Genomic DNA, 280,420 nt, shown 5'->3' with positions numbered 1-280,420 from the left:
TACCTAGGGCTTAAAATCGATCAGTCCCGTTGTTGCTATGCGCCTCCCGATTGGTTCAAATAGCGAGTACGCGTATCGCGTTGATGCACACGCGCTGACCCGTGTGATATCGGGTCATATCACACGGGGAAGAACCAATGAGATTGCAGGAACGTTCTCATTTGTTTAAGAATCCTGTTTTATCTCCGTTTAAAATTTAATTTAATGCATTGTTATCTGATTCAGTGACATCTCAGAAGAGTTATTAGAACAGTGTTTATATACCAACCAGTCCAGAGACCCAGATCTACTCGTCAGAACATCAGGAGAAGTTAGACTTAGTGACTTTCTTTTATGGCAGGTATGTACAGCATGGGTGCATGAATGGGAGTTAATTTGGCTCTGTTCTGGGTCTTACATGATTATATCAACTACAACATATAATCCTGATTTTAATTATTGCCATCTACAGATTTCAACTTTTTTTGCACCCAGTTTAGTTATTTGAAAGTAACAAATGGGTGTGTTCCATACAAGTCCTTGAATCACTTGGAAGTTGGGTACAGAAAGGGAAAAAATATCCTGACTGTCCCAGTCTGGTTGAGATGGCAATACAAAAGCCCTATGAATTTAGTTAGATAGTATAGTTAAATGACAGCCATGTTGGGATACATGTGTTGAATCACCTGTTCAAAGCATGCTTGAGGTATAATTGTTCTCTGGCACTCATCTTTCGAGACTTAGTATTGCATGGGGTCTATTCACAAGAATTAATGAAATATTGTTACCCTCCCCTTGATGCGTTTTTCTAGAGAAGCCTAAGAAACACAATTGGAAGTCGTGGGCCTATGATAGATATAGGAAGTCTTTGCTGCTCTGAAGCCACTTTGTTAGTTTAAAAAGGTCTGGTCTAAAAACCTGTAGGTGCTGAGTACAAACATTTTTTTCATACCTTGAGAGAAAGAAGAAAATTCGTCATGTGAAAATTCTTTATAAATTGTCCAACTTTATTTCTTGTAATTTGTTGTTTACAGAGTAGCTACACAGTGTTGTCATTTGTTGAGGTATTATGGCCAGAGTTTTCCATTTGGCATCTCTTCTCTGCTGTTTTACATTATCAAATGAATCATCATGCTGTACAGGTAAACCATTTGATTGCTTTCATTTCTACCAAAAGGGCAACTTGTTGGGAAATTTGAATCAGGGATGTAAGTTTTCAGGATTTTTACAGAATTCAGGATTTTTGTAGTCCAGATTTACGCAATTTCTTTTATTTTCAGCCCGTTTTGGGGCTTTTAGCCAGAATTTATATGCTTTTTCCCCAATTTTCAGGTTTTTTCTTCAGGCTTACTTACATCCCTGTTTGAATGTATAATACAACTTTCATCCCCAAGATAATTACTAAAGTAGGCAACATTATAAATATGTTGTGTAATCACAACTTACAGTTTTGGGTGTCAAAATTAAATGACTATATTTTCCTTTAATGCTTAAAAATACCTATCTGAATGTTTGCTTGCATCTAACCACCATAGCCATTAACCAACAAGCAAAACTAAATCATTAATTTCTTCACCTGTGCCCTCAAAACATATAGAGGGTTTGAATCAGAAATAGTATGTTGTCATTACCAGTATTTGTAAAACCTGTTTGTTTTATCAATCAAGTTTGTATTGATTACACTCGTTTTCAGAGTAGAACAGCAGTCCCTTGCTCAGATTGACACGAGCGCCTTGTTAATGAGCGACATATCGTGGAACTTTGTTTGTGCCGACAAACGCTTTTGATGTATAATCAGCCAATCAGATCATCGCATCTGTTGTTATGATTGTCAGACAATTGAATCAGCCAATCAGAACCCACTTCCCTATTTACGCTGTGCACGCTCTCAAAATGTAAACAAGTGCCGTTCCTCTTTGACAGAAACTGTAGTTGTGCAATGTACAGTAGTTTATTTATATATTCATACCACTTATTACCAGTAACGTTAAAGAAATAAACATTAACAACTTATGTAACAAGTTATATCAAATCATGACTCAAATCGGTACTTCATTTCATATATCTCCATACAGGCTGAGAAAGAAAGAAGTTTAACTGAGAGACGAGAGCAGGTTCAACAAAGTGATTTCCAGTGCACCATGGCAGAATTAGGCAATATGTGCAATGGTATAGATGAAACCAATAGTGTACAGCAGAAGGTTACGCAATACAGACAAGACAGAGAGGCTAGGATTGATAGGTTTCTTACACATCTCAACAACAAAAGGTTGCAATTTTTTGCCAATTTATTACCAGCTGAAAGCTGAGGTACTGCTTGGTTTTACGTTTTATCTTCATCCACCAAATTCTATGTATAATTTGACCCATTCGCTGCCGAGTACATTAGTACCTGAAACAAATGTTACATTGGACCAAATAATTATGATGTGCACATTTATCATAGGAAATAACTTACCACTAAGTTTTTTTAAGGTTGTAAATTAATGTGAAAATGCAATCAAAAATATGTTTATTTAGGTGATGGCATATCAGTATTGCAGAAAACAAAAGAAACAGACTTGACTCTCTTTGATTTTATTTTTAAGTAAATACAATTTTTTGTTTCATATACTATTTCATATGCACTATTTTAAGCCTGCAATAGACCTCTTCAAACAGACTTTTAACGATTCATTCCAATTAAATCCGAAGCATGAAATAATTTACCCAAACAAGCTTGCAGAAAAAAGTACCTCTTCAGCATCATGTACAGTGTGAAGTTCCATTGTGTAATGGGCATCATAAAAAACAATGATGAACTTTTTTTTTTCATATCAACTTATCAAGAATGAAAGTGAATAATTAAATGTCAGGTTATGTTGTACAAGTCCAGAAATTTACTCACAGAGTAATAAATGATGATGTAAGAACCTTTAATGTTTTATCACGACTAAAACGTAAGTAAATCTCTGGACTTGCAAGACATACTCTGACATTTAATTATAATTATCAGTCCTGATGAACTTATCCAAAAAGTGAAAAGACAATATTTATTTACTTATGAACTGAGTGCAACATTCATATTCATGATATTCTGGTGGTGTTACTTTCTCTAGAACTAACATATCATGTGAATCATGATAAAATCACAAAAATCTGAATTATTTTTTAAATCCAAGTCATAAATTCAGTGTTCAAAATAAGAAAATAAGGTGGTTGTCTGCTGGAAACAGGTCTCATTTTTTGGTTGTCCACCACATTTTTTGGTTGTCCGTATTTCTTTGGCACCAAACTTCTGCAAAGTTGACTTTTAATCTTGTGTAGAACTCCCATTAGTAGTTGTCAAAATATCTTACATGCATAACTTTATCCATTATTTTTATTCAAGACTTGTATCATGACTGTATAGTGTATTTTATTTGAGCTTTTTGAAATTGTGTCCAACAGACAACCACCAGTAGCATTTTTGGTTGTCCAGTGCTAGATTTAGTTGTCCCGGGCAAACAGACAACCACTTATTTTGAACGCTGCTGCTATCCACTGTAGCATACTAAAATAGTGGACCTCATGAATTGTTCTGTACAAAACAGTATAAGCACCTTTTGTATCTGCCAATCACAAAACTGATCTATATGAAGTAGATTATATTATTCACCTTTGTTTCATATAAACTACTAAGATATAAACAATGGCCCTCTCAAGAAGTACATTATTATACACTGCATATTGTATCTTCACCATGCAAATTTAGAAAAGTAGAAATGGAAATGGATTGTTTAAAATGAGGTTATAGCTCCATCACTAATTATCATCTCATGTATGTCCATGTACAAGGTGTCCCATAAAAAGGTTACAGGTAGAAAATTAACCGCATTTTGTGATGGTACGACCCCGGGTACGACAAAACAATGTCATTTTTTCAGATATTATTTATTCATCCTTCTTGTAACTGTTTGCTAAATTTCAATTCCGTATCTTAAAAGCAACTTAACTTATGAGTGCAAGATGACATGGGTGTCAAGAGTGGCTAATCATCAAAATATCGCACAACGAAAGTTGAACACAAATCACACTTTTGTTTTCAGGATTTTGTTCTTTATTACTTTTTATGTTTCTCTTATTTTTCATTGTTGAACTTCTTGCACAAAAGAAACATTAAAAAATTCAATATTACCGTAACCACCCGGGTATAAGCCCACCTTCGGCTATAAGCCCACCCCCTAATTTTCAAAACATTCTGGGAACAAGGGTGCACTCAGGTATAAGCCCAGTACTAAATTTTGGCTAAGTTCTTAAATCAAATCAATGCTTTGCTCTCATATTTAAGAACAAATATAAAAAATATCAGTTGATGATTAACATTCCACACTAACAATTTTAAGAAATTGACATAGATGATAGATATTACTGGTACATTGGGCATATATACTATTGGGGGATGATTGTTCTTATTTTAAATTCAAGCACTAGCCCTTCCCCGGTTATAAGCCCACCTGCATTTTTGAAGTGAAATCTGCCATCTAGGGGGGTGGGCTTATACCCGAGTGGTTACGGTATACACTGAAAATGAATTGGTTTTAGAGCTTCTTGACTCTTGGTGGTAAAAAATAAAGGAAGATGGTCATTAGAGAAGAACACATTTTTGGTGAAAGCAGTTCTGCACGCTGTATCTCCTGTAATCAACATAGTGAAATGAATAACAATCTTTTGCATTTACAGTTGGAGGGCCATTCAACTTTGACGCGCTATTATTAAACTGTACGCTATGAATACGCACACAACGAAAATTTAAATTCGCTTGGTTTGGGTTGCAGTTTTAAAAGCTTCCAAAATTCTCACTACAACTCCTAATAGCTATATATTTTATATATAACTACAAGAAAGGCTTTCAACATTCCATATATGTTCACAAAAAATACCGTAACTTTGCAAGGAATATGATATGGGCACATAAACACAAATTTTTGTCATGAATTGAGATAAAAGAGTAACAAAAACTACTTTATTTTAAAAATGGTGCGAGTTCATAAATCAGGAATTTGCATATGATTAGAAACATGGCTTATTATCCTCATATTAAAAAATCAAGATTTTTGGTTGGTTAAGACAAAAACCTGCCGGGATGAAAAGGGTATTTTACAAGACGGAAAAATACCAGTATTCAGTAGGCCATGCGACAACAACATTGAGAAGGCTCATGCGAGCAGTGTTAAACTGCGCGCGTATTTCATTGAACGCAGATGAATGGCGCGCTTGGCGCAACAAAGTCGCTGCGTGTACTCGTTCATGCTGTCAAGTCACGCTTGGTATTGTTATGAAGTTGTTTACTTAATTTTCGCCGATTGGCCTAACCTGGGTAACCAATTTAAACCATTATAACAACTTAGAATTTTAAGTTCAAAATTTGTAACAAAGACTAATCGATAGATAAAGGTTGAAATTACTTGTCTGGCTAAAATTTAGAATGATTAAAGCGTTAAGACAGAAAATATCCGGGTTAGAAGTCCTTAGCAACGAAAATAAATTTGAAGGTAAAGCAAACGCAAATATCACGAATTCTAACGACAAAACTAGACAAAATGGAAATCAAGTAGAGAATTGTGAAGATATTTTTAATACAAGTTATTTGTAAATTGCCCAAGATGATTGGCTTCACATAATACGGTACATTTCGAATCGAAATTTTCCGCGGGAAAGGTAAAAAAGCATACCCAAGAGTGCGACGGTCATTTTTGCAAAGGTCGCGTACGTTAATAATTTGACCTTTAACGGAAAACGCGCATGATGGCCCTCCGACTGTTTAGGGCTTGCTTGGATTTTGTTGACTTGAAATCGCTGCTGTTTGTTTTTACATTTCTGACTGAACTCTTGAAATAAAACTGAACAAGTTTTATTCTTTGTTTATCAGAATAAAATACTGCATCTGCCATGCTATGGCTGGGCGTACTCAAGTGCTCCGCCAAATGCATGGTGGCTGTGACGATGGTAAAGAGCTTGGTCAGGAATGCCTGGAATGCGGGCTAAGTACGTAGGTTGTGAACTTGACATTCACAGGGGTACTAGTAGAGGGTACATAGATTATGTCATGAAAAGGATATTTATATTTGTTAACTTAGATTGTTTTCAAAAATCTACATGTAACCTTTTTTTGGGACACCCGGTATAATGAAAAGTCCCATTAAAAAAAGAATGGCATACATCTATTGAATTGAACCGTACTGGTATACATAATGCATATAGTGCCAGTTTGTCGGCTTCGTTCCATAGTGGCGAAAGGTGGAGCACCGCAAATAAACAACTTTTCAAGAAAATTAAGTTGTGTAAATCACATTCATTGTATTTTGACCTTGATGTGAAATTTCTGTAGGAAAAGAAATAATTTTCAAGACATCATTTTTGGCAAATTGAAAAGTATGAGCTTGTAAGTCAGTATGGAAAACACACAAATAATTTTATGTTAACTATGTATGCAGTTAACTATGTAATGCAGTTAACTATGTAATGCAGTTAAGCTGTTAAGAGGGGCTATACAAATGTATGGTACTATGGTGCTTTCAAAAGTCAAATGTCCCTCGGATACAAAGGTGACATTCCAGTGCAAAGAAACAAGTGTTTATTGATGTTGGTCACTTTCCATTCATACATTTGTGCACCCTAGTACAAAAATCTGACAAATTTATGGGAAATATTATGGAATATATATAATTATATTATATACTTTGACAGAAAGTAAATAAATTAAGGGCATTACCTTAATGTAAGTTAGCTTAGTATCAAGGCAAGGATTATACAGCTCACAGAATACAGCTGTCTAATCCCATCAATGGAAATCTTGACAATAGGCTAATTTTGTGTATACATGCATGAAGTATAGACCACTAAAGCAGTATGCAGACTCCGAGTATTAGACGTACAATATTGTATGTAACATATCTACGTTATTTAATCTATTGCCATTCTATTTCCAGTAATGTTTAAGTTCTAACGAATGTTTGATGACTTAAAATCGATATGTTACGTATAATATCTGGTAGAAATATATTATCGATTTTACGTCATCAAACATTCAAGAACTTAAACATTACTGGAAATAGAATGGCAATAGATTAAATAACGAGATATGTTGCATACAATATTGTACGCCTAATAAAAAGTCTGCATACTGCTTAAGACTGGTTGGAAATGTTTTATAATGGTGTAATAAATCATAATTGCATTTAGAAATTCAAGAAGTAACTGTGTTTTGATTTCTAGTAGTTGACAATAATAATGACAAGAACCAGTCAATATTTTAATCATTAATATATATTTATTGTGCAGCTATTACAGAAACAAGTGTTTTCATAAACAATCTGTACAATACTACACATAATTCAAGGTGATAGTTAAGTAGACACCAAAATGCACCCAACAAACTCTGACAAATCTGTATGAAGCAACTCTACCTGATTATATGCACCTGTTTTGACTCAGTGAGAGGGATGTTCAGGCAGCTCTTGGGCAGTGAGTTGAACCTATAAAATAGCCTACATTAGAGCATAAGAGTCAAAATTTGACCAAGTCCATAGAAAATATCTCTTTGATGCTTTGTTACCCTGTATCCCAATTTATGGGCGTAAAATGCATTCATTCTTTGCTCAAACATGACTGCATTACATCACAATTTGCTTCAAGCCTGTGGTTAAACAGAGCAGGGTTCATTTTGATGTCCACAGTCCAGTACAGATAGAAAATAATTCAATTTAACATAAATATTGCAACAAGAACAGCACACACTACACCCTTTTTTGTACAGATATAACATTTAAATGCAATAATAATTAAATTTTATCCCTGTTTGCAATACACTCTTCTCTTACAACTGGTCAGTACCAGAAATGGGTAAGTTCAATAGCTGCCACATGTAGATGAGTACAATATACTGTGTGTAATTTGCAAAATGTTCACAGGGCAGCTATTGCACTTACCCACTTCTGGCACCGAGCAGTCAAGTTATTAATTTGACTACATTATGTAGTTCATATCATTGCTGCCAATACTCAATTGGAAATTACCGGAGCTGTAACTCATCCCTAGATTCTAGTAATTTGATTGGGTCAATAGTATACAAATATTAACTGTCTATGAGTGTAAAATTTGATGATGAGGAGAAAGATGTTGTGAGAACAGTCATAAATTCATCAATATGAGAAAGATGTAGTTTGTTATATGAAAGTAAAGGTGGACATCTTATGGTCTTTTGACTGGCAATCCCTAACAAATGCTACACCCGAGAACTGTAAAAACTCAGCGATTTACCCAAACGGTCACTGGGTTTGAGCGGTTCTCGGGGTATGGGCTATGAACTCTATGATTTATGTACGAGTGATATAAAAGAAATATCAACTGCTCACATTCATGTGATAGTACAAATACAAACCACCCTCTCTTTATAAAAAAATGCATTATTCCAATTACGAGCCGGTAATAATCTTCAACACTCGTAAGCAATTGTATCAAGGTGTGAAAAGTATACAAAATAATGAAGTATACATATTATATAAACATAAGTGAAATGCACATTACTAATCACATGATAAAATTCAAATAAAATCACATCACAAGTGTAGAGCACTCCCTTGTTCAAACTTAGAAAAATTAATACCTTCTTTGGTTCATCATTTGATTTCAAAAATGATGTCTTTAATAAAGATATTTAATTTTTGAGGTTAAATAAAGTACTTGAAATACAATTTTGGATAATGGCATTAAGACCGTTAGTCCTACAAACTACCGGACAACAAAATGCCAAATTACATTTGAGACCATGGCCTGTCATTCCTTTCATTTAAAGAGGAAGCCACACCAGAGCAGTTCTTCTGGGGTAAACCAAACCTGCCTGCATGGTAATCAAATTAATCAGTGACAAGATTATCTCTGAATTTGACAGATGCTAGTTGATGTTTTACTGTTATTGCATCAATTAGCACAGAGATAACATTGTCACTGATTAATTTGATAACAAGGCATGTTTGGTTCAAACCAGAAGAACTGCTCGGGTGGAGCTTCCTGTTTAAAACCATGAATCAAAATCTAGCATAACTGATAATAATGTAAGTTTTAATCAAAATAAATTAAAAGCTGTAACTTGTGTACTTTTTGTTAAAACTGATAAGCAAAATATTCAGAAAGCAAATCATAATTTCCTTGTCAAGCAAGATATACAAAAGAAATCAATCATCTAAATAAAAAAATATTCTGACATTACAAAAGAGCAGAACACAGGCGTGAGCAAGTATGTACAAACCCTGCAGTATCATGTACGTACCCTGTATTTTTAATGTGATACCTTGACCACACATATACAGTATATGATATCTCCCGAATGTGTTACTTATACATGCTTTAACCCCCTGAGCACTACCTGCCGATCTAACATTGCCTCTGATTGGTCAATTATGATATCTTCACTTTAATCACCAATCAGAATGGAGCTTTGCAAATAATTTACCTCAATTTTTTTGTGTGGTGAAATTATTCTAACAATGTTGCTGATTGCACCAATTGATAATGAAAACTTCTTTTTGGCCAATCAGCAGGTAGTTCTCATGGGGTTAAAGACCCTCCCAATTCGATCACATCATTACAGCCTAAATTGATTACAGGCATGATACAAATATGCAACCAGACTACGTAATTTGCACAAGATCAATTTATTTCCTAATATTATGAATCTCATACACAAACCACATCAAATTACTGTTTTTAAGTTTGTGCCATGGAATCAACCATGCCAGTGGAAGGGTTATATAATGACTTCAATAGTATATAGTATATACATTGTACACAATGAACCAAATAAAATATCTATGATGATATACACAAAGTGTACTTTGCATACAGAAGGACAATTATTGAGATATTTCAATGGCAAAAAGCAGAAATTAAGAGCAGAAATTAATTGTTTCCAATTGGGTAAGATTGTGAAATACACTTTTCTCTTGTCATCCACTCATCGAGACAAGTAAAGCAGGTAATTTCAAGGGGAAGACAAGGGCAAGATGAAGGGCATAATTATCAAACAGTTTTAGAATTAGGATTTGGCAGACAGTTTGCACAGCAGACAGCTTTTTAATTACTGATTTCAATATTAAGTAGGGGAAAAGAATTATAATAATTTCCTAAAATGTAGGTCTACATTCTACATACTCTCCACTGCATTCAAACAGCTTATTTTCCTCCTCTGCCAACTAATGGAATATTCCCAAAATTATGACGGAAGTACCCAACATTTTATTTGATGTAATCAAGCAAGCAAAGTGACTTAGTTATCAACTGAAATCCAATGTAAAATTTTCAATTTGCTGAAAACAGTGATAAACAAATGAATTTACCTGCTTCTTTTGGCCAAAAACTGAAAATCAATTCAATTCAAGTGACATTATTAGGATTCATTTTGGTTGCATTCAATATCAATATCAATATCAATATCAACATGGAGACATAAGTAGGAATATATGAGAAATATATGAGAAAAACTGGAAGTAGACTACTCTCTGTTTCAATTCCAGTGACACCTCGTGCATACTGTCCCAGGTAGGATTAGGCCTATGTTCACCAGAGGGTCATAACTACAATTGCAGCCCTGTTATATTGACTTTTCAAAGTAAAATTTTAACACCTATTTCAGTACATTCTTAAGGTCTACAGAAATTAATGAGGTCACTGGAGTTGGAATAGATAATAATTTAGACTCAAACCATACAACTATGATACCAAAGAATTTTTCCTGTTGGAGTTCAACATTCCTTTGATAAACCAAGGTATGAACTTTATTTTTTGGTTTACAGGTTCCACAATATGCTTATCATGTTTTTTCATCATTAGCTCATAAGAGCATTTGACTAGCCACCTTGAGGATCCCAGCTCAAAATGATCAGCTTTTCTTAAGCCAACTCTAATGTACAAGTACTGAGTTACATCTATTGTACCAATATATTTATATTTTATATAAAGGATATCACATAAGTGAATAGAAACCTTGTTAGTTTCCCTAAACGTTTCTACGCAATGGACGGAAAAGGTATTTGAATAAATAAATGTATATGTAATGTGATCAAGCAAAATCAGTCGAGAATCGGAAATATTGATTTTCAGATATAGGCAAAGAAAGAAAATAATTTCTTTTCTTGCCATTTGTTTTGGAAACACCTCAACTGTTCATATCTTTGGAACTAAAATTCAACTTCAATGGGGTTTTCTGCCAAATGTAGCTTTACTAATGGTTGATGCAATCATATAGAAAACTGAAAATTGAATTACTTGACTTCAGACTAATTTTGCATGATCACACCACATACATAATGCTAATGATAAATGGAATCACAGATTAGGTAAATATGGCATCATATTAAATTATCAGTAAATTTGGCTATTGATGCTCTCTCATCAACCAAGTAAACTATCGTAAATAAAACCTACAGCACAATGAAGGGTCTCAATTTTGGGTCTCAGCTAGTTCAGAATGAACTGAATAGAATATTGCAGATTTACACTCAGCTGATAATAATGGTTGCACAGATTCATACAATAGAAATATTAATACACAACAGAACATTCAGAAGTGTGCAGTACGAACAGAAATATATAACAGAGACTGCCTATACCACGTATAGTCGTATACTGCACTGTATAATTTGCGCCATCAGTCATGGAGGAAAATGTTTGGGTATTCAGGTCTTTGTCAACAGCATACAGAAACTCATCTCAAGTATCTTAAATCATGGACAAATATTGACACACTTTGACTGTCATTTGGAGAATCTGTTTCCGCTCCACAAATTCAATGTTGGACAAATTTAAGCCATATTGTTGACAGGTCTGTGAGACCCTCCAACATTAAAAGAAGTGAAGTGGGAAAGGGCGAGATACAGAGGGGAATCTGTGCTTCATATACATTGCATGTTTCACTTCTCGAATTTAGATAGGGCACACATTTTAATTGTCTGGTACACCTGTGCCAACTTTTTTTTTTCCAGGACTGTAGGTATTGTGTAAGTCAAATCTTATATCTTATATGATAAATAACACCTAGTCTGAGAGTGTCATGCACAAGCAGAAACTAATTTGAAAATACATTAATACGCCTATATTTTCCTCCTTGCCTGAATAACGATGGCGACAAGTCCAGATTATCTGTTATCTGTAACACTTCAAACACTTCATGCAAGTGTACAGTTACATCAATACAGTTAAACCCAGATATAAAAAAGGCAACATTTGTATCAAATGAAAGCCACTTTACTTCTTCCCTCTTTAAAACCATATCGCAAATTATTAGTAAAATTGCATACATCTGTGTAGTTTTACTAAGCACAGCTTCTTGTTCACCTGTTGAACAAACCTTGATTACTTTATATAATTATCTGAAAACTGACAATAATCAATTTGACATGGTCATAGGTCAATTCAATGGTAATATTAGAGGCACAATATGCACTGAATACACTGGCTACATTAATTATGGTAACGTAATAGGCACAATATGCACTGAATACACTTATAGTTTTACAATATAACGGTAGCCTATACTCTTGATGCCTTGCACACTGCACACATTTATCGAAGAGTCAATCAAATTTCTCTCTGCCGGTGTTAGGTTGACTCATGGGTATCACTATGGACCACAATGGCCTCATCCCAATGGCATAGTTCAATAACCTCAATTCAACAATCATAGTCCAAAATTTGACCTAGAGTTGCTGAGTATGAGTTTTTGTACACAGATTTTTAAAGGTCGTTCAATGAATGTACAAATGTATTGGGGTTAAAGAACTGTACCCTGATAGATGAGCATGTTGTGGATCCTAGTGTATCATGGGAGATGGTGAGAAACCAGTAAATAGTTGCCAGGCCAAGAACATCTTTATACTAAGATAAATTTGTTCAGTGCTCTTGTTAAAAACTAACAAAGGTGAAAAGTTTGCACTATGCTCAACATCAAACCAGGCACACAACTTGTCACTAGAGTTCTATTAACAATACACCAAACAAGTACTTTTGCCCAATAAATGTCACATACGGGATTTGGAAAGAAGGAACATTGTACAGTTGGGCAATTTATTTCAATGGATCTAGATCTAGTGCAGTCACTCAAGTGAAATTTACTATCTGTATGATTACCAGCTGGGAACAAGGGTAGAAATGGGTAGGAGTGGGCACATTTTATTCTTCCTGCTACACAATGCTTATGTTTCCTACAAATCTTACATATCACATGTAACTTTGATGCTAACAATTGCCCCCCTGGTTAATCAGTTGCATATCAAGTTCATCATACTGTATAGCAAGACAGTTTTGAACGTTTTTATTTCTGTGGAAACAAAAATCGTAATCTGTCATTTTAACTGTACAAACAGTTGAAATCATGAAATACAGTGCCAAGTATTAACCATATCTTGTCTTTATCTACCCAAGGGTCATTCAAAAGTACAGCGTTCGATTTACCTGGATTCGCATCGCAAAATGCGAGTCATTTTTTACAAGCTGCTACTCAACTACACAGACCTGTAGCAAAAAAATGCGATCCAAAAATATCGGGGGAAAATGCCTACTTGCAACCGTGATGTCGATTGTTTAAAAAAAAATAAAAGTGCATTTTCGCCGTGATATTCCATCTCCATTCGCTATGATAATTTTTCTCATTTCTGTGTCAGTTTTGGTCCGAAACGTGGTCAAAAACAGGTGCAAAAACATGAGCAAAGTCTGTCAATCTTGAGCAATTTTCGTTCGTAATTTCACTTCCGCGTTTCTATTTTTAAATTAACGTGCTGTTGATGCTACAAAAACTAAAACACGCGCTGCCACAAATAATACTAAAAAGGGTTATCATTTGGATTTTGTCTTTAAAATTGCTTTTATTCATCGTAACAATAATACTAATAAAGGAAACCTAGATTATTTATGAGAAAATAAACTTAAAATATTAAAAATTGAATATTGTCAGGTTGTGATAAATAATTAAATAAACACCGCACATTAGCGCACGTCGTCGTTGTAAACAAATCAATCGGGACTTCCCCAGGCCATGTGATCAAACAGCTGTACAGCGATCGCTCGGAAAGCATGCAAAAAGTGCACGATTTCCTGACGTTGCATTTACAAATATTGCAGAATTTACTTCAATTCTCAGCAGGTGGGTCAAAATTGTGGGGCTTTTATTATCTTAAAAATATAAAAGAATAAAAATTCCTTATTTTTATCATCAATTAAGGATAAAATTTCGAAGTTTTGTCTGCGTCCAAATGCATGTGACATGGACGCAAAATACTTGATTAGCCATGTGAATTTAAGCGTCCAAATTATATATATGGAAAGAAATAAAGATTAAAGAATGAAGGTCCCAGTAAATGTGTCATCTGTTAATTCTGTTTGCCACCCATTGTGACTAACTGCCAATTGTATTGTTATTCTTAAGTGGATTTTCCAAGAAGGTGAGACCTTTCTCTTTTCCAATATAGATAAGAGCGGAGAGCCTAAGATGGTATCCAGTGTTTGATTTTTGTCTATTTTTTAAAGCATAAAGTAATCTGTGAGAAGACAAGAAAATACAAAAAATGATAAAAATGGTGAAAAAAAATGCTACTCAAAATTTTGGAATGCTACTCAAATCTGAGAGTGAGTAGCAATTTTTGCTACACAAAAAAATAGATGAAAATCGAACACTGCAAAAGTATCCCCATTTGTACATCAAGGCATACACAAGTGGTTCCTTTTGACTACTACCTAGTTCCTGGCAGGGATTTATTTGTAAGAGATACGAAAATTCCTAATGTATACTACATCCTTCAACATTATTTCAAAATGGGCAAAATGATCAAGTCACAAGCTCCATTTCATCACCTTTCAAACATGAGGGTTAAGTGTTTCTGATGTCTTGGTTATCATTAATATTGCACTCTCTAAGATGCATCTGACAATTCTGGAAATAAATCCTTTTCCAGTCACAAATGGACTACACACCTGTCTCTGCCCCTTTGTGAAACCGTGTAAATGAACTCTTATATGTGACCCCTCGGCACAACTGAGCCCTGAAGTCGCCAATCATCATTTTTGAGATATTCAACCAAAATATTCTGCTTGAAATTAGCTTTAAAATGATGTATATCATGTCTATAGTACTTGACATTTAAGTAGTGAAAAATCAATAAAACAGTCAATAAATCCTTTGTTTTATTTGTTAAGTTCGATGGAGCATATCTGAATAGTAGCACTGGCGATATCCGGGCTCAGTTGTGCTGAGGGGTCACATATGGCTATTCATTCTATCACTGAAGCTTGTTATTGGTATTTTGTTGATCTAACAAGGTTACTGAATTCATTTCTTTGATGGGAACAAGTACTGCTGTGAATTGATTTGGCTTAGTTTGTCTATAACATCGATGAATACAAAAGGTCAGTAATGATAACTTTAACATGGTTTTTGCAAGGAATTGAAAGATAAGCAAGATTAAGGAAATGAAATGTTCATTAGTGCACAAATGATTATCACAAGGAAAGAGAGTGGGGCATGCAATGACACTTCACTGAATCAGCCAGTAAAATGATTCATCAACTGATTCCTATCACGGGGCAAATCTCTTCATCCATTCTATAAGGTCTGTTCAAGAATCGATTCTCACTTTCATGTTGCAGATGTACCATTGCCAGGCAATTCATGATGGAAGCCCCAAGTTGCAACACAACCCTCCTGAATTAGGCAAATTACCTGGATCACTCAGCCAGTCTGGGAATATTTAAAAACCCGAGCACTAGGCATGCATATCAGATAACTTGACCTGTTGAGCGAGGGTCGTAAGTTACACCGTACATGGTTGAAGCACCCTCTAGCTCTCATCCCCAATAGGTACCAACGCCGACTGACATCGCTCCACTCTTTGCAGCAACTGAGAAGCAACAGGACAAAATTCAGAGTGCCAATATGACCTCATGAAGTCCTGAGTTTCTTCATCCCAGTCGGCATTCTCTGGAGTATCCAAGGCTGTTTCTTCATCTAAAACAGTAAGATGGAGAGAAAAAATCTTTGTTTTATCAAATAAACTAAATTCTTATGGTGCGTGACTGAATTTTGTTATAGTCAAAGAACTTCATCAGTGCAAGATAAAATATTATGCAAAAAAAAAAGTATAAAGTATTTTTTACAAAGTGCAAAAAGTTCACCGCCACTGAAATACTGTGTGGATTCCATAGTTCATTGCCCATGCATAATACCCACAATGCACACTGTTTCGAAATTATTGTGATTGATTGCCAAAGGGTTTATTGTAAATATGCTGTAGTGAAACAATTGTATTCAATGCTAGCCAGATCAAATCTTGAAAGGTCTACAATCCTTGCAGAATGACTGCATTAGCCAACTACCTACAGCAGGAACTATATCTAAAATGAATTTCAATCTCTTATGTAAATGCCTTCCAAAGGGTAAGAAATACGAGCCATACTCTTACCAAGAAGATCTACCAGTAGATCTATCAGATCAGCAGTCTCCTGTTCACCAAAGGTTTCCACAGAACTCTCTATCTTCTCACTGTAATTCCATAATGTCATACACACCATACCTGCAAGCTGCCAGTCACTACGCCCAAAATCACGCATTACTTCTATTAACCTAAAGACAAGAAATTAGTCAAATTAAAACACAAGTAATACAAGTCATGAATATCCAGGGTTTCAATCTTTAGTTTTGTTATTTTGTAACATGTGTGGCACGATCAAGGGAAATGATTCTATTCAATTCCAAGTTGTTGCTTTTACCTAATATTGGAACTGCCTGCCAATATTGGAACATTCCTATTGTTTGCGCGTACTGCTATGGGGTGCACGTATTTCCGCACTTCGTCTACGCATACACTGCGATACATGCCCACACCTCTACAAGCGTGTTATGCGTTATCAACACTAATGATGATGTGGGGTCATCTACAGCCTGATAGATGACACCCAAAATCTTGCGATTGTCCAATCAGATGTGTCTAAGAACTAGACTAATCCCATTGACTACCAAGTTATCGGCAATTTATCAATTGCTGAAATCGGTATGAAACAAAAGAATTTTTTTCCAATAACTAAAAAAAATATCAATATTGGCAACATTGACTCACTCCCCTTGTTTGCATCACATAGTAAGTCACAAAATCATTTGCCTTTTGATAAAACCAATGAAGTTTTATTTATATTACAGGTACAAGAAATACAAGTTTGATTTAGACGGAGTTTAAATTATTACAAGTAGGAACTTATAGTGAATATTTGAGATATCGTCTGCACATAGTGGTTCTGAGCATAACTTGTTTGCTAACCTCCAAGTAGTGTATTCCAGGCATTTATTCTGTAAATATCATGTTGTTCAAAGGAATCTAAATTTGCAGCTTTAATAGGTTCACAAAGTCAAAGTTTCAGTCCTATGCTCACAATCCATCTTCACATTACCCACTTACTTTTGTATACCCCCTTCCTGCTTAAGCAGTGGTCTCCTATGTTCATCTGCTGTAAGATTAATGAGTACACCGCATGATGTGTAGACTATCTCACGACTACCAGCATCCAGTAATGTCATCATCATCTCATCAACTATAGAATAATAATAAAAAGAATAACAAGTTTAGAATCTTGGCACTGATCCTGTTAGCTGGATTTCAAAGTTGCTTGTCCATCTGTCTCATAACCAGTATTTTTCACAAATAGGCATTACCATATTGCACACACTCTTATCAGTGTGCATCAATTTACCCAATGATCCGCATTCGACCAGTTGCAGTGGTTAAAACTTGAATTTAAAGTTTTCCTGTTATTTTGACAATATTTTTTTATCTGTTGCAAGTACCTTCAGGTGTGATTCTAATTGTCAACGAGCAAGTTATAATTGAGGTCGGTTCAATACCATCGCACTTTTACAGTATAGTATCGGACAACTTTCAGATCTTGAGGTTTGATACAGGTTCATTAATGCTGTCAAAGAGAGACATTTTCTGCTTTTACAATCTTAAAGAAACATAATTTCACTCTACATTTCACATGGTTAAATATGATGGGTCAACAAGCACAAAGAACACAAAAACATGTATTTTATGAGAATATTTTGTTCAATTTCAGTATAGATGTCCAATCACACCACCCTCAATTATCAGACCCTGTAGGCAAATTTCATAGTGATATTATCTGCTTCCCTTCCTCTATTATACTAATATTCTTCATATCATACTGTATACAGGGTGTATCAAAATGATTAGTAATGGCATCCAGTGATTATGGACAAGACTGCCACATCAAAATGCAACATAGGAGCTACCTTATTTTATAGATGAATGTTATAAAAGGTCATAAGTCCTGTGCATTTCAAGAGGGTGCAATGCTGCATATTGAAAAAGCAGGCTTGTCAATAAACACCAAAACCTGATGGGTACCAATAATTTTAAAACAACCTGTAGAGTGATTTGCTTACCTTTCTTATTAGTGATATAATCTCTAACTTCAATAGCACGTGATAAATTACCAAACACCCTGGATGCTTCAATCATTCCAGCCATATTGTCTGTCATCAGTAATTTTAATAGTACTGCAACAAAACAAATTAACATAGAAATATTGTATGATGCACGAAAATTCTAATAGAGAGGCGTGGTCAGATTTTTTATGTTCTGTTTTCTATCTTAAAGCCTACCATTGAGCCAATGTTTCCAAATTTTGTGTTGTATTGCTCCAGTAGTAACAATTCCCAATAGGATAATACATACACTTCCGTTGTGGTTACCACAATTCACCACGTTTTTGTTCACAATATTTAAACAAAAAATATCTCAGGCGTTAGATTTCTTCTGATACCAAAATCATAGTTTTGATGAAGATCTGTTTTGATGAAGGCTGTCGATCGGGTCAAGGACCTTTAATAACATTGTCTTACAAGTTCACAAATACATTAACTTCCTGGATATCGTAGAAAGCAAATGAAAGAGATTTTTAATCTGTTGAGAGTGCTAAATTCCAAGATAAAACTAAAGACTCTAATATCATTCAATCTCCCTGCCAACACCTTGTTGTCTGTATCCACAGACCAAATAGGACAAAGCAACATGACAAACCCTACTCTGAAAAATATATATAATGATCCTTCTAAATCCATTCACGACATATAATCAACATTACAACAGTCCAATCATTTTAAGTACTTTTTTGACACATTGTTTTATGTCCACATACGCAATGTCAATTTTACAATCATTTTAATATATGGTTAGGTTAGGCTCTTCTGGTAGCTAATGAGTATTTTGAAATGTTTTTCTTTCACAATTAACATTCAAAATCTAACACCACAAAATATGAAGAGGTATCTTTGACAATTTTCTCAGAAACCGCATTTCTTTACCAGATGGTACACACCGACATCGCCTGACTAATAATTACTTGGTACAGCAGAGATACTAAAATAAATACCCGGGATCAATACATGTGAATGTGCCATGCACGATTTTGATATTCAGGCGAAAATCTTTGGATACCGGGGTAGAAAATGATGAATATCTCCGTAAATGATTTCGTCTGAAGAATCCAGATCTGGTTCCTTGCACTTGAATATACGTGTTGAACATATATGATAGTCGTTAGCTAGCTCACGCACAGAGAAATCAATTACCCGGCTATTGTGAATAGCCTTAGTCATGTCCCTCGGCTAATTATGCGTCTCAAAGGTCGGAACAAAATGGCCATGGGTGGCTGTGGATTCAACCTACCATGGCGATTTCTGCCATGAAGATATCGGGGCGATGACACTGTGTGGTATGTGATGTGGAGTATGAATTCTTTTTACTTACATCTAGATATATCCATCTGCCTTTCTGTAATAGCACTGCCTGGTATGTTGTAATAAGACAGGTTATTGATGGTGATCACAGCATTCAATACTAACTCCTCACTTATATTGATATCTTTATAATCTGTAACAAGAATACATCAATGTATAACATGCTATTACCAAAGAAAAACTCATTCGCAATGATAGCAGCAGCAAAAGAAAACTTTACAGCACCATAGGTCAAGCATGCTATCCTCATGATATGATATGATTTTATTAACATGTACAACATCGCGGGCCAAACGCTGAATCGAATGATACAAGAAACACAACAAATATTATGAAAGAAACAAAATACACATTAAAGGCAAAATATCATATCAAGTTTGATGTCAGTTTGTCATCAGAAACAAAGTAGAGTAGATAAAATGACATTATTAAAGGACATTTTGAAGCATATCAAATGAGCTCTTAGAATTCATTTACAAACATAGAATATACGCAGCACAAAATATCATCAAGATATATATCACTGTGCCAAGTTTCAGGTCAATCCATTATTACACTCTAATCATCACAGAGCATTTAAATCGTCTGTATTCCATAGTGGCGTATAGTGGGGCGCCGAATAAACAACTTTTCGAGAAAATCGGGTTTGAAGAAATGCCAATTTAAAATCGAGTTGTGTAAATCAGACATTCATTTTATTTTGTAAATGATGTGAAATTTCTGTAGTAAACTAAATAGATTTTATTGTTATATATTTTTCAAAAGAAATAAATACATACTATTGCTGGCAAACTGAAAATAAAACTATACGTCACTATGGAAAACAAACAAAACGCAATACCCTAACCTAACGTTAACCGTACGCACCTCGGTCGCCGTGTAATCCCTATGGCGTTACTTTTCGTCGTTTGTATTCCATAGTGGCGTATAGGTCCGATACTTGTACGCCACTATGACATACGATGTTTTTCATTTTTGCCGATATTTCATAATTATAAAATGTGTATAAAAAAGTGGCGTATGAATCGATCGCCACTATGGAATACAAAAATGTCACTTTGTAACTATACATACATTTAATTAATTAATTACTAATTAATTAGCTAATTATGACTGATGAGACTTAGAAAAATGAAAGAGAACATCATTAAAAACATATGTGCCAATTTTCAAAAAAATGACCAAAAATCACTATAAACCACTATGGAATACAGCCGACGATTTTATGATCTGTGAATATCTGCATAGTCCTGTGCAACATTTTATTGCAGGAATAATAATAATCATTGATCATCCTGGGTTAAACAAGAATACTTTTTAAGTAATGACCATTATGGAAAAAGTATCTAACATAAATATATGTACACATAAATTTGCTTTGCTACTGCATAGTAACAGTTACTCACTGCTCATTATAAAAGTGACAATAAATCAACCACAAATGATTACACTACTTGGCTCTAGGTCAAGGACTCTCCAAATCCATGAAAATAAAAAAAAGTCAAATCTCATTAAAAAAACATTCAAAATGTCAAAAAATACATTTGGAACCAAAATATGTAAAGTATTCTTCGCTGCCCTATAATAAAACAAAACTAATATAAGATAATCTTTATAATAACTGTCTGCCGTTTTTAGCATCTATTTCACTTACCTAAAATTTGGCATCACCGAGATCTACACATGTTTCATTAGCTGCTATCAGTGGTCCTATATCTTGGTTGATAGATAGGTTAGCTATAATCCGTATCAATTTAATCAGAACATCTTCTGTCTTGTTGATACTAGGACTATTCTCTCCTGAGGAACTCCTTGAATTTGATTCCTGCGGTGTCTCCCGTAACCCCTATATACAAAAGAAGTGCCAAGATATCAAGTTATTATAGGTACCATATTTCACAAGGCTATTCACTGTCGTAGTGCACGTTAGTAACCATTGGTTACTGGTTCAAGCCTGGGCTCATACACCTATTCCGAATTATGATACACCATATGCTTTGTGTTGTGATCATTTCGAACAGTGGTTCGTAAAAAAGAATGTGTGAGCCTGTTGACCTGGCAACAGTCATATTCTAACGTGCACTACGCCAGAAATTGAAGGCAATTTCAACTTCTCTTAACAAATGCAACAAAAAGGTCATAATTGATCAATTTTAGTACTGTATTTTACCTAATTAGTGCCCCCAGGTGCTTCAGTAAGTCGTCTGAAAGTGACAATTAATAACAACCATATTTTGAAAGTCTAACTGGACATTTTTGATACAAAATTTTGCAGTTCAAGGAAACAGAAATAATACATAGAACAAAATGTCACAGCAATTACAACTCTCAATATGATTCTTATCAGTGATTCATCTAGCTTTTTTAAAACATTTTTATACTTAAAGTATATGTGACATGATCAAGGGGAATGAGTCACATGTCGGCAATTTTCAATTTGAAGCTTTTTACGTCATTTTCTTGCAGTTTACGAATACTTCATTTTGATGCAAACCCCATCAGAATTGGACTGAAAACAATATAAAACAAAAAAAATTGAACACTGTTTTTGCCAATATCTTAAAAAACAATATATGTGACATCCGACTCATTCCCCTTGATCATGTCACATATTAAAAGGGGATGATTAAACAGATGTAAGTTAGAAAAGTTCACATGGGGCGCTACTTAGGGGAGCGTTTAGTAATTCACTTTGTTATCTTCCTGACAAGAAATATAGACCCTATCAAATACTACGTCACTCATACTTATTTAAATAAAATTCTGTCCACCAAGAAGCCTTCACAGGGCATTTCTCATGATAATACAATAATAAAAGGTGATAGGTATAATGAATGGTTGTGGAATTGAACTCGAGACCTGTCCCTCTACAGAGGTGTAAAACACAGACCAACAAGAATCAAGTATACAATACAAAATTACACTTGAACAAGTAAAAACAATCTGTTATCTTACCTTTAAATCTTTGGCAAAGTAACCCCTAAACACAGACACCAAGATGTCCATAGCATTGGGCGCATTAAATAGACAGTATCGACAGTCATCATTCCTGACCGTTAGATTACCCAATATGAAGCACACTCTGACAGTGATGTCACTACGTTCAGGGTACTTGTCTAAGAGGTTCAGTAAACACTGGAAACAGGTGGCCTCATCCACTAGGGCACTACAACAGTCTTGACTTAATGTCAGCTTACTGAAATATAAACAAAGATACAACTCATGAATTTGTAATTTGACAAACAAATATGTGACATGATCAAGGGGAATTAGTCACATGTCGACCCTGGTCAAAAATGAATTTTACATTTATTCCTAAAGAGGACATTCAGAGCTTTCAGAAACTGAAACCCCTATGTTGTGGTGATACGACTTTCCTTTGCGAAGTTACATCAATTTATCAATCACTGAAAACAATGCAAAACAAAAGAATTCGAACACTTTCTTTGCCAATATCTCAAAATCAATATTAGCGACATGCGACTCATTTCCCTTGATCATGTCACATATGTGACACGATCTGGTCCATGGGGCCAAAGGCGGCAAATTTGAAGCCGAGATAAAGGTAAAAATATGGAGTAAAAAACAATAAATTACATAAGAAAATAGACTTCAAAAAAATTCATAACTTTAGAACCAAGTATGCTAGACCTTTGGTGTTTTCAGTAAATGATACCCTATTATATGTATAATGTAATAATTACAGCAACTCAATTTTCAAAAATGCTTCCTTTGGCCCCCATGGACCAGATCATGTCACATATGGCTGTAGGTGTTTCAATTATTGAAATCAATTAAAATGAATTGTTCAAGGGACTCACCATTTTCAAGCATTATTAGCCAATCACATGACTTATTATGATGTGAACTGAGTCCACCTTAGCTGTCTGTTCTGCAGACACTATTTGACTGACCATCCTACGTTTGATCTTTAAAATATTAATCAGTCTTCAGCAACCTCCTAGGGTTCAATCAGTTCTAATGTGTTCTGTGGCCTTCATTCATAAATTTGATCCATTCTGATTTTGATCAAACTTCTTCAACAGCTATAAATATAATTTAGCATTTTATGTCAAATCCATTTATTTTACCCATCTCAGGAGCAAACTGTATATTTCAAAAATAACACATAACTATTACACTCCTCTTGTGGCAAAAACTTACCTAAATAATCTTGATACATTAAGCATAAGTTCTCCTTCAGCTATGTACACATCCATGATATGACATAATTCTGGTATGATACCTCTAGTGAGGAAGTCACCCCTTGTTTCTGGCAAGTCTGCTAGGTTGCGTAGGATCCCTGTTACTTGCACCAGCAGATTCACACCTGTTTTACTTAAACGACCACTCTTCTTTTGTTGCTGTAGTGGAAATAGAGGAAGAAGATGACAAGAGTTAATGATATACTCATAAGTGAGAACAATCCACTCCCTATAAAAAACATGCGAGCCAAAGGCGAGCACCTCGCCAAATTTCCGGCATTGCGGGGGTGCATGGGGGGGGTAGTGCACGGGGGCCTGTCCGGGGAATAGGCTGCAGGGTATCATCCCCTCCAAAAAAAGTTTTTTTTATGACAAATTATCATCATCCATTTCCGGAAATGTAAAAAAAATCAAAAGTCAAAAAATTCCGGAACTTTTTTTGGCTACATTTCCGTAATTCCGGGATTACGCCTCTGATAAGGACTTGTTTATGCTTTCATATCACCCTGACTATATTTGTTGCAACAACTTGCTCTTGTTGCAACAACTTGCTCTTTGGTTGAATTTGCATGGTACTGAAATTGAAATGCTTTGCTGGTGATGGTTTCCTGGGTGGACTATATGTCTCTATTCGCCAGTGAATTGGTTACGTAACCCCTTGGTAACTGGATCACGCACCTTTTGGAATTGCTAGTACATGCCATAGACTTTGTGTTGCGATCATTTCGATCGTGGTGCACAATTCAAAAGCGTGATCCAGTTGACATTGTGATAATCGGATTACACATAACACTTCACTGGCGAATTGATGACTAGTGACAAATTCTTGATGTCACTGTTAAGACCCATATGGCATATTACCATACTTGCAGGCCAGCAGTCAGGATTTTTGCAGGCTGCTGAATTTCCAAAATGTGGAAGCTTTTTACTACCAGTTTGCCCAAATATGATTATGCTTATTTAACTGAATTAAAAATGGACTTTGAAGAGCTATTTTGAACAGTTTAACATGAAAAAGTAGTCCCTCTGACACTGTTTCTTTCTAATTAGGAGCTTCTTGGGTACATTTATAAAACATTTCACCCTGAAAAGTAAACCTCTTTGTCAAAAGGAAGGGGTGTAGGCTTGCATCCCTGTGTTGAACATAGCAATCATTCTTTTGAATAACTCTTAATAACTAACCTTGCATGTGATTAACATGTAACATGCAGTATGGAATAAAACTCCCATATTAGCATTCATTTGAGCCTAAATTAAGTTTGTACGAAATCTACAACAACAGTTACACCAAATTAAAAATTGGCTGGTTTGTTTTCCCCTCCCTGTCCTCCACAGAGTAACAAATCACTTACCTCATTAATACTGGCTAGCAATTTGGCAAGAGCCTGTATAAGAGGTGCCTGGGATAGTCTCTGTGATACGGTTGTATTGCCTGATAAAAACTTGAGAGCACCTAGGCAGTACACAAGAGCTTCCCCTAAATCAGGATACTCCACTCGGCTTAGTAATGAGACTACCAGATCTGCAATGCAATAGAAATAAAAAGCTCAATGAGTATTAAAATAATTATTGCACTATTATGTGTGTGTTATGTCTTTATTGAGGATAGCACTGATCTACTTGATGATGGCCAGTTCAGCAACCTATGAACACCTCCCTTATTTGGACTTCGTTTATCCGGATCTCTCTGTAATATCCATCCAAAAAGATCTTCAATGGAAACATATTTTTTAATGTCACAACATCCTATTGTCATGCTCTGACGCATTGAAAGGACATCTAATTGTTGTCTGTAACCCTGTGTTACATGTAGCCTCAAATATATTCTTTTTTAATAGAATCATCACCCCGTATGAAGTAAATTCTTGTTGTCCCAATTTCAACAATTTTGGATATTCAATACAGAATAGCACATAATTCACTTATCAGGATTGTTCACTTATCGGGATTGTTCACTTATCCTGCCAATGATTAGTCCCATCATGGCCAGATAAACATAATGAAATACATTATGGGCATATCACACATATCAATTTTATTCACATTAATCAACTATTATGTTTGACACTTTTTGAGAGGCACCATGTTGAGCATCTTCATATTGAGGAGTTAGTACAATAGCTGCCCTATTGACATTTGATCATTTCTGCATTCTACATTGTACACATATGACACTTGGCAGCTATTGCAGATAGGCCTTTCATGTCCTAAATCCCTGATATGATGAATATGATAAGGCCTATTTGCAATAGCTGCCCTATAGACAATTTGACCATTTCTGCATTCTACGTTGTACGCATGATATGACACCTGGCAGCTATTGCAGATGGTGTCTTCTTGCACACTTACCTAATATATTGTTTTCTAGGAACAGAGAATCATGCTTTTCTTCTTTGCTGATTTTGAATACTAATTTACACACACTTGTTAAGTTGCCACCACTCACATGCAACTGGAAAAAATAAACAATAATAAAAACTTTTTTTTTCTATCTGTGCATAAAGCATTTCAATATCCTACATGTAATCAAAGTGTTAGTTAATGAAAGAAACATATTAAATAATTAACTTACAGTTAGCACACTTCAAATTACAATCTTAAATTTGACAATGAATCTAACCTTTTGAAATAATACATACCAAGATGCACACAACTTGTTTCACTACACATAGGTGCCCATATCAATCACTTTTAGGGGGAGCTTCTTCACAACAGGAATTTACAAGCATAATAAGCATTAAAACTACAGTGTATCTGAAGTCAAAATCATCATAATCTTAAGCTGGAAGGTTTGGATGGTATATAAATGTTATTGAGACATTTGATTGAATTTAGCTGTATAGGTGGATTGAAAAGGGGGCACTAACATATTTGTCATTTGAAATGTTACAGGGAGATATTATTACTAGAGAGGCACAAATTAAGTCAAATACAAGTTATCCACCCCACACCAAACTTGATTATATTGATTAGGCAAAAAAAAAAAGGTTTGTCTCAAAGCTCACGAGAAATTTAAAAACAAATGCGAAATGAGATTTCCCCGACTTTTTCATGGTATTTTGAGAAAAAAGTCTGATTTTCGCCGATTTTTTCTGGAAAAAAAAAAAAAAAAATGTTGAAATAAAAAAAATTTCTGCATTTCTTTTTTGTCAAATCGTGCGATTTTACATACGCGCGCGCAAGCTTTGAGACAAACCTTTTTTTTTGGCCTTGGAGGGTTAGACATACTCAGTTAACCTGATTTTCTGTTACCAACTTACAGCTAATATTAATCTTGCCGCTCGCAGTAGCACCCTAGGCTCACTCAGATCGGACAGCTTGAATATTGTTTTCAATGCCACGTTTCTCCTCTTTGCTGCTCTTCCAAGCATATTGCCTTCTTCTAAAGCATCATATAATTCATCACATGCCTTACATATGGCTTCTACTACAGGGGAATCTACGCTACCTGCAACAGAGAAATCAAGAAAAGAGAAAATGGTGATTAGTTGCTTAGTACTTGGGACTAGTTTGCATCTAACGTTTAACTCCACACAGCCTGTGATTGGTTATAATGAAAGACAGAGATAAAAAGAATTTATCGCATCTGACGTCATCTGTCAATCAAACTCTAGCATGGTTTGTTTACAAGTGTCGTGATGATGACTTGCTGAACGCGGTGGGATAGTAGGAAACTTTCTTTCGCGAAGGCACCATGTCAACAATGCCTAGAAAAGTTGATTTTTGCATTGTAAAAGTACGTAATTTTTCGCCATTTTATGGTATTCCTTTTCTCCAATCGGCACCAGATAAATCGGCCTTCCTTTTACGCGCTATTTAAAAATTCATCTGGTACCTTTATCAGGAGAAAAGCAATCACAGAAAATGACGAAAAATTATGCTACTTTTACCTAAGACGAAAACTTGTTAGATGGTTTTTATGTTTGAAGGTGCAAAACTACCAAAAGGGCACACTGTTTTACCACTGTATCCAAAAACTTCAATAACCATGACAAATCATAAACAAATCTGTTTCTGAGTTTGATTGACAAGTAGTATTTTTAATTCAGTCTCCGACTATAATTGTGACTGGTCACATCAAAAATATGTTTATGTTGGTAAAGTTAGTTTGTTTCGATGTCTTCATGTTCTTGGTGCTCTACTCTGGCTACTTGCACCTTTATCTATACCAGTACATTGTACCTACAATCATATCCAATATGGAGATTGGTCCAAAACTTGCAAATCATGGAAGAAAGTCCAGTTTTAGAAGCACAAGGAAACCAGAGGACCTGGAGAAAACTTCAGGCAGCAAGTATGGAGTGGAAACCAAATGAACATAAAAGTTGTCGGGAACAGCCAGGGCTCAAACCCGCGACCTTAGTGGTGCAAAGCCAGAGACAGAACCGCTTTGCTAAAATTTATATCAAGTCAACAAAATTGAAAAAAATTGAGTTATCACTGTGACTGTACTACTTCTGCCTATGAAGTTCTAAAGTGATGCAATGTTTTAAACACATATTTCTAACATACTCAGTTGTGTAGTCATGACATGATATTTTAAAAATTAAAGCCACAACAGTAAACTGGGGGTCAAACTGATCATGAATAGGTTAAGGGGGTACTACACCCCTGGCCAATTTTGTGCCTATTTTTGCATTTTTCTCAAAAATTATAGCGCATTGGTGACAATTAAGATATGCATGTTGTAGGGTAAAGGACTACAACTATTGCTTTTAAAATTCAGCAATTCAAGGCAAGTGGTTATTGATTTATTGATCAAATATTGGTTTTCCCTCATTTTTGACTGCAACTCCACAACTGCTGCCTGTGCCGAAATAAAATTTCCAGTGCAGTAGTTGTAGTCCTTGCCCCTATAATATACATATCTGACTTGTCACCAATGCGCTATCATTTTTGAGAAAAATGCAAAAATAGGCACAAACTTGGACAGGGGTGTAGTACCCCCCTTAAAGGAGCATCCTCTTTTTATGACATTTTCCAGTAGATATCCACTAAAAAAGCTTATTCCCAAAATTTCAGTTGATTCCGATTTTGCGTTTGCGAGTTATGCATTATTATGTGCATTGCATTGCTCCATAGACAATGTGTTGTAATTTCGTTCTGGTATACCAGAATGTAATTCAAATTTCACGATATTTTTGCTAAACGAATTAATCTGCAAGAAATTTTTTGTACATTAACATGTAGCCAGAGGTATCTAGTGGTACTAAAATCTCAACTTTGGGGATGATGCTGTGGATCACGAAATGCCCTTTTAAGGCACTACTAACTTGTTATACTCCATGCGCAAGGTGAAACTTACAAACTACAACTAGATTTTTCCAATTGGTGTATACAGTACATTTTACACCCCGTAATACATCTCTTACCTAAATGTGGAGGCAAAACCCTCTCTAATATTGGTGCTACTTTGGTATTCCAATATAAAGCTTCCTCTGCTGTTTCCTCCTCCCTCTTGGAACCACTCCCTGAAATAAAATGGAAACAAATACATAAGAAATAAACAACAAATACATAATTATGAGTTATAATGTGTGACTTTAGCTCTGATAGTTAAATCAAGGCACTATTAAGTTTGAATTGAATTGGGCCGAGCCGAGCCGAGCCGAGCCAAGCCGAGCCGAGCCGAGCCAAGCCCAGCCAAGCTGGGCTAAACTGAACTGAACTGAATTGTATTGAAATCTGAGTTTCACAATGGGTACCGTAACATTTTATCTCACATTTGAGGCACTATTGCAGAGCATATCTTAATGCATAACTTAATGCAGCTACAAGTTAGAACACAAAGAGGAGAACATCTTACTATAAATAGGCTAATGTTGTGTGTGTGTATGTATGTGGTTTCTGTAAAAGGCTCCGTCAGTTTCGATCCAAATGTCGCCAAATTCATACGGGAGATCGAGGAATATACGGGAAATTGCCTCGACTTTATTTGGTTGAAATTGGTCAAGAATTGGCTGCAAAAACAGTGAAAATATGGGTAAAAACGGGGTTTTTGTTATGAAAATCAGTTGTCAGCATGCGCGTCAATGCAGCTGGCAGGCAGCGCGCCGGTAGCCATGAGCGTAATGCGCACTTACGCCAATGCGCTACAGTAACGGCGCAGAGCCACGCGACTTGCGAGCCAGAGACCAGTGGACATGATAATACAGAAAGAAGGAAAAATAAATAAAAATTAAAGGGTAAAAAGGTACATGGACGGTCACGGGATTATGATAACGATGAACACGTCCGCATACACGCTATGTGAGGACATAAAAAAAAAAAATATGTGTGTTGTATAAACAAAATGAAGCGGTAGACCTACTATAAGGAAAACTGAAATTAACATGACAAAAGAGGTACGAGTAATAGGCCAACGGGTTAAAGTAACTATATTGAAGCGGAAGCGAAACAAAGAAGGAAAGAAACTAATCGGAAAATAAAAAAAAAAAGAAGCAAATAAATCAGAATGTAACAATAACAGATTTAGAAAAAAAAGATGGGAACGGGCTTAAATAAATAAATAAATAACATGGAAACGGAAAATCACAAGCTAGGCAGCAAATTTTTTTTATAAATGGGAACAAAATAGCCCCATGTACGTCGTAGAAGAAACTGAAAAGAAAGGAAAAAAAGGAAATGTAAGAAGAGACAGATTTATAATATAAATAAAATGTATCTTTTCGACGGATTCTACCTGTTCAGTAATTCTTCCTGTTATAGTGAACGCTCCCATTTACTCATCTAGCGGGGACCCGCGCGAAGCGCGGGTATCCCGCTAGTGTTTATAATATGCAGACAGGAGAGATGAAATCTGCTTTTAGAAAGGAAAACAAGTTTATAGTCCCTATTACAAAGTCACTCTAAAGCAGTGACAGAGAATTCTCTGATCAAGCCTTACAGTAACCGTCCTTACTATACAGCCATTACTTACCTGTGCGACTCCCTCTAGAGGCAGCTCTGTCGCTGACATAACCACTCTCACTACGACATGACCCACCACTACTTGCACGTTCCCTGCATATTACAAGATCAAGATTAAGACTATTAGTCGATGCAAATAGAACCATCAATGAATGCTATGTCAAGGGGAGGGCGAGTTAGCGCAGCGCAGCGGTAGTTCCTCGCTTTGCACCACTGAGGTCCCGGGTTCAAGCCCGGTAGCGGCCCAAGGACTCATGTGCACTTGGTTTATCCCGATTCCATGCTCGCTCTCGCAGGTTTTCTCCGGGATCTCCGGTTTCCTCCTGTATCGCAAAAATCGGTGATTAGTTGTTTGGTTATCAAAAACTTCCTTCACCCAATGGAATTTGGGGAGCTGCACAGATAATTGGTGGATGTTACAATCTAAATGCGGATAGGTGTGCGCCGTTCGGCAGCAACCTAGTTGATGCGATCTGATTGTGATGATTCACCTTGCAGCGAAATTACAGCGCTTTGAGTCCTCTAAGATCTGGAGAAAGGCGCTTTATAAATCCAAAATTTATTTATTTATTATTTAAAAGCAGGAGGACCAAGTAATTTGGGGCACACACTTTTGAGAGACCTAGTAAATTTCAATATTATGCAATAACTAGATAACAATTCAAATACATGTTTAATGCTGACCTTATCTTTCTCAACTATTTGACATAAATTTGGCCTGTTGAGAAGCAATAAATAATTTTAGCATACAGACAAGGGGAAAGGGCATACCGCAAAGATTCGCCTAATGGCGCTATGGGCTGCCTTGACCTAACTGGAATTTTAGGCACAATCTAAAATAGCCCTCACGTAAAATCCCACCAGCAAATAAGGGCACATACCCTTAATTCATGTTGGGATTTTTAGAGGAGGCAGCTCTCTATCTGTACATGAAATTTATGCCTCGGCAAAGGAGCATATGTGCACCATTAGGCAAACTGTCACAGTATATTAAGAATAACTACTGCTACCCAAGGGAATAGGATGAGGGTTAGGGTTAGGATTATGGTCAGGGTGGAGACACCCATAATATTCCAAAACTGTTCTGCCATTTCTATTAATAAAAAATATGGAAAATTACCACCACTGGAGCAGATTATTATCACACAGCGAATTTAGGAGAGCGTAAGTTGGGACTTTCTTGACACACACAGTAACAAAAACCAATTTAATAATAATTTTCGCCAATATATAAGATGAACAAGAAACCTCAGTCTATCACACCTTTGACCTGGGGGATGTAATGTCCCAGCTGATGATGACCTTTGGTTACTCTCTTCCCCATTATGTTGCAGCTCCAGCCTGGTTCTTTCCTTAGGTCCACTATGTACTCTCCTTGACTGAGATTCCTCTGGTGAGGTTGGTGGCTTGGTTGGCATTGAGTTCTGCCTTACTAAAGGCGGCGGAAGTACTTGAGCTAGAAAAATAAAAGAAGAGAATTATCAAAGATGACAATTAATGGAATGCAATGATAATCACTTGAGCTGAAAAAGATACAAGCAATGCAAGACATTACTCAGCCTACATGATAACAGTCATGCAGCAGCAAAATAATAAAATCATTAGCAAGTGATACCAAGTGGGATAAAATCTAACAATTAAATTTGCTCTTCAAAAAATTGTAATACAAGATGTGTACTTCTTTTGTGAACCGAGCGTGTAGCATGAGGCATTCAACCGAGCGTGTAGCGTGAGATGAGTTGCCCTGTTCTCAACTTTTTCTGGTACTAAAACACAGACACACATTCTTATACACATACTCTCCCACCCCTACACCCCATGCACAAACATCTTTACACCCTCAAATTCTGATAAATATGCCTACCATTAACCAACAGAAAGAAAATATCTTACACGACATCAATATTACTTAGCATCAAAGATTACAATGTGCAAAGGAAGCAAGCTGGACTCCTTGTCAAATAATTATAATCATAAATCAAATTGAATTAAAGTTGATTGCCAATACTTCATAATATTGTAGCCATCATACTGGACCACACTCATATAAATAGAAATAGATGTGTAAATGAATCTTTGACAGTTAAGCAATATATGCTGCAATCATAGCATGTGTATCACAGATTCAAGATAGGAATTGAAGTACTCCCAGAATGCTTTATGATCTTATGCTCCCACATCCAATGGGGATTTTGAAGATGTGGTCTACTGACTATATAAAGTAGCTTTTAAAATATTATTATTCATTTTCAATCATTAAAAAATTTGCTTGGTAAATATAAGAGGCATTGCGATGCTGCTTTCCCAGCTTGATTTGGAATCAACTCAGAATCAATGATTTAGGCCAGTTGGTAATTATGCTGATTCTAAATCAAACATGTCTTCCATAGTCGCTCCCTTTAAACACTAATAGGAATATGAAATTGGTCCAGAAGATGAAATTGGTCCAGAAGATGAAATTGGTCCAGCAACAAATCCCCTATATGACTTTCATCCATTTTGGACTCAAGAATCTGCCTAAGCCACCACCTGCAAGTTTTGGTGGTCGCAGATCAATAGGTCAAAAGTCGTATGAAACTTTAATGTCTTTCCTACAACCCCCTCCCCCTCCCCAGAACATCACATCATCTGTTCTTCCCCATTCCACTTAAGTACTCTTAGCATTCTTGATACTACATACATGTAAATGTATGCCAACCTATTTTTGACCATCCTTCTCCTCCAAATGGAAAATCTAGCTTCCCTCTCACATCCACACCCCAGCAAAACTGGAATACATGTAGAGTCCAGTGCATTGTGGTATTCTGATCAATCTTATGCACATCTTAAACCTACTATTATGAAGCTAAGGTAGATGGTAAGTAATTTAAAGGCCAAGGGCAAGCCTGCATTTTTCACACAATGGTAAAAGTAACTCTACTGTTAAATCCAATCTTCAAATTCAAATAAAAAAATATTGAGGCAGTCGACATTATTCATGCAATATGTTTTAAGATCTCAGCATGTTTTGGGGAAAATATTGTTAAATAAATATTATATTATTACCTAGTTGATGGGCTGCAATTTGCGGAAAAGCTAACGAAATGTAGAAGAAATTGAAAATGTACAAAAAAATTGAATATGTCTCTCAACCATTTCTCAAAATCAACTGCACCTACAGACTCATTTGATTCATCACTTATAATTCCTCTAATTGAATTCAAGGTCAGTTAACGGCGGGTGGAATAAAGGAAATTATTGGATTTATATTGGTCTATTATACGCAAGCAATAACCATTCAATAAAATCAGGGCAAACCACATTTTCACTTAATTAGTGCCCAGGCACTTTATGTCAGTTTTTCGTGGAAGGGGGCTTGTAAAAATTGATGAAATGAAAGTAAAAATTTGGATGAATTATTGAATTAAACAATAAATATATACAGTGTATCCCATTCAAAATCATCATGACCCTATGTTAATTTTTATTTATACATTTCAAAGAATTTCTCATGCCAGTGCATTGAAAAAGGGGTGCTTAGACAATTGTCACTTGAAACATTGGGAAAGGAAAGTGGAGGAACAGTAAAATACACTTCATTATTAGTGCCTGGGTACTATACAAAATAATTTCAAGAGGACATATATTTTTTACTTTGCTCTGGAATTCAAAATTGAAATTTTCCAAAATCACAATAACAGAAATAAGAATGGTAAACAAACATGTGTCACTCCCATTGTCATTGAAAATCAATGTATGTTATAAATCCACATTAGTTAGGGTCCTCCAAAAATATTAATCTAATGAAAATCTGCCAAAATACAATAAAAAATAAGTAAAATACATTCAGCAGAAAAAAAGGATATAATTTACTTTTAAAAAATAAAGAGGACTTTAAATATGACTTTGAACTTGAAGTACAATGATGCAAATAAGAACAACAATATGTGACACGATCAAGGGGAATGAGTTGGATGTCGCTAACATTGATTTTGAGATATTGACAAAGAAAGTGTTAAAATTCTTTTGTTTTCAGCGATTGATAAAGTGACGTAACTTTGCAAAGAAAAGTCATATCAACTTGGGGTTTTCAGTTTCTGAAAGCTCTAAATGTCCTTTTTAGAAACATATGTAAAACTCATTTTCGACAGGGTCGACATGCGACTCATTCGCCTTGATCATGTCACATATGTAGACAGGGTTGCCAAAAAATTTCAGACCAAATCGCGGGTCAAATAATCATAAAGACGCCCAATTTTTCTCTTTACCATTGGTTTCTATGGGGCAGGAAACTATCGCAAGTCGTGGGAGCCAATGTTGAAAAGTCGCCCAATTTTTTTCTTAACCATTGGTTTCTATGGGACAGGAAATTGTCAAAAGTCGCAGGAGAATCTTCAAAAGTCGCCTAATTGGGCTACCAAATCGGGGGTTTGACAACCATGTATGTAGAGCTATCTGCATACACACACACTTGCACAAAACACCCAACAAATGGTAACATGTGGTAAATGCGGTTAATTATTTACCAACATTGATTGACAACAGTTATTGCACCAAATCAAATATTGATTGACAGTTGTTGCACAAAAGAAAAATTGTTGCCATCTATTGATTTGGCTTAAATCTAATTAAACTTGATTGTCTGGTCACAGTTAATAGGCTAGGTCAGTCATTAAGGAAGAAAGACTGAAAGCAGAACTAATGAGTGTCAACAGGCAAAGTGGGTGCGATGGGGTGGGGTGTCTTTGTATGACTGGGTGTGTCTGCTGAATGTTTGTGTGTGAGCTGAAAGACAAGTAAATGTATGACATTGAAACGTAATAAAACACTTTTCAACCACATACTGTTAATGTGCTGTATACTTCATGAAGGGCATTTATTGTCAACAATATTTTGTACCAAGTTAAGGGATCTGGAATGAGAGTTTTGAGCATTTCGACAGTATTTTTTGTGGGACATGAGAGCACATCAGACATATCGAATTGCATTCTGAATACGAAGAATGTCTTTCCGATATCAAATAATTTTGTTTTTTGAAATTCACGATATAATACAAATTTTACAACAAATTATTAAAATTTGATATTTTTCACATTTTTTATAACAGACCTCAAAGTAAATTTTATAAATCTAATGATATATTCTTAAAGTGTATGTAGCTGGGAGGAAAAGCCGACGATCAATTAACAAATTTGACCTTTCATATTAAAGATATGGATTTTTTCCCCAAATTTTTTGGGGTGTTTTTGGGAAAATACGAAAGGTCAAAATTTTCAATTGATCGTTAGCTTTTCATCCCACCTACATACACTTTAAGTATATATTATCAGATTTATAAAATTTACTTTTAGTACTGTTAAATATCAAAAATATCAATTTTTAATCATTTGCCATAAAATGTGTATTACATTGCAAATTTCAAAAAATGAAAATTATTTGATATCAGAAGGACATTCTTCGTATTCATAATGCAATTCGATATGTCTGATGTGCTCTAATTGCCCACAATAAATACAGTCCAAACGTTCATACCCCATCCCTTAAGGGAACTGTCTGATGCAAATGATTGGACTACAAAAGTGATCTATCTATCAGCGATGCCCACAAAGGAGAAAAATAAATTTTGTCGTTGGGCAGGAGAAACATCCTATGTGTCTTTGGCCCCTGAACATGTTTAAAGCAAATCCTCGTATGTAACCTGTTGGCGGTTTTGGTTTAAACATGTTCAGGGGCCAAAGACACATATGAGGTTTTTCCTGCCCAATGACGATTTAGAATAGCTTAAAAGTAAAGGATAAGTCATTAAAATTGTCATTAGGTGTTTTCATATATGAAAAATATTGGCAAAAGGAAGAAAAATGGCAGTGTTGATAAATGAAGCTCCATTCAGCTGCATGTAGGTGTCCATAGAGACAAACTGCTCCAACATTTGACTAAAATGTGACCTTTTATTTGGTTGTGTTTGGTCTTATCCATTGCAGGGTATGTTAGCAAAAATTAGAACATTTGACACTACACAATCAAATTGCTTGTTCACTTGCATTTTGATATAAATTGCTCTTCTGTCAATAGTTTTCAAACATTTGATATAGTATACATTATGATAGTCTTGGCCAGCCTTATCAGTGCTTGCTTTGTAATTTTTGGCAGGCAAGGATGACATTGAATATCTGTTCAATACTTTGCTTCACTAAGTCATGAAATTAATAGCAGATCTACATAGCTAGGAATGATGCAGGGCAATTTCAGGTCAAAAAAATTCAAACAAACTGTTTCTATTCAAACACTTACTGATTCCTTCCTGGCTGACAGCATTGATCAACTTAGCTCTCTGTCGTCTGGATCCTGATCCTGGACGTTTTGTTACAATAGAGGGCGGTTTGGGGAGCTTTGGTACTGCATCACCACCTGGAGGTGATACCGGTCCTGGTGGTGGCAGGTTTGGAGTCTAACAGAAGAAATGAAAGAATAATAAAGCAACATAACTTTTAATACTTAAAATACCAGTTGGTTTTGTGCTACAAGAAGAAACCAATTTGTAACACCCAAGTATTGTTTTAGGTTTTGGCACATTAAAACTTTGTGTGAAAAAATCTTAAGTTTAGCTATATTCCCAATACTTTACGCTGAATATGAACTCAATGTTCCCAATTCCAAATTCAGTTTTTATGCATTTTTTTCAGTGCTAAAGCCTCCATTCCAGGCCAATCGGAACCGCTACGGACAGTACGGCCATGGCCATACCACTTTTCAGCCTAAAAAACAGTCCATATTTCACCTCATGAATATAATATTCTTACCATTGTACTCATAAACATTCAATATTTGTATAATATTGTATAAATATGATAACTTTATAGTTTCGGTGATTTTTGAATGGTTGATTTTACATTTTATTTTATATTTTGAGGTGTGACTTACGAATTTAGTATCGCATGTACTGCAATCGAGTCTTAACATGAATTGGTAACATTTTATGGTTGATCATTTTGTTTCGAATGTCCTAGTTTTGAAGTTTAGTCCTATTAACTTACCGTTGAAATTTTACTTTTCATTTTCAAAAGTGCTTGGGCTTCCAGGTGGCTTTTCCCCCTTGAACCCCCAGACCCCCAATGTGGGCCGTACCACTTTTATTAATTTGCTTCTGACGGGCCTGCTCCATTCTTTAAGTTTCATTCCAAATCAGTTCCTAAAAAACTTCCTGCTTGTTCCAGATTAATTCTTAAGACCCCTGTTCTGACTCACTGAGTGTTGCACTCCATGTCATATATATCCAAACCCCAAATCTACGCCACACACCTCTACCAAAAGTTGAGGCCCTAACCGCCAACCCCAAAATGAGGATATTAATCATCAAACTCCTCATTACCTTACCATTATAAATAAAATAGATACAGTACCCTGAAAAGAGTTTTGTTCATGTATGTAACTTACCATTTCAAGTGGTGCCAGGCGTTTGCCTGACACTGGTCTGCCTGTATCTCTGGATGAAGGCCTGGAGTCATTCCCGTCCAAGTGACGAGCACCAAGACTGTAACACAACAAAATACATTTATTGCTGCAAGATTTTTTCATGACTTGTTAGTGCTACTCTGTTGCAGTTGCTTGTGAACATACTTACTCAAATTTCATTTTGTAATCATTATTTAATAGCCTTCATTTGGGTAACAACAGGCTTGAATTATAGACGTGGAGCCATTCTGACATTCCAGAATTGCACACACATGTACCGTAACTAGCGCCCTCTCCTAATAAGCACCCCTACCATGTGACAAGCTATAGAAAAATTATCAAATTCGTGGACATCATGGAACATACTCTCTGCGTGGCTGTGCGTAGTAAGCAGTTGTACGCAGATAGCCTCGCTAATATGGACGCGTGAGAGTAGCGTTATGCTGCGTGTAGTTAGCATGATTAGTCGGCGGAGTAACAAGCGTAGTTGAATGTTCCACGATGTCCACGAATTTAACATTTTTTCTATAGTGTATTAAGCTTTTCTTTTGCCTCAATGCCTCCACCTTGAGGCGTATCATGTTGAATGTACCCAACCAAGTTTCATGCCCATACGACGGTTTTTAGTAATTTGACCTCAGATGACCCCTATGTGAACCCAGATGACACCAAAATGTCCATCCAAAAATTTAACTTTAAATGTTGACTGTATCCACCAAGTTTCATGCCCATTGAAAAGTTATTTGACCTCAGATGAACCCGGATGACCCCAAAATGACCTTCCAAAATTTAACTCTAAATGTTAACTGTAACCACCAAGTTTCATGCCCATACAAGTTTTTAGTAATTTGACCTCAGATGACCCGTGTGAACCTGGATGACCCCAAAATGACCATCCAAAAATGTAACTTTAAATGTTTATTGTACCCACCAAGTTTCATGCCCATACGACAGTTTTAAGTTATTTGACCTCAGATGACCCCAAAATGTCCTTCCAAGAATTTAACTCTAAATGTTGATTGTACCCACCAAGTTTCATGCCCATACGACAGTTTTAAGTTATTTCACCTCAGATGACCCCTGATGACCCCAAAATGACCGTCCAAGAATTTGACTCTAAATGTTGACTGTACCCACCAAGTTTCATGCCCATACGACAGTTTTAAATTATTTGACCTCACATGACCTCTGTGACCCCAGATGACCCCAAAATGACCTTCAAAAAAATTTGGTTCTAAATGTTTACAGTACCCACCAAGGTTCATGCCCATACGACGGTTTTTGCTAATTTGACCTCAGATGACCCCTAGATGACCTTGGGTGACCTTGACCCACTAACCAAACCTACTGGAATTTGAAGACCGCCAACGACCATCCCCCCACCAAATTGCATCACTGTACATCTTACCAGTTACGAGAAATTGCACCCGCAAGCTCGGACGGACAGATGGACGGACGGATGGACGGACGGACGGACAACCAGGAAACATAATACCTCCGGTGGAGGCATAAAAATTCAATGTCAACTCAAAATATTGGAGAAATATGCTCACTAAACATTGAGAAAGTACGCAATTTAATTCCCATTCACACGCGTGGGAAACTGAAAGTGCATAATCAGCCCCTTAGTAAGAGTAATATCAACAGGTTATACTTCCCCTCTTGATCAAATGACATTTTCAAAAGAACAAAAAATGCTACAATAAACCAACCTGAATGACGATGGTGGTCTTTCATGACCTGCTCTTTCACCAAAGAATGTCCTCCTGTCATCCTTGGGTGTGTGTGGTCTATTGGTGCGTAGGGTTCTCAGCGATGAGCGAGCCTCGTTTATGATGTCCGAACTAGTGGCTTTATCTGCTGGTTTCTCATAAAACGCTCTTTCTGCTGGTTTACGCTTTGTAGGTTTCGTGGGCACTCTGTTCATGGAACTTGCCATGCTAAGCTTTATTCAAGCTTCAATGTGGTGGCATGATATAAAACACCTGTAGTTCACAATTCACTCTGAAATAGGGAAAAACAAAAAAACATTTTGTCCAATGAATCTTGTGTGGTATCAGTACATTCATGTAGTGTGCACCATTTTCAGCAAGATTGCTGCAGGATAGTTATCTGCGAGAGGTTCTTCTGTTCTCCAGCGAGTCCCATTCATGGGTTTTCAAAATATTTGTAACTGTTCCAGGGGTGCGAGATGAATAGTCATTGAAGACAAAGCGACCAGATTTAGGACATGAATAAAAATTTCTCTTGATGAAACCCAGTGTCCGGTTTGCCTTTGCTGATATCTGTTGAATATGGTTCTTTCCAATTGAGTTTGTTGGTAATGAAGACACCTAAATAGGAGTGGCCATCCGTTTCATTTAAAACAGAGTCACCGAGTTTGTATTCAAAGTGTGTTGGGTTTCTGGAGTGTGCGAGTCTCATTATGAAACACTTTGAGGGGTTGAAACTAGGGATGGGTTATTCCGTTTATTTTCCTAAACGTTTAACGCATCAGTGATGCGTGCGTTTAACGTACTAACACGCATTGATCCAGCCCTGTCTGGCGGCAAGATTTCATGAATATACAATAGGTACGGTGCACCTCACAAAACCAGAATTTCCAACAGAATATGTTAGTATCGATGGTGCCGTACATAAGGTAAAATTCGCGATGTCAAGGGGGCGCAGCACTAATTCAGCGCCCCATAGGATAACGTGTGAATTCGGCCTACTTCAAGCGCCATTTCTGGCGTCCCTGCAATACTTGGCAAAATAAATTTGGTATCAAATTAAAGCTCTGTTTCTCTAGTTTCCAAAACTTTTGTCGGCATATATCGATGACCATTGACTTTTTTCGCTATTTTACGGTGCAAAAAAAAGAGCTAAAAATATACTAACCTCACCACTCACATTTCAAAATCGGGTTTTCTCTTAATCCGCCACAGAGAATTGCTTTTGAGATCAATTGTCCACTTTTTTTCTGCATGTTATCATTAAAGACACTTGTCGAATTCATATGAGCCAATATTGAGTGATTTAAAGTGAACATGTCGGTAGATATGGTCGCTACAATCTCATATTCACTATGGACTATATTAGCCGAATTTCGTTGTTACATAAAATGCGGAGTGATTTAGTGTTGGGCCCTCTCAACAGCCCAAACATGTCAGAAACTATGGCTATGTATTATTTAAATGTATTAGTGTTAAATATAAATGAATGTTTTGAGCAAGTTTCATGTAAGTTCTTAAGGTCGTCTTCAGATTTTGTTACTTTCAACCGTTGATTTAATAGCATTGAAATGACTTGTGTGTTACACGTTTACCACAATCCACCAAAAAACATTGACAACGTAAAGAAAGCAGCAAGTTTAAAAAGCCCCCACCTCGGCTCACTTTTTGAAAGTTGGTCCCATTTGTCATGTTTTGTAAAAGATACTGATTTAAATAATTATCAACTTAAAACATTTCCAGAAGTGTTATGTATCTTTAATGTGCCGATGCGATATTAAGTTTTTAGCATTATTCTATATATGTTTTGTTTTATAATAATTATTAAGTTCATGATCAATGATTGAACGAATAACAAGTATGCATGTTAATGACAATGGTGCTATTGTTTAAACGTTAAAAACACCGATTCGCTGTTGATATTCAAAATAGGACCAAGTTTCAAAAAGTGAGCCGAGGTGGGGGCTTTTTAAACTTGCTGCTTTCTTTTACGTTGTCAACGTTTTTTTGGTGGATTTTCTTTCTTTTTATGAATGTAGCCAAGCAGCTCTAAGCTTGGAAAGTCATCGGGTTACGAAATACTCCATAAAACGAAAAATAGATGTTTGAAATGATGTTATCCTTGATTTATGACAGTAAATACTTTAATAAAACTTTATCAGCCGTTTATTTTTAAAACTTGCTGGTCACAGCTACCGCGTGACTGTAATGTTAATAGGGATACATATACATTTTAATATACTTTAATTATTCAAGGCAACTAAGAAAATATCAACAACACATACCCAATGTTGACGATGCCAGCGAGACACAGAGTCAGTCCGATTTACTTCAAATTGAAACTGAGAAATGCGCATATATGTAGCAAGGCTTATACTACGGAAGCGTCTAAGTCCCCGGAGTAGGTGTCCAATGCCTTAACCATTAGACCACAGGACTCGGCTGTTAAATAGAGTGTCGATGTACAATATTTATTATATGAATTGATGTGTCGTCCGAAAAGAACAAAAGAATTGTGAAAAACTTGATTTTTTGGCGAATGGGGTTGAATTTGTATGTACGGTATTTCAGAAATTGCTAGGGTATAATTGGAAGTGAATCTGAAAAAGTAGTGTGAAGGTGATAACCAGGTAGACCTGTAGCAGTGTCTAAAAATTCTGGATCAGTATGATTTGCCACTAATTTTCGCTATGAAATACCGCGTGAAATGGAAGCAAAAATTTGTTTATTACGAACAATGATTGACTGTAGGATTGGTGGCCCTTTTTGAATTAATGAGTTGTCAATATATTACACCTGGGACTATAAATAACATTTAGCATGGATTTAGATACATTTTTTACCCAGCGAAAAATAACATCGAACAATAGAAGTCAAGTGATTTAATGTTAGGTGTAAATATAGTCTCGCGGGAGCATCTGTTATTAGTCTTCTTTATCAGTCTTTTTTTTTTAAACTTGCTGGTCACGGCTACCGCGTGACTCTAATTGCTAAACGTTTAACGGATCATGCATGCGTTTAACAGTACATGCGTTTAACGTTCCCATGCCTAGTTGAAACTCCAATGTAGTAACAGCATTCCTTGCCCCTATACATAACTTTTGTTACCAGTGTGTTATTATTTTTTGAGAAAAATGCAAAAATAGTCACAAATCAAGGTGTAGTACGTACCACCTTAATTTCATAAAGTTTCTCTATTTTGTATTATTGTTATCGGTGGTACACATTTTTGTAATCACTAGAAACATGATGAGGTTATCCGTAAATTTCCATTATTTACCACATCCTCTACCCCTACAACTAAGAAAACTGCTGATTAGGATCAGCAGGGGATGTCAGACATTTTGAGATAATTGACTTTTTTATAAAAATAATGAAAGTTTTGGTCAAATCGAAAATTATGTGATGCGGGCAGTCAATAGGAAACTAACAATCGAGTTCCATTAGCCTAAACTTGTATGGCTCAAAATTCGGACCGCTCGCCATTAAGTTTACTGATTCTGTGTTTTGAAATTTGTTGGCGTTTTTATGATCCCTGATTTCCGATCGATTATTTTAGCTTGTCACGTCACGTGCATGACGCTGGTGGGTACCAGCCAAACTTCAGAATAAAAACACGATCGCCGATAACGATGTGATATGGGACTTACATAGAATTACACAGAGATATTTCTTGCCAAAATTTGACCATTTCTAGGCAAGTTGGCCCTACTTAGTCTGCGTTATGTGAAAGGACAGTCTTTTTAAGTAATTGTATATGTGCAATGCTTTTGATGTTTTGGGAGCCTGGGAGGTATCCGAATAAAACAATGACGGAGCCTATTCTTGACTGTGTACTATTCCTTCACCACACTGCCGTACAGTAATAGTCTTATTATACGAATTACGATGGACAGATAGTATCATCAGTTTGTGAATGAGGGCATCGTGTAAGTTACTAAGCAAACTCAGGGCTGGGCGATTTTTTGGACATCGGTACATCTACACTCAGTAACACATCAAGATCAAGAAGTATCTAGTTCCAGTAACTGTAACTCAGTAATCTTTATTTAACATTATGACATTAATTACTGGGCCCCGGGGGGCCCCTCAAATATAATGATGTAAGCATGCGTGACCAAAAAAATGTGTGAAAAGGGGTGTTTTTTCCTTGTTGGGAGCGTTACAAGCGTGACGCGTTAAGGGGGCAAAAAACGGTGATTTTCATGAAAAGGGATTGTTTTAAAATCGTTTGCAACGCATTTAGGGTACCGGTACCATTTTAATCCGCTTTTCAAATCTGCTGAAAATCCGATTCCGAAAAAATTTATTCCAGTGTCGTATAAATGTTTAAAGCATTCTCCAAACACTAGAGTGTCACTATGTTACCGGTATGCAAATATATTTCACGACGTGTTACATGTGATTTAACTATGGCCTCGTACTTCTATGTAAAATACCGTTTTGATTAAAAAACATGCATATTAATTAATGACGTCATGAATATAAATGTTGCTTGAATTGTGATCATGATGGGTATATAGTTCAGTGGACAAACGGGGAGACGAAAATATATGTATTTCAAAAAGATTTTCAGGACCTTTATAGATTCCTCACATTATTTACTACTTCTGCTGGTTGATTTGCGAGTTTCCTCTTCTCTGGATTACTTTAGAAATTATATTTGCAGTAGAAAGCATGAAAAGGAAAACGATATCGGGACACAATAATCAACTTTAGGTGCCGAATTCGGAACCAAATACGATGCGAATACTGCTTAACGTTGCCTCTGGATAAATTACACTGAATATTGGTTCGGGATATTGGTATTTTATATTCTCACAAAACTACTTTACGAGAATCCAATCAGATTCATGTAACAAGCTACGAATCTGAAGGCCTCATGAATTCATTGTGTCATTATTTATATTTTAAAGTGGTACGGTATGGATACCGGAGTGGGGTATATCCGGAAGGGGTAGACTTGTAAAGTGGGTCAAATTTAGACAAAAACTTGTCAAAATTAGATGAAAACTTGTTTAGATTAGGGGGTCAAAATTAGACAAAAACTTGTTTAGGGGGTCAAATTTTTTGGGAAAGCGTGTTTAAAACTTGCTTAGTTAGGGGGTCATTTTGCTCACAGAGGAAAACTTGTTTAGGGGGTGTTCGAAAAAAATTTGGTCACGCATACGTACACTCTCATATTTGAGTGCCCCCCCCCCCCCGGGTCCTGGGCCCCGTCCCGGGCCCAGTCACACTCATGGCTATGCCAGTAAAATGTCAGTATCATGGTATAGGTATCCCAGGCAAACCTTAGTTAACACATTTGCTAGTCAGCGAAATTCGCAGAGACCGGGGCCCAAACACAATGCATATATTTACATAGAAATTTGAATTTTTTTCGAGAACAGGTCAGTGAAGGAAACCTACATAAATATGTTTTCTATACTTCACTTGACCCAAATATATGATTTTTATGGTGATAATCAAGTCGCACATGGAATTTTAGAGGATTTTGATAGCAGTTCCATTAAAAAAAGCTGCTATCGCCATGAGACTAAGATCTAGAAACACCCCTAAATGCCGTTTTGGGGAATTTTGCTAGCAGAATCTTTTTGATGAAAGTCAATCTTTGACAAGATGTAACTTTGTTAAACGGAAAGTGCTATGACAAAAATGTTTTCAGTTTTGGCTTTCTTTACTCAAGGGCTTTAATTTGATATGTAAAATGATGCAGTTTGATGGCAAATTTGAATTCACCTAGCATACCTACATGGTATGCAGGTACATGTACCGTACCGTATATCATATTCATATGTACCGAAGTTCAAAATACATTTCGAGTCATTGACATTGTACCGGTACAAATTATCGGTACATAGTCATGAAGAAATGGACAACGCAAGCGTACGGTAAAGCCTAAAGTTACTATGTACACTAAAGAAAGATTGTAGCGTTAAGGAGTATTCAAGCAGAAGCAGAAGCAGAAAGGGCCAAATGTTAAATCATGATAATGTAAATCATATTCATGAAATTGGCCATAAATCTCAAGATCTTTGCAGCCGTTAGCACAATTAGTCAAGTGATAAAAGCTTACCATTTCGCAGACTTTGAAGGGACAATATCTTCCTACATGTGTATCCGAGTGAATTTCTGATGATAAGCACTTGAATCAGTGTCTTTATGCCATTATTTCATGAACAAAATCAGCATTCAAGCTTCCTAAATCCTTGACTACGGGAAGCTGTTGTGCTGCCCTCACCGGTGACACAGAGAAAGTAAATATTAGTCTTCGGTGCCAATCGTTTTCGATTTGCGCACCTAATTTTTTCACTTTTATGACCGGACCCAGGCGGAACCCGGGGACGGCTGGGGTTAACTAGCCTGAATCCTTCTGGCCTCTAATGGCGGCGCCTTTTTTACCCACAATCCTTCACGTTGCCTTATCCTTCTGGCCTCTAATGGCGGCGCCTTTTTTACCCACAATCCTTCACGTTGCCTTATTCGAGGCCTGAATTCTTTTGGTGTAAAAAAGAAGAGCACTTTGACAATGGAATTACGATGTCATTAATAATTAATTAGGCTGTTCTAATCATGCGCAGTAGGTCAACACAGGCTTTAGTCTCCTCCTCCGCCAGTAATAATTGAGTGAGTAGGATCAAACCGGCAGCAGAGGAGACTATCATGACGATTTTGCTGTCTACCGTAGATAGCCGATAATTACAAGTAATTTTCATAGGCCTATGCATAAAATAAAAAAAGAACCCAAAATGCCCGTATCGTGGGGATATAGTGTTTATGATTATATAAATTATTATATAATAAATATGCTCTTGAAATAAATATGGCATGATTTTCTAAATATTAGGCAATCATCATGAGAAATTAAAATATGCCCCTGGGCTGAATAGCTCTCATTTTCTTCGGAAGTGGGAGGGTCCCACATTTTCCAAAAGTCGGCGTCAATAAAATTGCGACCCCTTCCCTATTTCGGCAACAAAGATTTTATGACCCCCATAAACAGGCCCAAAATTGTATTAAAATCAGTCTTTTAAAATAAACACACTATCTGTGGTCAACTTGTGACTCCCTACATTTTGGGCATCAACAATTTTTATGACCCCCCCCCCCTATTTTTCTCCCAAAAAAATTATGACCCCCCCCCCCCCACTCATTTGGGACCCCCACGTCCGAAGAAATTGATAGCCCTGAATGACTGCACTAACCATTTTGATATGTCCAGTGGGGGCCAGGATTTTTTGGGGGAGGGGCATAAAAATGAGGGGGGGGGGATCAAAGATGAAAAACATTTGCCCAAAATTTTCTCAGTATAGTCAGTAGCCAAAATGTTTGAAATTCAGTCTCCAAATTTTTGTTCAAGAAAACAAATTAAGACAATTCAGTTGCGTTAAATTTGGCCAAAATATTTGGTAGGCCTATATCCAAATTTCTTTTAAAAAAAATGGTTTTGATTGGTCAAATTCTCTGCAGCACCCCCACAAATGGCCATTTTGCCCTCATCAGAACAAAACATTTTTCCCCTAGCAATTTTACAAATTTGTAGGTTTTTTCATGTTCCATAAAAAAAACCTCAACCATTAATTTATTGATCAGTCCTTACACCAGAAAACAAACACATAGATACATGTAAATTTGTATTATTATTCATTGTCATTTTATTTGTCTAAGACATAACTAACATAGTGCAAAAACACATCGAGTAGTCCAACATGCAGTCAGTGTATAATTCAAACAAAAATACATGATTAAACAAGTCTTACATTTTTATAATAAAAACATTATTTAAAATTAGAACATTTTACTGGCAGTGTTGAAACTGTATTATTTTGAATAGGCATACTTAACATTAAACATAATTTTTAAAGGAATATCAACACTGAATAATAGGCCATGCCATTTAATAGTTTGTCTCAAAGAATAGTTTGTCCTTACAAGAATCATAATAAAGCAGCCAGCTTATAAATTACATTGTGGTACAATGTAGGTAGTCAAACAGGAAATAGCAACATTCAAAGCATTGTACAATGTAGGCTACACTTCACATTCGGCGGAGGTAGAATAGCCTATTCATAAAATTTTTAAGAAATATAAATTCCAAGCAAAAAATATATGATCTTTCAGCCCCAATATTTCACAGGGACAATGAGAAAATATGAACTTAGGGGCTGTGCAGTAATTATGAGCCCTGGGGAGGGTAAAATTGGGGAGGGGGGCAAGAATTTTTGGTGAGCCGAAGCGGGGGCAAGCACTTTTGGCAAGCCAAGAGGGGGGGGGCAAGCGATTTTTGGCACACATTCATGGCGCGCCTTTTTAATAAAATGCTCTAATATAAAAAGGCTTAGGAAAACAGTCTGGCAACGCTTAAATATGCAAATTTTAAAACCATTTAAAGTTTTCAAATTGGGATCCCAAAAAGCAGGCCGAGAGGGGGCAAGCGATTTTTGGCGAGCCGTTTGGAAATTTTACCCGGGGGCTCATAATTATTGCACAGCCCCTTACATGTACACTGATACCAAAATCTCCATTTTGATGAAGAAAAGTGGAGATGAGGCTGTTGAGTTTACCATTCTCCTTTATTTCTCAGGACTAGATGAGCAGATGAGAATTTTAAAACAATTTAAACCATTTTAATTTTACAAAGATGAAAAGCATTGGTTTGAACACCCTATAAGGCCTACTTTGATATAAAATTGGATCAATTGAGCCCATATTTATTGAATTAGAGCTACGAGTTTTCAAATATTGGACGAGGCGTAGTCGAGTCCAATATTTGAAAACTCATAGCGAACCAATAAATATTGGGCGTAAAGCATCAATTTTATCATTATTATGTTTTTAGATCAAATATTTTCACACACTTGGATTCATCAAAACATAATATTGACTGGCATTGATCCCCAATTTTATTTAGTTAAAACCCTATATTATTGAAAAGTGCATTCTTAATTTCCAAATTTTGATTTTAATTTCACTATCTACAATTACGCCAAAAAAATTGTTAGCTTGTCCATAGATCACTTTCAGAAGTTGGGTCAGTGGGACTCGGAAGTTTTAAAAAAAAAGTACATGTACCGTATTCGTCCGAGTATCAGTACCATGTTTGAGTAAACCCCCAATTGGGATTTTACTTTGGATTTGTAGTGTCCCTGGACCTAGAGCTGAATGCTAGGATCATTCATGGTTGACTTTGTAAAAAACAATAATAATAATAATAACATGATTTCAAAATGCATTGGATTTGTATCCATTTTGAAACCATTAAAGCAATATTATAACATTTTCAAACAAAATAGATTAGCATTTCTTTGCCATAAAATGTTAGCTTTTACTGTCAGATATATCCCTTTTATTTTTGAGCGAACAACTACGGCAAAGCAAAGAAAATTGAATTTACTACCAGCGCACATGTCGCCAATACGTACCACTCCTTGGTTATGTTGAGGTACGACCCTTTGTTGTGTATATCACCGTCCTGCCGCCGTGGCGTACTGTGTGTTATGAACATCGTGTATGCGTTCGACTAATAATTCCATCGTAATAATAAAGCGCTGAATCAGCCTTTAATTCAAAATCACGGATTTTGACAAAACTACAACACTTAGAGTCTTGATTTTTGCAGGGTATATTGGTTTAATAAAGTACAATTTAATCGTGTAAAAAAGGAATTTTAAAAATTCAGTGAGGCGTCTTCCTCAGCAAATGTTATAATATGGCTTTAATAGACCATGACATCATTGACATGAATACAAAATTAATTATAACTTTACTTCTTTACATATTTAAGACACAAAACGTTATTTTTTAAAGTCAACCATGAATGATTCTAGCATTTGGCTCTAATTTTATTTTTATTTTGTAAAAATTAAAATTAAATTTTCAAAAAAGAAAGAAAAAGTTCTACAGTCGGTCTGATGAGACAGTTGATCGGACGAGGACAAGCAAACAACTTTTTTTGCCTAATATGAACACTATTAATGAACACTGCTGATTTACCAATAAGATTGTCCAGTCCACAGGTACATACACATAGTACATGCATGACCAACAACACTTCCATCTCTGCTAGAGCTGTAACAGAGTTATAGTCTGAATAGGCACATACATATAGTTTATCAAGGTATGGGTGTGGAGTATTTGTAAACTTGATCAGGGTAAGGGTGTGGGCGTGTGGCCCAGGGTGCGATTGTGGTCAGTACATGTATTTCAAAATTATATGAGTTCCACTGTGGTAAAGTCCGGTGGTGGGGGTTCTTCTTTGTTGAAGGTGTATGTGGATTTGCAATGGCCGACGGGTACCTTTTCAGCGAATTTGGTACATATCTCATTCTCTTCTCTTGCTTTAGCTTCTTGCTGCAGGTGGTTCCTTTCAGTTCCAGCAGTACAAGTTCAAATTTCATCTGTAAAAAAAATCAATTAAAAATATTTTTAATTTAATACATTTTTCTTACCAAGATTAAATTGAAAAATTAATCTACCGAGCCCACAAAGTGGCATGGAAAGAAAACATATCTTGGGCCCGATTTAGTAGCTTGGGCCCCAGACTTAGTAGTTCAGGCCCCAACTTATTAACTTGGGCACAAGATAGTAACTTGGGCCCTGGCTTTAGTAGCTCGGACACAGACTTACTAAGTTGGGGCCTTGAGATTTACTACGTCGGGGCACAAATTACTAAGTTGGGCCCTAAATTACTATTTCAGGGCCCTAAGTTTCTATCTTCAGGCCCCAAATTACTAAGTCAGGGCCCTGTGTTACTAAGCTGGGCCTAAAGCTACTAAGTTAGGGCCCTGAATCTCCTGAGATTATTTTTTCTTTCCTTGCCACTTCTGGAGCTCCATAACAACCTGGAATATTGCAATGCTAAAATGATTCCATGAAATTTAAATGCTCTCATTTGATTTTGATTTTGAATTATGCATACGGTACATATTAAGCCAGGGATTTTTGGGCGGGCTCGCGGGTACCCACCCGAAATTACGTTACCCAGGCAGGAAATACCCTGCCCGGGTGCCCGAAATTAAAAAAAAAAAAAAAATTAAAAAAATTCCCCGGTTTTGTAGTGTCCCAGGACCTAGACCTAAATGCTAGGATCATTCATGGTTGACATAAAAAAAAATTGCATGATTGTTTGTTTTAATATAAAAATTGATAATTTGTATTCATGTCATACTCGATTAATGATATCAAAATGCATTCAAATTCAATAAACATCATGCAATTTTATTTTAGGTCAACCATGAATGATCCTAGGCCTAGGTCCAGGGACACTACAAAACCGAAAAATTAAATAACATAAAAAAAAAAAAAAATTTGATTTTTTCTTTGTTGCAATTTCGGGTACCCGGTTACCCACCCGAAAAATGCACTGGGAACCCGCCGCTATCCGGGCACAAAATTACCTGAAATGTTGAAATTCAGTAACCAATTTTCATTCTATGTGACCCAATTATGCTTAATGCACTTACTTGTAAACGTTTCAGCAAACACTGTTGCCTTTGTCAACACTTGACGAGGAATGACATTTGATTGAATTATAATAAGAATAATTTGGTATATAATTTTACAGAGAGTAAGTGCAATTCAGCTGCAAGTAGGGGCGACTTGGCCTAAATGATGACTAAGTATTCTGGTCCTTCGATACCAGGGGTCAAAATTGAAAATTCATGGGGAAAAGGCAATTCTCCCCAATTCTCCCAAAATAGCTAGCCCCATGGAAAAAAAAATTGTCAATGGCAAAATACACATGAGGGCTATTTTGATTGGAATCGGAATCTGTCAAAAATAGCTATTCAAAAAAGTATTTTGAGGGCTGCCCGGAACATACATTCATTTGCCTTAGACCTTACGGCATAATCCTTCATATAAAAACAATAAAAATTTATTAAACTCATTGTACGTACCAGATTTTTGATGATTCACAGTTGAGTTCTCCATACACCATGATTTGAAGTCACAATGAACATCTCCAGAATGCAGTTGCTGTAACTGTCCAGTTCACTTCAAGTTGACATCACTGATTACAACCTAGTTGTGAAAATTCAAAAATTTAGATTTTAAAATTGAGCAACTTTTTAATAAGAGAATTTTTCACAAAGATTTGCGTGAATCAAAGTTGATTCTTGCAAACGTTTGTAGTTACACAGAAGATGATTTGCTGGAATCAAATGATTCCCGCAAATTTATTCTGCAAGAATCAATATTGATTCGCGCACTGTTCGGTTTTTATTTGGCGGAAATTATTCGGCTTTTGTTACTGCGCCGCATCAAAGTCCTTCTCACGATTGCGTAAATTCAAGCGTGCACCAGGGCTGTCAACTCTCACGCACTGGCTGGGAGTCTCACGCATTTGGTCATTTTCTCACGGTCTCACGCCAAGGTTGTATAATCTCACACCTAGTAAATCTCACGCAAAGAGCTGTAAAATGAGTAAAATCTCATGCATCGTAAAAATAATTTGATGTCCTTACCCCCCCAAATCACACACACATTTTTCAAGCGGCAGTGTATTTGCAAAAATAATTCCGCCCCAGTATGGAAGTGTCTCACGCTACAGACAGTCTGTCCACATAAAAGTACAAACCAAATTTGTGGGATCGGGGCGATGCTTTGCGTCCACGCTTGAACGCTGACAGCGTAAAAGAGCATGGTGCAGCAGTTGGCGCGCCAAAGAAGCATTGCACTGAAATAATTATTCTCATAGGCCTACCTCCAGTTTCCGAGGTCTATTTACTTAATACTTTGTACTTCTAGTGGACAGACTGTAGCAATTCCAAAGTTGACAGCCCTGGCGTGCACTGATCATTACGTATTAAATGCACAACTAGCGTAAACATCATTTGCGCCCAGCCGCGTACAAGCCATTCTATATCATTACACGGCGTTTTTTTTTTTGCCTTATATAAACAGAACAAACTTTAATTAATATATTTATTTTATTGCACCGTGGTAGGCGTAGTTAGGAGTCTAGCCTAGCATGCCTAGCCTCCGAATACTATCAATCATGCTATCGTTTTGCTTTGAAATTCAGTCAATCATGAGTCTTGACACTGTTCTTACCCCGTAAAAGATATGGCCTGTACAAAATGAAGTAATCATGCACATCCTATGTATGTTTCAATGACACTTGAATACCATGCTTACCGTATTAAAATCCGAGGCAGTCGGTCATGTCGGTACTGTAGTTTGTACGGTGTGAATGCATGTCATCACTGTGGTGAGTGGCGACGATTTTTCCTCCTCAAAATCAAGGCAACTATTATGACTTGACGGGTGCAAATGGTCTCAATGTGTTGCAAATATAAAAGTGTTTCCCATGAATACTTTCAAAGACATATACATCATCGCAAAGTTCATTAAAAAGTGAAAATTTGAGAAATATGTAATGGCGATAACAACGGTAACTCCAAATTGATGGCAAAGAAGGTTTAAAACGGGGGATTTGATCCGCTTATGAAAAAATGAAGACGCGTACGCGACGAGTGGATTTTAGCTGATTTTGTAGCTGGTTGTTACGCTACATACAGGGAACTTAAAATAAACTGCCGAGTACTGGTTAAGCGTCAGATCAGGGCTCTGACTCTTGCTCTGAAGTGTTTATCAGATTTATGATTCCGCGTCTCCGCGCGCAATGACGTAATCAAAATCTACTAAATACTCAAATTTCACTGCTCCTGTTTTAGAACGTTGTTTGCTCCAGTCCTCAATACAGCACAGTGGAGCGGCCGTGCGTGAGTATTCGAGGACTGGAGGAGCACAGTGGAGCGGCCGTGCGTGAGTATTCGAGGACTGGAGGATCGAGTCTAGGGGTTAACTGCATATGAATTTGTATTTTGTAAAATTGTAAGCGCTCTTTAAGGGGTGGGGTATGAACGTTTGGACAGTATTTATTGTGGGACATTAGAGCACATCAGACATATCGAATTGCATTCCGAATACGAAAAATGTCCTTCTGGTATCAAATAATTTTGATTTTCGCAATAATACACATTTTATGGCAAATCATTAAAAATTTATATTTTTGATATTTAACAGTACTTGAAGTAAACTTTATAAATCTGATGATTTATACTTAAAGTGTATGTATATAGGTGGGATGAAAAGCCGACAATCAATTGAAAATTTTGACCTTTTGTATTGAAGATATGGATTTTTTTTTCCAAAACAAAAAAAAATTAGGTCTTTTTGGGAAAAAAATCCATATCTTTAATATGAAAGGTCAAAATGTTTCAATTGATCGTCGGCTTTTCCTCCCAGCTACATACACTTTAAGAATATATCATTAGATTAATAAAATTTACTTCGAGGACTGTTATATAAACTATCAAAATGTGAAAAATATCAAATTTTAATAATTTGTCATAAAATTTGTATTAGGCCTATATCGTGAATTAAAAAAAAAAAAAAAAATTAGGGGGCCTATTTGATAGGCCTATCAGAAAGACATTTTCTCAGAATGCAATTCGATAGGGCCTATGTCTGATGTGCTCTCATGTCCCAAAAAATACTGTCGAAACGCTTAAAACGCTCATTCCAGATCCCTTAAGCAAAGTCATTGTTCGTTGAATTTACAACCTGATTTGCAATTTAATGAGAATTGGTCATTGAAATGAAGCAGACGAATCCAATTTCACGCATTCCTACACCTCAATGGCAGCCATATATGGGGACCCAGCTATCTCACAAACATAGGCTACTTAGAAATGTACGTTCGGTTCTAGTCTTGCATGACATTTTAATTATGTTAGTGCCGTTGAAGTTAAAAATTTTGATCATGACCAGTCATTTACATGTAATAAAAAGATCTATCATGGATCATTGTCATGATTTAACTTTGTTGTAGTCGCACCATTTAAAAAGTCAAACACATATAAATGCAAATAAAATTTAATAATAATTATGGATTTCATTCTTATTTCAACTGGTTTCATAGATACTATGTAAATTGAGGTTTGTTTAATACCATCATTCCTTCCCATGAATATCAGCATTCGCTTGACATTTTTAGATATGACTTTACACGACTATTGTTTTCTGTAACCTAAGTCATTGTTTTAAAAATATTTTCTTTAAAATTCTTTTGTTTCCAAATGTGACAACATTTGATTGAATGGACTGCACTCCGCCATAACTACGGTGAAGGACACCGGCTCAAATCCTTTGTTTGGAGCAAATCGATAATTTCATGCAGGGCCTCTATTAGGAAAATGATTAATATCCTGCATATTTAATGCCTCATCATCAGTTACTTGCCGTCGTTCTATCTTTTCTGTTTCGGTTTCGGTTTCCGGTTTCGGTTTCGGATCTCATTGTTATTTTGAAGTGTTAGCATGGTACGTGTGAACAATCCTTTTATTCTAGTCTTTTGTTGACTACAGAAAAGTTGAACGAAGATAACTTCTGTTTCGGTTTCGGGAGTTATGTTAATTTCTGACATGAAAAACGTGAGATGAGAGGGTTGATGCTAATCTAGACAAAAGAAGTGTGTACATTTTACGGTCGTAAATTCGCGATAAATTGTACGGCTTCAATTGACTTGCGTTGGGTGTATAGGTACTTCAGCCTAGGCGGGAGTACCTCGTGAAAATAGCCCAGCGTAGAAATATACATTAACATACATTAATCAATAGTAATCAGTGTTGCCAAGAATTACGTATACTTGTTCGTGCAATCGCGCAGAAATCGGTCAGATTAAACGGGGAATTATTTTCGTCCTAAATACACCTTAAAACTTGGTAATATGCAACACCAGAGAAGTGCGTTGAAGTGAAACTATATAAATAGGATTTCTTTCATTGGAATTGGTAATCTGATAATTGCTTCTGGCAAAATTGCCAGACTCAAATCTATTTTAAATGAATATTATTTGAGAGAGTGGGGATGATGAGACGAGGAGATGATCGGGTGGAGGAGAGGAGAGGAGAGATAGGTCAAAGTATATAATTAATATGATAGTCATACACAAGTTTACACTTCGTCTTTCTTATTTTGCTCACCACCAGGTTGATGATCCTGTCAGGCAGATTCGGGGTGCATGGTTATATAAACTAACATTTTCTGATCGACGGAAGTAGAATCAGAGGCAGGGGCACCCGGTGCCCCCTGGTTGCTTGTATTGCAACCAGGCTGGTTGCTTGTTGTGCAACCGTGCCTCACCTTGTTGCTTGTTGTGCAACCAGGTTTGGTTACTTGTGTTGCAACCATGGTTACCTGGTTGCTTGTTTGACTGCAACCACGTTGGTTGCTTGTTGTGCAGCCGATGCTTCACCTGATTGCTTGTTTTGCAACCAGGTTTGGTTGCTTGTTTTGCAATCATGGTTACCTGGTTGCCTGTTGGACTGCAACCAGGTTGGTTGCTTGTTGTGCAGCCAATGCTTCACCTGATTGCTTGTTTGTGTAACCGTCGACACCCAGTGCTAAATGTTAAGCAGCCTTGCTTCGTCAGACAACCCGACAGGGTAATTTCACAGATTGGTAAGTAATTTGGCGTTTTGTGGTCAAAATCTAATACAGAAAAGACTTAAAACAAGCAATTGGAACCGGATTCATATTTAATCCTCATTTAGGCCTGGATATTAGATTGTCAATGAAAAACGAGCAAGATCCAACTTTGAATGATTACAGAGCAAAATGGTCAGCACCCATTTTTAGGCAGTTGATTGTGACCAAATGTTGACTGATAAGTCGTAGATAGGTCAAAGTATATAATATGATAGTCATACACAAGTTTACACTTAGGGCAATATTTTGAGGTTATCAACTAGACTATCCTTTTTGCCCATGCAAATCGTTTGTCTTTCTTATTTTGCTCACCACCAGGTTGATGATCCTGTCATGCAGATTCGGGGTGCATGGTTATATAAACTAACATTTTCTGATCGACGGAAGTAGGATCAGAGGCAGGGGCAGTGCCTCCTGGTTGCTTGTATTGCAACCAGGCTGGTTGCTTTTTGTGCAACCGTGCCTCACCTTGTTGCTTGTTGTGCAACCAGGTTTGGTTGCTTGTGTTGCAACCATAGTTACCTGATTGCTTGTTGGACTGCAACCAGGTTAGTTGCTTGTTGTGCAGCCAATGCTTCACCTGATTGCTTGTTTTGCAACCAGGTTTGGTTGCTTGTTTTGCAATCATGGTTACCTGGTTGCCTGTTGGACTGCAACCAGGTTGGTTGCTTGTTGTGCAGCCGATGCTTCACCTGATTGCTTGTTTTGCAACCAGGTTTGGTTGCTTGTTTTGCAATCATGGTTACCTGGTTGCCTGTTGGACTGCAACCAGGTTGGTTGCTTGTTGTGCAGCCAATGCTTCACCTGATTGCTTGTTTTGCAACCAGGTTTGGTTGCTTGTTTTGCAATCATGGTTACCTGGTTGCCTGTTGGACTGCAACCAGGCTGGTTGCTTGTTGTGCAACCGTGCCTCACTTGGTAGCTTGTTGTGCCACCAGGTTTAGTTGCTTGTTCTGCAACCATGGTTACCTGGTTGCCTGTTGGACTGCAACCAGGTTGGTTGCTTGTTATGCTTCACGCGATTGCTTGTTTGTGTAACCATCGACACCCAGTGCTAAATGTTAAGCAGCCTTGCTTCGTCAGACAACCAGATTTCACAGATTGGTAAGTAATTTGGCGTTTTGTGGCCAAAATCGAAACATGTTTGCCATAATCATGATTATTGAGAACAATAAAAACAGAAACATTCCTGGTTTAGGCAGTTGATGGAAGATTTATTCCAAAGTAATGCACCTTGGATTCTAATGGTGTTATATGCAAGGCACGTGTTGGTTTGATCAATATGGATATCGCCTGCATGACGAGTGTTGTAATTATGCACATCACTGTTAACAATAAAGTAATTATGATCAAGTAGGTCGTTGGGAAGGAGACCATGATAAAACTGATACATAAAAATCACAAGTTGGAGAATGTACAAATCATGTATTTTTAATGTTTTCAGAGATGAAAAAAGTGGGTCAGAAGGTGCTAACCAGAGCGAGTTAGTGCAGGTTCTGACAAGCTTCTTTTGCAACAGGAGAACAGAGTCACGGTGTGAATTGTTCTTATCAGCCCAGATAATTGCACAATAGTTTAGGTAAGGATAAACCAAAGAGTTATACAGGGTTGGTAATGACTCAATTGGGAGAAATTGCCTAACTTTTCTGATGATGCCATTATATTTAGAGATGATGTTACAAACGTGAGTGGTGTGGGACTTCCAACTTAAATTATCATCAATTAGGATCCCCAAGAATTTAGTAGTGTTTACTTGACCTAATTGTTTGTTATCAATATTAACTTTGATCTCAATGTTAGGATTTGGATTATATTTATTTTTAAATATCATGTAATTAGTTTTACTTACATTTAGTGACAGCTTGTTTAATTTAAACCAATTGGAAATTATTTCAAGATCTTTATTTAGTAAAGTTTCAAGGCTAATAGGATCTTTATTGGTACAAATTATATTAGTATCGTCTGCAAAAAGTATAAATTTAAGTGTAGAAGAGCAGTTGGGCAGATCATTTGTGTAAAGGAGGAAAAGTAAAGGACCCAGGATCGAACCCTGAGGAACTCCGCAATGGATGGTATTAGTGGGGGATTTTTTCCCATTGAAGACAACAAATTGTTGTCTGTCCTTTAAATAGTTTTTAATCCACAAATTGGAAGTTCCTCTAATGCCACAGTGGTAAAGTTTTTGAAGGAGAATGGAATGGTCAAGGGTGTCGAAAGCCTTGCTTAAATCAAGGAAAATACCAACTGTGCATAGTTTCTTGTCAATTGCAGTGGTTATAGTGTCATACAGGTTATTAATGGCCATGTAGGTGGAATGGTTTTTGCGAAAGCCAAATTGGTTTGGACTGAGAATTTTGTGCTTAGTAATAAAGTCAAGGATCCGGTTATAAATGATCTTTTCAAGCAATTTTGAAATAGATGGCAAGATAGAAATAGGACGATAATTGGTAAACGTATGTTTGTCACCAGATTTAAAAACCGGATTCACTTTGGCCGTTTTCAATTTTGATGGAACAATACCTGTTGACAAGGAGCTATTAAAATATGTGTGATGACATCAAGAATTTCGGGGATGATCTGCTTAAGAAGGTTTGAGCTGACGCCATCAATACCGCAACTGGTGCTGGTCTTAAGGGAATGCGTAATTTCTAGAACTTCCTGGGTAGAACAAGGTGATAGAAAAAGGGAGTTTATTTAACGGAGACTTGGAAGTTTTAATTTGGTCCAAAATGGAGATATTAGGAGGAGGGATTTTACTTGCAAGAGATGGACCTATATTAGTAAAGAAATCGTTAAATTTCATAGCAATTTTGTTGGGATCTTTAATTACATTGCCATCATCATCAGTAAAATGGCTAGGAGGTTTAGTGGTTTTATTCCTGCCTAGAATATTATTGAGAGTTTGCCACGTCTTCTTCATGTTATTCTTATGAAGATTAAGCTGAAAACTAAAGTGGTTTTTCTTAGATGTGCGTAGTAGGGAGTTTAGTATATTGCGAAATTTTGTGTATTTAAGTTTATTTTCAGGATTAGGTTTAGCCAAGTATTGTTTATATAATTTATCTTTAGTGAGGATTGACTTTATTAGGCCAGGTGTTACCCAAGGTTTTTTGGGGGTTTTGCGCTTACTAACTTTGGATGTTTTTATCGGGCAATGGGTATTTAGTAATTTTTTAGTTTAGTATCAAAAATATTATAAGCTATGTTAGGGTTAGATTCCTATAAACTTCATTCCAATTAGTTAACGATATACCATTCTTAAGACCTTTGATATTATCAGTCTTCAATTGGCGCTTCTCAAATATTTGGGTGACTGGATTCACATGGCTGCTAGAGTTTATATTTGATGTGAAGGTAAAAATTGGGAAATGGTCAGAAATATCAACAACTAGGACACCAGAATTGATCTTAGCAGTCATATCGTTGGTCAAAATATTATCAAGAAGAGTTGCGCTATTTTCAGTAATCCGTGTAGGTCTATCAATGCAGGGAAAGAAATTATTAGAATAGATTAGATTAACAAATTCAGACACTTTATTATTAGAACCATGTTTAAGTAGATCAAGGTTGTAGTCTCCAGCTACGTAACAAATCTTGCGTTCCTTATTGATGATATCAAAAACTCTGGCAACATCAGAAAAGAAGCTATCCAAATTAACTGTGTCTGGGCGATAAATGACCCTATGATAGAATTAGGAGTTTGCTGGTTATTGAATTCAATGAAAACGGAATCGCAGTTATCACACTTGATGGTAAGATCATCTCTAATCATGAACTCAATGTTGTTATCAATAAAAGGAAGCCCCTCCCCTCTTTGATCGGTTCTATGAGAATTAACAGAAGTGTAACCTTCCAAATCAATGAGATTTGCGTCACAGTTAGATCTAAACCAAGTTTCCGTGAAGGCATAGATATTGAAATGATGATCAAATGTCGATAGATAATCAATTATATCATTGGCATGTTTGTTGAGACTACGGATGTTCATGTGAAACAGTGATAGCTTACAGAGATTTGGGTTATGAACCTGATTAATAGATAAGCTGTTATAATAGTTACAGTCACATTGCATAATTTGATCAATATTACAATCATCATCAGTTTCAGTAGAGTGGGTATTGAGGGTACTATTAAAACGAAATGGGTCAAATCTTAAGGAGGATACAAAATCAGACATAGTGCAAACAAATAGGGACAAATAACAATATCAAAATAAAATAATTATAGGAAAGAAATTTTAACTTAGATTACAATTTAAATCCAAATCAAGAGATTTGAATGGTACAAAATCAGGAGAGTTTGAATAGAGCTCTCCAAAAACCACACACAATAAATAAATAGTTTAAAAAAATGTGAATTGGGTGAAACAAATTTCGCGATGCCAAATGCAAAGCCAAAATAACATTGAGAGCCAATATGTTATGACCAATAAAGTTGGAGCCGGTTAATGGAATGGGACAACTGCAACAGTGTACATCAAAAAAAGTCGGATGGCCATTGGAAAAAGAGTGGCTGGTGGTGAAGCGAGCAGGAGATGGAACCGAACCAATTTGGTATACACTGAGGCAATTTATTCCACAGGCACTGATCGAAAACATAGGGAAAACATAGAGAGCAAATTAGCAAATCTAGAATTACCAGCATGTCAACAAAGGAAATATAACAATGTGAAAAATAGAGCACTCCAGGATCCACAAAAATAAATAATACTTGATGAGTAAACAATAATCAATACAGTCCCAATCAGCATAAATACAGTTAAACAATAACAAAAAATGATATAGTGAGGGCACTGGTAAAATAAAACATACTATAAAGTACTGCGTAAGCCCAGATATAGTTTGGCAGTTTCATGAAATACATGAATAGTGAACACACAAATTATGGTAAACTTAAAGAAAATATCAAAAATATTTAAAAACACTTGGCCCGATGACGTGAGCCCAATGCATGGGTTTATGCTGAAACATCATGGACCCAAAGAAGATATCTAGGATCTATACTTAGGATCATGATATATATTTTTTTTAATAATTTTGGTTTTCAAATAAGGAAGTCTTTTGGTTAATTGAACACACATGTATTTGGGTTCATTGTGTGTTCGCCAAGTCTGTGTTATTCTTGTATTGTACAAATGATTCATTGATATGAGACAAACCGGATCCGCATTAAAGGGACACGTAACTCATCAATAATAGGTGCACCTAGACACAATTGGAACTCGAATGTTTTTGCTTGCTAGTGACTCTAAACACCCGCCTAACATATCCAAAAAGGATAAAAACGGGAATGGGGAAAATGCTTTGCAAAAACAAAAATGGCCGCTTATATTTCAGGACTCAAATTTCACAATCTGACCAATTTGAGCCCCTACATAAGCGCCCAATTTTGTTTTATGCAAATCGGTATTTTCCCTATTCCTTTTTTGTCCTTTTTGGGGTTTTAGGGTTGTCTTCCAGAGATTCCTACAAAAAACATTGATGTTCCAATTTTGACTGGCTCCAAAGGTAAATTGAACAGGTAAAGTCATGCTGGATCAAGACTCACATGTTGAGGTGTCTGTTTCTTGCTGTTTGGGTCAGACTCTACTGAATTCACTTGTTGTGGGCCGCTCAGCGAGTCATATTTTATCCTCCCCAAGCTACAATTATGCCAGTACCCATTTATAGGCCTACACCAGGAGTGGAGAGGTAGTTCTAGCAGGCCCGTACGCAGGATTTCATTTGGGGTCCAGATTTTAAAAAGTGGACTTTTTTTCCAAGTGGGTCGATTTTGTGAAAAGTGGACTTTCTTCCCAAACCTTTTTTTGTCCAAAAAGGCGCTAAAACGCAGGAGTGGGGATGGTGGTTCTTGCAGGCCCGAACGCAGGATTTCAATTGGGGGTGCTGATTTTGAAAGTGGGTTTTTTTCCCAGGGGCGATTTTATGAAAAGTGGACTTTCAAAAATTTGGACCTTTGTCCAAAAAGCGTAAAACCCGATTTGTTTGGACTTTTGTATACTTTTTCCAAATTTGGGGTGCGTCGCACACCCTGCGTACAGGTCTGGGTTCTTGAGAGAGATAATAGGGGGTAGGGCCTAGGGGCATACTACTTGCGCGATTATATTCCCTGTACATAGAGTGCATAACATGCAATTTCGAAGCCAGGAAAAATGCGCGTCTTAGAAGTCTTAGAATTCGATGGGGTTTTTTACTTTAATTATACGAAAAAGTGCTTTACCATTTTTGTTTAGGAATTCAGGAGCTTCATATTCACATAATTATATTCAAAGGGAGCAACTGTAACTAACCCGATATTCATTTGAATTTTTCCCTTGGTTCTGAGCCAAATAGGATACATGCTTCAGGGAACACAAACTGCATGTGTACATTTCAAGACTGGTGAAATCAAAATTGCAACACTGAAAACAGCAACAACTAACAAAAATCATATTTCACCCATTTATTTCATTTCCATATATTTAATCAAAATATAGGCCTATATTTAATCGCGCACAAAACCTCATCTTCAATGCAATTAAAGTTATTAATTAGAACGTAAAATATATACAAATAATACATGTTTGATGTCAATCACAGTAATGAAATAAATGACTACATGTACAATAACAACGATATAAAAAAAAATAGCACAACTATATGAATTATACGCAATATGTTCCAAAAAAGGTAATTTCTCAAGAAGCTTCAAGACAAGCCCAAGTTTCAAAAGCTATAATTATTTTATAGGTCTGTTCTTTTTCTACTAATTCTTGACACGTCCCAAAATGGTAAGTGTTTCAACTGGACTTGTCTTTAAGAACTAATTGATTAAGCTTCAGTATTATTTGAACCGATGACTTTTCGTTGCTTTGATGTAGTGCCTTTCAGGGTAGTACAACATAGGTTGAGAAATAATTAGGGACCATTCCATATTTACATAGGTTGAGAAATAATTAGGGACCATTCCATATTTGCATAGGTTGAGAAATAATTAGGGACCATTCCATATTTACATAGGTTGAGAAATAATTAGGGACCGTTCCATATTTACGCCCACGGGGAGTGGGAGTTTTGAGGGAGAATCCTATTTTTTTGGAATCTTGCGCGGTAATCTGAATTACTCAAACCATGAGAGGGGAATATTAAGTTTGTTAAATGGAGAAAAGGGGGAAACAAGGGAGAATCCGAAACTTTTGAGCGGACGGCGCAAGGGGGAACACGAAATCTTTTTTGTTAAAACTCCCACCCCTGGCGTAAATATTGTACGATCCTTTACACAGCCTACAGGCGACGCGACACGATCAAGTGAAGTGAGTTTGTCGCATAAAGTGATAAAGAAACACTCAAATAAGATGTTGCATTTTAATTGTATTCTATTGTCGATCCAACTTAATTGGGCGGATCTAATTGGGTGGTGCTTATTCCAATTATATACCTGAAAATAACTATCTGTGTTATTTTCTTACCAGATTACCAGTCTTTATTATTATACATAAAAGTTATCATCCGTTCTACCTATGGTAAGTAATTGATTTATCACTCACAAATGTTCTAAATATCTGTGACGTGTCATGTCAAAAGGAGACACTTTTGGGCAGGTTATAAATTTTGAGGTTTTTTCATATCGAGTTCCATTAGCCTAAAAGTAAAAATATCCTATAATCTGTATCGTTTTATGGATAAAAATGACTCAAAATGTCATTTATGAAATAATTTATATCTTAAACATCAGTTTTGTCTTTTCAACAGGAAAAATTCGATGCAATTTCAGGGCCTATTTTTGATATGGGTATAATTTATATACATGTAGGCCTATTATAATTGAACAATATCAGTCTTTATACATTTTATAATGTGCTATATTAAGTATAAATTGCAAATTAATATAAAATTAATGTGCATGTATAAGGCAAGTAGGATGGCAGTTTTTAGCCAATTAACTAAAAACTGCATTTCTTTATATTAATAATGAGCTAAGGGTAGCCTAAAAGGCAGAAAAGACAAAAAGACAGAACAATTTGGAGTAATTAATTGACAGGAAGTTATAGGAGTTGTTTGGTTTGCTGTTTCTGTGTGCATGTTCTCATCATTGATGGTTTGGTGGACTGTCATGAAACATGATGGATCATAAAAAGAGTGATCCTAAAAATGCCACCACCCAAACTAATTACAAGGCATCTTCTGCATTGAAGCTGGCTTTCCCTTTAAAGGGAATTTTTATTCATATCTTAAATATATAACAACGCCGTTTTCCCCAATGAAATTGGACATTCCTAAGCGAAGATATTGAGTTCCGAAGTTATGGTATTATAAAATTGGAAATTGAGATATCGACCTTTAAAAATATTATTAACAATGTTGAGAGTAGGAATTAACTTGACAAATGTCTCAAAAAATACAAGATGCTAGTTATATTCCGCTCTGAAACTATAAGACAATATTTTTAACATTAATAACATCACAAATTCGCAACAAACCCAAATTGTGAAAAAATCGCCCACCGGTGCTGCGCGATGATCCCGTTGCCATGAAAAACCAGTGGTTCATCACGTTTTGACCGTGACAGAGTCGTAGTATACTATGATATCATGGTGATAGTACTTATATACACTCGGTGTGCATTGAGGTTAATTTGCATGTTGGTATTTTCGTATTTGCATAATGTTAGGAGAAAATAACCCGTTCATTTGATGAAGGTATCCAAGGCTGTATTTAACAGATTGGTACTGGCGTCTGCTCCGGATTGATACTTGCATGGGATCTGTGTTTAGGGCTTAGGGGGCTCTCATTTTCTTCGGAAAGGGGGTGGGTCCCAATTATACGGAGGGGGGGGGGGGGGGGTTTTAAAGAAAAACAAATTGATGACCAAAATATAGAGAGTCACAAATGACCACAGATAGTGTGTTTAATAAATTAAAAAAGACTGATTTCAATAAAATTTTAGCGTAGGGGTAAGTAGGTGTATCGGTGAGGGGGTCACAATTTCATTGACGCTCACTTTTTGTAAATTTGGATCCCCCACATCCAAAGAAAATTCTAGCCATAGGTGGTATAATATTTAGGCCTACTTTCGTTTGTTTGTTTAAATGGTCGTTCCGTGCGAGACACGCTTGGGTCTTGATATGACCAAGCTCAAACAAAATGTTGAAGCCAGGCTAAAGAGCATTGGCCTACAGAAAAATAGGAGGCACGTGTGTTTTGGGCATCTTGCAATATTATACTTCATAAAAGGCACAGAAAAACAATAGGAAAACGGTGGCAAATAGTATGCACAATTTCCTGCTCGCTGTTGTCACGTTTTTAGACAATATTTCAGTGTTTTTTAAACTGCCACAGAATTAAGCCTATGCGGTTTCCAAATTCCAAAATGATCTGGCCTGTCATTGTGTGTCAGCCTGTCAGGTAATGGATGGGGGCATTTTAAAGGTACGCGGCCCTACATGGGTTTCAGGGGGTTGGTTTGGAGTTTAAAGGGTACATGTTGGAGTTTCGTAGATGTCATGGGGTTTAAGGGCATGTGTTGTGGTTTACAGCTACAGGTACAGGTTGGGGATTTAGGGCAGGGCCTTCATATTGGGGTTTAAGGGTAGGCCTACAGGTTGGGTTTGGGTTTTAAAGGCAAGCCTGACTTTAGGTTAGAGTTTTAAAGGTACATATGTTGGGGTTAGGCCTACGTATAGGTCTACAGTTTGGGGACAAGGGCCTACATGTTGGGGTTTAGGGAAGGGTAGGCCTACAGGTTGGGTTTGGGTTTAAAGGGCAGGTCTGACTTGTGGGAGTTTTAAGGTACACGTACATGTTGGGGTTTAAGGGTAAATGTTGGGCTCTAAGGGTATGCCTACGTTTGGGGGTTAAGGGTACGTGTCAGGGGTTTAAGGGTACATGCGGTTGGGCTTTAAGGGTACATGTTTGTATGTTGGGTTTCAGGGACTGGTTGGGGTTCAAGGCAGTTCAGGTTGGGTTTAAGGATAGGCCTTGGCCTACGTGTTGGGGTTTAAAGGTGCAGTTTGGGGAATAATGGTACCTACGTGTTGGGGTTTAAGGTTAGGCCTACAGGTTGGGTTTGGGTTTAAAGGGTAGGTCTGACTTGTTGGACATATAGGTACATATAGTTTGGGGACCAGGGCCTACATGTTGGGGGTTAAGGAAGGGTACAGGTAGGTTGGGTTTGGGTTTAAAGGTTAGGGCTAACTTGTTGGGAATTTTAAAGGTACATATTTGGGTTTAAGGGTAAGTGTTGGGGTTTAAGGTTAGTCCTGCGTTTTGGAGGTTAAGGGTACGTGTTAGGGTTTAAGGGTACAAGTAGTTAGGCTTTAAGGGTACGTGTTTGTTGGGTTTAAGGGTACTGTTTGGGGTTTAAGGTAATTCAGGTTGGGTTTTTGGGTACGGATTCTAGGTTTAATGGCATGTTGGGGATGGGCTGGGTTTTCATTTGTATCCATCAATTTTGTTTGTGGTAGTCATAGTACTTCCATTGGCCTCCAAACACCCATTATTGATCTGATATATTGCTTCCTTCTTGAATGCCTGTCTTTAACAAGTTTGGATGGTCACTTTCTCTTTGAATTTCAATTAACAATACATTCCACATTTATTTATGAAATGTTTGTAATTTAAACCAAAATTCATGACTTTTCAAGGCAGTACAGGACACGCATTATGAAAGCACAAGCCTTACGAAACTACAATGCTGAAAGTGGTTTTGGAATAACATAATTATTTTTGATTTAGCAAACACATAACACATTTTATGATTTAGAATTAATTATTTGTGAAGATTTCATGATAGTGACCCAATAGTGATGTCAAAAATATCACATCCAGTCTCCTCCCTGAACTTTTCCATGATTTTTGTGCCTTTTTCAACAAAAAAAATATGTCATGAATTTTGCCGACATATTGCAACACTGGTGAATATATTTATAACCCTGATGATAGTCATGATACCTGGTAAGAGACAGTAAAACATGCAATAATTACACTGGCTAATGTTTAATTTCTCTCTTGAACTGTTTATTATTATAGCATCATAATAGAACACTTAAAATTGAAATACTAAAAGTTACATAATTTCTCGTTTACATACAATAATAGCAATCATGTACTTGTGCAATTATTAGAACCACTCAACCATCTGTTTTTATGCATGTCACAATATACATACACATGCAATTTACTAACAATATTTTTCTTTGTTCCCATCAATCAAATTTGGTTTGGTACACAAACTCAGTCAAGTAATAGATAACTTTATTTTTCTATAAATGATATTTAATGTAACTGGTATGTTTTCAATTGACTATGATTTATATTTTCATTTAATTTATTATATTTAAAGGGGTACTACACCCTGCCCAATTTTAATGCCTATTTTTGCATTTTTCTCAAAATTATAGAGCATTGGTGACAAGTAAGATATGTATATTATAGGGGCAAGGACTACAACTGCTACACTGGAAATTTTATTTCAGCACAGACAACAGTTGTGGAGTTACAGTCACAAATGAGGGAAAACCAATATTTTATCAATAAATCAATAACTACTTGCCTTGAGTTGCTGAATTTTCAGTGCAGTAGTTGTAGTCCTTGCCCCTATAATATACATATCTTACTTGTCACCAATGCGCTATAATTTTCGAGAAAAAAAACAAAAAAAAAAAAAAAATTGGCTAGGGGTGTAGTACCCCCTTAAAGGGACTGTGCATTCTCAGAAATGCATAATGGGCTAGTATTCCAGTTGAAATCTACAGGGGAGTATATTTTTCAAATGTAACTGCCTAACTGGTCAGGGTTTATCATTTTGAAACCCATACTCCCCTCTGTATTATGGCTTTACCTATATCTTCCACAGCTGGAGTGAGTATTTCAAATGAAGTTACCCAATGGTTTATTCTATTCAAAACTCATACTCCCTCTTTGAAAGACTTTAGCTAAATCTTCCACAGGGGTGGTGTGGATTTTAAATGGAATGGCCCAAAAGTTACTAATCCAAGATAAAAGTATACATTTTTGGAAAGGAAATTATCTAAATATAAATACAAATTTGGGGTGAAAAGAACAATTTTGAAGAAAATAAGAAAAAACCTCATGATTTTGCCTAAAATTGTTTGGAACACACTATAGGAAGGAAAAATCCAAAATTTGGATTTTGTGTTTTTTGTAACCTAGACTGGCGCTTAGGCCTTATTTTGAATTATTGACCAAATAAGACGAAAATTCAAAAATTCAAAAATAAGACTAATATCCAAATCATGAAAAACCGTTCCATGAATGGAGTGTCTAATTACAAAAAAAAAAACCATGAAATCCAAATTTGGGTATAGTGTGTTCCAAATAATTTAAGGCAAAACAATGTGCTTTTTTGAAGTTTCTTCAAAAAAAATACTTTTTTGCATAACAAAAATATATACTTGCATTAAATTTTGTTTAATTTAAAGTTACAGCACTTTTAATTAATGCATTTCTGAGAATACACAGTCCCCTTAATATGACACTTTGAATAAAACTTACTTTTAATCATATATGGCAGATTTATCCAAGATTCTCACTCTGACTTGATGCTCATTCATTTGAAACAAAAAATGTTGGGGGGAGGGGGGCTCAAATTAAATTTTAACAGGGGTGTGCTGATGGCAATCTGAAACCCCTACCTAAAAACTGCTGATTTGACAATTTTTTTTAAATCAGGTCATATTGTAACATTTGCTGAGGAGAACAACCTCATGTTTTTCAAAACTTAACACAAAATGTTCACAATACTCTCCATACAAGGTGTGCGGGACCGACACCAGTCACATTTGAAGGAGTGGCTCACATTGGCGGCTTATGTGCTGGTATTATACAGTGATTTTCTTTTTATTGCATCATTTGCTCAGGCCAAATTTAAAAGAGGACATATCTGACAGTGAAAACTAACATTTTGTGGAAAAGAAGTTAAATTCTATCTCTAATGGAAATGTTATAATGTTGCAATGTGGGTAGCTGTAAAGGCTATCTAGAAACACATTACATTTAACTTTTTGCTAATTTCAATCTGCATAATTTTCAATTATGACTAATTTTTGGACAAGTCAAAATTAGCTCTAATTAATTATGCAGATTGAAATTTGCAAAACTTTTAAAGAAGTTCCTTACTGTTACCTAGCAAATTAAATTAATATACAGGGTGTTCCAGAAAAAGATTACAAGGTGAATGAATTTTGACATAAGCTGACAAATAAGCATCCAAATCCAAAACATAAAAAACAGCATGTAGCCCTCTTATTCTGCATCTTACACACTTGAATCGGTTGACTGATTGCAAAGATATGAGCGATTACATAACATACATCTCAATTCATTTCATTAAGTTTGAAAGAAAGATCATTCAACACAATGCACACTAATGCTTATCAATTGACTTTGTGTTTTGTTTGGTGAAATTCTTTTTATTCTTCTTACACAATCTGTGTTTTGCTAAACATGTAATAAACTTTTGTTAAAATGTGAAAATACTATGTGATATTAAAGCTTGAATCTAAAATGGTGCTTGGTACTTGTAAATATATTTTTTCGTTAATATTAATATAATTATTGCATAAAGAATTATTGTATAAAGAATTCCAGCTGACAAAAAAAGTTTTCTCACACAATAATTAATGTTTTGGAATTTTCCAAGAAATGGCTATGTAAAATGTAAATCTTTTAAAATTTGAACATAATGTTGCATGGTATCAAAATTACACGTAAAGATGTACAAGCACTTGATCATTGTCATTCTTGGCTCACATGTTCTTTGGAAAGTTGCAATATAACATATTGCACAACACAAAAATTAAAGCTGGAAAGCTTACAAAATCAAAGTTTTCTTGGACAAAATGTTGCTTCAAATATTGCCATGAATGCAAAGTTTTAACTTAAAAATTAAAACATTAAACATAATATAGCACAGTATAAAATTAGAAGCTCTAAGCTTAATCATGTATTTCTTGGGTTTTTGAAAGTTTAACATATTGCGTAAAGAATTAAATCTGTTAATTGTATAGCTATCCAATTTCTGCAATCCATGTTAAGTTTCTTACAATTCAGGCACTGTGTAATGTATCAAAGTAAAGGCAGATCAAATGTTATATTCACTCACGTTTTTCACCTTCAGTGCAAGCATGAGTAACATAATGCCATCGTATAAAATAGATCAGAGGACTGAATTGAATGAGATACACAAACTTTACGAAGGGGTGAGCAAGTGTGACAAAAGTGCCTGTTAATCAAACTTGGAATGAGTTGTTGATGTGTGCATTGTGTGATCAATCACTCATTTCTTTGCATCCAGCCAACCGAATTAAAATAAAATTTGTGTATAATGTGCACAATGAGCTACCCACTGCTTTTAAAATATTTTGATGATATTGTCTATTTCTGGAGATGTTTTCTGGGACACCCTGTACTGTGAGAATATAATTATAATAATTTGCATCCCTTTCAGTGTTTGACTTTGCTAATTCCAGCCTAATTGGAGTTAGCTGAAAGTTATGAAAGTTCCATGTCTGAATTTCATTGCTGTGTTAATGAAAATTGATCAAGAAACCTTTACATTCAAACCAATTTTTTTACCCAAATTATTTTTGGCAACAACAAAAACATTCTTCAGTAAAAATTTTTATTTCTAAAAAACTAGATATACGCTGGCGAAGTTACGTAATTAATCGGATTAACTTTGCAATAGGTGCAAACAATTTTGAATATACCGCTGCACTACAAGCAGGTTGCACTCATCACCTGTCGCCAATCATAATAGATGGAATACAATACCGCTCTTTTCACAGAGACTAATCTTACAGGTGCAAGTGATTAGCATTTCTTTGACATCTATGGTTCAATGCAGAGGTACCGCATGAGCGTAGTAGTGCAGCGATATAATCAAAAATTGTTTGTACCTATTGCTATGGTAGTTAATCCGATTATTACGTAATCTTCGCTTCAGCGATAGATATCTAGGACCATTTACTTTTTAAAATTTTGATCAACTTCACCAAAAAAAAAATGAAAATTGAGCGAAAAATCAGGCTTTTTTCATGTTTTTTTTTTCGCAAAATTGAGCATTTTTCAACCAGTTTTGGTAAAAATTTCTCAAAGTTGGTCAAAATTTAAAAAAATGAATAAAAAATAGGTTTTTAAAATTAATTTTGTAAAGAATTTTTTGGTACAATGCCCATGAAAATTTGGGTAAAATTGTTTTTAATTTTCTCCATAACTGAGCATTTTTGCCCAAATTTGACCTCGCATATGAATTCATCAAGTCTTTGTCATTTTAAAAGACCAAAAATTTAGCAGTTATGAGGCCCATAATTCCCTGAGGGTTAAGACCAACCTTAAGAATTATTTTTTTACTGTTATGTGACTATATGGTAATACCAGTTATATTCACCAGATAGCCAGCTCACATAAAATCATCACTTCAAATCACAGATGTTCCAATATCTGTGTTCAAATACAATGTTAACAGCTCTCCTAGCAATCATGCTAGAGAATGATTTGACCACTCGCCTAGCATCATACTAGAGAATGAGTAACCACTCCCCTTTAAAATCTAGACGACAAAGCCTGTCACAAGGATCCATGATTGGCCCTGTTACATGTATGTCATTCACCACCATAATATTATACACTTGTCAATCAAGGAGGCTCTCTATATGTTACGGTGATGACATTCAGTTATACAGATATTTTAATGTATCTTATCCAAACTCCATGAAAACAGCCTCATCTAGCATCACTGAATAAAACACTGGATGACCATAAAATCTCTGGAAGCTAAATGATGAGGAGATAGAGTTTTCTATTGGCGCATCAAATTATCATACACATAGCTTATCTCCTGCTATGCTAACAGTTGGCGATGATTCCATCAATCCAGCTCTGCAATCCAGTATGCAACCTCTGTGTTATATTTGATACACAGATGACAGTGGCTGCACATATCATATACATTGTATCCCTGTAATCTATTATAAATTAGCAACTACATAAAATATCAATTGGTTTCAAGGACCATGGCATCTACTATCTGGTGGTTTGTGCCTTGATCTTGTCCCAAATGGACTATGGCAATGGATTGTTATTAAGTTCCAATAATGACATCCAAAGACTTCAGGGCAGTTCTTATTTGCTGCATTCTTGATTCTCTATACTCTCTTGTTCTTTGTGTTGTTGCCTGTTAAAAGGCTGCTTCAATCTGCAAACAATTGAAGGAATCCTTACTCCTTAGACAGTGCTAGTGCCTGCAGAAAAGTTATTAATGAGAATAACATGAATATTAATAATAATTAACACAACATTTTCAGACCTTCCTTTTATTTAAGAAATAAAGGGTAATGCATTATCCTTTACACCCAAATAATGTGTCCTCACCCATTATTTAGACGTTTTTACTGCCAAGGACACATTATTTGCGTGTAAAGGATAATGCTGCACCCTTTATTTCTATTCTATTACCAGAAAATAGTGCGATTTAAAGAAAAAATATCATTTTTTGGCACAAATATTTTCAGTTGTTTACTTCAAGGTGGAGCGTGTATCGCGAAATATTGCACAGCGTAATGCTGTGCGTGAGAGTGTGTTACGGCGCTTGACCCATTATTGCAGAATAATGGGCTCTCATGTGACGTGTTTTAACAAATCACAGTGCGCGATTTTGAATAATGGGTCGTAAGAGTAATAGAATTATAAATAAGTCACAGAATTTTTAAAAATTATATACGGTAGATATTTAAGGTGGCAAACTTAACTATGGTGTTGTGCACAGAATTGCTTTAAAATTATCGTACAGGATGTGATTTTTCAAAACAGCTTCTTGACTTATGCAAATTCACAAAATCCCATTTAAACACTTTTCTTTGCTGATTTAAGTTAAATGAACATAATGGATTTGACATAGCTAGCTATTGTATCTGTAAGGTGTAGTATTTGAGTTAGCTATCTGAAAATACATATAGACAAAATGCCACCTAAAATGGTCAATATGTTCTATGTACGTCTTTCATAAGGCGAGTTAGATGGTAGCATGAACTAGCAGCATTTGCATTCGAATATTGAGACAAGTAAAGCTGACACACATGAGGAATGGTATTGGTTTTATTAAGGAAATCCCAATGATTGATATAAGTAGTGTCATTTCCACCCCATTTGCATGATGTTTTTTGGGAGGGTTAAAATGGCAAAACTATTGCTTAGATATATTAAAAAATAAATCAAGAAATATCAAGAAATAATTGCAAATTTTCATTTATGAAACTTGCAAATCTAAGCTAAACTTATTTAACATTCGGCCGAAAATTCTGCCCAAAACATATAGTGTAAACCTTAACTCACCTCTAGGAAGATCAATTACAAAACATCAGATGCCCTGACACCCGAACTCGCAGCCAATGGCTTCACATGTTCATTTACTTCATGAAGTTTGCACCATTCTTTAAAATATAAAAAACAAAAAACATAAATGTTACATGTGGGTAAAATATAGAAGATTAAAATTGTGCTTTACAAGATACCCATGAACACATAACTTTGTCACAGGTGGGATAGGATAGTAAAGATGATTTGATTTAAACAATACAACATTCCTTGTATACCACAACTTTGTCACGGGTGGGAAGGGACACCTAAATCATAATTTTAATTGTGCTATACAACATTCCTTGTATACCACAACTTTGTCACAGGAGGGACAGGACACTAGAAATAATTTACATTATAGCACAATAGATAGTGTCCTGTTCCACCCATGATAAAGTTGTAGTATACATGGGAGTGTTGTATAGCTCAATGGAAATCATCTATAGTACTCTGTTCCACCCATGATAAAGTTGTAGTATACATGGGAGTGTTGTATAGCTCAATGGAAATCATCTTTGTGCTCTGTTCCACCCATGATAAAGTTGTAGTATACATGGGAGTGTTGTATAGCTCAATGGAAATCATCTATAGTACTCTGTTCCACCCATGATAAAGTTGTAGTATACATGGGAGTGTTGTATAGCTCAATGGAAATCATCTACAGTACTCTGTTCCACCCATGATAAAGTTGTAGTATACATGGGAGTGTTGTATAGCTCAATGGAAATCATCTATAGTACTCTGTTCCACCCATGATAAAGTTGTAGTATACATGGGAGTGTTGAATAGCTCAATGGAAATCATCTTTGTGCTCTGTTCCACCCATGATAAAGTTGTAGTATACATGGGAGTGTTGTATAGCTCAATGGAAATCATCTGCAGTACTCTGTTCCACCCATGATAAAGTTGTAGTATACATGGGAGTGTTGTATAGCTCAATGGAAATCATCTTTGTGCTCTGTTCCACCCATGATAAAGTTGTAGTATACATGGGAGTGTTGTATAGCTCAATGGAAATCATCTACAGTACTCTGTTCCACCCATGATAAAGTTGTAGTATACATGGGAGTGTTGTATAGCTCAATGGAAATCATCTACAGTACTCTGTTCCACCCATGATAAAGTTGTAGTATACATGGGAGTGTTGTATAGCTCAATGGAAATCATCTTTGTACTCTGTTCCACCCATGATAAAGTTGTAGTATACATGGGAGTGTTGTATAGCTCAATGGAAATCATCTTTGTGCTCTGTTCCACCCATGATAAAGTTGTAGTATACATGGGAGTGTTGTATAGCTCAATGGAAATCATCTATAGTACTCTGTTCCACCCATGATAAAGTTGTAGTATACATGGGAGTGTTGAATAGCTCAATGGAAATCATCTTTGTGCTCTGTTCCACCCATGATAAAGTTGTAGTAGGCCTATACATGGGAGTGTTGTATAGCTCAATGGAAATCATCTACAGTACTCTGTTCCACCCATGATAAAGTTGTAGTATACATGGGAGTGTTGTATAGCTCAATGGAAATCATCTACAGTACTCTGTTCCACCCATGATAAAGTTGTAGTATACATGGGAGTGTTGTATAGCTCAATGGAAATCATCTTTGTACTCTGTTCCACCCATGATAAAGTTGTAGTATACATGGGAGTGTTGTATAGCTCAATGGAAATCATCTTTGTGCTCTGTTCCACCCATGATAAAGTTGTAGTATACATGGGAGGGTTGTAATGATAAAGTTGTAGTATACATGGGAGGGTTGTATGATAAAGTTGTAGTATACATGGGAGTGTTGTATAGCTCAATGGAAATCATCTTTGTGCTCTGTTCCATCCATGATAAAGTTGTAGTATACATGGGAGTGTTGTATAGCTGAATGGAAATCATCTATAGTACACTGTTCCACCCATGATAAAGTTGTAGTATACATGGGAGTGTTGTATAGCTCAATGGAAATCATCTTTGTGCTCTGTTCCACCTGTGATAAAGATGCAGCCTAGTATACATGGGAATGTTGTATAGCACAGTGGAAATCATCAATAGTACTCTGTTCCACCTGTAATAAAGTTGTAGTATACATGGGAGTGTTGTCTAACACAATGGAAATCATCTATAGTGTTCAGTTCCACCTGTGATAAAGTTGTAGTATACATGGGAGTGTTGTATATCACAATGGAAATCATCTATAATGCTCCGTTCCACCTGTGACAAAGTTGTAGTATACATGGGAGTGTTGTATAGCACAATGGAAATCATCTATAGTGCTCTGTTCCACCTGTGATAAAGTTGTAGTATACATGGGAGTGTTGTATGTCACAATGGAAATCATCTATAGTACTCTGTTCCACCTGTGATAAAGTTGTAGTATACATGGGAGTGTTGTATTGCACAATGGAAATCATCTATAGTACTCTGTTCCACCTGTGATAAAAGTTGTAGTATACATGGGAATGTTGTATAGCACAATGGAAATCATCTATAGTGATAATATTGTTGTACACATGAGAGTGTGGTATACACATGTAGCACAATGGGAATCATGAACTTCAATGTCCTGTTTCACTTGTGAGCATGATAAAGTTGTGGCATACACTAGAGTGTTTATTCTAGTCTTTTGTTGCCTACTGAAAAGTTGAACGAAGATAATTTTTGTTTTCGGTTTCGGGAGTTATGTTAATTTCTGACATGAAAACGTGACATGAGAGAGTTGATGCTAATACAGACAAGAGAAGTGTCTAAATTTTATGGTCGTAAATTAGCGATAAATTGTACGGCTTCAATTGACTTGCGTGAGGGTGTATAGGTACTTCCGCCTAGGCGGAGTGGCTCATGAAAAAGCCCAGCATAGAAATATACACTAATCAGTGTTGCCACGAATTACGTATACTTGTTCGTGCAATCGCGAAAAAATAGGTCATATGATTATGTAGAGATGAAACGGGAATTCTTTTTCAGTCAAAATACACCTTAAAACTTGTGTGTCCGAGATAGTAACTCAGGGCCCGACTGTAACTCGGGCCCGACTTAGTAACTCGGGTCCGAGATAGTAACTCAGGGCCCGACTTAGTAACCCGGGGCCTCAACTCGGGACCCGAGATAGTAACTCAGGGTCCAAGATAGTAACTCGGGCCCCGACTTATAGTAACTCGATATCTGAGTTAGTAACTCGGGCCCGGATTTAGTATCTTGGGTCCAAGATAGGCCCGAGATAGTATCTCAGACTTAGTAACTCTGGGTCCAAGATAGTACTCGGGGTCCGAGATAGTAACTTGGGGCCTCGACTTAGTAACTCAGGGTCTAAGACAGTAACTCGGGGCCTCGACTTAGTAACTCGGTGCCTCGACTTAGTAACTCGGGGTCCGAGATAGTAACTCGGGGGCCCGACTTATTAACTCGGGGTCAGAGATAGTAACTTGGGGCCTCGACTTAATAACTTGGGGTCTGAAACAGTAACACGGACCGCGAGATAGTAACGCGGGGTCTGAGATAGTAATTCAGGGCCCCGACCTAGTAACTCGGGGTCCGAGATAGTAATTCGGGCCTTGACTTAGTAACTCGGGGTCCGAGATAGTAACTTGGGCCCTCAACTTAGTAACTTGGTATCCGAGATAGTAACACGGACCCTATATAGTAACTTCGGGGTCCGAGATAGTAATTCGGGCCCCGGACTTTATAACTCAGGGTCCGGGATAGTAACTCGGGGCCTCGACTTATTAACTCGGGTCTGAGATAGTAACTCGGGGCCCCCTGGCCCCGAGATAGTAACTCGGGGTCCGAGATAGTAACTTGGGGTCTGAGATAGTAATTCAGGGCCCCGACTTAGTAACTCGGGGGATGAGGTAGTAACTCGGGGTCCAAAATAGCGACGTGTAGCGACGGCTTGGTAACCTGGGGTCTGGGAGCGTAACTCGAAGCCGACGTAGTAACTCGGGGTCTGAGATAGTAACTCGGGCCTCGACTTAGTAACTCGGGGTCCGTGATAGTAACTCGGGGCCTCGACTTATTAACTCGGGTCTGAGATAGTAACACGCACCCAGAGATTGTAACTCGGGGTCTGAGATAGTAACTCGGGGCCCCGACTTAGTAATTAGGGGTTAGAGATAGTAACTCGGGGCCTCAACTTAGTAACTTGAGGTCTGAGATAGTAACACAGACCCCAAGATAGTAACCCGGGGTCCGAGATAGTAACTCAGGCCTCGACTTAGTAACTCGGGTCTGAAATAATAACACGGACCCTGATATTGTAACTTGGGGTCCAAGATAGTAACTTCGGGGCCCGACGTAGTAACTGGGGGTCAGAGATAGTAACTCAGGGCCTCGACTTAGTACCTTGGGGTCCAAGATAGTAACTTGGGGCCTCAACTTAGTAACTTGGTATCTGAGATAGTAACACAGACCCAAGATAGGAACTCGGGGTCCGAGATAGTAATCCAGGCCCCCGACTTTATAACTCGGGGTCCGGGATAGTAACTCAGGGTCCGAGATAGTAAGTCGGGGGCCCGACTTAGTAACTCGAGTCCGAGATAGTAATTCGGGGCCCCGAGATACTACTTTGGGATCCGAGATAGTAGCTCAAGGTCCCGAGATACTAATTCAGGGTCTGATATGGTCATTTTCACGGTAAAGGGTGTAACTTTTGATTTTAGGGTCAAAATTTCAAACCACTTAAATATGTTTCTGTTTACTGAAATCATGCATAGAAGCAACTTAAATTCAAGTAAAATAATGTTTCAAGGCTTAAACCTTTTGATTTCTAATAAAAAATTTGACATTTGTATAACATTTTGGTTAAAATCTAAGAAAAAATGTATTTTACATAACCTCAGAAAATTTTGACATGAAAGCTGGAATACATGTGAAATTCCATTCCAAAGTAAGTCAACAGATATAAGTTAAATTTTATACCATGTTTTGCTATGTTTGTAATTGCAGTTTTGAAAATTTTTAACATCAAGTGTCATTTACAATGGAAATTTCCAAACCTTAAACATATTTTTTAAGTTTTAATTGGGTTCCTAAAATAATTTGAATGTCTAACTTCATGTACAATTATACTACTTGATGAAAGGAACCTCCCATCCAAGTTTCACAGAAATTGGAGGTATTTTTTAGAATTGGCAATTCAAGCGATTTGTGTTTCGGAGGCTTCAGTTAACAACACAGGTGATCATAAAAGTAAAATATTTAGCTAACTACTACAAGTTGACATAAAAAAATAGGTAAAAAATATCACAATTACCAATTTTCATGCTTTGCTTCCAAGTATTGAATTTCAGTTGTGACAAAAATTAAATTATCACAGCAAGTCATTTTTTTTTGTTTCGGAGGCTTCATGTTAACAATTGTTAAACATTGCAGAAGTAGTTTTTTGAAAACAACAGTGTTGGGATCATCTAAGCTGTTATTTTCTTGTGTGTATTGAATCAATGATTCTATGCGGCAGATATTGTAGATTTATCACACATTAGTTTTTTCACCCATTTGTTAAGTATGGTGTTTTTTGCATGTGAAGCCTCCGAAACAGGCTTTTTAAGATATCAGTATATTTTTCAAACATTAACCATAATGTCAATTTTTTTTTTATTTTATGACATTCTGCACATATCAAGTAATAATTACAATGCAGATATCAGTATGAAACACACCAATTTAGATATGCATAGATGATAATTAAGTTTACTGTTGTTTCGGAGGCTTCATTTGTTTCGGAGGCTTCAATTGTTAACGGAAAGTTTGTATTGGGTCCCATTTTCAAACGGTGATATATATCTCCACGATTTAAAAACATGTGACTTGAGGATCTACTTTGCTACATTTTGATAAATAGATTGGATGAGCTCTTTTATTTATATTTGCACAAGCTTGCTGAACAGCTTGTTTCGGAGGCTTCAAAAAAGTTAACGGAAAAACGGCTATTTGAAGTCAAGATTTTATAAAAATTTTAAAAGCTTGCAAATCGGCTAATTTTTGTTACCCATTTCAAGTTAAGATAACAACTGTTATAAATCAAGAAGAAGTGAAGAAATAACCAAGAATTATGAACCAAAGCTACACCCACAAAGTTTGTTAACAATTGTTAACGGAAAATGAAGCCTCGAAACGACAAATATCAAGTCCGGTTCTCAAAAATACAGGGCCGTTCACAATTAAATCTAATGTGGCAGTGTTTACTGAACATATGACTGTACTTTCAGGATAAGAAAAATTATCCATGAACTAACTGAAGAAAACACAGGGTTTTACAAAAATGTTACTGTTTTTTATAGTTTTTCAAAATGGCAATATTAAGTACATTTAAGCCTGCTAAAACTGAACGCAGTAACTCCCAAAGCTGATTATGCTACCCATGGTAGCTGCTAACTAGATGACTTATGTGCCCAAAAATTATGGAATTCTGTGGCTTTATTAGAACACTACGGATTAAAATGTTAAAAATCCAACGTTACACCCTTTACCGTGAAAATGACCATATAGTAACTCGGGCCCCGACTTAATAACACGGGGCCCTTAGATAGTAACTCAGGGTCCAAGATAGTAACTCGGGCCCCGACTTATAGTAACTCGATATCTGAGTTAGTAACTCGGGCCCGGATTTAGTATCTTGGGTCCAAGATAGGCCCGAGATAGTATCTCAGACTTAGTAACTCTGGGTCCAAGATAGTACTCGGGGTCCGAGATAGTAACTTGGGGCCTCGACTTAGTAACTCAGGGTCTAAGACAGTACCTCGGGGCCTCGACTTAGTAACTCGGTGCCTCGACTTAGTAACTCGGGGTCCGAGATAGTAACTCGGGGCCCCGACTTAGTAACTCGGGGTCAGAGATAGTAACTTGGGGCCTCGACTTAATAACTTGGGGTCTGAAACAGTAACACGGACCGCGAGATAGTAACGCTGGGTCTGAGATAGTAATTCAGGGCCCGACCTAGTAACTCGGGGTCCGAGATAGTAATTGGGGCCTTGACTTAGTAACTCGGGGTCCGAGATAGTAACTTGGGCCCTCAACTTAGTAACTTGGTATCCGAGATAGTAACACGGACCCTATATAGTAACTCGGGGTCCGAGATAGTAATTCGGGCCCCGGACTTTATAACTCAGGGTCCGGGATAGTAACTCGGGGTCAGAGATAGTAAATCGGGGCCTCGACTTAGTAACTCGGGGTCTGAGATAGTAACACTGACCCCGAGATAGTAACTCGGGGTCCGAGATAGTAACTTGGGGTCTGAGATAGTAATTCAGGGCCCCGACTTAGTAACTCGGGTGAGGTAGTAACTCGGGTCCGAGATAGTAATTCGGGCCTCGACTTAGTAACTTGGGGTCTGAGATAGTAACTTTCGACCCGACTTAGTAACTCGGGTCTGAGATAGTAACTCGGGCCCCCGGCTAGTTACCCCGGGTCTGAGATAGTAACTCGGGCCCAGCGACTTAGTAACTCGGGGTCTGAGATAGTAACTCGGGGCCCCGACTTAGTAATTAGGGGTTAGAGATAGTAACTCGGGGCCTCAACTTAGTAACTTGAGGTCTGAGATAGTAACACAGACCCCAAGATAGTAACCCGGGGTCCGAGATAGTAACTCAGGCCTCGACTTAGTAACTCGGGTCTGAAATAATAACACGGACCCTGATATTGTAACTTGGGGTCCAAGATAGTAACTCGGGGCCCCGACGTAGTAACTGGGGGTCAGAGATAGTAACTCAGGGCCTCGACTTAGTACCTTGGGGTCCAAGATAGTAACTTGGGGCCTCAACTTAGTAACTTGGTATCTGAGATAGTAACACAGACCCAAGATAGGAACTCGGGTCCGAGATAGTAATTCGGGCCCCGACTTAGTAACTTCGAGTCCGAGATAGTAACTTGGGGCCCGAGATACTAATTGGGGGTCCTGAATTACAATCTCAGACCCGAGTTACTATCTCGGTCTGTGTTACTGTTTCAGACCCCGAGTTATTAAGTCGAGGCCCCAAGTTACTATCTCGGACCCCGAATTAATAAGTCGGGCCCGAGTTACTATCTCGGACCCCGAAGTTAATAAGTCAGGGCCCGAAGTTACTATCTCAGACCCCGAGTTACTATCTCGGCGCCAGTGTTACTATCTCAGCCCCGAATTACTAAGTCGAAGCCCCAAGTTACTATCTCGGACCCCGAGTTACTATCTCGGGGTCAGTGTTACTATCTCAGACTCCGAAGTTACTAAGTCGAGGCCCCGAGTTACTGTCTCGGTACCCAAGTTACTAAGTTGGGGCCCCAAGTTACTAACTCGGACCCTGAGTTACTATCTCGTGGTCCGTGTTACTATCTCAGACCCCGAGTTACTAAGTTGAGGCCCGAGTTAGTATCTCGGACCCCGTGTTATTATATCTCTGACCCCAAGTTATTAAGTCGGAACCCCGAGTTACTATCTAAGGGCCCTGTGTTACTAAGTTGGGGCCCGAAAGTTACTATATCAGACCCTGAATTAGTATCTCGGGACCCTGAGCTACTATCTCGGACCCCCAATTAGTATCTCGGGGTCCCAAGTTATTATCTCGGACTCCTAGTTACTAAGTCGGGGCCCCGACTTACTATCTCTGACCCTGAGTTACCGTACTATCCCGGACCCAGAGTTATAAAGTCGGGGCCCGAATTATTATCTCGGACCCCGAGTTACTATCTCGGTCTGTGTTACTATCTCAGATACCAAGTTACTAAGTTGAGGCCCTGTTACTATCTCGGACCCCGAGTTACTAAGTCGAGGCCTGAGTTACTTACTAAGTTGAGGCCCCAAGTTACTATCTTGGACCCCGAAGTTACAATGTCGACGCCCGAAGTTACTATCTCGGACCCTGAGTTACTATCTCGGGTCCGTGTTACTATCTCAGACCCTGTTACTAAGTTGAGGCCCCGAGTTACTATCTCTAACCCCCAATTACTAAGTCGGGGCCCCGAGTTACTATCTCGGCCCCCGAGTTACAATCTCTGGTCCGTGTTACTATCTCAGACCCGAGTTAATAAGTCGAGGCCCCGAGTTACTATCTCGGACCCAGAGTTACTAAGTCGAGGCCCCGGTTTACTATCTCAGACCCCGAGTTACTAAGTCGGGGCCCGAAGTTACTATTTCGACCCCGAAGTTACTAAGTTGGGGCCCTAAGTTACTAAGTTAGGGCCCCCAAGTTAGTAACTCAGACCCGAGTTACTATCTCGTTGTCCGTGTTACTATCTCAGACCCCGAGTTACTAAGTTGAAGCCCGAGTTACTATCTCGGTACCGAAGTTACTAAGTTGGGGCCCCAAGTTACTAACTCGTTACTAACTCAGACCCCGAGTTACTATCTCGTTGTCCGTGTTACTATCTCAGACCCCGAGTTGCTAAATTGAGGCCCGAAGTTACTATCTCGGACCCCGAGTTATTATATCTCTGACCCCAAGATATTAAGTCGGAACCCTGAGTTACTATCTAAGGGCCCCGTGTTATTAAGTCGGGGCCCGAGTTACTATATCAGACCCTGAATTAGTATCTCGGGACCTTGAGCTACTATCTCGGATCCCAAAGTAGTATCTCGGGGCCCCGAATTACTATCTCGGACTCCGAGTTACTAAGTCGGGCCCCCGACTTACTATCTCGGACCCTGAGTTACTATCCCGGACCCCGAGTTATAAAGTCGGGGCCTGATTACTATCTCGGACCCCGAAGTTACTATCTTGGGGTCCGTGTTACTATTTCAGATACCAAGTTACTAAGTTGAGGCCCCAAGTTACTATCTCAGACCCGAGTTACTAAGTCGAGGTCCGTGTTACTATCTCAGACCCGAGTTACTAAGTCGAGGCCCGAGTTACAATCTTGGACCCCGAGTTAATAAGACGAGGCCCCGAGTTACTATCTCGGACCCGAGTTACTAAGTCGAGGCCCCAAGTTACTATCTCAGACCCAGAGTTACTAAGTCGGGGCCCGAGTTACTTAAAGTCGAGTTACTATCTCGGGGTCCAAGTTACTGTTTCAGACCCCAAGTTACTAAGTAATTAAGGGCCCAGGGTGTAGACATCACCCTGGGTGTAGACATAATTATTGCACAGTCCCTATAGTATTGTGTTGTCGTGGATACATGTTGGTAGTTGATAAATTACTCGATCAAATCATTTGATAATCGGGTACTACACTTCTGCCCAATTTTTGTGCCTATTTTTACATTTTTCTCAAAATTATAGAGCATTGGTGACAGTAAGATATGTATATTATAGGGGCAAGGACTACAACTGCTACACTGGAAATTTTATTTCAGCACAGACAGCAGTTGTGGAGTTACAGTCAAAAATTAGGGAAAACCAATATTTGATCAATAAATCAATAACTACTTGCCTTGAGTTGCTGAATTTTCAGTGCAGTAGTTATAGTCCTTGTCTCTATAATATACATATCTAGGCCCTATATCTTACTTGTCACCAATGCACTATGATTTTTGAGAAAAACACAAAAATAAGCAAAAAATTGGCTAGGGGTGTAGTACCCCCTTAAACATAATAGATCCCACACAATTTAAAACCAACATAACCCAACATCTACAAGAAATCTATAGACTAAAATTTGCATGCATGCGATATCAACCTAACCGCTTTTACTCCTCTAGGACTGTTGGGCAGTATCAAGATCAAGATGATGTGCAAATTCCAAGTTAGACTTCATCATGTTCTTGCTGTCATTGACATATTTGTAGAGACGACTAGAGTCCCCGCTATATGTCGAATGTATGGACTAGGGTAGCCCGAAACATCATGGCCCTGTTCCTTCCTCACTAGGGCCATGAATGCCCTACGAGAGCCTCACGTAAAAACGGGCACCGTGAACTCACGTCATGCGTGATGACGCCACACTGACGGCATCTATTTATAGAAAGAATTCAAAACATTTTCCCTCCTCAAATGTGCTCAAAATTTACGAACATGCACCAAATATGTTTTGTTTAAGTCTCATCTTCACGTGAGGAATGGTAGGAAGTGGTATTTATGAGAAAACGTGGTATTTTATGTGTACCCTGGACCAGATATGCTCAGGAGTCTCAGACCTTCGTGACGGAGAAGGACAGTGGAAATCAGGGGTAGGCCTACAGCATTAAGGCCCAAAAGTCGGGGTTGTTTTCCTGTGTTTTTCACTCCAGAGCTTGCAGAAAATCCAAATACATGGGGTGAAAATTAAATCTTGGGGGTGAAAAATATTTTGCAGTGTAGTCAGGGGTAGGAGTACGGTCCAAAAGTAGCTAGAGGGTCAGTTTTCACCCCGAGCTTGCACATATTCCCAATAGAGGGTGAAAAATTAATATTTTTTAAATTTAGGGGTCATTCACCCCGCTACCCCTGGTGGAAATCGAGTGACGGACGTGTGAGTACCTCGGCTAGGACTAGGGAGCCATTGTCAAAAGCCGTAACTCACACATATTATACGATACACCTATCGAATGTGTGTCATCGGTCCAGTCATCGGCCTTGTAGGAACCCATTAGGTCCATGTACACATACGATGGGTGTACCCTAGTTCACCACGTAAACTTATGGCTCAAAATTCGGACCGCTCGCCAATAAGTTTACTGCTTTCTATGTTTTGAAATTTGTTGACGTTTTAACGATCCCCGATTCCCGGTCGCTTATTTTAGCCGTGTCACGTCACATGCATGACGCTGGTGGGTACCAACCAAACTTCAGAGAAAAAAAAACCTCGATCGCCGATAACGATGTGATATGGGACTTACATAGGATTACACAGAGATATTTCTTGCCAAAATTTGACCATTTCTAGGCAAGTTGGCCCTACTTTGTCTGCGTTATATGAAAAAGGACAGTCTTAAGTAAGTATAAGTGCAACGCTTTTGATGTTTTGATGTTTTGGGAGACTGGGAGGGTTCAGAACAAAAAAATGATGGAGCCTATTCTTGACTGTGTAATATTCCTTCACCACATTGCCGTACGGAGACAGTCTTATACGATGGACAGATAGTATCAGTTTGTGAATGAGGACATCGTATAAGTTCCTTGTACTAGGTGTACCCCGCTAGAGTCCCGGACTAGAGTTTTAAATTATACTACATGTAGTATGTACAGTACTCGGAGAACGTGGTTGTGTATATTTTTTCTGTATACGTCGCTATTTATAGAAAGGATAAATCAACTTGAGAAAATATTGTGACTTGCTCAAGTTGTTATACTCGCGTACATACTCACACTGTACAGAGTTGTACAGTATGTACAGTGCAGAAACTATCACAGCTTTTGGTATTAATAGCTATTAATATTGGTAAGCTTACACTACCATATATTCATTGCAACTGGTAAGAAACTGGACGAAATGTACACTTACTGTTGTTTAAAATGCTTGAATTCCGAAATTACTGGTTAGAAACTGGAACAAAAGTACACTTTTCTATAATACTGTGGTTTAAAATTCAACCGCCGTGTGTGTGTTAATTAATTTCACTGTGGTGACGAGCTAGATCTATAAAATAACATCATTCACGATCTGTACGAGTCGATTATTAAAAAAATGTATGACGCGGATGACGTAGAGTTCATTAATATTCATATATACTACTACGATTTCATCATGAGAGGGGTCTGGCACACGACACCGGCAGTTTTTTGGCTATTTCTCCATTTACTATCCTGCCCAAAAGTGTCTCCTTTTGACATGACACGTCACATAATTGCCTTTAATGTATTATGTCTAATCAGGCGCGTCGCAAGCGGGGCGCCTGGGGCGCCCCACTTTTTTGCAAAGAAAAGAAGAGAAGAGAAAAAGAAAGGGAAAAAAGGAGAAGAAGAGAAGAGAAAAGGAGGAGAGAAAAAAAGTTAAATTGCGCGTATAGTCATGATAGTAGGCACCACACATAAAACCGCGCAGTCGGGTTGATCGGTAGTAGGTCTTATGATATACCGGTATAGCCCTGCAATTATTTTAGGCATTGCTTGCGGGTCCCGGTTCCAGCACTCCGTGTATACCGCGGGTCACTCATGCTCGTTGGCGAACTTTGAAAACACCCCTTTTTGAATCTCATTTCAGGATAAAAACACCCCTATTTTTAGCAATTTCGCGAATTTTTTGCCCTTCTACAATGCCACTTTTTTCGCTAAAACGCGAATAATATTTCTAATAATTATACCCCTTTTTGATAGAAACGCATTAATTAATGTACGGCACCCGCGGTTGTATAGGCCTATGCATCGTATAATAATATTTACCTATGTAATGTGCACCAAACGGAATAATGAAACTGAAATTCGTAAATGAATTGAATAATGAAACTACGATGATTTATACATGTGATTGGTGAATAAAGAGCACCCTTTTTCAATTTCGCGAACAAGTGTACGTGAAAAATGACCCATTTTTTATTGTATTTCGCGAACATCCCCCCTCAAACACCTCCCTGCATAGTGGGTAAACAAGTGCCCATTTTCGCTTCTTCTTTCAAAATTTGCCAGTTTAGGCCCTATGTTTAACAGAATTTATAGGCCTACAATAATAGGAAAAACTACTTGTCCACGAAAGGCTTATGTACCGTCATTTCACAAATTTTCGGCTTTTTCAAACTAAACTTTTCTCACTAATAGTGCTAAAATGGTTCACCAAATCGCTTCAATTAGGTCTTCATTTTGCAAAAGTTTCTTACTACCCCCTGCATAGTCGACAAACAAGTGGTAATTCTCCTTTCGACATTTGTCAATTTATGTTTCAACACAATTTGTAGGCCTACAAGAATAGGGAAACTTGTCCACGAAATTCGCGAAAGGCTTCATGGAACGCTCATTTCACAAATTTTCGGCTTTTTCAAACTAAAGTTTTACACACTAATAGTGCTAAAATGGTCCAACAAATCGCTTCAATTGGGTCTTCATTTTGCAAAGGTTTCTTACTTCTTTCGACATTTGCCAATTTATATTTCAACACAATTTGTAGGCCTACAATAATAGGGAAACTTGTCCACGAAATTCGCGCGAAAGGCTTCATGGAACGCTCATTTCACAAATTTTCGGCTTTTTCAAATTAAAGTTTTACACACTAATAGTGCTAAAATGGTCCAACAAATCGCTTCAATTGGGTCTTCATTTTGCAAAAGTTTCTAACTTCTCAGGGGGGAACATCCCCCCTCAGACACCCCCTGCGTAGTCGACAAACAAGTGGTAATTTTCGCTTCTCCATTCGACATTTGTCAATTTATGTTTCAACACAATTTGTAGGCCTACAATAATAGGGAAACTTGTCCACGAAATTCGCGCGAAAGGCTTCATGGAACGCTCATTTCACACATTTTCGGCTTTTTCAAACTAAAGTTTTACACACTAATAGCGCTAAAATGGTCCAACAAATCGCTTCAATTGGGTCTTCATTTTGCAAAAGTTTCTAACTTCTGAGGGGGGCACATCCATGGGCACATCCCCCCTCAGACACCCCCTGCGTCGCGCAAGCGCGACGCGATGCCCGCTTCGCGCCCATTTTTTAAACATTTTTTGCAGTGTCATATTGGGTTCGTCTATTGGGCGCCCCACCTTTATACGCCTTGCTACGCGTCTGTGTCTAATAGTACCTTATACGATTTCACACCAATGGAGATTAGACCTATGGGGGGATCTCTTTACTATTTTCTTTTCCTCCTCCACAAATTAAACTGCAGCCATCTAATATTATAAAGCTACATGTATTTTCCATAAGCAGGATCTACAATAATAAACACATCAAAAGAAATAAGTCCCCCTCTGAAAATTTCGTCATAACATCGTAAAGTAAAAAAAAACTTTGTACCAATAAAACTTATTTAGAAATAATATTATATGATTGTTTACCAAGTGTTTTGTGAAAATGAAAGATGTCCATAACTTCGTGGCTGAATGAACCCAAATTGAAGACAAAAACTGCCCTTTCCAAAAGTCACAAGGACAAGGAATGGAACTGGCCATCTTACAACTCACTGTGCTGAACTCTGCACCAAGGGGATTTGCATGGCTGAATGATCAAGAGTCGATACACATTACAGTAAATGTTCACTTGGTGAGGATTTTAAACTGCACTCAAACACATGGGGTTTTCCATTAGTAACAAGCCATGAATCAACTTTTGTGACAAGCATAGGTCTACTTTGTGACTTTTGAAAAGGACAGTTTTTGCCTTCAATTTAGGCTCATTCAGCCCTGAAGTCATGGAAATCTCTCATTTTCACACAGCACTTAGTAAACAGTCATATAATTATTTCAAAGTTAGTTTTATTGGTACAAAACGAAACCTTACAATGTTATGATGACATGTTCAGAGGGGGACTTATTTCTTTTGATGTGTTTATATAATAGGGTACTAGTTAGACCAGGTCTGAAGTTAGATGAATGCTCGTAAGTCTTTGTGAAAAGGGACTCTGGACATACTTGTTTTGTCGGAGAGCACGAACAAAAACGAGAAGAAGAAAGACCCAAAGTAAAACATTAAGACAACGTTTGCAAATTATTGTTTCAGGGTAAGCTATTATAATTGGAACCTACGATTGACAGCTACGGGTCTAGTGAGCTTTGCCTTAAGTTTTTGCCAGAATAACTTATTACCTACGGGATCATTGGTATATTCAAGGACACCTTTAATACGAAGTAATTTACGCAACAGACGTGTCATTTTATCGTCAGGAATGGGTTGCAGAAGTACTGAAATGATAACATCACGACCCTCATCTAGCAGCCTTTGTTGTGCAATTTGCATCTCAAAATAACACCATTCGCTTTCCATAAAATTCGGTGACAATACTAGAATAGTTTTTCTACTGCGTTCAATTCCGTCTACTATAGCTTGAATACGGAACTGACCAAGTTCTTCGTCTCTTACACCTATGTATAGTCGTAAAGCATTCGCTCCTTCTTCTATATTAGGTATCATTTCATTAAGTACAAACTCTTCATCGCGTTCTTCGTAAGCCACAAATGCGTCAAATTGTGGCAACTGATGCACTTCCGCTTCGTCTTCATGGTCATCATCGAGATAGGGCACAAAGTTTTGATATCGTAATTTGATGCGGAAAAAGCAATATTTAACCCGCCAGCGATATATATAAGAAATCCCGATAAGACAAATAACTATGACGAAAGTAATTGGTACCAATGTTGTGATTAAGTAAAAACTTTTCGAAGAACATGTAAAATGTACCCGAGGATCCGTTAACACTAGCCCTCTTTTACTTTCAGGTGTGTCACATAAGTAGTATTTATCTACGTCAAAGTCAAGACGCGTTTGTGTATCTGTTAACAGCCAGTGCTGTAAATATTCATTGTCACTGCTGCATTCACAAGAAAATGGGTTTCCACTTGCGTCAAATACTGCAAGAGAATGGTTTGCTCTGAGAACAGATTTCGGTACTTCTGTGATTAAATTAACGGCAATCTTCAGCGTCTCCAGAAATGGAAAATCGGCAAGGCCGAGCGTGACTTCTTTCAAATTATTGTATGAGAGATCTAACACTTTTAGATTGGATAAAATACCAACTGAATCTGTTGTCTGAAGAAGATTGTTATCCAAATACAACATTTCAATGTTACGGGACTGATAGAAAATGTCTCTTTCAAGACGCGAAAGTTTATTGGAAGACATTTTCAACGTGATCAAAGAAGGCAGTTTCCCTTTGTAAAACCAGTGAAAGTCGTGGTCTTCAAGGCAGTTGTTTGATAGGTCAAGATAAGACAAATGAAGCAGGTCTGGTATCTTACCAACAAACCTGAATATTCTACATTGTTTGTGTTCACCTTTGTTCATGTTGTTAGATGACATATCTAATCTCGCCAAAGACTGCATATGGATTAGGCTAGTAAAATCAATACTAATTGCAATACCACTATAAGGGTTTAACATTTCTGATAAAGTAAGTTCTAATAAATTCGTGCATTTCTCGGGGATATCCTTCGGTGGAATAAATGAAAATTGGTTTCCACTTATATCCATTTTTCTAATATGCGAAGTATCAAAGCGGTCAATAAATATACCAATGTCGTCTTGGTCGTCAATTGTTGCCGATGACAGGTCCAATGTTGACAACTTTAGCTTTGATATTGAGGAACCCTTTGTTGCTCTTGGATTATATACTTGCAGGGGATTGTCGCCTAATCCAAGAACCGATATATTAAATGATCCAAAGGGATTGGCGAATTCTTTCGGAATTGACTGAATTTCGTTTAAATTTAGAATTAAAATACGTAGATTGGTAAACACCTGAAGTGCTTGAGATGGGACGCTGAAAAGTTTATTGCCTCCCAAATTCAGTTCCTCCAATAGAACTAAATGGTTGAATGCTCCTCCTGATATGAATTGAAGACCGTTCAAGTTGAGTTTAAGAATACGAATTGTCGGGATCCATTGAAAAGCATCATCCTCTATTGCGAGTATATAGTGCAGAATCTGGAAAAAGTTTAAAGACGTATTAAACTTTTTCAAGGGCATGAGAAAATTTGATGTAAGGTTTTTGGGGCCAGTACCATCCGAATTACAAATAATTCTGAGGGTGGTTAGATTCGCGTTGACTGACTGCATAACATTTATGTCTTCTACACACATCATGAGATATTTCAGATTGTGTAAAGGAGTGAAGATATTTTGTCCATTGACCAGAACTTTGTTGTAAAATCGTAGATCCATGTAGATGAGTGAGGATCCATTGAGATATTGAAATGATGAGTCTGTTAATTGTAACACTGGTGCCTTTTCATGAGGATATAAAATCAATTCTTCGAGTTGAACCGTAGAGATTAGCCGATCGCTTTCCGCTTCCAGTGAGTGTATTGGGTTAACTCCTAAATCCAAAAGTACCAATGATGTTAGCGGTACGAGTGTTTCATACGGTACAGATGAAAGCAAATTATAGAACAAATAGAGTTTCTTCAAAGATGTCAAATCCCGAAACACAGTTGGTGCCAGATATTCAAGCATATTGTTTCTCAAATCAAGCAATTCCAACTGGTGTAGCTTTTGAAAGGCATCAGTATGAATGACGCCGATCATGTTCTGCTTAAGATCAATGGAAACTAACTCGCAATGAATGGGTAAAAAGGCATTTGCTGGTAACGATGTCAAGTTATTATTCTGTAGCTCAACCACCGATATACCTTTATCTTTGTCGCCTTCAAACAAGCCGTCAATATGAGTCAGACCTCTACTTGAACAATCTTTGTATGTCAGTGTCTCTCTTCCTGATGGTGATCTCCAGATCTTACATGGTAGATCCTTGGCCACGCGTTCATCAATATCTATGCTTATTCTAGCCCGAAAAATATCAACATGTTTCAGAATTACGAACGGAAAAAATACCACAGCGAGAAATATGACAAACAAATGCATGGTGTAATACGTATAGTTTCCAACAACATAAAAACGTAAATTATTACGCAGGGATATAACTGCAACGTAACACTAAAGCATCCAAATCATACAATCTTGTTGTGACGCAGTTCTTCAATCCCGATATGCCTATACACCATGTTTGTACACTCACACAAGTTTCTTCGTGGATATTGAAAGTGATGAAGATTTTCAAGATATCAGGATGATGCTATGTAGCAGTTGACCATATGTTGACTATGACGAATGAAGTGACACACGACCACGTGACTTATTTTATTGTACCTTTTATTTTATTTCCAATACAAGTTCCGGGATCATTTTGAACCTGAATGCGAAATCATCAGACTGGAAAAATTGACCCCTTCAGCAGTAAACACAAATTTGCCTTGACTTTGATATCGCATTCATTTTCATGACTTCGTGTGGCTTTTCTCTGAACACGCTGTACGGATATCGTGATATGCAGTGCGGGTTTTGACTTCTGAGTGAAGGTCCGAGTATTTTACATGTTCAGTGTCAGTTCTCTGAGGGGCAAAGATAACTCAATTCTAGGTGGGCATCATTTTGGCCCTGTGTTACCGCGATAATCATCATAGCGCGCGTTTCATATTTTTCAATTTTACACTATTTTAGCCAAAAATAAAGGTGAAATTTTGTGTTTATACCGGGTTAATTTTCACTTTTATACTATTTGGGGAGAGGCAATAGTGTCAGTGCTTGAAGCAGCTATCAGTGTTGATGAAGTCCTGTCAACTTCAAGTAACTATCTACTGCTGATTTTACTATTGATGAAGTATCTATTACTGCTGATATTAGTACTGATGAGGTATCTATCTACTGCTGATATTATTATTCATGAATTAGCGACCTACGTATTGTTGATGTTAATGTTGACGAATTACTTAATATCTGCTATTGATATTGGTATTGTTGAGCTATACTACGTCTGATATATTGTATTGACAAAGTAACTATCTACTGCTGATACTGGTGCTGATGAAGAACAACATTGCCATTTAGGAGGGAGACGAGTATATTTTGTGCCGGTTTTACGGGCACATTATCGCGCAAAAATGTGTAATTTGACTCTATTTTAGCCAAAATTGCAGTGTTTTTATGCTGTAGTGAAAGATATGTTTTCTTTTATTGCAATATTTAGCGGGGACGTCTCCCATGGAAATATTTAGGTGGAACGTGGCCCCCACCACCCGCTTCCGCCCCTATGATGAAGTAGTTATGTGTGCTGCTGATATCATTGATGAAGTAACTATCTATTATTATATACCTCATAGGCCTATATAGATTCCTGTCATCTGATTGGTTAAAAGTGCAGTCATTGAATTAGCTATGCCCTCCTTTTTAACTATTCCCCGGGCAATAGTCTTTAAAAAAGATTATATACCTCATATATAGATTCCTGTCATCTGATTGGTTGAAAGTGCAGTCATTGAATTAACTATGCCCGCAAAATGAACTATGGACCGGTCCATGGAAATGAACTATGGACCGGTCACGTGCGTCACGATCAAACTGCGCGTTTTTCCCAGCATAAAATTCATATTACGCACGCGTTAATGTTTTCACGCGCTATAATTACGCAGAAATCGCAGATTGTAATCTGTGTGCCGTTCGCATTGAAACTATTAATTTCTCTTCCCAAAATCGATGCTTTTAACCAAACAGATGACAAGAATCTTAAGATTTGGTATATAAAACAAATATTGACTGCTTTTTATTCGGGGCATGGTTAAAATTATAGGCCCGCGGTGATCTCAAAACCATGACTATGCCCCTCGGCTACGCCTCGGGGCATAGTCATGGTTTTGAGATCACCTTGGGCCTATAATTTTAACCATGCCCCTCATAGCAGTCAATATTTGTATACTGATATTAACATTATAATAATATTATATAGCATTGATGAAGTCTAATAATCTAAAGCTATCTACTGCTGATAACGGTATTTATTAAATATATGATGCGGGTATTGATGAAGTAGAAATCTAGTGATAATATTAGCATTACTAAAGTAGTAAACTACTGCTGATAGTGATACTGTTGTAGTAGATAAAGCTGCTGATATTATTATTGTGGATATAACTATTATATTAATTATGCTGCTGGTATTAGTGTCGATGAAGTAGATGTATAGTTGATAGTATTGACTATCTACTGCTGATATCCATATTGATTACTACTGCTGATATTGATATTGACGAAGTAGCAATTTAATGCTGGTACAGTATAAGTATTGATGAAGTATAAATACTGCTGATATTAGTTGTTGATGCCATTTACCTAAATCAAAGTTTGTTTTAGTGTTGTGCGCCCTTGATCTCATTCACCCTCTCATTACCAGGGCTCTTTGCACATCACATTCAGAGCTCATTGCCGTCCTCATGTAAGCCACTGGAGGCTGCCATTTTGATTTTGATGTATTGTTGTTGTGGAAGCTCTCGGTAAAGACACAATTAATCTTTACCTGAACCATCATAATTATTTTGTGACAAAAACTAGAAGAAGAATATAGCAAGTGAAGATAATAAACATCATCAAGATACGTTTCAGCTTAAGTGTATCCTTGGATTTGTGATGATTTTCAATGTCATATTTGTTGCTGGTTCCGAGTCATCGAAGATTGATCATTGTATTATTTAGTACCCAGCTTCTGCATAAATAACCAGGGGAGCAATCCAAGTTTGCCCCTACATTAGTGTTGATGAAGTAGAAATATTCTTCTGATATTAGATTTGATGAAGTAGCTATACTGATGAAATTAGTATTCATGCTAACTATCCATTTATTTTTTTATTTTTTTATTTTCGTTGATCACAACATAGGAGGTTGTTTTCGTTCTACGGTATACTTTGCAGCCTATAGAGCCGGTGAACAGGACGAATGGATGTTTGCATTCGACCAATATCTATGACATAGATAGTCATGATTAGCAATGTTAAATCCTGCGAATATACTACAGATGTTAGATATTAAGTAATTTGTAATGATTTTAATCACCTTTTTTGTTTTCTGTCTAGAAACTCTAGCACGATTTTACGAGATAATAAAATTCCCGGATATCATAGACTTTGAGGGCCAGTCGTAAAAAATGATAAAAGGTCAACCGTTGTTCGTTCGTAGTCATAGAGATCAGGCAAAGGTCGATTTCAACCATCATAGATGTCGCTATTAAAACAAAAACCACATAAGAAATGAGTTGCTCCTGTGACGAAAAATAACGTTCTCTTAAGGGAGGTCTAATGAGCGTGAACCTGGTTTGGATGCAGAGGGAGTGTGCCTGTAACAGACACAGCCACCAGAAAAGGACCAGCTCAGATCGCGCGCCAAATAAGTTTGCAGTCCAGAAATTTCATTTTTTTCTCAGCCTTGCAAAAAATAGGCAGAGGTGGGAATCGAACCCGGGACCTCGGTGTTGTAAAACCTACTGCGTTACCACTGAGCCAACTGACAATCAGCTATGAGAAGTTTGATAGTAATCCTTGATATTGCTGAATAGAATAAATCAATACTGATAGGTCTATTTATCTAATGTACGATGTTATTCAAATTGGCCTATAAACTAGGAATATAATGTGAAATGACTATCAATCGATCAATCAATCAAGTTGTCAAGTTATCAACAATCAATAATAAACCGACGTAGGCCTATCATGGAATATTACTAACTAGGCCTACTAACTAATATACCAAATAAATAAAATAAATAAATAAGTCAGTAAATAAATAAATAGGCATAGGCCTAAATAAATACATAATGCAGAATGCAGTTAGTATTTTAGTTGCAAAATTCCAAACATTCTATTCACACATTCTATTATAATTTTCTGCTATACACGCAAAGGACCTGTGCCTTTAATATGTCCGCGCCTAATCAATAATGAGTCTTTCACCATGCTCACACACCATGTTAAACTATTGTATCCCTGCAAGTATTATACTGACCAAGTCCTAACACCTCAATGAAATGGATGCTATAACGTACCCAATCAAGCGAACATATCAAGGTCATATCAGGGCGTTATACAAAGAATGGTCAAAGGTCAACGTTTCCAAAGAAGTATAGTAATAGATGTAGACACAAGCTTTCGTGCGGGAAACATAAACACATAGTCGTCAGTCGTGTGGTTTTTATGAGATTTGACACGGCGCTGAAGTCTATTGGCTGTCCCAAAATCAGTACCAGACCCGGTTTCCAGACGGCAATGTGTGTGTTGTTACAAGGAATGCAAACTCATTTTATCAATGAGTGAACCACATAGAGGAATACGACATCTATAGTGAGCCAATCTGCATTCTGTTGCCTGCAAAAGCCGACGATCAGGTAAAAATTCTAAAAGCAGCGTGACTAGATATTTGCGTTAATTTCATGATACGTGTAAAACGCATTGAAAACGCCAAATTGCAGTCATAAAATATATAATATTAGTAAATCACCCAATCGAATGTTAACGTAGGTATGTGGAAAAGAACTGCAATAACAATAACAAACTATGTGCCCAAAGAGTTGTCTTTGGCATGTCGCTTTTTTGAAATATGACCAAAAATATCAAATTTTGGAAAAACGCCCCAAAATTTAAAACAAACACGAACCTTCCAAAATAAATATATATTAGCACTCGGCGGCCCAGTCACTACCTGCCGCTGTGATTTGGGGTAACTCATTGCTTCCCCTCTCCAGATACCGGAACTTGAAGGTCGCTCATACCCCAGCCCTTAAGGCGAATTTAGTATTCTTCTCTATGGGGCTGGTATTCTAAGCAGCAAAGTCCCTGAAATGTTGTTTAATAGTTTATGGAATGGTGTGGGGCCGTAGAGGTCAGCGACAATCTATAATTTATACCAGTTTGGGTCTCCTTTTCATAAAATTTGGTATATTTTCAAGGTATAATGTGTTCAAAATCCAGCAACATGTCCATACCCAATCCAAATAAAGGACCCCTGCATGGAGGACATAATGTATTTAACTTTGTAATGAGTAATTTGACTGAGTAAATCATCAATGTGACACTAAATAATATTGCATGATGTTTTACATCCTATATCCTTTTACTAGGATGATTTACCATTTCAATTTGTATACAATAATGTTACTTTTATATAATAATGATATATACTTCAAAAGTTCTAAAACCAGAACACGTTAACGTAACAAGAAAAGCGGACTTAATCAAAGGATTTCACTGCATAATGATATAGATTGCTTTTTTAAGTAGTTGCATGATATCCCGCATATGGCGAGAAGGGCTCAAAATACAATAAAATTACTATTTCATGTTAAAATCCCAGATGTTGGAGAGCACAACAGGCAGATGAAGCACGCAAAATAAAACATTTTCTTAGTGTAAAAATTGTGCGAATAGCAGACCAAGTTTACCATTGTTTCAGATTAAGCTATAATTGAAACCTACGATTGACAGCTACGGGTCTAGTGAGCTTTGCCTTAAGTTTTTGCCAGAATAACTTATTACCTACGGGATCATTGGTGTATTCAAGAACACCTTTAGTACGAAGTAATTTACGCAGCAAACGTGTCATTTTATCGTCAGGAATAGGTTGCAAAAGTACAGGAATAATAACATCACGACCCTCATCTAGCAGCCTTTGTTGTGCAATTTGCATCTCAAAATAACACCATTCGCTTTCCATAAAATTCGGTGACAATACCAAAATGGTTTTTCTGCTGCGTTCAATTCCGTCTACTATAGCCTGAACACGGAACTGACCAAGTTCTTCGTCTCTTACACCTATGTACAATCGTAAAGCATTTGCACCTTCTTCTATATTAGGTATCATTTCAGTTAGTACAAATGCTTCATCGCGTTCTTCGTAAGCCACAAATGCGTCAAATTGTGGCAACTGATACACTTCCGCTTCTTCATCACAGTCATCATCGAGATAGGGCACAAAGTTTTGATATCGTAATTTTATGCGAAAATAGCCATATTTAATCCGCCAGCGATATTTGTAAGAAATCCCGATAAGACAAATAACTAGTACGGAAGAAATTGGTAACAATGTTGTGATTAAGTAGAAACTTTTTGAAGAGCATGTAAAATGTACCCGAGGATCCGTTAACACTAGCCCTCTTTTACTTTCAGGTGTGTCACATACGTAGTATTTATCTACGTCAAAGTCAAGACGCGTTTGTGTATCTGTTAACAGCCAGTGCTGTAAATATCCATTGTCACTGCTGCATTCACAAGAAAATGGGTTTCCACTTGCGTCAAATACTGCAAGAGAATGGTTTGCGCTGAGAACAGATTTCGGTACTTCTGTGATTAAATTAACGGCAATCTTCAGCGTCTCCAGAAATGGAAAATCGGCAAGGCCGAGCGTGACTTCTTTCAAGTTATTGTATGAGAGATCTAACACTTTTAGATTGGATAAAATACCAACTGAATCTATTGTCTGAAGAAGATTGTTATCCAAATACAACATTTCAATGTTACGGGACTGATAGAAAATGTCGTTTTCAAGGCGCGAAAGTTTATTGGAGGACATTTTCAGCGTGATCAATGATGGCAATTTCCCTTTGTAAAACCCGTGAAAGTCATGGTCTTCAAAGCAGTTGTTTGATAGGTCAAGATAGGACAAATGAGGCAGGTCTGGTATCTTACCATATATCTGAAATGTTCTACATTGTTCGTGTTCACCTTTGTTAGATGACATGTCTAATATCGCCAAAGACTGCATATAGATCAGATAAGGAAAACTAATAGCCATTGTACTAGGATAATGAATATCTAAATTATCTGATAAATAGAGTTCTGATAAATTCGTGCATTTCATGGAGATGTAGCTCGGTGGAATATGTAGAAAATCGTTTCCACTGATATCTAATTTGCTAATATGCGAAGTATCAAAGCGGTCAATAATATTAATGCTCACAAAATCGTCAATTAATACGGATGACAGGTCCAATGTTGACAGCTTTGGCTTTGACACTGAGGCCTCTGTTGCTCCTGTGTCCAATTGAAATGGATTGTTGTCTAATCCAAGAACCGATATATTAAGGGATCCAAAGGGATTGGCGAATTCTTTTGGGATTGACTGAATTTCGTTTAAAGATAGAATTAAAGTACGTAGATTCGAGTTAGCAAACACCTGAAGTGCTTGGGATGGGACGCTGAGAAGATCATTGTCTTCTAAATGCAGTTCTTCCAATAGAACTAAATGGTTGAATGCTCCATCTGATATCAATAGAACACCATTCGAATTGAGTTTAAGTATACGAATTGACGGGATCCATTGAAAAGCATTATCCTCTATTGCGACGAAATGGTGTATAATCTCGAAAAAGTTTAAAGAAGTATTAAACTTTTTCAAGGGCATGAGAAAATTTGATGTAAGGTTTTTGGGGCCAGTACCATCCCAATTACAAATAATTCTGAGGGTGGTTAGATTCGCGTTGACTGACTGCATAACATTTATGTCGTCTACACACATCATGAGATATTTCAGATTGTGTAAAGGAGTGAAGATACTTTGTCCATTGACCGGAACTTTGGAGTAAAACCGTAGATCCATCTTGGTGAGTGAGGACCCGTTGAAATATTGAAATGATGAGTCTGTTAATGTTAACACTGGTGCCTTTTCATGAGGATATAAAATCAATTCTTCGAGTTGAACCGTAGAGATTAGCCGATCATTTTCCGCTTCCAGTGACTGTATTGGGTTGACGCCTAAATCCAAAAATGTCAGCGATGTTAACGACATGAGTGCTTCATATGGCACTGTTGAAAGCAAATTATAGTATAAAACGAGTTCCTTCAAAGATGTCAAATCCCGAAACACAGTTGGTGCCAGATGTTTAAGCATATTGTTTGTCAAATCAAGCAATTCGAGCTGGTGTAGCTTTTTAAATGCCTCTGGATCAATATCATCGATCATGTTCTGTCTAAGATAAATGGCAACTAACTCGTAATGAATGGGTAAAAAGGCACTTCCTGGTAACGATGTCAAGTTATTATTCTGTAGCTCAACCACCGATATACCTTTGTCTTTGTCGCCTTCAAACAAGCCGTCAATATGAGTCAGACCTCTGCTTGAACAATCTTTGTATGTCTCTCCTCCTGATGGTGATCTCCAGGTCTTACATGGTAGATCCTTGGCCACACGTTCATCAATATCTATGCTTATTCTTTTCTTAAAAATATTCACTTGTTTCAAATTTACGAATGGAAGAAATACCATAGCGAGAAATATAACAAACAAATGCATGGTGAAATACGTAAAGTTTCCAACAACATAAACGTAGCCTACTCAAGTTATATAACAGAATAAAAACAGAAATTATTACGCAGAGATAGAACTGCAACCGTTACGTAACACAAAAGCATCCAAATCATACAATCTTGTTGTGACACTGTTCTTCAATCCCAATATGCGTATACACTCACACAAGCGTCTTCGTTGATATTGAAACGGTGTGATCAGGGTGGTGCTATATTGCAGCAGTAGTAGACCATGTTGACTATGACGAATGAAGTGACACTAGGCCTACTCCCTATTCCAGAAAAATACAGAACTAATTTTTTTGGATTAAAAAAGTATTATCCTGTTTTGCCAAATGAAACATAGCTAAATCCTAATCCTTTAGTTAGTCCTAACTAGCAATAAAAGTCAAATTTTAATATTTGGCCAATTTTTTGAAATAAGGGCCAAAAACATGTGTTTTTATGGTGTTTTTCGTATGCTGCGACTATCAAGCCCAAAGATTTGTACTAAGACTAATTTCAGTTTATGCATTCTAAATTTTGGAAAAGACATGTTTCATTCTTATACTCAATTATTGAATTAAAGTAAGACAAAAAGTGAAAATTAGAGCAAAATTTCGGCATATACTCAAGATTTTGAATGCTTAGACTTGTGCCAAGTCTTTGATTTTTGTGACACGATTGTCAGAAAACATGCCAAAAATGCATGTTTTTGGCTCTTTTTTCAAGAAATTAGTAAAATAGTGAACTTTATCTTTTATCCCCAGTTAGGACTAATTAAAGGATTAGGATTGCGCTATATTTCATTTGGCAAAACAGGATAATATTTTTTTAATCCCAAAAAATTAGTTCTGTATTTTTCTGGAATAGGGAGTAGATCACGCGACTTATTTTATTGTACTTTCTTTTACAATACAAAAATGGATCTTTTGAACCTGAATACGAAATCATCAGCTCGGAAAAATTGACCCCTTCAGCAGTAAACACAAATTTCCCTTGACTTTGATATCGCATTTATCCTGATTTTAACAGCATTTCTTTCACGCTGTTTGAATACCCTGTTTATATGAAGTGCGTTGTTTGTCAAAATTCTTTTTAAGAGGTGAAGGTCCAAGTATTTACATGTTCAGTGTTGTATCGGGATCAGTTGTATCAGGGGACAGGGGATAACACAATTATCGATGGGCATCAGTTTGGCCATGTTTTATACCACGATAATCATAATAGCGCGCTTTACAAATGTCAAGTTTACACTATTATAGCCCAAAATAAAAGATTCTACACTGTTTGGGGAGAGGGTTTAGCAGGGCCGGATTTACCTTTTTAGAGTCTTTGGACCAGACCAAAATTTGGAGGCCCCAAACTCACCGTAAGGTGATATTGAACCCAGCGGCGTAGCTGGAATTTTTTCCAGGGGGGGGGGTGCCTGTATGGGCGGGGGCCCAAATCTACCAAATTTCCCTGCACTAGGGGGGGGGGCAGGGGGGCCAAATAGACAATTTTGCCAGGCTTATTGATAATAATCGTAAAATATTGCATATCGTATCTCTCTCTCTGCCCCTCCTCTCCCTCTCTCTCCTCTCTTTTTTTCCTCTTTCTCCCTCCTTTTTCCTCTTTTTTCCTTACACTAGGGGGCGGGAGCCCAAATAGGCAATTTTGCCAGGGGGCAATTGCTCCCCTGCCCCCCCGGCAGCTACGCCGCTGATTGAACCCCGTATAGGGCAAGATACGAAGCTCGCAACGGGAGCCTTGCGGCATATGTGTCCAGAGTCCGCTACAGGAGCCAGCATTTACAAAAGCTGAGATGCAGAAATGGTGCCAACATTAATACTGTGATAGGAATTACAATACAACACATTACAATTAAATGCAACACATTTTTGCCAAATGTGTTTGTTTTTTTATAACCAAGGATTTCAATATCAACAATAAAGAATGAACTAGTCTTCATTTTCCGCCATTGTATCCAATCTATGCTTGCAGATATACACAGGTGATGAGTGCAACCTGCTTGTAGTGAAGGGCGATCTATTCAAATATTGTATTCATCTATTGCTATGGTAGTTAATCCGATTATTACGTCACTTCGACAGCGAATACTATTATTCAGCAAATTACTTCAGCGGTGTCCGTCTACTGTCTGATTATCGCGTAAAAAGAACTAGGTCACGCGATGCTACGCAGTTTGACCAGCGAATGATGTGCCGATATGATGATGACGTGATTCAGTTAGCCAATCAGAACCACGCTTCTGCTATACGCCATAAACTGCCAAATTGGCAGACCGCTGAAGTACTGTGCTGAAAACTGTGCCACGTGGTCACTGGTATACGCATCTCGCATCCCATCCGGCGCGGCATCCTCCTTGTAACTTTATTTTGGGAAAGAGTATTAAAAGAGATTATGTAAGGGTGGTGAAGAGAAATCAAGAACAGATCTCTCAAAACTGCCAACTTTGACCAAATTTATTGGATAGCTTTTAGTTTAAAATGAATAGACTATGGATTGTAACCTACATAAAATAAGTAATTAAACCAATTTATTTGTTTTATTTCGTCTATATATTTTTAAGACAGTTCAATTCGTTTGCACAAACGGCCGGGAACCTTATGTATCACTATGTTATCATCATTTCCATTAATAAAACTATATCCTTGATTTCAGAAGAGGCAACCTGTATTTCATTGCATGCTTTTTCCATGAACAATCGTATTATTTCTTAGAAAAAAGGGTTCTTGGCTGATGTATGTAGAGCCCTCGAAAATGGCAAGAACCTCGAAATGGTTCTTTCCGGTCTTTACAGACTTTGATTGTCAAAATTCTTCACGGAACTATTTAAGGTTCCACACAGGATGGGTCAAGAGCTAGCTTCTATTTAGAATCATTTTTTTTTGAAGGGTGTACTAAAAGCGTGTGAATTTCTTTGCTTTCTTCTTTCAAAGTAAACGCATCCCAAAAAGAAACTTAAGAAAGTATCCAGTTTGATTTTGGTCCATAAATCAAAGAAGAGGTCTTAAATCAAGACCTACCAAAAGTATGGTACAGATGAATTTATTTCGCACAGTTTTATACCTCATTTGTCCAAATCGATGCAGAATTGATGACACAATGACCTTTTAAATGCAATCACCTCAATTTTAAAAGTGGCAGTAATCCCTATTGATGTGGTTTTCCTGCTTCTCAAGATTCTTCATACAGGTACACAATAACAGAGACGGTATAAGACTGTTTGACTTCACTTCATGTGTTTTATTCAATACAGATGCTCTTTTACTCCTCAATGTTTTACCATTCACTCTTCACAGTCAATATCTGGTATGTCCTCCTGCTGCATCAATGACTGCCAGCCAGACATCTGCGGCGCATGCTCTCAGCGAGACGTCTGATGCGCCCTGGCCTTGATTGAGCATGTTGAGTAGCAGGACCAAATCAATATAAATTTACTGCAACTTTTAAAATTGAGGCGATTGTATTCAAAAGATCATTGTGTCATCAATTCTGCATCGATTTGGACAAATGAGGTATCAAAATGTGCGGAATAAATTTATCTGTAATATACTTTTGGTAGGTCTTGATTTAAGACCCCATCTTTGACTTATGGACCAAAATCAAACTGGATACTTTCTTTTTGGGATGCGTTTATTTTACTGCATAACAACAACGTCATCAAGCCATTGGTGAACCTCTTCCAGATATGATTCCATCCATCTGATATTAGCTTGAGTTCGTTCTACAGCTTGCTTCAACGCAGTCTCTCCTGTACCTTGATCAGGATGGGCCTCCATGAAGTCAAGTAGCTGAAAAAATAAAACTGACGTGATTTAGACAATGTTTTTAATATACTTTTTTTATAGACGAATCCATTTTCACACATTCCTACACCTCAATGGCAGCCATAGATGGTCCCCCCCCTTAGGTATATCCCACCTAAAATGTGAAATGACGTGGCCTTGGCGGGGATATTAAACTGCATTCCATTACCCGTGTTACATGTAGACAAAAGAATGATGGGAGTTTACAACACACTACAATTAAACATCGATTTTTTAATCGGATTTAATCCACCCATTTGGGCAGTAACAACACCAGTTTGGTGCAGGCGGGACCCAGTAATGGCCGACTGAATTTTGTTGGATTCGTCTATATTGCAAAATTCTAAACGGCGTTGTGATCAGACAAATTAGTCCATATACCAGTGCCTAAACTTTCACATCGTACGGTACATCACCTAGAAAGATAAGTCAATAAATGGCTGGCTTCGAGATATCGTCACCCAATTACCGGCCACATTGTTAAATAGTTCCCCGATTGACCCCTTTTTTTCTCCAAACAGTGACTAAAGTTTATATTGTTTCCAAAAGTGTTTTGGAAACTCTCCTTTTCAAACAATTTGTGTATTTCGGCACTGTTATGGGTCAAAATTACCCAGTCTCACTGAATGACCCCAATTAAGGGGTTTCTCAACCAATGACCTAACTTCTCACCATGACCCCTTTTTTTTGGCGTCAAATCTCGCACCAAAAGACCTCTTGGATTGATTCGCTATCCGCACACCCCCGCCACTTCGAGTGCCCCCGGGCTTCCTCTCACCAAGTTGCCCATCTCAGCCATCTGTCATCCCATGTACATATATTTTTAAAATTAATGTTGCAGAAATAAATGTTATCTATCCCATCTCTATGCTTCATGTATAAGGCCTACTTCTCTGAGCTTCCTATTCCCCGCGTTTTTTCAAAACGGACAAAGCTGTAGGCATACTGGGGGCGTCACCCTTGGACCCCTTCAGGTGCGAGTCCCAAGTGCTTCGCCACCATTAATGCGACTTGCTCACCGACCCGGTTATTCGAGGCTGTGAATACATTGCTCCATCTCCCCAGGGGCGGATCCAGCTTTTTGAAAGAGGGAGCTCACTCATGAATTTGTCTTGAAAATAAAAACTCATGAAATATTTTTAAGATAAATGCAACTCTACTAGACATTCGGGGGGGGGGCCCGAGGGGTCCGACACTCAAAGTAAAACAATTTGAACAAATTTGATCAAAATCGGCTAAAAAATTCCCCTATTTTAAGGGCCTTTCTTTATAGATCCACCTTGAAGCTTGATCTCCCACCCAAATGTTAAAGATCCTTCAGCCTGAGACTATTATGGCCTCCGCCAATCATTTATAATGAAAAGACACATTCCGACATCATCATCGGTTACTTAATCAAAACAACGAAGGAATTTTGTTACCTGTTGAAGACTGAATTCTGTGTTAAAAGAAGCTGTGACGCCATCAATCAGCCCACGAAATTCAAATATACTATTTCCAAATCTGAAAATAACAATGAATGACCAAGTAAAATATGCAGTTTTTGACTTATCGCATATTAAAAACACTAGTTTTAGATAGGTCGATCGCCCAATATGCTATTCATGATAACTCTAAGAGCATGATGTTTTGCCATTAGTTTGTTTGATAATCGTGATAAAAAATATTTTGTCGCAAAAAGTTTGCTCTTGGAATCGTAAAGATGTTGCCCATTATGTTCTTCGAGTCAGGATGGTAGCTCTGCTGATTTGCCCAAAATCGACAAGCGCCTGAAACCGACAGAATACTGCTGTATGCAGCAAATTCGATTTTCATTGTCTAAATCAATATATTGTTGAAAAATAACACTTTGATGTTTTGCAACAGTTCATTCTACAAATCATATACTTTGAAAACTCGCTTGATTTATTGTTATTAATAAGTTATGTACGTTTTACAAAAGTTGTTGTTTCAGCCCTCTTTACAACATAACTCAAGAAGCACAGGACCTACAAAAGTATTTCTGTGATATTTGAATTCACACACGCTCGCAAGGAAATGAGCATTTTTTACCAAAGCTCACTATCATTCGCGAGATGTTGTGAACTAGCAAATCGCAACACTTTAAAATGGGTATAACCTTAAATAAAGCCTAATGAGTGTCTAAATTGCATTGTCAAAGTTATGCCTATGCTTCCTTTATCATAAAGTAATTGTGCTGTTGATGGCGAAAACTCTGCTCTTTCAAAAACAAACCAATGTTGCGCTTTATTCCATGTAGGCCTACTTACTCTTCTCTAAAGTGATCCCAGTTGGCTCTGAAAAAGTCCCAAGCTAGAGAACTACCGACTGGATTGGATGCCACAAACGTAACAACATCCACCGCATCTTGAGCACGGATCTTACTGCTGTCTAAGGTGTAGGCTAAATATCTGTAAACAATTGAATATTATTAGGGTGAATTCGTTAGCTCTTAATTTCTTTCTGCTAAATGGTTTTTAGTATTACAAGTATGTCGGAACAAAACATGGAGCAGTGGAAAATTGAAGCTATCTTCATCATCCTTAAATCCTGTCACAAATAGGATTCTTACACAAACCGGAAGTAGATACAATTTCATACATACAGTCAACCCAAAGCAGCTCATATCACAAACACTTTTGGCTTGTATAAGAAACACTTTCTTGGTTATAAATTAATTTGGGTTCAATTTCGATCAAAAAGTGTGAAAAAAATCTTTCGGCGTTCCTCTTCAGGGCATGAACCCCTCCTCCCTCCCACCCCCATGATTCTGTTACACATAATAATAAACAAAACATAAATCATCTAGGCCTAATGTATCTGGAAAGAAACAAGTTTGATTTCTACAATTTTGTTGACATTTTTAAGAAGCACTTTGTTTATGGAGGGCTGATTCTAAGAACATGCATTCAGAGTTGAGTTAAAGGAGTGTTTCGTGATCCTAGCATCCTCTTTTTATGACATTTTCCAGTACATATCCACGAAAAAAGCCTATTCCCAAAATTTCAGTTGATTCCGATTTTGCGTTTGCGAGTTATGCATGATTATGTTTATTACACTGCTCCATAGACAATGCGTTGTAATTTCCAGAACGAAATTCAAATTTCACGATATCTTTGCAAAACGAATTAATCTGCAAGAAATATTTTGTACATAAACATTATGTAGCCAGAGGTTTCCAGTGATATAAAAATCTCAACTTTTTTTGAGAAAAGTGGGGGATGAGGCTGTGGATCACGAAATGCCCAGAAAGATCTTCATGAAATTGCGTTCGTTTGCTCGATTATTTATTTATTTGCTGTTTTAACTCTCACGTGCTGAGTATCCAGGGCTGGTTAGCACAAGCCATGGCTCTCATCAAAGTTGATTTCTCTGCAGCTATTGTAGTAGTTTGATATTGGTCGAATGCAAACATCCATTCGTCCTGTCCGCCGGCTGCTATGGCTGCACAATATACAGTGGAACGAAAATCACCATCTATGCTGAAGAAGAAAATAAGAAAATAGTTAACATTATACCATTGTTGTAATATTTACAATTAACCGGGACAATTACTTTCAGTTCTCCGACAATGTTCTTCCATAGCGCCCATCAGACCAGGGACATATACAGCCTGTCTCAAAAAAAATTGTGCAAGTGAAAAGCGCCCTCTGTGACAATTAGAAAACACCGTTTTGACATAATGCTTGCATCAACGTCAGGGGCATAGTCTTAGCTCTCAAATACCGTTTGTTCTGTTCAATTTGCTTGTTTTAATCTTGAGATATGTTTAGTTAACAACGAAAGGGTAAAATCACAATTGTGCCACTTTTACTAGGGAAGAGGGCTGTACATGTAAGTCAATGATAGCATCAAGTTTATCAAGAGTTCCTTCGTGAAATCAAAAGAATGCATCAATTACACAACAATACATAATTGTTTTTAATGTTTTATCATGATAAAGGTATAATGGTTCTCTTTTTCCACTTACGACAAATTAAGCGATAAATAAATATTTCACATTCTGCTGTAAAATTAAATACATCTGCATGTCAATGATTTTACCATGGTATACTGTTCTCATTTGTCATTCAAGACATGTTAAAATATTGCACACTTATAGGTTAATGAACTTTGACAAGTTCATGAAATTGGACAAATTAATGAAATTAGACAAAATAATGCACGCGCACTGGTGTTGATGCGTCTAATGCGAAAGGGGAGTGCATTAGACGCATCAACATCAGCTATCATTGATTTACATGTACCAGCCCTATTCCCTAGTAAAAGTGGCACAATTGTGATTTTACCCTTTCGTTGTTAACTAAACATATCTCGAGATTAAAAAGAGCAGATTTAACAGAACAAACGGTATTTGAGAGCTAAGACTGTGCCCTTGACGTTGATGTAAGCATTATGTCACAACGGTATTTTCTAATTGCCAAAGAGGGCGCTTTTCACTTGCACAATTTTTTTGAGACAGGCTGTAATTATATTGACTTCATGCACAGATGGTATAGAACAGGGGTCCGCAAATAGCAGCGCGCGCGCCACATGTGGCGCGCCGTGGCTTCCCGAGTGGCGCGTGGCGCCGTTTAGATTAAAAAAATATATATAAAAAAATCAAAAATCAAACACTTTGATCAAACTTTGCAGGAATATCTCCAATATTCTATATTTCAACATTAAACAATACGATTCCCATGTTATATCCTTGTAAAGATAGGCTAAAATAGTACAAAATGTTGCACCAAATGGTGTCATTTGCACCTCAAATTGCAAAAAATCGATAGCTTCAAAGGGGGGACACCTCCCTCTGACTCCCCCGGCGACTTCGCAGCCAAGTTGAGTGGCGCTTTGCAGTTTTCTTTTTATTTTATGTGGCGCTTCAACAAATCTATTTGAGGAAGCCTGGTATAGAAGCTCGCCAGATTGTGGAACTCTCTATTAATACACTGGCTCCACAATTTTAAAAATACATGCATGAATTACAGATCAAAACATTATACCTATTTGAAAGTGTGAAAAAAAAAAAATGTGTGTATCGGAAATTAAGCTGAATAGCACCCATGGGCACCCTGGACTTTAAAGGGGTACTTCGTGATCCACAGCTTCATCTCCCAAATTCCTCCAAAAAAGTTCAGGTTTTTATACCATCGGCAACCTAGGGCATGACCTAATCTCGAATTCTTTGGGCATAATCTTTCTTGCAGATTCGGTCGTTTGATAAAAGGTATCGTCCAATTTGTATTTTCGGACTCCGAAATTACAACACAGTGACCTATGGAGCACCGTAATACCGTACGTAAAGATTCACCTAATGGCGCACTTGGGCTCCTTTGCCTTGAGGTTAATTTCATGTGCAAATAGAGAGTCCCTCATCTGAAATTCCAACAAGAATTAAGGGTCCGTGGCTGATTTGCTGGTGGGAATTTTACGGGAGGGCACTTTCCGGTTGTGCCTAAAATTCCAATTATATCAGGGGAGCCCATAGCGCCATTAGGTGAACCTTTACAGTATATGATGTCTGAATCAACTGAACTTTAGGAAATAAGCTTTAGCTTTTTCTCCCTCCATATCTACCGATTCTATTAAACCATATCCTAAAAAGGGGATGTTAAAAATCACGAAATGCCCTTTTAATAATAGTGTTACTTTGTTCTTTCGATCATTTTCAAGAATGTTATTACAAAATACCTAGAGAAAATGAGAAATTCTTACGGATTATTGGATGCATCATTCATCCAGACCCTGTACAGATTTGATGCTTCTTCAAGACAGTCCGGGTACCCATATTTACAGGCATTGTCCAGAGCTACTCTTCTTGTTAACCTGGTTATAAACAATCAATTAATTAATTAATCGATCAATTAATTAATCATTTAATTAGCAATCAATTAAATAATCGTTCAAGTAATCAAGTGATGAATCGAACAATCAATCATCAATCAATCACAAATTAATAATGTTCCATACAGCCACATATCAATCAAATTATAAATACTAATAGGTTTTCAATTCTTTTCGAATAGTTACTGATAAAAGATGAAAGATGCACACATTCCTATACAAATTAATAAAAGCTTCTTTCGCATATTTGGTAAAAACTTACTTTTCTAGATGAGTACCTTCATTTGTCCACCCAAAAAGATGATACAGGGGTGCCCCTTGCTGAAGCATATATTTCTGTAAACGTGACAAACAAACTCTAGACATTATTGATATCGTTATTTATTGGTGTTGATGAAGAAGTAGGCTAATGCAGAGATCAGTCTTGATGAGTAGCTGTCTACTGCTGATATGAGTGTTGATGAAGTAGTTATCTACTGCTGAGATCAGCCTTGATGGAGTAGCTATCTACTGCTGATATGAGTACTGATGAAGTAGTTATCTACTGCTGAGATCAGCTTTGATGGAGTAGCTATCTACTGCTGATATGAGTGTTGATGAAGTAGTTATCTACTGCTGAGATCAGCCTTGATGGAGTAGCTATCTACTGCTGATATGGGTACTGATGAAGTAGTTATCTACTGCTGAGATCAGCCTTGATGGAGTAGCTATCTACTGCTGATATGAGTATTGATGAAGTAGTTATCTACTGCTGAGATCAGCCTTGATAGAGTAGCTATCTACTGCTGATATGAGTGTTGATGAAGTAGTTATCTAATGCTGAGATCAGTCTTGGTGAGTAGCTATCTACTGCTGATATGAGTGTTGATGAAGTAGTTATCTAATACTGAGATCAGCCTTGATGGAGTAGCTATCTACTGCTGATATGAGTGTTGATGAAGTAGTTATCTACTGCTGAGATCAGCCTTGATGGAGTAGCTATCTACTGCTGATATGAGTGTTGATGAAGTAGTTATCTACTGCTGAGATCAGTCTTGATGAGTAGCTATATACTACTGATATGAGTCTTGATGAAGTAGTTATCTACTGCTGAGATCAGTCTTGGTGAGTAGCTATCTACTGCTGATATGAGTGTTGATGAAGTAGTTATCTACTGCTGAGATCAGCCTTGATGGAGTAGCTATCTACTGCTGATATGAGTGTTGATGAAGTAGTTATCTACTGCTGAGATCAGCCTTGATGGAGTAGCTATCTACTGCTGATATGAGTGTTGATGAAGTAGTTATCTACTGCTGAGATCAGTCTTGATGAGTAGCTATATACTACTGATATGAGTCTTGATGAAGTAGTTATCTACTGCTGAGATCAGTCTTGGTGAGTAGCTATCTACTGCTGATATGAGTGTTGATGAAGTAGTTATCTACTGCTGAGATCAATCAGTCTTGATGGAGTAGCTAACTACTGCTGATATTAGTGTTGATGAAGTAATTTTCTACAGCTGATATCGGTGCTGATGAATTAACGATCTACTACTGATATTGCCTATAGTGATGAAGTAACTTACTAAACTAAATTTATAGTATTGCTTATAGTGATGAAGTAACAGTACTATCTACTACTGGTATTAGTATTGTCTATAAGAGTGATGACGCGGATATTAGTGTTGATGAAGTAGCGAGCTATACTGCTGATATCGGTGTTGATGAAGTAGCTATCTACTGCTGATATTAGTGTTGATGAAGTAGCTATCTACTGCTGATATTAGTGTTGATAAAGTAGCTATCTACTGCTGATAGTAGTGTGGATGAAGTAGCTATCTACTGCTGATACTAGTGTTGACGAAGTAGCTATCTACTGCTGATATTAGTGTTGATGAAGTAGCTATCTACTGCTGATATTAGTGTTGACGAAGTAGCTATCTACTGCTGATATTAGTGTTGATGAAGTAGCTATCTACTGCTGATATTAGTGTTGATGTAGTAGCTATCTACTGCTGATATTAGTGTTGATAAAGTAGCTATCTACTGCTGATATTAGTGTGGATGAAGTAGCTATCTACTGCTGATACTAATGTTGACGAAGTAGCTATCTACTGCTGATATTAGTGTTGATGAAGTAGCTATCTACTGCTGATATTAGTGTTGATGAAGTAGCTATCTACTGCTGATATTAGTGTTGATAAAGTAGCCATCTACTGCTGATATTAGTGTTGATAAAGTAGCTATCTACTGCTGATATTAGTGTTGATAAAGTAGCTATCTACTGCTGATATTAGTGTGGATGAAGTAGCTATCTACTGCTGATATTAATGTGGATGAAGTAGCTATCTACTGCTGATACTAGTGTTGACGAAGTAGCTATCTACTGCTGATATTAGTGTGGATGAAGTAGCTATCTACTGCTGATATTAGTGTGGATGAAGTAGCTATCTACTGCTGATATTAGTGTTGATAAAGTAGCTATCTACTGCTGATATTAGTGTGGATGAAGTAGCTATCTACTGCTGATATTAATGTTGATGAAGTAGCTATCTACTGCTAATATTAGTGTTGATAAAGTAGCTATATACTGCTGATATTAGTGTGGATGAAGTAGCTATCTACTGCTGATACTAGTGTTGACGAAGTAGCGATCTACTGCTGATATCGGTGTTGATGAAGTAGCTATCTACTGCTGATATTAGTGTTGATGAAGTAGCGACCTACTACTGATATCGGTATTGATGAAAAAGCTTTACATGATACTACGGATATCGGTGTTGATGAAGTAGCTATCTACTGCTGATATTAGTGTTGATGAAGTAGCGACCTACTACCGGTACTGATATCGGTATTGATGAAAAAGCTTTACATGTTGGGGTATATTATATATTATTCATAATTTCATTTCTCACGAAGCTTTATACACGTACATCTCAAAGTGATGTTGATGGAGTATCTATTAAAGATATCTACTGCTGGTATGGGTGTTGATGAAGTAGCTCTCCAGTGATGATATAAGTGTTGCTGAATTACCAATAGACTAATGACGTTAGTCAGTGTTAATGAAATATATCTAAAGCACATTTGGCGATGATGAAGTAGCCATGTAGAGCATACTGCTGATATCAGCGTTAATGAAGTATGACTGCTATTGTCATTCATTGGCTTGTTGAAGTAGCGCCTGCCGGTGTTGATGTTCTTATCGAGTATAGCTGTCTACTGCTGATATTAGCTTGGTAAAGTTGCTATCTATTGATAATTATGGCTTTGGTGAAGTAGCTATCTTCTCCGGATATGGAAACTTACCTGCAATGCCCCGTATGCACCTGTCTTGCTGAGCATGTTGTCAAGGTAACCGAGAGCACTTATAGCAGCCTTCCAAGGTACATACTGGGTCTCATTGGTGAGGTACAAGGTGATATCTAATGCTATGGCTTGACTCATCTCTCCTGCTCTCGCTAGGTTGAAGGCGTCATTCAGGAGCGCTGCTCTGTTGGCTTCAGGAATCATCTGATTGGAGATAACAAATTAGTAGGAATCTTGTTAATTGTTAGTTGATTGCAACGCCATAGCTTGTGCATAATGTGATCTAGACTAGAAGATGTACAATTGTGCAAATATAGTACTTCGTGGCCCATAAATATGACATATGAAGAATTTGGTTCCAAAAGGTGCTAACTCCAAAGGCTGCTTTGTGTAAAATTCATTTGAAGATATTCCTAAGAGTAGCAGCAACCTTACCAACCTAAATATTGGACCACTAAAAATTGTTTGGTTATCTTTAAAAAAGATATTGGCAAATCTCTTTCACCTCCCACGTGCGAAGAAGAAAATAATTGATAATTCCAAAAGGAGCTAAATCCAAAGGCAGCCATTTTTAAACTTTGCATTGGAGAATTTTAGGGGACAAAATGATGTTGAAAATAGTTGGAAAATAGGGTATAGAGTTACAAACATATCCATTCAACTCGTTAAATGTCATTTAAAAGTAAATATGTTAAAATATACCAGAAAATGTGACACAAGGCAGTTATTGGATTTATAGTACAGATATTTGTATTAGTTTCTGTAATGCTGATATGTGTATTGATTATACGAAGCAAGTAATACTGCTGATGTTGATGGAAGCAGGGTCCATGATGGAAGTTATAGTTTGAAGTAATTTTTTCCGAAGAAAATCAATTTGAAATAGTTATACAAGGGATTTATATACAGCTGTATTGAAAACAATGTGACTGGCAAAATGCTACCAAAGTTACCCCTGCATGCAAAAGTTACTACGACGGTTTATTAAGGGGGTACTACACCCCTGTGGTAAATTTGTGACTATTTTTGCATTTTTCTCAAAAAATAATAACACACTGGTAACAAAAGTTATGTATATTATTGGGGCAAGGCATCCAATTACTACACTGAAATTTCAGTGTCTCAAGACAAGCGGTTCGGTATATATGATAGGAAATGAGGTACATCCTGGCGGTATCTTGTTTCTTCTCATAAATAACGAACCGCTTGCCTTGGGTCACTGAAATTCCAGTGTAGTAATTGGATTCCTTGCCCCAATAATATACATAACTTTTGTTACCAGTGTTTTATTAGTTTTTGAGAAAAATGCATCGAGGGGTGTAGTGCCCCCTTAAGACCAAATTATTCCACTCAATTTGAGGAAAGAAGAAGCAGCATTTGTACAATGTATCACGAGGAATAGTATGAAAAGTAGTATTTTGATAGTTGCAACTGGTACGTATCCAATCATATTGCTTGAAAACTTAGGATAAAGGATCGTCAGAAAACAATCAAAGTATTATATAAAAAATAAATAGTGAAATTATCTTTTACGCTATGATTTGTGACCAGTTGTTTGCTGAGTAGCTTCCAATTTTGAGTGTCATAGTTGACTCTGTAGAAACCAGTTTGATCCAGATTAACAAGCAACCAATCAGAGGTGGCACCTTCTACGGTGGCTTCAGCTGAAAGAAAAATCGTTATAAAAATAATTATGTCAGATTTTTTTAAATGATGTTTTTATGGGTTTTTACTATTTATTTAGTCATTTATTTATTTATTTTATTTTGTCTTCTTTGTAGAAATATTCTTGGTTCCTGATCGCAAGGCTAATTAAAATTGCTCCTGGCATTTAATCTTGTATGGTGCAATTTGAATATCATTGTAACCTTATATGGATGGAAAGAAATGAAAGAACGGAAGGAAAAGGAGGACAGAGCAAAAAGAAACAATAGAACAGAACAGAAAGATAAGGAAAGGAAAACAAAAGACAAATATAATATTGTTTGGTCTTCACTATAATACTGCAATTTTCCTTAACAGTGAGCATGTATAAATTATACAAATAACTCGGTTTACAAATTAAAAATAGAAAATACAAATTATGTAAATACTTAATGTCATTACCAGGACCATTTTCCATCCATACTAAAGGATCTGATTCGGGTGATGAGCTGGAGGAAAACGTCAAAGGCACCCACCAAACATATCTAGGTTATTAAAATAGACATAGTAATTTAGTTAGCACCAGTGTAATAGGCTTCAAAATTCCCGCGCCGAAATTGTCTAGTGCACTGACGTCATTGTTATTTGTGCTCAATTGTTGTCAGCCTTCATTATTACTGGGACGTCATTGCACTGGACACTTTTGGCACCCGGGAATTTTGAATATCGCTTGTTGAGAGACGGCTGTATTATAAAACCGCGTGATTCGTGCTTGATAATTAATTTTCTTAAAACAAGATAGGAGACAACATAATAGTAAATTTGAATTCCTCAAATGCTTGTTATTACTACTGTCTGTTCAATTAGCTTAGATTCTTGAATTTTTAAGATATTTGAAAAAATAGAAAATTGTGGTCAAAGTCATCAAAGAAAAGTGTTAGCACAGCCTTAGACCTAACGTGATTTATACTTTTCAAATTCCAAAGTTCAATTTAAAACCCCATTTCTTTTCAATTTTGCCTCATTTTAGGCAGTTACTTGGGTCCACCAAAAGGGTTCGCGACCTTTTACAAATCGAGTGGGACGGTCCATTCTCAACTTAGGGCATAGACCCTATCCAATTTAGCAAAACAATCTGTCCACCAATCTGCCCTGCCATTTCAATTGTTATACCGTTCCGGTTATTGGATAGGTTCTATAGGTGATGATGGTCCACCGGTTTTTGTTACACGAATGCATAACATTATTCTGAGCATTATTTTTTCCTAAACAATGACATTAAAATTATGGATTTCGTTCTTATTTCAACTGGTTTACAATGTAAATTGAGTTTTGTTTAATACCATCATTCCTTCCCAAGAATATCAGCATTCGCTTGACATTTTCAGATACAAGAACTTGACAAGAACTTAATAATATTTTCTTGTACAAGTTCTTTTGTTTCCAAATGTCCTTCGCATAGTTTGTATTCAACAAACAAAACGAAATAACAAATTGAAAATAAATGTGTAGTTTTATAATAATAATAGGCCTATAGACCTACACCTTCTCAGACCCATTCGCACAAATAAATGAATAAATAAATAAATACGCAAGGAATGTATTTATATAAGCTGGGCCTATTTTAGAAAACCTTAGTTCATAAATAATAACGCAATGTTTCAACAGTAGGGTTTCAACACAAATTAGGCATAGGCCTACTGGCAAATATAGCTATTTTGCTGGACAATACTTCCTGATGCGGATGGTTGAATAAATACTATCTCAGCGCATTATGACATTCGTCCCCATTGCTCTAAATGGATTGATTCAAAAAAGTTTATGGTACCCGACGTTCTACGGCTTTTTATAAAAATATCGCGGGAAAAGACCAACATTGAAAAGAAATGAGGTTTTAAATTGAACATTAGAATTTGAAAAGTATAAATCACGTTATAGGTCTAAGGCTGTGCTAACACTTTTCTTTGATGACTTTGACCAAAATTTTCATTTGTTCAAATATCTTTAAAATTCAAGAATCTAAGCTAATTGAACAGACAGTACAACTGCATTTACTACAGTAAGATAAACTACTACCACCACCATCATCATCGTCGTCGTCGTCGTCGTCAGCACCATCATCATCGTCGTCATCATGACATCATCATCATCATCATAATTTACATTTATCAGATTCATCACGTTATTCCAAACATTTAAACACATGATCACGAAACAAAGTAGTTTTATGTGAAAAACCAGGTACAGGAAAGATAACGTTATCATGTTTTAGCGTTGTGACATTATAACTGCAAGTATAATCAAGTTAAAACTTTTAAAAGAATTCTTACCCTAAATCATCATAATGAGTAGACGTGTTGGCTTTTGGATCTTGTAAAAACCGCTTTTGGTCAGCTTGAAAGTTGATGACGTCATTATCGGTATAATCTCTGGTGATATTGACAACAGGATAACCCATCTGGAGTACCCAGGTATGCATAATGGTTGCCACGTCAAGGTCAAGACCATCTTCATCGGCTGCCTGATATCAATGAAAGAATTTGGATAGCAACATCATGTAAGGAATGAGAGTTGATGTTCTCTTTATACGTAGGCTATATCTCCCGAAAAGGCAAAAAAAAAAGAGAAACAGAAAACAGGGCGGAAAACTGATGAGTTTAACACTTAACACTTTTTTTTGGTATGCTTTGGTGGGGCGGCAGGGAGAGGCTTTGCCTAGGGAGGCAAAATCCGTAGGAACGGCCCTGCCGAGGAGGGCCGTTCTTGCAGTATCATTGCATTCATTGGCGCCACAACCCGCCCACTTCTACTAAATATAGTGGTATTGTCCTGGGCATCATCCACAGCACTTTCCCTATTCCATGACCACCTTCTTCTTTCTTTCCATCTATCGGTCTTCTTTTCTTCATCATTCTCCTCCTCTCGTCCACATCCTTTGCATGTGTTAATTTTAAATTTGTTCCTATTCTTCCTCTCCTTCATTTTCTTTTACCCATTCTTCTCTTCCTCCACATGTTCATTTCTTCTTCATTAGGCCCCTATCCTCCTCCTCTCGCCCACTTCCTTTGTCTGTGTTCCTATTCTTCCTGTTCTAATATATTCTCCCCGTCCTTCTCTTCATTTACCTGTTTGCCTTAATTCCTTCTTCATTATCCTCTTCCATCTCCTTTATCTGTGTTCCTATTCTTCCACCTCTTCGCTTTCTTCCTCCATCCTTCTCTTTTCCCTCCTATACTTGACTTCTCTTTCGGCTTCTCCTCCTCCATCTTACTCCATCTTACACCTCCGACTCCCCTCATCTTCTTCTTTTCTTTTTGTTATCTGTTTTTTCTTCTACTATTTCTTCTTTTTCTCTCATATATTTGTCCTTAAACAGAATCGGCAACATTAATATAACCTCTTGAAGGCAATCCCATAGTTCATCGTTAGTGGCCGTTTGGTACGCAAAGCGGTTGATGTATATCTGGAAATGGAAAATGATAATTATTATGTCAGAATAGAAACATTTTTGTGATTTTAACAAATTCGCCATTATTATTTTTTATTTACTTGAATCACGGTTTTGTTTTGATGCCGAGGGCAATAACGTCACTCACCTTTAAACCTTTTTGAAAAGTTGGTTCTCCAAGAAATGATCTGCACATGCGTAGAATTGATGCGCCCTTAAAAACATAAAAACACACGTTTACGTTTATCGTTTAATTGTCTTTTTTTTTCGTTATTGACTGCTTTAAACATTACTTTATTTGATTTTTTGCATAATTCTTGATCATTATATTGGTAAGCTATAAAAGTTAGTTTCAGGTTATGTATGTTTATTGATCCGTAAATAAATTCATCAGGATTGTCCATAATACATTATTTACAAAAGTTCTGGTGTACAAATCCAAAAGTATTTCGGTATAAAGATGTTAAACATACCTCAATGACTGTTGACATATTTCTTTTATAGGCAACAGGAACCGCTATAGAGGGCGTGATGAGTTGGTCAAAGATGTTGTTGAGTGAGTAGGCCCCCTCGTCCTTGTTTAGAGTGTCTTTTCCTTTTCGGCGAATCCAGATGGCTTCTTTCAGCCATCTGGTGGTCTTGTCAGCTTATCTATCGATGACCTTTGAGTCCTCCCAATTGATGGTATGGTTTGTCGAGGCAACGTGATCGGTGATAGCTGACTTGTGAATGTCTGTAATTGATGACTTGCGGCTGGCTCGTGTGTAGGGCTTAGTTTCACATTTCTCCACCTCTTTTTGGTGTTCTTTGAGGCGAACACCGAAAGGACGGCCGGTTTCTCCGATGTAAGTGCCAGCACAGTCCCCGCAGGACTCAACAACATCTTTGACCAACTCATCACGCCCTCTATAGCGGTTCCTGTTGCCTATAAAAGGAAGCAGTCAGATGTGATGAGTTGCCAGTCTGATGAAACCACTAGTGTAGTGGTGAAACGTCACTAAAATGTGAGTTTAACATCTTCATTTTTATTGGATTTGTACAAAAAGAAATATGTCAACAGTGAAATCTAACAATCCAAATGAACTTGTTCAAAGATACCTCAATGACGTTTCGTACTACATCGTAGTACTTTTCTCAAATTGACTGATCAACTCTCACACTCTATGAAGTGTGAGAGACTGAGAGTTGATCAGTCAATTTGAGAAAGTACTACGATGTAGTACGAAACGTTATTGAGGTATGTTTAACATCTTTATACCGAAATACTTTTGGATTTGTACACCAGGGCCGATATTCATAAAGCCTTGCTAAATTAGCAACCAACTAGTGCTTAGCAAGATGCTAAATCCACTAGTTGATAGCTACGTAGCAATCAACTAATTTCTTATTCATAAAACCTTGCTAAACACTTTGCTAACTGGCTATCAACTAGAAATATTTAGCTGATAACTTATTTGGGTGTTTTGGGTGATATGGCCTTCAACAGTTGTGTAACATCTAATACAATAGGCTTATATAATACATGTCTATTATACTTGAGCTCTGAACCACAGTCAAAATGATCAAAATGTAATGACTCATTGCTGATGGTCTTCATTGAGATTTCGTTAATAAAATTACATGTGTATTTTGTAAGCTATATAGGCCTACAAGGTTGTTACGGCAAATTAAATTAAAAAAGATACTCTGAACCAGTAAAGTTCATATACATGTTAAGTCCTTGGTTTGTTGTAAAAACATACTATACATACTATATTGCTTCATCAATAGAAAACAACATGCATCCACTTAACGCTGCATTTAGCTTCATGAGCAACACTGTGTAAATAATATTAGATAATTTAATAGCATATGATATATCTTGCTTGTTGTCCTGACAAAAGCCAAGCATGATTTATCTTTATCAAATTGACATATAAGTTGTTATTGAAAATAAGTCATGCATCTTTACCAAAGAGAACATTGGTAACATGTCTCCAAAATATATATTTTACGTATCAAACAATTGAACAGAATTGCTTCGATTGAACATATCTGCTTAACTAAAGATTACTTGCTATATCATAATCATTTTTCTTGTGCAAATTTGGTTAAACAATACTGGCTTAGTTCAATGTTTATTCATTCACCCTAAATTTGTTGTGTGTTTTTAAGACAGTTTCTTATGTGTAAACACACTGAAGACCTCAGAAACAGAATATTCTGAGAACATTATTTTCATAATTGACAACAGTTAATATGAAATTAAAACAATAAATCATGTCAAACTTAGTTCAAAATCATTAAGACTAGTTGTCAACTAGTGACTTAGCGCTGCCCCAGATCAACTCTAAGTTTTGGCAAAATTTTAGAATGTTGCTAACTCTAACTGGGTTTTATGAATAAGAATTAGCAATCAGCTAGGCTTAGCAGCTTGCTAAAGTCAATTTTAGCTGTCAACTAGGCCTAGCGTGGTTTTATGAATATCAGCCCAGAACTTTTGTAAATAATATGTTTATTGAGTTACGAAAAAAGTTCGAAATTCGGATTCGGGTTAAAAGCGTTTGTTCACCATTACAATAAAGATTTCGACTTCATATGCGAACGTATGTGGTCTTTTTAGGCGCGGAGAGACTAATTGCCTAAAATTAATGGGCTGAAAACAGGTTAGATTTTGTACATCTCCATTCGTTCGCCTCTGGACTTTATAACAATAAGACATTGTGTCAGTTAGTTACCTTGTTATACGCAATGCTGTCAAATAACTGACTGACTTCATCTGATGTTTCTACTTGAACTTCGACTGGGCGGGATGAGGCTAATGCATCATCTTCCATCACGTAATGTAGGTCCAAAATCAGCGCCTGTGTCTCCTGTGTATGATGTTAACAACGTTTATGAGAAGCATAAGACAGTTCATCTTGAGGTTAGGGCCGACTAATGATACAAGATTACAAGTAACTATATACAGGTTTAAATCTTGAATATGACAAACATTAGTTGGATTAATTGTGACCTGTCATGTCAAAAGGAGACACTTTTGGGCAGGTTATCAATTTTGATCTTAAATATATAGATATTTTGCTCCACAATGCCATTTTCCCCAATGAAATCGGACATTCCTAAGCGAAGATATTGAGTTTGTAAGTTATGGTATTATAAAATTGGAAATTGAGATATCGGCCTTTAAAAATATTAATGACGATGTTGAGAGTAGGAATTGCCTTGAAAAGTGTCTCAAAAAAATACAAGATGCCAGTTATATTCCGGTCTGAAACTATCAGACAATATTTTTAACATTAATATTTTTAACATCACAAATTCGCAACAAACCCAAATTGTGAAAAAATTACCCCGGGCAGATTTTTGGCTATTTCTCCATTTACGATCCTGCCCAAAAGTGTCTCCTTTTGACATGACACGTCACAATTGTTAATGACTGGTTATACGGGATTACCTACCAAATTCCAGTCCGGTTCAACATGCGGAACTCCAGTGTATTCCATGTAACTTGCAAACCCTTCTTTCAGTAGTATGTAGTCCCACCAGGCGTGCGTTACTAGGTTGCCAAAGTACTGTGAACAATGTAATGAAACGGGAATAACCCTAAAACATAAATGTCTGTACATAAACTTTAGGCCTACATGTGGCTAAATGGATCGACTGTCTGTTAATATGCCCTACGTACCAGTGAAAATAAACTTAATTTGTAAAATTTTAGGAAATTTTGACATGAAACGAGTACAATCATTAGTATATTGATATATTTATGAGTAGCGGTTAAGGGTAGCGTAGACATATGTTCGTGATACTACAGCATTATGAAAGAACAGGCAACCCGGCGTTAAAAATTCGCAACTTGAAAATCCCTACTTTTTGACGCAGCACCGGTCGTAATAATAGGCATGCCTGCATCAGCTCGACGTCCCCGCCTCATATATCATGCGTTATGCAAGAATATAAAACGCGGGCAGATTAGCCAAATTGACGAATTAGTTTGTACGGACGTTTCATCGTAAAATATTGATCTCACATATTTGTAGTTTCGCCATGCCACATGGCACAAGATATGGTACAAGCCGTTAAGGACATAAAATGCGTTTTGAAACCTTTATACATGTAAATATTGTCTCTAACCTCTTTCCAATTTTAAAGCCTATTTCTAATGTGAGCTTAGAGTAGTATCCAGCATAAATTGATGGGGAAAGGGATATACCTTGTGGGTTTAGAAAGGGTTTAGGCGCAACACCAAAGAAAGCCGTATGGTATATGGGAATAGGGCTAAAAGTAATATTATACTAAGCAAGTTTTATATTGGTGTCTCAACTACTTTTGCCTGTCATTGTAGGTTGTTACGTCATCAATTATTGCCTATTACCTGGTGTCCTAGTTCATGTGCAATGACGGTGCATATGGATTGCTGTGTGCTGGTTGACGTCACATCCGGTACAAAAAGTAAACTGGATTCTTTGTAAGTTATCAACCCCCAGTTCTCCATCGCACTTGGCAGAAAATCTGATAATGCCACGACGTCTGTGGGTTATAAAATATGTGAAATTAAGGTATAATATCCGTTTTATATTCAACTTTACTCATCAGTTATAACACAACGTTTCGTGCCAAATTTGCATCTGGGTCGTTTCCTTGAAACAAGCTGCTGTACCAAAATGCCGGCATTTTGCCGAAAATAATATATAGAAACACTAACCAAATGCCGAATGCCAGAATTTCGACATTCGGATAGTAGGCCCCCTACCTTGTAATTATTCTTAAGTTAAGATCTATTCAAGTGCAGGATAAGATTGATTAAGTGTGATTATTTTACAGTTAAGATCAATTCAAGTGCAACTGAAATACCGTAAAAACTCGATAGTTGGCATAGGCCTATGTGCTTACTATCGAGCGCTTTTGAAAACATGAACTTGTACCAAAGTCCGGCGCTTTACCAACTGAGCTAATGGGGTTGAGACAAACACATTTCCAGGTTTACTTGTTCGTATATAACTATGTGTTTCGATGATTTGCTCAAAACCCTTTACACTTTTGTGGATGGGGCTCTTCATGTTGGCATGCATTAAAAGCGCTCGATAGTAAGCACATGCTAACTATTTCGTCAACAATTTGTATAGAAAACGTATTGAATATGATTAACAGTAATATAATTAACATTTATCATGAGCAAGTGGCCGCCCAAACTGAAGACAAGGTACTTTGTCGACAAAGTACCTAATAATTTTGTCCTGAAGAAGGCTGAGCTAATCCTGTCGAAAGCTTGACACTTTTATGCGCGTCTGACGCGAACCCGTTGAAAACCTCAATTTGTTTATAATTTATCATTGTTCGGATTGACCTTTTCGGTAAATCCCATAAGCCTTTGCTAGTAGACCTGTGATGTCGTTAAGCCGATGCGTACATCGTTACTGCGCACTCAGTCACAGCTTTGAAATTCGCAGTAACAATATTTGCTAAACGATGTGCACATCGGCGGGATGTCAAATGACGACATCTCAGGTGTACTCTCAAAGGCTTATTGGATTTATCAAAAAGGTCAATTGGCAATGAATTGGGATATATGATAAAAATTCAACTCACCGATTTTAGCAAGGGGAAATGAAAAGTCAAAATATTGTTCATAATACTGCAATATATCTCTGTGTAGATCCATTCCATATGTGACGCCGTCTATTACTTCTTCTCGTGACCATGCTCTTATCTATCCAAGAGACAAACACGATTTAATTATTGTTGATCCATTGATTATCCTTTTCTGGTGCATTGTGGGATAGAAAAGGGGGAAATTAGCGATCGATTTGCCCCCTTTTCTATCCCACAATGTACCAGAAAAGGATAATCAATGGATCAGCAATATAGCCTATTCATTTGTCGGTGTGTATTTGGATGCTTAATTTCTGACAATTACGGTAGTTCTGAAGATCTGTGACGAGTTAACGAAATAAATGGCAAGTTGTATGACAAAATATCACGAAAACCTACCCGAACTCCACTCGTCGTATAGGTCTCTTTATAAACAAAATCCATTACAGTGTAACATATAATGTAAGTTGACATCTTTGGTGTGGTGAGAAACCGTGTTGTTAACCAACCATCTGAAGGTCCTGGTTCTGGAGGCCCAGCTTCATTCATGTTAGCCAGAGCCATGTACCCCTGGACAGAAAGACATCAACAAAGTCATGGTGCAATGATATCACTTCTCATAACAAATGGTTATTGGCATATGACCATTATTAATATATATATCAAAATTATAGCAAAGAATTGTCAACATGAAGATACCTGACGATGGGTGATTGAGAATGTGAAGTTAGCTTTCAGTCCAGGTTCGTCAAAACATGGGAAGGCTCTCCGCGCGTTGGTAGGAGAGAAGAATGTGGCGGCGATCCATCTGTTTTCAAAAACACACAAACATGGGAAATCAAACATCGCTATGCAAGATACTTTTCATGATAAACTCATAAAGCTGGTGTTGTGAGGAAGTGGCGAATCTGGCATGAAGAATATGTGATCAAATACTAACTCTAAATTCAACCAATCTTACTTTTGAGACAGAATATAACGGGACCAGCGTGGCACACTGGTTAAGGTATTTGCCTTTGGTGCGAGAGGTCCCGGGTTCAAGTTCCCCACAGGACCAAAAAAATCTTATCCGCTCTCCCCGTGACTCATCTGGTAAAGGCCGTCAGATGATAAAAGACCTCGTTACCAATGGTTACAGTCGGTTCCGATCAGGGTAATAAGCCCGATTGTTGACTACACTTGACTGTAAAAAAACACAAAAACAATTGCACCGACCAGCTATCTACGGCGACCCCCTTCGTTCACCAGTTTTGTCAGCGTTATCTCCTAGATTTCAGCTGTTAATGCCTAGATATGCTCGACATTAACAACTGAAAAAAAATAACCCATGTAAACCTTTTTTAATATCGGCAACTTTAGAACGATGATGTCGCGTTGCAGTCTTGTCTTCAACTCACTTTTATGATGGATTGGTGGCCCAAGATTCTATGCCGAATTGTATTAGAGTCTACTCAGTACTGGGCATTACTTTGCCATTCCTATATCCTGTACATGTCGAGATACCACAACACAGCCTCTCATCATTTTATTTACACGTTTGAGATCATGTTCGAAGTATTGTGATTTGTACGGAAATGTATGTCCTCCTGATTAAACTTTTCAAGGCGCAGACAAAACTTAACTATATACATGCAATAAAAAAAACCTACCTCGTATCTCCTAATGGCGTCGTATACGAACTCCTATATAGCCCAACAAGATCATCCTGCAATTTTCCTTGAAATTCTACAGTTAATAAATATTCCACATTTTCTTCCAAAGTGTCCTCAAGTTCAACCAAAATAAAATGATTCTCTGGATACAACCTCACATCGACAACATTTGGAACCATCCCAACGACATCGTCAGCTAATTCTAATCTAACTCTTTCAGTGTTTATCGTCAACTGGTTGCCATGGAGTAATATTACATTTGTTTTACTGATACACATGATCTGCATTGATGAGGTCCCAGAGAAAGTAAAATTATCCAAATCAATGGTGAGATCAATAGAATAATGTAGTGGTATGATGTCCTCTGGAAGGCGGGGGTTGTCCCAAATATTTCCCGGTGTTGTTGGCGTGATTCCTCGGCTTGTTGGCGAAGTTGTAGTACCAGGAATGGTGATGGGTTCGCTGTTGGACGTATAAATGAAACATAAACAGTTAGAGGAAAGTTAGATAAAACACCAGGATTATTTTACCAAATCGTTAGGGATGAAATCAAAACTCGACCAGCGGTTGACCGGCGGATGAACCGCATTCCATTGTTTAGCCCGGCCGGAACCGGCAATCGACCACTGGTCGAGTTTTGATTTCATCACTTATTTAATGCTCTCAACATAGCATAAAAAGTCCCAAGTTTTGAGATATTTTCTCAAAATATCAAGAGCTACCTCAAGAGCCTCTGAACCAATACTTGTTTGTACTAACTTCAATTCATTTTTCAAGCTGATTCCAAATGTGTACAATTCTTTTCAAATTTTGAACTTTAAAAAACAATTAAAACTCTACATACAATAGCAGGTCTTCAATTTCTGACTGTTAGCTTAGTAAGCAGGTTTGAATCATGTGGCGTATGATTGGAAAACAGAAATATCGTTATGTAGAAATGATGGCTTGTTGAATTGATGGCAGCATTTTGGCAACATTTTGACATGTTTGATGTAAGCATTTCGTCAATAGTCAACCAAGACAGGTTATTGACATAACACATGATGGGGTTTATGTTATACCTACCAATAACCCCAAATCGAAAGCCATGAAAACACGTCAGATATCGATACCAGAATGCAGAAATGCAATTCACGTCCGAAATAATATATCGGGATCTCTTGTCGAAATGCTGGTATTTTGACGGTGAAACTTCTTTCCGGCAATGCCGACATGCGTCGGGATGTCTAGTCTCTCTGTAACGTCTTTTTGGCAATACCGAAATGTCATCGGTATCTCTTGTGCATGGAATACCGGTATTTTAGCAGTAGGCCTATTGGTGTTTTTTTTTTTTTAGTGTTTTTTTTGTTGTCAATTTCGAATTCCCACTTGTCATTGGGTCCTCTTGCTGAACTTGTATTCCGGCAGAAGAAAATCTTGCCAAAAATCGGCATTAAGCAGTATTCCGACGTACTCCGTACAGGATTGTTTCTTTCGGCAATTTCCGACTTAAGTCGTCGGAAACTGGAACTCGAATTTCGGCATTGGTATTTTGGCAGTATTCCACTTTTTTCGGTAATACTGACTAAGTCTTTTTTTTTTTTTTTTTTCATTTTTTACAAAAAATAAGAAAAAAGTCTAGAGTCTGGCCTATTTTTAGGGTCGGTTGGGTTACGCCAATCAAACAATTTTTTTAGGCCTAATTCGTAAGTGTTGGCAATATACTGACATGTCGTCAGGATCTCTTACCAAAATGCCAATATTTTTGCAGTAGACATGTTGCATCTTTTCGGCGACCTGCTGTTTTTGCCAAAATGCCAATATTTCGGCAGTACTTGTTTTCGGGAATCTCTACGTGTTATCAGAACCCCCTTTCGAAATTTCGTTATTTCAGCAGTAGAATGTCTGTTAAATCTCGACGTATCATCGTGGGTTTTTTTTTCGTTTAGGATTTGGGATTAGGGTTACGTTTCCAGATTAGGATTATAAATACGTTTTAAAAGAGTTAGGGTTTGAAATAATAGTATTCTAATAAATACCGCTGCTGGGGCAAATTGTTGGCAGACTTTCAGAGCAGCTCAGAGTCCCCCTCCCTGAAAATTCACTCCCCATTTAAAATTTATCTGTCCAACCACTGGTTCTCTGCCTAAAATCATTACAGTTTGGTGCTGTGCTGATGTGTTGAATGGTGGAGACAAGTGGTCGTGTACTTTTATTTGTTTTCTTTGAAATGAAAAGCGATACCTTTATGGTCATAATGGTAATTAAGTTCCAATTTAAAGTTCATATTTCAAAGCATGTGCATTTTTCTTGGTTAATATTATTAAGGGATGGGGTATGAACGTTTGGACAGTATTTTTTGTGGGAGATGAGAGCACCCCAGAGATGTCGAATTGCATTCTGAATACGAAGAATGTCCTTCTGATATCAAATAATTTTTTGAAATTTGCAATGTAATATACATTTTATGATAAATAATTAAAAATTGATATTTTTGATATTTAACACCAAAAAACAATTAGGTCTTTTTGGGAAAAATGTATATCTGCAATATGAAAGGTCAAAATGTTCAATTGATCGTCGGTTTTTCCTCCCAGCTATATACGCTTTAAGTACATATCATTAGATTTTTAAAGTTTACTTCGAGGACTGTTATATCAAAAAAAATTAAAATATCAAATTTTAATAATTTGTCATAAAAATTGTGTTGTATCGCGAATTTCAAAAAATGATAATTATTTGATATCAGAAGGACTTTCTTCGTATTCAGAATGCAGTTCGATATGTCTGATGTGCTCTCATATCCCACAAAAAATACTGTCGAAACGCTCATTCCACATACCTTGATTAAAAAATGACTGATCCCTAACTTCAATTTAAATTAGCATATTTACACTGGCAATCTACCTTTCAAAGGTCGCCAAAATGGTGCATTGAACTATGGACGTAATGATCCTATAAACATATTACCAATTATATACCTAATAGTAATAGTATGAATAGTAGGGGGGGGGGCTACGATAAAATCGTAAACTTTTCAATAATAGTATAAAAGCGAAACATTAAGCAAGATTGTTCATGCTTTAGATAGTAAGATTGATCGTACTTTGAAACACAGTTATCAATTAAGATTAAATTGACTAAACCTTGTTTGACGAAGAGGTCAAAAAACACGTTCGGAATTCAAACACTCTGGTCTCTAATACCCCAATACCAATTTACCAAGCATTTTAATTTAATTTGCCTATTATGTAAAAGTTAAACGTTGCTGATATTCATCGGCAGTTTAAATAGCATTTAACAAAAGCCAGACAGTTAAATAAAAGCAGAAACCTACAAAAATGTTGTCAATTATACAAATTGAATTACCTTTTACATTTGGGCAGAATCACAGTTAATACCGCGACCAGAACAATGAGACAGATGACGAGTATACTGAGAAAGATGATCCAACCGGACGATAGAAAGAACTTGGACTCTTGCTTCTTCTTTGACGGATCCATCTCCAAGGGAACCTTAGGGCTGTCATTATAATCTTCCGACATTGTCCCAGTCTAATAGCTAACGAGCATTAATGTTTCACCTAAATTTCACGAGCTGCTATGCTATCGTTAATCTGTTGTAAAATCGGTGATATGATAATTCCGGAGTGATAAATAGTGAGTGTTGCGATTGGAGTGATATACCGTACCAGCAAAAGTGTTAAAATTTTTATTATTATACTCCATTGTTATGAGTATATTTATTCTAAATCTGCATATAACATGTTTAATTTTTGATGTGGTTAAATGAGCAAAAATGCATTTGTAAATTTAATTTGAATATCATGAACATAGGAGCAGTTCCTATTTTCAATTTAGAGCAAAAAAGAAACAAACCCTATTTGTACTTACGCATTTTCAACCGAAGAAAAGAACATCACACTTTGTGATGTCAAATGTGTTTTCTTATTAATTCACCTTTTCGGTAAATCCCATAAGCCTTTGCGAGTCCACCTGAGAACTCGTCATTTTGCGTCACGCCGCTCTGCGTCGATGCGCACATCGTTTATCGAACATCGTTACTGCGCATACCAAGTCGGCGTGACGTAAAATGACGAGTTCTCAGGTGTACTCGCAAAGGGTTATGGGATTTACCGAAAAGGTCAATTGTGATGAATGTATACTAATCCCTGAATTTAACAAAATCCAAAACACTCTTAACGAACATAAATAAAAAATATAAATAGTAACAATTACTCAATGTTGACTAAAAGGGAACAGAGTAACGAAATGAGTCAAATTGAACTCAATTAACATTGATTAAACATGTTAAATTTTTACTCAATTTGAGTACAATTTAATCAACATCGAGTTATATTCACTCATTTATTTGCTCTGTTCCTTTTTTTACTCAATATTGAGTAATTTTTATTTTTTATTGTGTATAGTAATAGTGCAAACACTACAAGGTTTCAACAGGTGCATCGTCGTATTGAAATGTTGTCGAGCTTTCGTCAGGAGTGACTCTGACTTCTTCAGGACTGAGTCACGGAGTCACACCTGACGAAAGCCCCGACGAAAGCCCGACAGACTTTTCAATCCACACACCCGTTGATATCTTGTTGCTTGCTATGGATTCCCGTTGTGAAAGCAATATACAATAATTGAAACCTATTTTATTTGAATTTGAATTTAAAATCAATCTAAAAGTTGAGGTAAATAGTGACTAATTAATCAAAACAAATCCTCAGGTTTCAAAAAATACATGTCATGATATAGGCCTATATGTTGTATATTATTTATGCATGTAGATCCATACCATACGACACAATTGCCGCACAGAATATACAGCAAATAAATGTTTATGGTTTGATAATACGAGGCTTTAATAACGCAATAAGGGAACGGTCAAGTTATATTTAAAAAAGTTACCTGGCTAGTATTAAAACTTTCAAACCTTGTATTTCTTGCCGTGGGGTAGCAATCTAATTGAAAATTGGACATTTAAATCGGGCATTCAATACAATTTATTTTTGCAATAATTGCATGCGTAATAAAGTAATTGCACTTTTTATGATTTTAAAAGCTGCATAATTGGCCATTTTGATTCTCATTTGTCTCGTCGTAGGAGCCCGCGGCACGAGCCCGATTACCAATTCTTCATGGAGTTTCATGGTATATACATGTATTCGGGTATGTGATCCATGTTGGAGGAGGGGGCATTTCCGGAAAAATTGGCCTATAGCATTTCAATTATGCCCCCTCAAATGCCGCTTTGGGGTATCATATTATGACAATACTGACAAGTTCCTGACTGTCATCATATATATAAACCTATATTCGAAGGGTACTGAACAGATTGTTTCAAAACTCACGGGCACATTCCCGTAAAATTTAGACACCCCTCGATTATTTTTGGGCAAGCTGATGCGAGGAGGACAACCCAAGAGTAATGGGCAAACGAGTTATTCATTATTTCCTTTAAATTTTTTACAATTCTTTTTGGCGTTTTCGAATTTTAAAAAATGTGCGAAATGTTGTATTTTGGCATTATGTTCCAATCATGAAATGTTTTTCATCCTTGCAGCGACGTGACCTCTTTGATTGGTAACGAATCTATCACTGAAAGAAAAATCTATACTGTAAAATAATAGTTTCAAAATGCTGGTCGCACACCTTCCAAAACGTGGACTTTTGGGGGGGGGGGGGGGCGGTTTGCATATACACAAAGTGGATTTTTACCTTTTTAATTTGCTTTAAAGTGAACTTTTTGGGTTGCTTGAATTTTTTACTTTTCACTCCAAAAAGTGGACCTTATTTTTAAATAAGGTCCACTTTTTGGAGTGAAAATTAAAATTTCCCAATGAAAATGTTGGACTTTTGAAGCATCTTATATATATAGCATAATAAATTTTATCAACAGGAACATGGACCTACATACGAACCTGGTATGTTTGCAGATTCAAAGAATTGCGGTTTGAAATTTTAGCACATCAAAGTGATCAAACAGGGGAAGGTTGAAAGGGGTTTGGGCAAGTCAAAAGGTGCAAGGTACAATTCAGTGGCTCCGGAACCGGTAGCCACTAAAATCAGTGGTTCCAGACCCCCCCACCCCCCCACCATATATACAGTCGACCGCACCAAAACCGCACTGTGTAGATTGGGTATAAAATCTTTCGGAGCATCTGCAATTGATGTGATATGTAATCGACTTTACTTTCAAATTACACAGAAATGTTATATAAACCTTGTACCTGTAGTTTTTCAAGCGAAAGTGATCGGATGATGTAGCATTAATATGCCTTTAAAATCTTTAAACTTAGTTTCGAATGCATGTGGCGAGGAATTAACCTTGGCAGTGACAATTATGCTGAAGTCAATATGCAAGCGAGCTCTAAAACAGGAATACAGGCGTACATGTTGTTATGTTTTACAAAAAAATGGTTCATGAACAGGACACATTTCTTTATGTTACAGTAGAAATTTGCTCAGGAGCTGTACGTATATAGATTGAGGATGTGGAGGGGGGATGCAAAAAACTTTATGCACCTTTTTCTCTTCTCTCGACATAATAAAATGAATATTGAATCTGTTCATCTGGACTTACTATTTTTGATAGCGACAGTATCGCGTCTCCACCTCCTTTTTCTCTTCTCTTTTCACCTTTACTTCCATTTGTTTCTTTTCTCATTCCTCATTTATCTCACTCTCAATTATATTTCAATGCCCTATTGCTATTGCTTCAAATGTTCCCCACACTCATAGAAATGACTTGTTCGCCTTGTTGGCGCAATTCAAAAGGAGTAAGTTTGGACAACTCAAAAATAGTGTAAAAGTTGCCAAAACAAAATTCATTTTAGTTATCCGAACTTAAAAATGCTGAAAAAGCTCAAAAAGTTCCGTCAACTAATCAACATTGTTGGCATTACTTAAAAAGTTGATGTAAGTCGTTGCGTCAACTTTTTAAAAGTAATGCCAACTTCTGAATTCAAGTTCAGTGAACTTACAAGGTTCAAAGAACCAATTAGTTGAGTTATTGTAACTCAACATGTAAGTTGATGTAACTCGTTCATATTAAGTTACTGGTACTTATTGTTTTGAGTTATTCCAATTTGGTACTTTGTTACTTAATTCACGTAATTGGATCATTTTCTGCACAATTAGCAGTATTCAAATATTTATTTTTGTAATCAGTGCAAAATTTTGTATACTATAGCACACCTCTAGAAAATTTCATTTTCTGAGTTGTAACAACTCAATAAAGTAAGTGCAAATGAGTGCGACCAACATAATGATATCGAGTCAGCGTTACTCAAAATTGTACGCGTTGGCATTACTCGGAAAGTTGACGCAACGACTTACATCAACTTACTGAGTAATGCCAACGAACAATTTCTATGAGTGCAGCAGTTCAATCTTTGTTTCGAAGAGAACTGAATAAAAGTTGACCTGCTCCTTATTTCAGCTTTCAATTCTCATTGATAAACACATTAATCTGTGCAGTGGCATTATAGCGTGCGTGATTTTCATGGAGCAAATTCTGAATCCCTGCTGACCCTGCGGCATTCTGACTTCAGAATACCGGTGAAACCCCATCAGGATAACGGGAATGGCCCGGCCGGGTTACATTGGGTTCAGACCTAACAAGTTGATATCATGTTGACATCGATCTATATAAGTGCATACATCTTTAAAACATGAACATTGGAGTCTACAACAGATTTTGCTATTAGAATACATTTGCTTATTGACAAAATTGCAATTTGGTTGTATATTTTTGACAATTTCAACCTATTTTACGCTGTAACCATGTCAGAAGATCAAAATGACGAAAGCAGTAAGCTTCCTGTGGAAGTCCTGGACATGGAACCACCATCAACCAAGAAGCAAAAGTCCAAGGTTTATCTATCGTGTGGCTGGATCATTTTGTTGTGTGTACTTGTCATCTTTCTCATCATTGTCATTGCAGTATTAGTTGCATTCTTGCCCAAATGCAGAAGGTAAGTGGTTCTTTAGGGATGACATCAAAACTCGACCGGTGGTTGACCGGTTGACCTGCGGTTCGCCCGGTTCTGTCCGGTTTCCATTGTTTATAGAAAATAAAACCGCCGGTCGAGTTTTGATTCCATCCTTCACTGCAAACGTATTCTCCTATCACCTTCTATCACCAACTTCGAAAATTCGGGCCATTGTTATGTGCCGAAAAAGTCTTTGGTCTCCCCTTTTTGACGTGCCAAAAATCTTTGTCCCCCTTCACAAGTTTTATATAATATACATGCCAGATGTTTTTGGGAACAAATTTTATAATCGAACGATGAGCGAGCAGAAAATTGTGCACAATTTGCGGTATAATTTCAAAAGGTGCTACAAATGTGTGCCAAAAAAGTGCTTGGACTCTTTGCACGAGGCTTGCCCAAATGTGCGCTTCATATCATCCCCTTAAAATTCACCGAGGTTATACGTATAATTATTACACCAGCTGCACCATAAGCAGCAAAATAGAGATTTCGTCAACACATATATCGCTATTGTAGCACTAGGGTAGGGTAATACTCACAGGATTTAGGGTTAGGATCATTTTTTTAGAAGCTCTTGGAGCACTAGGGCGGGCACTAGGGTAGGGGTAATGCTCACAGGATTTAGGGTGGGTGCTCTTGGAGCACTAGGGTAGGAGTAATGCTCACAGGATTTAGGGTAAGAATCATTCTTCAGAAGCTCTTGGAGCACTAGGGTAGGGGAAATGCTCACATGATTTAGGGTGGGTGCTCTTGGAGCACTAGGGTAGGGGTAATGCTCACAGGATTTAGGGTGGGTGCTCTTGGAGCACTAGGGTAGGAGTAATGCTCACAGGATTTAGGGTGGGGTGATCTTGGAGCACTAGAGTAGGGGTAATGCTCACAGGATTTAGGGTGGGGTGCTATTGGAGCACTAGGGTAGGGGTAATGCTCACAGGATTTAGGGTAAGAATCATTCTTCAGAAGCTCTTGGAGCACTATGATAGGGGTAATGCTCACAGGATTTAGGGTGGGTGCTCTTGTCATGGAGCACTAGGGTAGGTGTAATGCTCACAGGATTTAGGATGGGTGCTCTTGGAGCACTAGGGTAGGGGTAATGCTCACAGGATTTAGGGTTAGGATCATTCTACAGAAGCTCTTGGAGCACTAGGGTAGGCGTAATGCTCACAGGATTTAGGGTGGGGTGCTCTTGGAGCACTAGGGTAGGGGTAATGCTCACAGGATTTAGGGTGGGTGCCCTTGGAGCACTAGGGTAGGGGTAATGCTCACAGGATTTAGGGTGGTCTCTTGGAGCACTAGGGTAGGGGTAATGCTCACAGGATTTAGGGTGGGTGCTCTTGGAGCACTAGGGTAGGAGTAATGCTCACAGGATTTAGGGTGGGTGCTCTTGGAGCACTAGGGTAGGGGTAATGCTCACAGGATTTAGGGTGGGGTGCTCTTGGAGCACTAGGGTAGGGGTAATGCTCACAGGATTTAGGGTGGGGTGCCCTTGGAGCACTAGGGTAGGGGTAATGCTCACAGGATTTAGGGTGGTCTCTTGGAGCACTAGGGTAGGGGTAATGCTCACAGGATTTAGGGTGGGTGCTCTTGGAGCACTAGGGTAGGGGTAATGCTCACAGGATTTAGGGTGGGTGCTCTTGGAGCACTAGGGTAGGGGTAATGCTCACAGGATTTAGGGTGGTCTCTTGGAGCACTAGGGTAGGGGTAATGCTCACAGGATTTAGGGTGGTCTCTTGGAGCACTAGGGTAGGGGTAATGCTCACAGGATTTAGGGTGGTCTCTTGGAGCACTAGGGTAGGAATAATGCTCACAGGATTTAGGGTGGTCTCTTGGAGCACTAGGGTAGGGGTAATGCTCACAGGATTTAGGGTTAGGGTCATTCTTCAGAAGCGTTTGTTGGCGAAATCCATTCGTTCTGTGTGAAGTGAGCATAATCAAACCGGTAGCATATGCTTAGGAACTGGAAGGGGCTTGTGGGGGCTCAGCCCCTCAATAATTTTTGTCTGGGGATGGGGCTGAGCCCCCCCCCCCAATAATTCCAGATGCAGTAAAACATGTAACTGGGAAAAATTGGTGTTTTTACCTATTTTCGCAAAATTTCCTGAATGGGTACCCTATTTTTTGTTTGGTCAGCTACGCCCCCACCCCCATGTTGATAATCATCCAAAGCCAATGGATGGCTGGGGAGACAACCAGTGACATTGGTCTAGTAAAAAATAGGGATCCGTTGGTGATTGAGAGCATGCGTATGAGACAATGTTTCCCAAATTTATGGAATATTGTTTCAATTGGGATTATCCGGTTCCTCCTATTTTTACAACACAAGGGGCTCCGTGAAAGAGAGTCTATTGACAATTGGATTGGAAACTGGTATGTTTGCCAAAATTGTCAAAATAGCACTATGCTCATCATGTTCAGCATTTAAGTGTGTTGTGCATGATGACACCTCGGTCACATTCACGTAAAACATTCATATATAGTTAATAGAGAATCGACATTGACCGCAGGAATGTGAAAATCAGGGTATAAAAATATAAATAGGCCCTAGGTACAGGCCTAAAACTTAAATACTGCACGTTTTTTCGTGGATATGTAAACTAAAGGGAGCAATTTGCGGACAAGAAAACAAACCAATATACCATAATCTCATGTTCTGCACATCTGGGGAGAAATATAATGTTATTATACGGGATATACGGAAACTAGGCTATAGCAATTGAAACATATTTTCGCTGTGTCTTTGAAAGTTACAAGCGAATACAAAAACTTGTGTTATGGTGTACTAACATTTTAATGGTGACATGCACTATGGACCACAATGGCCTCATCCCAGTGGCAAAGTTCAATAACCTCAATTAAACAATCATAGTGCAAAAGTTTACTTATAAGTTCCAGAGTATTAGTTTTTGTACTCAAAATTTCAAAGGTCATGCAATGAATGTACTAAATGTATTGGGGTTAAAGAACTGTGCATTGATAGATGAGCATGTTGTGGATCCTAGTAATGGTGCGCAGCGGAAGAGTTGGACTCATAATCGCGAGGAAGCTCGAGGTCATGGGTTCGAATCCCCGCGTCAAAACCTTAAATTGTCTTATCATATAGGCCTAGGCTTCACCCCCCCCTTTTGACCTGCCAAAAACTGCTTGCCCCTCCCCTTTTGGCCTGCCAAAACATATTTGCCCCCTCCCCCGCCATTATTCACCACCCGGGGTACACATAATTATTGCACCACCCCTAAGACGTGTTGCATATAATATATTCTAGGTCGGAAAAAAAATATACAGTGGCATTTACATGCATATTAAAACTCCAACAAGACGGTGATTAAATTCCTCAATAGATCTCAATCGGAACCAGGAGGTTGTTCGTTATGTTGCAAAATTATTTTTAAGAATTTAAAACGTGCCCGTTTCCCTTCAGTTTATCAAGAAATGTTTACCTATATGAATTGAAAAAATAATCTGATACATAGTCAATTTTGATTTTTAAAAATTTATCATTTTATTATCATAAATGTAGAAATTCTTACGAAACCCGTGAGAAAAAAAAGTTAAAGATGGTTTTCTCTTGGCGATGTGTACAGGTCAAGTTCACTAAACGTTTTACCATGTAACCATATGATTGCCTTGATCCAAATGTCTGTGTGTTGATCCAGAGCGTTGATCCGAGTGTCATGTTCTGCCAAACTTAAAATAGGATTTCAATAATCTCATCTGCGCCGCGCAGTTCTTCAACTCTAGCTCCTCTAGAATCTATTCAAATTATCAAGAAATGTTTACCTATATGAATTGAAAAAATAATCTGATACATAGTCAATTTTGATTTTTTAAAAATTTATCATTTTATTATCATAAATGTAGAAATTCTTACGAAACCCGTGAGAAAAAAAGTTAAAGATGGTTTTCTCTTGGCGATGTGTACAGGTCAAGTTCACTAAACGTTTTACCATGTAACCATATGATTGCCTTGATCCAAATGTCTGTGTGTTGATCCAGAGCGTTGATCCGAGTGTCATGTTCTGCCAAACTTAAAATAGGATTTCAATAATCGCATCTGCGCCGCGCAGTTCTTCAACTCTAGCTCCTCTAGAATCTATTCAAATTTGACAAGTATGACTACATGTATTCGGAGGGGGCACAATTTTTTGTTCAAAATTAACCGATTTCTTTTCAAAATTAATCGGATTTACTCATAAAAATGACAAGAAACTCATCAAATTTGACAAGATTGCCATGTCATAAAAAAAATGAATAGGTTGAAAGGTTCTTATCAAAAATGACCAAAAAAAATGAAATTTGAATAGTCTAGTTTGTCTCCTCCGAATGGGGTATAACATAACCTTTTCAAATTGGTGTTAACCATGAATGGTTGAATGCAGCCTGCAGGTTATTGACCTATGTTGCTGGAGATGAGGCCATTTGGCCCATACTTCCATGATGAGAACCAGAAGATGAAAAGTGTCGTATAGAGAGGATTTCGTTTGTTTTAGTATACAGATAAGCGGCTAACCCAAAGGTTCTTGATTTTGAATTAGGGGAGATGTGCGGCTATGCGCTAGGATTTCGAAATTTTGTGGACTTCGAACAATTAAATTAAGGTAAATTTGCCCAATTCTGACCAAAAAAAATGGCTGCAAAACAATGAAATAAAATGACTGTCATATGATTTGGTATTTTTGTGCCACCCTGTATTATTTACTAATTCTAGGCCTATAGGCACACACATAAATATGTTTGAAATTCTTAATCGTGACATTATTTTAATGTATGATATTACTACAACACACATGAGGTACACACCATATCTAGGGTTGAGGGCAAGAAGGCCCTAGCTACAATAGCTGCCACATGTCATAATTTGAGATTGTGCACAATATAGAATGTAGAAATTATCAAAATGTCTATAGGGCAGCTATTGCAGATATGAAATCAAACATGCTCATTGTGTATATTTTTGCATTTTTCTCAAAAACTAGTATCACAGTGGTAACAAAAGTTATGTATATTATAGGGGCAAGGAATCCAATTACTACACTGGAATTTCAGTGACCCAAGACAAGCGGTTCGGTTTTTATGATAAGAAATAAGGTACCGCTAGGATGTATCTCATTTCCTATCATATTTACTGAACCATATCTCTTGAGTCGCTGAAATTTCAGTGTAGTAATTGCTTTCCTTGCCCCTATAATATACATAACTTTTATTACCAGTGTGTTATTATTTTTGAGAAAAATACAAAATAGTCACAATTTATCACAGGGGTGTAGTACCCCTTTGACCCCAATGCAATGTATTTATGGAATGATCTTTGAATAGATTTGGTAAAAATTCACACACCATAAAGTTAATACCAAATTTTAAACTGTAAAATGGACACAAAGGTAAAGTGCCGTTGGTAAATGGGTCATTTTGCCTCATGGTAACATCGTCGCATTGATCCCTTATTTTAAATTGCGTGTTTTTACGAGTTTCAATTTCGTGATGCTCATTACGTACTACCGAAGGCCTATGGTACTACCTTAGAATTAGGGAGTGGACACTAGTATTGAGCCCGGGTATTGAGCAAGTATGAAAATCCTGGGGTGAAAATTTTGTTTGTTCCTACCTTTCAAGTCAGAGGATTTGTCCATGCACAGATCCTAGGATATGGGATTCGTGGAAGATATTAAAATAAGCAAGTAAGCAAATTAAGAATAAACACATATATACTTTGATCAGCTCGTAATCGGCGGACATTATAACATCGCGTATTAATATCAAAATATTTTATTTTGAGAATTGTCTTGTGACATCTCGCTAGAAGCATCACGAATAATTAATTCGAGTCCTATACTTTGTCTACTTTCTGTAACACACAAACTATAGACCAGATAGGTCAACTAACACAGTGACTAATACCACTCTTAACGTTTTGGCGGAGTGGTAAAAGCCTAACATTTCCCGCCTATATATTACGAGCTGATCAAACTATAATTATTTCCGATAATAAATCGACGACTAATGGTGTTCTCAACAAAATTGCACGGGTATGAGCAATGGATGTCAAAAACTGCAATTGTCTATACCTTCTTTTCGCCAACTTTGGTGGTTATCATGTGGCGTCCGCAGGTTTTCAAAGGGGGGGGGCGGGTCTCGATTCCCCCAACTGTTCAAAAGTTAATAGCTATTTCCCAAATTCTCATCCGATTAGGTGCATTTTCCTTGAATGACTGCCTAAAGGAGGGTGGGCACATGCCCCTTTGCACACACCAGTGACACCACTGCATGGTGGTTTCAAAAAAATAGTGAAAGAGACACAATGAAATACAGAGAAGAAAATTACTTGTGCTGCCTTGTGCAAGCTGTATCCTACTTCTGATATCAAAATACTTTAGTTGAGCTATATAGAAGTCATGGGTTTTTGTCGCCATGCCGGTATGCAAATTGGATTCAATTATAATAAAATAGTTTCTATACCGATTCAAGAGTTTTACTTTAATCAGAATGATTATCCACTCGTATAGTTTCTTAACTATAGAATTCGTTAGATCTAATTAAAAAGTTGCAGTATAATGGTTTATGCTATTATACTTTCTGAGTTCTTTGACACTGAGCTGGGGCCATGCCAGGTAGTGCTCTCTGGAGTTCAAGCTCAACTACAAAATGTATCTTAATTAGAATTAGTTCTACTTATTTCATTCCATGTTAGGGATATTTTTACATACCTCAGATCCAGTTCTTAAAATTTAGACAGAAAGAAATGGCTGAAATACAAGAGTCCAGCCGAAGTTCGGCTGGACTATAGACTGCCCCACAATCTGGGTTCGGTCCGGTCTCTGAATAATGGAACGTTAACGACACATAATTACATAATAATAGCCTATAAAATATGCCATAGTCCTAACCCCCCGTCGTCGTCGTCATCGTCGTCATCGCCACTGCCACTCCCAATATACCACCATTGCACCATCAATTCGCCGGAGAAGTGACGTAGTTAATTAGATTAATTACCATAGCAATAGATGAATACAATTTTGGATATATCTCCCTGCACTACAACGTTCACTCGGTACCTTTGCATTGAACCATAGATGTCAAAGAACAGGGATAAAGACATGTATCGTAATTCTATGCATATTATGCTGATCCCGCGCACTTGTTAGAGTGCAACCTGCTTGTAGTGCAGGGTGATCTATTCAAGCTTATTCAAAAATTGTATTCATCTATTGCTATGGTAGTTAATCCGATTATTACGTCACTTCTAGGGCGAATTGCTGTGTGATTTAAGTACATTTGAATGCATTATTAATCCGATTTACTTTTATTTTGCTGTCTGCAGACCGGAACCGATTCCTGTTAGCGGGACAATTTCACCAACAACAAGCCCAGGAAATACTCCACAAACACCAAAAAATATTTGGGACAACCCTCGCCTTCCAGACGACATCGTACCACTACATTATTCTATTGACCTCACCATTGATTTGGATAATTTTACTTTCTCTGGGACCTCATCAATGCAGATCATGTGTATCAGTAAAACAAATGTAATATTACTCCATGGAAAACAGTTGACGATAAACACGGAAAAGGTTCGATTAGAATTAGCTGATGACTTTGTTGGTACGGTTCCAGATGTTATCGATGTGAGGTTGTATCCAGAGAATCAGTTTATTTTGGTTGAACTGGAGGACACTTTGGAAGCAAATTCTGAATATTTATTGACAGTAGAATTCGAAGGAAAACTGCAGGATGATCTTGTTGGGCTTTATAGGAGTTCATATACGACTCCACAAGGAGACAAAAGGTAATATAGTACGTTTATATAATCACCTTTTGTGTGACAAATCCACAAAATTGTACTTAGGATTTGGGATTTCGCCATCCAGGCTGATGATTTGATAATAATTATTAAGTAATCGAATCCACTGCGTTTCCCGCGAAGTTTGGATACACTCTCAATTTTCAGGATCAAATTTGCCTACATCATATCAAACGTAATCAACTTTGATACAATCACTCACATCCGTGCATCAGATTGGTTGCCGTGCAATTATATCAAAGTGGTACACCTCGTCAGTCCGAAACCCCGTCAGTCCGAACCACCGCTAGTCCGAATTTTAAGCTTACCTAATCCTAACCCTAACCCTAAATCTAACCCTTAGGCCTATAACCCTAACCCTAAAATTCGGCTAGCGGTGGTTCGGACTGACGGTGTTTCGGACTGACGGGGAGACCCCTATCAAAGATGCACATTTGCGATTCGGTTGGTTTCACGTCCGACGCGTCCACTATTACTCTTTCAAAACGGCATTGTACTTGATTGGCAAAGTTTAATTATTATGCAAGTTCAGTATTTTTGATGGTGACTTACATCACCATGATCACGTTAACTGAATTGAAGACAAGTGAACTGTGTCTTTACATCTTGCATTAAAGTGACGACTCTTTTTTTTCAGGTGGCAAACTAGCAGTCACGAACTACGTCTTATCAAAACCTATTACCAATATCGTATTCTATTCATTAAGATTCAATCATTAATAATGGTATTTCATAAAGTTGCTCATTCTCTCCTTTTTTGTACATATCTTTGATGGTAGATGGATCGCCGCAACGTTCATGTCTCCTACCAACGCACGGAAAGCTTTCCCGTGTTTTGACGAACCTGGACTAAAAGCTAACTTCACATTCTCAATCACCCATCGTCAGGTATGGTTATGTGTATCAAAATTCGGAAGTTCAGTACTACCCATTCGCCGGGTCTTCATCAGACTTGAATGGTGGTTTTGGCCATGTGATGGTAATCGGCACTCAAAACTGTGGAAGATAATATGAAGCCATCCGGGAAAGAATTAAGCAGGTAGCACTTTTAGAAAGTATAAGGGAGGCCCACGTTTCCTGCTGTCGCTCGATCGCTTGGCACTCCACCGTGAAACAACTTCCTCACCGATTGCCACAACCTGATCATACCACCAGTCAAGTATCTGCTAATCTGACGACGACCCGACGAATGAGTCGCAACGTTATGAATTTTGATTCACTTCTGTTATCAGTTGTCTGTAACCAATTTCTCAATGATTCTATGTAGACATGCAAATTTTTATGATTATGAAAAGTGAGATCAATGTACATAATCTTTCTTGATGTCGTTCTGTTTAGGAATATAGGGCATTGGCTAACATGGATGAAGCTGGACCTCCAGAACCAGGACCATCAGAGGGTTGGTTAACAACACGGTTTCTCACCACACCAAAGATGTCAACTTACATTATATGTTACACTGTAATGGATTTTGTTTCTAAAGAGACCTATACAACGACTGGAGTTCTGGTAGGTTTATATTCTTTTAGATTGTAGTAATATCTCTCTGGAATCTGTTCGCTTCTTCCATACGGTCGTGTCGCAAATCACGTCTGTAGGTCTACTTTATCCAGCAGTATGAATCATAGGGATGCAGCATGAATCAAGGGAGCACGGTGGCCGACCGGAACGAGCTGCGACTCATAATCGGAAGGTTGCGGGTTCGAGCCCCGGCGACGCCATCGTGTTGTTCCCTTGAGTTAGGCACTTTATCTCGATTGCTCCTCTCCAACCAGGTGTATAAAATGGGTACCGGCATTCTTAAATGCTGGGAATGTAATATACTCGCTGTGGAGGAGGTGTAGCGATCCCCCTATAGCAACATTATATGGAGGTGTCTGGTCCAATCACCAATGAAAGGGAGATGGGCACTCCGATCATTGTTTATACAGGATCATCTCCTTTACCTTTATGAATCACGGATTAAACCCGTATTCTATTCGAAAAAGACGGCTACACGTATGGTTCTTTGAACACGGGACTGACCCCGTGGAGGAGAAAGACACATCCTAAATTTGTGATACACGTGTATGCTCCCTACGGAACTGGCAATGGTGGTCTTTGGGAGTTGATGGCATATCGGTAAAAGTGGTCTTTCGGAGACCAGGACTACTGTGAACTGTCAAAATCAAGGGTCTCTTCTTGGCTTTCTGATTGAAAATCGCCTTGAAAAACAACCAGAAAATACGAGAGGAATGGGCAATTTGGGGGTCTTTTGGAGCTGAAATTATCAAAATCAAGGTTCCTTCAGATCTATGTTTTGGCCAAATGTAAAGCCTTTCAAAGCTGCGCGGTCCTAAAACAGGGGTTTCTCTGGGGGGACAAGCATTTGCCCTTTTGCGTGTTGATGTGTCTATTTAAATTATCATTTGTGTGGACATGATGGGCGGGGGAAAGAGAAGACAATGAATTAATAGACTAACATAATTTTACTTTATTTGTTATCTGCCGCAATAGGTACGAGCATGGTCACGAGCAGAAATAATTGATGACATCACCTATGGCATGGATGTACACAGAGATATATTGCAGTATTATGAGGAATATTTTGATTACCCGTATCCTCTACCTAAATTAGGTGAGTATGTACTACATGGAATGTAAACTCAAAACCATTTCAAACTTATTCATTGCATTTCTACACGCATACTGAATAATACGACCTAAGCGCACACAAGAATATTGTTTGGGCGCACTACTGTTTAACTATGGCAAATTTAACTTGACACTCTTTTTTTCCTCAAAATCTACATTTCTTCTCATCTAGAGTTTCTCTAGTGATTAAGGGTGCCCACTTTTTTTTTTTTTTTTTTTGGCGATATATTATTTTATAGCCCGTGCCTTCTATTTTAATTTATTTATTTATTCAAAACTATGGTGTCATTCACCTCGAGTGAGATCACTCTCTCGTATCATGTCGATTAGACTATCGTTAAACGTCACAATGGTCTGTTGTAAAGAGAGGTTTTGTGGACGATGCAAACGGATGTTTAATTGTAGTCTGTGGCATTCACTCAGATGGTTAACATCTCTCCATAAACTCTCCGTGTGCGTCAAGATCTGAACACAACTTCTTAGTTTAGAGCGAGTACAATTCTCGCTAATTATTACTGGATAATGGAGTTTGTTCTACTCCTAGTTCTCTTGTTAGTTTTAATATAAAGTTTCATACCGAATGAAGAAGATGTAGTAAGTAATAAATATAACTTAATTAACAGTAAATTGGGTTTTGATTGTCTTCATGTTTGTGTGATAATACTCGTGCTTGGCTGATTCTAAAAGCCTCAATAAGTCCCTGGTTGAACCTCTGGTTCTATGAAGAACTTTATTTTAGCGCCCCTACTCAGGCCTATGATGAAGAGACGATGAACCGAATACCAATCTGAGGGACTAGTCGAGACGAGTGAACCAAGACGCATCTACCAAGCCGTGTGATTATTCCTGGTACCTACCTCGCCGGTTAAAATATTTAGCGAGTCCTATTCCCAAAGTTCTTTATTAGAAATGGTGGAGAAAGCCAAGGCGTTTTGATATTTTTATATCAATGTTATTTTAAAGATCACACTTACAAGAGACAATTTTTACCCTATATTATATATTAATACATCTTGTTCATCGACGGCCGAAGACGTCAGCGGAGTTTCTGAGTGATGCTACGGGCTACCCTTACCATTTTTGTTTCAAATTTTATTTTGGTAAGTTAATATGATGGTGGTAAGTTTTGTTTTGGTGGCATCAACATATATTGTATGTTTTATCTATAGTCTAGGCACGTAGTAGGCCTATTTCATTTCAAAATTTGGCGAGTTGAGTAATTTGAAGGAAGAATTTGTCAATGAAATTCATTCATCGCCAATAGATAGTAAGGAGGATGATCCTAGGCTTCAAGAAGTACTTTCTAAAGTCTCTGTAAACACTGATCATTTGTCATCTTCAGAAATGTCAGAAATTACTAATTTGTTCAATGAATACATTGATATATTTAAAGTGGAAGGAGGTCCGCATGGAGATTATTCTGGTGTAAAACATGAAATAAAAACAAATGGACATCCACCAATTAGATCTCGACCATATAGATATACTCCACATATTCAAGCGGAAATCAAGAAACAAGTCAATGAAATGTTAGATCAAGGAATTATTAAAGAGTCAACTAGTCCATGGTGTTTTCCTGTATGTATGGTACCCAAGGCTGGTTCTCCAGGTTCTTATAGATTTGCGATAAATTTCAAGAAATTGAATGATATTTGTCCACGTGACAATTTTCCTTTGCCAAACATTAACGACGCACTAGATAGCTTAGGCGCTGCCAAACCCAAATACTTCTCAACTTTAGACCTTGCTTCAGGTTATTGGCAAATAGGCTTAGAAGAGAGTTCAAAACCTCTCACCGCTTTTGTGACACAAGATGGTCTATTTGAATTCCAAAGAATGCCATTTGGCCTTCATAATGCTCCTGCGACATTTCAACGCGCTATGCAAGAAGTTTTGAGAGGTCTTAACTGGCAGTTTGTTCTATGTTATCTGGATGACGTCATCATTTTCAGTAATTCATTTTCTGAGCATTTATGTCATCTAAAACAAGTGTTTGACCGTTTTCGTCAAGCTGGTCTAAAACTACAGCCAAAGAAATGTTCATTTGGTCAGAAAGAAGTGAAATACTTAGGTCATATAGTGAGTGAAAATGGTGTTGCGACAGATCCTGACAAAGTCAAAATTGTAAAGGAGTATCCCCCACCTACCAAGGTCTCTGACGCATCTACCAAGCCGTGTGATTATTCCCTGGTACCTACCTCGCCGGTTAAAATATTTAGCGAGTCCTATTCCCAAAGTTCTTTATTAGATTATGCACGCAGTAAATCTTTTGACAGTTCTAAACCGTCGTCTTTCTATGAAAATATAAGACTATGTTTGTATGCCTCATTCCACATTATAAAAATGGTTTCCGCTTTGAGATAAGGCCACAAAGAGTTTTGTAGGTATCAAAAAATCTGTATTTAGTAGTATAGGCCTAAGTTTGTGGCGCCAATTACATAAGAATGTTTGAAATACTTATGAATATGAACATGAAAGCTCGTCATTTGATTGATTTCAACCCATCTCCATTGCATCTCTTATCTGTAAGACAGGGTTGGGCGTAAGACCATCTTCTTTAAATATATCAGGTCATGCTCGGTTAGGTCTGATCTTGGGCGGAAAGGCTGCATGGTGAACAACACTGTGCTGAATGTAGCTTAGTATGGATGAACAATTTGACTACTTTCTCTAAACCACTGAACTGGAAAACTGTACAATGCTCGTACACTTAGTGAGATTCAGTTACCCAAGTATTGCCTCACTGCTGCGCACAACATCAGCAAATAAGATGTAATTCTATTCTAGAAGATTGGACATTCATGGGGCTGTATATCTAAAACTATATATCGTCGTCATCATTGCATACTGACAAATCCTAGATAACTAATAAACCGGTCCTTTTGTATTATCATAACTATAGAGGGCGACATTGTCAACCTTTTTTGCCATGCTAAGCCGTTCTGGCTATTGTCGCCTAGGGCACTTCTTTGATTATATGTAGCAATCTGGTATTCGTTAGTTTGTGGAAATAACGAACATTATTATCCTTTTTGCTCTACGGCAGGGGGGGAAGGAGGATTATGGCCTGTTGAGTAACTGAATACTACTATCGCGGATTCAGGGAAATATGATTGCCCAAATACGCAAATTAACGTGGTGTAGGGATTTTTTTAGCACCATCGTTAGAAATATAAAAACAAAGAGAAACATAGACATTCATTTGATCTTCCCCATTTCATTACATTCTGAAATGACTCTAAATTAATACCATAGGAAGAAAAAAATACAATCTAAATTTTAGCCATATATATTCCAGTATCTATGGGCCGTTTTCTAGAAAATTAAGCTTTTGTAATAACCTCATGGCGTCAAAGTTCACTCACAGGTCCGGTCAATGTTGCTATGTAAGCGATCCGTTGAGTCTGTTACTGAGACTGTAAATTGTGTCGATATCGATTACCCAGGCAGCAGACGACGTTCGCAGGAACCTCAATCTCGACCTACTCCCTAAAATCTTTATCACGTAATGAATACGGAATAAATCACAAACATTAGGGGACTGGATCGGGTTGGAGGTTATTGCGGATCCTTCATCAGTTTCGGCTGTGATATTCATGTAGTAGGGCCCCTAGATCATAATATCACATTACTTGTTAGGGGAGTTCTTGAATTCTATCTTATTTATTTATTATTTATTTTATTCATAATCCAGGGTAGCACAATTCAACCAAATAGCTGGTCTAACGGGGGCCCTGCGATACATTTACACAACAATTATCAACATGCAATTTATATAGAATAGGCCTGTACAGTAGGCCTACCGGTAGGCCTACGCCTACAACTATTTAGGCGGTAGGCCCTATACAAAATTAAAATACAGAAATGCAATACACTTTTCAAAGTAAATAAAAACACATCATTAACAACTACATGCTCAGAATCTGGATTCTATGCCTATAGGCCCTACCTCCAAATCAGTAGGCCTAGGCCTACTCCCTGTAAAAGTATTAACCGGATGGTGGAGGGGGGGGGGGGTATGATGGGCCATGAATAGGCATAGGCCTATATAGGGGGTCATAAAAATATGGGGGTGGGAAGAAGCGCTACTAGGTCATAACATTCATGATGATAGGCCTATAGCCTATTTGGGATTGGGACTAGGCCTATAATTGGCCTAGGCCTAAATATTGTTTGAAAAACTAGTTGATTTACAATCAATAGGCCTACAAAACTTTCGCGCGCTTTCCAAATGGACTTTAGGCTTAGGCCTAAGGGAACAAAACAGACCAGTAGGGGGCCTAGGCCTATTATAGTTCAGGTGTTTAATTATAAGCCTAGGAATATAATTAAACACCTGAACTTTGTGGAATCTAGGTCTAATAGGCCTAGCTAGGCCTATAGGGGCCAAATAATTAAACGGGAATTAAACACCTGAACTTTGTGGAATCATTTGTGCGCGGAAGGGGTGTCATAACAATTTTCAAACCCGAGATAGGGAGTTTCATGGGGCCGTAATTTGTTTTAACCCGTGCGGGTCATTGCCTCTGGTCACTGACACATTTTGGGACTTTTTTCTCAAATTGGGCAAATTCCGCCCAAAATGGTGCGATTTGCTCAGGGCCATTGCATTGTATTTGAACAATTTATAAAAAATAATCTAAGCCTACCACTCATGTCCCCTCCGAGGCTCTCCCGGTGTGGATGAAAAACTGATAATCTAAATCTCAAAATATGGGGGCCGAGCAAAACATAGGCCTATTTCAAATTTGAACGTTTCCGTACTGTTTGATAGGTGTCGTGCCCCATAAAATATGTGTGCCAAAAGTTTTTCCCCTCATTTCAACCTGTAAATAAATTTTGGCCCCCCTTTTTTTTTTTTTTTTTTGCCAAACAAATCCCCCCTCCATTTTATTCTCCCCAGGGCTCATAATAGCATATGATAGCCCTAAGCCCCTAACCATGCTAACCATTTGTATAATGTTATTTCTAATTCAAATTGGAGCGATGTATAGAGCTCGGGTAGAAGAAAACTGGGATGGGGGTAAGTTTTGCCGAGAATAAGTTTGGTATATTATATAGGCCTAATGTTCTGCTTGAAACAGCAGAGTGTAGGGAAAGCCCCCAAAAATGGATTCATTCAGCGAAACCTAGCAAGTTTTGGGTTAAACAGGAGCCTAAATAAATTGAGTAAAATTTGGGGAAAATTCAGTGAGGGAAAATTGCACAACTCTGGTTGACTCAAGAGGATAATTTGGTGAGAGCTTATCTAACATTAGTTCAAAAATATTTGAGCGGGTCACTGGATAACAGCAAACAAAAAGAGGGTCGGTCATTGGGTGAACATTAATTGAAAAATGTCGGCCACACATCACCATTACCCATTTTTCAGTGAGGTGCCCGCATAACAGTGATTGTCCCCCGCATTGTTCTACATAACATTAAAGCGGCTCGTGCATTGATTTGAAAGTCCTACAACAAAATCATATCTAGTGATTAACCTCTAACATCAACATGTCTAATTTTGGAGACTAGTACATGTATTGAGTTCTACTAGCCATGAGAGTATGATGAGACAATTACTATTAAAGATCTGTAACACGTGCTTTGTTTTATTAATATCATTTATTGTTCACATTGTAGCTTTTCATCATTTTTACAAATATCAATATTATGACAATATTAAGTATAACATATTTTATTTAATATTGTACTCTAGAAAAAACTAAATAATGATAAAACCAGATTCGAATCAATTATTCTTAACAGACCGAAAATTGAATAAAAAAATTGAAATGTCGGATAAAAAACAGATCCAACTAATTTGTAGATTAACTGCCATAAAAAGTCATGAACTATACATTCTGGAGATTTCAAGAGTTTCCAATGTTGCATTTGGAAAAGGCAGGCTTTTCAATAAACATCCAAATTGACGGGTACCAATCGTTTTGATAGAGCCTGTAGTGTGGGCCCTGTTCTCACCAATGGTCAAATCATCAACATTACTTCCAAACTTCTGTAGAGTTTGGAACATCCAAAGCATCATCATTGATCACTAATCTTGCCGTAAAATGGAATGAACAGGACCAATGACATTGCCTTGAGGAACACCTTACACCACCATTAAGTTCATTAAGTAAGAGCAAGTCTTAATATGAAGTTAAATTTTTTTTATTTATACACTAGGATTTGCCCTCCAACATTTTGTAAATAGCTGTTTTTGCTGTTTGTTTTGCAACAGACTTGTAGTTGAGTCACTAAACCTGAGTTTCGAGTCATCTTGAGGTTGAGACAAGTCTCAAGTTTGGTCTGAAAGTTGAGAAGAACCATAACATATTTAGTGATAGACTTTGTCCTGAATGCATATTTTCCAAACTTGGACTTTTCAACAAAAATAAAATTTACATTCAAATGCACATTTATTGTAAATTACAAACATTTATATTTTCATAATTGAAAACATTTCACAACCACATCGACTTACAGGTTTAATTTTAATTATTGGTACATAATTATTAGACCATTTTTTGTACCTGAGTCCACTTCATTCAAGACTGAGCCGAGCCCAGTCCATTTATATTTGAGTCCGAGCCAAATTCAGGTCCAAAAAAACTACGACCCACCGCACAGTTGACAATTCAAAAACTCAACCTTACAACAATACAAACAACAACTAATTGTACAAAACAACCATGATAATTAGTAGAGAGGCCACTTCGGTCTATCTGCTCTAGTTAAGATTTTTGTGCATTATTTTAAGACAAAGGTGCCAGCTAGGTTAGAATTAACCATTAGGCGACGAAAAAAAGAAACCCTGTTCTACAGGCTAACAGACCTTTCAAGTAGGGTCGGTCGGCTTTTTTTGTGGTTTTTTTAAATGACCCAAAAAAGCACTTTGTTTCTGAAATTTCCAAATTTGGGTCGGGATTCATTTGTACATGGAAAGTAGAACAGGGTTTTCTTTTTTCGTTGCCTTAGAGACTCATCTTTCTGTTTAACCCAGCTGGCATTTTCAAATGAGCTGAGATATTTGGGTAGAAAAATGCAGTTTGTGAATTTGTTATTTTCAATATTTGTTAACAAAAAAATGCATCTTTATATGATATCTTGATGCAATATTTTGGGAGAAATGCATTATTTTGATGATTTTGCTCAATTTTGAACAAAGAAAGTTAATTTTATCTACATGGTAAAAAATGAAATTTAATTTTTTTAAAGATATTTGAAATAAAAAGTATACCAATACACTGGTATGAATGTGTACATCAAAAAAGTCAATCATGGCAACTTCCTGAAACCAAAGTTTTTGACCTATGACCTCTTGAAAATCAAATGTCAACATAAAATAGTTTTTGGCAGTTTTGCCATCAAAATCAACTGAAAAATGGTGGGAAACAAAGTTGCTATGGTAGCTGAACAACCTGTGACTTCTGAATATATCCTGAAATTGTGGTACCATTTAACATCAAGAACATCAATTGTAGTTAAAGCTTTTGTATAAATTGTAGGCCTATAGCAACAAAACAAATGCCCATTTTAACCAAAATTTCAAATTTGTACCCAAAAATTGCATCGGCAATTTACAGCCCAAAACAAGCATTTTATGCTGACCTTTGATTTTTAAGAGGTCATAGGTCAAAAACATTTGGTTTTAGAAAGTTGCAATGATTGACTTTTTGTTTTTTGATGTACACATTCATATCAATACAGGTATACTCTTTATTCCAAATATCTTTAATTTTGTTTTTTCCATTATTTACCATTAACTTTTTTCGGTCAAAATTGTACAAAATCACCAAAATAATATATATCCTCCAACTATTTCATCAAGATATACAGATGCAATTTTTTCGTTAACAAATATAGAATATATGTAGGGATGTAGCTACAGTGGGCGGTAGTGGGTGGCACTGTGGCAGAGCCCACCACTCAGTTTTGGAGCCCACCAGTCAGCTGCAACTTTAGCACTGGAGCCCACCACTCAGAGGCCCAAATTGCACTGACAATTTTATTGGATTAACAGAATTTGGCCCATTTTGGCAAAAAATTGCCAAATATGCAAGATTTTCATTAAATGTCGCCCACAACAAAAACTATCCTAGCTACAACCCTGTACATATGACATGTATAATTCTCCACAGCAAATATGAATTATGAAGTTCATACTTAATGTAGTTTCAAAGTTATAGCTATTTTAATATTCACATTTTTGGTAAAAATTGTACTCACAAAAACTGCATTTCAACACACGTCACTTTTCAGAAATAACAACCGGGTAAAATGATATGATCGGAATGTGTAGATAAATTTTAACACCATTTAGAAGCACAAAAACCTCAAAATCACTGGCCTCTCTAAATCTTAAATCATAGGACCTGTTATTGTGGCATCCCCGCTATTATAAGCCTATGTAAAAGTGTTAAAAAAAATCCAAATAAATATGTATGCTGAAATGGCCTCTGGTTTTTTGGAGGTCATGGGTCAAAAACTGAGGGTCACAAAAATGTCACTGAACTTTTTCAATTCAAATATCCACCTCAATACATACACTTCTTGATATACATTTCTTTTCAAACAAATACATTTTTCTCCCCCCCCCCCCAAAAAAAGCATAAAATGGGAATTTTTTGTAAAAATGATAAAAATCATGAAGTAAGCATGTTTTAACCCAAATTTTGCCTCAATAATATGGTATGGTGGAATCTGTTTGTTCACAGATATAATATTCGATATTCACATTACCTCTATTTTTCAGGGCAAAACAGCTTGACACATACAAAAATGATGTGAAACCATAAGCCTTATACTAGGCTACTACAGTCATGATAATAATATTGAAATGTATAAACTCACAGATAGATCTATGCAACCAGGCCTACATTAGGTTGTGCACATGAAAGGCAATGTATTCAGAGGGGACTAAATTAAATAGAAAAAGAAGAAAGTAATAATACCGTAACCACTCGGGGATAAGCCCACCCCCTAGATGGGCAATTTCACTTTAAAAAATGCCAAAAATGCAGGGCAGCAGGGGGGGCACTCACATAAATGGTCTGTATGCATGCATGACCAAAAAAACAAGGAAAAGGGGTGTTTTTTTTAGCCAAGGCAAGTTACGTGAATGACACATTTAGGGTCTAAAAAACACTGATTTTCAAGAATAAGGGTAGTTTTCTGAAACTGAACAACTTGTTTAGGGTACCTTTATAAATTTTGGCACTAGCCAAAAAACCCATTAGCAGGCATGGGACTACGCATTTATGAAAAAGTCTGGAAAAGCGCGTAAAATTGGCCAAAAACACCTGAAAAAGGGTTGAAAATTAATAAAATTGCGGAAATGTTCCAGTGTTTCCACTGGAAAATCCCATGCCTACATTAGGGGGTATATTTTATATTAACTTACCTAATTTAGGCTTAAATTTCTTGGTATGGTAAAACTCGTTTAGGGGGTGTTTAAAGAAGATTTGGTCACACATGTGTACACTATCATACTGAAGTGGCCCCCGGGCAAAAATGGGGGTGGGCTTATAACCGGGGAGGGGCTAGTAGTTGAATTTAAAAATAAGAAAAATCTTCCCCATTTGTATATGCCCAATGTATCAGTAATTTCTATCATCTTTTAAGAAATTAAGTATGGAATGTTAATTTTTAAACAATATTTTTAAAATATTTGTTCTTAAGGGGGTACTACACCCCTCAATAAATTTGAGTCTATTTTTGCATTTTTCTCAAAACTAATAACACAGTGGTAACAAAAGTTATGTATATTATAGGGAAGGAATCCAATTACTACACTGGAATTTCAGTGACCCAAGACAAGCAGTTTGTTATTTATGATAAGAAATAAGGTACCGCTAGGATGTACCTCGTTTCCTATCATATATACTGAACCGCTTATCTTGAGTCACTGAAAGTTTAGTGTAGTAATTGGATTCCTGCCCCAATAATGTACATAACTTTTATTACCAGTGTGTAATTATTTTTGAGAAAAATGCAAAAAATAGTCACAAAATTTACCACAGGTGTAGTACCCCTTAAATCTTGAAAAAAGCATTGATTAGAGGTTAATGACTGTGCATCAGTTTTATTGAGGGTATTGTGAAACAGGGTCTTAGGCAGGATTTGAAGTTTGGGTGTGTAAATTCAAAAAACTGGGTGTGTAAATTTAAGATTTGTGTACAAAGTATAGGCCATGTGGGTAAAAACTGGGTGTGTAATGTATTTACAAATTTGGGTGTGTAAAACACTCGAGACCTACACGGCTGGCTGCCTAAGCCCTTGTTGTGAAATATCTAAACATTGAACCGAGGTATATCCCGAGGTCCAAAGCACAATGTTTAGATATTTCACAATACCTGAAAAATAACTGATGCAAAGTCACTAACCTCATTCATAACCGTCACTTTTTCAATTTTTTTTAAAAATTCAATTAACGTTACATTTTCTTCTTTTAATTTGAAAACAGAACACAATTTTAACTTTATCTGTCGTTTTCCCTGTAAAATCGAATAGCCCATTAAGGAAATACCGCTAGCGACCAATCACACTAGCACGCAATCAAGGCATTAGCCAGAGGGGTGTCTTTAAGGTGTCCAAAATGGTCAAAAATACCTTATTCTAATTCTACAAAATCAGAGTGTCCACTTCCTATTCACTCCATTATAAAAATCAGTATTTTAGGGTGTCCAAATTGAAAACAGGGTGTCCAAATGACACCTGGACACCCCTCTGGCTAATGCCTTGCACGCAATCATGCGATGTCCAAATACGGCGGCCAGCGTCCACGTAAATTGTTCGAACGCGTAATACATCATATATAACCCCGGGGGGGCACTTCAATTTGAAATGGATATAGGTGTAGGGCTGGCGCTTTCGCACTAAGGGGCATTCGGTGAGAGCAACATGTAAAAAATATGGGGTCATTGGGTGAGAGCATGATTTTTGGCATTCGGTGAGAGCAAAATGTAAAAAATATGGGGTCATTGGGTGAGAACATGACATTTTTTTTAAATGGAATCTTTGGGTGAGAACCAAAACAGCGCCACGAAAATCTCGAAAATCGAATTTCTAGTTCTAAATGGCTTCAAATTTCTTTATTTTTTCAAAATAAGTAACAAAATCAGTGATAAATGAAAGTTGCTGTTCAAATTGAACTTGTAAGGGTCTTTGGGTGACAGATCACATGGAAAAATAGGGGGTCTTCGGGTGACAGAGCGCAGAGCGAGCATGTGTTCGTAAAAAAATATGGGGTCTTTGGGTGACAGCGAAGCTGAAAAAGGGGGTCTTAACAGCCCTACATACGCGTCACCTCCAAAGTTGGAGTGCCCCCCCCCCGGGTATATAACACGGTCATTGTAGAGCGTACTTTTAGCTACGTCATGAGACACGGTCATTATACTTTTTCAATGACCTGCATTTGCATCCGCATATTTAAAAGTTATTATCTGTGATTGGATAGCACTTGCTGCGTTATGAATATGATTTAAGAACTAAGCCAAAATGACTGCTGGGCTTATACCTGAGTGCACCCTTGTTCCCCGAATGGTTTGAAAAATAGGGGGTGGGTGGGCTTATACCTGAGTGGTTACGGTAATATAACAATTAAAATTCACCTTTCATAAAATATCAATAGAAAATGTATGCTGAAGACTGAAGTTCTAGTTTGCCATTTTATTCAGCAAATATTCAGTTTTACTTTTTGCCAAATGTATTGCATGAAAATTAATTTGTTCTCGTCCCCGCCATGCTAGACCTTTGGTGTTTTCAGTAAATGATAGCCCTTTTGTATGTGTAATGTAATTACAGTAACTCAATTTTCAAAAATGCCTCCCATGGAGCAGATCGTGTCACTGTGTGTCACATGATCTGCTCCATGGGGGCCAAAGGAGGCATTTTTGACAATTGAGTTACTATAATTATTACCTTGTAGTAACATTATGCTATCATATACCCAAAACACCAAAGGTCTAGCATACTTGGTTCGAAAGTTATGAGGTATTGTGATGTACATTTTCTTTTGTGTTTTATTGTCTTTTACTCCATACATGTATGTTTGCCTTTATCTCAATTTCATGTTTGCCGCCTTTGGCCCCCATGGACCAGATCGTGTCACATATATACATGCATCACAGCACTAGCAGTGCTGTGCCCTAATAAGTGTACATAGCTCATCAGAATTAAACCATTAAAACCATGCATTTATAGATGTGGAAATAATGTTACATTATGAAATGGAGCTGAATTAGAGCCACTGAATACAACTTGGGTCAGGGGCGGATTTAGAGGGGGGCACCAGGTGCGTGCCCCTATAATTTTTGCAGAGTGGCGCCTGACTTTATGTATTTTTTACAGATCGGCACTTGACATGGCTCTCCCTCTTTTGAAAATTCCTGGATCCACCCCTGAGTCGGGTCAAATGGTCTTAGAGTCAAGTCCGAGTCACCAGAGTCTCAAGTGAAATCATTGAAGTCCTAAAGCTTGAGTTCAAGTCATTATTTTCAGACTCGAGTCGTGTCTGGAGTCCTAAAATGTCGAGTCGAATCCAACTCAACTCGAATGACTCGACTTGTTACAAGTCTTTTTTAGCAGTGCTCGTTCCCATTCAAAACAAACAAAGTTTAATGTTTAGGAAAGAGAACCATAATCTTTATACTGATTTCCAATTGTAGATCAAACTTAGCGTGGTGGGTTGACTTGATCTTGGGCAACTATGTCATAGGTGACTTCCACTCTGATACGAAATCCAATTGCCAGGAGCTACTTTCAAGTAGATGATGCTGGGGGCACAATTTTTCCGGGCCATCCGTCTCTGGTATTTGTTTGTTGCTGTAGACCAGTTTCTTCCAGACGTGCAAGTTCATATTCTGTAAAATGAAATAATTCAAGACAATACTGTGATACTTGTAATATTGGGCTATTCCAGTTGAAATCCATACACCTCTATGGAAGACATATAGGTCACCAATTCAGGTAACCCTATTTGAAATTCACACCCGGAATTCACACTCCTTGTGTGGAAGATTAAAGCAATAATCAGGGGTGTGAGTGACCACAAATAAAAGAGCCTCAAAATTCTGAAATTTGGAAACCTATAATTTAATTCAGATTTAAATCTGAACTCTCACACCCTGAATAATGCACAATTTCAATCATAGGTTCTTTGTTTCCATAGTTTTCACTAATCACATTATGTCCCCTTTTAACTTCGAGCCAACAAATGCGGTAAAACAAAGAAAATTGCCATTTCATTCCAGTGCCTTTAAGGTACCGTTAACAAACACTTGTTAGGGGGGCCTGATGCAAATGTAAAAAGGGGGGCCCTGAAAATATTTGACCCTCCTAAGGGGGGGCCCTGAAAAAAATGACCACAAATTTTCCTGGGAAAATTGAGTTATACGCTTTTTTTTTCAAAGTTTTTTTTTCGGTTTTGTAGTGTCTCTGGACCTAGACCTAAATGCTAGGATCATGGTTGACCTAAAAAAAAAAAAAAAAAAAAAAAAATAGAATTTTGCACATTGTTTTGTAATTTTAATATGAAAATTGATACATAGTTTTCATGTCATACTCTATTAATGATATCAAAATGCATTCAAATTCAATGCATTTTTTGCATCAGGCTCCCCTCTTACAAGTGTTGTGAACGGTCCCTAATTATCGTCAATGCGTTTTGGCTCGCCGATCGTCATTGAGCTTCATGCAGCTTGGTTGTATAAAGAGACGATAGATACACACAGTTTATATGTCACTGATTCAATGATATGTATGCATGAGATGTATCAGCCATCACAATAAAACCAGAGATAACATGCTTTATTATAAAAACTTAAATTTTAAGCACAAGCAGGCTTAGTCTTACTACTCTTTCACGTGGTATTTCAGTACGCTATTAGGCATAACAATCATGCAAAAAGAAATTGAGGTCATCACTGTGGAAAAATCACACATGGCTTTAAGGGCATGTATTCCATGGGGGTTGGAGTTGTATGGATTTCAACTGGAATAGCCCATTGCAACAGTAAGCCTACAAGAATATTTTTAAGCTAAACAGTATTGTCACATGGAGAGCACACAACAACATTTCTATTACGGTACTGCTGTTTGTTTGTATGTTGCAGTATTTTGCGGCGTCCTGATCATCACGTAAAATCTGGCAAAATGAACTAGGTGATGTACAAATGCTGTTTTGTCAATTAATAAACAAGCATCTTCCATTTATTTATTAGATGAAATCACAGTATTAACAAATGCATGCCCTTAAATCAAATAAAAATTACAAATTATAGTTGTACATACCAGGTCTTTATGCTATTTGTTCACTCTGTAGATCTATGTAAAGTCACATTCTCCTCACAACTGTGGCATGTGGCTAAAGTTGCTGCAATAGTTCACACTGACCTAGCTGTTGGCAAAAGTACAAGAAACATGACTTCATGTCAAGCTAAAAATCATATAAAAAACAAACACCTTTTAGTCCTAGCCCAATTTAGTCGTTGAGTAGGCCAGAGTCAGCACCTATGTTAGGCCTATGCCATGGCATGGGCCTAAAGAAATCCCAACTCACGCTTGCGTAAATTCACATTAGGGTGCACCAGTCACACAATACACAACATGGAACTAAGGTATTGCTGTACCCAACTGCGTGCACACCATTCTATCTCAAGACATGATGTTATGAGTTTTTTCATCAATTATAAGCCGAACAAACTTTTAGTCCTAGGTAGTATTTAAAAAAAATCAGCATTCTTAATAAAATATCAACTATTTTTAATTTGTATGCTGCTGCAGCATACAACTAATTATAGGTTAATAAACATGTATCATTTGTTGGGAGAGAAATTGTACAAAATATAATGCAGACATACTGAGATGTTCATGTGTCTAATGCACGAGCCCCGAAGGCGGAGTGCATAAGACGCATCAACATCTCAGTACAAACTTGTGCATTATTTGTACAATTTCTCGAGCAATAAGTGATACGCATTTATTTCATACACGACTAAAAAATCCTGTGGTTTTTATAATTTTTATAACAAAATTGTCACTAAAATGTTGGAAAATACAATCAAATATAAATGCCTCCACCCGCAAGAAAAATGAACGCATCCGAAAGCACTGCACGTACTACGCTGAGTGCGCGCCAGTCTGAATTATACAATATTTAGGCACGGCTATTAATTTACTAACACTTGCTCTGATTGGTTCATACTATGAAAAATGATAATATTCATGGATGGTTGACATTGGTTGTACTGAATTGCGGCTTCGTGAGCAATAAATCAGTCAATTATGTTCAGGAATAGATCCTATTCAAACATTGGCTTCAAAAGTGGCGAAATTGAAATTGTACGGGACTAATATAAAAATATGAAATTCATGTACATTGTGGAACATTCAACTACGCTTGTTACTCCGCGACTAATTATGCTAACTACACGCACGTACAACGCTACTCTACGCGTCCATATTAGCGAGGCTATCTGCGTACAACTGCTTACCACGCACAGCCACGCAAAGATTATATGTTCCACGATGTATACGAATTTGATAATTTTTCTATAGAATTTGTTTGCAAGCGTTTATGGGTACATAGGCCTACACTCAAGTGTTTACGGATATGCGCGCAAGTGAATATGGGTATGTACGCGGTCGCGTACCTGTTTATGGGTAAGCACACGTTTTTGCGCAAGTTTTTGTGGCTATGCACACAGTTGTTTGTTCCACTTTGCGGGTGCCAAGTGTTTGCTAGTGCTACATTTGTACTCAAGCGCTGTGCTTGCCCACAAGCAAAGCAAAGTTAAGGCAAGTCTAACATGCTACGCTAGAGAAATACTTCACTTAATAAGTCTTAAGTTCAGAATCAGTCTCCAACACACCACTATGTACTGTGTGTGGCTCAAGAGCCACGATTTATGGGCTGCATGCAGTGACTTCTCATTTGCACTATAAACACTTGCAAACGCATGTGCGTACCCATAAACAATTGCGTGTGTGCATACCCATATACCAATAAGCACACACGTGTGTGCGTACCCATAACACTTGCACACAATGCGTGCGTACACTGCGTATCCGTAAACACATACGCATATGTACCCATAAAACAGTTGCAAACGCATGTGCGTCCGTAGCATGGTAGTTGCGTACCCGGCCCATGCTAAGCCATTGTCATGTTTTAGTCAAATGACGGAATCCCACCAGCATGACCAGGTATATTTATATTATTCATTAGATTGTTTAGTTCTGACTTCTGAGAGTGATACTAGTAATTGGGACTGGGACTCGGAGCTACTCAGTCACTCAGGGGATCTCAGCTACTTACTTACCGCGTACCGAACATTCATGTCAGTTAACTTTGCAGCAGTACTGTCATCATGATCAGCCCATACGGCCATGATCATCATGATGATGGCCATGTCCATGATGATTCAAATGCATGAATGCAACCATCGATCGGCGTCCTGGCCGGGGATCATGCAGTGCCACTCCCTGTACTGTGCATTGCTATTCATTGCACTGCAGTGCTGGTGTGCAAACATTGCCAATCCCCAATGCACGGCGTAGTGTTTTTCTTCTGACAGTGACACGTTTGATTACATGATTACTAGTAGTACATGAACTCTTGCAGTTATCTCAACTTTAACTTTACACACAATCCATGGCATAATAAAGGGTACATTTCTGCACTCTTGGCCGGCATTACGTCCTGAAAGGATCCTACTGAGTATCGACGTAAACGTAAACCGTACTGGAAATGGAAAGTCACCATTGCAATCCACGCAATGATTGCCAATGTAATGGTTTGCATGCATGACAGCTCGACGGTGCATGCATGTTGCGTGTGTTGCATACGAAAATTGTCAGTTGCCGGTTCGCTTTCTGCAGCGATTTGACGACCTTTTCTGGGCAAAATCTCTCAAAATCAAAGAGTTGCGGTGTGCCCATTATGATCTAAGTCCGAAAATCTTTACATACACGAAGTTTTAAGTCATGAACATCAGGCAATGTTGACTTTTTTGGAATTTAAAACTGTGTTTTCCGACGACAAAATGGCGGCGTTTTTACCAGAGTTTTTCCGATCCAGACCGGCCTGGCAAAATCTGATCACGATTATCGATTAGGACCAGGGACAGAGAAAATAAAGGTAGAGAAGCGACACTCTCTGCAAACTGCCTATACCGTGCTATACAGCGGTTGAAGACAGGCGTCGTCGCCGGCCAAGTCTTACTACGAACGTGTAATGAGAAGATACCATAGAGTCCTACATAGAGGTCTGAGGAAGAGACGGTCGAATGACCTACCTTGACCTATAATTTATCAGGAGAATCACATTTTGTACCGCTCACAAAACAAAGAGTAGTATTAATATTAATAAGCAGTATTTGCATATTTTTTCCATGACGTCATTTCCGAGTAGCTCCACGTTCACACCAGTTTAAATCTAAACACATGTAAATCCACATAAAATTATCTTGGACACAAAATTTACAACATTATGTATAATTAAAACAATGAAATAATATTGTTTTATCAACCATGTCAATACATTTCGATACGTGATTTATTCGCTGAATTGAAAAGTCCGATATTTCGTGTACTTTACCTTGCACGATAATTTATTAATGATATAGGAAAATCACATTGTACATGTAACTGTCTGCTGTACTTCGTGTCTTCCAATAAGTGCCGGAGTGTCGCTAGCCTGCCAGGGAATAAATAAAGGGTTGCCAGTCATCAAGAAATCCTCCGTCCCCCCCTGCTCTACGGGATACACCAAGGACTCCACCAACGTCCAGAATTGATAGAGGGTCCACTGAAGATGCTGATAGGTTTTACGTGAGTGTTGAGGGCTTGTAGTTGTATGTTTCAAACTTGATATAGTTTGAATATTTCTGTTGATTTTCAGATATTATAGCCTTACCGGATTTATTACCAAGTGCGATGGAGAACTGGGGATTAATGACTTACAAAGAGTCCCGTTTACTTTTTGTACCTGGTGTGACGTCAATAAGTTCGCAGCAGAGTATCAATGAGGTTATTGCCCATGAGCTGGGGCACCAGGTGAGTGGCCCCTACATTATGATGCTGGAACCTTAGTCACCACAATATCATTGCACATTTGGAATATCCCACGATGCTTTGCGTCACGGATAAAATTTAAAATGAGTACAATGCATCGATTTTCAGAAGCGTACGTGTACGGTTTCGTCACACTTTTTATGCATACGTACATGTACTAGCAGCGGCCGCGACGAAAATACGTTGGTGCCTATTGACGGTATCCTGTGTTATATCCTGTTTTGGGATATATTTTATACATTTGGAGTAGGCCTACCGGTATGTACTTCGACTGTTAATGTTCAAAATGCATTACAATATAACATGCCCTATCAAATTATGACGTCATATCATATTATGCGACCTTGACCGGACCCATGGGGCCGGTTGAAAAGTTGTTCGGCTTCACATCGGTTATATGTGCACTTTCGTTGTGCACTTGTATTGACATTTTATCTGGCACCCTATATAATTGTTATTTTAACGGCTATTCAACACCAACATATTTCTGTCGCGGACCAGACTGGTAAATGTTAACTTACTTTTCATTGCATCAAAAAAAAACACCACATGACCCAATTTGAACATAGATTTTTATATTTGACAGAATGTTGCTTGAAACACTATAAACACATAAAGATATGACACATACACAGTTCACATGTACATTGATGCATATGTAGGTTTACACATTATACGCATGCGCATAATATATACATGTATGTGCATACACACTTCTTCACCCCCTTCACCCGTGTACATCCGGGAAAAAAGTTACAGATAGTCATACAAACATTACAACCCCCCCCCCCCCCATTGCACACCATGCACCTCTACACTCCCACATTCCACTATGTTGTCCTACGCTCATCCACAAGCGCAAACAAGCACATCTGACCCCACCCACCTACCCCCAACAAACAAACAAGCACACTAAACATGATTCAAGAATGGAGTGATTTTTAGATAAATGAAACGTCGCATCTCTGCTTTTCGCCGCATGCACAGCAACTCCAGATGCTTTAAACAGGAAATTCGTAAAATTGGGGCAAATGTATGACTGCTAATCAGTACATAAGTTCTCAGTATAATTATTTAATCAAACATAAGGTGATATTTTGGCAGTTGCGGTGACGATTCAGCAAATCGATCCACGTCTTCTTCGTCGTCGTCGTCGCTCCTGTCGTCTTTGTTGTCTGTCCCATCAGAATGTCCTTTGTCGTGTTTCTCTCTCTGATCGTCATTATTGGTTGGTCTGTATCGTAAGGGTCTCTTAGCTCTTTTTCGAGTTTTATCTCGCTTTCGACGTCTTTTTTCCATTCTGCATTGTTAAAAGGATGCAAAAAAAGTTGGTAGTGTGAAGTATTCAGTTTGAGACTTGAAAATCAGTCAAAGTAGAGTGATTTTGAAATGATTCAATTGACCTTTCGGTAAATCTTATGCTGGTTTCATACTACCCTGCCGCTTGCCGCTGAGCGGCGTGGCGCACGCGCATTGCAGACAAACGGACACAATCAAGGCTTGTCATTGGTTGAAACGCCCTGCCGCTTGCCGCAGCGGCAAGCGGCAGGAAAGTATGCTGGAGGCTTTAAAAGCCTTTGCGGGTAGATCTGTGACCTGTGATTTGCCAAAGAAGCTTTTTTTGACCTCTGTGTGAACTTTGACCCGCCATATCTCAAAATGCTCAATGCTGACAGAGTTCCAGTAAACTTATTTTTGAAGTTGGTGGTCTTGAGAAGCAATAGCCATCAAAAACAAAACTGTGGACACCACAACAACGTCATACCCACTGGCATCCGGACTATGGCTATTATGTATCTGATTCTGCATATAGAGGGTTGTCTTTAACACCGGCTTCAACGACAATCTACTTTTGCCTTCGTTTGTTTTTGCATGCGGACATATCTAAATTCAAGACTACATAATTCCAAAGTTAGTCACTTGTAAAGTATACTTGTTATAACTAAGATGTAACATAGGCAGTGATATGGTTATAAACAGACCCCGGTTTGCTGAAAATGATAGTGGAAAGGCCCGGCGCTTTGACAAAAAAACTTGGACCTATAGTCTCCAAAGCATTCTGGCAATCGACGGAACATACCTCTTTCGGAATTCTGTCTCTCTCTTCTCCCTGTTGACGGCACATTTAGATTGCTTCTCTATGATTTTCATATGTGTTACGCGTTGTTTATAATCTTCGTCTTCTTCGTATTTTTCTTTGGCTTGTTTCTTACGTTCATGAATTTGATTTGCTAGACGTTCTTTTTCTTCGGATTGCGTTCGCTATAAGATGAGGAAAAACACACATTCATTTAGGCCCTACAGTTAATTATAATTTGTGCCACGGTATTCATTACCTAAACGTACATATATTCCAAAACCAGTTTACTTACAAAGACGATGACCGAAATAGAAAGATATTAGCTGATATTGTCTGCGTGCATCACGAACGAATGCTTGTTCTGGGAAATCCAACCTACGCTCGTATATATAGCTCTAGTTTTTGCACGAGAACAGAAATTGACACCATATACGGGCGCTCGAACTCGCGCCGAGTTGATCGCCTTTCTGATTGAGCTATAACTATATAGGCGGTTATTACAAACAATACTTTCATTTTCATTCTTTAACACTTCTCCATTTAAAAACGAAATCACACGTTGTCATAATTGCTCGTCTCTTTACCGGCACAAATTACCGTATACGACAACGGTTCTTGTGAACTAAAATGGACCCCGATGAAAATGTGACCATTTTTTAAAGCAAATCATGAGCCCGCTAGTGCTGATTCAAGTATTTTCAGTCGTGGCGCCACAAGGGGTGGGGTGACCCTAAACAAACAACTTAGTGCCGAAAATCACTCCATTTTGAGGCAACAATTGCCAAACTGTATAGGCAAATTTGCCCATTCTCCCATATTGCACTTTTCCCTTCCCCCACAAATTGCTGGTACAGCTACTGGGTATTACCTTCCTTCTCTCACTAGCTTTGCGTAGCTTTTCATCTAGTTTATTCTTCACATCTTCCTCATGACGATTGAGGTGAAGAGACGTTAACCTATGTGTCCGTCTTTGCCGTTGAAATCTTGCGGCATATCTATTGGAATTAGCTTTCAGAGCAACTTCAAATGCTACACCACCTCCCCCGTGTTTTATTAAGCCGGCATTACGCCATTCTGCTAGAATATCCTGCTCTTCTATCTGAAATCAAAATCGAAATCAGAGAATTTGTGTATCATTTGCACACATTGTAACAACTTTTCTTATAGCATAATAGCATATAGCATGTGTGTCTTGCCTGATTAAACCACCTATACACGTCTAGAAGGCTCAATGTGCAACAATTCGAAATTCGAAATACGTCTATAGTTTCAGAACTAATAATTCTTTTTCATAATATATGGAAAAGGATTATTTATTTATGCGCATTTTGATACCCCATTTGTCCAATGTCGTTCAATATGAACAACACAGCAGTGCTTTTGAAGACAAATATCCGAATTAAAAAGTTGCAGTTTACAGCCATTGGTTATACGCAAGAATTGCCACAACCCCACAATTTATATCTTCGCGCTGACTAGCTGAAATAGCTGCAAATTTTAAATACAGGTATTTTCTTTACAAACACTGTATTGTGAATAGTGAACGAAATTGGACGAATGGGGTATCAACATGCACGTAAATAAATCATCCTTCTTTCTATGTTGAAATAAAACAATAATTATTAGTTCTGAAGCTATATAGGCATGTCGTATTTATAACAGCTACGTTACTTTTTGTGCAGTTTTTATAAGACACGAAGTCACCAGGGAAAAATATGTCTCCACGAAGATACGTCTAAACCTAAGACATGTCTCAATAAGAATGTCTTATATAGGTTTTGTCTTCCACCAAGACATACGAGTATGTTTCTATTTTTAAGTTTTCTGTTGTTGAAAACATGTTAATTTATGTAATAATGTCATGTGGTAATGTTATCAATGCGCGATTAATTGCAATATGCGCTCAAACTAGTACGCGGCGTGGCGCGCTATGTCCGCAGATTTGCGTAGCGCCATGATTGCGAATGTATTTTATTATTGTAATTCACTTTTGAATAAAATGTCCGACCGTGATGTCGTAAAACTATGGAATGGGAAAAAAAGAGGAGAAAGGAATAAAAGGACTCTAACTAGTAAGAATTATGGTAAAACTTCGCCTGATGGTGTGATTTCATAGTTTTATTAAGAAGATAAGCCGGCAGAGAACGTAACATGGTGGCAGCGGAAAAAGTAAATCTACAGGTACGCCATTTCCAAGAAATAGCCTAAGAAAGACTCAAAGAAATCACCAAGAAAACATCAACGAAGTTTTCGAAGAAAGAAACTGGAAAATTACCAAAGAAAACATCAACAAAGTTTTCGAAGAAAGAAACTTGAAAATCGACAAAGAAGGTCTCAAAGTCGCTAAAGACTAGTTCAGCTTTGAAGAAGAAACCTTCAGTGAGTTAGCCCTAAGAAGAAAGAAGAGGACGCAGAACTGCTGTTGAACAAGAAGAAAGAAGAGGACGCAGAACTGCTGTTGAACAAGAAGAAAGAAGAGGACGCAGAACTGCTGTTGAACAAGAAGAAAGAAGAGATCGTATAACTGATTAAGGTTTAGTTACGACGGTAAAACCTTAACTGTTGTATTGGAAGAAAGAAGAGGACGCAGAACTGAATAACTGTTGTATTGGAAGAAAGAAGAGAGCGTCACAGATAGCTTCGCTACAGAAGAAAGAAGAGAAGAAAACAGAGTAGCTTCGTGACTGTATCATCATCAATTCCGTTCAAATACCAGAATTGTGAGATTTGATGCATTTTCATCGTTGGAATATATTGCTGATTTGTGTTCTTCTGGAAAAAGACAGGTGAATCGTGTGTTTTCATCAGTGGCAGTGTTGTCTACATGATCTACGCATCGGTGTGGCAGATTGATGTGGAAAATGGATTACGAGAGGCTGTCTTCAGGTTCTAGCCTGCTTGGATTCCTTGCTAAATGACCAGACATTTGGTATGATATTTTGACTGTTGGCCTTTTTACTTGAAGACAATCAAGAGATGTTTATATTTTCACAGATGAAAATGATCAGTAATATATTATAAAATTTAAATGAGGATTGTGCGATAGTGAAGCAAGTATTATAAATATTGCAAATGTACGTGCACAAATGAAAGGTACGTACAACGAAATGTGTATGCACATATCAAAATTAAATGTTGTATACATCATGTTTAGTAGAGATGTAGGCCTAAGCTTACATAATGCACGTCAATCTTTGTGGCATTCAAAAATGTTTTGTTGTGTAAAGCATAATTGCGTTTAAAAACAAAGATAAACAGCAATGAAACATTATATTGTTTTAATTTAGTATTATCATGCACATGGACAAATGTGTGCATTATTTCACATGCAAAAAACTCGAGCCAGAGTACAAAAATGTGTGTAAGATTTTTTATTGGATTGTTGTAATAAGCGACGAGCGTTTGGGATTGCAGCAGTAGTGCGCAAGTCAATCGAGTCGACATTTCTTTAAAAATTGAAATGAAGGGATAAAGTAATATAATATGGTCGTCAAAAAACTGTTGTGTTTAAAATAAGATTTTATCACAAAATGTGCGTATTGATCAGGATTTCATGATGAATTTAAATTTCTGGACAAGCGTTTGGTATTGCAGCTATAGTGCGCAATTAGTCAAGCGACATTTCCATATAAACATGGACATGTATAACTAAATTCATTATGTTTTGGAGAGATGGAAACTTGTGTGAGATTATCATTGGAGAAGAAATTTATCACATAAATTTTATTTGTATTTATGGCAAATGTACGTTTGGAGAATATTTTATAAAATGAATTAAAACGTGCATTAAAAACAAATGTATGCATGAAATTATATTTATGCACACAAAAAGATGTAAATTTAACGCGATTTAAATGTGCATTTTTGAGATGATTGACACAATCATATAGGAGTTCGGGGAGTGTCATGTGGTAATGTTATCAATGCGCGATTAATTGCAATATGCGCTCAAACTAGTACGCGGCGTGGCGCGCTATGTCCGCAGATTTGCGTAGCGCCATGATTGCGAATGTATTTTATTATTGTAATTCACTTTTGAATAAAATGTCCGACCGTGATGTCGTAAAACTATGGAATGGGAAAAAAAGAGGAGAAAGGAATAAAAGGACTCTAACTAGTAAGAATTATGGTAAAACTTCGCCTGATGGTGTGATTTCATAGTTTTATTAAGAAGATAAGCCGGCAGAGAACGTAACAAATAATCTCCACTACATTCTCGGAAAATGGTTCTAACATCTGATGAACCCTCAATGGTTATGTGCCAAAAAGGTTCTATATAAGACCACCTTTGGTTCTGCAAAAGGGTTAAAAAGGGTTAAAAAGCACTAAAATGTTCTTTCACTATAAAGAACCTTTTTTCTTGTGGGTTCCATAGAGGACAAAAACGGGACTGTATGGCCTTTTATTAGATCATTTATTTCTGAAAGTGTATCAACCTTTTGCCAAATGCTTGCCAAAAAGTGCCAAGACATCATTTTTACAGCGTATTTATACTAAAATGTGACATTTCGGTGCCGAAGTTGTTTTCACAAGAACATGCAAAAAGTCCGAAAGCAGTTGATTTCTTAAACTTGGTCCAATTTGTACACACTTCATGACACACTTCGAGTCGGTGGTAGCATATTCCTCGGCAACAAAGCTCTTATATATTTGGCAGAAAATACACCTTAAAACCCCGGGCTTAAAACCCCATGAGAACTACCTGCCGACTGGCCAAACAGAAGTTTTCATTATCAATTGGCCCAATCAGCAACATTGTTAGAATAATTTTACCACACAAAAAAAAATTGGGGTGAATTATTTGCAAAGCTCCATTCTGATTGGTGAAGAAATCATGTAATTGACCAATCAGAGGCAATGTTATAGATCGGCAGGTAGTGCTCATGGGATTAATTTTGATATGATTTGAACAAAGAAAATTTTCCCGATAACTTACTCTACTAGGACCAAAAATGTGATTTCCCTTATACTTGGCTTGTGTTGGATGCGGCAACAGTCGTATAGCTCCTGCACTCCTTGGTGTGTGTTTTGATGAAATGGGTTTAAAATCATCACGGTCTAAAAGAGAAACATAAAAATTATACTATCATGTTATAGATGCAACAATGCGAAGGGAACGCGTTCATTATAATTAGGCCTAAGTTAATTGTTGAACAAAATAGATTTCAAAGCACATCGGCTATTTAGGACTAATAAATATAATAATACACAGTACCAGTAATTACCAGTAATTACCAGTGTTGATACAACATTGGTATTTTCCAATCGTCTGACGTTAACACCCACCCATTCCCCATACACAATCTACCCAATTATTAATAAAGACTTAGTAAATGTCAGTGATTGGCTTGCATGTAATAAATTAAGTTTGAATGTGTCGAAAACAGAATTCATGTTAATGGGGTCAAGACAACGTCTTGCTGTAGTCAAAGACCACGACATCAATGTCAACATAAATGGTGTTAAACTTCGTCAGGTACACAACTGTAAACATCTTGGTGTCATTGTAGATGATAGTATGACCTGGCATGATCAGGTAAACAACATCAGGAAGAAAGTTCTTTCAGGTCTATACATGCTCAGAAAATGTAAGAATGTATTACCATCAGAAACAATGTCTCTCATTTTTAAAAGTGTTATTGCACCTCACATAGACTACTGTGATGTAATATGGTCTACTTGTAATGTTAATGATATGGATATTGTTCAAAAACTCCAGAATAGAGCTGCCAAAATTATCACTGGCGCTAAATGGTCTGATTCTAGTTCAAACGCACTGTCAGTTCTAGGTTGGGATTGTATTAAGCAAAGGTGTGATTATCATGATGTTGTTACAATGTTCAAAATTATGAATAACGACACGGCACCCTATCTAAGTGATCGTTTTAATCTGAGAAATAATGAGAGATATAACCTTCGTGGCTATCGGGCGCTAAGCATTCCTAAACCTAACACAAATTTTAAGAAGAGAAGTCTAAGTTACCGGGGTGCTGTGTCTTGGAATGCGCTAGATGACCATCTAAAAGCTGCCCGTAATGTTAAACATTTTAAATACTGCTTTAACCATGTTGATAGTATTATATGAATGTTTTTTATTTATGTGTCATAGAAATTCAATCTTGACTTCTTGCTCCTGTACAATATGATGTTCCTTAAATGTGTATTAGTTTAGTGCAATTTGTAAAATCGCCTTAATTCTGAATTTGATGTAGACTTTTGTCAATGTGGTTTAATTTTCCTATATTGCTGGTGCTCTTCTTTTAATTAATATTTTTGTACATTATAATATAGCTTATAACCTATTTTATATTTTAAAAACCGTGTCATTGTGTTATGGATGCATGCTTGTGGATTTAGGATGAAGGTGCGCTATGGGAGTAAGATGTGGGTGCAAGGGGTGTGTGGTTATGTGGGTGTGTGGTATTTATGAGCGTGCTGGAGTTGGGGTGTACTTGGGGTGTGTATAGGCGTTTGTAGCGCGAGTGTGAACTTGGTGAATGTGTAAGTGGTATTCAGATATATATGTTGCAATATAAGGTCTACAACTTTTATTTTATTCTGGTGATTATATTTATCTTCTTGCCTATTTTCTTAGATTTTGATGTCATACTGAAATGAGTTTTAGGGGCCTACTGGGTTTTAAAAATTTTAAAAATATTATATGTTCTTATGCTTTCATAATTTTGTAATATACTGACTATTGTTTTAATAATGTTTTAATAATTGTACGTACTAATTTATAATTCTGTTACTTTAATGTGTATATGCCACGGACATGTGGAAGAACAATGACTTTTATATTGAACATGTTTTACCGTGAATAAATAAAGATATTATTATTATTATTATTATTATTATTATACCCACCCCACGTCCTAAACACAATACAGAAATAGAAAAGAGAGAGGAAGAGAAAACTACAAAATAAAAATAAAATTGCTAGTGTATAATAAACCACCGCATACATATAATGTCGGTTTACCATTTCATGCAGCTGGGCCAACACCTGTTATATGGCAAGTATTGCACAATAGAAGAGCGATAAACTAGGTTTATTGACAAAAATCCCAAGTTTCTCGCTCGAGAAACCAAAGTTTTTCAAAACTTTGCTCCAATCGATAAACTTAGCTTTCCAAATCGAAAAACTAGCTTTATCAAATTCGAAAAGCTAGGTTTTTGAAAACACGATTTTCAATTGAATTCGATAAGCTATAGGTTTTTGAAAAACCTGGGTTTCTCGATCGAAAACCAGGTTTCTCGGCCGATAAACTAGGTTTATCAAAATTTTCGCTTCTCGAATCGATAAACCTGGTTTTTCAAATCGAAAATCTTGGTTTATCAATTTAATCAGCAAAGTTTTTGAAAAACTAGGTTTCGCGATCAAAAACAAGATTTCTCAACCGAGAAACCAAGTTTTTCAAATCGAGAATACGTGCCACCGTCATCATATTTTTATCTTTAGTTGCATGCATGCATATATGCAGGGCACAATGCAGAATCTCGGCTTGAGTTACAAAGTTACCAGGATAGAATTGTTTCGTGTATAGTAACTGGGCAGTTGTCCTAGATTCTGCTTGCAATTCAAACGTGGATATCACACATGGAAATGAGAGTAGGCGAGAATATAACGAACACATTCCAAATGCCGAAAAAAAGAGCACGCCACCAAAAAATCTCCTAGGCCTACCATTTATCTTTAAATCACAAATTACCATGTATCAAATTAGCTCTAGTAATGGGACGCAAATTATACTCATGATCAAGATCCATCTCCTCTAAATCCGAATTCTGTCGGATGATCTGGAATAGTTGCTCCTGGTCTTGGGGTGACGAATTTGGACGGCTTCCACTAGCATAAGAGTTCTGTGTTCTTTTGGCGTTGCTGTTTTGTGACGGATTGAGTCTTGTTTGTTCATCAAGGTTTGGATTTGAGTCTAGAGAACTTGGTAAGATTTGGTCGGCAGCGTTGACTTCAATGTCGTAATCAAAAGGCATCTGCAAGAATTCAATGCCAATGGACACAAAATTTGTATTGCCCATAAAGCTCCAAAAAAGGATTTTTAATTGTAAAATAATCAACTTACGTAGGATTGATAGTACCACATTTCCATTTTCCTTCCAGTAGGCATATAGCGTCATTTTTTCCCTTTGAACGGGTTTGCTGTTTTCACATTTACTACATCTTCAGGAAGTTTTTTCCACACATCCACCACTCTCTATGAGAACAACTTCCTCAAATTCAGACCTTTCTTTAGATGCCGCTTGATGAGTTTGACGTTGTGATCCATAAATAAAGTTTATTCCGAGGACTTTTCAGATGGTGTACTCATCTTTCATTTCAAACAAGATGGTCTTTATAACAACTGTTTCAACCATTTGTTCTTTTTTTTTTTTTTTCCCGGCTCGGTCCGTAATACTAACACTTGGCTTGGGTCTCTTGAGCATGTGAGGACGTGTAAGAAGGGACATGTTTAGATAAATAAAATTTATTTACCTTTTCAATGATACCTGTTCAGTAATTCTTCCTGTTTTAGCGAACTCTCATTTTACTCTCATCTAGCGGGGACAATAAACAATAAACTTACCACATCATCAATGCGGGATTTGGCCATTTCGACTCCGCTGTTTCGTTCCGCTATACCGAAATCTTTTCCCCTCACAAAATGTTTACAATCAATATGGTGCTCTATTTGACTTTCAGAGTTTTACAATTAGTGAGAGAAAATAAAGAACGGCACAACCACTGACCAGCTCATAAAATAATACTAGTCCACACAAATAATCACGCGTGCGTTACCAGAGTAATGATATCATCATGACGATGTGCGCGCGAGCGCAGCGAGCAAGACATGGCGCGCCAATACACGCGCGAGTATACGCGTTTGACTATGATATCATCTGTTGGTTTTGGGCAGGGAATTCAACCCCCAATAATTAGCCTATATTAGCATATTATTTGAGTTATCAAATTAAAACTATTTTGTTTTTTGTTTGTTTGTTTACTTGCTTGTTTGTTTTACATACCCTGTGATGATAGCTCTTGAAATTTTTCAAATAATGAGTTACCATAAATGTTCATATTTTGTTATATTCAGTATTTTGGTAATTTGGTAACTCACGCATGGTGGGATTACATGCTACTGAAGGAGGGACTTGCATCGTATGCTGTTAGGATTGCAATACCAAACCTCTATCCTGAATGGGACAGTGTAAGTATTCCAGAAACATGCACGGGTATTTAGATATTTCGGTATTTAGGTTTTTCTTTGTCTAGAAAGCATTGGTTTGGACGCAACCATTATCAGTTCTATTTTAAGGTTTTACACCCTTCGCAAAAAGTAACAAAAAATGGTTTTAACCCGGGTTTTAATTAAGCTGTCTTGTATATGCAGAACCTTATAATAAATAGTTCAACAAAGACCTAAAATGGTTCTGCAAAGGCGTTAAAGAACCATTTTGGGGTTCTTGCAAATTCCCTAGAAACCTCTTTTTTTCCTAGAAAACGTTCCTGTATGTAGAGCCCTTTTTTCCAAGAGTGTATTTGTACATTCTGATTGTAAGTAAAAAATGTAAAACTTTTTAACTGGACACCTTCTGATTTTGTTCATTTTAGTGAACAAATGCAAAATTTTATCACTTTTGAATAAAGTTTAGAGGGTATTACCGAAATAAACAACATGACATAGGTAAATAAATAAATATTCACTTATGTAAGCAAAAATTACTACACGCCACAGACTATGCCAAGGGCATTATCGTTACTGGAGTAGCGCGGTAACAATGTCAACACACAGTTCCAAAAAGGCTATTCAAGGGCGCATTACACCAAATCACTGTGCATAAAATGCGATGAGTTCTGATTAAAATTAGCTATTTTCCGGCGATGAGTTCTGATTAAAATTATAGCTATTCTCCCTTATATCACACGGTGCATTATTCCATGTAGTACCTCAACCTGCAAATTTGTTGGCCCGATTATTATGATAATTTTTGGTCAACATTTTGAGGATTTGAATCATTTAATAGGTGTTTTTTTGTTTCTTCAACTTCCAGGATACCCAATTTCTGATACGTACATTACATAGGTCATTGGGTAGTGACGCTTTTGCATCATCTCGTCCTGTACAAGTGCACGTGAATACGGCAGCTGAGATTAGTCAAAACTTTGATGTTGTTGCCTATAATAAGGTAGGCCTTAAATGGTATAGAGAGATTGCGATTTCCAAACGTACGTATCACGTCCGTGCAATAAATTCAAAATGAAATCACTCTCCTATTACGGGATTTTGAATATATTGCACGGGCGTTCGATACTAGGCCTATGTTTGGAATTCGCAATATCTCTATTTTGTAAGTTTTGTACAAGTTAAAGTTATAATCATTATCTTACATTGTTACACAAACAACCAAACTGGGTCTGAAAACTTGTTCCAGTTGTTTGTTTGTTTGTTTGTTTGTTTGTTTACCTAGGATGTCCTCAGGGGACACACGCTTGGGTCCATGAAAAATCCATCGCGGTCTTCATACATCAGTCAACATCAAAAGAGAAGCTAGGTTGAACTCCGTGTCAAAAAAAAAAAGTTGTCTCACAAATACCATCCAAAACTAAGAGCCCCGGTGATATTGATGCTGTAAAGTACATGGGAAATTACATGCATCAAGAACCAGTCTTATTTTGCAAGGAGCATTGTGGTGATGTGGTGACAATCTTCTTGGTTAAGATCTAGAATTAGAAGCATCAGTGTGAGGACAGATAATTTAAGCATAAGAAATTGAGATGATGGCATGCAGCGACGAGGGGGAGGAGGAGGAGGAGGAACTCCGAGGAAGAATGTCACCGTTGATTTGTTTTGATATTGTTGTTACTGTTCAATAAGATGATTATAAAATTATTGTTTTTTATTTTTATTTTTGTATTATTTCCATGCTTATAGGCTCCTGCAATTCTACGCATGTGCAAATCATTTCTGGGAGAAGAAACGTTCCACAAAGGTTTACAGGTATAGAATGAATATAGGCCTATATCGTAAAGCATATTTGTCAACAACATAATATTCACTTTGGTTTTAACATCTGAATCTGTTGATGTTTTCATTGCTTTTCATTAAAACCCGTGTTCCTAAATATGCCCTGCTATGTATACTCGAAAACACTAAATTTTGACTTTGATTGGCAGACATCCTCGCGCTGTATATCAATTAATTCCTTATTTATAGCTATTTATTTCAAAATACCGATTAACCCCTTATTATTTTCACAAATATAATCCCGTTGTAACTTTCTGGAACGCAGTAACCTCCGCACCATTACACTATAACCTTAAATTTTAATCCTATTTTTTACCCCTTAACCACAACCCTAGCCACGATCCCCTATTATATAGTCCTAACCCTAAATCTAAACCCTTTAAATAGATCCCAACCCTAAACATTATAACAGGATACGGAGGTGTTACTTTGGATTTATATTTTAAGCATGTTTATATTTGTAATATTTCTTTCCTCCTGCCATCTAGATTTACGTCAGAAATCACGCATACTCGACAGCTACCAATGATCAGTTTTGGGCCGCTCATCAGCAGGTACAAAAATATTTCTGATTACCTATCAAATGATTTATACCAACGTAGGGCTCAATTCCACCATCAGTGGTCTTACTAGAATAGATCACCATAAAATTCATTAAAATTCCGATTCTTTATTAATTTATTTTTAACAAAATGTCGAGGTTAATCCTCCCGGGGGTTAATCGATGCCATAATAATCATGTTTGAAATAAACTGAAATGTTCGTGGGCTATAATAATTGTGCCCGTCGTATGTCTAAAATTCTACAGGTCCTCAATTATGGTACGAGTACTAATTTATTTTTTTTCTCATTGATATCAGGCAGCTGATGAGGCTGGTCTAGACATAGACGTGGCAAGCATTATGCATACCTGGGTACTCCAGATGGGTTATCCTGTCGTCACCATCACCAGAGATTATACCAATAGTGGCGTCATCAGCTTTCAAGATGACCAAAAACGGTATTTAAAAGATCCAAAAGCCAACACGGACACACCGTATGATGACTTGGGGTAAGAATAGACACTAGTGACTAGTTTGTTTAGGTGAATAGTGTAGTGCGCCCTTGAACTTACTTTTGGCACTGTGTGTTCGCACTTTTATCAATCTTCTCCAGTAACGGTAAGATATCTTAGCTTAGTGTGGATCATACACTCTTTATTATTTTAACTACTATTTTAAAGCTGAATTTATACTCAATCGCTTTATACTCAAACTCAGTTTTGTGCCCGCTGCTTAATTGAATGTTAACCAATTCAGCTTTATGGTTGTTGGAATGTTTGTGATCTTGACGATGTATTTAAATGGAGTTAGATTTGGCGAAAATTTCACTCTATTTTTTATTCGTTTGTCGTTTTTGTTATTCAGATATGTCTGGTGGGTGCCTCTGACGTTTGCTTCCAGATCAGCATCAAGTTCAAATAATCAAATCGTATGGATGGAGAATGGACCTGGTATAACATTAGCATTAGTATTAATAATATTTGTCAAAATAATGGCTCAATCAATGCTGGGTGGGAATTAGAGGGATTCCAACAGCAGGGAGTGGGAAATGATTCCAATTGAAAGCTGCCATACCTCTGTGGAATTTTTGGGAAATGTCTTCCACAGAGGGGGTGTGTTGTTAGATGTAATTGGCTTCGGTTAATATTTTTTAAACCTATAAGCTCCTATAGTCTCCTTGTATATGTTCCACGACTGGGGTATTTCAAATGGAAGTTATCCGATTTTCTATTCTATTTGAAATCCAAACCCCATCTGTGAATAGCCCAATAGAGGAATTCAAACTTTTTCAGTTGAGTTCCCTTTGTTTAATCAAAATAATGCTACGTCAAATTTACAAATAGCCCCTTATGTTTAGTGTATGACGAAGGAATACTAATAATGGTAATCATGATGGTGATCATGATCATGATGATGACGATGATGATGACGATGATGATGACGATGATGATGGTGAATCTTGATGATGATGACGATAATGACGATGATGATGAATCTTGATGATAATGATAATGATGATGACAATGATGGTGATGATAACGATAATGATGATGATGATGATGATGATGATGATGATGATGATGATGATGATGAACTTTTAACTTACACTTTATCAATTTCAGCTGAAGCCTCCGTAGAAGGTGCCACATCTGATTGGTTGCTTGTTAACCTGGATCAAACTGGTTTCTACAGAGTCAACTATGACACTCAAAATTGGAAGCTACTCAGCAAACAACTGGTCACAAATCACAGCGTAAAATATAATTTCACTCTTTTTATACAGTAGGCCTACTGACTTTGTAAAGTACCGTAAAGTCTAGAGTATAAGCCGCGAGGGTATATAGGCCTATAAGCTGCAATACGTATTATTTGTACATACAATATGAAGGCTTCGTTGATTGTATAGATCACCGAACATAGACCATGTCAAACACTAGACATGATATGGCACCCAACTTTCGCAATTAAAATTTAAATGTACGGCGGACGCAATAAGATGGCACTGCACGAAGAGGGTAAAAGTCTTTGAATTTCCCGGGTTTTCCACATGAAATACTGCCCTCATGTTGTGTGCACCATACACATGAGACCTCGAAAAGACTAATGCAATCAAACAAATAAACTTATTTCTTATCTCTATGATCCAATCAGATGATTCCTGTAGCAAACAGAGCAGCACTCCTGAATGACGCCTTCAGCCTAGCGAGAGCAGGAGCGATGAGTCAAGCCATTGCATTAGATATCACCTTGTACCTAACCAATGAGACCCAGTATGTACCTTGGCAAGCTGCTAAAAGTGCTCTCGGTTACCTTGACAACATGCTCAGCAAGACAGGTGCATACGGGACATTCCAGGTGAGATTGCAAATCTTATATGTGCAAAAGCTTCACAGTAACCCCCTGTTTTTACCATCGTGTTTGCATAGAAAAGAAACGCAGCTTTTATCGTTCATCGCCGGCGAATGTAGTATAAACCCAAAATGCTTTCTCATGTACTTTTCCATCTTTCACAGAAATACATGGCGCAACAGGTAGCCCCTTTATATAATCTTTATGGTTGGAATAATGAAGGAACTCTTCTTCAAAAGTAAGTTTTGGATTAAAGGAAAATATAATGTGGCGTTGCCTTTGCATGTGCGCGCTCGCTAACAGTTTAAAGATTTGCTATTTAAGTTGTAGCTTTATGTTTCATTGTCTCTTTGTCAAATGAAAATGCTCCTTATCATATGGTATAATATGTGTGGGGTGTGTTGGTAGTGTGGGGTGTGTATGTGAAATTCAATCATGTGACATAGAAAGATAGATGGGCAGACATGACGGTGATGGAGAATCAACTGAGATCATCGTTACGTCCAGCAGATTGATCGATCGATTGCTTGATAGATTGATTGATTTATAATCAGGTTTGCAAGAAGTTTGGGGATAAGCACTGCCTGTGGATATGGACTCGAGGATTGCCTGGAAGAAGCGTCACGTCTCTACAGGCTTTGGATGAATGATGCTTCTAATAATCCGTGAGTACAGTCTGCTACTTTTAAACCAAATCGTCCGCACAATGTTTTGTTGCGTTTTCTATTATCTCTGAGACCTACCGATTCAGAATCTGGCGGGTGCCACCCTGGCACCCTTGAGCATTTTGAAATAAATGACCCCAAAATGACCCCATAGGTTTATACAGGGGTAAAAAATTCAAGGTGTCCAAATATCACCTTAAAGTGTATCAAATCATTTGTCTAGGCCTAAGGATCACAAATAATTATGTAATTTTGGTTCAGAGGTTATGTGCCGCAACAGGTCAAGGGTCAATTTCTAGTTTGCGTAGGGGTCAAAAATTAAAGTTGCTCCGATTTTCGTGAAAGTTGTAGCACATTGTTTGTCTACCAAACATAATAATTTGCATTAACTCCGATGTCTGGTTAATGAGTTACGGAGACAAATATCGTGAGATTTGAAAGTGATATTTGAACACTTTTTGACGCCTGTATAACCCTATGGGGGTCATTTTGGGTTATTTATTTCAAAATATCAGAGATACTTTTGAGTCAAGCCAAATATTCCTATTTCAGCATCAGACTAGTAGTATAGATTAAACAAATATCAACATTTTAGTAGACCGGTTATCTGTTAGTAGCTTGCTATCTACTGCTGACATTGGTATTGATGAAGGATATCACTATATATTCAGTATAATTATTCTGATGCATAGTATGTGTGTGTTGATATACCATTTTCAAATATTAATGAGTACCTATTCACGATATTTGTATTGATGAAAGTAGCTGTCTACAATTATCATTAAATTTGAGAGTATAAACGAACATAATACAACTGCTGATATTAGTGTTGATGGAGTAGCAATCTACTGCTGGTATTAGTGTTGATGAAGTTGCTATCTACTGCTGATATTAGTGTTGATGAAGTAGCTATCTATTGGTAGTGACGAAATAGCTATCTACTGCTGATATTAGTATTGATGAAGTAGCTATCTGCTGCTGATATTAGTGTTGATGAAGTAGCTATCTACTGTTGATATTAGTGTTGATGAAGTAGCTATCTACAGTACTGCTGATATTACTGTTCATGAAGTAGCTATCTACTGCTGATATTAGTGTTCATGAAGTAACTATCTATAATTGGTAGTGACAAAATAGCTATCTGCTGCTGATATTAGTATTGATGAAGTAGCTATCTACTGTTGATATTAGTGTTGACGAAGTAGCTATCTACTGCTGATATTAGTGTTCATGAAGTAACTATCTATTGGTAGTGACGAAATAGCTATCTGCTGCTGATATTAGCATTTATGAAGTAGCTACCTGCTGCTGCTATAAGTGTTGATGAAGTAGCTATCTACTGTTGATATTAGTGTTGATGAAGTAGCTATCTACTGCTGATATTAGTGTTGAACTACTGCTGGTATTAGTGTTGATGAAGTTGCTATCTACTGCTGATATTAGTGTTGATGAAGTAGCTATCTACTGCTGATATTAGTGTTCATGAAGTAACTATCTATTGGTAGTGACGAAATAGCTATCTGCTGTTGATATTAGTGTTGATGAAGTAGCTATCTACTGTTGATATTAGTGTTGATGAAGTAGCTATCTACTGCTGATATTAGTGTTGAACTACTGCTGGTATTAGTGTTGATGAAGTTGCTATCTACTGCTGATATTAGTGTTGACGAAGTAGCTATCTACTGCTGATATTAGTGTTGAACTACTGCTGATATTAGTGTTGATGAAGTAGCTATCTACTGCTGATATTAGTATTGATGAAGTAGCTATCTACTGCTGATATTAGTGTTGATGAAGTAACTATCTATTGGTAGTGACGAAATAGCTATCTGCTGCTGATATTAGTGTTGATGAAGTTGCTATCTACTGCTGATATTAGTGTTAATGAAGTAGCTATCTACTGCTGATATTAGTGTTCATGAAGTAACTATCTATTGGTAGTGACGAAATAGCTATCTGCTGTTGATATTAGTGTTGATGAAGTAGCTATCTACTGCTGATATTAGTGTTGAACTACTGCTGGTATTAGTGTTGATGAAGTTGCTATCTACTGCTGATATTAGTGTTGACGAAGTAGCTATCTACTGCTGATATTGGTGTTGAACTACTGCTGATATTAGTGTTGATGAAGTAGCTATCTACTGCTGATATTAGTATTGATGAAGTAGCTATCTACTGCTGATATTAGTGTTGATGAAGTAACTATCTATTGGTAGTGACGAAATAGCTATCTGCTGCTGATATTAGTGTTGATGAAGTAGCTATCTACTGTTGATATTAGTGTTGATGAAGTAGCTATCTACTGCTGATATTAGTGTTGAACTACTGCTGGTATTAGTGTTGATGAAGTTGCTATCTACTGCTGATATTAGTGTTGACGAAGTAGCTATCTACTGCTGATATTAGTGTTGATGAAGTAACTATCTATTGGTAGTGACGAAATAGCTATCTGCTGCTGATATTAGTGTTGATGAAGTAGCTATCTACTGTTGATATTAGTGTTGATGAAGTAGCTATCTACTGCTGATATTAGAGTTGAACTACTGCTGGTATTAGTGTTGATGAAGTTGCTATCTACTGCTGATATTAGTGTTGATGAAGTAGCTATCTACTGCTGATATTAGTGTTGATGAAGTAACTATCTATTGGTAGTGACGAAATAGCTATCTGCTGCTGATATTAGTGTTGATGAAGTAACTATCTACTGTTGATATTAGTGTTGATGAAGTAGCTATCTACTGCTGATATTAGAGTTGAACTACTGCTGGTATTAGTGTTGATGAAGTTGCTATCTACTGCTGATATTAGTGTTAATGAAGTAGCTATCTACCGCTGATATTAGTGTTGATGAAGTAACTATCTATTGGTAGTGACGAAATAGCTATCTGCTGCTGATATTAGTGTTGATGAAGTAGCTATCTACTGTTGATATTAGTGTTGATGAAGTAGCTATCTACTGCTGATATTAGTGTTGAACTACTGCTGGTATTAGTGTTGATGAAGTTGCTATCTACTGCTGATATTAGTGTTGACGAAGTAGCTATCTACTGCTGATATTAGTGTTGATGAAGTAACTATCTATTGGTAGTGACGAAATAGCTATCTGCTGCTGATATTTGTGTTGATGAAGTAGCTATCTACTGTTGATATTAGTGTTGATGAAGTAGCTATCTACTGCTGATATTAGAGTTGAACTACTGCTGTTATTAGTGTTGATGAAGTTGCTATCTACTGCTGATATTAGTGTTGATGAAGTAGCTATCTACTGCTGATATTAGTGTTGATGAAGTAACTATCTATTGGTAGTGACGAAATAGATATCTGCTGCTGATATTAGTGTTGATGAAGTAGCTATCTACTGTTGATATTAGTGTTGATGAAGTAGCTATCTACTGCTGATATTAGTGTTGAACTACTGCTGGTATTAGTGTTGATGAAGTTGCTATCTACTGCTGATATTAGTGTTGATGAAGTAGCTATCTACAGACTCTGCCCTCCCATGACAAAAGGAAGTATGGGACAATTTTTTCAAAATGCCTTTTTTGGCTTAAATTAACTGTTTATACCCCTATCTTTTTGTTTAATAAAAGTTTGGCTAAGTTATATCTGCAAAAAGTAGGTAAATCGAAAAAATAATACTTGCTTCCTTAGATTTGTACACACAAAGTATAGGGCATTTAGCGAAAAACCACCACAAAAGGAAGTATGGGACATACAATTGGAAATTTGTGATGATTTTATGTAAATAATCAATCATTGTTTTTAGGAAATTGATACTAGTTGATAAGGTACACTGATTTAACATACCAGAACACCATATAGTATGAATATTACGTAAAATATTTTATAAATCAAGGAAAATCTGGTTTTTGCCCCATATCTCAATAACATCAATTTGTCCCATACTTCCTTTTGTCATGGGAGGTTAACTGCTGATATTAGTGTTGATGAAGTAACTATCTATTGGTAGTGACGAAATAGCTATCTGCTGCTGATATTAGTATTGATGAAGTAGCTATCTGCTGCTGATATTAGTGTTGATGAAGTAGCTATCTACTGTTGATATTAGGGTTGATGAAGTAGCTATCTTCTGCTGATATTAGTGTTGAACTACTGCTGGTATTAGTGTTGATGAAGTTGCTATCTAATGCTGATATTAGTGTTGATGAAGTAGCTATCTACTGCTGATATTAGTGTTGATGAAGTAACTATCTATTGGTAGTGACGAAATAGCTATCTGCTGCCGATATTAGCATTGATGAAGTAGTTATCTACTTTTACTATCAGTGTTGATGAAGTAGCTATCTACTGGTGATATTAGTATTAATGCCCGATAAAGTAGCTATCTATTGGTAGCTATCTATCAACTGCTGTCTACTGATGATTAGTGTTGATGAAGCTGACATCTATTGCTGATATTAGCATTGATGAAGTAGCAATCTATTGCTGATATTAGTGTGAAATAGCCATCTGCTGCTGATATTAGTATTGATGAAGTTGCTATCTACTGCTGATATTAGTGTTGAAGTAGCTGTCTACTGATGATTAGTGTTGATGAGGCAGCTATATACTGCTGATATTAGTATTGATGAAGTAACTATATACTGCTGATACTATGTACTACTGGTATAAGTATTAAGGAAAGTAATTGTTGATGAAGTTGTTATCTACTGCTGATATTAATTAGTATTGACGTTGCTATCTACTGCTGATATTAGTGTAGATGAAGTAACAATCTACTGCTGTTATTAGTATTGACGAAGTAGCTATCTGCTGCTGAGTGCCGATATTATTATTGATGAATTTTAGCGACCTATTGCTATCTACTGCTGATATTAATTAGTATTGATGACGTTGCTATCTACTGCTGATATTAGTATTGATGAAGTAGTAATCTACTGCTGATATTAGTATTGATGAAGTAGCTATAAAAGTAGCTATCTGCTGCTGATTAGTATTGATGAAGCTGATATCTATTGCTGATATTAGTATTGATGAAGTAGCAATCTATTGCTGATATTAATTAGTATTGATGAAATGGCTATCTACTGCTGATATTAGTGTGAAATAGCCATCTGCTGCTGATATTAGTGTTGATGAAGTAGCTATCTACTGCTGGTATAAGTATTGATGAAGTTGCTATCTACTGCTCATATTAGTATAATTTTATATCAATTTTTTAATTTCGTTGATCACAGCATAGATGGTGATTTCCGTTCCACCGTATATTGTGCAGCCATAAGAGCCGGCGGACAGGACGAATGGATGTTTGCATTCGAGCAGTATCAAAATACTACAATAGCTTCAGAAAAAGCAACTTTGAGGGGTGCCATGGGCTGCTCTACCCAGCCTTGGATCCTCAGCACGTAAAGCTTATACCCCACTCATTAGCTAAGCGTAATTGATTTCTTAACCTATGAACTGGGTTGTTCTATCCAAAGCAGTAACAAACAATCCAGCTCATTGGCCAATTTATCAATAGCTCATTGCTAACGAGTGGAGTATAAATTGAGTTTGAGATAGAAAGTATTTCAAATGCATGCAGCAGTAATATTGCTGAGTAGGATACCTTAAATAGCCACAAGCCCACACACAAAAGTTAGATTGTCTTTTTGTTTTCAAAAAGCTAACTGCCTTAAAACAAGTATAATATTTTAACTTTTGTTAATGAGAATATCATCACCGTTACCATATAATATTTTAATGTGTATTACACAGCAAACACAAAAAGTTTTTAAAACGTTATAAAGCGTGCTTTTGTTTTATCAACGTTTTAATAACATTTAAATGTTGGGTTATGTAAACGTCATGAAAATGTTTTGAAAACGTTTTACATGTTTTATATGAAAAGAAAAAAACACACTACAACAAACCTTTAAATATGTTGTCAAAGTTTGTAACCAATTTTCGCAAACATTAATTGCAAAATATTTTGTCAACACTAAGTTAAACGGGTTTTTTTGTTGTTGTTTTTTTGTAAAACGTTTTAATTTATTGGATTATGCTCAATTATTAATGGAACAAGTTTGATTAATAACAGACGTTTCTCTAATTACTGCACCAGGTATTTAGCCTACAGTCTAGACCCCGACAAAATTCGTGCTCAAGATCGAGTGAATGTCATCTATAGTGTTGCATATAATCCAGCGGGTAGCTCACTGGCGTGGGATTTCTTCAGAGCTAATTGGGATTTCTTGAGAAAAGCGTAAGTCAGTTGGTAATTAAGACTTGTATGTCTCGGGCAAGTTGCAATGCAGCTGTTAGTGTTATTGTGTAGATGTAAATTTGAGACATAGTTTCACCTAAAAACACTTAAACATGATGATTGAAATTATCGTGAAAGTTGCCCAAATTTATTCGGGCAAATTGAAATGAAGCTACTGACAGTTATAATAATAATACTAGTCCGATTTTGACTATCGGGCAAGCTAATCAAAACATTTATTTGCGAGTCCTGTACTCCTGTACTCCTGTACCGTATAATTATTATAATCACATACAGTATGACATTCACTCAAGCGGGCAACTCAAAAGTTGAAATGCTTACAGGCTTGTTGTAAGCCATAGCTATATTATTATATACTGATCCATCGGGCAAGATAATCAAGAATGTAAGAATGAGGGAGAATTGCCTGACATACTTATTATGTGCTTTAATTTCAGACACGGTGATAGTATCTTTTCCTTTCGTACTGTAATAGACGGTGTTACAAATTACTTCAACACAGAATTTCATCTTCAACAGGTAATTAAAAAGTTACTACACATTTAAAATTGCTTCGTAACTTATTACCTAATAAATGAAATTATTCTTAAATTTAGGAGCGTTGGTATTGGAGGACCCCGTGAATCAATGAATTTATTTATAGTTCCAAGATGTTAACTAGGCCTATATCAACTATACCTTTTGAAGATAAATTAATCAAATTTTTATTTTGTTTTCAGCTACTTGACTTCATGAAGACCCACCCTGATCAAGGTACAGGAGAGGCTGCGTTCAAGCAAGCTGTAGAACGAACCCAAGCTAATATCAGATGGATGGAAGCATATCTAGATGAAGTCCAACAGTGGCTAAATGATGTCCATCAAAATTAATTTGAACTGACTGACATTTGCATATTTTAAAAATTAATGATGATAATACTTCCGTATTACAGAGATAAAATGTGACTAAACATGCAGGGTCCTGATTTGGAAGACATATTCACATAGTGTCCATCTTTAATGAGTGTAAAATGTTTAAAACATATGTCCAATAAAAGTGAAGACCTGAGCGCAAGAAGACCGTAAGTCCACTTGGCCCCTCAACATGTATACACTAAAGTTACGTATAGTTTCTTAGGGTTTTATAATGTTTTTAAACACATGTTCCAGGGTGAAAACATGAAAGGTTGTGAAAGTTTTGTTTTGGCCCCTGAACATGTATAAAACATTACCAAACTATACGCAACTTTAGTGTATACATGTTGAGGGGCCAAGTGGACTTACGGTCTTCTTGTGCTCAGGTCTTCAAGTGCCCTTTGGGTGGTTATGTCCACATTTTAGATGTAAGCGGATGTTTGAAAGTCATGCCACCTCCCCCCACCCACCCACCCCCGAAGAAATGTGATGCCCCAATACGTTTTTGGTCAGGGTGCTGCCTTTTGAGTCACTTTACTGTTATTTATGTTAATGTTAGTAATTTTATATTTCCCCCTATATGTAGGTAGGCTTACTCCCCTATATTATTTCACTGAGACACATTTGTCTGGACCTTTGTATCGTTCTGAAATAAAAGTTATCATAACTCAGTTTCTGTAGCCTATAGGCATAATAGGCCTATGGCCAGTTCCTAGATAGGTTTCGACGTTCCAATGTTTGGAGATTTTTAGTCAAAGCAACCATGGACTTCGCTGGACAGGATTACATGGGCCTACTTCGAATGTATGGAGCCGGTATATAACATGTATAAGGCCATCCCAATGTCAAAAGCCGAAATTCACACATTCGATGTGTGTATAGGACAGGATAGAATAATAAAACCTCATAATGTGTGTGCAAATTTAAATTGACAGCAAGAAAAACATAATATTATAATATAATAATAATATAATATAATATATATAGGCCTATTCAAGTAAGATCTGGTGGGTACACACTTTTTTTCGGTGTCGAGTAATCGATGTAACATGTATTGGTTATTCAATATGTCGTGCTTATATCTTCTAATGAATTTTGTCGATAAAATCAATGATATCTTCGACATCGAATAGTTGGACACACGTTGGATAACTATAAAGAAGATAAAAATGACTTGAAATACAATACTTGATGCATCGAATATTCTACTTCGAATAAATAGCATGAATCGGTCCAGTATATAGTCCGACGTTGGAGCCGGTTTTTTTGTTGCGACGTTTTCCGCAGCGATTTTCGGTTTTCTGTGCTGCGACACGGGCGTAGCCACTTTTCGGAAGATGGGGGGTCAAACACGTCAATGTTACTCACAATTTCACCGACGTCTGTGTTGTTGTCAATGCCCCGTCTGCTTTCGTATTGGCCCAAAATTCACTGCTGAATGACCAATTGACCAATTGAGGGGGACGCAAAACGTCAGCCATTCATGCGTTTCGCCGTGCCGCAACATTTTCCGCTGCAGTAAATATTTCAAGAGAAGAACAAGGCCCCGAACATTGTCTCAGTCCCAGCCGGTTTGTGTTCCTCCGTCACTGGTTTGTTTAGTGACGAAGGGGCACCCCGGAGGGGCACAAATCGGCTGGGACCGAGACTACCCCGAACAAAGCTAATCATTAAATTCAATGGGCGAGTGTGCGTTCAGGTTTCGACAAACGCTGCGTTTCCGTTGCGATATTCGGCTCTTCACTGCGGGGTGGTTTGGGGCTTTGTTCGTCTTCGACGTTTTGCCTCAACAGCAAAAGTTTTGCGATATTCGGCTCTTCACTGCGGGGTGGTTTGGGGCTTTGTTCGTCTTCGACGTTTTGCCTCAACAGCAAAAGTTTGCCGCAGCGGAAATTGCGTGCCGATGCACAACGGCAAAACATAGGCCTATAATATGTAATACGTCGGACCTGCGTCGGACTATATCCTGACCTATAGGCCTATCATTGTACATGTATGGTATTTTCTTTTGATTGTACCGTATATACCTTTCCATTAGAAAGACCCATCATTACAGTTTACCTAAATTTGGTAATAATCTAGAGTAGATTTCAGATTATTTGCACACTATTATCGGGGTTTTATTGGCCAGCGATTATAGGCAGTTATATTTATTTTACAGGCAGTTATATTTATTTTACTTTTAAATATACTAGATACGGTAGTTTAATGTATCGAGGGATGAGAGCCAGAAGCCCTCAACTCACAATCACCTGCTCACACAAAAGATATTGTGGAGGAAATGTTGATTTTTGAAGACCAAAGCAAGGAGCAAATATGCTCATTTTATGAGAGCTGATCATAGTGAGTTACGGCTCTCTGGTTCTGAACCCTCGGTATTATAATATAGCCTATAGTAGTTTAATAAACGATTATGTACATCAATAACTTGTTTTCTGGCAGTGGCGTAGATTTATTTTTGACATTGGGGGATGGGGTTTGAAAAAATATCTGAGGTAAAGTGAATCCAGCACCTTGTGGCGACAGAATAAGTTTACGGTACAAATGCAAAAATTTTGCGTTATTGAAGCTAAACTGAGGAAGTATGGCGCAAAAGTGGAATAAATTTGCGCGAAGCGCAAACAAATTTGTACTTTGGGGGTTTAAATGGCCAAGTATGTGGTTGATTTGGTCAGAAACCATGATACAGGCGTCGACATGGGGGGGGGGCGTGATTGTAAGGACCACCCCTAGTAAAACATGGGGGATTTATCCCCCAACCCCCGGGCCAACCCCTCGGGAGCTATTATACGCCTATGTATTTTGGCATACAGAAAAGGCCTTCCAAAATTGAATAGGTCCTACCAAAAATTGATTTCTTCCTTTATGTTTTCCAATAAGTTTCCAAGCATTAAATAAATCCTGCGGCAGATGATTTTTACATAGCCGCTTGTGGACAAACAAACAAAAATCCTACCATCTTGTGTAAATCCGATGGTCCATTTTGGGTCTTCACTGTAAAAATGATCTTAAATTAACGGACACCCGTATTTCGAAATTTCTTGTAATTGTACGTGAACCAGCCGTAAGCAAAGCAGCTTTTTGTGATTAGAACCACCTACCTACCTCCACACCCACCCACACACCCCCATGTAATACTATAGACGAATCCAACGAGCCAAGTCATGGTCAGGATTTGGTCGGCCATCTTTAGGTCCCCGCAACACCAAAAAAGCCGCTTAAAATCGATGTTAGATTATTTTGTGTTGTAAACTGTCATCATTCTTTTGTCTACGTGTAACACGGGTGATAGAATGCAGTTTAAAATGCCCTCCAAGGCCGCATTATTTCACATTTTAGGTGAGATTGAGCCGGCGGGGACCCAACTTTGGCAGCCATTGAGGTATAGGAATGCGTGAAATTGGATTCGTCTATAATACAAACCCATGTGTATCACTAACTCATAATCCTGCTTAAACAGTGGGTGGGTATGGAGGTACGTAGGTGGTTCTGTCACAAAAAGCTGTTTTGCTTACGGCTGGTTCCCGTAAAATTACGGGAAATTTCGAAATACGGGCGTCCGCTAATTTAAGATCATTTTTTACAGTGTTGGCTGAAAAAAAATACAAAATACTTTCTCTCCTTTGCTTTGCCAAAATTGCCCCCAGAATCATTATACACCATGAAAGAAAGAGATAATATTACACAGAACATAACTTTAAAATGAAAAAAAAAAAAAAAAAAAAACCAACAAAAAACACCAGTCCATATCATACCGTATATCATAACATCATCTGATCCAATCAGACCAAAGTTGGGAATATTGAAATTGAGATATAGGCAAAAACAGGAGCAAAAAAAAAAACAAAACAAAAGAAAATGAACTTATTAAGGGGGTACTACACCCCTCGATAAATTTGTGTCTATTTTTGCATTTTTTCTCAAAAACTAATAACACAGTGGTAACAAAAGTTACGTATATTATAGGGGCAAGGAATTCAATTACTACACTGGAATTTCAGTGACCCATGACAAGCGGTTCGTTATTTATGATAAGAAATAAGGTACCGCTAGGATGTACCTCATTTCCAATCATACTGAACCGCTTGTCTTGAGTCACTGAAATTTCAGTATAGTAATTGCATTCCTTGCCCCAATAATATACATAAATTTTGTTACCAGTGTGTTATTATTTTTTGAGAAAAGTGGAAAAATAGTCACAAATTTACCACAGGGGTGTAGTACCCCCTTAAATGTTCATAACTTTGCAACCAAGTGCATGTGCCACGGACTTTGGGATTTCCACATCAATACGCTTAGGTACTGATCACTGGGTACTAAATCAAGTACGGTAATAAATCAATTTTCAAAATCTCCGGCTTTGGTCTGAATTGATTATTTAAAGGGCATTTCGTGATCCACAGCATCATTCACCGGCCCCCACTTTATTTTCTCCAAAAAAAAAAAAAGTTGAGATTTTTATAATCACTGGAAACCTCTGGCTATATAATGTTTACTTATGTACAAAACATTTCTTGCAGAATGAGCGTTTTGAGCGTTTCGACAGCATTTTTGTGGGACATGAGAGCACATCAGACCTATCGAATTGCATTCTGAATACGAAGAATGTCTTTCTGATATCAAATAATTTTCATTTTATGAAATTCACAATATAATACAAATTTTATGACAAATTATTAAAATTTGATATTAGTCACATTTTGGAGATATAACAGTCCTCGAAGTAAATTTTATAAATTTAATGATATAGTCTTAAAGTGTATGTAGGTGGGAGGAAAAGCCGACGATCAATTGAAAATTTTGACCTTTCATATTGAAGATATGGATTTTTCCCAATTTTTTTTTTTGGTGTTTTGGGAAAAAATCCATATCTTCAATACGAAAGGTCAAAATTTTCAATTGATCGTCGGCTTTTCATCCCACCTACATACACTTTAGGTAGAAATTATCAGATTTATCAAGTTTACTTCGAGTACTGTTAAATATCAAAAATATCAATTTTTAATGATTTGCCATAAAATGTGTATTACATTGCGAATTTCAAAAATCAAAATTATTTGAAGGCCATTCTTCGTATTCAGAATGCAATTCGATAAGTCTGATGTGCTCTAATGTCCCACAATAAATACTGTCCAAACATTCATACCCCTTAGAGAATGCAATGCGGCCACCACCTGATAAATCATGCATAACTCGCAAACACAAAATCGGAATCAACTGAAAATTTGGAGTAAGTTTTTTTCGTGGATATCTACTTTAAAATGTCATAAAAAAAGGATGCTAGGATTACAAATTACTCATTTAATCATAAGATGTCATTATTATACGATGGAAGTCTGGATGGAAGTAGTCCGGTTAACGCGGTTAGAAGAACACCTTTTTGCCTAACTCCATCACATCACAGCGCTACGGATTTGCGGTGCGTAAATTTGCCTAACTTTTGGCTCGAGTGTTACAAAGTTAGGCAACTGTTACCTACCATCCACTATGTACCAGCGCTGCAGCTCTCGGTACAAAAGTTAGGCATAATTTATAGCTGCTGCCACCACTGACTGCAGAACTGCCTGGTCATCCTGTTATTGTCTTGAAACTTCAATTCAATGTAGCTGGTATTAAATGGAGTTACTTTATCTATAATAAAATCATCAAATTCAACATCCATGAACAATCATTTCTTCGTAAAACCAGTGCAGAGAATCATGGGGAATGCAGCCCATAGCTTGATCGGAGCTGAACAGAGTGGTCAGTTAGCTTTGAAAGAAGGCTAGGAAAATAAAATTCAATGCTGATACATTTTTTTAATGAAATAATGGTACCCACTCCTAATTTTCGCTTTCATTAAAAAATATCTTGGTTTCAGTCTTTCCTGTTTGCTTTCTTTTCCTTCAGTTATTTCTTTACTTTTCTTTCTTTTATCATTCATTCTTTCTTTTCTCTGTCGTTTTTCATTAATTCCATCTCTGTCTAATTACTTTTTATCTAATTTCTTCTTTTAAAAAAATTGTCTCGCATTCTTTCATTTTTTATTCCCGTCTTCTCTTCTTCCCTCTTCACATTTTTCTCTTTCTAGCTTAATTTACTTAGGTCCATATTTCTTCTATTTTGGTTTCCCTTTTCTTTTCTTTATCATTTTCTCTTTTCTTTCTTTATTCCTTTGTCAATGAAGTTTTAATTAATTCCTTTGCTTCCATTTTCGGTCCTTTCTGGTACGTTCCTGTTTTCCCTTCCTTGCTTTTTGTCTTTCCTCAGTTTTCCCTTTCTGATCTTTTTCCTTGTTTTTTGTCTTTCCTCAATTCCCCCCTTTTTTTTGCTCTTTCTTTGCTTCTTCATTCCTCTTTCTTCATCATTTATTGATTCTTTCTATATCTTTCGTTCATTTTTGCATGCATTTATTCATTCTTAAGTTATTCGTTTCCTTCTTTTTTCTGTCTGTCGTTTCGTTTCCTTCTTTATTTCTTTTTTCTTTCTTTTGCTGCTTTCTATTCACCTTTTCTTAATTTATTCTTTTCTTTCTTTCTCACTGGGGATGGCGTTCCTTCTTTCCTTTCTATTTGGCAATCTTATTTGCCTTCTTGCTTGCTTTTCCTTAGTCACTTTATGTTCTTTTTTCCTTTACTTCTTTCATTCATTCCTTCTTTCCAGTGGATTATTTTCTAAATTAACTCTTTATTCATTCCTTTTCCGTCGTCTTTCTTCTTTTATGTGTATACTATTATTTCTTTAACTTTCTTTTTCATTTCCGTCTATATTAAGTTCCTTTCTATAATAATGCCTTCTGCTTGCGTCATATAATTTACAATATTTTTGTACGTCCTTTCTTTCTTTATTTCCAAATGTCTTCTTTTTGTCTTTATCCTTCAGATGTATCTATTTTCAATTATTTCTTGTTCTTTTTTAATTTCTGCTATTTCCGGTTCCCTTTTCTTTTGATCATCTTTTCGTTTTTTCTTTCCTACGTTCCTTTTTTGTTTCCCAACTTTCTTTCTTTCTTTCTTTCTTTCTTTCTTTCTTTCTTTCTTTCTTTCTTTCTTTCTTTCTTTCTTTCTTTCTTTCTTTCTTTCTTTCTTTCTTTCTTTCTTTCTTTCTTTCTTTCTTTCTTTCTTTCTTTCTTTCTTTCTTTCTTTTTCTTTGTCTTTCTTTTTCTCTAATTTGAATAACACTAGTTAGGCCTTCTTTTCGAACTTGGGGTACTAAAAAATCACCCTCATGGATATAAGGGTGGTACAATAATCTCGGGGTGGTGAATTCTCATACCCCAATCTCCTTTGGTCGTGCCAAAAAAACCTTTGCTCACCCATTTGACGTGTCAAGAAACCTTTACCCCTTTTGTCGTGCCAAAATATGTTCGCCTTCCCCCTTTACACATGCAAAATGTAAAAAGGAACCCAACTTTAAAACCTAATGTAATGTCATATAAATGCGAGCGCAGCGAGCAGGAATTTGCATATATTTGAACGTCTTCCTACACCTTTTTATATAAAAACGGTGTCCTAAAGTAACATCTGTGCCAAAAATTGTTTGCCTCCCCCCATTCAACATGCCAAAAAATGCTTGCCAATCTCCCCCCTTTTGGCCTGCCAAAAATCCCCTCCCCCTTATAATTCACCACCCCGGGGATACACATGATTAGGACTATGATTATTGCCCCCCCTAGGGGAAAGTGAATTTTGGACGCGGGGAACTCCGAAAACTTGCATGCCTAAATTGCCCCCCCCAAAAAAAAAATTTCGCAGATTTCTTATTTTAAAACGGGGAATGGGAGGGGTCCCAAGACTGGGGAAGGATATGGGTTTTTACTATTAAAATATTTTAAGGGCAATTTCAATTAAGGGCATGTAATCTCGGGTGTGGTTTTATATATAAAAATACATAAATGATTCAGGGACGATCGACGTGGTCGAAAGCTTTGTTCATGTTGATAAAAAAAGGCTTAGTTTGTGAAAGATGGTTCCCTCTTAGAAAGAAAGGGTTCTCGAGTCTCTATACAGGTTCTAGGCAATTGCAAGAACCCCAAAATGGTTCTTTCTAGCCTTTACAGAACTGTTTTCATGTCTAAAATGGTTCTTTGTACTTAAGGTTCGGACATGCAGCTTTAGATCTGTTTTAGGTTCTATATACATGATATACTTGGAACTTCTTTCTTAGAATAGGCCTATGCATATTAGGGCCTACTCACTTTTAGTTTTTGTGAACTCTTGCCCCCTGCTTCCCCCCTCCCAGTAAAAAACCCAAAATTACGAAAATGCCCCTGCCCCTGATGGGAAAAAATATTGCCGCCGCGCCGCCACTGCATGGTATTTGTAGGCCAAGCTTTTTTTTAAATTATTTATAAATGGTCATATTTTTCGATTTAGGTCAAATTTCAAAAGGGTGAAGAAAAAAAACCACAAGGTGCCCGTAACAAACAAAGTGTTTTGTTATTTATTTCTAGTTCTAGTTGAATACTTCTCAACACCTTATTAGGGCCAAGCGAGAAGGACTAGATTTTACCTGCCTTTTACGTTATTGTCGCGTCGTGTCCAAAAGTCCCTAATTTTGGAATTCAATGATCAAGGGGGGGGCAGTGGCGGCACCAGGATTTTTTTTTTTTGGGGCATTGGGGGCAAAAATTTCAAAATTGCCGCAAAAAGCGGAAATTTACGTAATTTGGGGGGATTTGCCTCGAAACTGGGCGCAAGAAAAATAATTGGGACCCCTTTCCCCCCGTAGCGCCGCCACTGGGGGCATGAACTTGCTTTGGGGGCATGGACAACCTTGGCGAATGGTCAAAAATGGCCTAAAAACACAATAAATGCCTAATATTCTTATTTAAATATTAGGGAGGCAAGGGGGGGGGGAAGCAAGACTTTTCAGGGGGTATAGAGCTACCCATTGCCCCTCTTCCTACGCCAGTGCATTAGCCTAATTCTTAATCACACAGGTTTGCGGCCTAAACCAAAAACTGTACCATGTAAAAGCCGATCTATGTTATCGGTTTTATACCTTTTTTATTGTAGCGGGCCCTATGCATGCAGTGTTCGGTAAAATATCATGATTGTACAAGCTACAGGATGGTTAGCGCACCCATTTTCTTGACAAAAATCTGTTTTTCGATATTTGATTTAGAGAATCACTGGTAGTAGGCCTATAGAGTCTTTAAACGCAGGCGTGGCTAGGTCTTGCGTGTAGCCTATAATGCTTGCCGTGTCGTAGGCACAGATGCAAGATGATAATGATCGGCCTGGTGCGCGCACGAACACGTGGCAAAACAAAATATCGCATGAAAGTCCCGGGATGAAAGTTTTTAAACTGAGAGTTTAAAACTCTCATTGTTTGTCTATATAAACTCAAATAAAACCTAAAACTGCACTGCCATGGTCAAATATCGGGGCTTTTAGGCCTATAGTGAGCACAGATTCTAAGAGACCCCGGTAAGAGACCCGTGCTCGAGCCTCGAGGACCAACGTTCGTACCGTACCAGCTCGTCACGGCGCAGCGCACCTGCCTTTGCGTTCTTCAGAGGGAGGATATTGGAACAGCCTTATTGAGTAAATTAATTGAAAAACAATGAATCGGAAGGGCATTATTGTTGTCTATTAAAAAGTGTGGCGATATAAAATAGATAAAAAGAAGAGCACAAAACTTATTTTATTAAATACACGAGGTTTTAAACTATACTATAGCTGTTTTATAAATTGAAGGTGAAAATATATTTTGTTTAAAAACATTGACCCGTGAAATTTTAGATATAAAAATAGGATTCCAATTCGAAAGAAATCTGCAAGACCAAAATAATATCCACTCTTCACAGTTATTTACGTTTTGCTCGGACAGTTATTTCCCCAGCTGATATGCAATTGATAAAAGATTAAAAACACCGCGCGTCGCTGAATTATAGATCTCCCAACCAAACACTGCACAATATTATAGCAGCAGCCTTGCTGTATTCCTGTATGCCATCACTTCACATTCAGTTTCCCTATGCGCAGCTGGCTCTATGCTGCATGCACACAATATAAAGCGCGTATTATTTGACCTTCGCTCCCTTCTTTGCATACAATTTTGTCAGCGTTTATTTTCGCAACGGGAGTAGAATGTTGAATTTGTCAATTTTGTTGGGTGGGTATTTACAGAACGATAGGTTTCTAATAATTTTTCATTTGCCCATCATATTTTTTCAAGTTAATGTGATTTTTTTCTTGAGTTGTGAGTGGATGAGGTACCTCACCGGTGGAATTGCCCGGGAAAATGAAAATAACGCTTCAAATCAACTGGAAACGTGCTCCGAGTGCTGAGCCGACTTGCAAACAAAAGGCCAAATAGAAATACGCTCGTTGCTGACGTCACTGTTCATTACGCCTTTAGTAATATGATAGCTGAGGGCAGCACTCCTACTCCCGCAATCAGCTACTCAACTTTGCCCAGAACATTTTAAATGTTTCAATCAATATGTTCACAAAGTATTCCCAATCATGAGTTTAAAAATATTAAGTTATTTTAAATGAAAATAATTGCGAAAGAATACTGTAAATGCGCCCCGATCGGAAACATACACTTATTTGTTCGTTACAGAGGGAGGTAACGGGAACAGCTAATCGAAAGCAGGATGAAAAGAATGCGAGAGACTGTCTACCGCCGTGGTATGCAGTGTCCTACCGAGGCACGAGGAATTAGTTCTCAAATAAATGAAGAATAGGCAATTCCTGCGCGCCCATTATCACCTGGGAGACTTTGGCAACTTCGAAAAACTTGACAAAAAGTATCAAACAACTGGAAAAATGGGGGGACGTGCATCGGGGTGACACAGTGGAGGCCCTTGGCGTAAGGATTTCTGTTGTGAATTTCTCTAATGTCGCCTATTGCTTTCAGTGCGCCATAGTATAGAAATTGTGTGTGATACGGACTTCCCGATGGCAGAGTAAAAGATTCTATGTTATTCTCAAAATCGTTCCTCTAAACACGTGTGTTGGTAAGGAGAAGAGCCTCATCAACTATCTATGCTCAAGGCTGGCAGTGGACTTTACTTGCAGCTGCCCCTTAAAGGGCAGAAATAAGGGGTTGAATTGCTGCAAAGAATGGCAACACAAGTCGCTGGAAATGTCAATGCAGACCACGAAATTAGCTCTCAACAGAGAAACAACCAACAAGCTACTAGCAGAATTCGACACAACACAATGGAACATGCTGATGGTAACTTTAAACACAACAATAGCAGTGGAGAGGGGGTAAGCGGACCCCCTGACGGAGCTGTAAATAACGTGTTGGGGTCACCCGGACAGCCACCGGGAGGTGGTGGGCCTGATATAGGGACAAAGGCAGCCGCGATGAATGCCAACATGAACCAAGATGGAGGACAACAACAAAGTCGAAGTATGAACACACAACAGCAACCAGGTTCAAATTCTAACATGGATCCTTATTCTTCGGGTGGTGGTGGCATGCAACCTAACAGTAACATGCCCAATCAACTTATGGACAACTCCGGAGGTAAACCAGGTACAAATATGTCTGGTACAGAGGGGTATAATGGTGGATATTACGGTAATCGAAGCGGCAATTACGGTAGTATGGTTGGCCAACATGGCGGCCATGGACAAGCAGGAAACGTTCCACCAAACTCAAATTTGAACACGAATATGGGTCCAAATCAGGGCTCTAATATGCCCAACAACTCTTATAGTCCATATGATGGACATATGGGTACGAGACCCGGTTATCCACCTATGAGTATGGGATCAAGAACTGGTCCTAATGTGCCGCCGACCTACGGCGGTACACACCAGAGACCTTACGGTGAAACCCGTAGTATTGCAAATTCGGCACCGACGCTTTCTCAGCTTTTGCAAGGACAGAAACATAGTCCCAGTTATCCCAGTAACTATTCTAATCAAGGGGACAATCTAGGTAAAGGAAATGATCCAGGAGGGGGCATGGGAATGATGGGGAATCCTGCAGGATACCCCTCCCAATGGGGACAAAGAGGAGGCATGTCCTCGATGGGACACATGGATCCAGGTGCAGGTCATGGAGGTTATGGCCCCAATATGATGAGAAATCAGGTGAGCCATGTTTAGGAAACTGTAGTTTTAGTGTAAATTGTAAGCACTTATACTTTGTTGTGTTGTCATGTGTGTTCTATTAATTTCAGGTAAAAGTGTTGTTGCCAAATTTTTGACCCCCCAGTACCGAGATCGAGAGTACATGCTGTCGACATCGGTGTATAGTGGTGACCCTCGGTACATATTGATACCAGTATAAGAATTTATAATGATGGCAAGAAGTATTGATAAATAATGTTAACACAATCGCATGATTTAGAAGATGCTTGATGTGAACTTGCTAGAAAATCTGAAAATGAGTCTCTACTCAAAAGTAAGCATTTTGACGTCAAAGCGCTTTAGTGTGCCTCCAACTAACTGGAGTGTCATGTAGTTATACCTACAGATGAAAGAAAATTTGTTTTCTTAATTTTCTGGAACCGGGTAGTATTTTGATTTGGAACCGAAGTTTTTGGGCCATCCGTGCATAAATTTTGTGCCCCCTGGTCGCCCCTGGCCACATCAGCATTATTTTCAGTTCAAAATAATGTATTGACATTTTTATGTTTATTACTAGGTGGGCATTTGTTAGGTTTTTATAGCCTCCTTCAGAACCCAAGAAGACTAATGAATAACAAACTTGCACCCACTTCAAATCAAACTAAAAAGGTGTCAATTTGTTACGCTGTTTTTAAACACCAATTTCAGTTTGCCTGCCAAATTCAAGCAACTTAACATTTGTAATGAAATGTGGACAGTCACTGACATGTTTTGAATTTGGTGGCAAAATGATTTGGCTGGTGACGCAGCTGGGTGCTCAGTTACATGAGACAGTCATGATTGGCTAGAAGTGGGGCAATAGTGCCATGCCATTCATTAATTTCAAGTCAGCCAGGAAAAGTTCACCTGCCCTTAGAGACCCAAATCATTGATTACAAGATCGTCATGCCAACGGTGAGTGTGACTGAACCAAATGATATCATGTTAAATCTGGTGCATGCAAACAGTGCTCATCATAGAACCTGCAAGACAAGTCATAATGACATGTGTTTCATAAATTCATGTTGACAATTAATTCCATCTGCTGTGGGGATTCCCTTTTCTAATTGACTTATGGCCATCTCATCATGTGACCATGTCATGTGATATGACAGCTCTAGTATCGTAGTAAGTTGATGAACTTCATGGTCATTAGTCTACTCTTAAATTGTTTTTCTTTTGGCTGACTGCCCATTTCCTTCCACTGATAGTGATACACTTCTTTATTAATTAATTCTGAATTACTAATTAATTCTCTTGTAAAATATTTTGTTGTTTTTGTTTTGTTACTTATTAATTCTCTTGTAAAATTGTTTGTTGTTTTTGTTTTGTATTTTTTGTTTCTTAATTGTTTTATTGTGAACATTTTGTTTAATCATTATTGCTCATTGTATCATTGAATTTTGAATTCTTTTACCAGTCCCAAGTACTGCAATGTGCATTTCATTTTCCAGTGTTTTTCCTGATTTCTTACCCTTTATTTTCAGTCCATGGCTGATGCGTGACATCAGTGCATTTCACAACTCTTGTGAGAACTCATCTGCAATGTCTTTCACACAACTTGAGCAGGGCCTCAATTTCGTCTTGGTTTGTGCGAGAATCAAAATCCATCATAGTCTCTGCACTTACTGTATGATACAATGAGAGAAGTTGATTCTCGCAACCGAATCTTATGAGAATCCTTAATTACGAGAATCGATTCTGTGATTCTCGTCGAAATCTAGGCCCTGTTGAGTAGTGTTGAGCATATTCTATGAACAGTTAGCTCTTGTGTACATGTATACATTTTGTGTGACACATTGACAGCCTAATGACAGGCCAATTTCAGGGCTGCAGTTTTCGTCTCAGTTTGCGAGAATCAAAATCCATCCAAGACAGTAGACACTGCATGATTCAATGAGAGAAGTTGATTCTTACAACTGTTATGAGAATCATAAGAGAAGCGATTCCCTGAATCTCTCGTCAAATTGGGGCCCTGAATTTTGAATTTTTAGCCCTTAGAATCAAGGGAAAAGTAGCCGGATTTGAACCAGGAGCTAAACCAACCAAGCTAGGTAAATCATGCTGATGAGTATTCCGGCATTCATATATTGATATTGAGAGACGCTAGCTCCTGGTGACCTGGTCATGTTACATGTTTACACTTTACAAGAGGCTAACTGGGAGCTATTTCATAGTGCTGCTCTTTTTTTCCACCCGATCCTGGTGGCATTCTCCAAATAATACCAACCCGCCTGACCAAACCCGTCCCGAAAAAATTGGAACAAACCCGCCCGATTTGGACCGATTCATTATTTTTCACACATCGGACCGGCTGGTCAGAAGTTCAGAACTTTGGTTATTAACTTAACCCCATCCATATCCATTTTACACGCTTTTCCAAATCCGATCAATCTACAAATTTGTAAATTATGAAAGCTAACATGCAGGCCTGGAAAATGTTTATTTCCTGGCAAAAGAGATATACATTTCCCTCAAAGCACAATTTCCCTCCAAACACAATTTCCCTCCAAATGACCAAATTTTCCGACAAGGAGATTGCCAAATTGCCGATTTTTTCCAGGCCTGCTAACATGTATACAATCACCCATATTCACAATAATTATGGATTTAAATAATACCAGTCACACACACTCACCTGAAATGAAAGTAGAAATTAGTGAACACAGCACTGCTTATTTTTCCTGAACTGAAAGAAAGAACCCTGGTCCTTTTCAACTTGGTGAGAACTCGCTCCGATCCGGCCTAACCCAATGATATACATATGTAATACGCCCCGAATCCCCCGATCTGTAAATTTCGAAAAATCTCAATACGCTTTCTGATCAGATCAGTCTGGGCTTTTTCGGGTTTCCCCACAGGGCGTACCGCGTTATTTCATAGTGTTAACTATGAACCGATAAATAGAGCCCAGAGCCTACATATTTTTCCTTTTACTTACCGGTACATTACGATGCACTTACGATTTTATTAAAACGTACCCCAAATTGGTCCCACGCTATTGTCGCTCTGTGAGTCGATCACCCGAAAATGTCAAAATTCATGGTAAATGTAAGTTGACACGCTGTCAACGTCGAGATACGAAATATGTCGACATCAAAAAACGGCGCCGGCCCTAGTTTTGAATGTTTTTTTTTATCTAGTTTGGTATTGCAGTAGTGGACTGAAGAGAGCCCTCTCTGTTGGCTTGTGACAGGGTCTCATGTGCCCATCCCTGCTTTTGTTGAATATCTAATGTATCATATTGGGATTACAGTAAATGCTAGACAGTCCAAGAAGAAATGCTCACCTCAGTGTGAAGTAAATTCAAAATGGGATTGAACCCAGGGTTCCCGCTACACCCGAGTTTTGGCATCTTTTAAGCACAGCAAAATCCTGGGGGGGGGGGGGATGAGGACTACATTGTATTTTTTAAATTTGGAAAATTATAGGTTCCAGTCCACCTGAGACTAAAATGTGATGACCGTGTCAGAATTTGTGTTCAAAGACCCCAAAAAATTGTTTCGGAGTTTTCAACCCCATTGTTTACAGATTATGGGGCCTGGGGTCCAACTGGGGCTCCATAATATTTGGACCTTGCGGGAACCCTGAATTTGAACATCCCAAGGCTGCCATTGAATCTGATTCAAGGTTTACAAGTTATATTGTGAGCAAGGCATTAGCCAGAGAGGTGTCTTTGGGGTGTCCAAAATGGTCAAAAATACCTTATTCTATCCACTTCCCATTCACTCCATTATAAAAATCAGAATTTTAGGGTGTCCAAATTGAAAACGGGGTGTCCAAATGACACCTGGACACCCCTCTGGCTAATGCCTTGATTGTGAGTACGATTAAGGAACCAGTTAGTGCACAATGTTATCAGGGGTGCAGCTGCCCCTGTGGGACATTTTGCCCCAATAATCACAGAATTGACAACCAACAATCCTCTCGGGGTGTATTGGCTATGTTCAGGCCCCTGAACACATCTGCTCGTATGGGGCCCCCTTTTTTGTCCTGTATGCAGGCAAAGGGGGGGGGGGAGGTGGGAAGAGCCTTGCATCCTACCTCAGTTCTAGCTCAGTATTATCTTTCTTCAAAACCCTAAAGTGCCCTAAATGCTACAAAACGGTAAACCCTAGGCTGGTTGCCTACCTTCAGCGGATATCATTTTGTGAAATTTTAGTACCGTATTAAACCTAACCGAAATGAATCTCACTAAAGCTCACTATGAAAAGCACTGTGTTTGCACGGATTCCATGGATGTGATGTGGGATTTTGCAGCTGCCCCGCCCCCATCATTCACAGAACTGGTAACCAGCAGCCTTCCCCTGTGGTGGTGTATATTATGAGCTGTGTTTAGGGCTCCCACTCCAGAACACACTTGCAGTGGTGCTCACTTTTTTGCCTCTTGTCCAGGAAAACTCACAACCTACATGTAGCTCAACCTGTTACATGTATCTTTAAAATTCAACCTAACCACCCTGAATGTTAGTAAACCCCTACAGGCTTGGTTCCTCCTGTTTAGTGGGGGCTTTTTTTTTAAATTTGAGAGTTAAATCACCCTCAGCCCGTGTATTTTGAGCCCTGGGTCGGAGGGAGTCAAGCCCCTCAGTAGGCATTACACTTGGCTTTTGCATGAGATATTTTATAAACTTGTGAGCAGGGTTCACAGTTTATCGCGTTTTCGCATCCAGGACGCTTTTTGAACTCACTGGACCCGGAAAAAGTAAGATTATGTAACCTGAATGGGTCCAGCAGGCTGTGCTTGGACCCAAAAAAAATCCCATCCAAGAAATAGAAAATATCATCATAGATCGTCATTGTGCGATAACCCGGCTCACAGCACATTTTTTAACAATTTTTCATTCATAAATTACATACAATTACAAAAATTGCTGCAACATGATACACACCTCATCGCTGTTTCATGCACAGATATTTGATCAGCGATACGAGGGGAACTGTGGCAGAGGTTGACTTGCGATTTTTTTTCGGATCGTGCAAATATTATGTTACAATAATAATGTCAACAAAACAGGGTCAATTCCTGATGACATCGCGAAATTTTTTTTTTGCGGTAGTAGTATATTTCAACCGAGCAAATATAACAAAATAACCAAATAATTAGATGATTAAAGTAGTGCATGTTATTAGGTAGTAATTGTAGTTCTTTATGAGAAAGTCGGCCGATCGCGGCAAGTCATCTTTTACCCAGTAATTCGACTCGACTTTGGTAAGTTTTGGGTGCCGAATTTGGCATACTTTAATATTTATCGTTTATGCCAGTACTGAAAATATATTTCGGTGTTTCTGAAGTTTCAGTACATAAGTACAATTTGGACCCACAAAATCAATTTGGGACCTGCAAATTTCAACTACTGTATTTCGTCATATAGTCGCCCCCCCCTCAAATAAACGCCCCCACCACTTTTTTCAACCAAGATGTTTAAAAAATTCCGATATTTCCATGCTATCTTGTGTAGTAAGCTTACCAAGTTGCTCACATGGTCGGTAATAGCAGCAATAAATGGCGAAAATCTGCATCAGAGACCCGGAAGTGAACCAAAAGTCAGTGTCAAAAGTTCATAGTTCGTCATTTTAGCGTGACTTTTAAGCTTACCTAATGATTTTAACAGGATTTGTCGTGCTAAAAATGACCTCTAATAAACGCCCCCCCCTTGGGAAAATGTAACGCCCGAGGCGTTTATTTGACGAAAATCGGTAAATGGGATCTGAATGGGTCCAGCATAAAAAAGTGGACCCGGTTATTTGAGAGCAAACTGAACCCTGCTTGTGAGTGTGCAGGAACCAGTAATGATGCCCACTTTTGTCAAATGTCAAGTTTTGCCAGGGCTTTCTTGAAGGTTACCATGCCCCCACCCACCTTTGCCCTCCCCTGGAAAATTCTGGCTATGATGCTGGAAAGAAACTGATGTATGAGTTGCTTGTTATCCCAATTTAATTGCTCCCACCAAAAAAAAAGGGCAATGTTACTTCAACAAAGGGGAAAACATGGTTTACACTACTAGGGTACACGTAGTCATGCTAAAAAAAAATCACTTTTGTCGGTGTGCTGGAATAGGATTGTATTTTCTCTTATGTAAATGTGACTTCACTCCTTGCACATGGGTGTGTAACAGGTCGTAACAAGTCCAATAATTTACTCACATTTTTAGACGTTTCATCTTGCGATCGGAAGACTTCATCAGTAATGCGATGAACCAGCAACACTCCTACTCTCATCGCCAGAGTGTACAGTTCTTTGCAGTAGTTGGTCGTATACATGATTGAGAGAATATGTCCCTTCATCGCGGTTGATAACGTTGTCCCCCCCCCCCCGTTTCCTGATCCACATGGCTTCTCTGATCCATCTAGTTTGCTTGCAAGAGTCTTTGTCAATTACTTTCACTCCATCCCAATCAATAACATGGTTTTCTTGTGACACATGGTCTGTGATGGCGGATTTATTAATTTTGTCGACCGACTCCTTGCGTACGTACAGCGCGAGTGAATTTCCTCCCGGTTAACTTTTCTGACCCCTACAAGTGTTCTTAAAGTCTTACCCCGAAAGGTCTGCCGTTTCCCCAATGTACGATTTTTTACATGGTATCTCATATACACAATCGCAAGTTTTGGTGGCTTCAATTTTGTCTTTGGGGTGCACAAGGTTCTGTTTTAGCGTATTGTGTGTGGTCTCATCGCTGTCTGGATGTTGTGCTTCTTAAACACTCGCTGTGCTCTCTCAGACACACCTTGGACATAAGGTACATTGTATAACAACCATGCCCTTACTCTTTTCTGTGTTCTTGTCCTTAGCATTCTTTTTCGCTTTGCTCTTATCGCGTATTTTGATTAAAAAAGCTGTTGTGGTCTTTGAGTACCAAGTCTGATTCACACAATTCTTTCAGTGAATCAATGCTATAATTTGTATTTCAGAATACTGGTTGTACAATGTACATATAAAGCATCATGGCGGCACTCGTGATGTCATGATAAAAATGTCTTTCTAGTCAGTCTTCAGTAAAATAATTATCACAGGAGATAATCAGTACACAGATTTGATTATAATGTTTTGCCTATTTCCGTTTACAAAGTGCACATGTATGCAATGCTTTTGTCGCGTTACTACGCATTTCGCATAACACTATACATGTAGTTCATTGACTCGACAACGGCAGATCGCATCAGCAGTCAATCAGAGACAAGAGCGTTTAACGCAGTTGCTATGCTATGCGACAAATGCAGTTAAGTACAGGCCCGTAAAAGGATAAAAACAATTTACTATGTACTAGGGGCGTACGTACATGCACAAAGATGAACTTGATGAAATGCCTAGACTCGGGGCCAGAGGTGTATGTGTGTGTGATCTGGGTAAATGGAGTCATATGGTCAATAATGCATTTGGTCTCATAATATAAAGCACACACAAGAAATTGTAACAAATTTTCATCTAGAACTAAGCCCGTTCGCAAACCTTCTAATACTACCGGTAGTAATAGTGAGCTACTGAGCTACATGCGTGGCGCTACATTGTATTGTTGGAAATAAACAGATCATAAATATAATACAGGTATCGGAGTCTCGGCACAGCCTGTGCTAATTCTCAACTTGTTCATAGTGAGCTTGCTTTCATGTTTCCAAAACATTTATGTTATGTGTAGAAAATGGAGATGCTGTAGCCGAGCCTATACCTTACCCGCATCAAAGACCTGTCGCCGCCTCTCTCCAAAGCCCCCAGATCATCCAGTATACATACATTGTGAATTTGTAATAAAGTAATGTGTTCAATTTACATGACTGCAATGTTAGAATGAAACAGCTTACATGAAACTGCCCCCAAGGTGACTGGAGAAGGAAACCCATCAACTAGCACCATGTGATAAATCATAATGGTCATGTGATCACTGACTGAGGGAAATCCCCATTCATTGATTCATTCATTCATTCATTCAGTCCAAATGTCAGGTGTCAAACTTAATATTGGTATGTATGGTATGTCACTCAGCTGATTTGTTGAGCAGCATCTATTCTTAACTAGGCCATTGGGATGACTCATCAAGCCCACCTCAAGGGGGATATCCCAAAACAATTTAACATTCTACTTGCCTCTTGTTTACATCTAGCCCACCTTGTGCATGCATTAAATTATTCAGGTTTCCCTTTTGTGGCAAGAGCAAGGGGTTTTGCCCAGGGAGATAATAATACACATCTGACTCAGTACACCGGTCGATCTTACCGTTTCCGATGTTGATTAAGATACTTCTTGCATCGATCCCGAGATGCGGAAAAAACCAATAGTCATTTTGTCCCACATAAATGAATAAATAACAAAAAAAACCCCGATCCCCCGGTGGACTCACCCAAAAGGTGACGTCACACCATATGATCGTCCCTTATTCTCCTTGGTCTCCGACTGACACAGGCGTGCCTATCGATTGTTCATAGCACTGTGTATCAATTTCTCGACCGAGGCGAGATATACGGTTGTAGTTTCACACCTTAGGTAAAACCAAACCGGTATTGTTCGACTGAGGATAGTTTTGACGGCATTTTCTGGCGAAAAAGTGACAAAAACGATCCAAAACTTAGCTACATATCGTGCCTCCGTTTGTATACGGGACACACGAGCAATTCAAAATGGCCGCTCGTTGGCGCCATTCATTTTGTTTCCCACGTAAAACAACCATTGCAGCCTGTAAGTTACAATAGATGTTTGTACATACACATTGTATTTCATGTACGGTAGGTTATTGTTGCTATGTTAGGGTGATTACTCTATCGTTATGTCTTCATTACCGTCCAATAAAGACGAGTTAATCAGATATTCATACGGTGGGGATTGGTAGGGACCCGTCTGACATTTTAGTAATAAAGTTAGCCAGTCCTTACTTTACCACTAACGTTAGCGACCAGCCTCCGTGCTCAGGTTTGCTTACTGGGCTTGAGTCGCGTGTTGGGGGGGGGTAGTGCCCCCCTCCCTTTTCTCCTCGCTTCGCCTCGGCCCTGTCGGGCTTGCCCTTCCCTGGTGACGGAGCGGGACCCACACCCGCTCTGTTTCACCCACAGGGAGTGCTCACGATCTTCTAGATGTCTTTCTTTTTGCTTAGGACTCTCCGAGTTCCAGCTTGACGATTGGGATAGGCTCCGTCGCCATCGCATAAGACGAAGAAGAATTCTACCAAGGGCACTGGTAAGGTCGACACGGTGGATTCTGCTGTGACAGCCCCTATGGGTCATGGCAGGTCTGCTTAAGGGGGCTCCGGTCCCCGGACAAGCAGGCGGTTCCTTCGGGACTGCTAAGCGCGTCCAAAGGCTCAGCAGCCAGCGAAAGCACTGACTATACGTCGGAGCAAAGTAGCAGGCAGCAGAGCGGTAACCACCAGCGAAAACCCTAGCGGGTTTTGCAGCAGGAGGATACCAGTCGATACGGTAGATTCTGCTGTGACAGCCCCCATGGGCCCTGGCCGGTCTGGCCGAGGGCGCTCCGGTCCCCGGACAAGCAGGCGGTTCCTTCGGGACTGCTAAGCGGCGTCCAAAGGCTCAGCAGCCAGCGAAAGCACTGACTATACGTCGGAGCAAAGTAGCAGGCAGCAGAGCGGTAACCACCAGCGAAAACCCTAGCGGGTTTTGTAGCAGGAGGATACCAGCCCTCTAGCGAAAATCCTCACGGGTTTTTAGCAGGAGGACACCCGTCTGTTGCAGGCATGTCTACGGGCTCAAACAGCCACAGTAGTAGCCAGCGACGGGCAGCATGCAAGGGTCCCCCGGGCTTGCCTGGGTTGAACCCTAGCATGCATGGGTTCAGCAGAGAGCGATACCGCTGGCTAACGCTGTGGGTGTAGTCTTAGCAGAACCAACTGGGGTTGTCACACGGCAGCGTTCCATGGCGGGACCGCCGAGTGATACCCTGGGCCCTAGAATAGCTGCTGGCTGTCCACAGGGACTGGCTGGCGATTATTCAGGGGTTGGGCTCGCAGTCTCTCACGGGGCAGCGACCCAGGTGCATTCGGTGGCAGCTACAAAGACGAGCTACGGCTTGACTTCAGTGGTAGCCCGCACCCGCCCATAGCTGCCGTGAGTGGTCCGCCACACACAGCGACCTTGGGCGAAGCTCTAGAGGGTACAGTGAGTAGCTTGAACAGCCTAGCTGATCAACAACCCACTTATGTCCTCGAGAGCCAGCGGAGCGTGGGTGATCCATTACCGTCAATGGGTCAATTACCCTCTCTTGATCGATCACTGTCAAATCAACAGGGCATAGCTCCATTGATTGGCGCTGCCTATTCAGGTGGCGAGGTGATTGATCGGGGTATCTGCACGCTCAGCTACCCGTGGTACTAGGCAAGCTCCCTCGAGCCAAGGGACGGCCGGTATAGCGGGGTACACATACACACGGCTTGAGCCCCTTGCGGGGAACGCGGTGAGGCATGGGTACAGTGGTACACAGCCGGGAGCCCTCACGGGCACCCTACGCTAGTACCGCGCCGGTACCACGCCAGCACACAGCTTGATCCCCAAACAGGGAACGCCGTGTGGCGAGGGTACAGCGGTCCACAGTTGGGAACCCTCACGGGTACCCACGCTGATACCGCACCGGTACCGCAGCACCGCTTTAGTCGCCACAGTCTCTGTGGCAACAAGGGGAGGCGGTGCTGGTACTGCAGTACCATGGGGTTACCCTGGTGGCGGATCCTTTCAGGGTCAGCTGCGGCGGGTATGCCCGTGGGTACCCGCCGCAGGGTGTTTCTTCCACGCCCAGCACCGTGGCAAGTGTCGCCTAGCGATGGCCACGCAGTACCAACATCAGCTGTTGACCAGGCCAGCCGGCATGGGGCTAACCCAGATCTTGATCAGGGTAGGCCCCCCCTGCTGCTAGCGCTAGGACGACGGCTGCGAGGGCATGCGGACCCAGTGGTGCCATGGCGGATACCTCAGGGTCTTGCGGGAGTACTCCCTCTTCTGCTGGCAGGTAGTCGGCGAGCCACACAGTGGTTATGCCTTCTTACCCGCTTTCAGATGCCCGTCCTCAGTTACCGTCATCGGAGACATGATACGGATACTGTGGGCGAGGGAAAGGAGTCGGAAGCTGAGTACGGTAGTGACATCGCTGCAGTCTCCTTCCCCCGCTGCCCCGCGCGGGGAGGAACAGCACTGATCTTCCTCCGGACACCCCCTAAGGGGGAGCCCATGGAGGAGGACCAGGGGATCCTTTCAGTAGGATGCTCAGCTGCTGCTGCCTCACAGGGGCGCCTGCACTCTCATTCCCGGCAAACCTCACGGGTAGATATCGTGGGGCTGTCGAGCTCAGTAGAGCTATGGCGCCGCGTGCTTGCACGCTTCCTCTGCGTGTAACGCAGGGAGGACCACGGACCTACCTGAGGGGATCCGAGAGGGACCCAGATGTCGTCAAGCGTGTCACGCTCAGACAAAATCTGAGCTCTTCAGCGAGGTGAGCCTATTAGCGGTGCTAACAGCTAGCCTCAACGAGAGCTCCATGGGCCTAGCCCATAGGGTGTCGAATCGGCGCCGGGGGAGGGGCCTGCCACTCCAATCGCTCAACGCGATGGAAAGGCAGGGTCCTTTTCTCTTTGGATGCTTCTGCGCTACGGTGGAGGACCGTGCAAAGAAGCTACCAACGGGAGCACTCTGAAGAGGTCGGAAACTGCCCTTACCATGGGTAGGAGCTCCGACTTCAGCAGGCCGTGCACCACCAACAGTACCCGAGCCCACTACCTCTGCAGCACCCATTTCTGGGAGGAGCAAGGGTAGCACAGGAACAGCTGGCAAGCCCCGAAGAAGAGCAAGCGCTCTTCCAAGGGAAGCTAGGCAGAGCATTCCTGGGGGCTCAGCGGTTTTTCCACAGGGGATCTCCCAGTGGGCGACCGCTTATGGCTTTCACCCAGAGGTGGGAAACCATCTCTTTGGCGCCTGGGTATGGTCAGTGGTGAGTGGGGGTTACAGACTGGCAACCCAGTCTCCCCACATTCGTCTGCACATTTCAGAGGTCCACAGTAGTGCCGTCAGGCGGCCCCCAGCGTCGGGCACTACTGACAGGGATCACACAGCTTCTCACGAAGCGGGCGATTGTCCCGGTCTACCCCCCCCCCGTTCTACGGGTGATCTTGGAGCCATTGGCTCCAAGGAAGACCGGCGACGGGAGCCCCATCCGGAACCGCAGGCTGTTGAACACGTTCTTCAGGCCCAAGAGGTTCAGTATGGGGACTCTCGCCTCGGTGCTAGCCTGCTCCATCAGGGGCATGGGAACAGCATCGCTAGATCTCTCGGACACCTATCTGCATATGCCAATCGCCTCTCAAGATCGGAGGCATCTGCGCTTCTAGGTACAGAATCAAACTTACCAGTTTTGATACCGGCCAGCCGGCCTGCCCATCTCTCCCAGGGTGTTTAACACTCTTGGTCAGAGCGGTGGCAGCGTACCTGAAGCACAGGGGTGTCAACATCAGTTGCTACCTGGACGTTTGGCTCATATACGGACGCACTCCACTGAAGACTACGGGTCTCATGGGGTTGATAGTCCGTAGGGTGCGGGGCCCTGGATTTTTTGATCAGCTCAAAAAAGTCCAGCGTGGTCCCGACGCAGACACCACTATTTGTAGGGGCCCAGATCACCCTCACGGAGGGGTTCGCGGTGCTCTCACCCGGCGGGTGATTTAACATGGTGCGGTGTGCCTGACTCTTGGCGAGTCTCGGGCAAAACCCGCTGTGGCATGGATGAAGGTGGTAGGCCTAATGGCCAGTATGGTAGACCTCGTACTGTACTGCCGTTTCTACGTTAGGCTTACCCAACTACACCTTCTAGCCTGCTTGCAGGCCCAGTCGTCACCCAGTATCCCTCGCGGTTCCGTTGTCGGAGATCGCTGCGAGAGAACTCTGGTGGTGGACCCATCAGCCCAATTTGACCCAGGGTGTCAGGTTTCCTGCACCCCGGTATGTCACGTAGTGAGCGACCATAGCGTCAAAAGCGGGGCTGGGGGTCCACATCCACGAGACTCCGTCTCGGGCCTATGGGGGCCATAGAGACAGAGTTTCACATCAACCTCCCTCGCTTACGAGGAGGTGATCGTGGAATCACATACCGTTGTCCTGACGGATAACACAACCGTGGTAGCCTACCCCAACAGACAAGGGGACTCCGGGCCACCACGATTGAGCCTGCATGCACAACACCTGATAGGGTGGTGCAAGTTCAGGCAGATTACGATGAGAGCGATACACATCGCGGGCGTCACCAGCATCCTCGCGCACAATCTGTCACGAGGAAGGGTGTCAGGACCAGCAGAATGGTCCCTTGCTCCGCAGAAATCGCTCAGACGATCTTCAAGGGATGTACCACCCCTCGAAAGATCTGTTCGCATCTCATCGCAATCATCCACTGCCGGTGTACTGCTCAAGGGTCGCGGACCCCAAGCATTCACCGTGGGCGCTCTGTCCATAGACTGGGGAGGGATGACAGCTTATGCAGTCCCTCCGATCTCACTACTCATGAGGGTGGTGGCCAAGATCGGGTGGGAAGACTGCATTGTCATTCTGCTAGCGGCAAGGCCGCTGGCACTCCCAGTACCAGATCTACTCCGGATGCCCGGGCGGAGGTACCAGTCTATCACTAGAGCACCTGCAGTTAGCTGCATGGCCCTTACCAGGGAACACGCAGCGGAGGGGTACTTTTCATCAGAAGCTGGGTTTCTCATCGCCGGGGGTAGACGGAAGTCGACCCTCCGTACGTATGGCCAGAGTCGGGCGCCATACCACGCTTGGTGCAATGAGACAAATAGCTCTCCGCTAGAAACCTCTGTGCTGCTAGTTCGGAGTTTCTGACAGAAAAGTTCCAAGCAAGACTTCAGCGGGCCACTGGGGCCAACTATAAGTCAGCTGTCCTCTCCATTCACCGAGGTTTCGAGGCGGTCGACTATCATAGCCGATGGTTACCTTATTAGTCTACGCCTCGACGGTATGTTCAGCGAGTGTCTACCAAAAGGAAAGTGATCCTCCTAAGGGATCCCAACACAGTCTTAGATTACTTTAAGGGTCACCCTTTTGACCTTCCGTCAAAAGCGACGCTTAAATACGTAACTCTCAAGATGGCTTTCCGGTTTGGCGTTGGCTTCGGGACGGCGGTGCTGAGCTGCACACGGTCTCGAGGTTAGCTTCCGTGTTCACAAACACTGGAGCGACACTGTTTCGGGCGCTCTGTTCTCGTGACTCTGAGCGGGCGCGTGCATACCGACATTCGTCCCTCTCCAATCCCCAGGGTTGGGCAAGGTTGGCTGAAGCCAAAGATAGGCTGGGGTGTCCGATAAGGCGCTGCAGCACTATTTCTTCCGAACACAAGCCTTGCGAGGACTCACGACCGCATTCATCACCCTTACAGAGCCTTTCGGTCCAGCCGCTGTCGCGATGGCTGGTCCAGGTGTTGGTGGGGTCCGGGGGATCGCGAAGGTTTCGCGTCCCACGACCCACTCGACACGTGCTATCTCATCATCTTGGGTATACCGTTCGGTTGTCCCTTGAGGAGATCTAGCAGGCGGTGTCCCGCAAGCCACCTTCGCCCTTCTCTACGATACTTCCGTTTACGTTAGTAATCAGAGGCAGGCGGGAGGTTTACCGGGACATTGTTCGGCGATCATAATACGGTGGTGTCGGGTACCAGGTTTTCAGACTATACAGAATACTCAGCATGGTAGAACCAGTGTCGCTATTCTTAACCACCAAACTTATTAAGTAAGGAGGTTTATGTCTGTGATCGCGTGGTCTTTTTTGTTTCCCGACCGTTGGGGGAAAATATTTTCTGACCTCGCGAAAACCATCGTTACGCTCTCCCGATCCCTGATCAGATGCTGACCAATCTTGTACCTCCATCCGTCGGTTACTTGCTAGATCGATCTTTCAGATGTTGATGCAAGAAGTATCTTAATCAACATCGAAGCGGTAAGATCGACCGGTGTACTGAGTCTAGTCCCAAACAAAATGTTTGGTAGACTCATAACCGTGCGATCTTACCTTTCCGATGTTGATTATCCCGGACCCCGCCACCCCTACAAGTTTGGTCCGGTAGGGGATCCCAAGTCGGATAAGGGGCGATCATATGGTGTGGCGTCACCTTTTGGGTGAGTCCACCGGGGATCGGGGTTTTTGTTATTTATTCATTTATGTGGGACAAAATGACTATTGGTTTTTTCCGCATCTCGGGATCGATGCAAGAAGTATCTTAATCAACATCGGAAAGGTAAGATCGCACCGGTTATGAGTCTACCAAACATTTTGTTTGGGACTAATTTTAGAACAGTTTCTTTAGATGAATGGCAGTAGTAGTATTGTGTCAAATATCACTGCTTGAGTAAACAATGTGTCTGCTTGAGCCCATTGATAATATTAATGATTTGTTTGGAGTTGTGACAGTAGTGGAATGACCTATTATTGATGAATGAGAGTAATTTAACTTTTTTTTTATTCCCTTTATATGAGGTATGATAGGTTCCAATAAAAAAATGATACATTGTTTACTATCAGAGTTGTGTTTGGCAGATTGCCAACATGGAGGGTGATTCTAGCATTGAAGATTAAAATAAACATCAATAAATAGGAAGGACTTGGGAATGTTTTAATAATAGTCGTGGTAATTGTCTGCCCACGCATGCATAAAAAACAAGTTCATAGAAGACAGTGATTAAATTAAGGCTATGGCACCTGACATTTAAATGGTTATTTCAAGGTCATTAACCCTGCGTAATACAGGAAGCTGCTCTGGCTGGCTGAGTAGGATCAATTTTTTTTCCTTCTCCTAGTTGAGGCAGGAGATTGACTTAGTCATGAGAAACAAACAATGTTTTTAGGTGGTTGGCCATTTATTGGGTGAGCTGGCCAGGGGGATATCCCAGCTAGTCAGTCTGCCTGTCTGTTATGTAGGTCAATTGACTAACTGCTGAGCACTGTACTGTTAACTGGCTAGCTTGCTGTGTTATCATTATTATGCTAATCAGGGATATCCCTTTGTTATTAGTTTTCCAGTCAATGTTGTCAGCTGATTGCAGTTGAGACTGGACTAATTAGCAGAGTGGACTGTGCACGGGTAATTAACGCTGGTATGTGAGCAGGTGAATGCGTTCTGGGCTGACTCTTATCGTATGCCGGCATGGTCAGAAACTAGAGCATGGTGTCTGAAACTAGATCAGGTGTATCATGCACTCTGGATCATATTGGGATAGTTTACTAATGACAGGTCGTCTGGGATTGATATTATTTGTGTAATTGCATGGGTCTGTTACAAATGTGGATACTTTGGATGCCATCAGTTTATATGATTGACAACCTACTACTGCACTCCCGTCTTTTTTCCAGAACTAAGTCATTGGAGTCGGAGAATTTCTTTTTTGATTAGATGTTTTACCTGTATTATCAGGCCATTATAATATAAATTGTTGCCTTTTCAAACTTACATGAAAGGGAAATGTGCGAGTATACTCCAGCGGAGGTTCCTGCACAGTATCTGAAGATGATGATGATGATAGCCAACTCTTTTATACAGGCAGCAAGGAAATATTGAAAATAATGCTTGCTTTTGAATCGTACTTCAATTTAGACCGTCTTTGTCCATTGTACCTTGTTAAATGTTTTTGTTTGATGGATGTGCAATATTATTGTTCGGAATTATAATGGAATAAATTTAGATTTTTAAGTTTTGTTACAAATTCATTTTTTGGTCATTACCAGAACATATTTTAATGTACAAGTTTGTACTTTTTGTGTTTTTCTTTATTCAGATGAGTATGATGCCTGATGGACCTATGGGGCAGAAGCGTGGCTACCCCGGAGGAAGCCCATACCCTCAACCTAACCAATATGGAGGCAGGCAGTTTATCAACATGCCTGGAAACTATCCTGGGGGTGCCAGAGGACAGAACATGCCTCCCAGTAGTATGGCTGGTGGCAACCAACAATATAGTCATCAGGTAAGGACAGGTCAAAGGTCACTCGCCAAAATACGATCATAATTCTTGAATAGAATCATCTTCGTCTTTTATTCTGACTGCAAATACATTTATTTTCAAAATTCATTGGAGATAGTTGCTGTGCTGATCTACATGACTGGGCATGGGTATGGTTGTTAACTTGTTATTATTGTTCATGTATGTGCAAAAGTTAACACCAGTGCAGCAATATGCACATAAAAATTTGGATGTATGTGAAAATATCAAAAAAATAGTGTTGGTTTCTATAACCAGCTTGCCTGTGCTACGTACATGTATGTGATGTAATGTGTAACTCAAACAGGTTTACGCATGTCATGCCCCATGTATTGGTTGGCATTTAAATGCAGTACCTCTGAAGAATTCTGAAAGTTCCTGTAGTTTGTCTATACCAGATACATGTAAACAACCTGCTTTGATGGTTTCTCTAGAATTTTTGTTTGTTTAAATTTGATTAATAAATATAATTTAATAATCACTAGAGGTTGATCAATTGAACTGGATAAGCTGGCAGTTGAATGAAGAAATGCAAGGAATGTTTTTGTCTTTTCTTCATACATTTCCCAATTTTGAAAAAAGCAGACTGCAGTACTACTGATAGATGAATTCCACAAAATTAATATGCGGGGATGTTATGGAACAGAAGTACGCTAATTTGATTGACCTTAATTTGATACCCCATTTTAAAGCACATTTATACATCAATTTCATACATTTTGTTTATGATTTTCAAGCATTATCATTATGAAGCTATTTTAAGTTATCTCACCCTATCTCATTTACCTTTAAACATCGTACATATTATGGGCTTTGTGCATTACATTACGCAATTACTACCAACCGCATCAGTTTGAGAGCTACAAAATATTCAATGAAGACTTTCCTCCTCCTTTTCACTCTCCTTTCCTCGATCTCTTTCTTTCCTTCTCTCTTGTTTCCTCTTTCACTTCGTTATCTGGCTTTTTCCCTCTGTTTCTCTTTTGCTCTCTTTCATTTGTTCTCTCTTGCTTTCTCTTTCATTTCGTTGTCTGGCTTTCTCTCGTTTTTTCCCTTCCCGTTCTCTTTTGTTCTCTCATTCGTTCTCTCTCCCCCTCTTTCCCTCATCTTGATTATTGGTTGATCTCATCAACACATTTCAGTGAAGTTTTACAAATATCATTTATTTCCATCAAGTTTTGTTGTTATTCGATTTTCACTCCACATTGTGGTGCATGCGGTATCTGCATGATATTTGGTTTTGAGTTTGATTTTTTTTTGTCAAAATAGCGAGGTGTACAGCGGGTTAAGACTTGTCAACCAGCTCGTGCTGTCGATAATTTTACAAAAAAATCAAAAAGTGCACTGTGCAGATTCAGTTGTGTGCGCTCTCTGTGCTCAATAATGTTGAGTCAGTAAGGAAAAATAATTTGGGGGAAAAAAACACTAAATGTAGCAGGCTTGGATCCATCAGCAATTTAATCAAAGTGTATCATGCATAATGTCAGAGTACTTTGCTCCTTCGTAGTTGATGCAGGTACCATTTACATGTATGTATAATATGCATATTTTGTTTTGTTGAAATGGAACATGTGATCTAATAAACAATCGACTTACTTTATTCAAAACAAAAGTAGTATTTTATGTGATTTGATGTTCTTGCACAGAGTGTGGGTGGCTGAAAATTTGGCAAATGGACCTCACAATTTTTGTTGTTTACCCTTCCACAATTTAAAGAGAAATGCAATAAGTAAAAAACCTTGCCAATTCTTTCAATCACATATACTCTCTACACATGCAGAAGACTGATTTGCCATATTTTAAAATGATATTTATAATATAAAAAGATATGAAAACGTTTTAAGGGGCACATCATTAGATTTCCATGGGGCTGGGAGTTCTTGGGAAAAAACCCCAGCTTAACTCACTAAATGTGCGCACAACAAAACTACTAGTACTCGCCCACCTACCTAACTGTGAACAGCAAACTTACCCCAACCCAAACTTCCAGCCCCTCCCCCTCTGAAGTCTAATGGTGTGCTCCTTTCAAGTTAACACTTTCGATATATACAGAGCTCGAAGAAGCCAATCATCACACATCGATATCTGCACAGTGTTATAAAATGTTTCCCGTTTGGATAAAAAAAACAAGATTTAAATAAGAGGGATGTAGAAAACTTAAAATTACTTTCTTGCTTGTTTGGCATCATAAATTTGTGTTGAACTGCCTGAAGGTTTGCAAGAGACAAGACTTGAGCTTGTTAGTGCCTATTCTAAGCACCGGAGGAAAACGCGATCACTTTTTTTTTGGCAGCCCCAATTGCGTTTTTTGGTGCAATTGCGTTTTTTCAAAAAAAAAAAATAATTTCGAATTTTTGAATTTTTTTAAAGTTGTGGAACCAGAGATAAACCTGCTATTAAAAAAACCAAAAAACTATAAGTTCTGAGGTTTTTATTCAAAGCTGGATAAAGTTTTACATTTTAAATACTTTTGCTTCTATTGAACAACTAGCAATGCATGTTAACTCAATATGTCCCAGGCTGTTCAATAGAAGCAACAGTATTTAAAATGTACAACTTTATCCAGCATTGAATAAAAACCTCAGAACTTAAAGTTGTATTTTTTTTAAATAGCAGTCTTTCTCTGGTTCCAACCTTGAATAACAGGAAATTTAGGGTCTATAACTTTTGGTGCATTTTTTGACTTCGCAAATCGCATTTTTCTCCGGTGCTAGGCTTATTCACACACAGTAGCAAGTGGGCAGAAGGAAAAGCTTGAATTCAGCTACCACATTCCATCCCCTGCTCCCCAGTAGATCAAGGTCTACAGTCTACACCAAGGCTCAAAAAGAACCAGGAGCAAATTTTACAACTTAAGCTGATGGTTAACTTGTCTTGATCTTACATCAACCAACAGCTAATGAAATGCAACAATGAAGAATAACCCTCCTGAAAGTGAAAGGTGTTGGAGGCATTTTCAGCAAACATTTGCCGCTAGTCATGAAGTTTTGGAGGACCATGGCATTTTCGGGTTTAGAGGGGCAAAATAGCCCTTGTACAATGTAAAGTCTTATTCAGATTCCCTTTTACAAATTAAGCGTACTGCTAGCCGTCCAGCGCGTATTATTTGCACAAGGTCCAATGCACACGCTTGACGTCACGTGCGTATACGCGATGGAAAAGCTGTCAAATGAAATCTGAATAAGACTTTACCCCTTGCTCCTGCTTGTTTTTAACCAACTTCTGCACACGATGCCAAACTTTTCTTCATCCCAGTTATTTAAATCTAATCAATGTAGTGATGGTTGATATGGCATGCAAAGAAGATGCATGTATTGTGCGATGAATTTGGGTATTATCGTTCACTTTTAACCAACAAACAAAACACACCGAGTGACTGACATGTTTTCATGTGCTGAGTTATCTATATCTAGCCATTTTGTGTGTGGGCCTGGTGGTGGGATTTTTTTTTGTGGAAAAAGAAAATCATTCAAGAGTTCAAGCAAATGCTTTCCAAAAGCTTAGCTATGCAAAATTGGTTCACTAGGACAAATGTGTTTTAGGTTAGAGTTTTGCTCTCAGACCCTAAGTGCTGATGGTAGGATTGTGGAACTGGGCTGCACAAAGTACAAGTGTGTGCGTAGTGTACATGCGTTGCAATGGTATCTCTATGTATGGTCCCTCCATTCTAGATGCCTCCCCAGTATTCTCAGGGGCAGCCACAGTCACAGGGGATGGGCTTCAATCAGCAACAGCAACAGCAGTTTCCTAATATGCAACAACCGGGACCCAACAACAACCAGGGCCAAATGTGGGGTAATCAGCAACAGCAGCCAATGCAGCAACAGCAGGTATGGATTGGCGTCGGTCTGGAGTATGCACGGGTTTCCGACTGATGGAAACCCTTGAAGAAAGCCATTACAAGTCTTTCATAATATGGGATGGGAATAGGTTTTACTATACATGTAGTACTTGACAATGACAAATATGGCTGAACAGGAGTGTGCAACTAACAACAATGCTGTTGAATTATGAGACATGTTGGATTTTTGGTTCACCCTAGACTAAAAATTAACACCCACTTATACCTGCTACTAATACATAGTGATACTGTGATAGTAACCCTGGTATTAGTCAATGTTGTGTTTTGAAAGATTTAAAAATATGTTTGTTGTTGTGTTTTGTAAACCACAGTTCTTGTCACAATCCTCTTGCATTTGCTGACACCCGCACCTTGATTTCTTGCTATGAAGGGCCACCTGATGCACGCTCCATTGTGGCCAATCAGGTGACCATTTCTAAATTATGTGCGCTCATATCGTAGACGCTACCCTCGGAAGAGATTATATGTTGACCAAAGTAGTGCAAAGGAATAACAATGGAACCAAATTATTAATGTGCTTTTGGTTTGATTCCTGATTTGCATTCTGTGTTTTTGTTTCTCATACATGTCAATAATATGGTACTGCCTGTCACTGCATCCGTATTATAGTTAACCTCTTACTAGTTATTGTACATGTATATCACCGCTTCCTTTTCAGCTTGCCTTTCTGACATCCATCCATACCTTCCAAATTTGTAGTTTTTACTGCAAAAGGTTGCATGTTATTGTCTTTAATATGATTATAATATGTGTGTACTAATATTTGGCACCTAGAAATTTAGTTTGAAGTTGCATCAATTTAGTTTGAAGTTGCAAGGATAGACTAAAAGCACATTGTACTGACCAAAGGAAGTAATCAAGAATTAATGAATTTGGTTTGAACCCAAGAACTAAACTTTTTGGAACAGTTTATTTGGTCAACAACTAATTCTAAATAACTATAAATCTAATTAAAAAGCTGTTTTCTATCTCTCACTTTGTCTAAGCCAAATTAATGTTGCACAAAGAATAAAATATTGTGGTGAAGAGGGATCCTTAGTTACCTTATCCTTTACCCAGCCTTTCCTTTTTCCTTGTGTTTAAATGCCAACTGTACATACAATGTAGACAACATCTGCTAGCAGCACACCTGTTATCCTGAAAATCGCACCAATCAATTATTTTGTCTGCTTGATTGATTAATTAGATGATCAGGTCTTCATCCATTTTAACTGGGTTAATTTTATAATCAGTCAAAAATATTCCACATTTGATTGGGGTGATTCTGTGGCTATTTAGTAGAAAAGTTGAACATGGTTTTATTATTCATTTGACAATTATTGATTAATGGAATGGCATAAAACATGGAGTTTTGGTACCAATTTTAGGCCCTCTTGATTTGTTAAAATTAAACTTGCTATTCTTGAGGTGTTATGATTTCATAGGAAAATAACTTCTTTAACCAATTTAGAGGACATGTAGAATTGATTCACCTCGAATGTCTAGAAATTATTGATTGTAGGTAGTACCTTAACATTGCTTGTAATACATGGCACTAAATCCACAATGATCTAATCCACAATGATCTACTGTTTATGCTTTGATAGAATATGCCACCTCAAAATCACCAGCAGCAGCAACAGCCGAATCAGACACCAAACCAGCAACAGCAGGGACCTGGATTTGGTGGCAGAGGACAGCAACCGCAGTCGAGACCAACCACCCCAGCAAAGCCACCAACCCCAAACCAAGCACAGCCACCTCAAAATCAAAATCAGCAGCCACAAAATCAGCAGCCACAACAGCAGCAGCAACAACAACAACAAGGACAGCAACAGCAAACACCACAAAAACCAACCCCACAACAGCCACCCCAAAATAGGCAGCCACAACAGCAGCAACAGCAACAATCTGGACAGCCGCAGCAGCAGCAAAATACGAATGATGACTCCAATTCTAGTAATAGACCTCCAAGTTTACCGGTAAGTGGGTTCTTGGCAAATGCTGTTTTAAAGTTTGTGACATTGTTTATGTCAGATATACAATGTACATGAATGAAATATTGTCCTACCGTTGAAGCCACATGATTAGGAAGTGAAAATAGGCTGAAGAAACCATGATTTCCAAAAACAAAGAATTATCAAACTTGTTTATCTGACTAAATAAAGGAACAAGATATTGATCAGTGCACTTTGCCCTATATGATAAATGAAAACATGCCTGAAGCATGTTTCAAGAAACATGGTTTTGTGCCCTTTAATCAAATCCTTATATTAAGTAGCTTCAACCAATAACAAATATGTTCCAAAAATTATGCAACCAAAATATGAGTTTTGTCCAAGTCATTGAAATTTTTTCAAGTAATGGCCTTAACTAGCACAGCAGACCCTATTGTTTTCTTTTATAATGCTACCCCAGGTTCTTAAACTCAGACACTAATTCAACAGAATTCAATGTGTTTATCAGCATTGTGATAGGAGGAATATAATGAGTCCATTGATTATAATATACAGTATACAGGTGCCATGCAGAATTGCAGATCACTTAGTTTTAATTGCATCACATGCATGTATTTTACGAATTTTGTTTGTGTGTGGTTTTATGCATGTTATTGCTTATACCATGTGTTGTTGTGTTGCGTTTTGTTTGTTTCAATAAGAAAATATTTCTTGCTCCTTGCAAGTAAATTAAAAAAAAGAAAGTTGAAAAGATAAGAAACTACCAAAGATAATTAGGGGAGGAGTAACAAAAAATACACATTCCTTAACTCCGCAAAATGGAATTGGCGAGATGAAAAGCTGAAACTTGTACAGAAAACATTTTAGCATTCAATTTGCTGTTGTACTAATAAGTTACAGTTGAATTCAGGCTAAAGAGGTCCTTCTTCTTTTTAACTAATAAAATAAATAAAAGAACTTGATATCACAGCTGGCTATGATACTGTTTGATTTTAAGCGCCGGCTGACCGTGCCCGAGTTACAATCATCCTGGCATAATGACATAGAAAGGGATGAAATAGGATTATATATTGTTAGGTATTCTATATAGCCTGAAGCGATCTAGGTTGCTGCTTGCTTTGGTGAAGGTAATTCCCGCCTGCCTGCGTCGCATTTGGGGAATGCCCGTCCATGCCTACTTGGCACAGTCATCAACCCGGCCCCAATATCTTGTGCTATTTGTAATTAAATACTGAAGCCCAGTGGCACTTAATTTTTAAGCCTTCATATATTCACACTATCTTATTTTAGTCATGTTGAATTGTTGATATCGATGAGTGAATGTGAAAAATTTTCTGCGGTGGTTTCGAGCATCTAAGCTAGTTTTAATTATATTTTTGTGTTTTTGTTGATGTGTTGTGAAGCAAAAAATAGAAATGTTCACATGACTGAAATCAAGTAAACATCCCATTGAGTGGTTTCGATGAGCATGGTTTCATCATGGTATTGTTACGTGCAGGAAGCCTGTTCCAGCATTTTCAAGTGATGGTTGTAAGTCTTGATGCAGAGATTGTCCACACAATCAAATTATGCAGTCCATACACACCATGTACAGAGAGCATGGACAGCAGCAGCCTGGAGGTCCGTAGCAGCTACGCACAAATTCTGTTTAACATCTCTATGAACCCGGCCATTGAAATTATACATACTGAACAGTGCACAAACGGCTAGCTTGAACTGGACACAAGCATGAAACGATGATAGATTTTTGTATCAATTTACCTTATGAAACATCAAAATAAATTCTCAAGTAGTCTTGGGCTTCAGTATTTTATTGCAGGTAATTTTTGTCCTCAAAATGTTTCGCAAACAATAACTGGACACGACAAGTAAAGCAAATCCAAGAAAATATCAAGTTTAAAACACAACCTCCCTGACCAATATGGTGCCCAAATAACAAGCGTCCATATTTAAATGTTGCTGTTGTTGTTGATAATTTGGTTCAATTTTCAATACATTGTGGGTATAGACATCCAGGCTGTTGTTGAAAGAAAGCATGCCAATGTTGAACTATTACCTTGCTTGGAAAGTAAATTAACAGTTTGATGTTAATAAATCGTGGTCCACATACAGTTATTATATTGTGTTTCAATTTTCTCTATAAAATTGAGAAAGGTTTAGTCAAAGCAGTTGCATGACAGTTTTGTAAAACTGGAACTAAGGAGAGGGAGTAAATGTTGGTGAAATGCTTGTAAAAGTTGAATGAGATCAAAAATATATCTTAATTTTGGATGCAGGATTTGAAATGATCATTCAAAGTTGAGTAGGAAAATTGCACTTCACAATTGAAGGTAGGATACAGTGCCATGTTGAAAGTAGAATATGAAGGCATTGAAGTGCATCATAATGCATATCTTGAAGAAATATCTGGATTGTGTACTTGACTTAGGATTTGCCCAGTAAGCAATGTATGATTATGAAGTTCAAAATGCTATCACTGCATGGCTTATTTCAAGGTCTGTTTGAGTGGATAATTTCCCCCTAACTTGGCCCAAGAATCATCACAAAATCTACTATCTGGCCAGGGCATGCCTCTGTCCCTTCAAAACAAATCACGATTGACGATTACCACTACCTGGCACTGTGAAATAATGTCAAGTGAAAATGTGAGCATTTTCTTTCTTTTCCTTAGCTTTAGATCTGAAGGTAAGGTAAGTCCAACTGCAGTGACTAGCCTCTCACTTTACACCACGCCAGAGGGCACAGCAGGGCATTGACATGGTAAAGACTGTAGTGGAGACCGGGTGGGTGCCATTCTGCCTGCCACAGTGGAGAGGACGCCATCCATCTGTATGTGTGTGTTGTTAGCATTCAGTATTTTTCTTGCCACGAGGCTGAAGCTGCCTCTGCTTCATCCTATCTATATGTGTCCTCAAGTGACCCCTTCCCGGTGCAACTCATTTTTCATCGATCCATATTTTCACTTCCTCGGTAGGGAACTGTGTTTATTTATAGACCTATTTGATAAACACCAGGGAGGCAAAATGTGTTTGGGAATACCGTTGGTAATCAATGTCAGGTGCTTTCGTATTATTTCAGAAATTGTAAACACTACAATCACGGTAGCGAAAATGTTGCCAATAAAAATTGCAAAAACAAAAATAAATTGACAATGAAAAAAGAAAATGTCAGGCCCATTCTAATGAACTGCAGTAGCTTATTGTAAGCTGAGAATCCCCTGGTACAGGCAAACTGCTTACATCATTGCATTTTGCAAAATTTGAACGGGAGACAAAGGACTTGTGACCTACATCATTGATCTTGGCATTGCTTTTATTATTGAATGAATGATTAAGTAATTAGAGACTAGAAAAGTTGAAAATAAAATCTTTACAGGGTTGAACATTGTTATTACTTGTTCTATTGATGTTTAAAGGCAGAATGCAAGAGGCTTAAACTTAGGCCAAAAAAAAAAGTTGTTTGCTTGCCCTCAACCGACCGACCCTAATTTTGGAAATCAGAAAAAAGTTTTTTTTCTATTTACTGTACCTAATACCGACCCTATTTTTGGAAATTCCTGGAAAAAGTTTTTTTTTCTTTTCAAATTTTTTCATTCTGAAGATGTAAAAAAAAAGTATTTTAGAGCTTGTGTTCAACATTTTAGTTGTTTTCTAATATTAGTTGATTCATTTTGACACCAAAATTGTCTGATTTTTCATATTTTGAGCCTTAATTAATACAAACATTAGAGTTTCCTAGTAATTAAAAAAAAAAAAAAAAAAAAAAAAAAAAAAGAAATCCCGACCGACCGACCCAATTGTTAAAATTCAATTGAGGGCAAGCAAACAATTTTTTTTTCTTGGCCTTATTGATCATCGACATCATGTACCGGTACAGGGATCCGATCAACACTGAGATCAATACTAAAGAGTTTATGCTTTTTAAGCGTGCATAATCATGAACGCATACCCCCCCCCCCCACACACACACACCCCACACACACTACACCCACCATCCAAATTCCAATCCGGTTCAATTGGAGAAAGTTCCCTCAAAATGTACTTGTGTTTTGCCTGTTTCTTCTAGCGTCCTGTTTCTAGTACTACAGTATTGGTGAACATTACGCTTACAATCAGTTAAATTTGTAAATGTTTGCCATGAACTTCATATTCGAGCGAGCAGTGTACTATAATAAACTTGGTATCGGTACTTTGATTGCGTTCCTCATAGCTGTGATCAAAAACATAAAAATAGAACAATGAAGCAAAGGTAATCAAACGAAATGGGGGGAAAAGTCATGCTTTTTAACAGCTCATTGCCTAACATTGTCACCAATTTCACCATATTTCTCCAAGAAATTTTAAATAAATATCTTGACTGGTTAATATCAGCTCAGTAGTTGCAGCTCAAACGATATCTCAGGTTGTTGTGGCTGCCTAACGGGTATTCGCTCTTATGTAAGTTGTGAAGGATTTTAACATTCTGTTGGTTGCTTTAGAAACTCCTTGAAATGGGTGCCGTTTTCAACAGTTGCCTCCTGAGTAAGAGAGCTTTTGAATATATAAGATTGGTTGTTTCTAACAACTTGCCTACTTTTTGATATGTGAAGCAATTACATTAAAATGATATAATATGTGCAGGCCTTGCCGTCTAGATTTTAAAGGTGAGTGGTCAATCACTCGCTAGCATGATGCTAGGCGAGTGGTTGAATCACTCTCAGAGCTGTTTCACTCTAGTAAGTATGTAGTGGTCGAATCACTCTCTAGGTCTAACAGATAATTCATACCAATATGAAGCGCTTACGCACTTTTGACACCCTCTCTTGAATTTTCAGGGATTATGCTAAGTTATTACGATAAATCAAATACATTGAAAGTGCTGAAACTTGAATTTGGGTGATTCGCATCGAGCGATATTTAGTGCATATGGCAATCGCTCGCCTCAAACGGCAAGGCCTGTACATGATTCTTGATGGGTCACAGCATTTACAAAATACAAAATGTAGATGTGCTGTAGAAAAAAACAGTGATTACAATCTTGCTCTTACAGTTGAATAAAAAGTAATAAAAACTAAGTAATTATCATTGATTCATAATACTAGAACTGGCTCTGTTCCTCTGATTGTGATGCCCTCAAATAGCGCATCTTGCTGCGAATTGAGCCTGCCGGAGTATATCATAGGGTATCAGAGAGCACAAAGCTGGTGCTAATTCAGAAGTCTTTGAGAAACAAAGCAAGATATAATAATAATATACTATGAGTTCGGTAGTGACATAGATGTTAATGCTTAAATTGCGCAATTTTGCCGCCAGCATACCAACAAACTACCCTTGTACGCATATAATGCTCTGCGGGATTAGGTTAACGCACATGATTTGATAAGTACATTGTACTGCGACCAGCGAAATAGGCATCCACATCACTTTCAAAACTCAATGTTAAACAAACTATGGGACTCGGACGGTCGGACCCAAATTTAAATGAAGCTAGTCAATAAAGGGAACATTGTGAAATTTAATTTGAAAAAAATGTTGGCTTTGTTGTTAAGTTACTGTTACAAAAGCAAATCAGTTCCATCTTTCATGGGAAAAAGTGTCAAAAAATGCCGAAAAGTGGTCTAACAATATAAAAACATTGTGGGACTAAATGTGATTACAGTTTTCCTAGTCTTTTCCGCCGCCACTTTGATTCTGCGATATCATTTTTATGACCATAGGCGCGTGGAGTGATTACCGGTATAATCGAACTCGGACACGGGTAAGGTTCCCGGACATGACTTTTTGTGTTCGATCTTAAAGCCAATCGGAAATGGCATTACAATGTATACATTCAAATTTGCAGAGGTTTTTGTTACGAACAAGCGGAATCAAACCAGTGCATGGCGGAGGAGACTACATGTAGTTTTCAGCTTGACCAGTGTACAAACTATACCAGAAATTCAATGTTTGCTAATGAATAACAAATGGATGCATTGAAAAACCAATATTTTTGTGCGATAAATGTTTGCCTTTGGTAACAGTCTCAATGCATTGAAGATTTTTTTTGCTTCCTATAGGCACATAGACTTGCAAACACAAAAATTTTTGTGCATTTATTATTTAACACAGGCATACAAGTTCATGGAAAACACAAAGATTTTCGCACCATGAAAATTCCCACTTACAGACAAGCGCAGGTTTATACTTTGGCCATCAATTTGTAAGATAAATACTGGTCATTGCTGGGTTGTTTACTAGGTACACTCAGATTGGTACAAAAATACCTGTGAAAAACAAAAGTTGTTTATTGTAGCAACTAATCATGCATTATAAATCTGTTAACACTTTTGCCTTGTTTAGGTCATTACCCCGATTTTTTTTACAGTTTCACAAAGTTACAAAATGGCGATGGGTAAATCTGCTCTCGCTCTTTCTTCAGCATTGAAAGAAAATTAGAAATCGTACATACATTTGTAAGTAGTGAAATAAAAAGATAGGTAAATTATAATGATAATAAAAATAAATAAATTGGCAATTAAAAAAATGTGTTGCCACACATACACATTTACACAACATTCATTTAACATTGTCATTCAAAAAAATGAGTTTGATATTGCAGGCTGATTGATCACTGATTGGGAAGTTCTACACCAGGATCAAGTCCGATGTATACTCCACTTCGCGACCGCGATTTCGCAGGCCGCGAAGTAATTTGAGCTTAAATTTTACGACTTCCGCGATGGAATTTGCTTCGCGGAGCTGGTTTTTTTTCTTGGTGGAGAGTTGGATTTGGTTCAACTTTTGGGGGGTAGGCCAGCGAAGTTTCTATATGAAAGCACAGAGCGGGCAACAATTCTTCACGATGCTCGGCGATATTTTGATGAAGTACATGTATACATGAATGCCTTCGCGCAAAACTGCGAATTAATTTTTTCATCACAGCTTCTCGCGAAGTGGAGTATACATCGGACTTCACATAGGAAATTTTTCTTCATTTTGTCATAGTTTTATGATTATAATTGATCGACAATGCTATTTGATCATTTCTGGTGGACCCTGCATCAGGATTACAATAAAATTGGCTAAAGAGCAATATTATGTGCTCAGTTTTGATATGATCATGCTACAAACTGTCTCAATGTGTGTGATGACCCAATTGTAACACTCCGACGACATGATTGTGTCACCTGGTCTTAGATTAGCCTTATTTCACCTGACACTGTACGTTTGAATTACGGCGGCCTATGCGCTCATCGCCAAGCTAGGTTCTAAGTTAGTCATTATGTCCAATTTTGATTTTGAAATCGAACATGAGTTGATCAATCTAGATGAGTCATCAATTGCTAAAATCAATTTTGTGATATGATCTGTACTCTGAAAAGTGTAATGTGTGAATCTTTAAAAAAAATGGGTTAAAAATGTTTTGATAAACGACTCGTTGAGCTTGAATGCGTCACCCAAATGTCATTTTTGATGCGCACATTATAACTGCGCATACTTGCTCGAACAGTTCAATGTGCATTTTGACGATCTGCGCACCGAAGGTGGCGTATTCTCAGTTAGTTTGCGAAAAAAATTGAAATTACAGGAGAGGTTAATCTAACAAAATGAATTTGATGTCAGATTATAATTCTATTTTGTCCCATCAAACAAAACTTTCTCGCCATATTTACTATGTTTCTAATCAGTAAATGTTTGTCTTTGAGATCTAAAATGTCGTTCGAAAAATATTAAAATGAAACCTTGAATCCGACCATCTTTAAAAAAAAAACACCACAAAATGTTTCAATTTTTTTGAACAACATTTCTTGTTTAACTGCAACCTGCACTTCTACCTCTGCCTGATGTTTATTATGCATTACAGTGCAATACTAGGTAATTGTCCATTTATTTTATTACCAGAAAAAGTACAAATCCCTCTGTTGCCATTTGTATACAAGCAATCTTCTCAATAAAACTCTAACCAATAACAAAGCAAGCAATATTGGTGGCTATAAATTGCTCAATAATGAAACACCAGCATTAAGCAAAAATACATTTCATGTTGCTGTATTGACATGTTTTATTTCCACCCACTCGATTTAGGCCATTACCACTTTTAACACACTGTGCCTCCGACTCTTTCAACTCATCCCCATTTTATTCAATTTCCATTTTATTTCACCCAACATATCTCCCCTTTTCTCAAGCCAGCCGCCATTGACTCAGCACTAACCCAATCTTCAGCATAGATCATTTGCCAATTTGTAGCGAGCGGCAATTTGAAATCCACCCGCAGGTAATTATCTGGCAAGTCCGTCGCTGAAATTTTAACCGACACTTAAAACGCATCCACCTTGATCCATCCACCGCTGAGAAAAAGTTTGGTACACAATCTTATAACCGATGTGGTATCATCGAAAAAATCGCCCAAAAATCTTGGAAAATCAGCCTGTGTATAAACTGTATGCTATACAACCACAGCAGTTTTCATAGAGAACGCTGTAGTGATTCCAAGCTGGTCCCTTACAGTTATTTATTTGGAAAAATACAAGCACATTAAGTTGATTTGAGAGGTAAATTGACATCACATTGGCATATTGATTGGTAAACTTCTTGGTGATGTCAATTAAGTTTCTAATTTTTCAACTTGCCATTAGTTTGAATTACTGCAATTATGCGTTATTTTCCTGACAGGGATTGGCCACATATTCTTCCAGAGGACAAAGGTCACTATATTCTTTGCTAGCAAATTTAACTGTAAAAATTGTCAATTTTGTATTTCCTGGCGTGTTTTTTGCCAGCAAACCATTGGAACAGGTGTAGGATTGGAAACAGAATTATGATTTGGTTTTTGAATGAACGAAAATGGTTGTTTTCTGCTCGAAATATCAAAAAACATGGGAAATATGCACATAGCCTATGTTGTAAACCTGGGTGTGGTATTCCACAAACCGAGTGAATTGACATATACTGGCAATTCTTGTGCTTGAAATCCATCTTTCTACCACTCTGAAACATCTTTCAGAACCATCGAAGATGACACTGACATAACCAACCCATAAACACTGTTGTTTAAATACAATAGTGTGTTTCAATATTGAAGTAAACAAGTAAATGAAGCAAAACAAAAAAATTGACCTTTTATTAGCTGTCTCTGTAATATAATAATTTTCCTGTGCTGAAAATGTTCACAGCATACAGTTTCACTAGAATCATCCCCCATCTTTGTCCCAATTTCCCTCTTTCTATTTGTTCTAAAAGTTATGCCAAAAAGTTATTACAAAGTGTCCACAAAAAGTCAGATACTGAAATCCCTTTGATGGTACTTTTGTTTGCCCAATGACGCCTGTCATGCAATACTGACCTTTTACAATTGTTCTGCATAATAAATAAAAAAATTGATCCATACTGCACTCACTCACGGGATCCATATTATTTTTGTTTTGTTGGGCTTTGGGGAGTTTAAGTGAGGGGACATTTATCTTTCTGGCCAGTCAGAGTTATCTCAGGTCATTAGTGCACTTTAATAGGTAGTTTGAAAACAAAGGTACAAAGCCTGTGCAGTAAGCAGGCAGTATTCTAATTGCAAGGTTAAGTAAGAAGATCCCGTGCATGCCTCATTGCTTCTACATGTATGTATGCAGCAATACACACAGGCAGTAGGGAGAGAGCGAGACAAGCAGACTGGCAGGCTGCATACAATCCAATTTCCAATCCATACATACACTATACACTTCCCTCTAGGCCAGGGCCGGAACTACTTTCACATGCAAATCAGTTTGTGTGCCCCTCATAAATAAGCCATTAGTCATTCAGCCTGCGTGCAAGCATAGCTAGATTCTGATGCCTGTGTACTGCTGCAGCACACAGGCTAGCTATAGCGAAAGAAGCGCACAATGGCTGGCTGATACTGAATAATGTTCCTTGAGTGCATGCATTTTAGTGTTTGGACCTCCTGGGAAAGCATACAGTGTGGAAGGCCAGGCTTTTAATTGGACCTTCAGGGACCAACTCAAAAATTCCCCTTTTCCAAATGTCATTTCAAACTTTTTTGTTTGTTAGATTTTTTTTCTGACAAGTCAACGCCAGGTTTTTGTAAAATCCTAACATGGCCCCTTACACTCGTGACAGATGCAGGATTCTCAGTAGAGTTAGCAGGCTGCTTTTAGCGGCGACATTATGCAGTGAGTGAGAGAGCAGAAACTTGCTTGGCTGGCCATAAACAAATAGTGCTCTGTGAACAAGAGTAGATCTATACAGGCAGGAAATAAGTTTTCGATAGCTTGGCGCAGGCGGGGTAAAAAGGCGCATTGGTTTTGGGTTGAATGAATGAAGTCTTGATACATGATAGATAGCCTTTGAAATATTCATGAGACCAATTGGAGATCGGTTGGCAGCTGAGTCAGTCAGTGTGGTTCGTTTAGTTGTCGCTGGTAGATCAAAATTAATTGCCTCGATATCAAATGCAAAAGTACTAGCACATCTTGTTTTCGAGGAAAATAGTTGTAGGCAAATTGTGTAATTAGCCAAATTTTCTATTGTGTCTTCATTTAGTTCGTTAATCAGTAGGGGTTTATGGACTAATTTGCGATGAATAGATCTTGTTGCGCTCCAAAGTTGTTTTTATCTACGTCGTCCAGGTGATACTAATTTTGATGAGGGTGAATATTTTCACTTGATATCTTTGATAGGTTGCAAAGTATTATTTTTCGCTTTTATTATGTAACTCCAATCCACATGATCCAAACGAAAGTTGAGCATGGGATGTTTTTAACCAATTCAAAATAAAAGTGATAGGTCCTATGTCATTAAAATCGGTATAATGAAACCATGCGAAGGAAAATACATTTAATGTTTCATGCTGTTTATATGCAACACAAGACCCAATTGTCAATTAAAAATTACAATATTAAATTGGTCAACCAAGCATTCCTCAAAATTCAGTGTTCTTCACTTATTCTATGTTATTATTTAGTGAGGAGTAATGATATCAGTATCATTTTGGGGAAATCTTGGCAATTCAAACTGAAAAGTTGTGGATTGTCAACCAAATAGAAATTAAATGTACCGTCATGTTATTAGAAATAAATAGACATTTTTGACACAAGGCTTTCACAATATTGGACACATTTGAAAAGTCCACCAAAAGATTTTACAAATTGCGATAAAAAAACACTTAAAATTTTATATTTTGTCATGATGTGATTGTACAGCAAACATAACTTTTCACTATAGTGGCTCATCGCTAATGTGAGCCTTCTCCGTTGATTATATTTCCTGACTAAGGTAGCATGACTCAGTGTATATCAAGCCACAAGCGGGGGACTTTTTTCTCCCAGCCAGCCAACGCTAGCAGAAAAAAAATTGAGAGAGCCTAGCTAGCTTCCCTTATTAAAACATGCACAGGCTTTTTGTATTTTATCAGTTTTGATGAAACCTGGTGTTTTGGGGCTTAATTTTTGGATGGTTTTGTTTTTCTTACTTTTTGGTATCCCTTCGCCAGTGGCTATTGAATGCAAATGTGATATTTTATTTGGAGTACTACTTGAGAAAAATATATCTGATAGAAAATAACCAGTGTTCAAATTTTGCATATGGTTGCCAAAATATGGGTGAAAATTAAATAATTTTTTTGAAAATTTATAGTTTTTACACTTCAAATTGAATAATTGAATTACAAATATGAATATTGTGTTTAAAAATTCACATTGAATTCATTTTGATGATTACTTTTCTATTTATTTTAACACTCCATGACAACTGTTATCGATCTGTTTTGTAATGTTCACCAAACATGATCAAAGTTATGTTAAACACATTTTTTCTTAACCTCCCCATCTGGGAGTGGCTACAGCGATAAGTATCACACCAACATATGTCATGAATATTCATGTAATTCTTTATTTTTATATTTTAACTACTTCACATTTTATCTCCGCTTTACGCAACCCCGCGGTAAATAGACCTGAAAATAAGTTGGCAGTGAATAATGTCGCCTCACGATTTTACTAAATAACCGAACAAATCAAACCCCAAGCCAGCGCGCAAGAAGAAGTGAAATACATTCTCTATGTTTTGAGCTGGAGATCCTCCTTGCTATGTTAGAAACAGTATGTCAGAATGGCACTCGTCGATTCCTTAGGATTCTCGGACTAGGTCCCTATCATTATAATGGATAGCCCTCGGGGAGGGTTCCTCTTAATATTATTTTGCTATTGGAAATGAAACTTTTACGAATTTGTGATAATCGTTTTGATCTCTTGGCTTGTTTTGAAAATGGATAGTGTCCGGTCATCATTAAAACAAAAGATATGGATAATAAAACAGTGAAACAAACATCAAATGTGTGATCAAAGAGGAAATAATGACAAAGGCTTAAAAAGTGTTTCTGATTTTGGGGAGGATTTGTTTGTTTACACTTCTTTAGTTGAATTTGAGATAACAGCATAATTGATATTAAAAAAAAAACTCTATTGCTTTTACATGAACTACAGTATCCTATAATACTTTCATGCAAGCCTCCATTTTGCTTAGTGTATATTCCATTAAAACATGTTCTAGGGGAAAAAAACTCAAGCGATTATTTCTTTTGAGCACCAATTTTGTACTCCTGTTCATCTGATATTGAGTTGCGGTAAGGCTGATTGGGTTTTGTGATTGGTCGGCTATGGTTTATGGTGAACCTCTGCTCTGGAGGGGAAATTAAAAGCAAATTGCATCGAAACACAAACCATGCAGTTTGTTCAGGTGTAGATGGCTTGATTGTTGTGATGCTGTGTGGGTGTTGCCATATTTAGAAGCACTCAATACTCTGCGCTATGCAATGGGAGGCTTAGGTCATATTCACTCAAGTTAGGGGATTCTATTCAAGAAATTATATTATGTATTAATTCAATAAAACGGTCATAACCATCGACATTTTCTTGCTGTTGTAGCCTGTTACGATTGATCTCAATTTATCTTGGTTTTTGTGTAAGAAATCTCAATATTTTGATAGAGGGAAGAAAGAAGCAAAACAGTTTGACATTTTCTGTTTTTGAAGGTGTGGATATATGGCATTTGTAAAATTACATATAGTGGCTACGGAATGCAACTATGAGTTCATGATTATTTCCAAGGTTATTGAGAAGAGCATTCTTAATTTTCCTTAATGAAAGCCCGCAAAATGTATTGTTTTCTCTTTCTGAAATGAAATTTTTGATATAAAATGATTGATATTATATATCTAGTGGTGTCAGCATATGGCAACACTGTATTTTGAATTCTCCATATTGGTGCGGCTATGTGTCGTCAGTAATATTATTACAAGCTCGGCGGCGTTCAGTGTGGCGGCAAGGGAAATACAACTTGGTTGGTTTCACTTGCCTCACAGCCCGTTCATAGAAGAGCTTTTCAAATTGACTCACAAGGAGCTCTTGTGATGGCAGGGGACGTTTCAAACATGATTACTCCCAGGATCTACGGGAGATATTACCACCAAGATGCGCCCCCATTTTGTCAATTTTGAGAGATGAAATGGTTTAAGAAATTGTTTTGATTGTATCAAAAGATGATGGAATCTAAGTAGGCTTGTCAATTTATCCATAAAAGAACCGCTTTACACTAGGATCTCAAAACATTCTCACTTGTCAGGGCAAAGTTCCTTACTTTAGATTTCTACATACACAGAATGACCTTTCCATGTGTTGGGTGCAAAAACTCATCCTCTACAACCCGAGTTCAACAATTGAGATGTGAATATTTGAAAGTGGAATACTGAACTCTGTCAATGAAGATGTGACCATTTTGGCAAAGTGTTATGAAATGAAATCATGTTACTTATCTGACATATTTTCGGCCGCAATGAAATGCTATTTCTATGAATTCCATGCATTGACAATATTCTAGTGTCACCCAGCGATGATGATGTGAGAAGTGAAAATTTATTTAAAAAAGCAATTTTTACGAGTTGATGGACAAACAATCATGGCTCGATAAAGTGGGGATTTTGGGAAGCTCCTTCCCAGGAAATGTTGGTGTTTGGAGGAAATTCTGGCATTTGGAGGAAATTGTGTCTTTTTGAATATAAAAACATGCTAAAATTAGTATAAATTGTGGGAAATTTAGCTTGCTTCCCAGGAAATTAACATTATTTCAAGCCCTGCTGGACAAATGTATCTTTAATTTATTTGAGTGATAATGAAATCAGGCAAGGTTGACTTGAAAAGCAATGACAAACTTTCTTTGTTTATTGTTGCCTTCTTTCAACCATGAAACCTTCTTTTGTGTGCTTAATATCCTATTGTGTTCCATGGTCACCACAATTTAACAGCAACTCTCCCTCCACCTGGCCATATGCAATTCACCAATTTACACACTAATTGAAAAAAGTCAGGGGAAGTAAAAAATTACAATTGTAAAAAATACTACTTATTAGATCAAGATAAATAATACCTATTAGGTACCGGTACATCATTCATTCTTGTTTCAAGATTAATTAGTAAACCAGTTAAATATAATACAAAACCAGGCTTAAAATAATAAATTTACCAAAATATTTCAGAAAATTGAATGATGTTCACTTTTGTCATGAAAAAGGCCATCTGTTTGCAAGGGACAAGACAGACAAAGAAGAGAGAGAGAGAGATGTAAATTATAAAGACAGACTCTCTGAGACGGACAGTAGATGAAGATGGTTGATGAATTTTAACATAATCATTTTTAATTAAATTTGATTTTGCTGCATGCTACACTAATTTAAACAGACCATGCTGAACTTGAAATGATGCAAGAGATTTGAAATTCCCACCACGAACCCATAAATTGAAAGAATGTTTATTAACATTTGATTCCTAACCTTCATCGTAGTTCATTGATTGAAAAAAAATCAGAACGAGATAGTCGCTTCTCGCTAGTTGCAATAGGAGACAAGGTTTATGTTTCAGTGTAAATTGGAACAGAGTGTTGTGTTGCATGTGACGTGTAAACACCATTTGCGTGCCGCAGTGGTGTACTCCAGTGACCTAATTTGCACCCAAATTGTTCATCATTTTCTGCCTGGCAGGTGTTTTAAGGCCATGACCGCCGACAAAGCAAACAAGAGTTTTTTGTATTCAGGCCAAGCAGGAAGTGAGATGGTTTTGGGGGAATACCCGAGTGTTATTGATTTGTTGATTAAGGCGAGTGTCATTGATAATGTTCCTTTAGTGATGCTATTATTATTGGGTAATTCCCGCAGGAAGCATGTTAGCTCACTTTGCCTGCTGATAAGAAAGACATGAATAGGGAGGATCACATGATTATATAAAAAGCATAACATTTGTGGAGTGGCTTGTTTCTTATTCAGTACACATAGTGAGATGTAGGATTTGAGTGATTTAGGACAAAAAGACATCTTATTTTGATTTGATCATAATCATTTTTGTTTTTATTAATTTTATATTATAAGTTTCAATTGACAGTAATCTTGTAGTAGATTGTACTCTCATAAGTGTTTAGGGAATTCCAATAACAAGCGAAATGTCATTAATCATAAAACATCTTAGTCTTTGTTTACCTTGCTATAATATCAAGTTAATGCCATCCTTATTGAGTGCTCTTTCAATACAAACTACTGAGTGATCAACTGGGGACAAGATTGGAACTACTTGAAAAATAATACTTATATTTCCTTTGATTCTTATTCTTGTTTGACCACTGAGTGGCAATAAGTGACTTTACCTTTTAAAGCCTCTTCATTGGTTACACTAATCAATAAAATATTAAACAGGTCAATAAAATAAGTGATCTGATTTGTTGATCAATGATTCATTTGTCAATATTATGAACCTGGGGATTAGGAATGTAAACACACAATTTTAAGTGAACAATTTTGTGAACATTTTAATTTGTTGAAATGGCATTGGTTCAAATTTTAACAAGTTGTTATCTTTTAACCCTAACACTGACCCATGCTTTTTGGTATCGGAAGTCAGAGAAGATCCGATTTTTTCAAGAAGAAGAAGACTTTTGACTTGGCACCCCGGATTCGAACCTGAGACCCCTCGCATGCCAAGCTTAACGAACGCGACCGGTAGCTGCTCGGGTTATTGCTGCCCGCCAGCAATTCCGTGATCATATCACACTTCGGGTGATTGCGCCATCGCAGACCCTGGGATGCATGCATGTTATGAATTTTTCATCGTGGTATTTTGTGGTTTTTACTGGTGTTAGGGGTAAAGGACACTCTAATCTGGAAAAATACATGTATGTATTTTAACCCTAACACTGACCCATGCTTTTTGGTATCGGAAGTCAGAGAAGATCCGATTTTTTCAAGAAGAAGAAGAATTTTTGACTTGGCACCCCCGGGATTCGAACCTGAGACCCCTCGCATGCCAAGCGAATGAACGCGGACCGGTAGCTGCTCGGGTTATTGCTGCCCGGCCAGCAATTCCGTGATCATATCACACTTCGGGTGATTGCGTCATCGCAGACCCTGGGATGCATGCATGTTATGAATTTTTCATCGTGGTATTTTGTGGTTTTTACTGGTGTTAGGGTTAATTGTATTCATTTGCTACTTGCTTATTTCGGGTGGTTTTCCCGAACCACAACAGCTCTCCATATCCTCCTGTCCTGCATCACCGTTCCCAATTCAGATGCTTCCAGTCCGGTGTCTTGCTTGAGTACATCTACAGATGTAAGGGGGTATTCAATTAATGGATGTACTTGATTGTAGTGTTATGGAATCCTGGTGGCTGTGAAAATTTGAACTGAAATGGGGACTTGCATTATTTGCTAAAGAAAGTAGCTTGAAAAATATAGCAGATCAATAATAATAAGCAGATCAAATAATACTTAGAAATTCATTAGTAATTCCAGTGCTCCATTGATTGTTACCTATAATTAAAACATATACAATTGTACATGTATAATGGATCTAAATCTGATTTATATACTTTCATGGATATGTTTTTTTCATCATATTGGTTGTGTATTTAAATTTTGTGTGTGTTAGGCTCTTTACAGCTTTTCAGAAAGTAGCAAATGGAAGTTATCAAAAGTTATTTTAATTAAAAGAGAAAATCAAAAATAAAAATGAAATAATTAAATATTTTGCAATTCTCTGCTTTGGATGCGGGCGGTAAACAGGAAACTAAGAATTAATTGTGAAGGGCCTTATTGAAGATATGCAAAGATTATGCAATCTTATTTAGTTATTGAATTATAAAGGAATTAAATTGAGTCGGTCATCTTATTGATAACAAAGTGTTAGCTGTCAAATGCAGCACCAGAACAACATCGTGAACATATAACACACAAACATGTTTTTAAAGTACTAACAAGTAACATGGAGAGGTGTACCTAATTTCAGAATTACTTAGATATTTTTATTTAAAATGCTATTCCGCAATTTATGTGTGAACGAATGAACACACCTCTTGCAAAACTGATACTTGTGTCAAAGATGAAAAATTCATTGTGTCAAAATTAGACGGATTCAACTGTCAGGTTGTGGTTTACAATTGTACATTTGTGGTTCATACAAGTGTCAAAATGCACTATTATGGCTTATCTTTAGACATTTTTAGAGGAAGGATCACCTGAATGATCAAAAAGTGACAGGCTAGTATGTTCATATAATTGGCAACAATTTGGCGTTATTTAAGATCAAATTTTGGGCTTATAATTCTTTTGGTACAAATTTCCAGTCTACCTCAACCTGTAAGCAAGCGATATTATTTTCCTACATGCATTTGGAAAGGACCAGGAAATGCAGCAAGTAGTACCTGGCTATTGTTTATTTTCTTTGCATCGTTGGGTTGGCTTATCGCCATCAACAGATGGCGCATGGACACGCAGGCTCCTCATAATAGAAACTTAATGGCTCACTACATCAAATATGTATCATGTCATGAATAATAAATTTGTTAACAAAACAAGATGCTCATGTGCAATGAATAATGCTGAATTTGCACTGTAGAGGGTAGCATTTTTGTTGTATCAAAACCAGGGCATCCAATACACAGTAAATAAGGCCATCTTGATTTAATAGTTCGCCTTAAAACCGCCACACGCATTAGTAAAATCGCCCGCTGTTTGCGAGTTATTCAGTTTTTTTCGCTATTTCTTTTCTCCAAATCCACCACACAAAAATCTTACGTCTGACATTGCCAGACGTCAAAATAGCCTAACTCGTAGATTTCAGAAAAATTATTCATCTTGACCACAGAGAAACCTAATGAGAGATGAAAAGGTGGTCTCTTGTTAAAAAGCTTGTCCCGCAGATTAAAAAAATTCAAGTAAAAAAACCCCTCAAAATACGCATTCCGCATTAGGTTTTAACTTAGGAAGGGCTTTGAGACAAATTGATAAATTAAGATTCATGGCCTAAGGGCGAATCGCCCCAAAATTTCACAAAATAACATGTGAAAAATATCAGTCAAACTGTCAAAGACAAAATGTACATTCATGTAGATATAGTGTTACTTTTCATAAAATTTGTTCAAAAATAGCCCTCGCAATCAAAAAAGTATGGTCAGAACCATAGGACAACCTGCCCCCTATTTTTGTTTACATTGCCTGTTTTCTTAACGTCCAAGGCCCTCAAAGATATGTTAATATGTGGTGGATATATCTTAGTAAAACAAATGAAACATGGTTTTCTGTAGAAAAAAGCCAAAAAGTTGGCTTTCCACAAGCTTCTGGACTCTGCAAGTTACCAGTTGGCAATTACTCTTTTGCAAAAATTTAGTAAAATTACAGCCAACAACTTGGATTCTGATTCCCATACATTATCTACCTACTGTTAGACTCTATGTGTTACTATATTAAGCAGGTCAGCATTGAAATCCTGATGCCATTATATCTGTTGTCATTTTTTTACAATCGCTAAAAGTTCACGTAATCTAGGGCAGCGAATACGGTGAATTAATAAGGGAAAGGAGAGATGGAAATTACGAGTTCACTTGTCCTTCAATTACGTCTGCGTGGCGGGAGTCAGGGTGGAATAAAAATGTTGTGTTTATGGTGAGATTCAGGTGAAACAAATTATACGCTACCGACAAAAAAATATGTAGGCTGGTTAGTTCCTGGTGGCACTGAGCTTTATTACGCTCTGACTCACTCTTCCTATACTTAAAATCGCAGCTGCTTGGATGCAAAGTGTTTCTAGAAGTTGTTACTAATGTTTACAATGTTCATGGCTATTAACATAGTTTCAAGAACACTTGACATGTGGCCATTGTAGTTTTTTGCGAAATTAACACCAAAATTGACATTTGATGCATCCAGCATGTTATGTGTCCAAGTTGAGAAGAGGAATCACACAAAATGTTAGGAGCCTTGTTTTTGAAGTGTGTGGATCAGGAAATCTGTTTTTGTTGAAGCCAGGAACATACCAATTTTGGCATTAGCCTGTGAAAGGGGCACTGATGAAGCACAAGTTGGGTCTGTTGATTGCTGAAATGAATGAGATTGCTTGATATTATTTTGACAAAAATGACATGCTACAGTAAGGTCATTTATTTATTTAATTTGTATGTTTGGTTATATTTTGTATTGGATGCGAGTTGTATTGGATGATAACTTATTTTAATTGCAACATGAAAAGAATGAAATGGTTCAGTAATGTGAACAGACAAGTATTAATTGAATATTGTCAGTTGATATTTGACTTATATTATATTGGTATTTGAGAGAGAGGAAAAAAAGCATTGTAAGGTAAATGTCTATTTCTTCAAACTTAATTTAATCAGTTTGGCAGCATATTCTAGTAAAAATATCCCCCAAACTAAATGTAATTGCGAACTTGCTATCGTTTTGTGTGTGTGAGTGTTTTTGTCATACTTTTGTACTCGACTTGTAATTTTGATGTTCAAATTTTTTTACTGTAATTACTTTTTAGTCCTGACTAATCTTTTTGCATTTTGTAGGAGGAACATCACATACTTGGAGCAATTTAATCAAGGAAGGTCACGTATGTCACACATCCACAAACCTGTTATTTTAATATTTTCTTATTATGTTATTATTGTTTTTTATTGTGTCTACAGGATTTATCCGGCTCACTAGATGATCTCACAACAGGGAATGAATATAACCAGAATCTACAAAGTAGTAACCAAACCAACAATACAGCGCCCTCATCCCAAGCAAACAACGACAACTACTCAACATCGTCCTCGTCCCAGTCCCCTCACATGCACCCGTCAGTGTCGGCCCTACGACCGTCACCGTCACCTGTTGGTTCCCCGGCTAGTCATTTATCCAGGTCTTCTCTCTCGCCGTCAAGTGTGCCAGGTAAGTCATGTCCCCCACTAAAGGTGTTGCGTTCGAACCAGTTGTCACAGAGATATTATACGATTGATTTTACAAGCTTTTTTACATGGAATCTTCTCCATATTGTTTTCCGATATCAAAATTTTGATATCCTTGGAAACTTTCAGATGGACCAAAATACCGCAAGGCCTTACTCCCACCCTGGTTCAAAATATAAAATGGTCAATACATAGTTCAGTAGTTGGCAAAACCAAAACAAGTTAATATTTTAAAGTGAATCTGTGTACAGGCTAACAAAGGAGTGTAATTTATAATTATGTGTAAGGAAATGCAAGTAGCTATGTGATCTTGTATGAATGAGCTTTGGAAAAAGATTAAGAGGGCATTTTGAGTTTTGGAAAAAGATAAGAGGGCAGCAATAATTGGACCTTTCAACCATTATTGCCAAGTGGGGAACAGATCTCGTCTCAGGTGCTCAAGAAAGCTGTTTGTTTTTGTTTTGTTTGTTTGTTCGTTTGCTTGCTTGCTTTATTCTTTGGTATCAACATGTACAAATCAAGGGTTGATTACCACAATGCCACACAAAGAAAATATACCACTGCATTCATTCCCACCATAATGCATTATAAAACGTCAAAGATTAATTACACTTTGAAGAAATTCAAAATATATTACATGTATTGTAAGAGCTGAATGTTATTTGTCAAAATTAAGATGTGTGGTGTTATGATTCTATGTAGTAGACCAGTTGTGTTGTGAAGCTCATCCGAGGAGTAGGCATGGAACAACAAACTCTTAAATCCAAACATAAACATAGCATGCTGCCAAGTTGATTTGTGCTTTGTCTTCAACATGCATGCACAAACCAGGAATACTTGTGTATTGAATTTAATTTGCAATATTATCCTGTCTCTGTGTTTTCTTTCCATTGGCCTGCTTGCTCATAGTTACGGACATTGATAATAATGATATTACATTTTCCACTTGACAAAATTTGCTCCAATCACAGGTGGACCTGTCACCCCTCAACCTCCCATGGTACCACCTTCCAGCCAATCAGATAGCAGCTCTCATAATCAATTGAGCCAATCACCAGTTGGCTCACAACCGGACAACAGAGGTAAGAATTCATTGCCAGTGTTTGAGTACATTGGTTTTAAGCATAGCATGTAGACTGTGTTGTTTGTACATGGGTCGTTATGGATTTGTTAATTTTATCATTCAGTTTTGACAGATTGTGCCATAGGCTATGGATCACAATGGCCTCATCCCAATGGCATAGTTCAATAACCTCAATTAAATACTCATAGTGCAAAAGTTGACCTCAAGTTGCAGAGTATGAGCTTTTGACCCAAATTTTCAAAGGTCATTCAATGAATGTACAAATGTATTGGGAGTCAATGAACTGTGCCCTGATAGATGAACATGTTGTGGATCCTAGCGATAGCATAAATTCCAGGATGAAGTTGAAAAGTATAACTTTTCTTCCTTAGATCCAATATCATTGTAAAATCACATCATGTCAACATTCAGGCAAACTAAAAAGTTAAATTTTCATTGAACTAAAGAAGTTTGAGCATAAACAGAATGAAATTTGTGCATTGCCATGAGCTTTGCCCGAGCTGATAAGGTCTGCTGATCAGATTGTGGTATGAATTGACAGTGATTGGTGTTGCCACGGTGATGCAGCCATGTTATGTCAAAGGTCAGTCTGTCAGGACATGTGGATTGTGTTTCTTGTTTGTGTTCATTCACTGAAAGAGATTGATGAGCCATTACTGACTGCATTTAGCGAGTGAGCACCCAAAGAAGCCAGTCGAGATTGGAATTGATTGGTGAATTAAAGCTTGCTCCTACCCTGGGATGTTTAAGCGTTGCGTGCTATGTTGTTTGTGATGCAGCCCAGCACTCTGGCTGTTGTCTGATCTTATTCCCGGTGTCGGATGCAATTTTTGTTTAGCCATGCAAGTCCTGACCCTAAGTGTCCTGAATCATTTTGCCTGTTAAAAGCTGCCAGAATCAATTGTCCGTAGAGTGGGCGAGTGAATTGGTCGATCGGGTGACCAGGTAGTTGTGATGCGCAGTAGCTGCAATGCAATTTGCAATGTTATTATGTAATGAGGGAATATCTCACCCCTGGAACTTGTATTATTTTGTTCAATTGAAGTAATAATTATTGAGTAATCGATGAAGACACACATTGACTTTAGTTTCCCTCCTGAATGTCTCTCTGTGATTGTATGTGTGAGGAACTGACACCATCAATGAATTGGAAGGCTTATCTCTTATTTTGTCCAGTTTTTCTTGTATCATTGATGTATCGGATGGGATGGCCCTTTTATTGCAAAAGTTCCATGGAATATTTTGATTTTCATTCATTTTTGCATTTCATTAATTTATATAGTCCGACATTTTGCAAGGACCATATTTATCCCATTTCCACACACCAATAACTAGGACTGGAATGTGAAGATGCTTTTCCCGCTTGATTTTATGATACCGGTCTAATCCTGGTGATTCTACTTGACCGTATGCAAGCAAGACGGGTTGCTGAGCTCATCAAAAATTCATGTTATGGGACTTCCGCGCTCTACATATAAAACTTTTTGAAATGACATTTTAAAGAAACATAAAAATAAGATGCAAAATATATTGTGGTATGAAGAACCAGAATTGTAATCATATTTATTGAAAAATAGAATTTTTTTTAACATAATCGGCAATCAAGATTGTGCAAGCATAACATAAAAGAAAGCATGTGAAGGGAAGCGTGTGTAAGGCACATCTATTTGCAATAAAAGGGCAATCCATTTATTGTGGGTGTTTAGTACTTCATCCATTGTATTCAAGTTAATGTTGAATCGCACCTTTTATGTCGTCTTGACGTATCATGCATTTTTCACCTCATCTAAACCGTAACTCCAAACATTTACAAGAGAAAACTGTTCCCACAGTCAATGGGGTATTCAGTTGAAATCCATACACCCCAATGGAAGACATGACCTTAATTTTCAACACAGGGAGTGTGAATTTCAAATAGGGTTACCTGAATGGGTGACTATATTTGAAATGTACACCCCTTGTGTGGGAGATTAAGGTCATATCTTCCATAGGGGGTGTATGGATTTCAACTGGAATAGCCCATGTAGTGACTTGAAAATGTCAAGATGAAAAGTCTGAGAAATGATGATTGAATATCTAGCTAATAATGGTAGAGCTGTAGTAGAGCATGGCATGTTACATTGAGCATATTATGACTGGTCTTTCTTATGTGTATTGGTGTTGATGCAAATCAAACCACTGGTATTAGGGTCCCACTTCTGTGCAAGAAGAGTAGAGTAAAATGTTTTATTAGGCTGCAATATTTTGATAATACTTTTTTTGAGGGAAATATGAATTGTGAATGTGTGGCCTTGTTATTCGTATTAGTCGGACATTGTTCATTCATCTTAACATCTCACAACTTAATGAATATTTATTATGTATCACAAGATCTCATCAATTGGGCCGGCATCCAAGTACAATATTTTGCCAATTGCAATATGTGCGTAATCACGTAGACCCAAGATTTAGGTCTTCAGATTAGCTGCTGATTTCAAATGTGAATGCAGTAGAGGTGATAAAACCGATGTAGCTGGGTGCAATAGGTCATTTCGGTTAGTACAGATTATAATATAATTGCAAGGTAGTTGAATATTGTATGTGGATACAGGTGTAATGATTCAATGAGATACCATGATTACCTGATAAATATTTCCCGATTTTTAATACCATTGCTTCAGTAACAGTAGCTTCAGTAACACTAACATTATCCGTAGTAACATTTTGGTAATTTTAAGTACAAATTAATTGATCACTTCAAACGATACAATTGTTAACCCCATGAGAACTACCTGCCGATTGGCCAAAAAAGAAGTTTTCATTATCAATTGGCCCAATCAGCAACATCGTTAGAATAATTTCACCACACAAAAAAATTGGGGTGAATTATTTGCAAAGCTCCATTCTGATTGGTGATTAAAGTGAAGATATCATGTAATTGACCAATCAGACGCAAAGTTAGATCGGCAGGTAGTACTCAGGGGGTTAAGCATAAAAGAAAGTCTTGGACAACATAATATTAGTGCAAGCATGCTCATTCTTAACATAGTCCATGAATGCTTTGTGTTGTATTGTATTGTACAGTTTTTCTACCTCCGTCATCATCTCTTGAAGTTCACCTTGTAATTGGTGCTATATAAGTCTGGATGCAAATAATATTTTATTCCCCTTTGAGTCTTCGTAAATAGCTAGCTATGCATGAGTTGAAACTTTCCCAAGTTTTATTCATCATTTTGATAAGCAACAAGTTAAGTTTTCATACAGAAACTGTTTCCAACTAAATTTCTCCCAGTATACATTGTACTGTGTACCGGGATATTTTTGCAGTGTAAATTTTTCACGATTTTAACTGTTCATAGTGCCAGTTACATGCTGTTTCTTGTATTCACAGTTTACTATTGAAGCATATGGGTCAAAAATATTTTGCGGGCTTTTAAATTTTGTGTTCTGAAAATTAACCACAAAAATCGTGAAAATAAAAAAATCTCAAAAATGTCCCCGCTATATGGTACCACTTTCAGCAAGTGCCAAATGTTACCGGCCATCTGTTTGTGAAAAATAATACTAAAGGAAATAATGATGATTCTGTTCATTTTGATCCATGTGTACTATTTATCGTGGTGCTAATTGCACAATTCATTTATTGTGCTTCATTGATATCAATTACAGATTATTTGTATAAAATGTGCTTATGTTCAGTTTGATAGCGCCCTACTTTCAGCATGCATGATTTTTATTTTGGTTAAATGTGTCGAGTGTTTAGATGATAGTAAACAAGAATATTAGTAGTGCAAGCATTTATTCTTAATCCTGAAGTAAATGCTGTGCATTGTAACAACAAAACCACTTGATCAGTACCAGGAATGGGTATTTGATTCGCTATTTTTGTGCACAGCTTCTGAAAAATTATTTCTGCATGTCAGCGGTCTTTAGCAAGCATGATACATCAAGTTTTCCAATCCATTATTATTACTTCTTTGCCAGCCTTGTACTGATCAAAGTTGGCTTTGATAGGGTGATCTCAAAAGCATCAAGAATGCTCTCACTTATCGAAAGCAGAAAAGACAATTGAACACAATCATCAGGATAGCAAACAAAACTTTTTGTGACTTTTGGAGGTACCCTCTACCTAAATACAATTAAGACCCAAGTTTCGACTTATATTTGGGCTTATCCTTCGTGTAAGAGAGCATGGAACTTGGTAAGCAAAGGTTACAATGAGGGATAATGAGCTTTATTCCGCGATCATTTTACACTAAGGATAAACCAATATTTGAGTGTCCGATGTAATGATCATTAGACCTGTAGATCCAGGATTTGTTTGTAGGACCAGGATTTCTTTGAACAAATAAGATGCCTGTCTTGAAGGATATGACTGTCACTTCATATTGTGAGACCAAACAGGAATTATAACATTGCTTGTACATATTGCTGGTTTGTTGTAGATTTCTAGCTATCATTCTTCTGAAGTTTATTGCTTTAAAAATATAAACCATAGAAGGCATGTTGATGTGTGGCAAAGAAACAAAATAAACATAATTATTAATATGGGTCTATACTACATTTGACAGGATTTTCTGTAAACTAATTATAGTACAAGGCTATAGACTATTCACTGTAGAAGTGGCGTAATAATCGGATTAACTACCATAGCGATAGATGAATACAATTTTTGAATAGATCGTCCTGCACTACAAGCAGGTTGCACTCATCACCTCTGTATGCCTGCAATCCTAGATTTAATACAATACGGCTCTTTTCAAAGATACTAATCTTACAGGTGCTAGTGATTAGCATTTCTTTGACATCTATGGTTCAGTGCATAGGTACCACGTGAATGTTGTACTGCAGGGCGATCTATTCAAAAATTCTATATATGTGACGTGTCATGTCAAAAGGAGACACTTTTGGGCAGGTTACCAATTTGGAGATTTTTACATATCTTTAATATGGAGATATTTTGCTCCACAATGCCGTTTTTCCCAATGTAATCGGACATTCCTAAACGAAGATATTGAGTTTGTAAGTTATGGTATTATAAAATTGGAAATTGAGATATCGGCCTTTAAAAATATTATTGACAATGTTGAGAGTAGGAATTGCCTTGAAAAATGTCTCCAAAAATACAAGATGCTAGTTATATTTGGGTCTGAAACTATCAGACAATATTTTTAACATTAATAACATCACAAATTCAAGAACAAACCCAAATTGTGAAAAAAATCACCCATGGGCAGATTTTTGGCTATTTCTCCATTTACGATCCTGCCCAAAAGTGTCTCCTTTTGACATGACACATCACATATATTGCTATGGTAGCCGTACATCACTTCTACAGTGAATTTCAAACATGAGTACCGCTACATGCTTCAGCCTATTCAAAGACATCTCAGTATCAGTAGTTGTGTCCAGACAGCATGCAAACACTCAAGAGGACCAGAAACTTTGAAGTTTCAGTCAGGGGTTTCACCCGAGGTTTGACACCTCAAACCCACAAGATATTTAGGGCGTGTGGACACAACTCTTGACACCTCAAACCCACAAGATATTTAGGCAAGGGGTGTCTTTAGGGTGTCCAAAATGGTAAAAAATACCTATTCTACAAAATCAGGGTGTCCACTTCTTCCTATTCACTCCATTATAAAAATCAGAATTTTAGGGTGTCCAAATTGAAAACAAGGTGTCCAATGACACCTGGACACACCTCTGGCTAATGCCTTGTATTTAGGGGGTGTGGACACAACTTGGAGTGTGTGGACACAACTCGGTGACTACGAAATTCATTTCTGCATTGGGTGTTTTGTGCTTGTCTGAACATGGCTAGTGTTGCAATCCATTGGGACACCCTGTACTAGTAAGCTTTAGTATTTAAAGGGAAAACAAAGAATCCAACTTGATTCACTGGGTAATTGCTACATGTACACTCATTTGCAAAGATCTTTCTGATTGGCTAATTGAATCACGTCATCACACCAGCACCTCCGATCAATCTGCGTAGCATCGCGTGACGTAGGCATGACCTGGTTCTTTTTACATGATGGACGGCCAGTGCGAAAGTTGTCTGCAAAATAGTGTAGTGTATAGTGTGCTATTGTTTCAGGTTTTAGATTTGTGCCATGCCTAGTTTGACCACTTGATAAGTATGTGTTCATTCACAATAAGTCCCGACTTATTGGAAGATGATTACTCAACACAAAACAAAATAAAATACCCTTTAAATCTGGTTGGTCTTTTTTACCCTTAAGTGGCAAAAGCACTTAAAAACTATATATGTCCTCCTACTCCGGGAAGAGTAATCGGGACCGATGTTTGTTCCCTTTGTGACGAGAGTGCACTGTTTGTAATATCCACAAAAATACTTGCAAACGGAAATTTTGCACATTCAGGAAAAAAGGCTGTTTTGTCCAGTACTTGTGACAATATGAAAGTGAAAGTGTCAAATACTGATTGAGTGGATGATGCTCTGCTTAGTAAAAGGAGATCAGGTGACTGTCACATGACATCCTGTGCAAAAACATTATCTGAAGGATGTGATTTTATCAAATATTATATCTAGCGATGGATATTATCCTTGGTGGGAGTACATATTCTTTGACAAGCTTATGCCACAAGAGTCAAAAACTTGAGGGTTCATATTTGGCATGAATCGGCACATGTTTTGATTCCCATACACGTAGTCCTCATAGATCTATGAGGACTCGTTTAGATTCTCACAGCTTACGTGCACATTCTACATGTGGCATTTGGTGAGAATGTGGTGATTGTTGTTGAGCGTTCTTGAGAGATGGATCCTCTCCTCTCATAATTTGACCAAATAGAACCCTCCGGTAGTGAGTTGTTGATGAAACTTCTTGCACTAAGTGATTGAGACATGGCTATTGTCTGGTACTTGCAATGCAGGTCACAACCAGCGCATGAACCAGTCACCTTCCTCTGTGCAAGGTGGAGACCCACCTCCCAGCTATGGTGGTGGGAACTCGTCGCAGCAACAGCAGCCCAACAGCAGCTTCAGTGACGGGTTGGATGTGTACGGGGGAGGTAGTGGCTCGTACCAGGGTCCTCCTCCTAATCAGATGGCCCCTCATTACTCATATGGGGGACCACCCAGTTATGGCCAGAATATGCAGCATGGGCAATATAACCACCCACAAGGTATTGTGTGTGATTTGATTGATTCAATCCAAAGCCTATAATCATTTTATACTGGGTTATTCCAGTTGAAGTCCATACACCCCTTGTGGAAGACATGACCTTAATCTCCCACAAAGGGGTGTAGATTTTAAATGGAGTCATGTAAACTCTATTTAAAATTCCCACTCCCTGTGTGGACGATTAAAGTCATGTCTTCCATAGGGGTGTATGGATTTCAACTGGATAAGCCCATTTATTCACTTCAATCTTTCTTTAGTCTCTTCTTCTGTAACACTTCTCTCTTTGAATCCTTGCCGAAATCTTGTTTCAAAACATCTCTATATATATATGACTGTTGTATGTCTGTTGCATGATGGTGTTATTTGATACGTGCTAGCCAGATGCAATGTTGGGTACAGTACAGTGTATATAAGTAGTTAAACCTATTTATCAATCCACATTATTAAGCCCAAAGAGTATCTTCTGACCATATACTGAAGGCTTTGCCGTTTGATATTTTCAGGGGAGCTTTTAAACACTCTACTTGATTGCTACAGGAGAGCACTAAGAGAGCATTTTTACTGTACTGTATTATGTGGTTATTATTGTTACACCAAAGGTAGACGAGCAATAAAATGCTCTCCTCAGCTTTATTTGAGGGGAGTGATGGGGAGCAATCGCTCTAGCTCTCCTCAAACGGCAAAGCCTGATACTGCAGGCATGAGAATGGTCAGGCTTAAATGAGTGAATGTAATTCCAAAATTTAATTTTGATTTAATTTGTAGATTTAATTCCAAAACTCGGTCAGGCTTAAACTTGAATTCAGAGTTTTCTTTTTTCCCTGTCAAAATTCACACATCTGTTTAAATTTTCTGCCAATTTTGGAGTGCTGTTGCCCAAGTTTATGCTCTTTCTAATTTTTACGCCATTTACAGGTTTTTTCCGTCAACATTCATTCTCATGCCTGATACTGTTTTTTTTTGTAATTGTTTCAAAAGTATCACAAGGGTTGTTATGGTGGGCAAAAAGCCGACTTCAGGAGACTTGCCAGCAGTAGATCCCATCAAACTGTTCTTCAGAGTATTGTTAAACATAAGCAGAGCTGCCCAGTATAGTACTTTCATTATCAGTGAATCGGTGACATCGGCATGTTGTACGCAAGTGATTGCTATTTAAAGCTGCGCCCAATGAAATAAGCATTGGCCAGGCAAAGTTACTTACTTGCCAAGAGTAAAAGTACTATAGCACTTATGTATCAGTGTTTTGTACTTACATAATGATTTTATCAAAGAATGTGTGAAAACAGAATACTGAAAATACCACAGAATACTATTTATACATTTGTACATGAAAGAAAGAGTGAAAATACTGATTCTTTTTAAAAAGAAATCCTGAAACTTATTTTAGCAGGCTGGCAGCTCTGTGTCAGTATGAACATGAGTGTCATGCAACACCTGTGGTTATGGTTCTAAGGCCGATGCAATAATATTTGGTTCTCTGCCGTGATTTTCTGAATTGGCTTGATTCAGTAGGCAGCAGTAATGCCTCAAATTCACAGACACAAATTTCAATCAATCAAGCATTTATTACCTTCACAGGTGCAAAAACTTCTTGGGAGCACAGTGACCGAGCGGAACGGGCTTCGAAAGGTTGTGGGTTCGAGCCCCGGCGACGCCATCGTGTTGTGCCTTTGAGAAAGGCACTTTATCTCGATTACTCCTATTCACCCAGGTGTATAAATGGGTACCGGCATTCTTAAATGCTGGGAAGGTAACAGACTCGCTGTGGAGGAGGTGTAGCAATCCCCCTAGAGCAACATTACATGGAGGAGTCTGGCCCAATCGCCAATGAAAGAGAGATGGGCACTCCGATCACTGTTTATACATGATCGTCTCCTTTACCGTACTTTACTTTACCTTACATGACATATTTATATAAACACAAAAAGGTATATACATCCATATATACCTACAAAATAAACAATTATGGATGACAATTCAATATCTTTTGGCTAACATCTTTTTCGTCCCAAAGTTTCTTACAATAAGACTGACAAATATCTGTGTGAAAATTCAAAAATTTGTGTCTGTGAATCTGAGTATACTTCAGTCCTAACTTGTGAAGGTTATTTTTGGGCTAACATCTTTGAGTCAAACAGTAAATGTCAAAAACAGATGAAGGTATATACTGATTCCAAGATGATATCAATTGAGTAGCATCAGAAGCATAAGGAAGACTTGCCAACAAATTCAAATTTAGACAGCCTGTGTGGTGTTGAGGATTTGCTCCGTTTGTCTCACTCAGGCAGTTTTGTTGATTGGGTTCTATTATTAGTTCCCAGGAAAGAAAGCGTTGATTTGTGCACAGCAAACCTTGTGATACAACCATAATTTTAACCAGTTTCACTGCAATAGAAACACCAATGCATGGGATGAACTAGCAGTAAATTTCCTTGTTTTCAGGAATTTTGTGCGGGAAATGCGTCAAAAAAAAAAAAATTCATTGTGCTCTACATTGGAAATTGATTAGCATATAATACAATACATACTGCTTATACGAGAGTGATAGTAAAAATATATCATTCTAAATATATCATTTCATTTTAAGATAGATTATTCCTGGTGAAGGTAATGGAACAATCCATCTTTCAATGCGTAATGCTATTACTATTACTGGTATACATGTATAAGCAGTCGCTATATATTTTATGTTACTCATCTATTGATTCTGGAGTGGCTTTCACTAACATTTGCGATGTATCTGAAGTCTGCACACATCATAGCTCAGTGGGTTTGACAGTGGGTTTGGACTTATGTTTAGGACTTACGATGCATCTTACATGTTAGTGAAATGCATGTGATATACTCCATTTGGCTTCCTTGAGAGGTTATTTTTTTGGGGAAAAAGAAAAAAATGGTGCTCCTGCGAAAAACAGGATTTCCACATGGTTTCCATTGACGATCGTCTCATTGGTAGCCTGCTTGTTTATAACGAACCTTATGTGTTGGCAGCATTGATTTGTGTAGTTTATCTCTGTGGTGGATTCTTGAATGCAATACACGCAAAATCGAACATGGAAACCAAATAAACACTTGATGACCGCTAAAGAGATTATAAAATGCAGTTTCCATGCATTTCTGAATCCCGCAAGGGGAATAACTGCACATTTTGAAGAGTGTGTCGATCGGATATAAAAATTGTGGCTGGATGTGTCCCGTTTTCTGAGTTTCAATTTTTGGGAGTCATGCAGTGCGCATAGTATTAAAGAACTAGTGTTTTTACACACGCTTATGTACATCTGTACACGCACAAAGTAACTTCTACAATTGACATCACTCTCTTGAAGCCAAATGGATTATAGATGATAATTTGGTACAATTGTATTAATCATATAAGGTGCCTAGAATTTTATGCTGTTACGATACAGTATAAGCTTTTGGCGAATATCAAAAACAAAGGCACCAAGCTTTTGCGTAAAGTAAAAAAAAGTAACACCACATGGGTATTGACCCGGAGAATCTGCATTCGTAGAAAATCACAGAATTATCACCCATGTGTGGAATTTGGCGTATTTCCGTTGAATAATTCATTAAAAAAATGATTGACAAGTAACATATGTTATCAATGAATGAGAAATAGGCTATTCCAATTGAAATCTATATACCCTGGAAGACATGACCATAATCTCCCAACACAGGGAGTGTGGTGAATTTCAAATGGGGTTACCCATTCTAGTTCGATGACAAATTCTGTTGAGGGTAAAACACTATGTTCTGAAAGAATGTTGAGCATAGTACGTGAAGTTAACACCCTCCTGCCTGTGGAGGCAGCATAATCTTGGTTATAACAATGGAGAGAGCTAGTTCTTCCTGTCTTTTGCTGCAAGTGTTGAGAGTGGGAGCTAATTTGTTTTCTAAGATGTGTAAAAAGTTAACTGGAGCATGAATATGTAACTGTATTGATTAGCATTCCAACATGCAAAGCCTTGCTGCAGACTTGCTGTCTATAGACATTTAAGTATGAAACTAAGCTATTTGAGGCATACAGCAGTAGGCTTGGAAAAAAGTAGGGAATCTGGGAATTTCATTCCATGGAAATTTGGAGGGATATTTTGAATTATTTGAAATAATGTGAAAAAACTTGCTATCTTGGAGTGAAATTTGGCAGGAAATAGCAATTTTTCCAGCCCTGTACAACAGATTCCATATGTGGCATGCTGTTTTGCAGGTTAAGCTCAACAACCAAGATTTGCTTGCCTAGCAGCCAGGCTCATTATTATTTATGCTATGTTCGATGGTTTTCTTTTTAAAACTATGCTTACATTTCACTCTGATATCTTTATACTATGTTTTGACCAGGGAATTGTGTAGCTTCTTTAAAATTATGGCTCTGTGATTAAGCAAAATGAGTTGAATATTGGTTCAAAATATATTTTGGGATGTGAAGTAAAGATTTTGTAAATTTGCTTTGTGAACTTGAAAATAATCATCTTAATTTTGATGAGGAAGAGGCATACACTATCAACGATTTTAGATTTAATTAATTACAGACTGTCAAAATATCTGTCAAAGTTGTATCAAAAATTTGTCAAAATGTATCAAAAATTTGTCGAATTTTTTGTAATTGATTTGTCAAATTTTTTGTAATTTTGACAGTAATAATGATCAAAAAGAGTGAAGGATAATTCCTTTTGCTTATTGACATGATATTGCTTAATGATATTTCTTGTGAGTTGATTTTGTACTAGTAGTAGATGTTGTCGGGTTGTGTTTTTTCATAGTAGTAGATTTTACGCATGAAATTTGAAACAATTTTAGGTTTGTTCAGGATGAGCCTACTGACCAGTATTATCCTTGGTTTGCAGGTAACTTCAACAGATACGGGGGATACCCCACCAGCAGCTCAAGCGGTCCACATGGAGGCTACCCACAGAATCCATCCGGGGGTACTATGAACTTAGATAACAGAATGCGCGGTGGAAGCGGCATGGTGGATGGACCTTATAACAACTCACAATATGGATACGGCAACTCAGGAAATGCAGGTCCCAATCAAGGTCCCAATATGGGACCGATGGGTCCAATGAACTCACGAAGTCCTGGACCCACTGTGGGACCAATGGGTCCTATGAACTCGCGAAGTCCTGGACCTGCACAAATGGGTCCTTTGAATTCACGAAGTCCTGGACCTGCACCAATGGGTCCTTTGAATTCACGAAGTCCTGGACCTGCACCAATGGGTCCTTTGAATTCACGAAGTCCTGGACCTGCACCAATGGGTCCTTTGAATTCACGAAGTCCTGGACCTGCACCAATGGGTCCTATGAACTCACGAAGTCCAGGACCAGCAGGACAGGGTTATGGACTTAACCAATCAGATAGAACTGATGGAGCTCCATCGGGACCAACACCGCCACCCAACATGACAGCTAATACCAACAACCCTAGTGGCGGGACTGGCGGTGCCCCGGTTGGTAGTCCTGGTGCTGCCAATACACCAAAAGGCGCCCAGGCAGCAGCTGCGGCGGCTATTATGGCTGCCGCTAATACTGCCGCCAATAAACCTATGTATCACAGAACGCTACAACAACAACCTCAGCAACCTGGTCAAGGGCCACAGCAAAGATACCCACCTCCGTACCATCAACAAGCACAGTGGCAGCAGCAGCAGAATGCAGGTTATCCCACCTCTGGGGGCCCAGGAGGCCCTCACCCCTACTCTTCCGTACCCATCTCCATGCCAAATTCCATGCCTGGAAGTGGTCCACCACAAATGATGAGTAATTCCATGGGAGGAGGCAATGTGCCACCAGGTGCAATGCCTCCATCCTCAATGCCTGGGAATAATCAGATGCCGATGAACTCCATGCACAATTCCATGGGGACACCAAATTCCGGTCCAGGGATGATGGGTCAGACGCCTCCTAGTTCCACACCAGGGTCAGTTGCTAGTTCCATGCCTTCATCAATGACAGACTCATCAGACTCGTCAGAGGCACCTATCAGTGCTATGGGAGCAATGGCATCTGCAGTTGCCGCCTCAGATACCTCTTCACAGGCACCAACTACTACTGTAGCAAATAGTGTAGCAGGTAAAATACACTTGTAGTGAAGTTTTCTTTTTGTTTGGTAGTATAGTATCTAACCTAGTATTAAGTGTGCACCATAATATTACATAACATAGCACTTTTGTTGTCAAATTCATCATCAAGACATAACAAAAATTCCATTTGAAAAGGTGTAGTACCAATTCCTCATTTTAGCTTAGCTTGTCATCCTTTTTGTTTTGCAGTCATTTTATATTTTGATCAGTCAAATAATGCACAAAAAGAATATGGGTAAACTTTCATTTCATGACTAACAGTAGATACTAATTGATGTTGGGGAAAGATATAACCAGATTGATTACCCTGTCTGGGAGATGTGTTGTGATGGACCTATGAGCCTGCCCATTTATACCGGTTTTGGCCACACTAGATGCCCTGCCTTATGCATGGGTTATCCTCAATTTGGTTTTACACTACCACTAAATCTTAGTAAAAGGTTATGGCTATTAAACAGTCGACTGGAATCGGAACTAGTCAGGAGGTAAGCTGTTTGAGGCACAAATTTAAAAATAATGGTTCTGAGATTTTATTGCTGCACCCCAATTGAAATCCAATAGACCTTTTCAGGAAGACTTAAGAAAAACACCGATCATGCGTAAGCATAAAAATATATTCAACCAATCAATTTCTTGCGATTTGAACCCGTATTCTACCAGGTAGTGGACAATGCATTCAATATGCTGCGACAAATAAGAACTAACTCTGAATATGATTGGTGTGAACAGTCATACCATGTCATGCTCTCGTTGAATGTGCTGTTGTCAGTGTGTGATTGTTTTGTTTACCACTTGCTATATCTTTTTGACTTATTTTCCGATCAGCTGGAAAGGTTTATTGACACTTAATCTTGTTAAAACATTTTCTCAAGTAAACCATGTAATGTCCAAAATGGCATTTAAAGTTCCCTATCACAGTACTCATTTGAGCATTAACTTAGTGAAAACTTAATTTTTGAGAAATGATAACAATAATTACCAACTTGTATGATTTCTAACAACTACAGGTGCTGTAGCCACAACAGTTACTCAAAGCATTACCTCACCCGTCGCCACGCCAACGGTTAGTACCAGTAATAGTAACAGCAACAGCAGCATCAGCAGCACTGTAATAAACCAAGAGAATGAACAGCAACCCCAGTTGCCGAACCAACAACAGCAGATGCCCAATCAGCAACAGCAGCAGATGCCCAATCAGCAGATGCCCAATCAGCAACCGCAGATGCCGAATCAGCAACCGCAGATGCCCAATCAGCAACAGCAGATGCCGAATCAGCAACAGCAGATGCCGAATCAGCAACAGCAGATGCTGAATCAGCAACAAGGTCAACTCCAACCACAACAGGTACAACTAGTCAAGGTGGGAATATTAATACATGTGTGTCGTGTCTTGTTGCTGGGTTAGCATCGTAGTGTACAAAGGGGGATTACTCGCAGCAAGCGTCAGCCTCTACCTCTCAGAAGTTGTGTCGTGTGGTAAAGAATTTGGAACCCCGACTGACGGACATCGGGAAGGGGTGTGGTTTGTGTTCTTGCTGGTCAGGATGAGCACTGATTTTTTACAAGGATGAGTTTAGCATGTGTAGTCTATACTATGATCAGCTTGTAATAGGCGAGAATTATTCAGTTTTTGTTACTGCGCACGTCAATAAAGTCCCAACTTACGTCTGCGTAAATCACAAAAGCGCGCATGCGTCCATCAAGCAATATGCAAAGTGCGGGTCGCGTAGGTGGTGCGCCAAGCTGTTTGTACGCTATTCTATATAAATCCACGATGTTATGAGTCCCGCCGATTACGAGCTGATCAGAGTATAGATGGTGTATGTGTATGTTGAAATGCTCACGAGTATAACCATGTTAAAACCATCCATTTTAAAGTCAGTGTTTTGAGACTTGCATAAAAGTTAATGCATTTTAATTATGTGTTCCGCTTACAATTTTGGTGAAGCAAAATGCTTGGCATTCACACTGGCTGGGTGCCTGGAAATGTCTTATAAATTTCATTTACATCCGGTGATGGTTTTACCTTTTCAGTATCATCAATTAAAAAAATGTCTCGTAACCATGGTGGCAAGCTTATTTTTTTTGGAACAAATGGACTACTGGTGGTCATTTGGTGTCATATCTATATAACATTTGGTGGAGGTGTACCAAGCACACATCACTGGGTTTAATTACTAACAAATGTTGCATGACATTTGGCTTAAGAGAGTAAAATTTCTTTAACCTGTTTAAAATTATAGCTTTGGCCAATGCAGAGCAAAATTTACTAGCTGAATCTAGCTTTAACCTTGAAAGTTGATAATTAATTTTTTTTTTTAAAGTATTGAAATGTATGGGGAGGGCATTAAAACACTTTACTTACGATATTTTATTAAAGGTAGTCCTTGCAAATGAATTTAAATTTGGCCGCACTATCCACCAATTTGTATATAAGGGGAATCTTCAATTTACCATACCCGCATTGGTATCGGCAAGCTTAACTTCTCAATGCATGCACCTGCAAAGTACCAACTTTGCAATAGGTTTAATATTTTTGGCATTTTATTTAAATATTTCCAACATTTCTATGGTATCCGCTGGTCCGCTCAAATCACAATCTTTCAACTCTTTACTCACACACACACACACTTGCTGCTTTTTTTTGTAACTTTTTTTATTACTGGAATAGGAATGTTTGCATGCTGAGCTCGATGCCATCTGTTCAGGCAAATTTGAGCAAGCTTACTCGATGTATTGAGTATCATGCATGGTCTTTGCACATGGCTAGTAATAATGTTTCAAAACGCTGAAAGCACTCCCAGCACCGCGAATATTCTGAGAGTTGATCCACCGGCCACATTTCGCATCTTTTATTAAAGGGATAAGAAATGTTGATGTGAAAATCAGTGAATCGAACAAACGGATGAAACTCGGAAGAATGTTGGTGGTATGGGGTTAATATAATCAATCTCAATCTTGAATGAATTGATTGTATCACATAATTGTGATGACTTTGCACTATTTCTTGCCACTCATTCTGTTCGTGTTGAGAGTTTGATATGTCACAGAGAACAATAGACTTGTTAAAATACCGAGTATTGTAACGAGATAAATTCTAAACCGATCTGTCCTCCCTATTTGCTGCACTGCTTGTTGTGAAATACCTGCGCAGCGATAAACGTACATATCAGAAAAAGTAACAGTACAGCACATCCGGTCGACATGCATTGTGAAAGATTATATCAAGTCGCCTTTTAGTACAAACTGCTGTTCAGATCTAATCCGAAAATGTTTTCCTGATATTGCCCAATGATATCTTCAAACGGTCCGATAATATCAAATGCATCGCCAAGATATAAGATGCAGCACATTGTTGGCTTGTTCTTCTCTGTATTTTGCTGGTTGCAGAGAAGACGGGTACAAAAGGTGCTACATTTATTAAACAGGGTTCCCAGCCACTCAAGAAATCAGGGAAAATGAAAATCCATTTTCCAGCCAAATCAGGGGAAAATTTGAGAGGCCCAGCTCAAGTGGGAAATTTGTTTTGTCATACATGTGTCTTGCATACGATGTATGACTCCAAACTGTACAATAATTCAGCTATAAATTGAGTTCATATTTCATACTTTTGTAAAAAATTCTCCCTTCCCAGAATCTAGGTAGTCGTTTGAAACAGTCCTCACTCTGATACGATCTCGGAAAAGTGGAAATATTTCTCCTGGAAATTTGTCGGGGAAATATCAGGGGAAACTCAAGAGAATTGTGTTTTTGTGAAATGCTGGGAACCCTGATTAATTAATCTGGAGGGTTAATTGGCTTCTGTTAACGAACATGCAAAGGATATTGGGCAGAATGTTGGTTGGTTCCCGACAAGCAAATTTTATATTGTGAATTTTAAAAAGTAGAATTTTGATTTAATTATTATTAACTTGTAGTTTAGACATTGGACCATTCCAGTTAAAACCCAAACACCCTCTATGGAAGACATGACATTAATCTCCCACACAAGGAGTGTAGATTTTAAATTGAGTCACCCATTCAGGTAACCCCATTTGAAATTCACATCTCCTGTGTGGGAAATTAAGGTTATATCTTCCAAAGTGGGTGTATGGATTTAAACTGGGAGAGCCCATTTAGATGATTATACTGCTTTGGCAGTTTTTTTGCATGTTTTACTTTTATAGATGTTATACCTGCATAACACATGCCTGGCAAAAAATACAGAATAGGCTAACTGTTTTAGTCAAAATTTTTGCTCATAATTTTGTCCATTTTGAACAATATATATACAATGTTACATTTAATATCAAATTTATACTAGTTTGTAGCTATTTCCAGTTCTAAAACTTTTGCACCAATTTTAACTAACACTGTTTTTAAAAAACAAACTGTTTAACTAGTTTTGTTTGACAAAATATTTCCAAATTGTTTTTAATCCTTGTTAATTAACTTCTGGCTTCAAATTCACATGTTGATAATGTTTTTCAAATCCTAATCCTAACCATAACCTTTTGACCTATGTTTCTTACTGCCACCTGTTTTGATCATATCACCATCATCCATCCACCACCAATTTCATCTTCAGGAGGAAAGTGGCTATGGGCCATCCTCCCCTCCCATTGGCCTTCTGGGTGCCTCCCCTGCCCCGCTGGCATCGCCGGGGGCTACCAGCAAATCATCGCAAGATGAAGGGGATTCGAGGGAGTCCGAGTGTCTCCAAGATACCAGCCAGCCCGGTAAGCAGAGCGCATGCTGGAACCACTTCACGACGGGTAAATGGTTATTTCTCTATCTCACCCACTTCTCTTATTTATAAACAAAGAGTTTTCTTATCTAACAAGAACGTATATACCCCCTGACGTGTCACTGGCTACTTTCCCAATGAGTTGACAAGCTCTTGTGGGAGTATCCCAGTATTGTTGTGTGCCTACATTGACATTCTTAAGGTTTGTAGGCATGTACGTGCACCCTTAATCTCTCCCAATGCATGATGGGAAAGGTCAAAGTGCATGAATTAACAATTGGATAACTAACAGAACAGAACTACAGCGTCAGTCACAAGCAACTCCTATCTGATTTTCATTTTGCAATGTTCATTTTGCCAAGTTTTCAGTTTTGCATAGTTTATTAAGGCAGTTCATGCTATTTTTTGTTGATTTCTAATTATTTGAAAAAATGTTATTCAATTTTATTTGACCAAATTGGTGTAGATACTACTTGCAAATAAATTCATCAAAGCTTATCACAATGCCTTCCATTTAGTTATAATTTCCGCTGCAAATGCTATGAAGTCAAAATTGATCCAACTCTCTGAATCTGATTAGTCATCTGGACTATTATAGAGACGAAAATTAAATAATTGAGTGAGAAAAGTAGACATTTGTGACCAACCTGTAGAAGCACATACGGTTATCCATTTAAGTTGTAAGCACTTTAACACACCAAAGCGGCTTCCACTCTTTAGCTGCTTTTATTACTTACTACTGCACAACTCAACCAAATTGCCTAGCTCACGATGCATGGTTTAACTTTCTAGCATGTTCAATGCATGCTTAATGCACAAACAGTCAAGTCTTTATTGAAAAAAATTGCAATCCAAAATCACCTATTTTATGAAATTGAGTCAATCTAGCGATTGTGAATATATGGATTATTATTATTATTTGTAGTTTTGATTATTATATAACATGTTGTGATGATAATTTGATGTAGCATATTTATAAGTTGATTTTTTTTCTGAAAATGATTACAATTTGTGTGTTCCCATTATCATTGATTAACATAAATCTCCCCGATTGAGTGATTCTTTTGGTTTTGGTAGATTCAGTCGTAACCTAGAGTTTATTTTGTATGACTACATTGTTGTTGCAGTACTACTAGCCTCTTACGTTTTTTCAGGATGTTGATTGAAACAACCTGTTACCTGTATACCAATGCATTGCAAGGTGCAAGGTTTTCTGGGTGCAACTGACATAGACAGTATTGCAGTGCATAGGCATGTGGGGTTGTTACCATATTTGTTCCAACACGCACCTGTTCCTTATGAATTAGCCCCACCCAGTAACTATACAAAATATGTGGTACTCTTCAGCACCCATACCAGTTCATTCAGATTCAATGAGTGATAACATCCTCACCCATCATGTATAATTGCAAGAGTATAGATTAGTTTATACATGGAGGTCAAAAAATTTATTTGATTCGTGAATGAATTCCAATTGATGCTACACTTTTACTCTAAACCTCAATCCCGCCACCACCACTCCAGCCCCCAACCCCACCTTGGCTACAATTTGTCCACTCTGAATTACAAAGTGACAACTTGCGCTTATACATCGTGCAGTGCTGCGTCTTTGCTGCAGGTATGCGTGCCTTCAAAGTTGGCACAATGTGTGTGTCCGCATTGGTACTTTGTACTTCAGAGTAGACTGACTGTACTTCGCTACAGCTCCACCGGCTAAATACAAAATTGCGCCAATATCTACCTATATTGTACCAGGGATTTCCAGATTTAAAAATGCCCTACCTCAAAGCAAAACAAAAAACCTCCTAAAACAAGAAGAAAGCTAGTCATAGTATTTAGAGTACCCAGATATACATATCATCATCATGCCATAACAGATCATAGGGGTGTGGAGGAATATCATGATATAGTAAGTCATAACCTAATCAACTCAAAAATAGTCTTGGTGCTGATGGAACAAATACGGTAATTGTATTCCTGTCTGGGTTTGAACAGCATGCGTTTTTATTGATACATACGCATTACGCGGTTCTATTGGCAATATAAGACAAATGTGTTTACTGTTTATCCAAGAAGTAACCATTTTCAGTCTCACAAGACTCGCAAGCAATTTTTGAAAGGAGGGTAAAACAAAAAAACCCTAAAATTAATGCTGTGAGAATAAGAAAGGTTTACACTCAGCGCGCTATTTTGCATATTGGGCAAAAAGTTTATTAAAACATATATTATCTGCTGTTAAATTGGTGAGTTTCGGGAACAAAGTAAGAACATCCCTGTCAAGCAATTGCAAAGGTTTCGCATTCTGTAGTTTGATTTAGACTTCTTCAATCCTTCAATCTTATTGCAAACTCTCTATTGAGAAAATATAGGAAGCGATAAATGATTATTTAGCCTTCTGCCAAGGGTATGTACTGGTATGTTTACTAAATATTTCTTGCTGTTCCTTTTCCCTCAACAGTCTTCCAAGAATTTAACATCACAAGATGTGGTAAGTTTGCTTTTCCATCTTTCGTCCATTTTCTCTCTTGTTTGCTTGTCAACAGGACCACTGTGTGCAGAACATTGATTATGTTTGAAAAGATAAACTAATTAAGATTATACATGTTCTGACAGATTATCCCAGATTATGACAGATTATCCCAGGAATTAAGTGGTCCTTCAGGTAGTGGAAACAATTTCCAATTTCAGGTTCTTGTGCGATTTGGTTTAGTTTAGGGGTTCTCAATATGCGGTCTACAGGCCAAATCCGGCCCTCCAAACAAATGTGTACAATGGCTCTTGACTCATAAATATAAAGGAAAACAAGAAATGCAGGTGTATTTGGTCGGCACAGTTGCCATTGAAATAAATTTGGCATTTCCAACATTTGTAATTGAGAACTCCTGGTTTAGTTTAGATCCCAGAAGACTTATATCATCCAGTTGAAATCCACACTACCCCTGTGGAAGATTTTGGAAATATCTTCCACGGGGGAGTAATGTTTTTCAAATGTAATTGGTCAGAGGTAATCATCCTGTATTATGGCTTTATCTTCTACAACTGGAGTGAATATTACGAATGGAAGTCACCCAACTGTCTATTCTATTCAAAACTCATACTCCTTTTGTAGCAGATTTTAGCTAAATCTTAAGTGTGGATTTTAAATGGAATAGCCCATTGTAGTAGAAATGGAAAACAGAAGTTAGTCAAAACATAACCCAAACTACTCTTGTTGTTTTTATAGATGCAAAGACAAGCGGAGCTGGATGATCACCCAGAACGAAGGCCATTCTTGGAGCGTGTATTTAGCCTGATGGAGGAGAGGAACCAACCCATCAAAACAATGCCTCAAATCAGCACTCATACACTAGATTTGTTTAAATTATACCATGCTGTCAGGGAAAGAGGCGGTGTTCTCAAGGTATGGATATATGCGATGTTTGAAGCAGAGCTTCTGAAACTTGGTAGATTTTATTAAACTGTTCATGCTTTAGATGTATCTCTCTAAACAATATACAGAATAAGTAGATGGACTTTCTCGATCGTAATTCATGATAAGTTGACTTTCTCGATCGTAATTCATGGTAAGTTTTTCTATGAGTAAGACGTCCCTTATCACAGTACTGGTGCAGCTATTAACTTAGGCAGAATAGGTTGATTGGTTTGGACACTGTGAGAGTTTTCACACAGTGGCATAACTTTCCATATAAAATTAGGATGTAAAAATTCAAAATTTTTGTCAAATCGGCCCTTTTTGGATGCTCTTTCCACACCAGTCGGGCCAAATCAGAGACCAGGCTTTGCTGAAGTTGGTTACGCACCTGCCATCACATTATGCATTGAAATGTGATTTGAATGCATTAACAATTTTAAACAATGTTTGATGTCGTCTTTCATGTCTCAGGTATCCAAGGGCAAGCAATGGAAAGCAATCGCTACATATCTTGCTGTTGGTAGCTCCAACAGCGCAGCTTTCACCCTCAAGAAGAACTACCTTCGCTACTTACTTCAATTTGAATGTGTTAACGATCTGGGCAACTGTGATCCTCAACGTATCGTCGTAGAGATTGAATCCATGACCAAGAAGAAGGGCTCGTCATCATCTTCGTCATCGGCTGCTGCTTCAGCGGTTGATCATTCTGCAGCTGGACAACAAGGGGGACCTCCTGGTAAGGAACGCACCAAGGGTAATTTGTTTTTTTTATATTAAGAAGTAATATTTCTACAAATGATTACTGATTTTTGTGTGACAACTTCAGAAAATGTACTCCATCCTCGCTGATGGCTTGAACACAAGTGATCTGGTCCACTGCGTTTCCCACATAGGTTGGATGCACTCTCACTCTTCGGGATCAAAGTTGTTTGTAGCAGTGGATTATATATGTGACTAACAGAAAATACACAGTCATCACGGTTGAAAGCTTTGGCCCACTTCCTCTTCACATATATAATCATTGGTGAAAACAACTTGGATCTCAAGGAGTGAGAGTGCATCCAACCTCCGTAAGAGTGTGTGTGGGAGGGGGCTGGGGGTGAAAATTGCGGAATCGAGATTCAATGCTTATGCCAAGTATATAACTTGATAACAAGAATGTCAAATTCTGTGTTCAGTGCTTTCATGAACCAAGCCAGAGCAAGTTTTTTAAGTGATCCATGAAGTATTTTTGTGAGGATAATAGTAATAACTTAATGTATGGTTTGTTATTTGTATAGGAGGGCAGCATAACATGATGCCACTGATGAATTCCCATGATGGCTTTCCTCGTCCTGGACCTGGAGGACGCGTCAACCAGATGTATCCTGGTCAACCTCCCATGCCTAACAACATGTCCGGTATGCATCCACGCCCCGGAATGGGCCCTGGGATGGGTCCCACCCCTGGCGGCATGCCGGGCCCTGGTATGGGCCCCACCGCTGCTGGCATGCCTAATGACATGGGTGGAAATAGTGTGACAGTCAGGGACCCATTTGCTGATAATGATTATTCCAATGCCCAACAACAGGGTCAATTCCCAGGCATGGGTCCACAGAATTCCATGGATGGACCCTACAGGCCAGGCATGAATTCCATGAACCAGTTTCGCAACAATTCCCCCATGCCTGGAAATGATCCTTACAGTGCAATGGGTAACAGAGGCCCACAAGGAAACGATCCGTACAATTCCGGTATGAGAAACAGTGGCATGCCGCCTCAAGGAAGCGGGCCTTACAACAGGCCTAATATGGGCCCTGCTGCTGCTGCTACCGATGGGTTTAATAACAGGACTCCAAACTCTGGGGCGGATACATTTACAGGAAACAACAGAAGTGGATCTTTGCCTCAAGGAGGATCAACAGGGCAGTTCCCATATGGGTCTGGAAGTACACCATTTGACAGAGAAGGGTAAGATGATTTCTGAATTAATTCACTCATACATAAATTCTAGACAGTCCATTGGCAGATTGCATTCAATATTTTGACCATCAATCCTCCATTTAATAGATTTAAGTGAATGACGCTTATGCTGCACAATACGTTATGACCTTTTATGCCTGAGCCAGACGTTGTATGTGTAGCACCTAGCACCTGTTCATGCGCTGCCTCTTCAATTTAGTTGTGAATAAATTATTATTATTGGAAATATAATTGTCACAGCCGTGATGGTAAAGGAAATTTTCTTGAAAAGTTGTAGAATTTATGTATGAGTGATATAAAACAATATGATCAACGATGTTCAATTTGTGTAATGGTTGAATTTATTTATTTCTGCGTTTTAAGATTTATTGTTCTGTTTAACTTGATGTACTGTTTCATGAAATGGAGCCATCCTTCTTTCACCTTGTGATTATATGTTGATATACTCGTAGGCAGTAAATATTTGTGTATTATTAATCAGTAAACCACTAAAACCAGTGTGGAGAATAGAATTTCCTACTTGAAAACTGAATTATTATAATTCCAAGCATGAGAATTTGTCTGCTTTTTTGTTGCCTAAATGTCTGTGTTTATTTATTTTTAGCCTGTTTTTTAGCCATTCTCATGCCTGTAAATTCAATTTTATTTTTTCCCTTATTTTATGTAAAGTTAATAAAGCAATGAAAATAGTAAATCAAAACTTCAGGGAGAATTTTGACCAAAATAATATTTTAGTGAAACAGGCATGTTTTTTACTGTAAGGGCCTATCAGCCACTACACTAGCTTCCAGAGAAGAATGATACTCTCTTACCCACAGTGATCGTAAACAATACATTGAACTAGTATTCTAATTGGTTGAATCAATCATAACATACTGGTAATCTGATTGGCCGATTATTGCGTCAAAGCTTTGTTTAGTACACTCTTTAAAGGGAACACACTATGTTGCTCGTAACAGGGAACGAGCATCGCTCATAGCAAGAGAGTGCTGTTGATTTCTGGAAGCTAGTGTAGTTTAAGCATCTCCTAATAACCAGCACTTGATTATTTTGTTTGAGTGTTGGGCACATTGATGCAATATCAAGAGGCAGTATTGTTAGTTGATAGTCTATGCTGACTCATAAGCATAGATTTAAACAATTCTGGCAACAGTTTGAAACTACTTGATACTCTAGGTCGGTAAACATGAGTAAGGTTTGATCTCTCTCCAGAGGAGTCCTTTTCAGAGGGCTTAACTTTTGGAACTCTAGCGAGTGCCATCTTCAGAGCGAATGTCCCAGAATTCTGAAAGCTCAACCATCTGAAAAGGGAAAGATCAAACCTTACTCAATTCTGGTAACAGTTTCCAATTGGGTATGGTCAAATCTAATATGTTCCATTACCATTGTAAACATGTTATTAAAAATGCTTACTGTGTATACATCTTATAAAAAGGATGCGGTGATTGTCAGTGATAGATAATTAAATTCGGTCAAAAAATATTTGAATCCAATTTGTATAAATCTTCATGTTTAAGGTATTTCGCTCATGTACAGGGAAACAAGATATGCATGTACCTATAGACGACTGTTGATGCATCGGAAACTAATAATTTTGGTTAGTGAAAATGACTATTTTTTCCTTCCCCTCTTGCACAGTTTTGATCAGCAAAGGCAGCATATGGCACCCAGTCCATCATCGTCAACATCATCACAACCACCCGGCCAAATGCCACCATTCCCCAACAACTCAGGAGGGGACCAAACCATGTACCCGCCTTCATCGCGATATGGTGGCCCGCAAGGATCGGGCTCACGACCAGGCACCCCTAGCGATTCCCATACTAGGCCACCATTTGCCAACAATCAGCAACAGCAGTCTCCCCAACAGGGCATGTTTCCCGGCCCGGGTAATGACCAAATGCGACCACAGTTTCCACAAAAGAGACCGGTAAGTGGGTACTGGATAATAGTGACTAGAAGCAGCTAGATATATTGATGGTTATGCAAAAGTAGTTGTGGTCTTCAGAGACAATTTAAAATGATATGGTGGTTGGAGCTGTACACAAACTGTCAGTGAAAATTGTTAGTGAAAATGACAATAAAGAGCTATGGTGATGTTCAATTCATATCTACAGACTAAGAGAAACCCAGCGAAATGCATTTAAGTAAACCAAATTTAAGTAAAAAAAGTGACATTTATGGCAATAATTGCAGTTCATACAAAAATATGGCTGACATCGAGGTCAGGTTCAGTCAGGTTTCAAAGGAACAGCCAGGTTTTGGGAACAATTTGGTTTCGAAGGAACAGACAGTTTCCAACACTAGTTTGACAAATACACCAAGACTTTGAGTTACAAAAGTTCACATATGTCACAAATTTACAAAATAAATTACCATACTAAATAAGTGTGTTTATCTCTTGCAATATAGAATGAAATGTATGGACCAGGTAAAAGACCAGACTATATGAACCAACAGCCGCCCATGTCCAGAACCGATGACTACAGGGCCCTGACACCATTCAGTCAATCCAGTAACTTTCCACCACAACAGGGCAACTTTCCCGGCGATAGAGGACCTCATTCCTATCCACCCAGCTATAGGGATAGAGGTCCTGGTGCTACTGGACATGGTGAGATTGTTGGTAAGATTACACGAAAAAGGAGTGGATTTCAGAATGCAGCATTAGTGCTTAGTAAGAGATGATGGAAATTTTGTATCTGGGTTCACTTTTTGACTAGTTTTTCACACATTGATAGTGACAATATAATGAAATATCAAAAATTTATAGCAAGTGAACCACTGTGTTATCAAAAGTGTCTGGACAATGTAATTATTATTCGGACCGATTCTATAAATATTGACACATTTCCTTGAAAATTATGCTTGTAGAGATTGTTGATTGTATTGTGTAGTATCTGAGCCATTCAGGCACTTAAGCTGCATTTTGAATTTATTTCTTTAGCATGTAATTTGATCAATAGTAGTTAGAAAAGTTAAATAGTAAAATTGTCAAGAGCAGTGAAAACCCACAGTACACAATCCAGCCAGGGTAAAAAAAAGACTATTGCCGCAGTCACAGATATGCTGTTGATCAGAAATAAGACCATGCATATCAGGGAATGCTAAAATGGTCTGTTTATCCTGGTGCCACCATAGAATATATTGTTCCAGTACCGTATTATGGTCTTGACATAATAATAGTGGTGGTAACAATGAAACATGGGATTGAGTACAAATTTTAATAAGGTACCCATTTATTTTGTAATGTGACCTGGTCCCTCGAAATGAACTTAAAGACCCAAGTTGGTAGTTTGTAGAGCTGCCTGGTGAGTTGGCTTTGTTTATTTGATCAAGGTATTCTGCACGCCAGTATTCGCTGTCGTAGTGCACGTTAGTATCCATTGGTTAATGCTCCAAGCCTGGGCTCATACACTTGTTCTGAATTTTCATATGCCATAGGCTTTGTGTTGTGATCATTTCGATCAATGGTTCGTAACAAAGAAAGCTTTATCCAGTTGACCTAGCAACGGTCATATCATAACATGCACTACGACAGCGAATTAATTATGTCGTTTGTATTCACAAGGATATACTGCTGGCTGGTACAAGTGCATGTTAAAGAAAGATCATCACCTCAGCAGCTAGATGGTCTCAAAACTATCATCTTGCAACTTAGCTCATTTCGTTGGAGCAGGGCATTAAAATGTAATTGGTAGTTAAAGTATTGCTGGCCAGTGTCTCACTATGCATTCCATGTAGACGGTTTGAATTGATACATATTCCCAATTTCAAAAATTAATAACACTGAATATTTCAGATGATTGTTTGGAAATTGTGACAAATTTGCGCACAAACAACCACTTATACAGAAATAATGCATAGTTAGTAGAGACTGGTCTTAAAATATAAGTGTTAAATGTCCAAAAGTAGTGTCAAACTTGTCACTGAGGTGGTACTAAACCCCTGATAAATTTTGTGTCTAATTTTGCATTTTTCTCAAAAAATAACTACACACTGCTAACAAAAGATCTGTATATTATAGGGCAATGAATCCAATTATTTCACTGAAATTTCAGTGATTCAAGACAAGTGGTTCATTATATATGTTAAGAAATGAGGTACATTCTAGCGGTACCTCTTTTTCAGTATCATAAATAACATACTGCTTGTCTTGAGTCGCTGAAATTCCAGTGAGTTATTACCGGTGAGTTATTATTTTTTGAGAAAAATGCAAAAATAGTCACAAATTTATCAAGGTTTGTAGTACCACCTTAAGGTTAAACATTTGGCATGACTACCTTTTCTACTTGAGTGAGAAGAATGTTTAAGTTGTCCACTCACATTGAGGGCTGAGTACAATACTGCCTCATCTCCAATAGCTCCCTTGGGTAGTGTTGCGTATAAATGCAATCATGCTTATGAATAACATTACTCAGGGGAGCTATTAGAGGTAGCCAGTGTTGCACTTGATACATAGAGGGCAGAGTGCAGTACTGCCATACCTCCAATAGCTCCCCTGGGTAATGTTACATATAAATCCAATCATACTTATGAATAACATTACCCAGGGCAGCTTTTGGAGATAAGGCAGTGTTGCACTCAGTTAATATTTGAATATCCTTCTTACTTATGTGGAGCATATGTGCATATCACAACTAATAAATAAACTATAGCATGCAAGTTGTAACTGGTGGTGGGATATGCATTATGCCTTTCAGTAATCTGCGCACAAGATGCCTAGATCTGATATAGATCTGATATAGATCTTACTGTTACTGCATTATTCTTAATAGCGACTAAGATACAGTGTAGGGTTTAGGCATGCATATGACTTTATTAAGAGCACATATAGCCTCAAGACAAGTATTTTATGACTTGCGTCCTCAACAAAGAGCGCTTTTACTAAAGGTGTCTGCATAGCTGTAGACACAAGATTTTGGCCCTTTCGAATTTGATTTTGGGAGACCTCCCTTTGGTTAGAAGATACATCACTTAATTATTGATTAAGTTTATCCAATTTAAATTTTCAATTTTGAGTCATTGTGTTAGCCAAAAAGAGAAGAGCAAAGCTCATTTTGTTGAGATCACAGGTCGTCTTTTATGTAGATAGTCAAAACAAGCATGCATGTTTGATAGGTGTATAATATAGAAAACAAATGTGATCTTTTGCAAGAAAGATTTACATGTCCTCCTGTGCTGATCTATCTCATAGTATCATTTGCATAATATCACATTTGTTGTAGCTGATTACATCATCATTATCATCATCATCATCATCATCTTCATCTTGATCATTATAAGCAAAAACTACCTAAATCATTGACCATAATTTCTGGAATGCATTGTGCATTTATTGATGTGATCTTACCTAAGTTTGTTTAGTGTCCATTTCATATTCAGTAACAAGGTGGCTAGGTATTCCCTATCCATTGATAAATTGGATCAGTGAAGATTTGGGGGGAAAAAGAGAGGAAATTCACAGTATAGTGGGTAGTGTTTTACAAGGTACGTGGATAGCCATAACACCAAAGTTGTTTGGTCAACCTACATGACTTGTAATACAAATTGTGGTAGGGAATATGTATGAATAATGTATGCAGTGCATTCCAGAAACAATCGTCACCCCTTACATCTGTCAACAGTGAAATGTGCCTCTAACATTTCTTCTCATTGTGAACATAAAATTTCATCTCAGTACCCGGAAGTACAAACCTATATTCTCTTAACCAATCAAATTTCTGCATAATTATCATAGTTGGGCCGGAAAAACCTCCTATATGTGATTGACACCTGAAGATGCTTAAAGCAAAACCTCCTATGTAATCTGTTGGCAGTTTTGTTTTAAACATGTTCAGGGGCCACAAGTACATAGGGGGGTTTTACTGCCCAACAACGATATTATTATTTGGTACTTGGAAGTGGACAGGGTACAGGCCATTGGTGCTAGCTCAATCACATATTCAACTGTGGAAACTGATGGCACTAGTACTTAACATAGTTGTATAAGATCTCTAACTGGTAGAAGTACAGATATAAGGAATACCGTTGACTTCATTGGTGGGCTCAGTGAAAATTGTGGAAGAAAACAAGTTTTGTACATATGCCACTTTCAACTATGATTTTGGTCATATTAGAACCTTTTTCTGATAACATTTAATAGTTCTGCCATCAATTTAAAGACTGCTCTGTAGAGCTTCAAAAGGTTTTGAAAAGCATATGAAAATGCATGTTGACCCAAATTACACAAGTTCAGATTAAACTTAATGCAAGTCTTTTGGAATTTTACAAAGATTAGCATTTAATTGCAGATGAAATAAGGAAAACAAGGGGGAAAATACAGGCTTGATTTTATCAGTAATTTGTGAAGTCAGCTGAAGTTATGCCAAAAATATTCATTCACACCACCTCAAGTTACAATAAATGTGTTTACCTCTTAGACTCAATCAAATGCAAACTCAATAAGGTACCAAATTTGAGACCTGAATGATACATTACATTTTCATTAATTTCATGTATTGACTCTGATATAGTGGGGTTTGCTAACACATTCATAACAATTAGGGATTAGAATAGTATTCTGTGTATCAGTATATGTAGTTGTTGAAGTAGATTTTTTAGAACTTCTGTGGTCCGGGTACATGCTAGTGATTGGCGATCTCGTAGAATTTGCGAGATCTCCTCCCCTTCTACGTGCAGACGACCAATGGGTCAACCGTTGTATGGTCAAGACTATTGATCAGCCAATCCGCATTATTGTTTATCACTTGTGGTGTTTTTGTTTACGCTCAGCACACAGCACAGACCACGGAAGTAATAAAAAAAATTACTTTAGTTGTTAGATATTAGACCAGTGACACTTCATGTTCCCAGCATGTACTATTCCAAGTGGTTTATGGTAACCAAGAGTGTGGTATACATGTACATGTACCTATATATGAAATAGTATATGCTGGAAAGATACAAGTGTCCTTACAACATCGTTTTGTTATCATACAATTAGGCTTAAAATGCCTTTGTTCAGGATTAGTGAACTCATATTCTTATCTTGATGCATTCAGCAGATACATGTCAAGTATTCTACTCGTTGATGTGCATAGTTGAATAAAAGTTATGGGTAAACTCATCCTGAACAAACTTGTTTCCAAGTACTCATGTATGGCTCAATGCTTGTAATCCTGTCAAGCGCATAATAATCTTACTATCCAATCCATTCCGTGCTGGCCAAGATTTGCAAACATTGAGTCAAGCACGTTTACAATGAATCTGTTATTTTTATGACAGAAGTAAGTATGTTGTTAACATTTTATGGTACATTACCTCCTTATTACATGGTTCATAACTCCTTCATCCCAAATGGTCACTATATCAAAAATGCGCATCCGATGGTTTTAGATGTCGTATTTGATTTTAACTTTCGTACACTGTTGCATTGCTTGCACATACTTGAAAAAAGGAAAGAGGCATTCAAATATTTCAACCAAACTAGAAATAGACTTCATTTAACAACACTTGGTGCTTAATACCCATGTCAAAACTTAATGGGAATATCAGATTTAAGTCAACAGAAGCACCTCTCTTTTGCATGGTAAAACACTTGGCATAGTTGGATCTTGATCAGAGAAATTCATTGGTCAAACCAATTGAGATTGGACAAACCTCTTACCAGCAGATTTGTTCCAGCAAATCAAGAGATCTGTAGCTATTTGCTAATGAAGAACATATATTCGATAAAATATAATGTGATTGGAGCAGGAGATAATTACAGGCATAGGTTTCAAGACAATTTTGCAAGCAAGCAACACACCATGTTTAGTGGATCACATTTGTGAAGGTTCAGCCTACTGGCTATTAATGTTTCAAGGTAAATCATATGATGAAGGTGTTATGTACCAAAGTACGAAGGAAGTACCGTTTTGTGAATGTGTTAACAATATGCATCAACCTTTTGGTTACAAAAGACAGATTGTGTTATAGCAACTGATTGGAGAAAAAAGGTCTAATGTATGTACTACCTGGAGCGCAAAAGGGTTAACCGTAGTCTATCCTTTTGTGCAACACATGCAGTAGACCTTTTTGTCCACCAAACAGTTGAATGTGTGTGTGTGTAGTGTGGGAGCAGCCATCAGGCCATGCAGGCAGCCAGTCAGTCAGCCAGCAGCAGTAGGCATGTGTGCTATTTAGCCTATTTATTTTTCAATGTTCATTTTTTTTATTGACTGACACATGACTAACTTTCACATTCATTCAGTGTGCAGTGTTCACTCCCATGTGTGACTCCCACGCCCTAGCCTCCTTAGATCATCCAAACTATATAACCCGATTATTTCCACCTTTGTGGCCATGGTTCATAAGTCAGTGCTGTTACATCACAACAAGAGAACTGAGCCTCTGATACTGAGTTCTCAACATTGTGTTGTAAGTACTGAAGTGTTGAACTGTGCCAGCCTGCCATGATGGGAAATAAACTGGTATATAGTGATTAGACTAACAGTAGATTCTCCCTCCGCTCTCTCTCCAACAAAATCATGTTTCAAATTTTTTTCATATTTCCATTAGATATCTGAAACAACCTAAATCTATATATTTATTTCCTTTTTTCATTCATATTTAGATATTTATTTATACTTTTTAAAATGTCTTTATTCAAGAGAGCCAGAGCTCAAATTCATTTTTTTGTTTATTTTGTTTGTTTTGGTGGCCTTTGTTCATTCCCCTCACTGACAGGTCTAGGTTCCTCACCCTTTGGTGATTACCAGCCGAACCTTCCTCCGTCAGGGCCAGGGCCTCTGATGGGATTGCTGGCTGACGACACACCCTTGCCTGCTGGAGCCCCGTCTGCACCACCACCACCTCCCCCAGGCCCATGGTCTGGCGCACCACCACCACCACCACGATGGAATGAATCACTCTATCCCTTTCCACCCAATCAAGGTCATTCCATGAGACCAGGACCAGCATCGGGGGCAAGTCCATCGCCATCATGGGGCACGATGGTTCAGCGGCATCCGTCACCGTACAGCGGGCCTAATTCAGGAGGACCTCGCACCTTGCAGCAGGCGTTGATGGCAGCGGCACACAGAGGCAGGGAACATAATAAAATGATGGGGAAACCTTCACCTCCTCCGATGCCTGCCCATCAGATGCCACCAAAAAAGGAGATTGTGTTCCCGCCTGACAGTGTGGAAGCTACTCAGCCCAAATTGACAAGATCAAGGAGGAAAAATAGCAAAGATATTGGTATGTAGTGGACTTTATCTCAACGTGCTTATGTTTTTCTAACACATCGCTATAGTAATGATGATAATAGTAATGGTTGGAGATTGTCTTTGTGCAGAACTTAAGTGTTGTATATCGATTCTCTTGCAACAGGGATCCGGTTTGTATTCTTAATGGTCTCAAATCTTTTATTCAAATTTCAGAGTCGTGAAATAAATTACACACCCAGTATACCAAGTAGACTTACAAAGAGATAGTATTGTTCCTTTCTCAAAAAAAGAGAAAAAATAAATAAAAATTTAATAGATATTATGTGCCACCTTTTTGGCTCAAAATACTGTGCAAATTCACAATCGAATAGCTTTCTCTAAGGAAGATATCTGTTTTGAGAATAAAACAGTAAAAGGAATTCAAGATGATAATATACCAAAACACAAGACAAGAAATCAGAAAGATGTCTTTGGGATGCCGATATTCGGTTCCTCATGGTAAGCAGATTTGACAAAAGTGGATTGTCAAAAACAGAACTTTTTAAAACTTGTTTCATTTGTTTTTGCTGTTGCAGGTCCTGTAGAAGCATGGCGTTTAATGATGTCACTGAAATCTGGATTACTAGCTGAAAGTACTTGGGCACTTGATGTGCTCAACATCTTACTCTATGACAATTCCACTATCATGTACTTTGATCTGGCCCAGTTACAAGGTCTGCTAGAGATTCTTGTGGATCACTTTAGAGCTAGTCTCAAGCAAGTGTTTGATACGTTTGATGATTTGGAAGTAAGGACTCACGACAATACCGTGGCAAACTTTACGTGGGAAGAAGTTGGCGTCGACATGAATGATTTAGACGAGGATACAAGAAAGCGAAGGAAAGATGGGCCTGAATCTGAGCTGGAAATTGTCCAGCAGGCCGTGTCTGATTTGGATATTGAGAAATTACGAGGAGCGGATAAGGTGAAAACGATTGGTATAGAGGAGAGTATGATCGGGTTTTATGAGCACAGTAAGAATTGGGATAACTTTGAGGGATTTCTTACCAATCAGAAGCATTGGAACGATGGAAAAGGCGATATGACTGGACATATCATGCATGTGTTTGCAGATAATGAGCGAACGGGAGAGCCACCCGCAAAAACTCGTAGAGTTGATAATGAGGACACTGAGGATGCATCATCAGAGAATGAATGGCCAGAGAATGAAATCACATGTAAGGTTGAACCAGAGGAGAACAACGATGACAATTCATCTAAAACAGTAGTGAAATTAGAACCAGAAGAAGTTAGAATAAAAGTTGAACCTGTAGATATTGAAGATGATGGGGATAGGACAAAATGTAAATCTCCATCAATTGACGATGAAAACGAGGATGAAATAGATGAAGAGGATGATGAAGAGGACATTAGTAGTGTTCCATTGTGGCAAAGGTGTTGTAGTGAAGAACTTAGATCGGTGAAAAAGAAAGAACGGGAAGACGCGTCCAAGGGTATGATATTGTGCTATCAAAACACTGCCCAGAATGAACACGATCCTCCTCTGGAAGAGGAAGGCACGTGTCGCGACAATAGTGTACTGGTCACATGTACAGACGGACATAAAGAATTGACCAAACGCTGCCAGTGCCTGTCTAACATTGTGCGTAGTTTGTCCTTCATTCCCGGTAACGACACAGAAATGGCCAATCACCCCGGTCTGTTGTCATTACTGGGGAGATTACTGTTGTTACAGCACAGACATGGTATTCGAAAACGAAATCCTCAGACATACAATCGCGAAGAGAAGGACGATTTAGACTTGGACATAGCGGTGACAGATGAGGAGAAATGGTGGTGGGATTGTTTGGATAGTATGAGAGAGAATGCCATGGTAACCATCACCAACATTTCAGGCCATCTTGATTTGTCTTTATATCCAGAGAGTATTAGTTTACCCATTCTCGATGGCTTGCTTCATTGGAGCATATGTCTATCCGCGAATGCTGTTGACCCCTTTCCATCTCGCAGAAATCATTCACTTCTCAGCCCTAAGAGACTAGCCATTGAGGCCCTGGCTAAGCTTAGTATCCAAGACAACAATGTAGACATGATCTTGGCAACGCCGCCATTCCAACGCCTCGATCGCTTCTTTGCCACCTTGACGCAGTACCTCGGCGATCGCAAAAAAGCCGGTCATGCGCGAGTTTTCCATTGTGCTCCTTTCAAGTCTCGCGCAGGGCGACAGTATCGCCAGTCGTGCAATCGCACAACAGAATTCAATCATCTCGCTCCTGCTGTGCTACATGGAAGACTCGGAATATGCCAAAACGTTGGAAGGTAGCAGCACCGCATCGCAACTGAGCCAGAATCCGGACATCCAGCCGGCCAGTCCAGACATGATGCGTAGGGCAGCACTGACTCTAGCCTGCCTGGCCAGGGAGCCAGAAAACAAACTTCTGTTCCTTCAGCACCAAGGTCGGTTGCTTAACCTCAACATGTCGCACGTTGTTCATGGCGTAGTCAAGAAGCACCTTTCTGATGTACTCTTGAAGTGGGCAAGGAGAAGTTATGATATACCGCAAGAACAGTCATTGTTATCAGTCACTCTGTGTCAGACTCGACAAATGTGTGAAGATATTGTATGCCTTTCTTACATTATTTCTGTACTGGTTGCTATTGGACAGAAGTAACAGGGGCTTGTCTTTGCCCATTCAATATCAAAAAAATAATTGCAATACTTTTCTCAAATTTACTGTGGACATTTATCATCCTCCACCCAATTAACTTCTGTGAAACTTGCTCTGTTCAATACGGAGAAACAGAAGGAATTAAAGAATTATGTGATACTTAATTTATCCCAAATTTTTGCATTGAAAATCATTTTAAACAGGCATTTATTTCCCTATATGTTAATCTTTTGGACATCCTAAGACATGTTATTCCCCACTCCTCTGTCCAGTGGCCCAACTTAACTGGCAACAATATGTTTAAATCACTGTCCTGTTATATAGTTTTGTAATCAATCACCTGTTAATGGTTGTACTTACTTAACCCCATGAGAACTACCTGCCGATTGGCCCAAAAGAAGTTTTTATTATCAATTGGACCCAATCAGCAACATTGTTAGAATAATTTCACCACACCAAAATTGAGATGAATTATTTGCAAAGCTCCATTCTGATTGGTGATTAAAGTGAAGATATCATGTAATTGACCAATCAGCGGCAATGTTAGATCGGCAGGTAGTGCTCAGGGGGTTAATATCAAATTGCTGTGGGTAGGGGTTCATGAAGTTGCACATTCAGTACATTGTTGATATTAACATTCAGTACATTGTTGATATTAAACCTTTTTTGTCAAACTATGGAAAAAGTGTTTGCTTGTCACGTACAAACTCCAAAATGGTAAATGGAAGTAAGGACGGGTTTATACAATAATTTGTGAACACTCGGCATACCAGGAGCTTTATCAGTCCAGTCCAGTGATAAAATAATACCAGACCCTGATCAATTGGATCTACAATATTTGATTGTACATGTATAAATAGTAAACAATTTTTTGTGTGTATTATTTAAAAAGAATGTCCTTAACAACAAATAAATGTCAAGTGTGTATTCATATCTAAAGATACGATTAGATTTGGAAGTTGTTGGCCTTGGGAAGGGGAGGGATGTGGTGCCATTGTGTTAATTCAGGTAGTTTTGGGTTATTCATCCATCCAGTTTAGGCATGATAAACTAAGTGATTTAAATAAAGACCAAAGTTTTCTAGATGTAAATTTTTGTGTTCTGACTCAAAATTGTGTTTATTCAACAAAGTGAATATCTGCATATATCATGTTACTGGTTTACAGTGTTCCAGAAGTGCCCATAATGATGGCCATGGTTTTGTTTGTGCGAAAGTGAACGTTGATGTTTAGATTGTTATTGATTTTTTAATGTGAAATAACTTGAGGAAAACAAGATTGTGCCAACTGTTTTGTGCTCCTCATTCTTTGTGTTGTTTACTCTCAGAAAACTTTGGTCCTGAAGATTTAAAACTTCTAAATGGGCTATTCCAGTTGATTTATATAAAAGTAAAAAGTATGAAACTACCGTGAAATATATAAAGCTTTCGGCCATTCCAGTTGATATCCATTACCCCCTAAAATGGAAGACATGACCTTAATCTTCCACATAGGTAGTGCAAATTTAAATTTCAAATGGGGCTACCTAAATGGGTGGCTCTATTTGAAATTATACACCCCCTGTGTGAGAGGTTTAAAGTCATGTCTTCCATAAAGGGTGTGTGGATTTTAAAAGGAACAGCCGAATGCAGGGTCCCCATACCTTCCATGAAACTGTTAAATGTGAACCATTCCTGTGAAACCAGGAGAATTGTCAAGACAACTCAAATTAAGCTATGCATTATTTTTGAAGTCTTTAACAGGATAAATATCACAAATGATCATGTCTTTTAGGTAAGTTTTTCTTTTTAATTTTGAAAAAATTTATATTTTCTAATACAACAGGGACTGTCACATTCTGAATCTCCCTATCTTGCATTGCTGTAACTTTCTACTTAACAAGTGTAATATTATTTTTGCTGATTCATCATTTTCAAAATTTTGACCATATTCTTGGTTTTTTGGAAGGTTCACATTCCCATCTTCGTTTATTGTATGCAATACCCGACGTGTCAACAGATATCACATTGTTATTCATTTTTATATTGTTAATATTATGTTACAATGACATAATTGAAATTTCAAGATACTGGGTCCACGCTAAATAACGCATTTGGTTTGATCCCGATTCAAAGTCCCAATACATAAAATATGGAATGGGCTCAATAAAATTGGTATTAGAGGGAAGTTGGAGCTAAGAGTTTCAAACTAAAAATCAAAATTGTTTATACCAGAGGGTGTACACACATTGTCAACATATGATCAATGCTGTTGCCGACTGTTGATATATCCGTGAGCAGCCAATCAGTGATGTCACATTACTATGTGCTGCACACTTCAAGTAAGTACATGTTCATCTGGTAAAAGGAATTTTGATTAAGCGTTACATAAAATGGACAAACCAGTTCCAGTTTAAAGGGTAAATGAAATATAACCCAGATCATGTTATTACAAATTACGTACACTATGAACAATTTTATCAGCTCCTTAATAAGGGAGACTGTGTGAGAGTATTATGTTTTATTCCTCTGTACTATAAAGAAAGTTTTACCCTATTTAAGAATGCCAAATTACTGAATTTCAATAAGAAATTGGTCAATGTAATAAAAAATTGCCCTTAATGTAATATATGAAAGCAATGCCAAACAGGGACTGGCTAATTAGCACTGTAAGCGTCCTCTACTGTCCTCGTATCTGTGCCAAGCTGAAATGTCATAGCACACGTACAAAGCAAAACTGACAGGGTTTAATATTTTGTTCTGTTTATATGTGAATGGATAGGAATGAATTTAATCAGAGAAGAAGAATCATGTCATGTTGGAATGTCACTCGTGAAGGGGAAACTAAGAACCTCTGAACCTAGGAGAAAGTTGTATACTTTGGTAAACCTCAAGTTTGGTTGTGACGTCAATGCTTTTTTGCAGTTGCGCTGCAAGCATGCCTACAAACTGCCCTTGTATGTGTGCTTGTACGCGCTGCACAATTTGTTACTGTGACCAGCAAATTGCACACCTGTGTCACTACAGAACTAGAAGTGAATCAAAATCTAGTGCATGATTTTTGCAACAAGACTGCAGATAACAATAACATGATCAAAGGTTCTGCAGCGTAGATTCATTTCAAGGTTACCAAGTAGGGTTTAATTCAGGTCATTGCAAAAATTGACAGAGATACACTACTTTAATCCCCATGAGTTCCAATCCA

The 280,420-nt window shown here is 37.9% G+C and overlaps 7 protein-coding genes and 3 long non-coding RNA genes across 14 annotated transcripts in view; 3 read left to right on the top strand and 7 right to left on the bottom strand.

Moving 5' to 3' along the window:
• Nucleotides 1-4,090, top strand: part of LOC140156926 (dehydrodolichyl diphosphate synthase complex subunit DHDDS-like) — a 12,978-nt gene extending 8,888 nt beyond the window's left edge. For all 4 annotated transcript variants that reach the window (XM_072179966.1, XM_072179968.1, XM_072179967.1 and 1 more), the window contains 3 exons: nt 226-340; nt 1,014-1,121; nt 2,055-4,090. In XM_072179966.1, the coding sequence (XP_072036067.1) occupies nt 226-340; nt 1,014-1,121; nt 2,055-2,288 (457 nt within the window). In that variant the 3' untranslated portion in view covers nt 2,289-4,090. The remainder of the gene's footprint in view (nt 1-225; nt 341-1,013; nt 1,122-2,054) is intronic.
• A 10,557-nt stretch (nt 4,091-14,647) lies between these two features.
• LOC140156930 (armadillo repeat-containing protein 2-like) lies at nt 14,648-46,278 on the bottom strand. The gene is made up of 18 exons (XM_072179973.1): nt 46,129-46,278; nt 40,053-40,344; nt 38,323-38,419; nt 37,180-37,336; nt 32,173-32,365; nt 30,920-31,002; nt 29,373-29,471; nt 27,261-27,448; nt 26,350-26,452; nt 25,353-25,522; nt 23,960-24,159; nt 22,751-22,991; nt 21,467-21,641; nt 19,806-19,928; nt 18,440-18,553; nt 17,436-17,568; nt 16,446-16,606; nt 14,648-15,991 (listed from the first exon to the last, which is right to left on the bottom strand). Exons 2-18 carry the CDS (start codon nt 40,277-40,279, stop codon nt 15,825-15,827), a joined length of 2,631 nt encoding a protein of 876 aa, XP_072036074.1. The 5' UTR covers nt 40,280-40,344; nt 46,129-46,278; the 3' UTR covers nt 14,648-15,824.
• Nucleotides 46,279-49,775: 3,497 nt separating this feature from the next.
• On the bottom strand, nt 49,776-53,574 carry LOC140156931 (uncharacterized). Its single transcript, XR_011859610.1, has 3 exons — nt 53,190-53,574; nt 51,950-52,073; nt 49,776-50,449 (listed from the first exon to the last, which is right to left on the bottom strand). It is a non-coding gene; the product is annotated as an uncharacterized lncRNA (long non-coding RNA).
• Nucleotides 53,575-72,215: 18,641 nt separating this feature from the next.
• Nucleotides 72,216-86,358, bottom strand: LOC140156932 (uncharacterized). Its single transcript, XR_011859611.1, has 3 exons — nt 86,223-86,358; nt 73,877-73,974; nt 72,216-72,786 (listed from the first exon to the last, which is right to left on the bottom strand). It is a non-coding gene; the product is annotated as an uncharacterized lncRNA (long non-coding RNA).
• Nucleotides 86,359-97,580: 11,222 nt separating this feature from the next.
• Nucleotides 97,581-100,433, bottom strand: LOC140157727 (toll-like receptor 2). The gene has a single exon (XM_072180973.1). It carries the CDS (start codon nt 100,431-100,433, stop codon nt 97,632-97,634), a length of 2,802 nt encoding a protein of 933 aa, XP_072037074.1. The 3' UTR covers nt 97,581-97,631.
• Nucleotides 100,434-103,571: 3,138 nt separating this feature from the next.
• Nucleotides 103,572-129,233, bottom strand: LOC140157726 (aminopeptidase N-like). Its single transcript, XM_072180972.1, has 20 exons — nt 129,051-129,233; nt 125,700-126,164; nt 124,750-124,858; nt 124,450-124,620; nt 124,048-124,168; nt 122,834-122,988; nt 121,917-122,030; nt 121,194-121,328; nt 118,625-118,690; nt 118,426-118,491; nt 117,359-117,549; nt 115,491-115,573; nt 114,918-115,048; nt 113,385-113,588; nt 110,360-110,433; nt 109,969-110,079; nt 107,583-107,750; nt 106,539-106,679; nt 105,690-105,771; nt 103,572-104,253 (listed from the first exon to the last, which is right to left on the bottom strand). The coding sequence occupies exons 1-20, from the start codon at nt 129,224-129,226 to the stop codon at nt 104,101-104,103; spliced, it is 2,916 nt and encodes a 971-aa protein (XP_072037073.1). The 5' UTR covers nt 129,227-129,233; the 3' UTR covers nt 103,572-104,100.
• A 3,865-nt stretch (nt 129,234-133,098) lies between these two features.
• On the top strand, nt 133,099-188,375 carry LOC140156924 (aminopeptidase N-like). The gene is made up of 20 exons (XM_072179964.1): nt 133,099-133,662; nt 140,996-141,463; nt 142,258-142,366; nt 142,817-142,987; nt 143,975-144,095; nt 161,994-162,148; nt 173,342-173,455; nt 174,300-174,434; nt 175,181-175,246; nt 175,762-175,827; nt 176,134-176,324; nt 176,680-176,765; nt 177,438-177,568; nt 177,967-178,170; nt 178,329-178,402; nt 178,719-178,829; nt 184,028-184,195; nt 184,894-185,034; nt 185,493-185,574; nt 185,775-188,375. The coding sequence occupies exons 1-20, from the start codon at nt 133,472-133,474 to the stop codon at nt 185,922-185,924; spliced, it is 2,934 nt and encodes a 977-aa protein (XP_072036065.1). The 5' UTR covers nt 133,099-133,471; the 3' UTR covers nt 185,925-188,375.
• On the bottom strand, nt 154,163-160,634 carry LOC140156923 (uncharacterized). 2 transcript variants are annotated; one of them, XR_011859608.1, is made up of 3 exons: nt 160,414-160,634; nt 158,384-158,489; nt 154,163-156,954 (listed from the first exon to the last, which is right to left on the bottom strand). It is a non-coding gene; the product is annotated as an uncharacterized lncRNA (long non-coding RNA). The 2 variants fall into 2 exon arrangements; XR_011859607.1 differs by having other exon boundaries at nt 160,421-160,631.
• On the bottom strand, nt 163,090-172,858 carry LOC140156484 (uncharacterized). Its single transcript, XM_072179427.1, has 6 exons — nt 172,832-172,858; nt 171,959-172,241; nt 169,183-169,304; nt 165,115-165,345; nt 164,247-164,428; nt 163,090-163,466 (listed from the first exon to the last, which is right to left on the bottom strand). Exons 1-6 carry the CDS (start codon nt 172,856-172,858, stop codon nt 163,241-163,243), a joined length of 1,071 nt encoding a protein of 356 aa, XP_072035528.1. The 3' UTR covers nt 163,090-163,240.
• An 8,176-nt stretch (nt 188,376-196,551) lies between the features above and the next one.
• LOC140156922 (uncharacterized) lies at nt 196,552-279,256 on the top strand. The gene is given in 18 exon segments (XM_072179963.1): nt 196,552-197,986; nt 214,762-214,950; nt 218,637-218,795; nt 220,414-220,788; nt 240,719-240,965; nt 241,954-242,064; nt 248,946-249,197; nt 254,041-255,267; nt 256,286-256,638; nt 262,463-262,492; nt 263,228-263,404; nt 263,888-264,170; nt 264,697-265,366; nt 267,017-267,308; nt 267,791-267,992; nt 274,088-274,600; nt 275,145-276,733; nt 276,735-279,256. Coding segments are annotated over 18 exon segments (8,160 nt in total). The 5' UTR covers nt 196,552-197,002; the 3' UTR covers nt 277,242-279,256.
• The last annotated feature ends 1,164 nt before the right edge of the window (nt 279,257-280,420 follow it).

The sequence above is a fragment of the Amphiura filiformis genome, chromosome 7 (genome assembly GCF_039555335.1).
Source record: "Amphiura filiformis chromosome 7, Afil_fr2py, whole genome shotgun sequence".
NCBI lineage: Eukaryota > Metazoa > Echinodermata > Ophiuroidea > Amphilepidida > Amphiuridae > Amphiura > Amphiura filiformis.
Note: the sequence above shows the minus strand (reverse complement) of the source record. Positions and strands in the feature narration are given on the sequence as shown.

Bases quoted from the DNA above. Each gene is read 5' to 3' on its own strand.
- LOC140157726 (XM_072180972.1), bottom strand. From the start codon at position 129,226: ATGTCGGAAGATTATAATGACAGCCCTAAGGTTCCCTTGGAGATGGAT. The intron at 115,049-115,490 runs GTAATGACATTA...TTTTTCTTTCAG, and splicing joins ATGGATGGAAAATGGTCCTG to CTGAAGCCACCGTAGAAGGT. The intron at 106,680-107,582 runs GTGAGAGTTAAA...AATTGTTTACAG, and splicing joins CAGCCCTGGATACTCAGCAC to ATATTTAGCCTACACCTTAG.
- LOC140156484 (XM_072179427.1), bottom strand. From the start codon at position 172,858: ATGGCCAAATCCCGCATTGATGATGTG. The intron at 172,242-172,831 runs GTAAGTTTATTG...GAATTCTTGCAG, and splicing joins AATCCCGCATTGATGATGTG to ATGCCTTTTGATTACGACAT. The intron at 165,346-169,182 runs GTAAGTTATCGG...TTTTGATTTCAG, and splicing joins ACATTTTTGGTCCTAGTAGA to ATAGAAGAGCAGGATATTCT.
- LOC140156930 (XM_072179973.1), bottom strand. From the start codon at position 40,279: ATGGCAAGTTCCATGAACAGAGTGCCCACGAAACCTACAAAGCGTAAA. The intron at 32,366-37,179 runs GTAAGTGTTTGA...TTATTTTTCTAG, and splicing joins TGTCAGCCAGGAAGGAATCA to CTCAAGTACTTCCGCCGCCT. The intron at 31,003-32,172 runs GTGTGATAGACT...TGTAATATGCAG, and splicing joins TTACATCCCCCAGGTCAAAG to GGAACGTGCAAGTAGTGGTG.
- LOC140157727 (XM_072180973.1), bottom strand. From the start codon at position 100,433: ATGGTATTTCTTCCATTCGTAAATTTGAAACAAGTGAATATTTTTAAG.
- LOC140156924 (XM_072179964.1), top strand. From the start codon at position 133,472: ATGTCAGAAGATCAAAATGACGAAAGCAGTAAGCTTCCTGTGGAAGTC. The intron at 142,988-143,974 runs GTAGGTTTATAT...CTGCCGCAATAG, and splicing joins ATACAACGACTGGAGTTCTG to GTACGAGCATGGTCACGAGC. The intron at 176,766-177,437 runs GTATAACATTAG...TATCAATTTCAG, and splicing joins ATGGATGGAGAATGGACCTG to CTGAAGCCTCCGTAGAAGGT.